Here is a 245,427-nt window from a genome sequence, read left to right on the forward strand (position 1 = left end):
ATTACTAAGGAAATGAGGACATTTGCATGAAAACAAAGGCTTAGGTTCTTAAAAGTTTGTCTATTCCTGCCTGTATTTTCCTCCTCTGAAGGGATCGGAGCCTTCTGTAGAGAGTACTGTAATTGTTTCCAACCCAAAGAGCTGTGATGAATAAGAAGCAGTAACTTTTAAACAAAGACCCTGTTTTCATGCAAATATTCCTAGTAATAAAGCATAGAGTAAAAGGTATATGTGAAGTTATGTTTTGCAGAACTGCTATTTAAAGCAAAGTAGCTTTGTAGAATGAAGTCGAGTATGAATTTTTCTAACTGCAGTAAGGGAAAGGGAGTTTGTGTATTTTCCATAAGAGATTCCAAGTGTCTCCAAATGAGACTGTTAAAAGGCAAATACAGAATATATCTCAATATTATTCTCATCAGCATCATCAGCATCACTCTGTGTGAAAAAATCCTTACCAGAATTATGGCACACGTCTCCTGGTTTCTATACAAGCCCAGGAACATACAGTCTTCTTCCCCCAAAGACTTAGCAATCCAGTTTGTTCTTCTAATCCATCTCTGAGTCATTGTCTTGGTCTACCTACTCTTTATCTTCCAAACTCAGGAATAACTGAACAAAACCTATTGAAAAAATAGAGACATATAACGGATTTGGAGACAATACAGAATGGGTAGTATTTACATTCACATTTACATTACATTTACATAGATCATACATAAACCCACATACATACATTTACATTCAACAATAAGGCTTTAATAGTTTAGGCTTGGCTTCACCATAGGGGCCCCCGATAGATAGGTCAAACACCCGGAGGCATTCATTTGCTTGTGGTTTTATACTAGTAAGAATCTAACCGTCTAATTTCTGATCTTCTCTGCAGCCAATGTCATGGATCACCTACATTTATTACAAACACCAGAGATGCCAGCAGGTGGAATGGTGGCTATTCCTCCTCGTGGACACTACCAGCAGCGGAGTCCTGCCTCCCCCAATATACCATGGTGCCGGATTGCCTAACTGTAGGGGATGCTGCCAGGCACCTGAGAGCAAAGCAAGACAGCAGAGGCAAACCCAGGCGGTGCGTGAACAATGACTTCTGCCTCCACAGAAACTAGGGCTGCCAGAGCTCATTGTTACTGCGATCACTGGGCTGTAAGAGACGCAACAATAGACCTCCACAGAAATTCCCTCCAGAGGAGAGGAAAGGCACTAGAAGACATGCAGTTAAAGGTAAATCATCTGGAGTTACAGTTTCTTTATTCCTAAGCATATCGTCTCTCGGCTCTAAGAGGAAGATGTGCAGCCTGCACAGAAAGCAGGCTTTTCACTGGAGCTCATGCACATGGCAAGCTAGAAGTGTTAAAATAAGTTTTCTGTGTCCATGAATTAGAAAGAAAAAACGCAGAAGAAATAAAATTCTTACCCTCAAAGGCTACACTTAACCATCCAGTAACTCCACATCAAGCACAAACTGCTGGAATATTATGGTGAATAGTTTCAAAACACTCTTCCTTGGCAGAACGCAGATGATACTTCTCAACCAAAAGCCTTCTCTTCTCTCCCTCTGTCTCTCTCTCTCTCTTTTTTTTTTTTTTTTTTTTTTTTTTTTTAGCAAGTTTTAAAAATTTGAAAATGTCTTCTCAGCCTTTTCTATGGAATCAGAGCTATGTCACCACAATGCTATAATTTCATCTTGAAACACTGGTGGTAACTTTAATGAGAGACATCAGGCCTCATTCTGCCTAAGTCTTCACTTTCTATTGCCAGTGGACTTGTTAGAGCTGATAATTCCAAAAATACAATATTTATAACTTATTCATGATTTATTTTAAACCTCTTTCACATTCTGATGCATACGAGGCAATTTAAACCACCAAAACTCTGTTTTGCAACTAACACTTCATTACAATGAATGGAAAAGTTCACACATCTGTTGGTGTTGTATTGTTTCAGGCTGGCGGCAGAGCAAACAATACAGCAGTGCACTGATTTGCTGTGCTAAGGCTGTCTCCAAACCAGAGGACAGAAGCTTTCCTTTTCTGGAAAAGGGAAGAGAGTTCTGCAGAACATGGCAAAAGAGCCTCAGTCCATGGCTTCGAAGGACCAACACGGCCCCATTCCCCAAGGATGCTCAGGGGATTCCCTGAAGTTCAGCTGATTGATAATGGGGTGTCGCTAGAAGTCTTGACAGAAGGAGAATCTATGTCAGCTCCTTTCATTCATTCATTGCCAGCAGAGTCCCATCTGTACTATTAAACCCTGTCAGAGTTTTGATAAAGAAAAAGAAAGGTGAACCTAATCCCATGTAATTTTTTCTCGTTTAAACTTTTATTTCTAATTTCAGATTCTTGGATGATTTAAAAATTAGAGATAAAAGATTCTCTATTATAAATTCACCAAATATATTCTGCTGAAATTACTGTATATTTAGGGTCCTACATAATGCCTATAGGTTCATAGAGTCACATAATGGTTTGGGTTGTACGGGACTTTGAAGATCCCCAAATTCCAACCCCCTGCCATAGGCAGGGACACCTCCCACCAGACCAGGTTGCCCAAAGCCCCATCCAGCCTGGTCTTGAACACCTCCAGGGATGGGGCATCGACAGCTTCTCTGGGCAGCCTGTGTCAGGGCCTCACTGCCCTCTGAGTGAAGAATTTCTTACAAATATCTAATCTAAATCTCCCCTCTTTTTGTTTATAGCCCCCCTGTGTCCTGTCACTATCTGCCCATCTAAAGAGTTGTTTTCCATCTTTTTTATAAGCCACCTTTTAGTACTGGAAGGCTGCTATAAGGTCTCCCCAGAGCCTTCTCTTCTCCAGGCTGAACACCCCCAGCTCTCTCAGCCTTTCTCCATAGGAGAGGTGCTCTAGCCCTCTGAGCATTTTTCAGGCCCTCCTCTGGACCCACTCTAACAGCCCCACATCCTCCTTGTGCTGGAGGCCCCAGATCTGGACGCAGCACCCCAGGTGGGGCCTCACAAGGGCAGAGCAGAGGGGCACAATCACCTCCCTCCCCTGCTGGCCACTCCTCTGTTGGTGCAGCCCAGGACGCAGTTGGCCTTCTGCATAAGGTTATGGACGCTATGTAAATATTTTCTACAAAGTACGTTTGGATGAGAGCAAAGTCATATACCACACACTTGACTTCATTCAGATCACCATTTTTTTATGATAGGCATCATTTTTGAGTCCTGTGCTGGTGCATTATTGGGGACAGTGGAGTTCCAGGATGCTCCTGGGACTTCTGCCCAATTAATTGATGGAACCACTCATAAAACATCCGCACCTTTCACCGTGAATCAAACCCACAAACAGTAAAACAAAGAAACAAACCCAGATGAGTATTATGCTAGTTTTGACTCTCCGTCCCCACTCCACTCCACACTTGCTTTTCATCTGCTTTTATGTGTTCCCACTCCTACCATTTACCAGTTTCAAAAAAAAAATAACGAGGGTTTCTGTTTTTATTAAGGCATGGTCCCAACTCGACTGAATTTAGGAATTTGTGTCTGCTGGGAAGGGGATGAGGCTCTTTATGTGATCCAGAGCAGCGCTCCTGGGCATGGAATTATTTTCTGATGTGCCAGAGTGCTCCTGCCTGTTTCCAGCAGCCCATGCGTGCTATAACCCTGTGTATCACCGCTCAGGGTGTGTGGCTCCCTCCTTCCCCCCTCGGTTTGTGACTGGCTTTGGATTCCGGCTCTGCCGGCATGGAAGTTGCCGGGAGCCCCCCGGCTGGCTGGGATGAGCACCATTACACGCCAGCCCCTTTCAGCAGAGCAGCCTTCTCCATGCCCCGACCCCTTCCCAAATATAACAGCACCCTGAAATAACCCCCCCACACACACACCCCACAGAACCTCCTGGGCGGGGGGCCGGGGGTGGGCTCCCCCCACCCCTCCCTGCACAGCGCATCCTTTGTGAGCGCCCCCGGCTCCTCCAGCGCCGGATCGGGGCCGCCGCGCTCATTTCCCGGCCACACAAAGCCTCGGCCCCCCCCCGGGGCCGGTCCCGGGGGCTTTGGTGGTGGTGGTGGTGATGGGGGGGGCACCGCCGTGCACCTGCACGGGAACCACCGGGGCGAGAGGGGGGCGCTGCGGGCGGGGACCGGGGGTGGGGACCCGGGGGGGGGGACCCGGGGACGCCCCCGCGGGGATGCCCGGACGCGAAGAGCGCGGTGCCTCCTCCTCCTCTTCTTCCTCCTCCTTGTCCTCCCCCTCCTCCTCGTCCCCCACGCCCCGCGGCGGTGCGGAGGGGGGGTTACGGGGCTTGGGGGGGGGTCTCCCGCCGGGGTCGCGGAAGCCTCGAGCCCCCCGCCGCGGCGCCGCGCGCGCTCCGTGCTCCAATAAGCGCTAATTAGCTCCCAGCCTAATGATGTGTCAGCTGAGCCGGGTGCGCGCGGGGAAAGGGGGTGGCGGTGCGGTGATGGGGTGGGGGGGGGGGGGGAGAGAGACACGGCATCGCCATGGAAACGCTCCCCCCTCTTCCACACACCCCCCCTTTCCCCATCCCCCCCTGGCTGGGGGGGGGTCTCCCGTCTCCATCCCGGCCCGGGACAGCGCCGCCCGCCGCCCGCCGCCGCCGTCGCCACCGAAACTTTTGTCCCGGCGGCCAATCAGGGCGAGGGGGGGGTCCGGGGGGGGGCGCGGGGGGGCGCGGAGCCCCGCGGGGCACGGCCCGGTGCGGCGCCGCCGCGGAGCGGAGCGGGGAGGGGAGGAAGCACCGGCCCGGCTGGGAGCAGCGCGGCTCGGAGCAGCCCGGCTCGGAGCAGCCCGGATTAGCCCGGCCCGGCTCGGCTCAGCCCTGCTCGGCCCGGCCCGGCTCGGTTCAGCCCGGCCCGGCCCGGCCCTGGATGCGGGAGGCTCGGGCGGGCGCGGCCGCGGAGAGGCGACGCGGAGAGGAAGCGCAGGGGATGTCCTGCCCGGCGTGAGCTGAAACTGTGGCAAAACGGGGAAAAAAAAAAAAAAAATCAAGATTTTTTTTTTTCTTCGTCCCCCTCCTTTATAATAATAATAATAAAAAAGGGGGTCTGCTCTGCATCCGCACGCAAACTTACTTGGAAGCCTCGCAGCCGGCTGAGCACGGAGAGCAGAGGATCCCCCGCAGCCGAGGAGTCCTGCATGGGAGCACCATCACTGCCCTGGCACAGCACCCGAGAGCCGCCTCCTTGCCTTCAGCATCCTCCTGGGACTGAGCTCGCTCTCCTCCGGTCCGACACCCGAGCCTGTCTCCTAGATATCTGGCTGTTTGTTTTTTCCTTTTTTTTTTTTTTTTTTTTTTTTTTTCCTCCTCCATCTGCTGGGATGGCAGAGTAAATAAATTGAGGAAAATTCCTAAAAAGGCATCGAAAATTCAATGGGACTGAACAGGAGGAAGTGAGATGCTCACAGACCGTTACAAAAAAAAAATTACAAAAAAAAAAAATATTAAAAATAGAAATATATGCACTTAAAACGTGGATCGGATGTATTAGGCTTAGAAAAATAGCAGGTAAGAACTTTCTTTCTTTCCAGCACCTTCATGCCCGGAGCAGGGAGATGTAAGGCGGTTTTGCCCAGCCCTGGAATAAAGGGGGAGCGAGGAGAGCAGCTTGCCCTTCAGTGCTGCCTCCATCCTGCGCGGCGGGGCTGCTTTAGGGAGAGGCACAGCCCGCCAGGACAGAGACAGAAAGCCTTCCAGAAGGCTGCCGGGCTGGAGGAGGAGGGTGGGATTTTTTTTTTTTTTCTTCTTGCTATTTTTTTTTTTTATATATATATCTATATTTTATTTTTTCCCCTTCACCTGCGCTATCCAGGGTGAATCCGGGCGCAGCTGATGCGTGGAGAAGAAGAAGGACCCGAGTCAATATTTCCTTTTCTCCTCGCTGAGCCGAGGGATGGGATTTTAATTATTTATCCGCCCGAACCCTCTCCGGGCGAGGAGAGGCTGCCGGAGCCAGCGGGATAGTCCTGCCTCGCGCGATTATTGAAGGGACTGAGCACGTACCGGGGGAGGAAGGAGAAGAGGAGCCTCCACCAGCCAGCCCCGCTTCAGTCCAATAATAACAATTATAATAAAAAAAAAATCAAAAAACACACAAAAAAAGAGGAGAACCTCGCCACTCCACCGAACCGACCGCTGCCCCCCACCCCCCTCCCGGCCCCCCCGGCTCTCCCCCGCCCGGAGCAGCCCCACCACACACACACACACACAAAAAAAAAAAAAAGAAAAAAAAGAAAAGCAGCCGGGCTCTGCCTGCCTGCGCCGGGACCTCGGTGCCGTCCCTCCCCCGGCGGGGGCTGCGCGCTGCGGGGCGCACACAGGTGCCGAGCGCGGCCGGGCCCGGCCCGCGGGGGGCGCGCGTGTCCGCGGGGGTGCGCGGGGGCGCGCGCGGGCACCGGGAGACGATGGAGAGCGGCGAGCGGGACATGTACCGGCAGTTTCAGGACTGGTGCCTCAGGACTTACGGGGACTCGGGGAAAACCAAGACGGTGACCCGTAAAAAATACGAGCGGATCGTCCAGCTCCTGAACGGCTCCGAGTCGAGCTCGACGGATAACGCCAAATTCAAATTCTGGGTCAAATCTAAAGGCTTCCAGCTCGGCAACTCGGACGAGGTCAGTGGTGGTGCTGGAGGAGGGAAGCAAGTGCTGTACGTGCCAGTCAAAACCACGGTTAGTAGAGAATTGTCTTCCTTGTTCTATGTCGGCCGCTGCAGCCCGCTCCGGGAGCGAGAGGCAAAGGGGGAGCCGCAGCCACAGTTGGCTCCTTCCTCCCTCTTCCCCCAAGTCATCATCACCATGTTGCGTTTGCCTGTCACATTAGACACCGCCGAGCTCTTTGTGGTCCTTTTATTTAAAGCGAGCGCGCACCAAACACACCCCGCCGGCTCGCCGCCGCCGGTGCCCGGTGGTGTCCCCGCTGGTGTCCCCGCTGGTGTCCCGGTGCCCCCGGTGGCCGTGCGGGTCGGGGCTGCGGGCCCGGCCCCGGCTTTTGTCCCGCCGCCGGCCCCGGCCATTGTGCGGGGCAGGCAGCTGGCACAAAGCCCCTCTGCCTGCTCCGGGGGGGTTTCCCCGGGAGAGCGGGGCTTTCGCCTGCTTTTTTTTTTTTTTTTTTTTTTCCTTCCCTTTATATATATATATATATATATATATAATTTATTTATTGTTAGACCGCAGCCCTCGAGACGCCGAGCAGGGGGGAACGCGCCTCGCTGGCTCCGGAGCGCGGCTCGGATGCTGGCGGCGGCGGGGAGAGGATGCTCAACAAAGGGAGATGGGCTCGCACATGACCGCACGCTCTATTTTGTTACTCTTCCTGGGATTGCGCGAGTCTCGCAGCCATAAAGCCCAAACTCCACCGATGCCATACGGTAGCGTGGCATCCCCCGGCAGGCTCCGGAGCTGCGGAGCCCGGCGCGAGTCTGACAGCGGCAGGGTTATTATGCTCGGCGGTGGCAGAGGCTACAGATTCTCCTATGTGAGAAGATGGGAACTGTTGGCTCCAAGTAGGTTTTGCCTATTGAACTCGTTATTCTTACTTCTTGTGCTCCGGGTCACGCAAGCTAAGCTTCTTTTGTCTGTGTCTGGGGCGGTGGGGGGGTGAGGGGGGGAGCAGCTGAGAAAGGAAACCCGGCAATTAAAAATATTCCGGCTTGGGCGCTGGGCTCGGGTGAGCACCGCTCTCTTTTTTATTTGCAGTGGCAGCTTATCCTGACCCGCCGGGGAGGCTGGTGGGTGGCGCAGCGAAGGGGGCTGCTCGGGAAAGCGTTCTGGGCCTGGCCGTGACGTAGGCTGCTGGGGAAATCTGCTGCTGCCTGCTTCGCCCAGGGCACCGAGCTGGGCATTCCCTGGGCCTGGTGAGATGGGGCCCCTTGCCACCATCGCTTCCTGGCCATGGGTAGGCTGAGGTGCGGGATCCCTTTGGAGGAGGTTATGAATATGAAGACCGAGAGCGAAGGGGAAGCGCTGGAGGGAGCTTGTCCCCCTTCTGTGGCTTTGATTCGCCAAGGCGTTCTAGGTGTGCCTATAGAGCCGGGTAATTCGGCGGGTGTCTGTCCGACAGTTAGGTGACTGATGGTTAATCTCGGACCCCAGCAGGCACCCTAGACCAAATTTATTTTTCCTTGCAATTTGACAACAAACGGAAGTTAAGTAAAAGTTGTCCAAAACAAAAAGTCTCCATTTAGGCTGGAATTTTTTAATATCTTCTCTGCTTCCTGGGATAATAATTGCAAGGAGCCAGCAGGCAAGACCTTTTATTCCTAAGACTGTTCTTTTCACTGCAAGTTCAAAACTGTAAGCAAATTCAGTGTTTTTATGAGTGAAATTATGCTGACTACCCTGCTAAATAAAAAGGCTATCGTTACTTTTATGAGGTAGAATTTAAAAATTAAGGTCTCTTCTGGGTCTCTGAGACACAAGACTCACTGATGATCAACCTATTTATTTTCTCCCACCTTTGCCTGGCCATGAGAGCTTGGAGTACCTCCTTGAATTCCTTTTTAAATTTTATTTTCAGGTCTTTTTTTTTTTTTCTTTTTTTTTTTTTTTTTTTTTTTTTTCTTTTCCCATTATTCCATTGGAGATTTCAGTGAGAGGTTGAGTGCCTTGCTGGTCTTACCTTTGTTCATTTGGAGGATCATACCCTCAGCTGTGAATATTAGTGAATGTCCCTATAAATGCATATATGTATTCGTATTTGTATAGAAATAATTGTCTTAGATATTTAAAGCAACCAAGCAGGCATCATCGTAAATACAAGGAAGGAAAGTTATCATGAAATATTTGTAAGCATTTTCAGAATACAAGCACATTAGTTGAACAAGGACATAAAACTCGTTATGGGAATGGTCTTGTATTTAGGAAAAAACTCCCTCTTTCCTTCTGCTGTCCAGCACAGATCCTTTGTCCAGCAGAAATGAGAAGAGGCTGTACTCAGCACTCTTACACTGCAGGTAGCTCTGAGAAACAAATGCCCTCCTGGAAACATGAAGCTGGTGTTGCTATCCAAAAAGGCAGAGGAGGTATTTCTGTTGATCTGTAGCGTGGCAATTACATGTGTGAACTGCTGCTAGGGCAGGGGCAACGTGTGCCAGGTGCTGGGTGCTCTGAAATGCCCCATGGTATGGAGCAGGGGTGCAGCCCCTCTCCCAGTGCCAAAGCTCCTATTGACTTAGGCAGGGGCAGGATTTCACCCAGCCTGAAATGGTGTTACTGGGGAAAACACTGGCTTTTCACAGGACAGCAACTGTTGGTAAGCCTTTAAAGCCCGTTCTCTCATTTCTTTGACTCTTACTAATTAGTTAAGAGTTTATTAATTTATGATCATTTAGAGACATCCCCACGTACCGGGTCTGTTATTTTTTTTCTTGCTGTTATCACGTACAGTTGAGCTTGTCTGGAGAGAGACGCAACTGGTAACAGGTCCCCAAACTGTGATTCCCTCCCTTGTCCTCTCCCTCTTCTGTGCATCACTTGATCTCACCATAGAGGTAAAAGTAATTTCAATTTAAAATTAATCACTGCTGGCAGCATGAGCGCTCCCTCTGCAATAACAGGATGGATGAAATTACAAGTTGGACTCTAAAGTCACAAGCTGGTCAAAAACAAGCAAATAATATTCAAATAGTTTGGTAGGAATTATTTTCTCCTTGAAGCTTTAAGATTTGCTGCTCAGCTTTGCTGTCAGCCAGAGAGATTTGCTCCTGATGGTGCTGTAATCCACTGCTGCTGGTAATTAGACATCATTACTGTTGCGTTAAAGGGAAAGAGAGAAGGAGAGAGGACAGGCTGGGGCTAATTAACTACTTGATTCTAATGAAAGGAAGAGAGCCTGATAGCAACTGGGAGGTTGCACCGGAACAGGCTAGATGTACAACACAGACTTAATTGAAGCAAGGGTATCTTGCAGCCTCACACTAGCTGAGGCTTGGTCTACTTTCCTGTTCTGTGGACAGTAGCATGCTAGGTTTTGTTCTGCTTTTTCCTTGCCCGGATGGTAAGTAAGTCAAAATCAAAGGCCTGCCTTAAATATGAAGTTTAAGCATGCCAGCAAGGAGAGTGCATAGATGATTATGTGCCGGCTTAATCTATTTTTGGGTATGGTCTCCTCAAGAGCAACACGAACAAATCAATTCCTGAATGTTCACATCCCTCTGTGGCCTAGGAGATGCACTGTTGGTCACCAAGCAACAACATCCCCTGCAAAACAGCCATTTTAGGTCCAGAGTGGGACAGCACACAGCACGCTATTTGTATGTGCAACTCGGTGAACATCTCACTTCTGCAACTTTTCAGATCTCTACTGTTACTGCCGCGCGTTTTCTTTCATTATGCCCAAGCTCTGCTGTATGCGAATCGTGAGCTGATGCCTAGCCTAGACACGCTGTATAAACGTGCTAAGCCAACAAATATGCCAAATGGCTGACAGCAATTGCTATCGAGTTTTGCTGGTTGGTACCCACAACCCATGAGGAGGTGTGGAGCTAATATTACCAGCATAGTATCTTTTCAAACTGTATAGACGATTTTTATGGTGGATTTTTTTGTGTGTGTATTTTCTGCATAGTTCTTTAACTGGAATTATTTTTTGATTGCCAACTGGAAAACAAATTTATTCTCACCACTGCTTTTTTCTCTTGCTTTATGTCTTCAATGGATATCAATATGGCTCCTAAAATCAAGCTTGACTTAAACATAAGTTACGAAATAATGGCCCAAGCTGTATCGGCAGGTGTTAGGCAGAACTTCTATTTAAAAAAGAAGGACTAAACTGATTGTGAGATATGGCTCTGATAAAGAATGTGCAATGAGCAAACTAGCAGAATATAACTTCAAATGCCATGCTTAGATTGCTTTTATGTCGTTTTTAATTTGGAACAACTCCGCAGACCTTAATGAAATCCCAAGCCTAATATACGATTTTTCCCATGCCTTCTTTTATATTTTCCAACTATAAGCATAGAATGGACTTCCATTCAGAAAACAAATTTTGTTCAGTTTAGTTCAATCTTCAGATCCCCCAGCAGGATCTGGTACCTCTTGGATAGCCGCGAGCAGAACAGGGAGGCTCTCTACGCATGTAGGGCTGTACCACTCAATCTGATTACAGGATTTAGGGCTTACAAATTATAGGCCAGTCAGTTCTGAGGAACAGGGTGTATCCCAGCCCGTCTCTTGTTCTGTTAGTGGTGAAGAATTGTGGATGGGCGTATGAGTTTATGGTTCATTTGATTTTATATAAATTACTTTGCTTATGAACAATAAAATATAAGAAACAGATCACTCTATAAAATAGCTATATGTCAAAATATGGTGCTTTAAATTATCTTGCATTTTAAATTATGGTCATTATTTGGGGGCATTTTATAGCAATCTGAAAATACAAAGCTTTGTCTCGTTGCATTTCTTTCTGCTTTTGTAGCCAACAATATCAAAAATTAATAAAAGGCTTTCTCGAATATATATTGGTAGTTCTGTAGCCTGCTGAACTGCCAATGCATAATGGAAGCAAGCACCACAGAAAGGTGATGTGAGGGTGAGCAGTAATTTGTCCCAGGGTACGGTTCTGCAGTAGTTTACAGTCGTGTTAAATGCACCTTCCAGGCTCAGCAGCTGTATTCAAGCCCTGCAGTATCCGTCCCGTTTATCTGCCAGCCGCATTTTCCCAGTTCAGGTCTCCAGAGCTTCACCTTCCCCGGTTACCCGCAGCCTCTGTCCTGCTGTTTTCAGATCTCCCAATGGACTCCGTGGGGAAGGAGGCTGGTGAATCAGACAGATAGTGCTGGAAAATGGTCATAGCAGATGGAACAAAACCGGTTTAGTTGGCAACTCTTAATGTAGGCATTCAGCTCAGTGTTCCTGAATAAGGAGAATAGCTCCGTCCTGAAACTGAAAAAAATGTTAGTGGCCATATGTAAGATGCTATCTCCACACACGTGTTTGTGTGTGACAGAGAGGCAAGGAGAGAGGAGGATTTGAGATTTCATGGTAACAATGTTGAGCAAGAATTTTCCAAAGAAACGTGAGCAAAAGAGAGCAAATTTTTAAAAAGGGATTATTTTGAAGTGCTTCTTCTGTAACGCTAGTAAATACCAAAACAAAAACTGCTACTGATATATCCACCCTGTACAGTAATGCATACAGTGAGGGAGAGGACAACAGATTCACCATAGCTATCACCTGCTAATGGCCAGGGTTGTAGCGTGAAAACCCAAGGAGTTAGACTCAATGATCCTTAAGGGTCCCTTCCAACTAGAGATATTCTATGATTTTATGATTCCAAGTCTCCCGAGTGATCCAGAATAAACGCTTCTACTTTAATATTCATGCTGCTGTGGAACCTTGCTGAGAAGACTGAGGTGACAATGGACTTGCATGTTTTCTGTACTTCAGTAGCCTCTTGCTAGGGAAGCTGCACTGGATTCAGCCTCTATGCAACGTGGTAGAGACTGTTTCAGACACTTGCATGGTGACTGTCTTCAAAGGTAGCAAGTATTGTTTCTGTAGCTGCATGGCTGTGTGATCAGTGAGTGGTAAGAAGACACTTTTCAGCAGGCTACTGCTCAAATGGGCTGATACGCATAGGTACAACATAATGGTGTGTCATCTGATCTTTTAATGCTGATAGTTTGTTTCTTTCCCTAACTTCTGGGGTGTTCAGCATTGTCCTTGTTCAATGCTCCAGAGAGAGAGGAGATGCAATCTGGAGAGACTACACATAAATACCCAGAAAGACTTCATATAGAGAGCGCTTATCATGAACATTGGAAGAAGGCTCTGTCAGAGTTAATGATTCAAATTTAATTTCACTCAATGGAAACAAATTAAAATGGGCTCAAATCAAACCATGAGGTTTGGTCTGCTGTTGGAGGAGGCAACTAGCAGCTGTTGGTCTTGGTCTAATGGAAGTGATTTGGGTCCTGATTTTCCCCAGTACACATGATACAGCTGTTGAGAGCTTGCTGGTAAAAGAGGAACAACACAATCAGGGCAGATATTGAAGAGAGATGTAAATGAGTTAAATTTGGAGAAAGATCATGAGATTGCGTGCCAGAAAACATGAATCTCCAGGCGGATCCTACCAGATTCTGCAGCCTCCCATGCACTGCAGAGCATCACAGGAATCCTTTTTTCCTTTGTTGAGGAGGTGACCCTGGTCAACACAGCACCCAAAATGAGTAGAGTTTTACAGGATGTAAAAGGTGTTTTGCTCATGTATATGTTATTTTTGATCTGCCAGAAGTCTCTCTGGCTTTAAAAACTCATGAGGAGATGATATTTGCTGGTGCATGGGAGTTTTTGGCATTGCCCTGCAGAATCAGTGAATGTGATTCCTGTAGCTTTCTTAAATTACCTTTCTGTTCTGCTTAAATAGATGATCCAAACAATTTTACATTTCCACTAGCGAGGTATACTTTAATCGCTTGTGAACATAAAATATCCAGGTAGGCAAGAAAGACTTGCTACAAGTTATGGCATTGGACATTCTTCCAGATACAATGGATTTCCTTACAGATGATCACCTTAAGCAAAGGTAGTTGTTCAGGCTTCTAACTGCTTATTCAATGATTTTGCAACCTGCACGACCTCACATTTACTGTGTGCATGTGCAGGGATTAGAGCTAGTTGCTGAAATTGAATTGTAGGATTTGAACCATTTAGTTGTATTTGTGGATGCTTGTCAATTTAAGGGCTATCTGTAGTGAACATTTTACACAATAAATCTGATCTATGGCAGACTGAACCTCAAGGAAAGATTTTTTTTTTTTTTTTTTGGCATAAATATTCTGTGTAGACTCGGAAGGGCAATTTTTATTAAATGACCTATTTGAGCCTAGGATGAAACTTATTCAGCCTTTTTGACTTGAGAAGCTGTAATTAGGCTTCTCTAGGAAACGAGAGGTTATATATCTTATATTCTAACAAGGCCTGTGTGTCTGAAGGTTTTGTAAATTTTCTTACCCCAAAGATTTTAATACAATAAGGGATGGATACTATAATATTTTGACTGTATTAAAAAGAAAAAAAAAGCAGTTGAGATCACTTGTGCTTAAATAACATACAGCTGTAACTCACCATACAAATTTTAAATTAATAAGTCTCTCATAGTTGCCTACAGACTTATACATAGCACTAGCAGTACAACCAACTGATTTTGTAGAGGACTTTTGTTTAAGGCAGACTCAGATCTGAAGTGGCTACCACTAAATCATGACCTATTTGTAGGGTAAAGAAGCATTGTCTTGGCACGTGAGAAATCAGACTTTTGAATTAATTAATGGTTATTATCCTGACCCAATAGATAAATAACAAGTAAGTAATTACACGACTATTTGATACATCAAGAGAAGAACAGCTAAGGCATGGCCAAAGGTTTCAGCAGACAGAAAAGACAATCAAACAGGATGAAAAGTTTTCACAAAATTTCATTATTCAGTTGATATCTTCTCTGACGAAATACCTATTCTGGGTTTACATTTCTTGGGTGATGAAACTGAATAATTGTCAGAAATAAAGAAAAGAAATAAAGAAAAAGATGACGGTGAATTGAGATACTAAATTGCAGTACATCACCAGAATTAATAATTAATTCAAGAATGAAATAACCAAAATATTATGAAAATATATAATTTCCCACTATATATGGTGATGATGTTGGAATAATTAGAAAAATCTATTAGAAAGAGGAAAAAAAAGTGGGGAATATAGTTGGTAGAAATAACAGACCAGTGAAACATATTTCAACACCAGAAAAATAAATCATTAAGAAAATCATTGAAATTAGAGTTGTTAAGTGTTGATATGAACTATCTGGTTGGTGTAACTAGTTTAGATTTTGGAAGGGTCCGTTACGTTCCTCTTACCTATCATATTTGGAAGTCTTTTAAAAATCATTTTCAAATTAAAATTTTCTTCTGGTTTCTTTCTGAAATGAAAATAGTCTGATAGTGACTTTACTTTGGCAGTGATGACAACCTAAAGCTGGTGAAAAGTTGTGAAACCATAGGAAGAGAGCAAGAACTATACAAATGCAGTCCAATGTGCATACACATGGATATATATGAAGTATACAGATAAAACCCAGACAAATAAAGAGGTTTCAACACTGGACAGAGATGCAAATTAATTAGGTTAAGCAAGTCAAGGAAGGATTGGGAAGGAAAATAGAAATATCATAACAAAGGACAAAAGGAGAAATCATGGCAGGCAGAACTCCCTGCAGACCATTGCCAGATAATTTACATTTTATGCCATTGTAACACTAGCTTTTTGAAAGGAGTGGAAGATTTCAAGCTTTTCAATCACATTTAAACTGTATAGATTTAGCATAACATCTCAAGGGAAATATTTAGGAATAATTTCAAACAAATCAATAAGCGAATATCTTCAATAAGCATAGCAGGGGCAATGAAAATCATCATTGGGAAAGGTATAGAGAATGATATTGAAAACTTATTCTTCTCATTAATTAAATGATATGTCCTTGCCTTTAATAACATGCTTAGTGCATTTGCTTCATCTCCAAAAGGTCAAGACAGATGAAAGGTCCGGGGAAGGTAACCGAGCTAATTAAAGAAAAGGGGTACTTCTGAATGAAATGCATTTTAATTGGTTATACCACACAGAAAGATGAACATTAAGAAAAAAATACACAATAGAAAAATAGAAAAAAAATAGAAAAATAGAATGCACATAAAAGATACAAAAAGGTAGAGAAAAGCTGAGAGAAGTGGTGCGGTGTAAACACTGATGAACAACAGAAAGAAAATTCTGCACCCACCCTTTTTAATCCTATTCCATTCTAGTAAGATTTTTGACAACTATCTTAAAAGGGAAATTCAAGGCTAGGCCATTGTTTTACTGCCTTTAGTATTGGGGTTGGAAGGTCACTGCAGCCTCAGGAGAAACTCTGACCACTTCAGCCAAAATCTCTTCCAAGGATTTTACAAGAGAGTGATAGCTCCATGATTCTTGTAAGGATGCAGTATGCTCTTTATGTCCATTCAGCTTTGCTGGCCCCAGCAGAAGTGAGGACAAGGTCATGTTTCTGCCCTTCTTCTGTTCCCCTGGGAGCACCAGCACTGCTGATGGCACTTACCTGCAGCAAAGCACCTTGCAGTTACCTGGTGTTATGCTGCAGCTCTCTGTGCATGGTTCCATACAGAATTTATCGGGGTTAATCACGTTCCAGCCCATATGGTCAACACGAGGAAAGACCCGTAGAGTGCAGTGAAATCCCAGCATTTTCCCATGCCCTTCCCCTTTGTACTGAATTTTCGTATTGCTGATGGTCTCAACCTTTCTGCTCTTGCTTCACGTCTAGTTGTATTAGCAAGTTTTAGGCATGTTTTCTTATGTTGGTTGAAGCTAGCAGAGGAAAATAATTTGGTTATTATTGTACAATGCAATTAGATGCATCGTATTTTGCTTAGGGATTTATTTGTTTATTTGCTGATTACTCTGAAACATCTTTTACGGATTCCCTTGGAGACTTGGACTAGATGGTTTGTTGGTCACTTTGACAGCAGCATTTTCTATGGCTTGTTGCTGTAGGGATGTTACTACCCTGGAAGAAGGAAGGAGATGGTCAAATTTCAGAGCTCCAGCACTATCCTGTGTGGATCAGTGCATGAGATTGCAGTGATTTGGATGGAAAGTTTGCAATCAACTGCCTCCATTTTCCATTTTACCCTACCTGTGATGAGCAGAAACATGTTGATTTCACCTCCATATTTTTGCCTACTTGTGCAAACATTTTTTCTTTAGTTATTGTTGCAATTATTAGCAAACTCTTACTGTAGTGGGAAGAAAAGTGGAAGGAAAAAAACACAACAGAATTATTAGAGAATTAATTGCAAATATGAGAGGAATTGGCTCATTCAGGTGAATAAAATTTCTGAAAGATTTTGCTTTTGACCAGCCTGACCGGTAAGAATGGCATACAGCTAATTAGGTGACTTGTCCCACTGCAAGTCTCAAGAAGCAGCAGTGGAAGAAAATAAAGAATGTAACTCATTCTCTTCTTCCTTAATCTACACAGTCATATATATATATATTTAATGACATTTTTGGATAACCTTTATCTTTTTATATTCTGAGAGTTCAGTAAAGGCCCACAGCCACAGTTGTCATAATACTGAAGAACTCTGTCTGGAGTGAGCAAACAGCTCAGCCTTCTTTTGCTGAATACTCTATTCCAATGCCAGGCATCCATCTAAAACCTGTAGTTCAGACAGACCCCATTCTAGTTACCCCTTTTTGTCTCAAATCTGGACTATCCCACAAGGAGTCAGAGTAGTAAGTTCTGCATGGATACATCAGCAAAAAACAGAACTTCTCAAAGAGATGTATATTGTAAACTCAGTGGACTGTGACACTTTTTTATTTTTTTTTGGAAAACCTACCCAAATCCTCCACTTTGTTCCACCAGTGCAAAATGCCTGGTTATCATTGTTTTGGTGTAACTCAGAGATAGGTTTGGCATATGGTGAGCTGTCAGGGAGTTATATTTATGCCAAAGCAAATAACAAAACAATAGAAATTAAGCTAGTTCTAGAACTAAATAAAGATGGTTAAAATAAAATTACTTCCTTTCTTTTTTGTTGCCTTTCAGTATAGCAAATTCTAATGTTATTCTCTTCAAATCAGCCCAATTTTGGCAAGATTGACATTGAGGAAAAGGTGGAACTGAAAATATTCTTTCACCTGTATTCCTACTTGAATCCTACATTTTCAGCTTGAACCAAAAGAGCTGCTTTCAAAAATGGTGTTAAAACAAATAAACAAAAAGCATTCTTAAATAGGAGAAAGCAGGTCAAATTTTATTAGTAGCAGTAAGTAGAACATGTTAATTAATAGAATTCTAATGAACTGTGCCTTCTCTGCTATTTACCTTTGAACATTAATAAATTTACAGGTAATTACCTGATTTTTATTTATTATTTATTTATTTATTTATAATATAAATTTGATTCTTAATAGATGTTAAGTCAGGAAAATTTTCAGTTAAACAAACTTCAAAAATTTTGACAAATTTGCTTTTATCATGTTTGCTTGAAAGCAGGCAAATAAACAATGCTCAGTGTAGAAGGTTGTGTGAAAATATTCAAAGTGAATTAGCAATTTGTCTGGTGGATCCAAAGAGTGATCTACCAGACCTACAAAAGAGCTGAAAATCTGTAGCTGTAGGAAGCTAGAAGGAGTCAAGCTGGTGAAATCCAAGAGCTATGAAGGACCAATTCTGTCATCCTAAATGGCACAGGATAAAATCCCCTTGTGGGACATGACAAGCAGAAGGCCTGTGAAACATATTTTTTGGCACAAAGACGATGCCCCTGTTTCAAAGGCACAATGCAGTCCTTCAGTGATGCTTAGGCTTTATAGTGGCTGGTGCCCGGGGAAGAAACCCACCCAAAAAGCTCCTGCCTTGTGTGTTCAATGCCCTGGCCAGTCCATAACTCTGGGTTGGGTGGCAGTGGCTGGGTTTGCAACAGGATATGCCCAAACAAAGCTCCTCCATTTTTAAATAATAATTTACCTATGCCAGCTAACCCTTTATACCATAACATATTTCAATATTATGGACCAGTGTTTGATAAATGTATAAATGTGTTTCTAAAGCTTATAAAAGTATATATGAAGGCTTAATTCCAGCAAGGCCAATGCCAGCTGTAAATACTGCTAGAAACAAGCTACCCCTACCTCCTTGGTTGTGATACAACCTTCTGCAATGCTGGGGCTGTGCTCATCACCCCAGACAGCTCTCCACTGCAGAAATCAGGGAAGGAGCCTGTTCTTAGACTTTTAAACTCTCCATATATTTAAGAACATTACAAGTGTGTATCTCTCATCCTTTCCCCTCCCCAACTAAACATATGCAACCCATATGCTTATCCTCAGTCATGCTGTTGAGGTAGTTTGTTTGATTGTTTTTAAATATTCTCCCGTTTCTATGGATTTTGCATTAGGACAAGTACTATGGGGAGAATTCAGATCTCTTTCCCTTTTCTGTGTCTCTTTGAACTATATTTACATTAGAGAAGAGCTGCTTCTAATAAGACTGAAAGAAAAGCGAGATGAGAGAACAAATGTGGTAAAGTGTTAAAGCAAATAGCGGATAAACAAACTTTCACTTAATAGCTCCCTGTGAGCTCATCCTAATGAAAGTAAGTCAGCTTTGGGAGAGGTGGAGGCTGGGGAAAGTAAAATCAGCTTGGAAAATGCATATTACAAATTTCACAATAGCAATAATAAAACTAATGAAATAAACTAGGTAAAATAAGGATGATGATTTCTGTTAATTTGGTAATAAGACAACTACTGATATTTAAAATCAGTATTTATGTCACTAAGCATACCTGTTGACCACCTATAAATACAGAACAACCTTAAGATACTAATCGCCTAACAATTCAAACTGCCTGGAAAATGTGTCGAAGATGAATCAGATTACTTTTTTATTGCATTTTTTTCACTGAAATTTCATTTCAGCAGAATTTAAAACAAATTCTGTGTATTTTCCCCAGTATACATTTCAAATTGGATCTTGTTAGTCAACATTTAATTTAATGAGTATCACAGAAATGATACAGTAGAAAGTAGCTAAACAGAATGTTGCTAGACTCTAAAAAGCTTGTCTTTATACAAATATGCAACTAATGAATAGGTGCTGGCTATTCCTCGCAATGTTAATGTGAGTATGTTCACTATTGTATAATAGCCCCAATATCTATCTGATGTCTGCAGAGCTACACATTTTCTTTAATCCTTATCATTTGTCTCTGCTGCTGGAGATTATTATTTACTAATAGGCACAGAACATTTTTTTTCCTTATGTTGCCTTTATTTCCAGACGTCAAGGCCTGCTGTTTCTCATTCTGAATTCCAATCTGATGGCAGGTGCCAAGATTCAAATGTATATTATCTATGGGCAGTAGGATCAGCACATTTGTGTAACATCAGCTGAACTGAACCACTCACTGTGCTGGCTGCATTTTAATATTTTTAATCTTTCTTTGGAAGGCACGCTATTTTGGTGAGCAACCAAATGCAGTCTAAGCTGTGTACAAGAGGAGATCTACAAATGGGTTTCTAAAAGTAGGCTTCTGTAAAATCAGAATAAATAAATAAATAAATAAATAAATAAATAAATAAAAACTCAAAAACATGTAACTGGAGAACCTATTAGGTTCAATCCACCCACAACCATCTGGAGCAATAAGTTATCTATCTTATTTATCTAAACAAAACTTTGGACATGACATGAGCAGAAATGTGGTGAATAAGTTGAGCTGAAATAATTTGTAGCTTAATGTTTTCAAATGTCCGAGACCAGGAAGACTGATTTTAAGAATTACTGAATGACATTACCATAATAATGTGAAATAGACCATTTTAAAGGCAAAAACTGTTCCTGCTACAGCCAATATCAAAATCCCACTGACTACAATAGTAACGGGATCGGTCTTTTAAGTAGCAAACCATGCTGTAAAAAATAAATACTTCTGTTTCACAAGGTAATATGGATAGCAGTATAGTTGGATATTCTCAGACACCATAGTTTGTGGATTTTATCTCTCTAATAATACAGAGGTTCAGCACCTGTCTTATGAATCATGGAGAGAAAGGCATAAGCTGTTTCAAAGCCATTCCACTGGCCCTGGCCGAGAAAGCTCTCCAGAGACAGGATGCACCCTGTGTGCCTCCGAAATGAAGTGCTGCCTCACGGGAGAAACTGTGTTCATCAGCACAGGTCTCTCTGTGGCACCGATGGCAGGAACTGCCCATTGTGACCCATCCCTCTCCTCCGCAACGCCCTGAGATGGATCAGCTTTTCACCCTGAAACAAACTGAAAAATACACTGGCAGCATTTTTTTTTTTTTCATTTTCCTTTTGCGTTTCATGTATGGCAGCGTGGATTCAAAACCGAGCTGCATCCCATGCGTCACACAAACAAAAGATCTGCACAGGTTTTGGCAGAGAGAGGCACAGGCTTCGGGGAAGGAAGAGCATTTGTACTGCTGGTGTGCCCGCTCTCCAGGAGCCGCCAGCTCGCTGTGTCTTGCTCCTGGTGAGGCCTTGATCAGCTCGCACTGATGCTCAAAGCAGAGCCTCTGGGGCTTTGGGGCACGCTGTACCCCAAAATCTCTGTCTCTAGTGGTGGCTGAGAGGAAGAGTTACCATGCCCCAAATCGGGGCTGGCATTTTGGGGGAAACTGGGGGGGAAAGCTTTGATATTGTGCACCGGCGAGGCGAGGCGCGACGCGAGTGACTGTGACTCCATCGGACATAATGAGTGCACCGGTTCAGCAACCGGCAGACATTTCCTCCACCCCTCCCCCTGCAGCCATATGGTACAGTAAACAACCACCACAGGGTGTTTTTTTTTTTTTTTTTGTCGTTTTTATTATTTTATTTTTTATGTTATTATTATTATTTTTTTCTTCTTCTCGCCCACCCCCCCACCCCGGCTGCCCCTCGGGGCTGGGGGGAGGCATTTTCTTCCTCTTCATCGCCCTCCTCCTCCTCCATCCCCGGCTCCGTGCCTGGATCCATGGCCGGGGCTGGCATCGAGGGCACGGGGAGGGGGGGTTTGAGAGCAGGGAGAGGGCGCGGCCGCCCCACCACCGCTCCCCCCGCTCTATCCCTGCCGGTTCCTATAGTAACAGTGCAATACCTCCGGGACACGCTCACTCACACACTCACACACTCACACACACTCATGCACACCCGCCCCTCACGCCCACTCGCGGCAGGCAGGGAGGGGGGGAGCAGCGGGCACGGCCGCGGCGCCCTCCGCCATCTCCCTCCCTCCCTCCCGTTCCCATGGCGACGGGCTGCGGCTGCACCTGGGCGGCCTCTCAGCCCCCCCGCCGGGCTCCGCAGGGTGCTGTGGGGTGCTGTAGGGTGCCAGCAGGGCCCCAGCTGCCATCCCCCAGACCCAAAGGTCACGGCTGGGCCCCTGCTGCCTGTTAACTGCAGGGCCAGCTGCCAGCAGCCGAGCGGCTGAGGGAAAATGTCAGCTCAGATGGCTGCTCTGAGGGACCCCGGCTGCCCCCGGGGGGCTTGGTTCTCCTCCTCGCACCCGCAGACATCCAGGGGTGAGCGGTTTGATGTCGGGAAGCCCTTATCTTTGGCAGCAAGGCCTGCATCCCCTAGTAAATCCACCGTACCGTGGCGTGATGCCACATGAGACCTTGCTGGCAGATGTCTGGCTGCCCAGCAGCGCGGCAGCTACAAATACGCCCTGTCGGCAGTGATGTGCCATGGCTGGCATGGCTAGAGGTGCAGGGGGTGACCACCTTGCACCACTGTCACTGCCAGTGTTTGCTCTCGCTTGCTGCTTGTGCTCGAACCCGGCACTCGGGACACCTCTTAGCTACAAACCCTGGTGGTCTTTTGCAGTGTGTACATAGCTGTATGGCGTATAGCGCAGGATGGAGTTACACCTATCGCTGAAGGGTAGTGTTGCTGAACTTATGGCCCTCGAGGTGCTAAATGGGCTGTTATGGGCAATAAAAATGCTTGCATGTGGTTGAGATGTGAAAATGCGATCTCAAGTCTCTGACGTGCAGTTATTAATCAGCCTGAAGTCAGGTCTGCCCCTCTGCAAGTCCCTTCCTCCACACAGCTGGATGGGGCAGCCCAGAGGGGATGGGTAGCAGGAATGGCCATAGCCCTGGGTACCAGAGAGGTTTCTCTTCCAGCAGTAGTATACAGAAACTATTTTTTTATCAGCTTCAATAAATGGTGGTTTGTGTGTCATCAAATACAGCTGGAGGACTCCCATTGTCTTCAATGGAGCACAGCTGAGACCTAAAAGGATAGTAAAGCACCTGACCAATAATAGCATCACCCGTGAAAATAACATTGAATTCCTTTGTGAGAAACTAACCACAAAACCCCATCTGTATCCTAAAGATGTTCATCTACAAAAGAGCAGGAAGCTTTCTCTTCCTTTACAGTTGTTAAAATAGCTTTAAAAGGGAGTGTTATCAACTGTTACAATTTCTTTGTGAGTCCCATGGTGTTTGTCATTTTTCTTGAAAAATCACATCTACAGTCAAATGCTCATGTGAAAATTCTACTTTTGTGTTAAAAAAAAAAAAAAAAAGGAAAAGAGGAAAACAGGCAAAAATCTTTTAGTAATCCTCCTAGCTGTATAGAAGAGATTGTCAATCTTAGCAACAGCTTCCTGTCAGTTCTCAAGATCTCTCAAGGACCCGGGGTATTTCATTATCAATCTTTTGACTGATGAGTGTATAACCTGCTAGTGGATAGCACGGTTCCAGAATTCTACCGATACTGTGGTATCAGTAGAAACTGATACTGTTGGTTTGCAAGCCATGAATGGTCAGCAGGCTGCTGTTAGGGAAATTTGACTTTAAAGCCTGCAAAAGTCCCAAGTGGACCCTGTATACTTAGAAATCAACAGTTTGTTTCCTAAATCAGAAGATTTTTCAGACCAATTTCAGGATTTTCCTTACCCTATCTCAATAATTTTTAATGCTTCAAATACAAGTTAAATAATTATTCTTAAAGCAAAGGCCATCAGCATGAAAGATGAGAAAACAAAGGATATAGTTTCAGTCAAATTATTTCAACATAATGCTTAGTAAGCTGTTTGAAAAAAAGATTCAGAAGGTGTTCAAATTAACAAAAACAGTCTAAAATTTAATTACATAGATAGGAACACTGAATGCATCTTAAATTATGTAAAGCTCAGCTTCATAATAGGAGAGTCTAGAAGCTTCAGGTTTTGAAGTTTAAAAATCAGATTGTAAAAGCATTATTTGAAAAAAGTTGCATGACTACGCTGCATACAGAAAGGCTCTGGAGAAGGAGAGCACTCTGGTAAATGGCTTATTGAAGAGCATACTTCTCAGGTGCCATCTCAACCAAGTTCCTTCTGCTGCAACCCTGGGATCATGGGAGGATCATATATGAAAGCAACATCACTGCTTTACTTCTTGGGCTTTGTAGTTCTAATAACTTGACTTGTGAGGGACCAAAAAATCCAAATAATTTGCTACAGTACCTACATCAATAGCACACAAGAATTTATGCAGCTTGAGTTATATCTAGTATTAGAGTAAGATGAACATAACGGTTCTTTTTCTCTAATAACTCATGAAACCCAATATAACTGATGTCTAGAAAGGATGAAGACAAACAATAGGACACTAGACTGGATGCTGTATCATCTTAATAGTTTTATTTATTTATTGTATTTTGGTGAATAATCAGAGCAGAGGCAGGTACACTGAGTGAAAAAGGAATGCCCATGACCTAGAAGTGGAAACACAAGGAGACAGAAAAAGAAAAAAGAAAACAACAAAGCAAAGCAAACTAACCAACCAACCAACCAAAAACCAAAACAAAACAGCAACAACAAATAGAAAAAGAGAGAAGGGAGCAGCTGAGCAGAAAATTTAACAGGAAGAAATGAAATGAAGCAGCCCTTTTTGTTTCATCATCCAAAATGTGAGGGAGTTTCAGAAAGATATATTTTTTTTTTAATATCAGAAATCATAAAATAAGTCTCTCAAAAAGCCTGATGAGAAAGATCTCCTGACCCTGGGAGAAAGAGAGTGAAATGATGGCATTGTGTTGTGAAGTACCTTCAGATGGTAGATTCCTGTTAAAAATGACTGAGCAAGATAGGAAATGTTGGCAAATAGATAGAAGGGATAAAACCCCAGATACAGAATGAAACCCCACCCTAAACGCATTGTACCAGCTGCTGACAGCTACCTCAAGGGTCTGTTAGCTCTTCTTAGGCAATGGCTAGCCAGCCTGCCATGCCAGTAACATATTATTAAATCAGATTGAATTTAATTTCACACACACGCATACATAAAAAACAAATACACATATTTACCAGACGTGCAGCTGTGCCTGATGTCTCCCCAGAAAACAAATGCCAGGATACATGCAGAATCCCCCCAATGAAAAGTTATGCTGGAAATGATTTGATTTGATGGGAAATTACTGTGTCATTTCCTTTTAAAATCTGTAGCACTCAACATGTAGTACCGTAATAGGCTATTTGCAAGAGCAGAGCAGGGCTTGTCTGTGTGGTCTTTTTAACGTCTTTTTGGTGACCCATGCCTCTTTGGCCACTGTAGAAGTAGGATTTTGCATTTAGTTTTCTTAGCGAGGGAGATCTGGCCTTGTATGTGGCTTGGGTAGCAGGTGTGATTCATCAGTAACATAACAGTGTATTTCTTAGAGCAGACAGGGCATAAGTGATGTAGATACAGTACATATTCAGTCCACACAGCTGACTCCATCTGTTGGTGCAAGTGCTGCAAAGCCTTTTAGGATATTTGAAGTTAGTGATTGCTATAAAGTGCAAGCAAATGAGTGGGCGCAATGTATTTACAAAGAGAGGGATGTGATACAAAATTTCCTACTACATTGGCATCCTTGATTTTACTAAATGTTTCAGGATACACATGATCTCCTTCTGCAATGTGTCTTGGGAAACGTAGTCCAGGAAGGAGCAAGCCTGATTAAAGGAGAAGGTGAAGGTTTGAGGAAAGCAAGCTGCAGCTTTCTGTAGGCGCAGCAGTGTCTCAGAACATGAAGTTTAATGTTGAATTGTTGCAGAAAGAAACAAAAGGTCTCACTTTCAAATTCCATTCTTGATAACATTTTGCTCTACAGAATAAAAAATGTTATCATTTATGTTGTCACCAAGACGAAAATAGATGTTGGCTCTCCTTGATTTGAAGCCTTAAACCCTTTGCCATCTCGAACATGGGTGTGAAACTGTGATCTCCCTTTTTATTTGTATCAGCTTTGCTGAGAGGCTGAAAGTGCTGACAGTGTGTCCCTAGTCCTTTGCAGACAGAGCAAGATTTACAAAGAATAGAACAACTTGGGAGCTTGAGTCATAGTATATTACAATCAATGTGAGTCTTCAATGGGATTTTGAATTATGTTATTATATTCTAGAAGAAATAATTAGTAATTTTCTGGACCCCTTACAAGGGAAGAAGGGAAGTGGTTTTTTTTTGTTTTTTTTTTTTTTTTTTTTTTTTTTTTGGCAGCTGTAGGAGCACAGCAGGGATTGGGAGCTGTGGCAGAGCCCTGGGGAGGTGATCACTGATTTCTCACTGCCACCGAGAGGCCCTTGCTGACTTTCTCCGTGGATGTGATCTTGTATGACACTGAGACTGCCCCCGAATGAGTCCTAGGGAGTGTTCTTATAGTGTCTGTCTTCCAAGTGAACGTAACTAAGGCATGGTGGCACAGCAGTTTGCAAACATTTTGTAGCAGGCTGTTGTTGTAGGCTCAGCCAACGATTCTGCATTTACCTCTGCTGGTCTGTAAGACAGCCTCTCAGATGAAGTGATGAATGTTACCTCAGAAAAGACATTTAAAACATGACTGAAGAAAGTAGATCATAAACAGTAGGAGACAATCCCTATACCTTAGGGGAATGGGCCAAGTGACCAGATGATTTTTCTTTCATCTGTAATATCCCTGAGTTTGTATAGTACTATTCAATTCAAGAAATCCCATAGCACATTGCAAGCTAAACCACGAATTACAGCCGGCTCTAGGGTGGATGGCTGTATCAATCAGTCAGGCTGTACACAACATGTGTACATAATGAGAGGAAGAGAAACATTATTATCATTATTATTATTGAACACATCCGAGTGCTGTATCCCATTATCTTAATATTGCCAGTATACACAGAAGAGCGAGAAAATGGGCAAGTTACTTAATATTGGTGAATTATGGTTTTGCTTCAGTTTGAACAGACTAGTTTAAACTAAGATATTAGGAGACAGAGCACTGAATTCTAGTGAACCTGATGAATAATATAATCATTATACTGTATTTAATACATAATTGAATTCTAATGCTATGTTTCAACTTTTTCTTCCTGTTCTGGTAAACAGCTGAGAAATTTATAACTTTATTCTTTTTGTATAAAGAAAGCAAATGCAGTTAAGGATACATGCTCGAAGAAAAAAAAAAAAAGTTAATATAGTGCTGGGTTTGTGTTTTGTTGCACAGAGTTGTACTAATAATTATGAAGATCCTTATAGTTTGCATATTAACTGTTACAGATTTGAAAGAATAATCATGAACTTTAATTATACAGAGCAGACTGTTTCATCTGCATCTTTCCTTTTCTTTCATCAACTGTGCTTTACGTATACTAACATCAGCATACAAAGCAATACTTACAGTAGTAAATTTGTGGGCATGCGTAGATTAGGGCAGAGACTTGCAAGCGTTTGATTAATAGGGAGTCTTTAACTTGCAAATACTCCAATTTCCTATCTTCTCTCATGCATCAAATATTGGGGAAATCTTGTTACCTGCTTATTCGATTGAATATTTAGAAGTACTGTTGAGGAAGTAATGTTTTCCTTCATTATCTACATATTTCTTTAATTCTCTTTAAAAAAAGAAAAGGGATGGTGCTCAGTATTGTTAATGATCAGAGTTGGGGTGTACCTCTTGTCTTCACTAAAAAAAAAAAGAGAGGAAAAAACCCACTCTTTACCCAGTAAAACAGCATTTACAAATTCAAGGTTTCAATTTGCAATTACTGATGTTTTGAACTGTTTGCTGCTTAGAATTGTTCCAGATTCAATGCAGGGAAATGTTCTGAGGAAAATTCACGTAACTGAAAATCCAACCCCTTTCTACTTGGAATTTGCAGTTCAGAGATCTATGTCCATTTCAGAATCAAAGGAAAAAAAAAAAAAATACTTCCAGTCAACTCTCCTGTTTTTACAGGCGATGATACCTGTGCATATTAGGTAAGGTTACCAAATATATACAAGAAAATTCAAATAGAGGCATGTCATTTCAAGCCTAGGCTTTCGAAGAAGGTGACTGCATTGGAATAAAGGCCCGAAGGAAGGACAGAGCAAGCATGAACCCACTGAATTTCATTGCCAGTGGCAGAACAGACACGGCTTTTGATTCCCTGCCCTCCGATGAGCGGTGCCTGAGCATGCCTGAGAGAACATGCACACAGTCCCTGTGGAAATTGCTGACCATAAATCTGTTTTAAGCCCTGAAAAATAGTGTTTGGAGTGCATGAGGTGCAGCAGCTAGACTAAGAGAAGAACAAGGGGGAGAAACAGCAAAAAATAGTGGGGAAAATGCATTTTATCTTAAAGCTTCTCTAAGAAGAACTGATATCACTCCCACTAACATTAAGTAGAGTAATCTCACTGCTTTCAGAAGGACATTAAGTAAGGCGAGGAAGGCTTATATTCTTATAGTGATTATTGACGAAATTGTTCAAAGAGTTTATTTGGAGAAAAACTGAGTCTTCTGGGTCTTGAAAGAAGTTAGGGAGACCGTTTTATGTGGTTGTATTCTCCTAGTGCATAACCCCACCGGCCAAAGAGAATTTGGTGGGCTTTCGTGAAGGTTCATCATTGGCAAGTGTTATTCTAATACCCAAACAGCTTCAAGGTAACATTTGATACAGAAAAATGTTCTTTAAACAGGATTACCAAAAGGGGTTGTAAAGGCTCCATTTTTCAGTCACTGCCACCATTTTTTTCTTAGTTTCTTTTTAGATATATATTTTGCATGTGTAGCTGTAGCAAAAATTAATCGACATGGTGATATTGCAGGCCAGTGCTGAGCATTTATCCTGAGCAAAGTCTGGCTAACATTGACTTCAGTGTACAGTAGCAGCATGTTTCTGCTGAATGGTGATATGAACCCTCCATCTGCAGATGTCAGCCTCCTAACGATCGTGCTGGTCAGGGCTGAACATATGGCTGCACAGTGTTTTTCAAAACTTGCTTCTGCTGGCAAGGATTGGCCTCTTCATGCTGTAGATTTTGTTTACAGTTAGGGAATGGAGGAGGAAAAAAAGGAGAAAAATTGGTGTAAATGATCTGTCTGCAGCAGTGCTTTCTCACAGAAACGTAGGGTTTTGCATCTGGCGCCTGCTCTTGCCTAGGTTACCCAGGAGAGAAAAGTGCTGTTGTAGGAGTAAAAAAAAAAGAATTGAATTAGGCAAATGTAATTTAATTGAAGATCAAGCCTACAAATAAGTTGTTATAGAGCCCCATGCAAATCTGCTGAGGTCATTTCATTTTGTAAAATCTGATCTGCACACACAAATGCACACACATTAACAACTATTATAAAAACAGCAATATTCTCTATTTACCAACTAATTTAGTCTGATGTGCACTTTTGAGTGCACAAGCCCTCCCTCAGGTCTGACACAGGAGTAGAGTTTTATAAATGCATTTTTGGAGCGGTAACTTTTGCAACCCTCATAATGAATTTTCCTGAAAATCATTGTTGGATATTTGTTCACGACATTTGCTGGCTACACTGAAAACTTATTGCCAATATCTGACATGACATTTGCTACTTCTGTTTCAGACCTGGTGGGAGCCTAATTCTCCCTACAGTTCCTTGCTTGTGCTTCTAGCTCATCAGGGCTGTAATACTGCTACCTCTAAAACCGTCTATGTGCAGACAGAAATAGAGTGTCATGCACAGCCCCGTGAATTCAGTTTTGCACTAACCTGACAGCTGAGTGAGTGAAGGCCTGTATCCCTGATCAGGTAACATTACCTGCGTAATTACAGCAAGCCCTTCGTAATCCCTGGCCATTAGTCCTTGCAGAAATCTACGGGCACCTCCAGCAGAAACTGTTAGCTTGTACTCCAAAATTCCTATCTCAGAAATATCTCTTTGCTCCCCTCAAGCAAGCAGCTTTCTCCTAGTGTGGGCAGTGTATTGGTAATGCAAACAGAGCAACAGCCCCTGTGTGGAGCATGATGTATGCTGGAGGCTCCTGTCCCCTTAGGCACTGGGGCTGGGGACAGCTCTCCTTATTCTGTGCTTTGCTTTGCGAATGAACTTGCTGAATCGGCGCCTGGGTTGTACCAGAACCAAGGTTTTGTGTGGGTGATGTAAAGCTGCTAATGTTTTCTCATCCGTCCCTACCATAAACTGCCTGTGCAGCACCAGTGCAGCTGAAAATTTGATCCCCAGTGCCTTTACTGATGTTGCTAATGAGGTTACCAATTAATGGCACCTAATGGTCTGTTGTAGCGGTGGTTTTGGTGATGGAGACAGCTGTCCTCTGGGAGCTGCGCTGAGACCATGAACTCATTTTGTATAAGCAAGTGAACAGCTGTTGCAGAAACATAGATGGGAGAGATTAGGTCACCCACTTCATCTCCCAGCCACCCCAGGGTTATTCCTTGCAGTACAGAGCAGGTGGAAACAAGTTTAAGGGACAAAAGCCCTTGCTGGAGTTGAACCCAGAGATCCAGACACAATAACACTATATCCTATTAGCAGTCTTCTGATCCATCTCATTCCCCTGACTTTTTGAAGTATTTTAGCCAGGCTTTTAAAGCAATTTATTATTATTATCATTTTAAGTTTTGTCACTAAACAATGTTGATCTGTGGTGTGGTATCCTCCTGGAACCTGATTACAGTATGTAACTCTTGGCACATACATATCACATTATTTATTTAAAAAGCTCCCCCTGGGAACACCCTTATATCAGACAATTATGAGTATTTGGAATATAATTCAAAAATACACATTTAATTTCACAGGCAGCACTTTTGGGTAATGAGTTGTCATCATTTAAACTTCACTTCAGTGTTAGGTTACTTTTGGCACACAGTAGTTGCATTTCATCAGTCTGAAAAAAGGTGGCATTATAGATCTACATTGCATTCCCCTACTGCTTGAATACCTGTAGCACATTTTAAAATATAATTATGCAATTTTTGAAACATCAAAGGAAAGTTAAAAGTTAATATTCAGTTAGTAGCTTTACCATTTCTTTTTGCTGAGCTGATGACAATGCCAGAGTTTGTAATTTAGAAAAATAATAAAAAAAAACAAAAACATATCAAACAGGACCAATCTAGGACCAAACCCCATTAATTTTAATATCCCCTAAAGTCAAAAAATATTAGAAGAGAATTAGTTGTTTTATCCTGGTAAACTTATTTGGGACAAACAATCATAACTATTCTCACAGAAGTGCTATATAGATACCAAGAACTGCTCCAAGACAAAAATAAAGCTAAGTTTTGCATATACTGTCATTTCTAGTAACTTTTAGAAACAAAGTCTCATAGAAATTAGTATGCAATGTGCTGAACTGTCAGACTGGGGAGCTGAAGTCCCCTATCTTCAAAATATCCACAAGTAGCAGATGACCCTTCCAGCTTCAGTGTAAGACTGAGACGGCAGTTACCCTGCTAAACTTCTAGCTATCTACTCTGTAAAAGTCTTCAGGTAGCTGTTAACAGTTTGTTAACAATTTATAATTGTTACATAAAACGTATGAAGAGCACATACACATGAAAAAGTGTTTAAAGAGACTGTCATTTCAGTATTTGTACTACTCATGGTCACTTCTGCTTTGATAGCTTGCTGTCCTTCTCTTTTGGGCCTTTAGCCTGATGATATATTTACTTTTTTTTTTTTTTTTTTTTTTTTTTAGTACAATTGAATAGATACAGAAAAATTACTACTCACAATAACATATTTGAACTTTTTTCTATTTTTTTTTTTTTTTTGTTGCTTCGCTAGGAGAAATCATATTTTATAGCTATCCTAATAATTACCTCTATGTTCAGTTTTACTTTCAGTCAAAGAATAACAGATTAGTGTAATAGGACAAATTTTCACACACTTTCATCATGTTTCTTGGTAGAACTGAAGCCTGGGCTGTTTTTTAAGCTTAAAAAGAGCCATTTCTTAGAATTCACACAATTATAGAAAATTCTGTTCCTCATTAGTCCTATAATGAATCACCAAGAGGGAATAAGTGTATTAAAACTTAGATCATGAATGTGAGCTCAAGCAAAAAGTTCAGATGATATTTGGCTATGTTACACTCCTCCTCTGTTTGGTTATCCTTCCTGTCCTAGCTAAATGTAGTACATCTCAGCTGCTTACAGAACAAAGGGTTTGTAAAGGGCAAGTGAAATCTATTGAATATTTTCAGAAATGTAATGAAGATAAAAAGAAAAGAAAAAAAAAAAAAGATTTCAAAGACAAAACTTAATTAGCTCTAATAGAAAACTAACTCACTAGAAAACAGACAGCATCCTTCAGAGAACAGGAAATAATACAATCTGGTAAATATTACATGTATATAAAAAAGAAATGGTTTTCACTTTGTCGTTTTAAATATAGACTTCTGCACAAATTACTTGGAAGCAGTGTAAGATCAGGAATTCTCCTCTATAAGGATAATATAATAATCTATAATTCTCTTGTTTAAAATGAAGAATTCATTGGTGAATTATAGCTAAATTCAAATCTATCACAAAAAAATTGCAATTTGCTGAGTTAATTTGCTTTCCCAGTGTTAGAAATAACCAAAAGTGCAAAGTGCAGTCTTCCTGGAGGTGTTATATTTTATCTTCCTTTCTTTCTGTATAGTTCTAGCTTTGGTTTAATTGGAAATTTTCCATACTTTTCACTAAAAGTGATGCATATGGGTTTATTGTTCCTATATTAAATATACCACCTCCAGATAGTTCTGTAGACAGAATACAGCACTAACTTGCTTTCTCTGTCAGGAAACAAATAAAAGCAAAAGAGGCAAGCTGTAATAAGACTAGTGATGAAGGCTTCATCTTTCATTTCAGCAGGCTAAGCAGGCAGGAATTTGCTAGATAGGAGGCAGGTAGAGGGAGTAACGTGTCAAATATGGCCTCCATGTTAGAATATGTGTTTGTTCAGCTTCTTTCCTTCTGCTCTCCCTGATCACACTGGGGCAGTGTGTGCCCCTCAGCTAGATATGTAAGTGACTTCCTCATCTATTTGGGTAATGTTCATCACATTACCCAAAGTGCAAATGTGAAAAATGGTGGTTGTACTAAAGAAGCTATGGCTGCATCTGCACTAGGATTTTGGTTTGGAAAAGGAACATGCACTTGAAACAGATCTCCTGATCTCACTCACTGCCTGTGCTTTGTTTTACCTCCAGTGCTTTTTCAGTGCATGAACTGGATACTTTCAGTACAAGAAAACTGGCATTTTTAACACATGTGCACCTGGGTTGCAACCAGTGGTGGGAGTCCACAGGGACAAGCCAGAGACCAGACTAATGCTAGGCTGAAATACATGCAGGATGGAATCAGCTCCTTGGTATCAATTGCTTTGCTTTACAGATCTGCTCCTCTGGTGCTGCTCTGCTTGCTTATACAGATATCACTCATGGTCTTTGGTTATCCTGGATCAAGAGACTTAACAAATAGTCAAATGCGGCCTGTCTTGTGACTCATTTTTATTCAGAATGGTTGTATGAACTTTTAAAAGCATAAGAAGAAAGAAAAAAGCCAAGTGTTAGTGTGCTGAGGCAAAACAGCATCCAGACCTTAGTTAAGAAACAGCTCTTAACTATGAAGTCTGCAGTCTAACCTCTGTCTGCTTGTCCATCCATAATTCTCCCAAGACAGAGAAAAAAGAAAAGTTTCTGTCCATCTCCAATATGGAAAGAGCTTTAAATATTTCTCTCAGAGACATTGGCCAAGTTATTATCCTGTTCATGCCAAAGGGACAAAGGGGATTCTGAAGATACCTCTGGAGGTACCTTGTCTGTCATGAAATCATTCCCTTTCCCATGTTACTACATTTCAGGGAAATAAAGGTGACAGACCTTCCTTTTGCTGTTTGGCAAGCTGGTTTTCACAATCCATTATCTGTAACTGCTAGAGCTTAATTTAATACGGTGAATGATTAATACCAAAAAGATGACCTCACCTGAAACTTCTTACTAGGACAGTCCTTTTAAGTGAGATCTTTTACATTCATTTGGCACTCAGCATTTCCTGTGTTATGATTTGTTGACAGAGATTTTGCTTTGGTGTTTTCCCATAATCTGGACCAGTCCAAGAGACAAAGGAATACAGGACTTATACTCAGAAATTATTTGGTCTCTCTTAGTATTTATTGGGTCTTTTAAGCTTCCCCATCAGGACAACAGAGGACTTTTTTTTTTTTTTTTTTTTTTTTTTTTTTTTTTTTTTTTCCCACCTAAAACTTCCATAAAACTTCTGTTCAGAAGAAATTCATAAGCTTTGTGTCCATTGTTTAGTTTTAGTCTCTCATCTCAAATGACGTATTAATTTGCCATTTTACTTCACTTAATTCTTTTAATTTTCAAGATTTATTTCCACAATAAAATTTGACTTGATAATGTCACATCCAAGCTTTTAGGTTTATACTTTATAGGGCTTATTACTCTAAAAGTTCCAGATAGAGGACTTGTCAGATGGTAATGGTGTACATCTACCTTAATGTAACTTTGATTTTTCTTGTCTCCATCTGCTGGTAGAAGATGATATTAGCTGTTTAAATGGATCATATAACGAGTAGCAGAAACAATACATTTCAAATAATAAATGCCCCTTTTACTGTTATAGACACCTCCCATTAGGAACTGGATAGAAACGATCAATTTATTTATTTTTACACCACTTAATAACAGCTAGAAAATGCTATTTTTTTTTTGATCTATTGTAGATTTACGCTGCGTTGACAGGAGAGTTAGCTATTCAAGTGAATATACTAATAACCTGAGAATTCAAATCAGTGTGCTGATGAAAATAGATTTGTTCGTTTCTATGGGAGCAAGAGACTTTCTTAAATGGTCATCACTCTTCTTAAATATTAATATTTTTACAGTTACTGAGCAAGCAGATAAAGGCAGTAACAAATAACGGGATTTTCAGTGTGATCATTTAACTTATTTCTGCAGACAGATATGTAAGGATTATGTTATACATAAACTATTGGTTCCTGCTAATGCTTATGATACAAAATTTTTCTGTATTCAGTTCAAAAGGAATGAAATACCTGCATACAATCATGTTGTTATGTATGAGCTAACAAGGAGTCTATGTTATATGCAGAAATTTTTGTAAGGATATATAGTGCACTCAGGGTACAGTGTTTCAGTCAGCAAAAGACTGCTGTCTATTCAATGAAAATGCATATGAAAGACAGAAAAACGTGATACTAGGCAGCAGAGGTGTGATGGCATGAATGTGCTTCACCTCTTCTGTAATCTAAACTGGTATGTGTCAGAAAAATGTTACACAAATATTGCAGCATTCAAAGGAGTCTTACATTTGTGTGTGATTTACTTAATGTAATTAAATATTTAGGTTGATTGTTATTTCCATCTACCCCTAATGATTTGTAGATGTTTCTGACTTTGATGTTTTTACAAGAGGTTTTTATAGATCTGCACATTTTATAAAACCACCAACCAAGCCTTTACTTTTATTTTCCATTTCCTTTTATCATGTGTTTATAGGAAGATTTTTCAAACATTGTAAAGATGCCAATAGTTATATTCATTCATGAAACAAGAGGATGTTTATGAGACATATTTCCCCCATGAAATTTCAACATGAGATGGTGCCAGGTATTCTCAAGCAAGAAACTACAAGCACTTTTGTTTTGGTGCTTTTAATTTTAAAGGCTTGTGTTAAATCCTCTGCAAAGTAACTGCTAAAATGACGGCCTTTTATTTAATAGATGTTTTTGCAGTTTGCACTAAGATTTTTATATGTTTGCATCATTGGCAAACTTTTTTTCCTCGTTTCTACTCTTGCTAGCCCTGCAGGTTCCACCTCAGTAAAAGAGATGCAAACATCATTGTTCAAAGGGATCCTTAGCAGTTTGCGAGAGGTGAACAACTGTCAGTAAAAGTCAATTCTGTCCAGAAATGTATTATTTATGTCGATGACTAGAAACAAATAAACAACCTAAATCTCAGTGCAAATACAATTTGTAGGGCTGAAAAGGAAAAGAAACATCTATTTATTTGTATCCTAAGCACATAGGAAGATGACTGACTAAAGATAGAAACAAGAAAAACCTGCAATGTAAAGAGTAAAACAAACTTTTTCACTGGTAGAGACTAAGCGTATTCCGGCTCCTATAAGGATGAATTGCATTTTGGCAGCACCTGCTACATTGATAACCACAGAGGAACATTGGAAACTGATTTAGAATAGGGGCATAACTCTGTGATGGCTGAAACAAATGAGATGACAGTCAACCTAAAAGATTTAAGAGTCTAAGTCCAAGTTTTGAAGAGAAACATTCAGTGAGGATTCTATCCTTAAGTCATTTTTGAAAGTGGGACTTGGGCTCTTGCCATGATGAAAAAAAAAAAAAAAAGCCTTAAAATACCCCAGTGATTTATAAATGTCCTTCTTGCTCTCTTAGAGCTGTTAGTACCCAAGCTGCTTTGAACGTGGTCTTTGAGCTTCTCTGTCATGGAGTTATCAAGAAGGGACTCAATTAATATCTGGTCTATCCAAGAGAGGATTTACTCAAACCATCCCTGACAGATACTTGTCCAACCTGGTCTCAAAATTCTCCTGTGACAGAGATCCCATAACCTCCCCAGGCAAATTGTTACTGTACTTGACTATCCACGTCTATAGTAAGTTTTTCATAATGTATAATGTAAATCTCCCTTGCCGTGGTCTAAGCCTATTACTTGTCCTGTCCCTTGTGGACATTTCATAGCCTTTCAGACATCTGAATAACATTATCATGTATTCCCTCATTCATCTCTTTTTAGACTTAGTTGAGGCTAAAAAAATGTCCCCTTAGGCACTGTGAAAATTTTACCCAAAGCCAGCTTATAAAGTAGAGCGGCTTTGTTAATGCCTTTATAAAATACCAATTTCAGGATAAAAGTGTAGTGTAATGGCACGTGGTATGAAAGTAATACAACTGCATCCACTTCATAGACATTATAGTTTAAATGGAGATTTGTGGTTGTATCATTTGCCCAGCTTTTTCCTTGCTGGGATGTCAGTACTGGGATATCAAAAGTCTTAGTAAATAGCTATCTCATTCTCATTCAAGCTACTCATCTGGTGTATTGGTTCTGCATTTAAAGTTGTCTCTGCAGAGTATTGCATTGTGCCAGATGTACTTCACAGCTTACTTGCAGCAATTCAGCACCTTTTAAACACTGCAGACTTTCTGAAACAGGGTCTACCTTATGCAGCACCATGCGGAACGAAGCCTGACCTACTCATTGCCCAGGCCCAACCAGACATATTTATGATGAAGTTAGGAGTATAGTTGCTAAGTAATAGTTCTGTCTTACCCTGAAGGAGTTTCCACTCAGTGTACATCATTTTTTCCTACCCTATTTGACTGACAAGATTTTAAAAGTTTGTATACATTTTCTGGCATTTCAATTAGAAGGCATGACATAGGGTTGTGTACATTTTATTTTTATTTTATTTTATTTTATTTTTTGGAAAGGAGTAGTGACGCTTGTTGTTTTATTCATCTGAAAGGAGAAACACAACTTGAAGAGCACATCCACATCATGTCTACCTGCCTCTTTGTGTCCAGTGAGGGGACAGATGGGACTACCAAAAAAGAGCACTGCACAGTATGGACACCAATAGCAGCAAAAAGAATTTTCTTTTTGAGGTTCTTCTTTGAATATGTTCTTAATGTTTATGTGTCAGTTCTGCTGATGTGGCATCTCAGGTTTTAAATTAATATCGTTGTAATGCCTTTCTCTTTAATTAAAAAAGAGAGCTCCCCCGTAGGAAATTTCCTAAAACAAAACTCATTAGTAATAAACAGATTAAATCTTTATCAGTTAATCAACACTATAAACTTCTGAGTGTTCTGAGAGTGGCGTGAGATAACACTGTCGTCATAATAAGAGCGTTTGAAATCATTAGGGATCCCACCGAGCTGTTTAGGTGGTGAGAAAATAATGATTGAGGATGGGTCCCCCTGCAGAGCTCACATATGAATTCCCCTAAAGATTAAAACTGCAAAAATCTGGATTTCGTGTTGCCCCATCTCTCTTTTTTTTTTTTTTTTTTTTTTTTTTTTTTAATACACAACAGTGGTGGGCAGTATCCAACAAATTCTTACTGATGCTGATACCAGAACCTGCCGTGGTGCCACAGAATTGTCATGCAGGTGGTTAGTGAAATTTTAGGAACTGCTTATGGGATGGGAGTCTCTCCATAAGGGCTAGGTGACACTGTTGCTTCCTGAGGTCTAAATACAAAGACTGAACAGGACTGCAAGTGAATTGGCCATTCTCACTTTATTCCTCAAAAACTTATTTTGTGCTGCAAAACACAGCCTGCTTCATAGCTGCTTGCCCTGGAAAAAAAGATTCCCAGTTCTTTCCCCTTCATTAGAACTGAATCCATAGACAGCTGTAAAACAAAAAGCCCTCATATAGATGGTCCAAATTGAACTATGCTGATTAATCTCAGAGCCATGGGGGACTCTTTCTATTTAGAAGCCTTTAGCTACTATGGCACTGTCAGTTTTGGAAATCAGTTGGTAGATGTCCTCACTTTTCTGTCATTCATTCCAATCTGACATCCGTGTTCAAAAGCACAAATCTCAGAAATACCTCTTTCTTTTCCTCTTATTGTGGTATGTCTTCATGCAGTACATTTTCAAGCAGGTTTTCTGGGGCTAAATTGTTTATAACAACTTCCTTTGTATTCATAATTACAGTCAGCTCTGTCACCTGTGAATTAAAACCTTTTATTAAATACCTTTATGAAATGCTAGGTACAGATTTACTGGGAGGGGAATGAGAGGATGAAAGAGCTGTTGCATTCTTATTAACAGCCACATAATGCATTTGTGTGCTACGACTGGGACTGCTTCTGCCTTTGAATGTCATTTGTGCATTTGGAGAAACAAACACGGATACTTTTTGTTTCATTTTTGAAATAATGAAAGATCACTTTCTGTCAAGAAACCAAATGCCCTGGCTTGGCAAAATGGACCGTTTGCAAGGGATAGTGTCATATGATCCTTCTGATCATACAACTTTTTTACCTTACTATTTCTGTCATTCACAGACATGTCTGGGTGACCTTCAGATCTCAGAGGAAGGTCTTTAACTCCTTGCTGAAAAAGGAGAATGTGTCCCATGATTATCACCACTTACCTATTCCTCTCCTCCTTACTTTTTCCTTTCTCTTTTTTTTTCTTTTCAGGATGGAGTAGGTGTAGATGAGAAGCTGTCTTTACGGCGGGTAGCCGTGGTAGAAGATTTCTTTGACATTATCTATTCCATGCATGTTGAAACTGGGCCTAATGGAGAACAAATCAGAAAACATGCTGGACAAAAGAGAACGTATAAAGCAGTAAGTAAAAAAAAAGACAACAACCGATCAACTAAAAGTAAACAATAGTCTCTAAAAGTGTGAGTTATTTGGGCTTAGTCACATGGCTTGCAATTTGTGTTTTCTGTTTTTTGTTTTATTTCTTTCTTCCAGCTGGATTAGTACCGCAGCCTTCACCTTCAAATTTATGTCTGAGATCTTTCAATACTGCACGACAACATACAGTTTAGAAATCAGGAGGGCCACACATCCTGTGCTATAAGGGCCAGATGCATTGGCTTCAGTAGAGATGTTCTTACTGGTACAAGCAGAGATTTTATGCTTTCTATAATGGTTTGACAATTTCTCTAATAGCTCGATATTAATTCATTGCTATTAATAGGATGTATTCTGAAAGAAGACTTATAAGGTATTGTCACAACTTTGCTAAATAAGGTGCTGTACTTCAGCATATGAATGAGGTTTCCTTATAGTTTCTTGCTGCTGACTAAGTATTGTTTTTGGCTTAATGGTATGAAAACTTGTAACTTGCTGAAATTGAAAAGGCCAGACAGCTACTAGGTACAATGAGAGGAGTGTTGAGAGGGCAGCTGCCAAATCTGTATACACTGGCTGAGTAGAAAAAAAAAGTATTATTTCTAAGATTTTTAATTGTGTTTTATTGCTTGAACTAAACAGTTTGGCCACTGCCATAAAATATTGGTAAGTAGCTTTTGTGTTTAGTGGCACAAATATAAACACTTTGCTTATGTAGAACTGACAAAACATGTACTACTCCTTCCCATGGTGCCTGAGATATGCATGCTTCCTTAGACTCCAATGGCCGATCCTTCATGCACAGGGATGTGATAGTGCCAGGCAAACTGAATGGCTGAACCTGGTCCACCTGCCCAGCTGTTTACAGCTGCTGGACCTTTTCCCATGGCTCCAGAGGGATGGAGCTGGCAGGGGACTGTGCATGGGGTCCTAAGGTGATCTGTCACCCTGAATACAGTGTTCTTAACCTTACAATCAACTTGCAGTCATGCCAACTATTTTTAGAGAAATGCAACCAAAATGTATTGGCACTCCATGTTTTTCTATCCATATCTCAACATTTAGCTAGAAGAAATAGCTTTCTTTCCATTACTGTCTCTCTCCCGGATGTTCCACCCCCACCCCCCCCCCACCCCCCCCCAGGTATATAACAATCTTTACTATGTATCTCTGAATCCCTTTACAAATATTTTATTTATAGGCTATTTCAGACAGTTTGTTGTGTGATAAGCTCTTGGCAATGCTCTTTATAATTTGTTCCCGGCAGTATTGACCTGAAAGTAGATGTATGAAGGAAGACACCAGTCATCTGGGTGTGCTTTGTAAGGCTTGGAGTGATATTTCAGGATGAACACAAACTGTCTAAATTAATTTTCATCTAACACCTCAGCCATTTTTATACTTGGCACTGTGTTTTAGAAAGCATTAGAAAAGTAATATTTTCATTGACTTTCTATTTTGTTTTACTTCAGTAAGCTGTTCAGAGATATAGATCTCAAACTTTGTAGAATAACATATAAGTGTAAGGAATGTTGCCAAGTATAAATAGAGTGCTTCAAGTCATAATCCTACCAATGCATAGGACATGTATAATATTTACTATTATAGATATTTATAAATAATATTTACTAATGTATAATATATACTAAGTATAATATTTACTGCTATAAGAATCTCATGATTCCAGGACAGATAAGAAATTTTTTTATTGTGGACAGCATGAAAGACAAGTAGTGTAATTTTCATGAGAACAATTTGTGCAGATTCAATAACCTACACCACACTCTTCATGTGATGTTAACTTTTATTTTAATTGAGACATGGGTTTACTACATTGCTATGAGCAGATAATCAAGGTGCCCAAATAGAAATTTCTATATCATTACCAAAGTCTGTAATATTTTTTTATTCATTTTATTGCTTATTTGTTTGCTATGGGCATTGAGTCATATTTCCCAAAGATAGGATTTACATATATAATTTTAAAGCATTTCCATAGATTAAAAAGAAAAAAAAAAAAAAAAAAAAAAGAGAAGAAAAAATGACTGGAATTCCATGCAGTATCTCCTTCTGTGATGATGCTGCAGGAAAGAGGTAGTGTCTTGGGCAACTGTCTTACAAAAATTGTACCCTAAGAGCTTTATAAATCAAACTAAAGTACTTTGGCGGGGTTTAATTTTATTAAGTGAATTGGAAACAAGATTAATTTAGTCTTGTTTCTTTATTCACAAGTCAAAAATGAATCATCCTTAACATCTGTAAATGTATATAACATGCATAAGCCTTCACCAAACAGTTTGAGTTAACAGTTTTTACAGGAAGGGTTGTTTGCAACTGTATACTATAACTGCTATTTGTTATTCATAATTCCTGGCATGGAATTCCTGGCATTCCTCATATTTGTAATTCCTGTATCACATTGCCTCTGCTCTCTGACTGGATAACTGGAATGTTTTATCAGAAAAACAATTGGGAGAAACCCACCCCACTTTTTATACAAAATTGCTAAACTTTCAAAATTCATAAATACTGTCATGGATTTTCAGTACCTGGATATTTCTAAAAATATAGATGGCACAGCCCTAAGAGTTGCAACATAGTAATTTCAAGTAATTAATTTGCTTATATATGTATGGATCTCTATTTTCAATTGTGAACCTGCTCCATTCAAAATTTTGAACAGTACTCAAGCATGATTAAAAAGATAATGAAATTGTCAAAGGTAACTTAATTAACCACTGCATTTATATGGAGTAACACATTTGGAATTGGTAGTGTCTTCTCATTTTTGATAAAGTGTCACCCCAGGTGTTGGAGTGCTCAAATTTGTCAGTATTTCTCTCTGAAAACATGTTCAGAACAGCTACAGGCTCAATTACAAATCTCTATTCTATAGCGACTTGTTTATATTAACTGTGTGGAAATGAATTGTGTTTTTGCAACTTATTTCTGTGGACTTCCTCCAGGGGTGCTGCACAGGAAGGTAAATAGTTTGTGGTGCTTGGTACCTCTAAAGGAGCAGTATATTGGAAGGAAGCTTATAAAATTTTCATGGTACAGAGATGTACCAAACTCAAACTTTAGGATTTATTGGCACAAATTTTAAAAAATATTAGGAAGGCATTTGTTATTCAAACTTAATCTTAAGTTAATTCAGTTTAAGATTAGAATAAGGTCCATTTTTTTCTTCTCTGTACACTAATACAAGAGAAGGGAATTGTACATACTCTGTGTGGAAGACGTGGTAGGGTAACCTTGAAAATATATGACAAAGGGTGAACTTCCCATTTAGCTAGCAGGTTTCATGCTCATTTCAAGTGCTTGACTTGTATACGATACAAAACTGATGGGCTATGTTCCTTGCCAGAATAACTGTACTTGTAGGTAGACTTACACCAGCAAAAATAAAGACCTGACTTTGATACGTAAAATGAAATCAAGAGTTGTTATGCTTTTAAATTACATCCAGAGTGTTGCAATATTGACATTCATCAAACTGAAGGAGTACTTAATATGCATTTATAATTTTGGTTAGTTCTGTGGTTCCCAGGGAGGGCCTTGTCTGGGAGATGATTCCCTCACAAAAGCAGGATATGAGACACAAGGCCAGGCCAAGTCTGCGGCTCAGCAGGAGGACAGGTGACTAGGAAGGTGGAAGGAGAGTGGCCCTTGGTGCCAACGATAACAGCAGTGCTCAAACAAGTGCCTTGCCTGTCCTGTTTTCCACAGATCTTCTGGGCTACCATGCTCCACAGATGGTGGAGTGAAACACATGGCCTAGAAGAGCTGGTTGAGCAGTCAGGAAAAAGTGCAGAGGATCCTCAGATGGGTGGCTCTGCTCACACTCATGTACAGCTCAGTGTCCTAGAGGAACTACTTTGCTTTGGGATAGAACATTTTTCTCTCTGTCCAAAAGGACTGTTTGGATGTGTGTAGGCATCAGACCCTGAGTGGAAGGGTGCGGTGTTGGAGCGGAGACAGGAATATACAGAAAAGAAATGTTCAGGTGAAGAATTTGTAGGGCTTAGTGGGAAAGATGTGCAACAAGTGCATAGCTAGCTTCTCTGTGTCTTTGTTGAGCTACATATCTTGATTTACACTATTCAGATGTATCTAAATTTTAAATTCAAGTTTTGAGGAATTGGAAGTGGCAGCAAATGGGAAAGTTGTGGCTGCAGTAGTAGTAGAGTGTAAAAGTCTCAAGCTGTTAGGACACCTCTTTGTCACTCACTGCAAACCAGGAAAAAACAGTAGCCTTATTATTTTTTTCAAGAAATGCTGTTGTCTCTATTCTGAAGAAGGGAAATATCTCTGCCTCCTCCCAGGTCCAGCTCTGAGGACAGTTAGGCCAGACTTAGTGGTCAAGCACTGTTTTTAAGAGTAGATTTTACTTTTCTACAGTATTCTTAAAACAAAACAAAACAAAACAAAAATAGATTTTTATGTTATTTAAACAATAAACTATGAATAATAAATCCCTCATCTTAGCGTATTACATCTCGACAAAGCTTCCTATCACTAAGTGAAACGTCTACCTGAGAACAGATAGTGCAAGTTTTGCAGCCACCTTAAACACCTGAAATTCTATGCACTTGAATACTTTTACCTGTGAATCTGATATCTGCCTGTTGAGCCAGCATAGCCACAGTGCAAAGCCTTGAAACATTGCAGCAGTGAACTTGAGTTGTGAATGAGGGTTGCGATGTCTGAGCAGGGGAAATAGGTCGGTTAATAAAATTCCCAGCCCATGAATGAAAAAAGAGCACTAAGATGATGAGCTGGAAGGGAAGTAGGCATGCAAAACATGTGGGAGATATTTATGTGTCAAGGGAAAGTAGCTAGAGGCAAGACTCTGATCAGAAAGGTAGTACATAAATATATATCATCTGAGGAATAACAGGACTCTCTTAGGTGTGGGGCAATATCTGGGGTCCTGTTCTCCATCTTGCTCTTACAGTAATAAATATTTTTCTGTCAACCTAAGAAAAACCTTGAAATCGTGAAACATGACATGACTTTTTTCCACCCTCAAACCAAGAATGTGCTTGTGAGTCCCCTCTAATTACCACACTGAACATGTTTTCCTTGGAGAAAAAAAATAAAAATCACAGGTTGCATTCCCTTCAAGTCCTTCCTTCCCTTCATCAAACAGGGTTAAAGCAGGTTTGTGCCCTAGCTGGTCTCCATCCAAGGCAAACGCTATATATGGGAAAGCAGAAGACTGTGAGGTTTGTGTAGGGCCTTAGCACACTAAAATACTTGGATCCACACTACTCCTTTGTGCAAGGCGAAACATCCAAGCCCTGTTCACTTTTTTTCTTCTGACTTGTTCCTGCTTTCTTGCAAAGGGCAAGCTTTGAGTGTCCTGGCAAGGAACCAGCTAACATGTGCCTCCCTCTCAGAAAGCTGGTCTTTTTACACGGGAAGGGAGTGGAGCTGTGAAGTAGAAGTTGAGTATGAGAGGGACCAGCATTTTCCACAATATAGCAGGGTAGTGAGCTCTTGATAAAACCCCCAGCAGTAGTATATCTGCTTTCTTACATCAGTCTTCTATTCTGACCTCTTGCTTAGGAAAGGAGAGGACTTTCCTTGGCTGGTTTGCCCTCCTGTCATCAAGAAACCAGTTTCTGCCACCTGGTTTGATGGCTCTGGGCCCAGGACAGATTTCCATCCTCTCTCTCTCTCTGTCTCTCTCTCCTCTTTGAATTCTTCTTTGAGTCATCTCCCTTCACCTCATTACCCTTAATTAAAAAAATATACATGCACACCAAAAATTCTCTCTGTTCTGACACATCGTATCATCCAGACTACACATACATTCTCCATGTTAATGCTTTAGGGGTTAATAGGTTCACTTGCAAAATTTCACTCTCTTTCCTCACACTTGTCTTTCTGACTATGCCATATGTGTCCTAAAATCTGCCTTTCAGTTTAGTGCTCATTAATTTTCCAAATAAAAATGGAGCTCTGAAAACTACATCATCACAACGTCCTGCAATTAAATCATCTGGACTTTGGGGAGAAAAAAGTTAATTTTGCCCATTTTCTCTGCCCGCAGTAACACAAGGGGAAGGCAACATAGTTCTCATAGACATAGGCATACTTCACTTAGCTCCAGTGTAAAACAGATTACATGGTCAGGTACTGGATTACTTCCCTCATAGTAGTTGTGTTCTGCATAGAATCCAATAGATAGCACATAGACCAATTCCAGATTTAGAAGGACTTTTTTGCTGGGTGAAGTTTTGGAAGGGTTGATATATGTCAAAATCTGTTGGACTGTAGACTTCTTATGAACAGTGGAATAAAGTCATAAAAGTTTTAACTCTTATTCTACTGATGTCAACTATGTTTTTATTGTCCTTTGTGTTCAGAGTTAAAACAAAATATATCTAGGCCTGCATGGACTATATTGTTAGGGAATGTTTTGCTTCTTAACCTGTAACTTTTGGGGGTAAACTAAACACTTATTATTTTGGCACTCTTTGCTTAATGCCCCAGAAGTCTAGTTTCTTCTTCATATTTTTTCCCCCTTTACAATATTAAAAGCATTCAGCTGTAACAGCTATACCTAGCACACAACACCTAAACATCGGCCTGCTCAAATCTGCGTATTTTCTGGTTTGTCCATGAACTGGAATACATCCAGATACAACGCATTTCTACAAAGGAACAGAAGATGTACTAATGTGCAATAAAACCTCCAGTAAGAATAAGGAATTATATAAGGCTACTTCTAAAGCATCACATTTGAAGAAAGCATGTGTATAATTTGTTTTTTAATCAATCCAAGTCGTATTTCCCTCTTTGGATGTACCTTGGGATACTTTATCAATACGGTAAATTGGATGCAATCTGGGATGTTATATCAGCATGACAAATCAGTGCTGCATGTTCTGTGGTTGGTAGAGACATATGCATGACCAGTTTCCCGTAAATGATAGCAAATATATGCCTGTCTGCATCATGAGTGTGTGGATATAAACAATGTAATATCCCCCAATTCAATTAACTTTTCTACCTTTTTTTTTTTTTCTTAAAATGTAAAAGCACTTTTTTTTTGTTGTTGCTTGTTTCTTTGTTTTGTTTTTAATAATTGCATTATGATAGTATTATTTTATTGCAGGGCATCACTGAATGATATGGCCTGGCTATATTTTTGTTAGCTAACGGCCTTGAGAAGAGAACTAGGAGCAGTGCTACAGAAGGCAGTGAGAATAGGACTGGGTCATTATTGCTTTCATTCAGACAGAATAGAGGATAGAAACATTTTTTTTTCTGATGAAGTCAGACCACTATTTCAGTGTAGTTACTTACAAAGTGTCATAGGCCTCCCCATTTTGCTCTGAAAAACATGCAAGCCAGCTCCATGAACTACATCAGTCCAACCTTGATCTCAAGCTGATAAACTCCACTTAGAGGTAAAATACAATATTTTATGTTCAACCTTGTGTTGATTTTATTAGAGATCTTCTAGGCCACTTTTGGTGCTAAGCCAGCTGGTTCAGAGCATAGCCAGAGCTAGCAAGCTGCTATCTCCATCTTATGGAGTAGATGTGCCCTTCTTCAGTGAGAAAAGCAAACAGGAGTCTGCACTGCTGGGGGGTGTGAGTTGTTTTTTTTTTTTTTTTTAAACTTTCTGCCACTGAAAATTGAAAAGAGATTTTTTAGATATATTCAAGAAGCAAGATTAAGGAAAATTGTAGGTCATGTCCTCTACATATCTCTTTTAACTTGATATGTATTGTGTTATGGCAATTTACACAAGCTGAAGTCTTGGCCTGAAAATGATTAAAGTGATTGATTCAAACTACAAAGTAAACAGGGGAGGAAGTTGGTAAAAACTGATGTTATTTAGGGAAGGGCATCCTTAAAACTGTGTTGCAGTGGGAGGTTGGAGACACAAGCATCTGCTGTGTGGAAAATTTAGTTATAAAACCTGGTTCCTTTATAGTCAGTAGAGCATACCTATCAAATCTGGGACTTAGCTCACTTGCTTTCCATGGAGGATTTTCATCTTTTCTGAGCAGAAATGGAATTTCGACAGAGATGTTTGATTAGAATAAATGGAGCATTCCTATCAAATGCAGGCAACTAATGAATCCATGGGTAAGCTCCATTAATTTCAATACAGTGTTAAATGTGTTAAATGTTATGAGAGAGAGCTTGCTGCATATGTGCACTTAGCAATTTTCTTAATGCTAAGTTCCATCTGATTTTAAGTAAGTTCTTTCATTTTATATTCCATAAAGTCTGAGTATAACCAATGTTTTCAAATCTAGAAAGGTAAATAGGCATTTGTTCAGTGGTACAAAAAACAAAAACAAAACCAAAAACAAAACACAGGTAAAATGATCTGAAATATGTTTGGTAGGATCTCTCATTCAGAAGGGATTTCATTTAGTGCCTGCATTTTCAGATAAATTGTTTTTGGCCCAAGGAAAATCTATACCAGTTCTTCTCACAAAACAAATTTTGCTTTTAAAATAATCCCCTTCTTTTCCCCCCAAATGCACTGATCTCTGTGGTGACCAGTGACAGGACCCGAGGGAACTGCATGGAGCTGGGACATGGGAGGGTCAGGCTGGGGGTTAGGGGAAGGTTCTGCACCCAGAGGGTGGTTGGGCACTGGGACAGGCTCCCCAGGGCAGTGGTCACAGCACCGAGCTGCCAGAGTTAAAGAAGCGTTTGAACAATGCTTTCAGACATAGGTCTGATTTTGGGGTGGTCCTGTGTGGAGTTGGGAGTTCAGCTCAATGGCTCTCGTGTGTCCCTTTCCAAATTAGGATATTCTATGGTTCTATAATTCTATGAAGATTTCTGTTATATATTAAACAAACAAACAAACAAACAAACCAAACAAACAAAAGCAATAAACAGCCTGACCAACAATACCATGAACAGGATGGAATAATTCTTATTTTACAATGCGTAATTTCCCATGTTTTTCCAGACCAAACTCATGTCACATCAGGAAAGCACTAATTTAAATTCCACCTATATTTCAAAATACAATGTCACTGATGAATTTGGTCCATGGGGTTTCAGGAAATTAGACTTTCAACACAGACTAAATAGGTGACAAACAGGTCAAGAGGAGTGTAAGAGGGACAAAGTAGATCATTCACCCTGCTCTTAACATCCTTGTGAAGAGCACAAGCTTTTTGCACAATATTTAATCCCATTTATATCCAGTTAAAGGAAAGTATCTTGTCCTTTCTGTATGCACACTTTCATACAGTCCACCTCCATCTTTCTGCACTTCCTACGTAGACTTGGATCAACATAGCCTCTTGATAGGAAACTGAATCCTGCTGCAGGTTTTGCAGTTAAGGAATACAAGTAGATATCAGTTGATTCTTCTTTTAACCTCTCTTGCTGGGACTTTGTCTTTTTGGGGGAAACACCTCTATTGCAAAACAGTCACCTTGGTTGGGAAAAGAAGGACTAGAGATTCTTCACACTCGCATTGTTCTGTATATATATACATCCTGTAAAATGCGAGTGTGTAATAGAATCACAAAAAAGCCATGGCTTTGCCTGGCAATGTCTTGAAAACATCTAAGGTTGGAGATTCTTCTGTCCATCTGATAAACCTGTACCCTAGCCTGTTAATGGAAAAGTTTTTCCTCATGTCCTGTCTGAATGTCCCAAGCCACAATTGGTGGTTGTTGTCAATGAAGTTGGTGGCTAAAACTCTGAAGGGTTTCTCTCCACAGTTCTTGTAACTCCAGTTCAGGTAGTTGTGGGCTGCAATTAGATCTTTCTCTGCCTCATAACTTACTCTTTGTCACACAAAACAAATCTACCCCCCTCAAATCAAATCCAAGCCAGTTGCTTTGGGCTTCAGCTTCTGTGGTGGTCTGCCACAGGGCCTTCTCCTGCTTCTGAGCCACCTTCTTGAACTGTGGAGGGGCAAACCAGACGTGACATTCCAGCTGCTGCTTTACCAGCACTGAGTAAAGAAGTATAATAACTTTTTTTGATCTGCTGGCCATATGCTTTATGTAGCCAGTACGAAATTTTTTTATCTGTGATCAGAGTTTGCTGTTGGCTCATTTTCAACTTGGCACCAACCATCACCAAGTCCTTTTCAGCAAGGCAAAAATGTCTATAAAGATATATGCATTCCTAGAGAGAAAGTGGGAAAAATGCAATCTTTCAAAACAGCAATAAGTCCTTCCAAGTCCTTCCTCCTCTCCTTTCTCTCTCTCTCTCTTTTTTTTTTTTTTTTTTTTTTTTTTAATAAAAATAAAAATTCCTCTGACCCTCTGACACACGTGAGTATGTGGTTGGAAAGAATGATTGTATTGAAAGAAGGAGACAACCAAAATATATTGTTTCAAAGTATCTCCAGGTGATGCAGAATCTCTAAATTTGAGTGACTCCCAAATTCTATAACTGTTAATAAAAATAATTTATTTGCCCTGCAATATAAGTCACAAGCTTTCCAATACTATCTTCACAAATATTCAAATCATCACTGCTAATGCACTGAATCCTGTATCTGTCTACATATTGTTACAGTCAAAACAAATAGAGCATATAAGCCAAGCTTATCTATCTACCTATCTATTTATTTATTTATTTTGTATTGGTTATAAGAAAAATAATGGTTTTCAGCTTTCTTTTTTAAAAATAGCCCCTCAGCAGGAAGCCAGTTATGTATGAATCTATTTGCTGAAAGAAATTGAAAAAAACTATAAACAGAAAAGGAAGCCCCTATTGATAGGAGTGAAATTTTGTTCAGTATCTACTATTATTAGCCACTAGATGAGAAGTAGGCAGATTGGATAGATGTTTATTGAAATTCTGTATAGTACGCAGAACACTCTTTTATTGTACTTCCTGGCATTATATGAAAATAAGCCTTATTTGGAAATATGATGATCAGTTCTGTTAAATCATGTTCAATCATCTTATATAATAACACCTATATTTTGTTATTCATTTCAGATTTCAGAGACCTATGCCTTCCTACCGAGAGAAGCGGTGACACGATTTCTAATGAGCTGCTCAGAGTGCCAGAAAAGAATGCATTTAAACCCAGATGGAGCAGATCATAAAGGTAGTTTTAGTGTCAAATAGCGGAATGTAAAGTAATTTTATTTCTAATACCCATTTATATTTGCCTAGCTTAAGTGAGGGTTCATAAAAATTTGGTAGACTGGAACAGTTCAATAAGTCAGATCATCTCGTTTACTTAAGCTGGAAGGTAGTGAATCTTCTGCTTTTGCTTAAGGATGGAGTGTAATACCATATGCACCCTCAATAGAAAGATGATTCTATCTGGAGGAAATCATTTATTTTGCTAGGGAAATGTTTATATGGAGGCTTAAACATAAGGAACAGATAGACTGCATGTGCTGTAGTCATTTGGGATAGAAGTACTCATCACTTTCCAGGTTTCAAACTTGATTTCCATTTTTCTTCAGGAGATTTCCATCTGCACAGCCCACAAGCAATTGAAAATGCCAAAGTTAGAACTAAATGACATAACTGTCTGACTTTGACTGCCGAGTAGGCTGAAGTAGCCTCCACAACTAACATATAATGCATAATAAATATTTTTATTACAGATAATGGAAAACCTCCAACTTTGGTGACCAGTATGATTGATTACAATATGCCAATTACCATGGCCTATATGAAACACATGAAGCTGCAGCTACTAAATTCACAGCAAGATGAGGTACAAAATGAAACCTTTTAAGTTTTTTATTGTTGTTGTTTTCCTGTATTCTTTGTTGCTTGTCTTTGTGGTAGCCAAGGAACTGAACTGAAGATTGATGTGGATCCCGTCTTTATAATTCATTGCTAGAATAGTAACTCTGAAATCAAACCAAGGCTGTGTGCAAGTGATCAGTTTGAGAGAAAGTGTCATGACTTAGTGCCCTTCCATGGCTGGGGGTAATATGTTGTACTGCTTCAAAGAACCCGAAGGTGCCCTCTTACTGTCTGAACCACTGGAAACGATAAGGGGGGCAGCATGTTTGCCTCAGACTTAGCGCTATGCTCAGCAGTGACTTTCGTTGTCCGCTTCTGGAGAGCAATACCATCGACAGCTGAAATGAATGCCATGATGCTCTCAAGGTTAGTAGCCAGGATGCAACATGTTACGGTGAGATAGATGGAAACCTTAGCAACATCTGCTGATATCTTCAAGGCAAAAAGCTTGATAAATAAGAGTAGGGGGTTCTTTTGAAACCTCAAATAAAAAGACAGTGAAAAAAAAAAAAAGAAGAGCTGTAGCCTGAGAATCAAGCTCCTTAGAGAGAACTGGAGTTGAATTGCATTTAATTCATTTCAAGAATTATTTCTGTGATGTATTCAGATTTTTCTCAGATATTAAGAGATACTTTGTCAATTGGAGGGCACCTACCAAATCTTTTGCAGTACACTAATTTTCCTAGAAATATGTTCATTTACCATTTGAACTGCCAAATATTTAGAAGCCCAGCCATTTGCCAGCCAAATAGCAGTCCTGCGTGCTGTGTCCTTCTGCTTGACTACAAGATTTTTTTAATTATTATTATTTTTTATAAAGAGAACCTCCCAAAACTACCTTAGCAGCTGCATTATCCCAAAGACCCTGAGTGACCCTTGACTTTTGTGGAGTCAGCCAGATTTGGTTTCATAATAAGTAGCTGTCAGCTACAACTAGAGATGTATGAATTATTCAGCACCCCATAGAATGAGGATTTTGTCACTCTTGCAGAAATATCAGGATCCTTGTTTCACTTTTGCCTGATTTTTTTTTTGGTTTGTTTTTGAAAAAAAATATGTATTTATTTTTATTGGGAAGGGTGTATGGAGAGATCCTTGACTCTGGGTTCTTCACACACACAAATGCAGCCTAGTGTGCTGGCCCTTTTTAGGAATCTGACAGCAGGATTTCAAGCAGCAGGAGGTAAGAGGCTTTATCCCTGCAGTAGCCTTAGGAGTTAAAGGACTCTTTGGTTTCCCCACTTCCCCTCTTTCAATATTACTCAGCCCACAGTAGGGTCAGGCACTCATGATGGATCAGGGCCATCTGCCACAGTTTCTCTATAGCCTGAATGTTTTGGTGTTGTCACTCTGGTCTGATGACTGATATTTTCATTAAACCATTTTTTCATCTGGATGAACCAGCGGCAATGATACACGGGCAGCAGGAAGCAGCATTGCTTGGTATCTCTGTGCCCAGCTCAGTTTTGTAGCTCTAATGTTACTGAGTATGAAATGTTGGCAATGTTGGATTTATAAAAAGAAAAGTAGTTTTTGATATGTTTTAGTCATAACGTGTTTGCCAGAGCAGAGTGGACACAAGGAGAGTTCTCAAGATAATCTTTACATCCTTTCTCAAAGAATTGTGGCTAAGAAATTCTTTTTAAATACAGGCTGTACATTTCTTACACAGAAAAAAAAAAAAGGCAGTGAAATGTTACAGTACAAAGCAGGAAGATTCCTGGTGCATATATTCAGATTATGTCATGCACTTAAAAACATGCTTTGGTTTATAAGAAGGTTCTGTTTCCAAGGTTTCATCAATCATATCTGTGTTCTTATGGAGGGGGTGGAATTGAGACAGGAGTGAACTGAGATGCCACAACTAGCTAGCACAGTGATTGAAAGCCTCCAAGTTCTCTCATCCTCAGTTCATCATTTTTCATCTGAGGCCATTGATGAAAGGGAAACAAGCTTGATCTAACTGGAGAACTCATTCACATGTGGGAATTTACATTTGTGCTGCAACTGGTACAAAGGCCAGCAGCTACCAGCTCATGCTCCCCATGTGGGTACATCCAAATTCAGAAAATGTTTTACACAATGTGTACAGTGAGTTGGAGATGTTCTACAGAGGCAAACACAGGCTGCCCATGTGTGTTGTTGTTTTTTTATACCTATGCAAGTAGCAGATAACCATAATTGCGTTATTGGGAGCCCATATAGATTGCCCAGCCTCAGAAATAGAAAATGTAAGCTGCTGCTTGCTGATCCCTGCAGGGATCAATGAGAAATACCACTGTGCCTTAACACTAGCATAATGTTCCAGAAGATCTTAGGGAATTCGTGTCTTGATCTTGCTTTATGAGAAAGCAGCATGCATTTTCCCTAAATCCCAGAACCAGCTTGTTGTGTACCTCAGCCCCATCTGTCTGGGGCTCAAGGCTGGTGGACACCAGCTCCCCATGCCCAGCTCACACAAGGGCATAGCTCTTTTATTTGCTGTTGCCTTATCTGGGGTGCTTAACACCCTGCCTGGGCAAAGGTAGAGAGGTACCGACTATAGAAGGCCTCACTTCTCCATTTCTTTTTTTTTTTTTTTTTTTTAAATAAAACTTTGAGAACAAGCTGTGTTTGTGCCATTACATGACATTGTCTTGCTGTGATGGTGCAGAACAATATCACCTTGCATGTTCTTCTCTAACCCCTGGATGGCAATTGGTATTGCCATCCTGGTTCAACAAGAAATACCTATGCAAGCTGGAAAAAACACCAAGATCCAAGAGAGGAATTGATCTAAGGGCCAAGTGCTTAGAAAGAAGAAAGCAATGTTAGCATCTGTAGAAACTAGTTCACAGTAAATACATGGTAAATCAAATTGTAAACTTTGCTTCTTTTATAGGTTACTTCTGGTAAGCAACCCAAACAACAGTCTGTTATTTGTTAAAACAAAGTTTTAATTTTGTTCATTTTTTGTTTGTTTTGATTTTAAAACAAAAAGGCTTATGTTAAATGGAAAAGTATTTTAAACTAATCTTTAAGGGATACAAAGTTATCTGCCTTATTTTTCTGTATGCACTTGAAATGGCTTTTCTTCACAACAGGAGTAATTATCTCAGAAAAATTGTTACTGAAAATATAGCACTGTAGGTTTGTATGTTGCCTCCACAGCTTACAGAATAAGACTTGTGAATGCTAAATTTTTAATCCATAAATGGTTGCATGAACTTCAGTCGGACCGAAACAAGTGAAATCGAACACATATTATACACATATTAAACACGTATGTGAACACTCATGGGACTAGATACAAAACTGTTTTGCTTGTGTAACTGGGGACAAACTTTCCAATTGTGACTTTTTGTACTCTGTTACCATCACTAGAAGAGTCTCTGTAATTGGACTTGATGGATAAGTCATATTAAAGACGTATGAGGTGGAATAAATTCCAAGTGATTTTCATGTGATTATATTACTTTGGTTTGCCATTGACTGTCGTTTGAGCATGGTAAACAATCTTCCTCATGTTCATAGATGCTTCTGTAAACACAATGGCAATGTAAAGGTGATGTCATGATAAGAGAATTTGGTTGTGGTTTCTTATTAGGTCAAGTTGCAATTTAGAAATATTTTACTGTAAGTGGTAAGCACAGGGTTACCTGCCTTGCTTCAGAAAGGTAGAAAATTCAGGCATGTAATGTGGAGAGCTCTCCCCAGCCATGCCTGAGTAACAAGGACTTTGCATGGGGTCTCTAGTTACAACCCTGTTTTACAAAATGCTATGGAAACAGATATGAGTGTGATTATGCAGTATCATCATAGTTGATCAAATTGCATTTGTCAGACTATCATATCACATAAATGTTGTGTGTTCCTTGCTCTTTATGTGCTTTGCTTGTTCACTTATATACATGAAGTATTACTATGTGAATGTATTCCATGTCAGGTATAAGTGAAATGAATTAGAGTGGGTAAGCTCCACATATAATGTGAACAGCATACAATATTTTCTGACATGTCTCTGAAACTTTCAATTTGCAGGATGAAAGCTCTATAGAAAGTGATGAGTTTGATATGAGTGACTCTACTAGGATGTCAGCTGTGAACTCCGACCTCAGCTCAAATCTCGAAGAGAGAATGCAAAGTCCTCAGAATCTCCAAGGCCAGCAGGATGGTAAGGTTCTCTTTTCATACAGAAAATGTGGTATTGTCTTGTCTCTCTCCCATTCTGTGCCTTCATTTAGTACCTGCTGTGTCCTTTTCTTCATGGTGAGTTTCATTAGGTAATTTGAAATGCATGTTCCCTTTGTATCAGCATGAAGAGGATGAAGTTGGTTGTGTTTTTCCTTTCCTTTCCTTTCCTTTCCTTTCCTTTCCTTTCCTTTCCTTTCCTTTCCTTTCCTTTCCTTTCCTTTCCTTTCCTTTCCTTTCCTTTCCTTTCCTTTCCTTTCCTTTCCTTTCCTTTCCTTTCCTTTCCTTTCCTTTCCTTTCCTTTCCTTTCCTTTCCTTTCCTTTCCTTTCCTTTCCTTTCCTTTCCTTTCCTCTTTTTTTTTTTTTTTTTTTTTTTTTTTTTTCCAAGTTAATTTACTTGTTGCTTAGGCAACAGGTGAGTGCTTAGATCACTATATGTAAAGTGTTATTATTTTATTATTTTTATATATGAAATGTGACCATACGCAGGCATAAAATGATATGAAACTCAAACCTTTCCAGGGCAATCCAGAAAGCTGAGAAAGTTGGTTTTGGTAGTTGAAATGAGAGAGAAGAGAGAAGAAGTATGTAACAGAAGAGTAGTTGTTTGAGAGCTAGGAACGGGATGTCATATTCAGAAAATAGGATTGAAAAGACAAACTCCAACAGAGAAATAGAGGTAATAGAAGAGAAAATGCAACCAGCAGCATTGTAACTGAATGTTAGTTATTTCTAGGTTAGTTGCAAGATGAAGCTAATTTGTTGTTGAAAGAGATAGAAGTTTTACTTTGCACAGAAGGAGCACAAATGAGTACTCTGATTTCGGCCCTTGTTACAGAATGAGTTAGGTAGGCCTGGTTTGAAGTGAAATTTCTCCTTGGGGATGGAGCTCATGCACAGCCTCTGTTATACAGCATGTTAAGGTGGCCCATGGGTGGCACATGAATGTGCAACACCCAAAGTGCAGGTGTTTTCTGTGGCTATCAAAATCAACATATTGGTATTCTGTACCGTGTAATTTCCTGAACATGTGTGCCAATTCAGAAGGGCTTCTTATATTTCTCCTGAACACTATATATATGGAATTTGATGGTTAAGCTGGATTCTTTCCACTTTTTGCATCATCACCGGTTGTTAGCTTGTAAGCTATGTATGTTAGAAGGTGTGTGTGTTACACAGTGGCTGATAGGATCTGGTTATGGGCATGACCTTCTGCTGTGTTGCTCTCCAGACAAATAAAGGAGAAGGACATTTATTATAATTTCCTAGGCAATTCTGCACAAGAAGCAGGGGAAGCCAGTTCGCTTTCCCGCTGAAGTCTGACTTTTCAGGGCTAATATGTAATAATACAGTTAACTTAGAGTTTTCAGGGATTCTTTGGAAGGTGTCTGTTTTATGTGTCTGTCTTTCGGTGAAAACTGTGCTTTAGAGGTTATCACTTACACATATACTCAATCTATTTCACATATGAAGTATTTCTTAATAGTAATTGCGTGCACGTGTAACTCTGAAGTAAAACTCACAGCTCAGTGCCACAACTTGGAGAAATGCCTATCATACATGTCTTAATACATTCTACTACCAGAGTAATGCTCCACATCTGATCATAGAAGAACATATGTACAAAAGATAAAACTCTGCTAATCTGTCACTTGCTATTTAAAATCTGTGGCAAATAAATGCACTATGGTCTTTGAACTACAGGTAGTGTAATCTTACAGAATTGCTTTAAGTCTCTCTGCTTTCCCTCCTCTCCTCCCACATGGCAGTTGCTCACCTTCTTAAGGCAATACTATTTTTTTGTTACTTCTTCTGGCTAAAGCATCTGCTGATAGAGAGATTTGAAATAACAGCTCTGCCTGTCTCATGGTTTTCCTGTGTTAGATGCTATCAGGTAGCAAACCTGAGTGTGGCCAGTTATAGCAATTCTGTGTTTCAAGGTATTGGAGAAGAGGCTGAAGAAGAATCTGGAAGACATTAGAGAAGGGAAGAAGGGGCAGGAAAGAAGAATGCTAGGAGAGGGCAGGAAAAAAAAAAAAAAAAAAAAAAGATTGGAGGAAATTAATGAACAATGGAACATAGGGAAAGAAGCAGAACAGGAAGGAAAGACAAAGGGGAGCTTAAATGAACCTAACAGTAGCATTCCTTTTGCTGTCACAGCTTCTACTGTAAAATTTCACAAATTTAATACTTAATTATAGTGTATGCCCACCCAAATTATCACTTAAGCATAAATGTGTGCCTGAAGCGATTCCTTCTCCTTTCCCTTGAACTGTTTTGTATGTCCATGAGAGTTTATGTCAGCCACCACATACAGTCTACTGGTAAAGACACCTGATGTGTGGTTTATCTGGAATGTGTTTGCTGCATTCTGGCAGGTGGAAACTTACTGCTGTGTGTGATTGCCCACGCACACCTGGTTGGGAATGGTGCCTGTGGTGGAACGGGACGGCTGCCACAAATGTACTCTTGCTGGTAGAATGATTTGCTAATGGGAATCGTTTGCTAACGGGAGTTACTGCTGTCTGGGTTGGATTAGTGACAGATCCAGAAGTGGTGTGTTCTGCCACTGGACATTTGCATGGCTTTCCATACAAGCTGGTGTAAGAATATTTTGCGATATCTAGCATTCTTTTCCCATGTATTTCCACTGATTAATGCTACAATATAAACAGTCAGTGTACCCTAGAGGAACGCAGTAGTGGGTGTGACCATGCTAACAAGGGATAGATGGAGACACTTCCAGTTCAGTTTGTCAGAGCACCATGAAACGTCAGCCCTACATTAAGGGAACAAAATGCTTTCATACCCTCTTATCTGTGGCTATACCTGTATTGTATTCAATCACGTATGTGGCTTTGGAACGCCATTGCAGAGATCATGCTAGAAAATTTGGCCTGCAGTTTCTCAACATCTTCTAGTCTAGTACCCTGCGTTCTCTGTTTCTTATGGTTACATCATTTGAACCTGAGCAGAATTAAGAAAATATGAGAGCAACCCACAGTGTTGGGTGAAAGCACTGAAAGCAATTGACTTCTTCATCCAGGAATACCATGGTCAGCAGGAAACTGTTGAGGAGGAGGACACAGAGAGGGAAGGTGTGTGTTTGCTTGCAGTGGATGCGTGTTGGTACTGCACAAGAGTCCAGGGCTCAGCAAATGTACCAAGGCTTTGTATAATTCCCTGCATAAAGAATATTAGATTGAAATGGAAAGAAGAACTGAGAAAAAAAAAAAAGTAGAGAGAGATGGTGAATTCTGTCCATAGCAGTGAAACCACCACAGCACTGTGAAGGACAGTTCCCACTTTAAAATTAGCCTTTGTGTGCTTTTAAATAACAGGGCCTTGAGTCACACCTGCTGGTGGATGGCTGAAAATAGCATTGTGAGCACCTGCAGGGCTGCTGCAACTATGGGGGAGGAGTTGGAAAAGAGCTGCTGCTCTTCCCTGGGGAGTTAGAAAAGGAAAACATCTCTAATATGCAGTTGGTTTGTTCCCCAGCTGGGAATGGGGTAGGGCTATCTGGTTACCAGTCCCTGGGAGCTGCTTTTTCTAGCAGCAAGCTGGATAATAGGGCTGCAAATTGCCAAAGTGTTCCTTTCTCTTTTGTACCCCCTCCTCTTGTTCACCCCTGTTTTCTTGTTTACCTACTCTGGGAGTCTTGTCTGTGTCCTGTCTGTTTCCTTATAGGTATAAATGCTACAGCTCCCTTGTCCTAAGCTGGTTCTTGGGGTGAGTGCTGCACACTGCTCATCTGCAGGCAAAGCTCCCACATGACAGCTGTCTTTGATTCTCCTTTTTTCTAATAATGCTCTAGGGACTTGGATGCGAGTGGATCAAAACCTTTTGCTCTTGTCTCAAACTGCAGGCAGCATGCAAGGTTTGCCAACTGAGTCTGAAACAAAGGAGATACACTTTTTTTTTTATATATATATAATTAGGAATTCAGTGCTTCAACCTGTACAAAATGATTTCTGTAGCAAAAAAAAAAAAAAAAGGATCTCTAGACAGGTCTGTCTGAAGGGCAACAAGATGATCTGCCCAGAGGCAAAACGGGAGTCTGGTTGCCCTTGCCTGCTAGCTGGAGCTCTGTGCAGAACAGCTGAGTGTGCTTTGTTCACTTGTGGTGGTGGTTCATTGGTGACTAAGGCACAGGAGCAGAGCAGGGGGGCTCTAGTTAGAGGAAACAAGAAACACGCACAGTTCTGTCCCTAGAAGTAACAAGGGGCTAAATTGGATACCTCACCAGGTGAACTATCAAATAAAAATCAGAGATGAGGCTATTTGTAAGTCCATGCAAGATGGAGAATTCTCCTATTTGCAGTTTTTCTCACTCTACTGAGGTGCAGCAAAACATTTGAATGCTTTGTTTGGATTTGGGTCAAGGGATTATGTTCTCTTCAGTCCAGTTTGTAGAAAATGATAGTTATGTGTGTATACATATTTATATAGAAATACCCCTCACAGACATTGTATGGAGACTGTGCTTATGGAGTCTAGTTATGACAAAATGTGTCATGATTTAACCTTTGACAGGGGTTGTAATATAACCTTAGACATGGAGATCAGTAATAAGCTTTTCCCATTTTCTTTTTCAATTTACAGAAAATTGGGCAATAGTACTGTAATGTAGTGGAGGAGTATTCCTTCAAGTAGCTTGTGAGCATTTGGATGGTGCCAATTCTTTTTTCCATAGCATGCTTAAGTTGCCAGGCTTTACACAGTGTATATTTAGGAAGTGCTTGAGGTTTACTTTAGCTGTTCCCTTCACTCATATGGTGTTTGTGGTAGATGGAAGTTTTGGATCATCTAAATACCTGTTTTCTACATCAAAGATGTAATCTTTAGTCAACAGCTTGACTTGAAACAAGTAGCCAATTAAATTGTTAAATCTGTTTGTCTGTGCAAGAGTGCAGAGTTTATTAGACCCGTGCTTGCCATTGTTTTGTTGTCTCTTAACTGAACCCTAGCCAAGTTTTTAATCCATCTTCCCCTTCTGAATTGGTTATACTGTAGCAGTTCTTTCTGCTTTTATCTTTATTCCACTAAACCTGGACTCTCTGTCTTACAATACTGACTTTTCCTTTTTCACAATGTAATTTAAGTGAGATGCATGGGTTCAAACACCAAGTGAGATGTATGGGTTCAGGCCAAAGTGAAGACAGATTGGCAAAGGAGCATACTGGTGTAAATCCTCCCTGCTGTTGCCTATGTTTTGACTGTGCTATTGATGTAGAGTAAAGTGAGTGGTAACAAAGCCAACATGAGAGCAGAAGATTCTCAGCACTAAACCCATTGCAATCTTTTTGTTGCTATTTAAGAAGTCTCTGTGGAAACTTATTGTAAAATAATTTTGTAAATTAATTTTAAATTAAGGGGTATTGTGCCTTTAACTTCTGTTCAAACATTGAAAGGTTTTCCAGATAGGCTTGTTGTATATGAGGTCTAGTTGTGCTCAGTTTCAGCAATGGACCACAGAAGATTAGCCCAAATGTTTGCAGGGTTTGCTCGTCTTTTACTTAGAATCTTGACATCTTTAGGCTTCAAAACAAAGCACCTGACATTTCTATAGTGCATAGGATGGACTGAAATTACCACCCAAAGTCATAAAGCTGTAATAGCTTGTGCTATTAAACATAAAATGAAAAGCAGCCTGCTAGTTTTCCTTCATGCAACCTCATGTACTTGTAGAAAGCCTTTTAATGTGGGGGATTTTCTGTGGCTTGACTGGTTTTATTTGCAATTTGTAGATCATACCAACACAGCTATAATGCTATAAAAGTTGCTTATTATGCTTGTATTTTATACAGGACATTAGGTTAATAAGCATTTTACTCTAAAGCACAAGGTAATTTTTGCTTAATAGTGTGGGTTTGGGCTGATTAAGAGTGGAGGATGTAGCACTGTTAGCTTATAAAAAGCATAGAAAAACAACTGCTACTTTACTGTTTTTTGTTCATTTTCAAAATGGCAGAGCATATAAACTTGCATTCAAGTTGGGGCCAGGAGAGATTCTTAATTTTGAGATATATTCAGACTTTCTGGTCTTGCTCAAGCCAGTGACACCTGTGACATTTTGGGCAACAATTTCTATTCATATAATGAGTAAGGATGAAACAATAAATACTAGCATTCTGAATGAGATCTATGATACCTGTCTGTCTCATGGAAATGGAAAAGAAGAGACACATAGCATCAAAGCAGTGCTGATAATATAGTACCTTATGCACAGTGTTTTGTGATCTTGCTCTAATTTCGCTGGAGAGGAAAGATCTCCTGTATGGACAGGTTTTACCTTTCCCTTATTCTGGGAGGTTGAGCAGATGCAGCAGAGGATGAATGAGGGCAACAAACACATAGCACGTCCCAAAGATGAGGGCTGAGACAAACTTGCAAGAGGGAATGAGGAAGGTCTCTGCTTCTGCTGCCCAGCAATCTGTTCTGAGGATAAGCAAAGGTCTCCTGTGTCTGCAGTTGTCAATCTGCTGCCTCTCACAAGCACCAGCTTCATTACCAAATAAAGCATGAGATAGCAGAGTCACATATGCATGTTGCTGAATAAGTCTTTGGGCTGCACTGAAGTGTTATCTTACTCTTGTCAAAATTACAGAGGTTTTTTTACACAGGGAATCAGGTATAATACATGGCTCTATTTGAGAAAATTAATATCATTTTCACCTAAGCAGAGTTAAAGTGGACCTGAGAACTTGGCATACAATAATACTATTATTTTGTTTCAGTGAAGCTACACCTGGGGTGATTTGGCCCATCAGGTTTGCTTTGATGTAACTTGATTTGCACAAATACATTTAAGAGTTTTTTTAAAGAAAGCTGAAACAAAGAACAGAAATCCAGACAATTGTACAAATCTCATTCCACTGGCACTTTAATGACTTCTTTGGAGATGACACGTTATCAGTGTGAATGGTGCTACAAGTGACACTGAAAGGACTCCTGAACACTGTTACAATGTCAGTGATAATGCATTGTACTGAGCCTGTGCAATGGCTTGATGTATGAATGGCGCTGCTGTATTAGAAACTTTCAGTCCTTGGGATTATTAAGGGTTCTCTGGAGTACTGGATGGACTTTTCAACAAATGAAGTATGTTAATGTACTGGCTACTTCTTACAAGGCAGCTGATACTGTCATCAGAGGGCTGAGTAGATTGATGAGGCTCTTCTACAGTCTGATAGATAAAAGCCTGCCTTTGACTCCTTGTACAACTATATATGTTAAGTATTAAGCAACAGTGTTTCTCCGTGCAGATTAATGATAAATGAATACATGGCTAAGACCAGAACTTCAATAACTGGGTGGACCTGCCTAATTCATTTGCTGATTGCAGCTTCATAGTCATCTTGTGAGTTGGTTGGGCTGAATGTCTTTCCCTGTACATTTTAATTCTAACTGTCTTTTCTTATTTATTTTTTATAACGTGTTCTTTTTTTTTTTGACTTTTTTTTTCTTTCTTTCTTTTTTTTTTTTTTTAAGATCTTATACTGTAATTAGTTGCAGAGACTAAAATATTATTAAATGTGAATTATGCATTTCATAGGCTCTCAGCTACAGTGTGACTGGTCTGTTGCAAGCAGGGAACAATTCCATTTCCCGCACCACCCTCCCAGCTGCACAACTGTCACTTTCCATTACGCTTGCCTTGAACAATTGAGTGTGGCTTGTAATGACAATAATTGCCTCAAAATTGTTTGTCATGTTTGGCTTGTTAGCAACAAACTACTAACTGTTGGTTACAATCAAGTTCTCAGCTATTATTCCATAATTACATAAGGGAATACTTTCAGCCAATAATAGTTCTGAAATGAGAATTATCTTCTCACAAATAATGCTAAAATGCTTGCAGGCCATTCACTCTATTCACAGCCACATTTTTTTTTTTTTTTTTTTTTTAATGTGAGCAATCTAGTGTTAAGTGAAGCCTACTCCTGTGTAAAAGGCTTGCCTCAGACCTGTATCCGCTTACATCTTCAAAACACGTCTGCAGGTTACATCAGTGTTGTACAAGTCCTCTGTTAATAGATGTCTCACTTTGGCAACAGTGCTAACCCATCAAGCTCTCTCTTCCTTACGTAGGTACTAAAAAGAGCCAATTTGCTTTTAATTTCAATATGTAACTCATTGTAACTAAGCTTAGAAGGATTTCTGAAAATGCTAGTTTGGTTTTGGTTGATTTTTTTTTTCCCCTTAACTTAGCATTCTTCAGGCTTTTTCTTCCCATTTAATTTTGCTTTCCACTTTATCCTTTTGTAGGTAACAGTTGACTTTAGTAGGAGCTATGTACAGAGATGGTTTGATTGAATTTGGTTTGCTTCATTACAGTATAGTTAGAGTTTTTTTGATAATTATGATTAAAATATATGGTAGACATTGATTCCACATTTTTTTTCCCAATTACATTTAATGTAGAAAAATATTTTTTTTTCAGTTAAAGTAATATACTTTAAAGAGGATTAAATATAGCCATTATTTCTTTACTTAGCTATATTTTATTTAAGAAAGAAAGTGGTTTTTTTTTTTTTTTTTTTTTTTTTTTTTTTTCTGAACAGGAAATTCCCTGAAGACACTGGGCTATCTTGCAATTTTTTTAATGGAAATTTAAAATGTATCTTACTTGATTTTTTTTTCATGCTGAAAGTTTAAAATTAGAAGTCATTTGCTAACTAAACACAAATACTTCATCTGCAAAAAGAGAGCAGTACTTTTTCAGCACTACAGAACTTTGTAATATTTAACACAGAGTAAGTAGATATATAAATTTTCCTGAGATCTGTGAAACAGTGTTTTCAAATAATTGATTTCATCTTGCTAAATAGTAACCACATTCATTATTCTGAGGCAGAGAGACAACCTATTTTTAACACTTCTTAATAACAGGAAGGAAGAAATATATAATATTTCCAGAATTTTCAGGATAGGCTGAACTTTAACAATCTCTTCCAATTACTCGTGAATTCTCATAACGTGGTTACTGAGAGAAAGCAAAAAGTGATAGTTTTCAGGTTGACTGGAAACAGAAGAAAAATATACAAATAATTAGACAACATCAAGACAGATTAAAATGCAGACAGGCTTTTTTACAAATTCATTTAGCAGTTGGTGACTGGCTCGCAGCATACTGGGGGGAGTTTGAGGCTCAAGCAGTCTCCTGCATGCCAGGTGGGCACTGAAGGAACACCCAGACAGACAGACAGGCAAACTTCATTAGCTACTCAACCCACCTGGGTTAATGCTGTGGAGGAAGACACCTCATTTGTGCGTTTTGTGAATTGTACTTAAGTGATGCTGAGAAACCAATCCAGAGCCTCAACATTAACGGTTGGCATTCCCATTAGAATATATTCAGATAAAAGGTGGCAGCATAAAGGAAGAATACAAATTTATGTTATTTACAATTTTCAGAGTTAGGTACACAGAAAGGAAAGGAAATTAATGCATTATGTCAGCTCCGAGAAACTTTTCTCCATTTCCATCATTAAGCAACTCATTAGTGCACTTCGTTGCAACTAGAGCATGGCTCTCCAGCAGAAGCATTTCCCTGAGATCAGTTTCTACTGCAGACTTCCTTGGTCATAGGCATATTTGCATCTTTACCTCTTATGTCCTTCCTCAGATCTTCAGTTTAATTTCAGTTTTTACAAACCAATTTCTCATGAACTGAATCTAGGAGTCAGCTTAACACATCTCTGAGAGAACTAGTGATGGCATCTACCAAGCTTCTAACAGTCCTGATGTCCCATGTGCTTTACTGGGTGGGGCTGTTCCCTAAGAAGATGGTAGAGTGATTCCTGTTAGTAACTGTTCCAGGTCCCTACTGGAAACAAAAGGTTAAACTTGTGTATGAAGCAATAATTATATCTGACTGGAAGGTGAAGTTCAAACCTTTCTCTTTATCTTTTCATACTCTGAAACTTGGATTTCACATCACTATAGACATGGGCAAGGATATTTGAATGAGATCATAAACAAGGAAAAATGATGTGGTTCATTAGCAGCTTTTAAATAAGGCAAGAGTAATGAGTACTTTGGGGTGATAATTGATTAGAAAATTTGATTCTGTGCTTTGAGAAAGGGTGTGATAAAACCGTGATATCAATGGACTGGTTTGAATTCTTAGTGATGATAATTGCTATTATTGGTTAGATGGGAAAATAGGAGATAGAGCAGGGAATATTTTTATTTTTTCTTTGCAAAGACAACAAATGACATTTCAGTTACATGTAGTTACTCTTCCAAGAAGAACCAAAATAAGAACTGTACTAAAAATTTTAATGACTTAATTGGTAAAGACATGCAGTGGGTTTGTTATGTCGCACTGTTTAAGTGTCTCTTGGATGATTATCCTGAAGGCAGCTGAAGCTGCAGCCTATCAAAGAGAGGATGAAGAGACAGAACTACAAGATGTGAGGACTCTCGATGTGAATTACCTGCAATGGGGAAAATAGACCCTCTTCAAGAGGTGTGATGCAAATAGTGAGAGCAGCCAGATGGTCTAGAGAGGCTGAGAGTAAATGTAAGCAAAAAATGTTGTGAAGTGTCTTTTAAAAAGACTCCTTGTTTGTGTATAAAGAACCTATAAATAATATTGAATACTTTACAGGTCTATATCTATCTTCTTGATCAAGGATTTCTATCTGTCTAAAAAAAATAAAAACTGGTCTGAAAATTGGTAACTTTTTCTAAATAACCCTTTCAGTTAACTCTCCAAAGACCATATTTTAATGAAATGTTCAAAAGAACTTTCACCCCTAGTGACCTGACTTTTGGAAATTGCATCCTGCATGATCATGTCAAAAAAATAAGTGTGCAACTAAAACCTTACTAAAGTCAACAGTAAGAATTTCTACAAAGTCCAGTGCAGAAAAGGTTTTGTTTTTCACATTTTCATAGTAGGTTCCAAGCAGCTGAAGAGATCCTGTAGTAGTTAATGTGGATGACAAAATTGTCAATGGTTCTTTAATTAAACCATCAATGCAGTTTATGTGGAGATGATAAGCTTGAGATGATATTTAGTGAGTTAGCCAGGCTCTGCCTGTGTTCCTGTATCTTCCTTTCTTCTTTCTGCTACATTTCTGCAATTCTGCACTGGGTGTTATGTGTGCTTTCTAGGAACTATGCAACTGCTTAGATTCCTGGCTCAGACTATAATCCCTGCTACAACTGTAATCACAGACTTGTAGTTGCACATATTGTTATATCTCCTGCAAATAGGCTCTATTTTAATTAAAAGCATGGATGTTGTAAAGCCTGTTAACAAGGACAAATATTTTTCTGTTCTCTGAATCAGCTACTCAGCAGCATGCTTCCTTTCATTCCCTGGAAAAAAAAAAAAAAAAAAAAGAACCTAAGATTGCTTACCCAAAGAAATAGGGAAATAGGGAAATGGTGGTGAAAACATTAAAAGGCATCTGCTATTGGTAGATTTTGAAAAACAAGATGACAGCCTGGCCAAGTTCTCCCTGTTGATTTAAAAAAGAGGGTTCTGAGTGATTTTTGAACATAATTTTCTCTGTTGGCATTGTACAGTGTTGATTTCAGTAGAACCTTACTTAAATGCAGCTTTGCAAAGGAGAGGGTGGACAAGGTAAAACAATTGTTTTTCTGATAAATAATTCTTCACCAGCTAGGAAACCATGTATACCGCTGGCCTTCCAGCCTTTTACAAGCAGCTCAGACACTGCTATGGCCACACAGAAGAACAAGTTTCTGTGCAAAAGAGCTTCTACTGCATAGATAATTTACTTGAGTGGGTAGCAGTAGATTATTAGTCTTTTCTGTTTCTGTTTTTTAGTAGTGTGATTGGTAGTCTGGGGGGCGGTGATGTTCAATCTATTCAGGCTGGATTTGATTTTGCTTTCTGCTGTTTCTGTTGTTGCTTAGTACGATCCTCTGTTAGTAGAAGAGGATGCTGCAATAACACTTCAGAAGGGAAGGCTGGAGGGGGTTCCACATCTGATAAGTGTTCCACCAAACAGGAATGCTATAATAGAAATAAAGCCCATTGCTTCTTAGTTGAAGCAATGAATGAAGGTTGTAGGATCTTGTATAACACAAGGGCTGGCTAATTCATGCGGATAAACAGACTAGCTAGTAAGACCCCAAACCTACCTTATCATTAAGCACATATATATGATGGAGGGAGCAAGTGTTGGTGTTTCTAGTATCTTTCCCTTTTTTCTTTGTATACAGACAGATGGTCAATAACTTTGTTTTTTAAACCATTTATGCCCTGCACTGGACTACAATTTTGCCCTGAACTGTTATTTCTCTGAATAACAATGAGTTTCTGAGACATTCCTGTCTTGTGGATCAGAAAGAAATCCAGTTTGACTACTTCTTAGGAATGGTGGAATTAGCTACGCTTTGACTATAAATGAAAAAATAAGGAGAAAACCACCCTCCAGACTTTTCCATTGTTTCTGCTCAGACTGAAAACTGTCCTCCTTCAGCACCTTTCAAGGCAGTAAAATGTTATTTATTCTTCTTTCCTATGTAAGCATGTGGTGGATACCTTCTCATATGTTTCTGCTTGGCTGTATGCACAAGTGTGAACAGGAATCAGTTCTGAGGAAAAATCCAGAGAGCAAAGGGTTGAAAAGACTGCTTAGGGAGTGGCAGAAATTGAGCTAGCCAACTTGACAAGGTTATTTTTCCAGCAGTGTTTATTAAAAATATCTATTAAAAATAAAGTTAGTATCGAACCTCTGGCCCTCTTGTATATTCCATTACACAGTATGGAACAAGAACAAAACTAATTCAAATATACACAGAAGTATCAATTTCTGTGAATAGATTTTATGTTTATACATTCTATACCCCTATTTATAAATCTGTGTTACCCTTATCAAATATATATCTCTTTCTGTACTCATCTATTTCAACAAAATGAAATGATCACTGAAAAGAGATAGATCTTTATGATATGGGAATCTGTTATTAAGCAGATGCTACATTTTTCTGTGCTCTAGAGACCATCCCAGACTGTTCAGAAATACCACAGACTTGAATTTCTGGAAGGGTCAGTTCTGTGAATGCCAAATCCAATCAGAGCCAAACACTTCTTGAATTTCCAAGACACGCACACACACAAAAAAATTATATATATTTATATATATATATAGCTTTCTTGTTGTTCTGATGTGAGTGGAAAAGATTTTGATTGAATGCATTTTCAGACAAGTCACAAGGTGTGTGCCATCTCAGACAGCTTGTGTTTTCCTGTTCAACACACGCAACAGCAAGAAATAGTGGCTGTCAGCATCTGAAGCTCTTATCACAATATTGCAGGTTGTACCTGAGAGGCAGCTGTAGCTACAACAGCTTAACAGTTCATTCTTCTTCCAGGGAAGAAATGTCAAAAATAAATCTGGATGACTATCTTGTAGAAGGTTCCATAGCGAAGCCCATGTGAAACCTATCTACGCATATATGAAACCTATTGTGAAACCCTTTCCTTCCCTCAAAATTCTTTCCTATTATAGGATGGTACCCATATTAAGGGTTTCCTCCTGGAACTGTTTCTGATGGTGCTTTGCAGGTCAGGTCAGAAGTCTCATGGAGAACACAAAGATGGTGTGCACTTGATAATTGGTACTGGTGAGTAAATGCTCTCCTGAGGTTTAGCCAGGGCAATTCTTTAGGTGTTTTTCTAAGATCATAGAACCATAGAACATCCTCAGCTTCTTGAACTCCAGCAGGCTCCATGCCATGACCACTGCCCTGGGGAGCCTGTCCCAGTGCCCAATGATGATAGTGGTAATCAAGGCAAGAACTCATAAACTCCATACCTTTTAAGGCCTGTGCCAAAAAGGAAAGGAGACTTCTGGCTCATTACAGGTGGAAGATTATTAGTTTATTTTTGCTGCTGTAGCAAAGTGCCCAAGTGGGCAGCCACTAACATAGCATTTTGAAAGGTCCTAAAATTTAGACTGGGTTGAGTAATTTAATGTTGAATGTTTTTGTTACAGGGAGACCATCAGGAATCAATTCCTTCCTCCTACCACCTTTCATTTGTTCACTTTCATTTTTTAAAGACCATTTTTCCATCATGTAAACATCAAGACAGATAGGGAGAGAGATGGACTGGGGACTGAAAGAGTTTTTGCATTAGTGTCAGGGTGATAAAGAACATTTTTTTTTCATAGCTTCCTGTAGTTATTGGTGAAGAACTTCAAGGTTTTTTTTCTCTCCAGGGTGAGAGTTATTGCAGGAAAGAAATAATTTTCAAAACAATCCTTAGCTCACAGTCTAAGGAATATTTTTCCTCAGTACTGCGTATTTGGTTATTTGCCAACAGTAACCATGTAGTATCAAAGAAGAATGGTAGTAAAGGATGGGGACTAGTGGTTGTAAGACATGAGATCAGAATGAGGTAGAGCAAATAAAAAGGTAAGATCTCTTCGTGCTGATTTCTGCTTGGGATTCCGAGTATGAGAAGAGAAAGGCAGTTTTAGAAGCAAGCAAAAACAGTTTTCCAAAGAGTTGTCCGGAAGACAGGAAGAGAGGCAGCAGTGAGGGCCTGGCAGAGACATAACTGGTAGTTAGACATCTAACTCCTGCAGAGATGTAGCAGGAGAGAGAGCACTTTTCTGCCATTTATGCCTTTGAAAATGCTGCTCTTGGTGAAGGTTTGCAAGTTCTCTTGCAGTGACTCCATGAAGAAGCTGTATAACAGAATTACTTGTCAGTGTGTGAAAGAAAAATGTCAGTGCAGGCAAATGTCTTGCATCATATTCTCAGTGGGCCTACACTACTTTAGAGCAAATGAGGTTCCGACCTTGTTTAAAAACAGCTGTTATTTTCTGTCCACAATATTGATTTCTGCGATAGCTGATAGTTGGTTGTCCTTACATCCTTGTAAGTATGAAAAATGTAATGTTAACCTAAATATTAGGCACATTTTATAAGTCCAGTGTACTGGGGTAATACAAAAATCTGCTGAAGTTCACTTGCTTTCCCTTCTGATCTTCAAATGGTGAAGAAACCAAATAGATGTTTGTGGTAAATGCTTGCTTGATTTCAGTACAACAAAATCTGTTCGGGAATGCCAGCTAGTAAGTAACACAGCATAAATGGCATGCTGCATTATGTTGTCTAAATTCCAGAAGAGATGCTGTCACCTCTTCCACCCACCCTGTACATGTGGAATATCTTTTCAAAGCAATCTGAGGGTGTTTGCCTGTGCATTTAAATTGAAGCCCTGATTCAGTAGTTTTATTGTTCTAAGTAGTAATACTAAAGGAAGTGTTTTCAGTTGGGAACATTTGGGGGAATATTACCATCTTTGTCAAATGTACCCATCCATACAACAAGAGTGGCAGCAATTTCTAATGACTCAGAACATCATGAATCCAGAATGTTTAGAGATATTAGCTGGGATAGCAAAGCTTAGAAAGGTTACTTTCCTATCTCCCTAGTTAAATCTGAAGGCCAATGGAGCTGAGGAAATGAAGTAAGGATGAGATTTAGAAGAATGTCCACTGCCTTGAGTCACAGTACTATATGTCTTTTAGAACCTGGAGGTATCAGAAATTGCCACTAATATGACTGAAGGCCAGAACATAGATTGCAAAAATTAAAAAAAAAAAAAAAAAAAGGGTGGGGGGAGGGCGCTGTAAAATAATCTAAAGACGGTACTCCAAAGGATACATTTCAGATTATAAACTGAGTTACCGGTTTGGGGAATTTATTGACGCTTTAAGAAATGTGCCCAAGGACTCTGGTGAATGAGTAAAGAAAAGGGAGAATGTTAGTATCATATTGCTCACATGAGAGTGAATGGAGGTGTTGGAGTTTTTTTGACATCTATAATCTGTAATAGGAGTGAGTTACAGAGTCAGTGGAAAAAGTACTATCCTATGTTAAATCTGCACTATTCTTTAACAAAATTTGACAAGCTTTCAGAAGAAGGGATTTTTTTGGCCCTGAAAACTACAAATAACTTGTATTCATTTTTTTTTTTTTTTTTTTTTCCTGGATGTTCATACTGATTCAGCACTGACTATATATAGATTTTTCTTTTCTTTTGACAAATCCACTCCCCTGATGTTATTGAGGAGCAGCTTTCAGACTACGCTGGAAATCTGAATGGTATTTTAAGATCCACCTACATCTTATGAGATAGTCTTTACTACTCTAAATTAGATTCTGTAAACATGTCAAATATGAGAATGGGTGGATTGGCCAAAGGTGTCTGAAGTAGAAGCCTTTTCTTTCTGCATGCTACAGCTCAGCTCAGCCTGAAGCATGATAGGCACTTTTAGTGACACATTCACACAGGAAAGAAGAGGATAGCTGTGAAGATAGGCCAGAAACTTCCTCTGCTTGTTGTATGACATGGTTACATAAAAAGCCATATGGAAGCTGTTAGATGTTAGAGTCCTCAAGGTAGGGCTGAGGCCTTGCTTTTGCATTTTGAGTCATGACATTTCTCCTTATATCTAACTAGATCCCGGGCAAACAAGTTTTGACTATAAACACAAAACACCAGTGAGTTCCTTTGTTCTTTGTTTTAAGCACAGTCATTGATAAACCCTTTGAAGTACTCATTAAAAAAATAAACATCTGTGACGTTTAGGTTTGAAATCTGGGCCCAGAAAATGCCTCGAACTCATAGCTCTTTACTACTAGCTTTTAAAAGAGTTGCTGACACTCTTAGCATTCTTGTTCCATTTCAGGAACATTCAAAGAAGTATATAAGAGAGTTCAAACTTAGTTTCTATTGAGTTTTCAACTTCATTACTAGCACAGATAGAGATGTGATCATCCCATGCTACTCTGGTTTTCAAGCCACACCTAGAGTATTGTGTCTAATGCTAGGCCCCACAATTCAAAAAGATGCAGACGGGGGGTCCAAAGGAGGACCAAAAAGATGATTGAAGGGCTGGAGAACCTGCACTGTAAGGAAGTAGGTCTTTTCACCCTGGAGAAGAGAAGGCTCAGGGGGACTTCATCACAGTTTTTCACTATTTAAAGGCTGGTTATAAAGAGGACAGAAGCTCTCTCTTCACATGGAGAAGACCATGGGCAACAGGTACAAGTTGTACCAAGAGAGGTTTCATCTTGATACAAGAAAGAAAATTTTTATAGTGAAGACAATCAATCTTTGGAACAACTAAAGATTGTACCTGGTGATCTTCTGAAGTCCCTTCCAACCTGGGCTGTTCTGTGATTCAATTGAAATTATGCTGAAGTTAAATGAAGCTGTTCCCTACTGTGTGCCTTTCCACTATTCTGTTTCCAAAGATTCCATAACCAGGAACATACAGGAAGAGCTGAAGGTTGTGCAAAGGCTGGCTCTCCAGCTCTCTTGTCTCTGAGAAAGCTTCAGAGCGGTGGAGTAAGGAACAGGAATTTGAAGTGTTTGGATGAAGGTTTGTCTTGGCAGGGTGTGTCAAGAATCATCAGAGCTGCAAACTCATCTCATTTACAGACAGCATTCTTCCTGGGTTTGGAGGATCTGGCTGATACACTGCCAAAGGAAAATACTGTTTGAATAGAGAATAAAGAAAAATAAATGGTGCACATCCAAAGTATGTTCAGATCCTGAGAAGTGTTAAATACTGGGAACTAGGATATTAAAGTTTCCAATTTGAGGCTGTGTATACATTCAATAATGCAAAGAATCCTTGTAAATAAAATAACCAAATCATGTGGGACTCTTTCCATTTAAAATAGAAGATACGTATCACTTTTTTTTTTTTTTTTTTTTTTTTTTTTTTCCCATGGCCTAAACAGCCTTGCAATGGCAGGTTATCACTGCTGGCACAAAACACAGTTTTTACAGAGTAATATTGCTTCCACTGTTATCCAGGTTGCTCAGCCAAACTTATCATTAACAAGTTTGGCAACACCCTTAGGCAAAGAGATGATTTGATAATGAACAGCCGTCATCCTATCTGAATAGACAGCTATTGGACACAGACTGCCAAGAGATCATCTGCTGAACTCTTTGAAACTATGAATGCTTAGCTGCAAATATTTTAAACGCTCTCTTTTTGAACTGCTCAGCCTAAAATAATAAGTCAAAAATAGCTTCAATGAGTATGTATTGGAAGTTCTTCCTCAAGGGAGAGATTTTGACTCTGGCACACATTTGAAAACATTGTGCTTCCCTGTGTGTGCTCAGATCTCTTTGGACTCATTTCTAGAGTGTTTCATTCATTAAGATGATCTATCTTTGATTATAAAGGCTTTAAATTCTTTTTAAAAATCCAGTGGCATGGTAAAGGTTCAACATTTTGAGTGTTGTATGTTCTGCCTTTGTGTACACTAAGGTGTGTAACATTATACATAGAAGATATTTTCTAGATACTGCTTAGGTTCTAAAATTAAATACATGGTGCAGAATTACATTTTTGTGATAATTTTAGGTGATTAAGTCACCTTGGCACAAAGGTCCATCAAAAGGCAGTGTTTTCATGCATGGATGCCAGGAGTGTCCTTTAAACAAGATTCAGCTTTTCTGATTGTGCTTGATTAATCGGTTCTTCACCAGCATACTAAGGAGATCTCAGCAAAAATCTGTTGAACCCAATGAACAACTTTTACTTAGCTGAGTTCTTTTGATTTGATATTTTCTTGAAGATACAACACTGTGAAGAAAACAAAATGATAGCTATTCTGAATCTGAAATATATCTGAGAGAAATAGTATATGGAAACCGACTAAAGTGGAACCTCTTATATGGTAAAATGGGAGGCACTCTGGCAATGAAAGTTTAAATTTCACACCACTTTCTAACTGATGGTGCAAGATGCCAAGTGTATCTGCTTAGGAATCAAATCCTTTTGGATTCCCATAGAGAAAAAAGTAGTTAATGGTATCTACACCAGCAATTAAGTGTTTGTTAAACCTAAATATCACCAAAGCCTTTTAACTTGTCACATGAGAAGAGCATGATAGCCAACGTCTGGACACAGATTTTTCTCTTCATCTCTTTGCCTTTCTGCATTTTGCTGAAAGCCTGAAACTTTCATTTTGGGAAATGAGAAAAATAAAAATTATACATGTGTAGTCAGGTCTCTGTTTATCTGAACCACCTGGTCAGATAATGTAGGGAAATTTCATGTTATGCCAAAAGTTCTAAATAGGCAGTTTGAATAAACAAATTATTAAACTTTTAGGCTTGAGAGTCTTATATTCAGGTATCAAATCTATGTCTTTGAAATTGTGTTAAGCTAATGAAGTCTGATTTTTTCAAAGATCATCAGGGCTTGTCAGGGGCGACCTTATTGCTCTCTACAGATACCTTAAAGGAGGCTGTAGTGAGGTGGGGGTTGGCCTGTTCTCCCACGTGCCTGGTGACAGGATAAGGGGGAATGGGCTAAAGTTGCGCCAGGGGAGTTTTAGGTTAGATGTTAGGAAGAACTTCTTTACTGAAAGGGTTGTTAGACACTGGAACAGGCTGCCCAGGGAAGTGGTGGAGTCACCATCCCTGGAAGTCTTTTAAAGACGTTTAGATGTAGAGCTTAGGGATATGGTTTAGTGGAGGACTGTTAGTGTTAGGTCAGAGGTTGGACTCGATGATCTTGAGGTCTCTTCCAACCTAGAAATTCTGTGATTCTGTGATTTACTAGTTCCTTTACTACAAACCATTGAAGGGAATCTTATCTGTTTTACATCTGCTTACAGACACTGCAGTGCGATAACTATGCCAAAATGAATAAAGAATAGCTAAAATTTTTATTTATTTATTTATTTATTTATTTTTAACCAAATACCAGCTATGTGACTATTTATGGCTAGATTAGAGTCACAGCTAACTCTAGCACATGATAACATTGTCCTGTTCCCCAGTTCCTTCTCCAAACTAGGGACCTGACCCAAGCCATCTGAAGATGACTTCTGACTTGCAGGTCCAGGTTTCTTTCTACCAGTGAGCAAAGTGAGGAGGGACAGTGTATGTGCAGCTGGGACACATGCCCAGACTGGAGAGGGTGGAAGTGCTTTCATGTCCCTTTTGAGAGTCAACCTGTAAACACCTCTCTCAGAGCGTTTGACAAATATTTTTTAATTAATCTCAGGAAATTTTAAAGCGTCCACTGCTGACTCAACTCAGATTTTGGTTTTGATGGCTAGATTTATAAAGGTATTTAGCTGTGTAGTAACTTTATTAAAACCAATGAGAACCAGGCCTCTAAATACTTGCTGAATAACAGTTATGGAATTAAATATTATTTTTTTTATACTTTAATAAAATTTTGCTTCACTTTTGCTCCTTATTTTATTTTATTTTATTTTATTTTATTTTATTTTATTTTATTTTATTTTATTTTATTTTTTTCTCTATTAATTTCAGAAAAAAATATTGGGGAAAAAAAAAAGTAATCACCAATTACTGTAATAGCCACTAGAGGTCTACTGATATCAAAATTCTGCCAACATCAATTATTTCTGCAAGTATTAAAAATGCTTCATCCAAAAGAAAGTGCTTCTCATTAAGGCTTGGTTGTTTGTTTTGTGAGGTGTATCATTTAATTCTCGGAATACTTAACCTCTTAGTGTTGTTTTTAATCAAGCAGTATTTTGTTGAAGTAGGGAAGAGTTACAGTGTAAAACCTACAACTGAAAGGAAATTGAGACTAAAAAGATCTCCAAGTATATTCACCAAGTGAGTATATTATAATGTAAATCACTGGGCAGAATATTTCTTAGTGGTAGACCTTGCAGCTAACAGTGTTTTAATGAAATTGTTCTACAGTTAATGGCTTTTATAGCATTATTGGTTTCCATCTGCCTTGGAGGATTATATTTATATTTTAAAAAGTAAAAGAATCTTCAAATCCTCTTTTAAATGATCTTAGTATGATGCTTTTTAAATTTCTATCAACAAGCGGGAATTAGATTACTGTATTTCCTGTAGGCCTAGTTATTCATCACAAGAACAGGAATGTATTTTTTGGAACAAAAGGGTTGATGCATTACATTAATGACTTTCCTCCAGAGACTTCTCTGAAATCAGGTGACAAATATTGCTTCTCAGCCAAAAAAAAACAACAACAAAAAACAACAAAAAAAAACCACACACAAAGCAAACAACAACAAAAAGGTTGATCATAGTTGCCCTGTGATTCCTGAGTTCCTTACGTAGAGTTTGTAGGGAATCTGTCCAGGCCATGAGAAGACCCATATGAGACCTAACTGATGCATAGAATTAAACATGACTTTATCTGTTCCTGTTCAGAAAAATGTTTTTATATCCTCTTTGTCATGGCACAATCCAGACACAAAACAGCAGCCTGTTTGCCTCAACTTGTTAATGCATGGATAACATGCAAAATTTTCATCCCTCACTGAAGGATGAAGGCTGTAACTGTGTGCCGATTTCAATTAGCTGTCTAAGGCAGTGGCAGGTGGCTGGTAGCTAAAGAAAAGCCTATAAAATCTGCCTTTCTTTCAGACTATTTGTTATAACAGAAAAAAATCTGATGGCCACATCTGTCAGTCCATGTTTATGAAGGTATCCACACATTCCTCCTAGTGGTCAGAGTGCTTGGTGTGAGAAATTTCTTTAATAGGACGGGAAGTCATGAGTGTGACAGCAGAACAACTCAGAGGAAATCTTCTTACTATGGGATTTGTAAAACCCTTGTATAAACAGCCACTGTATATACATCAGTCATGCCCAAGGCAGTTCTCACTTATTGCCCGTCATGGAAATCTTTCATTTGTCTCCCTCTTCACTTTGAAGTGAAAATACTACATGAAGAGGGCAATGCTTTTCCCTACCTGAAGAAAGACCTGTGAAATGAGTTCTTTTGAGAATATCCTTGCTTTCCTCGTTGAACAAGGAGAGAACCAGCCAGGTCCTTTGTGCAGAAAGCGGACGAGCAGATTTATTCAAGGCAGTGCTGGGAGGTGTAATCACGTCTCACTGCACCCGTCCAGACCCAGCACCCCGGCAGAGATTCCCCTCCTGGGAGAGCAGGTGGTGGAGCTGCTATGCCCTCCCTTATGTTATGGGGGGAAGGGTAATTTTAAGTTGCTGTCAGGGCTCTGAAGGAGTCTTGCCAGTGAGGCTGGATGGAGCAAAAGAGATATGGCCAGAGTAGCTGGGATGTGTGAGGACAAAGGGTATGCTCTCCAGCCATTTTCTGTCCTAGTCATTATCATCCATTCATCACCTCCTATCTCAGCTTCTGAATGATTTGATCTATTTTCATCTCAGTGCTGGAAGCTAGAGATTATTATTATTACTGTATTTCTATTATTAGTAGTGTTTCTTTCCATAGTGGCCAGGCATTTCTGTGGTACTAGGTCCCTGATTCCCCATATGGAATTTGTGATGACCATAGCTTCTGTACAATCCTGAGTAGTTCTCTGAGCACCGGGCAGTGGGAAAAATGCTGGAACTCTCTGATTTTCCCTCTGAGCATCCCATACTTGAGAGGAATGTATACTGAAAATGATTAGTGTGAGGGAGCGAAAAGGTATAAGATATATCATGAGCATGGGCCATTATGTTTTTCGTATTTAAGTAAAAACAGATGTAAACTATATGAGGCTAATGGGGCATTGCTTCCAGAGTCTCAATGTAGCAAAACAAATGGAAACATTTTTTTTCTTTTTAACTATAAAATATAGTGTTTAAATGGGCTTATATGGCAGAAAGGGTGGAGCCAGTATGGCATTTTTTCCAGATGTTTGAATTCCTAGTTATCCTTGCCCCAGAACTGGTGATTCACCTTTTCAAAGCTTTATTCCCTCTATCTGTGCCAACAATATGTGAGCACCTCCACAATTTTTGTTGTTGTTGTTTAGTATGCTTGAGGGAAAAAGGAAAGGGCAACTTATTTCTCCTTCCCTTGGGTAAAATGTGGCAAATTTTCCACTATCTGCCTTCCTTTCCTTGTGAGGAAAAGATGAGAAGTCAAACGACAGTTTATTAGCACTAGCTATGCTCACCCCCGTCTCAGGCTGGGACCTCAGCCAGAAACATGATTCAAGCATTAGGAGTAAATGAGAGGAATATTGTTCACTGCAAGATTCCCAGCTCTTCCTCAAACTCACAGATAAACCCAACAGATTTGACTGAAATCACAATGAAAGCATCCTGAGGACCTTAAAAGATTCATTTTAGCTTTCATCTATTTTATTTAATTTTTCCAGAAAATGTGTTTGGTTTTAAGAGAACTGTAAGCAGAAATGTTTATTCAAGCAAGACCCAAAGAAACCTAAATGAAATGCAAAAGCCCAATTTGGTAAACAAAATATAGCTTTCAGGATTTACCCGTATGTACATATATAAGTATAGCTTAGTAATGATTTTGAGAATTATGAGCTTCTAATTTGAGGACTCGGTACCATGAGTGTGGAACTTATGGATAAATAACAGTTTCTGGAGTACTTTTCACTTTATGTGTGGGACCAGAAATCCTGGCAACATGAAATATTTAAATATTGTGTTCATATTAACTGCATTAATTAAATATCAGAGATTCAGTGAACTGGATATGGATAACATGCTGGTGAAAGCCATCTATGGTGCTGGTTTTATTAACTGAATCAGTGCACTGTATATTCAATTAAGGGTAGGGTGTCTATAGATAGAAAGCCCTCAGGCCTGTGACTTACAGAGAGGAGCTGGGTTAGTGTGCTGCAAGCTGGGTGAAAGAAAGTCTTGGAAAAGGTTTCTCCACGGTATTGAGTAATATACATATAAATACGCACAGGGAAAAAAATGGCTTTCATATGTATCATAGATACAGTGTCTGGAATATTAATATCCCTGCATTTGAAGCCTTTACTTTTTGTGACAGCCTAATGAGCCACTGACAGTGGCTGCCTGCTTGTCCTGAGCGAGTGTCCAGCATGATGTTGTTTGTGTTGTACTGCAGGATGCTGAAGTGAGGTTGTCTGACTTCCGTCCCCTTGGGAACCTCAGGAAGAGATGTATTGAATCTCCCATAAGGCTATCCTGAGAAACTGTTTTCTATCTAAATAAATACCATCTCCTGGGGATCTTTCAGAATAGTAACCACACTATGACTGCCAACATCTTTCCCTAGAGTCAAAATCTAAAAACCTAAACTACAGCATCCTTAATATGAAGGCACAGTTAAGATGCATTCCCTTTTTGATGTTTTATTACTTACTGACTGAACAACACTGGCTTCCTACCTGTTTCTATGTGTAAGTTAATTTGTATACATTTTGTATTGTTTGGGACTAACCTTCCTTAGAGACTTTTGTTCTACTTATTTGCTATACAAAAGCGAGGGTCATCTGTGATGTTTTTTCTGAAATTTCTTAGAGTTACATGCTAAACAGAGGAGGGAGGAGGTTAAGGCATACTTCTGTATTCCTGTATGAGATTTCTTAGCTGGAAATATATATGTGTGGCCTGTAGTGTAAGTCTAGTCCATCAGCCCCAATGATGTAAGCTGCACAAACAGTTTGTGTGTGCACAGTAAGTGGGATACAACCCAAGTACACCAAGTTTATCATTAATGCAGCAGACATTGTGCAGTAAGTTCAGTGTGTTCTGGCATCACTACTCTTTTTGCACACTGCTGCACAATTGATGTGTGCATAACAAATTATACCAGAAAGCCTGATTTTTTTTTTCACCTACGTGCAAAACAATTATCACTGCTGTACCTATCCAGTTTGAATGATGCCTTCTAAACATGTTGGGTTCACTATGTATGCCAGAGTATGTTGGTTTCCAGCACTTTGGCAGTCCAGAATGGACAAACGTCCAGAGTTCTCTGGCTCTGTATAGACAAAACTCTTCTGCAGTAGAAATTTCATAAAAAGCCTTTGTGTTTGATAGTTCTATACAGAAGAGTAGCAGATTTGAACTTTCAGGTCTACAGCTTCTGAATCTTTTATACATAAACTGATCTCACCTTTGTATACTTATGAAGAAATGTTAGCTAAAAGTCTTAGTTGCTTCTGCAAACTCTGCTTAAACACTACAAAAATGTATAATACAGAATAAGAATTCATTATCATATTATGTTTCTTCCCTTTCCTTGAACTTTACTGCATTGCTATACCTTGAAAACTGATGTTAGAAAATAAAAACTGGTACAAGATGCTCTGGGCTTAGAGGAGACACAATGAAGAAAGACTAGAATGGAAGGCAGTGTGGAATGAAGAAACATCAAATAATCTCTTGGGCTCTTCAGTCAGAAAAAAAAAGTTGTCTGAGAAAGAGGTATGACAGAGATTTGTACAATTGTAAGGGTTGTATAGAGATAAGCATGGTATTATTCTACATTTTCTTATACTGTAGAAAATTGGGGCACTTCATAAAATGAGCAGGCAGTGAGATCGTAAGAATCAAAAGACGGTTTTGGACACAGGACATTATTAAGTTGTGGTATTTACTGTCACAGAATGTTTCAGAAGCCAAAAATATGAACAGCTCAGAAGTGGAGTGAATGTAGTCCTGAAGCATAGATCCACTGATGACTATTCAGAACAGCTTCTGAAAATCTTAGAAGCTCATGAAGGATTGATAGCTTGAAGCAGCAAGGATGTACCAGAAGAAGGATTATCATATATTTTATTGTTTGTATGGTCTTAACGTCTGTTCAGTATTTGGATACTTAGAAAAATGAATCTTTGCTTGGCCCACTGTGATTATGTATGCTTGCTTTTAGATATCCAGGCATCACCTCTGTATGTTAAATCCTTGATAGCACATGCAGCATAGTATCAAAGAATCAAAAAAAGTCCTACAGATACAAGCAGTGAGAGGATTTGATTCCCCTAACAGATAGCAGAGAGAGAATCTGTAGCCAAACAGGAAGAAAAGGCAGTGCTCAGTTGCATGCAGTATTATGAGTCTGCTCTTTGATTTTGTGCATTACATTGTGCTAATTATCATAATGAACCATATGAATGTTACCTGAATCTCTATTTTACCATCCCTAATTGTTTAGTATACTTTTTGTTTGTTTGTTTGTTTTGTTTTGTTTTCTATCAAGTGAAATAGAATTCTTCACTGAGAAGTATCTGATCACTTTGTAGAAAAATATTTAGTTCAACCATCCTAATGTCTTTTGGATTTTTTTTACTGTTGACTATCTTCCCTTCCCTTCCCTTCCCTTCCCTTCCCTTCCCTTCCCTTCCCTTCCCTTCCCTTCCCTTCCCTTCCCTTCCCTTCCCTTCCCTTCCCTTCCCTTCCCTTCCCTTCCCTTCCCTTCCCTTCCCTTCCCTTCCCTTCCCTTCCCTTCCCTTCCCTTCCCTTCCCTTCCCTTCCCTTCCCTTCCCTTCCCTTCCCTTCCCTTCCCTTCCCTTCCCTTCCCATGCTCCCATGCACCAGTGGTTGCAGAAAAAAAGAGGTCAAACAGAAATGAAGTACCACTGAAAAATTAACCTTTATAGGATTGTAGGACAAAATGGCTAAGCAGCCACTATGGAAGTGACCAGTGTGCTTGCCCTGCTCCAATACTGAGAGGAGGTCATGAGGAATTGGGGTTCAGTGGATTTGTGTATGTTTCCTAGTTACCTCTGCCCTGGTCACTTAATTTCTCTTTGTTTCATTTCCTGTCTGGAGAGTGAAGGTGATAATATTCCTTTAAATCCCTCTATTTTCTGTCTTGTTTGATTTAACTCTAAGTCTTTGGGCCAGGGTGTTAAGATGTGCATGTGCAAAGCTGGCAAAATTGTGACCTGACAGTAGTAAGGGCATGCAAATGCTGGTGTGCTTTCTTACATGCATGAGTATGTTAAACAGAAATACTTAAACAAAAAGCTAGCCAACCAATAGAAAAAGTACTTGGGAAAATAAATAAATATATATCCTCATATATATGTATGGGGAAGTCCTTAGCTATTCACTTCTGCCCTTTTTTTCTCTCTTCCTTTTTTGTACTCTGCTGCCATTCTCTCACTTTCTTTTCCTTAACCTTTCTCAGATGGTGAGAAGGCGGCGTTAAAACAAAAGCTTCCCTCTGTTTGATGGCATACTTTAAAAGAAAAAGTAAACTGTGAGGGAATCACTGCCTGAACTGAGTGTGCCTCCTCCTCCAAACACGCACTTGGGTGGGAACCAGAGCACTGCTTGATGGCTGCTCTGTGCTGCAGCTGGTCCCACCAGCTTGGCTGCTCGTGCCACCCTTGTTTCCCTCTTCTGTACTGTGAAGAGTGACACACTCGTACGTGCCTTGGAGGCAGAGCTCAGTGAGACGCAGGTGTCACGGGCAGCCTTGCAAGGCATGCCTACTGGCAGCGTCAAACCAGCATGCCAGCTTTGCAAAAACAAAGCAGAAGCACACAGCCATCCTTCTCGTGGGGGAACCAGTACCCTCTAGCACATTCTGGCTCTAGGAAGTGGTATGTCCATGACCTTTTAGTGATATGGTTTCAGGAAATGTGGAAAGGAATTAAAAAATAAAATAAAAGAGGCTTTTTTTTTTTTTTTTCCAGTGAAAAACATTTCCAGTTTTAAGCATGAGATGTGGAGGGAAAATGTTGCCATTCTCATTTTGATGTGATTGACTCTGAGTGTTGGTGGGTAACCGTCCTCCTGAATCATGTTTCCTAGTGGGAGATTAGGAAGCGATGCCCAGATGGGAGCTAACAATACCCCACACATCTCACCACTTCTCTGCATGGGTGGGACTAGGCTGGTACCAAGACTAGATCTCAATGTTAGCCTCACCAATTTGGACTCATATAGGGGAATACTAGGCTTGTTAGCATTTCTATTTTAGAGCTACCAGCCATGGGATGGATTGGGAAAGAAGTAGCACTTAAATTCCTCAAGATTTGGCTACCCCCCCCTATGATGCATTTAGTATAACAGTGAATATTATTCATTTCTTAAATTAGAAGGTCACAATGCCATTTAAGTCACCCAGTGGAGACAAATTAAATCATGTAGGACCCACATAAACCACTGTGCATGTCTGGGATTCCAGCCCCTAGTCCTGGCCATCCATATCTCACTGAAATCAGTTTTGCACCATGGGACTCCAAAATGGTTTCTTTGGTCACTACTTAGCTAGACTTTGAGCAATTGTTTTATTGTTTGTCCAGTCTTAGCCCAGGTTGTAAATCTCAGTCCAACTACCCTTTATAGTCATTGTCATAGCATCTGTCCCTCTGTATCTGAAGCAGCCAGACCCTGATGCAAGCCTGCATGACATCAGTGAGTACCAGACTAGGTCTTCATTAAACAAAAGTTAATCAAGGTATTCTGAAATCTCATACGCAGAATATATTTATATAGTCATGACTAGAGAATACGATTAAATGTGTATCTTTGCCTTTTTTCATGGTGAGCAAATTATTACCATTTAAAACATGGATGTTGCAAGATGCACTCTATGAAAAAAATGCTAAATCATTGCAATAATTCTCACAGACTTTAAATGACTTTGTCATAGGAATTTTCCTCATTATAAATGTAGTGCTTAATCTCATAATGTACTGCAGACCAACTGTATTTAGTCTTAGGGAATAAGCAATAAGGAAAATTTTCATGTGATCTGAGAGTTAAGGACTACATTTATATTTTTTATTTGATGTCTTAGGGTGGACAGTCCATGGAAGTTCATTCAGGTAGTGCTGTTTCCCTCTACTGTGCAACCTATTAGAAACTGGCTTTCACAAATTCACTATTTGAATGTTTGTTTTTCTCAAAGCAGGAAAGGGAAGAATATACATGTATCAATCATTGTCTTGACATGATATTTATGATTTTTTTTTTTTTCTGCTACCTCACTGTATACATGTCATATGCTTTGAGCATTAGAATATCTTGTGTATCAATTTTTTCCCACTGTTCTCCTTTACAGTGTATATTCTTAGATCAGTTTTGCCATGCCATATCCATTCTGTCCCTGTTAATGGTTCCTCAAATTTTATGTCTATTTCTGAGAATTAGGTATCAGATGTAATAAGCAGCCAAGGTCCAGCTGCTATGGCCCAGGCAATGCTCTCACGTCTCAACTTTTGTTTATTTATTTTCCTTATCTGTAACACATAAACCATTTATTGTAGGATTGGTGTCCCCTCAATAATTTCTTCATTTAATTCTTTGAGTCTAATGCCAGGTGAGATATTGAATCAGTCAACTGCTGTCTCTTCCAGTGAGAATGTAAAATAAAAAATTAAAGGATGGTTTCATAATTCCTGTCTGAGATTCCCACTCTGGAAACTGATTTTAGCTGTTGCTCCTACCACGCCACCAAAATTACTCTTTATATAGCTACCAGTGAAACTTAACAGAGCTTTGGAACCAGGTGGAAACCAGGTGGAGAAGTAAACATTTCTTCATAATCTTCTCCATGTCCTCTTAACGTGCTGTTGCATCAGCATCTCATACAAGTCTTCCTGTGATGCACTCTGCAGTAAAGTGGAGAACTGAAAATATTTTGATACAGATCTTGGTACTTAAAGAATCTTAGATCTAACTGTGTTAGCGGGTGTATGAAAAGCATCTGTCTTACAGCTTGCATGTTCTTTAGCTCCATTTTATTCTCTTCCCCAATTTTCATTCAAGCAGTCATGTGATATTATGGGTACATTTCTTACAAATATGATGACATTTACTGAACCAGAAAAAAAAAAAAAAGAGTATTCAACATTTTTCCTGTACTATAAGTTCCTTGATTATGATGTTTTATCAAGCCAGAACTGTTTGGCATAGCTTTCTTGTCACTTTTTGTAGTTATGCAACAAAACATAAACTGCTTCTCTTTTAATTTTGTTACTCTTGGTCTTACACCAAATAGTCATCCACAGATTTTTAGAGATAAATAACAGATGATTTTTGTAACTTTGCTGGGCCATTAACATGGTACCACTTTTATTATTTTTCACTCATCTTGATTCCTCTGTGTGTCTGTCATAAATGGCAGCTCTTGGGGAAACATCATCAGCCAATGTGGTATATGTAAAAATTGTTATTTTCTATGATCTTTAAGATAGAAATTACTTAAAATATTTTTCTCCAGTTCTGAATTAATAAAGCTATTCAGGGAGCATTAAATAGAACTTCTTGCCTGGCATAACTGGGAAATTGGCAGTTTTTGGTCTTTCAAAGCTATTTGTTTACAGAACTTTCAGTCATCTCACTGTGTTGTTGCATCCTATTTTCAGCTTATTTTTAACATCAGTGTCTTTATCCTGAACTGTAGATTAAATTGATAAATGGGAGAAGACACTAATTTTTCCTAAAAGATCCAATATTATATCAGGGAAAAGCAGACTTCATGTTATATTGAAAACAGACCTAAGCACATTCAAACATAGAAATGCACAGTAGGTCGGTCATCCAAAGCACCGTAGTGACATGACTTGGAGTACCAGGAAGAAAATTTGATGCAACTTCTAAAATTAATTTCATATAAAGCCATAAGGACTATAAAAAGCATCTACCATACTGATAATATCTCTTGCAATTGCATTATACCGTGGGATTTTTTTTTTTTGAAGTAATGGAAAAGAATTTATTCATTTAGAATGTATGTTCCAGTACAGCTATTTTGGCTGCTGGAAAGGAAATATGGGAGAAATATGCACTGACGAGTGGAGCAGGAGAAGAAAGTCCTACCATGTTTAGTGGTAATCCTTAAAATTTAACCAGTATTCTAATAATGTCATAAATATCAACAATGAAGCAGAAATTACTTTTATAAAGCTAATTAAGATTAATTTTTTTTCTTAACTAGTTGTACTACTTGATTTTTGTTTTCAATAACTAATACTTGTTTTTTTTTTTTTTTTTTTTTTTTTTTTTTTTTTAAAGACACTTGGATATTTAAAATTAGCTGATAAAGCTGGAGTGGGTAGTTTATACAGTTTAACGTGGAGATATTCCTTTCTGACCAAAGTTATGAGCATTAAAAGAAGAAAGCAATAAATACACTGGTCATCATGATATTTTATTTATTTGTTTACTTTCTGAGAAGTCCAGTCTGATGATAGCTGTTTGGGTAGATTATGCAAAAAGACAGGTTGTAGAGCAAAATTCACATGAATAAAGCTAAACAGAAATCAATGAGCATCTTTAATAGAGTTAAATGTAAATATTTGAAGTAACACATACAGAAAAGAAATTATATCAGAGAGTGTATTTTAACAGTGTATAAAAGAAAATAGCACTGAACTTGGAAAACAGATTTGGAAATGGACTCTCTTATTTCAGAATGTGAAGAAGTTTTCCTGTCTAAATTTACATTATGCTAAATGAGACTTTTTGTGATATTACCTAGATGACATTTAATTTAAATATTTTAAGTATCCATGCCCTGATTTTTTTTCTGTTTGGGAATGTAGAATTTAAAGTTCACACTTATGTTTAGGTAGATACAAATGATCTGACCTTCAAAGTATCTTGTATTGAGAGGGAAGATAGGAAATGTGATTTTTTCAGTGTTACAGCTGGTATCCAGGGAACTGCACATGAAAAAAACAGAGGTCTATGCAGGTCATGTTGGCAGAAACTACCCTGAAGAACAGGGTTACTATGCAGAAGTACAAAATAATGCAGTGTATAAATACAATGTACAAAGAAAGAGTCAAGAGCTCAAACACATTAAGAGCCCAAACTATTACTATGTGAAAGAGCCACTGAGCTTGGGGCTGTTGTAAAGTACATCTATCTGCTGAAAAGGAAAGAGTCAGGGCTACAAGTCTGAGCACTAGAATGCCCAAACATTCACTCAGTTTAGTAGTTAGGTCTCTTCAAAGCCTGTGTTGGGCCATTTCAACTTGCTTGCTTTGATGTGAATCTGTTGTACAGGAGGGTATCCCTCAGCAATGGGGATGAAAACGTGATCCACATGGGTTTCCTGAAGGCTTTTAACAAGGCCCCTCCTAAAGGCTCTGTAGTGTCTCAGTGACAGAAAAACCAAAAATGGTGAATACGAATAAATATTTATTTTTTCTCAGTTGAAAGAGGTCATCAGTGGAGTCTAACTGGATTTGTGGAAGGATTCTTATTGTCCATAATATTCATAATTAGTTTAGAAAGAGGCTGGAGAACTAGGTGACAGTTGTTGTTGACAAGGCTAAATTACTCAGGATTAAAAACCGAATCCTGATTGTAAGGAGTACAAAAGAATCTCATGGTACTAGGTGATAAAATAGCATAACAAATTTGTCTGTAGTGAATGTAAAGTAAAAATAATGAAGAAATATGATTCTAAATTTATATACAGTTCACACTGGCTGTCAGCTGGCTGTTACCATTTTGGAGTAATATCTTTGTAAATATCAGCTCATTGCTCAGTAGTGGTTGACAAACATGTTGGTATGAATTGTTAGCAATAGCACTAAAGGTATGGGTTAAACAGGATTTGTAGTTAGATGTTAAATCAACTACTGCAGTTGGAGAAAGTAGATAAAATTTTTGTATACAAATCTTGATGAAAACGGGGATAGAAGGGAGAGACTAAAAACCTTAATACAGATGAAGAACAATGGGATCCAGCAAGAAAGAAGTAGACAACAAAACAGTGAACAGTAGCATCTGATTTTTCACCACCATAAAAGACAGAACGTTAGGCTAAAGACTTCCTCTGACCCAACATATACTCCTGTCACATCCCTGTATAAATTTATGTGCCTACAGAGCCATTCCAACCTCCTTTCAAAAAATGGTATTGAAGAAAAGGTACAGGGAAGGGTGACAAGGGAGATCAAACAAATGAAATTGTCTGCATGAGAGAATGGACTACACACTAAGACATTTTAACCCAGAAAGAAAGATATCTTAAGAGGACATGACTGATGTCTGTAAAGTCACAAATGGCAAGGAGAAGACTAAGAAGGACTGTTTATTTGTTGTCTTTCATAATAAAAAATGTATGACGAAATTACCAGAGGTCGTGACCAGAATAAATAAAACAAGTCACTATTTTGTGCATCAGAAACAGAGGTTGTAGATGCCAAATGCTTATACAGAGTCAAAGAACAGAGAAAGAAGACCAGAAGTCTTGAAGACCAGTCTTCAAGCTATTCATTGTCTTTTTGCATTTTTTATATGCAGATCTGATCTGTAGGTGATACACGTGATGTCCTTGCAGTTCACCTTCAGGCTTCTTTTGGGAACAAGTCAGCTAAGTCCCTCTGAGGATTTGGACACCACAATAAAATGTCATTAGTGTGCTTTTTACAACCAGCACTATGGAGGATTGTTTCATTATGGTGGATAGTCGGCTGAATATGAGCCAGCAGTGTGCTCAGGTGGCCAAGAAGGCCAACGGCATCCTGGCTTGTATCAGAAACAGTGTGACCAGCAGGGCTAGGGAGGTGATCGTCCCCCTGTACTCAGCTCTGGTGAGGCCGCACCTCGAGTACTGTGTTCAGTTTTGGGCCCCTCGCTACAAGAAGGACATGGAGGTGCTTGAGCGGGTGCAGAGAAGGGCTATGAAGTTGGTGAGGGGCCTGGAGAACAAGTCTTACGAGGAGCGGCTGAGGGAGCTGGGCTTGTTCAGCCTGGAGAAAAGGAGGCTCAGGGGCGACCTTATCGCTCTCTATGGGTACCTCAAGGGAGGCTCTAACGAGGTGGGGGTTGGTCTGTTCTCCCATGTGCCTGGTGACAGGACGAGGGGGAATGGGCTTAAGTTGAGCCAGGGGAGTTTTAGGTTAGATGTTAGGAAGAACTTCTTTACTGAAAGGGTTGTGAGGCATTGGAACAGGCTGCCCAGGGAAGTGGTGGAGTCACCATCCCTGGAAGTCTTCAAAAGATGTTTAGATGTAGAGCTTAGGGATATGGTTTAGTGGGGACTGCTAGCGTTAGGTCAGAGGTTGGACTCGATGACCTTGAGGTCTCTTCCAACCTAGAAATTCTGTGATTCTGTGATCATTTGGTTAATTTGAGTTTACCATGCAGATGAGAGGGTTTCAACATAATTCACTGTGGATGAAGCTAGTCTAGCCCTGAGCAGCATGGACAGAAGTCAGTCTGCTGTAGTTGGTCCAAAAGACAGAGCTCACTTCCTGGAGAGGTCCACAAGGCTAAGAATGTAGCCAAAGTATATTAGATTGGGTTTTGGAGGTGTCTGACCTAAACGTGGTAGGACTGTAAAAGGCATGCTTGCTCTGTTCTCACTCTTGTCTCTATTCTCTAGCTACTGCCTGGTATCAGGGTCAAAAACTTATGTTCTTATGCTCTTTTAGGAGAGTGGCAAGGGCTCATTTCTGGAAATAACAGCTTGTATTTTAAAGCCAGTCTTTATTTCTATCCTCTTTTTGAATAAGACTGCCTATCAGGCATAAGTATGGTGTAATCTTTTGTTTTTGGTTTCACTCATCAGAGTTTGTATTGCCTTAAACTAGCCTGTGAAATTCACAGAATCACAGAATCTTTGAGTTTGGAATGGAGCTCTGGAAATTGCCTAGTCCAACCCCATTGCCTGATTAAGAAACTGGGTAAATTATTTTTTACAAGACAGACATTTGAAAGCGCATATTTATTTTTGCTAAGCCTCTCCACCACTCCCAGACTGATGAATTAATCCTACAGTCCTAGAAGAAAGAACATTTTACTGTATCTTAACTTCTGACCTTTTCTTCCATTTATAATTTCAATGTAGAAATAACTTTATTTAATGTTGTTAAATGTTGCCCAAGTCTCACAATAGGGTATCTTATCCTTTCAGTAAGTATTTCTACATTTGGTACTACATTCCTACATTCCCAAAACACAAAACATTGTTTTAAGAAGACATGATATTAGTTGTTTTTTTTTTTTTTTTTTTTTTTTTAACTGCAGGTTATTTTTGTTTTTGTTTGTAAATTACTTTGGCTATTTGAAAGAAATCACAATGATTTTTGCATATTTAAATATCATCTCTTGAAATGTTTCATCGCTTACTATGTCACTTGATTCAAACTTGACCCTAATTCTGTTAATACTTACTCCTACTTGTAAACCTTGAGTAAAGTCAGTGAATTGAGAGGAACCAGAGATGTATAAAAACAGTGTAAGTGTTACTGGAAATAGATCCTGATTGCTTAAATGAACTGGTGGATAGAACTACAAGAGGAAAATTCTAAATTATATGATACCTTTCCAAGAATGAGATTGTGTTTAAGAATAGTTTTGTTACCTTCTTGAAGTGCAAAAGCAACAACAACAATAACAACAAATTAAAACAGAAAACACCACCTTTTTAATTTATATATTTAGGTGTATTCTGATTATTCATTTTGCTCCTTTAGTGTTGTGTTTAAAATATTAAAACTGATGTTTGCTCTCAGAAGGTGGTGGTACAGTTTGCACTGGTGTAGACTTCTCATTCTTGATTTATCACTATATTAGGATTGAAATGTAGTCAGTGTTTCATATTAGGAATTCATCTGACAAACGCAGAATCTGAGTTACCAAGATATTTTTAAAGAGAGGAAGGAACAGATAGGGAATTAAGGGCTTTAAAACACCAAATCAAGGGTTTGATCCTGCAAAGTACTGGGTAATGTAGCTCTGTAGCTCTGTTCCAGTAAGACTTACATGTGCTTTTGTTCAGGCCCAGTATTTAGCACTGTTAAATTTCAAGTTAATAGTTCTTTAAAAAAAAAGTTTTTTTTTTAAATAAATATCTTTCTTCTTGAAAAAGACAATTCATATTCCCTTTTACCCACAGATTTCAAAGCACTCTGTGAATAGATATATGTACAGAAACTATAAAATAAGAATGAGAATTTAATGGTGAATTCTCAGTTAAACATAGTAAAGAAATAGAAAGGAAATCAAAACAGAAACCTTAATTTTCTTGTGTCAACTTTTCATATTGGACTCACATAATAGATTTATATTCCTTTCTTTTTTTTTTTTCTTGTTTATTTTCAACATAACACCCTCAGACTCCTCATTTGTGGCCAAAGCTGTGAATTCATGCAGAAATGAAGGACAGGATGCATCTTCTGAGCTCCCACATCTTTTCCTTAAATTGTGGGTGTCTTGTTGAGAGGAAATGTGCTTGCTGCATATTCACCTCTCATCCCCTTCCCAAACGAGAGGGTAGACAGAGGGCAAAATTCAGACTCCACCCTCGTTAAAGGGCAGACTGCTTTCAAAAAAGGTAGAGCAGTGGTAGCAGCTTATTTATGCTAAGGACCGAGAGCTGGCTTATACACTTTTGAGCCTTACCAACATGTTTCTTTTCTTCCAGTAAGATACATATTGGTCCCTAGTCAGACTAGATTGCTTAAATACATGCCATCATCTTTAATTTTGTCTCATTCCTTGTTCTGGCAAGTTCTATCTGGTTTTATTAAAACAATTGACTTTCCCTGGGTATGCATATGTGCATGTACATATGCAATAGAGATAGCTGTGAGTTCTTGGATGTTCCAGATCTCTGAACTTTGCAGAGTTAAAGTGCCACTGGTTCTCCATGTGTGTGTGAGACGGTGTGTTCCTGCTGAGGGAATGATATGGGTATCCACCAGAAATAAAGTCCAAGAAGTTTCAGCCTGAAATGGGAAGAAGATGTTCAGGATAAATTTGGACCCATTTTAGTAACTGGATATTATGAGTTTAGAGTGCTGGCAGGGGAATCCATTTGTTACTCAATTGCTAAAGGAATACAGTACTTATATTTTGTGTTTGGTCAAAAGACTGAATTTCCAGAAGAGTAAGACTCAGTGTTATTAAATGTAAGTTCTTTACTTGAGCATTAAGAAATGCATGTTTGCATTCTAAGGGCAATATTTACTGGTTTCTACAGTTACAGTTTGTGAAAAAAAAAGAACCAGAACTTCACTTTCATTAGCCATAATAGTAGTTTAGCTATTTTCACTGCATTAATCTTGCTGCTAACTGTTTCTTTCACACTGTGAGAAGACAGTGTATGACAGGAAAAATCTGTAACATCATTCAACATTTGATTATGTGCCCTTTTTCCTCAAAACCAATTTGCATGCCTACAAATATCAGCGTTTCCCAGTGGAATTGAAGGTGTAAAATATTGTCTCTCGAGCTCAAAATCATTTAGCCAAAGATTCTTTAGTATTTGGGAATTCTGGCTGGATGATTTCAAAAGCAAAACCATATGCCATTTACATGATTTGGAATTTCTCCAGTTGCATAGAACATGAGTGGAAAGTGAAAAAAAAAAAAAAAAAAAGAATAAAGACAAGAAAACTCACACTAATTAGATGTTAATAAATACAGGTGCTATACTGTGTAGTGTAATTCATCTTCACAGCAAGCTGTGTGATGAGTCAGAGACAGCAGATTCTGAGTGATACTATTTTGTACACAGGCATGTATATTCTCGATACACACTAAGATCCAAATTAAGGTAAAACTGAAAGGGTTGTGTAACAGATATTTTTCAAAATTCAAGAAGTGCAATTCTCTCTGGCCACGGAAAAATAATATAATGCTTTTCATTTGGTTGGGTTTTGTCTGTTCACTCCTCACTGTAAATGCAACCAGGGTAGTAGCTGGATGGCAATTTGATTATAAATCTACCCAAGAAGATCCTGGCCTGACCATCCTTATCTCCCCATTCCCCCCAAGAATTCCCCCAAACTTCCTTAACCATCCCAGGCAGTGAGGTGCCTGTAACAAGAGGGCTCCTTCCCTCCCCAACCAAAACCTAATTCCTGGCCATACCTGGTCTGCTGAGACCAAGTTATGTTGGGACTAACCTGCCAGCTCTCCTGTATGACTTGCTGTACAGGGAAAGCTGTTATATGTCTGCACACTCCCCTCCCCTCCTCAGTAGGAGATCTGGCTCATTTGCAGCTTGTGGGCTCTTTCTCTTTCACGTGTGAGAAAACATTGTGGAGGCTCCTTGGTTTTAAAATTTCAGAGAGAGAAATGGATTCAGATAGTGTAGATTTGAGTCATCTACAGCTCTTTTAGTACTCAGATACAGCAAGACATTTCTGGGGCTGAGGGGCTGGTGTGTCCTATCTGCTGATGCTATGTTGTGTGTGTAGACACACATGCATACGTCGCATGCTCAAGAGAGAAGGCACAAAGGAGTAAGGAATCAGTTCTGTGCAAATGGACGGATAAAAGCATGATTAAAGACTGGCCTTACATTCTCAGCTGATGCTTCTTTAACGTGACAGCTCACTGAGATGTGTTTGTGTCTGAAATAACACAAGAAGGCACAGTCATGCTCCAGCCTCCAGGAATTTACCATAATAATATGTTGTGTGGTGTTGTAGGAAAAATGAAAGCACAAAGAAAAACCCTTTGCATAAAAATTTGATTGGACAATTAAAAATGCATAAATAATTGAAGTGACTATAAAAGATTTCTACTATTCTCATTGAGAAAAAATGCTTAAAGCATGGGATCCACACATTATTCTGGGGCAGCAAATAGCTGGTATTTACAGTATGGATTACTCGATTTTCTTTAGCCTGATGAGCAGGGCTCCCAAAGCTTATTGTGGCTGTTTTCTCGTTTATATGAGCCACGTGGCTGCTGTGATTTCCTTTTGTCAGCATCCCCTCCCCCCTCAGCATAACCCCCCGCGCCTCAAACACAGATGTTGTACCGTGCTCTTTGTGTGCATGCATGTCTATGAGTGTAAAACCGGGAAAGAAAGGCTGTGGCTAATGCACTGGAAAACCAAAGCTGAAGTGCAGGACTTGGCTTGAGACTTTATTCTTTTATTACAGTGAGATGTTAGCGTAGACTAAGTGTAGGACTAATGTGTATGAACGAGTAGTGTTTAATAGCAGCCACGCTGCTTAGAAAATCATCAATTTAACGTAAGCAGGGATGGCAGTTTCATTAAATAACACTACGATCTCTCAACCATATTCTTAACTAGTAATCTCCCCGTAGCAAAATACATAGATAATCAACCTCCTAGCCTGCCAGTAAACTTGCAGGGGAATTAAATCCTGGAGGAAGGAGCCTGTAGCCCCGGAGGAAGGCTGAGTGCATGTTTCGCTGTCGTCTTTTCAGCTCATCTCAGTGGTCCCACTGCTAGAATGTGCTCTGTTGTCATGGCAACCCCATCTCCTGCTTCCTACAGGAAAGATTAGCTCGTACTGTGCACTGGAGAGAATTTAGGGGAAGTCAAGCTAATCCCTGGGTGCACTGCGAGAGAAAGGTTGGACCTCGCCTGAGGGATGCTGTATCTGCAATGATAGAATTGGCCTGCCACAGACACTGGTATTTAAGTTGAAGAGCAGAATTCACAGTAAGTGTCAGATCCTCCAGAGAGGAATATTGAATGAGGTTTTCTAAGTCTTGCCGAAGACTGTCCCATGCCAACAGTGGAATGACAGCAGGAGGCTGTGTGTGGAATACCAATACGTTTCACCCGTTTAGGTGGTATTTCAAATACAGATTCAGAGCCTTAGTTCCCTGGAAACTAGGTGATAAAATTTTAAAACATCATCGTGAGACGCGCACCTAGGAACCTGGAGCATGTCTCATTTGGTGCATAACGCTGAACAAGTGATGATGAGCGTGACTTACAAATTGTGTATGCACTGTGCGGCGTGCTTAAGAATTCCTGTGTGCTGAAAAATAAGCGGGAAAGTGTGATTTGTGTGTGCTGCAAAGTCAACTGCAAAAGTGCTGAACTATCAATATTAAGCATGAAAATGTACAACTCTGATTCAACAGTGTTTTTTCTTCATATTAAAACCCAAACAGAGGGAACATGAGATTTTAAAGGTATAGTCATGATACAAGCTTTTATTTGAGGAAAACTCATTTTAATGTAGCTAAATTAAGGTGGTGTGTGACATGATGCAGCATGTGAAATGTGTGTCTGTTTTATTGCTTGTAGTACGTAAACAGAGAGTATTCTAGCTATTCAATTTCTGGTTATTTTAATGCTTTAGCTGTCTTTGATACGGTCCTGTATTTCACTTTAATAGATGCTCAAGTCTCCCAGCTTTAAACTAGATGATTTGCAATAAGGTTTGAACTGTCTGTTTGTTATTACTGTCAGCTTTTCCTAAACTTATTATTTTTAACAGAGTTTTTATGTTCAGCCTATGTATTTTTACAATGTTAGTATGTATATTTTTCCTATTGAGTTTTTAAGTAAAAAAGTAACTTTATGATTATTTAATATATACAAATACTGTCTAATTTAGATCTATTTATGCATATGTTTTACATGTATAAAATGTATGTATGTGTGTGTGCGTTTCTGCAATACATACATGCATATACATATGCAGACAAATGGGGTCTTTGTTTTAATGAGGCCCGTTAGTGATTCATGATTATATATCACTGGGGAAGTAAAAGACCTGTTTTCACTTTGAAGGATAGGCATTTTTCGCATATCTAAAACCTTTCTTGTTGCAAAAACCTTATAAACACACTCAGTTTGCTTAAAGGAACAGCATATGTATGGTTCTCTGTGTGTCTGTAGAGTAAAAAGGGAGATCATCTGGACTGATATGATGAAAAAATACTGTGTTGCCTTTCCAGTGACCTGGGTCCATGAAATGGGTAGTGAAGAGACATTTGTTTTCTTCTACTCCCTCCCAGGGCAGCTTAGAAAGGGTCACACATAAGCCCCAGGTTGGTTAATATGCGTGATCTCAGAAAACTTTTTTTTTTTTTTTGGTCTCATTTACCAAATAGTAAAAGCACTGATAAACAAAGAGAATGTCTGTCTTCTCTGTAGATGATAAAATCAGTAGTCAGTGTATATCTATTATATAGAAGACTATAAAAAAAGCACAAAATGTACAGAAGATTTATGCCATTATTCAAGCTGGCCCTTGAATCTGTGGTAGACATATGGGTGACAGGGAATCCACACAACTGTCAAGCAAACTGGGGATGGGGGTAAGAGAAAATTTATCAAATGTTTTTCATTAGAGAGAGCACTCAGAAATTATTCTTCATTATCCTTCCAGTTAAAATATTGATTATAAAAGCCTCTTCTGTGGTAAAATAACATACGTTTGCCAGATAATTCATTGTGTATTCTCACAACCTCTATGAGGCTATTTTAGTTACACCTTTTAATATAGCTATTTATACATTTTTAAAAATTGTAAGTGTTTAATTACACAAATTTTCTACCTTGTGTGTCATTTTCTTAAATTAACCCAGATGTTGGATTTTTTTCTCTCAAGGTCATGTTTTGTTACCTTTCTTTCTTTTCACACCCCTAGTGCTTAATTTTTGTATTGTATAAGGTTGGCTGGTCAAACACTGTCTCAACTTTTTCTGTCTTCTGCAAAATGTGGGATTTTAGGAAGTTGGTCCAAGTTTTATTACAGCTGAATTTTCATAAAGGGACTTGAACTCCTTATCTGTATTTTTGGACAATTTTAAGCACCAATTGTAAACAGGACTAATTACATGTGAGAAAGTGCAATAAGGTTCAAAGCATGCACCTAAACCCATAACCTGTGTTGCATTCTCTTCTAAGAAAAGGCTGCCAATACTTGTAACAGTGTGAGTGTATTACACACAAGGACAGATCCAAGTAGTAGAGACAGTTCAGAATCAGGAGGCCAGGCCTCCAAACTTGAGGGAGTTCCTATATAATCTCTGTGCTTTGATTAAAGAGAACTCATTTCCTAGAGTTGCCAGAAACTAAGAAGTAGAGGCATCTCTGATTACTGTATATAAAAATAAACAAATAAATTATTTAATCAGAGTTCCTTAACTCCTCAAAATTATAGATGTAGCCTCTTTTACCAGGTTTTCTCAACTGGACTTTTCCTGCTGTGAGAACTCTGCTTCCTTACTGCAGCAGGTTACTCCCCAGCCCAGCCTCTTCACTTCATTCCTGCTCCCTGCAGGTACTGCCCTCTGCCTGAACTGCCTCCTCCCTACGCCACCGTGTCCTAGCATTCAGGCTGTCTGCTGGTTAGAACTGACTAACATCATGCATCTGGTGTGTCTTTTACATGCATAAAATTGGTGTGATTTAATGCATATACAGGATCACCAGATCAAATTTGAGAATTATGACACCAATCAGAAAAATATTATAATTAGTGCGTTACTCTCTTTCCTTGAAACATTTCTCACTGTTGCAAAAATTAAAATTATAATAGCAATTAAAAACAAAAACAAAAAGAAAAATATTTATAAAGCACAGCCCCTTCCTGCAACCTGAGGTCTTCCTCCATTTGGAATTCATGGATAAAAATTTGTCTCTTTCTCATTCAGGTATTAATTCAGGGAAAAGGAGGTAAGATGTTCAGCACTTCCCAGGTGGTATGTTGCACCTCACAGAACCTGGCCGTCTGTTAACACCCAAAAATATGCTAAAATCACAAACTCTATTCTACCCCAGCAGGAATCTTGCTGCTGGTATTCTTATTAAATCAGTAACAGAAATCACATATTTATACTACATACAAACTTCAGGCTACATTGCATCTTTATATACAATGTATGTGTCTCTCCATATTAGAGATTTATCCATCACATTTTAATAAGAAAACGGCAATAGTGATTATATGTTTTTCTTGGTTGCAAGGCATTTTATTTGCTGGGGCTTATTTGTCTCTTTAATTCCTTTTAAAATGTATGTATATATCTCATATTACCAAAGAGACCATAAATGGATTGAAGGTAGCAAAAGTGGCCTTCAATGAAAGAAGAGTATCTTCAACTGAAACAGAAAGTTTAAATTTATTGGGATTTTATTTGTCTTTAAACATAAGCTCAGATCTTTTGATTTTTATTTATATATTTTTTTTTATTAAACAAATCTGCAAGGATTTAAAAATATTTTTGAGTTGAATTTGCCTTAATTCAAAAAAGTAATAGCAACATGGCAATATTTTGGATATTTTCAATCTCCTTTATCTTCCTTTTCTTCCCCAAAATAAAACTCTGAAGCCAGTAGTTGTATGTAAATTGCATTAATTTAATGGACTAAGTTATTTCCCAGGCAATGCACACTGGCTGCTATTGACTCTAGTGAGATTAAGAACATATATATCCAAAGGTAGATTTCAGCCATGTGTATGGTGTTCTTCTGGCCAGCTTTGTAGCAGTTAATTAAAAAATGTTTTCTCAGTGTTGTGTTTCTGGCTTTGCTGTAATAAGTATTTTATATTAGCTGAAGAATTGGGCAAAATAACAATGCTAATTTTCAGCAAGGCCAAGTATAAGGGGTGAGAAAACAAGATTTCATGGGAAAATTCTGTTTCTACTGGTAGATGAAATGCCATGTGTTGTCTGGATGTTGGCCCTAATTCTAATGTAAGTGGAATTGTTGTTGTGACCCTAGTGTTCTTGTAATTTTGTATGTTGCTAGCCATAGCAAAGTGAATTTTTCAGCCTTCTCCAGAGGCCATTTGTGAGACCATGACAGCAAGGGGCTACAAGGAGCATGAGGGGCATACTAGCCCCCTATTGAGCAATGCAAAGGTTTATTTTACTGGCAGAATATAAAAATGTAAAACACTAGTATGAATAATATGAAAATCACAGTTGAGGTAGAAATTTATACAATGGGAATTCAGGGTTTCTCTTGTTTTTTTTTTTTACCAGAATCATCCACCTAGAATTTTACAGGAGTTAGGAGAGTAAGTGTGAACCCAAGATTTGAGTGATCAGTATTTTCACATGTAGTGCATTTTAATTTCTCATTGCACATTTATTCTTGATAATATATTAGTTATTGGTGTATTCCAGATAGACCTTTAATGGTCTGTGTATAGATAGATAAGTCATTTTGTGTTTGTCTTTCTCTGTTCGTTATAGTTCATAATGTTTTCTGAAACATGGAAAGTAGAGGAAGATAAGACAATTGTTTTTGTACTGTAGTAAGTTATGTGTTTCATTGTTTATGTACGAAAAAAAAATTGTGCATGAGTCAACTTTTAAAGTCCGGGGTTCTTTTTCCCTGTATTTCAGAGAATATCTATTCATGGTGGGATACTATCAACACCATAAATTCATTATCATTAAGAACAGTTACTATCCCTACGTACTTTAAGCTGTTTATTTGCTTCAGGTTTCCATTGCCTTATGAGTTTCTTTTCAAAATATGTTTTGTGTATGTGAGTAGTCGAACTGAAGTTAGACATCAGGCAACTGAGATGTTTGGCCCTTGTAAGACTGCTATTTGTGTGGGTTGATGACCACATCAGCAGCAGTCCTGAAAGCATCTGTGATTTGTGAATGCTTTCAGCCAGCGGCAAACCAAATGGGATCTGATCAAAACTGTGTTTTGGAAATTCAGGTCCAAATGCAAGAGTGCCATGTTATTCACTAATGTAATTCCATTCTGCTCTTCATTGTTATGTAAACTACTGAAGATTGTTTTTAACGGCTCATATTGTGGTTACCACATGATGCAGAGATTGCATTAGTAGTACTAGTCCTTCTTCTATCTGCAAAGTACTGTTAGCATGACTCTACTTCCACTACAAAAGTTAAGTCTCTACTCCCTGTATTTCATCTTAATTTCCTGCAGCAGCAGCAGCTGTATTATTGAGTTTGTCAGGTATTTGTAGTGTAGGAAACTCCAGACACTGCAGATTTCATTGCTGAAGTTAGAAAGAAATGCGTTTTGCAAAAACAGACTGTTTGAGAATCTGGTTGTAAAATCTACATAATAAGGACTTTCACGTCCATGATTTTCAGTACAATTATCAAGTATTTCTTGCCCTTTGTTAGAAATATGTTAAATTATGTCCGTCCCAAGTGTTCTTCAACAGAAGAAGATAACACTGAAATTAAAACAGCTCTCACTAAATTTTGATCGTGAAAGGCTTCTCAAGCTCAGCTTGAAAGCTTTTGGACCAAAAGTCCAAAAGCATTACAGGACATTTTAGCTAGGGTTAAGAGATGGAAGTTCAAACCTCTTATCTGAATCAAGTTGTGCAGCAACTGAAATTTAAGTATTTTCTGCATCACTGATAATTGCTCCATCTCCATCTATATGGATTTTTCTCATCTTTGCTTTGTTGATGTGTTTACAACAGCATATTTGTTGTGCAGGCGACAAGCACTGTCTTTGTATCGTGCTGTTCTAGGGCTTCATCTAATTTTGGGGAAACAGGAACTGAACTACTATACTTAGCTCTTTGCAGAAAGAGGAATGCTAAGAATATCTTTGAAGTATTACAAACTTTTCTGAAGAGGAAGACAATATTCTTAGAATGCTTTCTAAATGCTTCTCTATTGAAGCTGCTGTAGTTGACACAGGCTAATAAAGAGAGGTGTTTTCTTTTATGAAGATTGCCCTTTGGGTCCTCCAAAATGTCTTTGTTCATGTGTTGGAGAATCAAAGATGACAACTATTTCTTTGCTTAGACAGCTGAAACCTTTTTAAGTACCTGGACTAGTGTATGCAGTATGATTGGTCATTTTGTGTCAATATTTTTCTGTATGTTGGAGACTTGCACTCACTTAACCAGGGCTAATAAAATTATGCTTTCCCCAGATTGATTTGCAATTTTTGAATCAATTCAGCATCTAGCCTTGAAGTCTTCTTGTGATTCCAAAATGAAACAGTCTCAGAAGCTGCCAAACCTGGAGCACCTCTGGTGCTCTGGGTATTCTGTGATTCTGGATAACATCAGCAACAAGCTTTTCCGTCCTAATTTGTGTTTGAAGTGGAAGTAACAGATTTGATCGGAGTACTTTTACTGTTGTCAACTTTACCTTAGATTATAATTTTTGTTGCATTGGTTGTATTATTTCTTCCGATGGCAGTTATTTACTACTGCAGCAAAGGAAAAATCTGTTCTGTGTAAGAGGACACTCTAGGCACTTCAAGCTGTTGAGTATCAACATTACTGTTTGCTTTTGCACTAAATACAAAAATAAGAGCCCACCTGGACAGTAATAGTTATTGTAAATAGCATTCTATTCATGATCAAGATTGATACCATGTGTTCCACTTTGCAGCATGCACAACTTTTCTGCTTAATCCAATGGTAATAGCTTCCACCCAGAAGTAATAAGCTTACTCTGTTCTCAAACCCCGTTTCAGATCCATGTTCTGCTTCTAAAGATTTTAGATAAGCTTCTGGAAGACACAATTCCTTCAGAATTGGTACATAATTATTATTTAGGAAGGAAGGAGATCTTTTTATGAAGGTGATGATGGAATTGTATAGCAATGATCTGGGATTTGAAAGAACTTCCCAGGAACCCTGTTGTTTTGATGGCCATTTTTATCTTACTTAAGGAGGAGAAAGCAATGAAACTCATTGTTTTCATTGGTTTTGCAAACACTCTATATTGTCCAATTTCTCTGGAAGCTTTGGAACAGGTTTGTCGTACACTAATAAAAACAGTGCTGTTTCTGTTTCTAATGTGCATTTCAGTTAGATTGAAGTAGCCATACAAGAATGATCCCTTCAAGATGCAAAGTGTATTGTGGGCCAATCTTGTTCGCAAAAATATTTTAAAGAGAAAACAAATTATACAGAGGATTTTGCAGTATCATTGTCCTCTACTTTGTGCTTTAAAATAACACCAAGCATTTCCATGAGTGCTTTTGACCCAAGTTCCCCTTTCCTCTCCTAGCTAGCTTGAAAACAGCAGTCAGAATGCTTTGTTTACCAGGAGCAGCCTGCCACTTTCCACAGACAGGGCAGTTGGGCCAGCTCAACAAATGGTCATTTCTCACAATTTTATGCTGTCCTTCATTCTTACCCATTCTGATATTATAATGAGGCCGAGTAGGTACTGCGGTTGGGTATGGCTTTGTTATTTCCTTTTCTAAGGCATTGAGCTTTAACAACTACTTACACATTTTAGTAAGAATTGTAGTAAGAACAAGACTGATTCACTGTGATTAAAACTTTCTCAAATACTCCGTTTTCATTGTTAATAGTTCCTCATCAATGCTGTCAAGTGCAGGAAAAGCAGGTGCTACAAATACCTGGGTGGACTCCCCCACAGATGAATCCTGCAGTGACACCAGAAGCCTTTAGTTGAAGTAGAAATGGGGACCAGTTAGTTTCTTTCATAAGAAATATCTCCAGTCTGCAAAGAACTGCAAAACCATTCATGGATTCTCATGGAAGAATGGTATTTTTGCTCTACTTCCTGGCATTGTTGTTTATTCTGGTTTTGAGTCTAGGTCACGATAATATTTCAGCAAGGGCAAACTGGCTGTTTTTAAAAGGAAGAAAAGTTTTGAAAGTTACTGAAATAATATTATATCCAAGAACACATAAGAGTGTTTCTGCTGGCATTAGCTTCTCAGGGAGAAACTGAAATCATAGTCTTCATATAAAAGTTTTCAAGCTTGCTGTCTTTCATTCACACTTTTGTTCAAGACACTCTCTCATACTTGTTCCATTTCCCACCTAAGTGTACTCCATTGCATTGCAGAGTCCACGGGGAGGAAAAACTTTACTCAGGTGGCTTGACAGTTAAAATTTTGAGTCTGCAGATCTAGTGAGGAATAGCAGTGGATATACCAGAGCTATTTATCGAGCCTTTGAGCGTTTGAATTTTTTGCTCATTGTATCATAGTAATTTGGTTTACCAGAGGTATTGTGCTGACACTATCTAGCAAAATCATTCTTTTTTGTCTTCAGATACCTGTTATTCTAGTTGATTTGTAGATGATGTGTGAGCAAGTGCTCAGCTATACTTTAGGAACTGTAAGAAAATATTTACTTTGATATCTCTGCTGAAAATATTTTCTGAAAATGAAGGAGCATGTTTTAATATTGCTAGTTAGATTGGAAGCCAACATGTCTATCTGTATCAGTAGTATGATGCAGTCAGGGTTTAAAAGTGGTGACTTTAATGAAGGCAGAAAAGACCTCACTTTAGTATTAACATCTCACAGAAAGTCCATGGTCTTCTGTCTGGTATCATCCAACTGATGATAGACCTCAAATCATGGATGTGGATTTATGGATGTTTGCAAATATGATGTTTTTCAATGAATGTTACGTTATATGATTCAGGATTATACTGTCTTGAGTTATGTTATTGGAAAATGCTAGGATCTACGCCATGCTAGTAGGAAAAAATACTTGAGGTATACTGTCATATAACGCTTGTACATCTCTCAAGGCAATTCTGACATTCACTAAATGAGAGAGATTTTTCAGACTGATGAAGATAGGCTATCATTGGTTTTCTTCCTTCTGCTTGATGTTTATAATTGTAATCAACATGCTGGTGAGAATGATGATGTGGTTGTGTCACTTATCTCAGGGGCAATATTTTTGTGTTCAGGTAGAGCTTCCATAGCACTGGTGACTGTTGTCACCTTTTGCATTATTTTGCTGATTGGGCTGGTGTTTTAACTTTGTAGATGCTGAATATTTTTAACTTGTTTTTAACAGATATAGTGAAAAATAAAATTCAGAAGGCATAATGGATGCATCATTCAAAAATGATTGCATTCGAGTTGGAGAGAGGCCAACAAGTTTGGTATTAAGTGTTGTCCTGTGTGACCAGAATACTGCTTTCACTTAGGCAGTGAGGAGACCACTCACTGTAGTTTCCCAAGGAATGCTCAAATCAGGAAACAGTAACATAAATGCTGCCAGGGACATCCCTAAACATTTTGGAGTGACAGGATAAAAAGCAAACCAAATTCAAAGGAGACATGTAAACTATATCCCTCCAACATGCTTATTTACTCAGGTTTGTAACAGCATCTTCCCAGTCCCTGGAATTCTTTATTAAATTTCTGAACTGCAGTTTGTCTATAACAGGATCCTGCACTTGACTCACTGAGACTCTGTCTTGGCAAAAACATTAATTACATTTAAGTTGTTTAATAAGAAAAAAGCAACCCTAACAATTCACTAACATTCACTTTCCTAACATATCAAGGAAATTTTAGTTATTTGTCGATGATGCTAGAACTACAAAGCTTGTAATTTCCTACTTCCTATTTCATATCCTTTTGCACTAGTTTTTGTCAATTACATATTAATTACCTATTTTTAAACTGAATTTCAGTATATGAATATTATTCATATACTGAATTTTATTTTATTCTATTTTTTTTTTTATATTTTTATATTTTATATTTTTTTATATTTTATTCTATTATTTTATTTTATTTTATTTTATTTTATTAGGCATTTATTTTACTCTGTCTACTGAGTTAGAAAATTTTCCTGGAAGCCTATATATTAATGTGAATGGAGAGAAGCCTACATATTAATGTGATTGGAAAGGATGTGACTGAATTATTCTAAAGCAAAAAACAAGTATTTTGGGAAAAAAAAAAAAAAAAAGTTGATTTTACCAATATTATCAAATAAAAATGAGAAAAAATATTAAAATGTTAGGAAATGAAGCATTTTCTATGTCCTCGCTTTCATTGTACACTTGTGAATAACAATAAAATGTCTTTAGCTTACTCGATACAAGTCTTTAAACTATACTTTCCTGTGTAAAAGCATCAAAAAATTTGATTAATATTTTGATATCCTGAGAGGTACAAACCTGATGGTGATATGTCCAGTCAGTCCAAACTATTTGTAGAAATATTTTTACTAAGAGCTATGCTATTAACTCTTTCTGTCTCTTTAATTTATTATAGAGAGACTCAAAATATAGGTCTGATTGGGTCAGAATGACATTTTGAACTTAGAACTATGCTTGGTTTCATTAACCTAAATAGCTACTTTATAGCCACTGAGACTGTAAAAATACAAAAATCAAGAAAAAAAAAATGTAAGTCTTCTCTAGAATGGTTCTAAAATAAAACTTAAAATATAATCACATTTGTTGAACTTCATCAATACTCTTGGTCTTCCTATATTCAGGCACACACAGACATCTCTTCCCAATTCTCTTCTTTTTCACTGGATATGTAAGACTTAGTTTTACTTGTTATCTTCCAATGACAGGGAAAATGTTAAGAGACATATGACTTATTCATATTTCAAGAGGAAACTTCTGCTCAGATTTCTATTAGAAATGCAAGCAGGCATGCAGATCCAGAAATTTATACTGTAAGGTTTGGGGCCTCAAGTTTGGATTAAATGTTGCTAAGGCTGTATGAAGCTCAAAGCAGCCATTTGTGTTTGCTCTCCAGGCTTCTCTCCTCTTTCTCTCCTGGTTTTACTCACAGAGTGGGCTATAACAAGCTTTAGGTGTTTGGTCTTGTTGCCTTTATAGAAAAGAAGGCAGAGGTTTGATGAGGGGGTGCAGAGCTGTCAAGTAATCACAGGTCTTGCTTGAGCTTGTGTTAAGGGATTTACCCTTCCAGAATGAAGTGCAGACTGCTCTCTCTGTGTGAACCCACTCCACACACCAAAGCTGGCAAACTGAACTGATTTTTAAGGGCTTTATTGAAAACACCAGTATTTGGGGCAAGCAGTCTGTGGAGAATTTCCTCTACTGACTCCAACTTGATCTTTTGTCTTTGCTTTTGTCTTCTGGCAGATTCTGATAAAATAGAATCTGACATTGCACATGTGCACTAGATACAAGTGGCAGACAAGTTTAGCATAATTCCTTTCAGCCCCATTTGGGTTGATGCTTAGGAACCAAACTTGAACCTACATGTTACTCTTTGGTCTGTTGCTGGCACAGTACCACATTGTTTTTGATGTGGTAAATGGCTGCTGCTGCCACTGACTTTAGCTAGAAAAGCACAAGCCTCTTCCAGGCTTGGCAACTTTCTTTTCACTTTAAGGAAAAAAAAAAATTATATATATATATATATATATATATATATATATATATATATATTTCTTAACACATTGTTGTCTCAAACTTCCTTTTTTGCAGATGTATTCTGTCTGTAGTTGGAATTTCCCTCAAAAATAAGAGATGATCTATCCCAAATACTGCTTGCCTCCCTGCCTCCCAGCCTCCACCAGTCCCTAGTTTTGTATCAGTAAACTTTCTTAGCCTGTAATCCTGTTTAGGATGAGTGCAAGTCAATACATCTGGCACCACTCAAATGTTTGGCTGAGAACCTGTTCCTGCAATGCTTGTCCAGAGATGGAGCTCTAAGCCACAATTTTCAATGCCAGATGACATTTTGTATGTCAGATATACAGACTAAAAACTTTTAGAAGAATTGTAGGTTTTCTATATCAAGAACTGCTTGATAGAGCTTTCACCACAACAGTGCCCTAGAGGCTTCTCCAGAATAAAGAGAAAATTAGAAATTTTTCTCCCCAGATGCAGAGTGGGCCATGTCTTTTGATGTGGAAATGCCAAAGCACAAGTATGAACTAGATGCACAGTGATAATAAGACTACTGTGCACCCAGTGAGCTATTCAATTGCTTATTTACATGTGCAGTACCCTCCTAATAGCCATTCTGCTTCATCTCCTTGTGTGTATGCAGGAGCAGAGCTCTGCAGGCAAAGTAAGCTTGCAGCACTCAAGATTTATAAACGAGCCCTTCTCTAACACTTATCAGTGCTGTGACTGACAGGGAAGTATTATTTTGCTGATAGCTGTTGGTGCCATGGAGTGGCAGTTGTTCACCGTTCTCTTATTTAATGTTATAATTGAATAAAATGATCTGCCTGTTTTGTGCCTGCACCAAGAAAATAGAGACATTTATCCACGGGAAACTTTTTAATTACTGGTTTTGTTGCTGTTGCTGTTTTGTTTGTTTGTTTAATAACAAAATAATATTTACAGCCTGATGAAAGCTGATTCCACTGTGTATGTGCATGTGTACATCAAACCTATAAAACTTAACTTACTGTAGTCTCACTGAAAAGGACAAATTAGTTTTGTAGTTTTAGTTATTATTATTATTTTTTTTTAAGTTCATTTTTTTTTCCCACCCTTTTCATAAACTGGTAGAGTGAGTGATCACAAAAAGTTACTGTTAACCTAATCTGCCAACACCGAAAACAGCAGTGAGGAGTACACTGATTGGCATCGCATTGGAACTGATGGAAATTGCAGGCTCAGATTCGAGTGCAGCAAGTTCCATAGTTGAATTCACAAAAGCCAGCCATGTCAGGAAAGCTACATGTATCAAAGGGAGGAAAGAAAATGTTAACGTTAGTAATGTTAGCTGAAGAGGATGACTAATACATATTCTTGCAATGAAGCAAATTCAGTCCCACTGAGTTCTTTGCACATCATCTGACTCCTGTCATGTGAAAGGCCCTTGCCCACCTCTTAATTCCGGCTCCTTGTTTCCTTGCCACAGTACTGACATTTCGGTGGAAACATGGTGGTAGTAACTTCTGTGAAGAGCAGAGAAGGGTACTTGAGATTTACACAGGTTCAAAGAGACACTGGATATTTGCAAGGGAAATAAATCTGTTGAGTGTCAGTATGCTCACAGAGACCACCTCCAGCTTAGGAAGACCTTGAGTTGAAAATCATGACGGGCTGGGCAAGCCATAGGGGGAAGAATTCTATACACTTGCCTTATTCTCTTCCCTAAACATCTCCTAATAACCACTGCTGGAGATAGGATGTTGGACTAAGTGGATTTTTGATCTAACCATCTATGGCCATTCTTATACTTTTTGAAACAGGGAATAATAGAGGGTCTAAAATCACCTTTGTACCTCCAATAATTCACCTGCTGTTCTTTATCATAATATGAAAGGGAATGGAGAAGATGAATAGATATAGTTGATTTTGACTGGCTTTTAAGTTATGTATTGAACTCATGCTTGAAACATGACTTGTGATATAAATGAAGCATAACCGAATACATAACTGTGACAAATTGATATTAAACGGTCATTGTGAGAAGAGGTGGGAGTGAAATGTGACCTCGCTCTTTTGTTAGTTCCTTTAGAAAAGTCTCTATAATTATTTTGTAGTACAGAAGTTTCTGTGAGTCAGTAGTCTATGCTACCTTTTTTTCTGATTCACTGTGTTTCTCTCTCAAAATTGCCTGCCATTGGTTGCCACTAGTACAGAATTTTTTTCAATAGCTCCAGTTCTGAAGGATTGGTTGTGTGACCTGGGTTTGTGGAATTGCAGAAACAATGTAATTTACTTAGTTATAAATGTTTGCTTTTGTAGCTTATTATTTTAATCAAAGTTATATTTTAACATAGAAAAAGTTAAAGCATGTGCAATGCTGAAGCCAAAGGTTTAAAGAGAACAGCATTGTAACTCAAAACCGGTCTGGAGTCTGTCACTTTTTGGTCTGCAATATCGTCTGTTGCAAATGGTCCTGTTCAGATGAATCAAATTGCTAAGGGTGTAAGCTGTTGTTTACCAAGACCTGGGATGCTGGTATAAATCCCAGAGATTAAAGCAACTTTCATCATACTGGACATTGGTAGGCAATCTGTGAGAGTAGTTTTTATGACAGACAGCCTGCACTTGCACAGGCTTCAGTCTCACTCTTCCCACTTAGCTCACTCACATCCCACCTCCTCCTTTTAGAAAGAACCATTACCCACCTTACAGTAACTGCAGCTCTCAGAGATGCTCTGTCAACTGGCAACCCACTCAAAGTGTTCGTTTAACCTGTGTGCATGCTACCTTGGAGTCTGCAAGCATCAGGCTGTGTTTGGGCTGCATATGTGCCCTTATCCCATCTCCACTTCTTAGAGCAAGACGAGCAAAGTGGCCCCAACAATAGCCTTCTTAATTTAGATTAATTAGGCTCATTACCATCAGAAATGGTGCTAGCTTGTATGACCCCCACTCATATGGTTAAATTTGCCTCAAAAGAGCCAAAGCTGCTGTAAGGTTAATTTCCTTTCCCTGTGTTTTTGTCTGCTTCCTAAATAATCTGTCTGCTTTGCTTTATAGCAAAAAAGGGACCTGTGTTAGAGCTGCTTTGGTATCATGGGGTTCTCACTTCATTCTTGGTGTTAATGAGAGGGATCCTTAGCTCCTTGAACCATCACCATCCTTTCAGCAGATCTGAGCATCTGGGTGGTATATGGTCATGGGACTGTGCTGCACTGCTGCTGTAAGAGCTGAAGGCATACACTATGGATTTCTGGCTAGTAAAATAAGCAGTAAGTTTCAGGTAGTTGTCATTACAAATTTCAACTATAGAAACTAGTTAAGCATACTCTAAATATTAAGTGAATTCCAGCTTGACAATTAATTTGAGGAAGAGAGATGATTTATTCAGAGATCTGCCTTTATATGGAATGATTTGTTGACTCTCTCCTTGAGTTACCTGCAAGGAATATGAAAAGTCTGGGTGAATTATAGTGCAAAATTGTTTATTAACAATAATGCAAGAGATCCTTTAAAACATCTGTAGATTTTTCTCTCAAGGAAATAAGCAACACTTGTATGCATGTACCTTAGTTTGAGGTTCACAGTAATTCAGTGATGTTTATATCAGAGTTTAGATCTTAAATTTGTGCTCTCAGAAAACTGGTGTTTGAGGGACTTGTTATTCTAGTCAGATTTCATGCACTCTTCAACTGGCTTTCCTTTAAGCGAGCTGAGAACAGTGTTGAGCATTTGACATATCTGGTCTAAAGACAGTTCTTTCTGGGTAGAAGAAATCTACCCAGGAGAATCTCTAATCCTAGCAAAGTGTGTGTTTTGACCATTCATAAATCTACACATTGTGGCAGGAGAGCATAATCCTTTAAATTAAGACATGATTTCCTGCTCTAAATCAGTGTGTTCTTAAATTATCAACTGTCATGGAAATCACCTGCAGAATACAGGTGATTGTATGAAAATATGGAGAAACTGAGTTTTGGCAAATGTTTAGGCCATGCTAATGAGAATGTTTGTGGTGAATAACTGAAGTGAAGAATGCAACAGTTCTGAGAATCAAATTCATATTCAGAGCACCTGTTTGAATGTATTGTTTGGGATTTCTTTCTTGGCATTGTCTTATCTTTCAAGTTTCCTTAGAAATCAGGGAGAGAATCTAACACAATGGTGACTGCAATGAACTTGGAAAGTTCTCAGGCATGACTCTAGGATTTGGAACTATACAAAAACAAAGCTGGTGTTGCTTTGTGTCTGATTGGCCTCATGACAATATAGAAGGATGAACTGGAAGCTCTGATGCAATGTGTTGAATAATGAGAAACTAACATGAGGTAGGAATATCACTGCAGTTTTTGTTTTGAGAGTTGTTCCTAACAAAGAGTACTTGGATTGATGATGCCCAGAGGTGCTGGTCAGAACAGGGGATCAGTGTAGAGCTCTGTGCAAGGCAGGAGCAGGAGACGTTGGCAACAGCAGATTTAAGAATTATCAGTATGTGGGAGAGAAGTTTGTGCTGAAGGCTGGACAGTGCTATTTGGCTCAGCAGGAGGCAGGTACTATTCCTTCCAAAGATACCTGCCCTCTGCAATTAGCATCACCCCTTTCTCTGAGGGGTGATGCTCTTTAATCCCTGGATGGGGTCTCTCTGCGTAGCTGAGGCACCCGCTGACTGTTTCTGAGAAGTGAAACACCTGTTTTGCAGACACTCTCCCTTTTCAGGCATCAGTAATAAAAACGGTCACAGATAGGCCTCCAGCCTTCCAGTGTGCTGGGGTACGGGTTTGAAAACTGCTGAGTTTCTAAAGACATCTCCTGCCTTGAGCAACAGTATTTGATGAAGCCATCATTCACTACCATGGCTGATTGATGCGATGCCTGTGGATGGTGGTGGCCTGGGGAAGAGATGAAGATGTGAGCTTGATGTTGGCAGGTCCCAGGGGTGCCACCGTGTTCTCTGCCTGCATCTCTCTACCACCCTGGGGCTGGACCTCTGGCTTCTCCCCTGTGGTGCCCACCATTAGTGGTGTCCTTCATGAAGCAACAGCTTTTGGTGAGCTACTCTGGAGAAACACTCTTGGGCAGCCATAGCTGAAAAAAGCCTCAGCTCCCTGAGCCCTCTTGACCCTCCAGGCCCCTGTTGTGCCCCTGCAAGATGTGATAAAACATATTTGGAAAGGGAACAGGCTTTCCTCCATTTCACCTTACTGTTGCTGAGGTGTGGTGATCAATAAAGGCGAGAAATCTGTGCAAGCGAACTCTGCGTGCAAGCCACTTCAGGGGTGCAGTGACAGGGTGAGATCTCGCCTCCTGCTCCCTTGAGAGCTGGTGGCCGCCAGTGAGATAGGTCTTCAGGACAAGTTCCCACCAAACTTGCATTGCCCCTTGGTGTCCATGCATCATCCATGTGCACTTGCAGGCCTTGTGGGCACAGGAGCAGAAGGTGTTGGGGCCCCCTCAGGAGAGCTGACCTGCCCTGGGGAAAGTGCTACTCCTCTCCCAGGCCAAAGCCCCTTGCCTTTTTTCCCCAAACCAATTAGTCCTGATGTGGTCTGTGTTTCTGTACCTCAGGCACAGAGTAACTACAGCTTTAGAGTAGCCTTGTTCTGGCCAAAACAGACCACCTGCCCAGAAATGAGAAATGCACTAAACCATGTAATTTACTTACCTCGGTAACATCTGTAAGGAACTACCAGCACAAAACCAATATTTTTTTTCTTGACCTTTTTTATAGCAATACATATTTATGTTTATTTGCAAAAGTGAGCTTTATAGCCCTTGCAACCATGCTCCTGAACATTTTCCTGACAGGCAATCTTTCCTGTTTCTAACAAGCAAGGTTAAAAGACTATAATAGCCAGTTATTTGACTTCAAAGTAGGACTGAGATTTACCATCAAGTAACAAAGCTTTTTCTAAGCAAAGCCAAAGTCATGTATCTACTGTGTTATTATTTCAAAGTAAGATAATATGTGACGACATTTATTCAGCATAGGAGTTTTTCAGTGCTTGTATTTTAGAACAAGTATAAAAGGTCTGTTTATTTTTTTTGTTTCATTGTAATGGTCACACACAAAAACAGTTTTAGTTGTCAACCATTCTTCATATAGGGAAAAAAAAAAGGGGGGGGGGGGGGGGGAAGAGAAAGCTTTATTGTTTATGATTACAAGCCAAAGCTAACAGCCTTGTTTTGGACTTCAGTGTTTCTGGATCTGGCTCCAGACACAGATCCCTTCCTACTCCATCATTCTCATTTAGCCATCTGTATCCTTTCAGTGGCTCCTCTGTGCTGTGTGATCCAGGACACTCAGATGCCAGCAGACAAAATTGTCCTAGGGGATCAGATTTGAGTGCTGCAGAGCAGGCAGTGCCCCCAGCTTTTAGTCAGATCTGTGCATCCTCTGGTCACTCACTTGTTTCTCCCATTGTTCCCTACCATAAGGAATATTCTGAATTCTTCAAAGGGAGGAGCATCCCCTACCTGGTGAACAATTCAGCAATTGCTTTAAATAATTTGCAACTAACTGTCACTTGTTAAACTGATAATCAAGAAGCCAATTATCTGCTAACTGTCCTAAATACGAATCAGCAGTAACCAAAATGTTCCTCTCTTAAATAAATATATATTTTCCTGATATTTCAGAGCTTTTAAAACGAGTAATAATAAGTACAGTTATTTGTTTTGAAAAAAATAATCCCCCATATTTAAATGCCATTTTCCACTCCTGAATTGTAAAATTGTGTATTTATTTCTGAAGCGGCATTTATAATTTTAACCTTTTTTTAAAGTGTTGTTATTTTTAATGTATTATTATTAAGGCTGTTTAAGACTTAAGTCACAGGGCATGGTAGAAAGTTTCTCTTTCTACCTCTTCACCTTATTCGTTTATGTCACTGAAGTCTTCATGTAGCCCCAGGTCTTAAAATGAAAATGTGATCTGTTGCAAGTTGTGTTGGTGCCTAGCAGATAAAGTCGTATGCATTTAAAAATCCTATTCTTGGAACACTATGTCTTTTACTGTATATACATTTATATTTACATGCAATGTGATCTAGAAGTGGTACATACCAAAAGAGAACATGATTATTATATTTTTTTTTTAGCCATTAATTATAAAACATTTTGCAAACTCCAAAACTGTTCCAGAGCAAAAGCATATAAAGTATGCTTTTTATTATATATTTATTATATATTTTTATGAAACTAGATTTTTTTTACAGGTTTACAAAACAAAATCTTCAGAATTTATATCTTATGACATAGTACCATTGAATGAGTACAGCAAGCAAGACACTGATGTATGATGGCTCACCTATGGCTTTCTAAGTACTAAATTGAATTAGAACATTAACTATTTATACAATATTTTCTTCACTTTTTAAATTCTGATCTGAATAGTTGTGAATAGTTGTTTTATGCTATATTAACTCTGCAGAGTCAACACTTTGGTCAATCATGGTTTCAAGTGTAAGTATTTCTGAGCACATCCTTTCAAGAATATATCCTGGTGTCTTTTTAAATTCCATGTGTATGTGAATGTGTTTGCTTCTTTTCCATGGAAGATAATTAGGAGGGCACAATAGCAGCTGGTGTATTCAGGTACTAATATATAAAGTTCCATTTCATCCTGTACCTCCAGTTTCAGTCTGTACACATTCCTGGCTACTAACCCCCCAGTTTTGATTCCAGCTTCACTGTCTGTGATAAACATAGGCTTGTAGAGCCCTGGGCAGGAGTTTGCACCATTAGCTAAACCATGTAAGTTGCCACACAAGAGATGCTTTGGAGAACAAGTAAGCAAGCTGAGGTCCAAATTCTGCACTTGTTTCATCAGCTGAAGGATGAATCGTTTTATTAAATAGCCAACGGACTATTTAGCAGTAGAGTGGCTGAGAAAGTAGCACAGTTGGCAAATTCCAGTGCTTACAAACACCGGATACACAAACCCAGAAGCATGTCAAGACACATGGTAACCAGACAATTTATCTGCAAAATCTTAATGCTAACAACACCAAATCCAGAGTTTTCAGATGTAACTCTTAGGCTGATAATTCAAACCTTTATTAAGCACTATTTTAAAAATGTATTATGACATATAGCAAATGAGCAAAGTGAATAAACACATGGGCAAAATGAAGAGAGCATCACTGCTTCTGGATTTGACTTTCCCAGTATAATCACTACTGCCAGCAGTGAATACATAGATATATTTACATTGTATCTTTGTAAGAGGATGTTTATGGATATGACATATGTTGCTCTGCACCCTTAAAACCTGAGAGCTAGAGTCTCTCTCAATACCATGTGCATCTCTGTTCACTTCAGAAATATGCAATACTGCAGTAGTGAACATGGTAAAAGAATAAATAGATCCATAGACATATGGACAAACAGATGGGTTAAGACAGACTTTGTCACTTTTTCCCTAAAAATCCAGTGTGATACTTAGCTTTTGTGTACACAACGACACTAAGGTGTCAGCCCAGATCATTTCCCTTATCTTAGTAATATTTAATGGATTTACATAAAGTTTTCACTTGAAAATGTGGAGGGGTGTGTGTGCACATTTTGCAGAAATGTACTGGGGTTAGTAATATAAACTTCTATATTACTTCTTACTTCTATTTTGAAAAACATTGTGAAGGTATAAACTATGTTTGAACTGGACAGAGATGATGATGTGGCATGTGACTGAAAATATATATTTTTTAATAGATGATTCAGCCGCAGAGAGTTTTAATGGCAATGAGACCGTGGGACACAGTTCCAATGCTTCAGGGGGAACACACTGCAGGGAGATGGCAGAAACCAACAGTAATGGCAAAACAAATCTGGAGCAGGATGAGCAGCCTCTGAACCTGAGTGACAGTCCCCTCTCTGCTCAGCTGACTTCAGAATACAGACTAGATGATCACAACAGTAATGGAAAGAACAAATACAAGACTCTCCTAATTTCTGATCTCAAGATGGAACGGGAGGCAAGAGAAAATGGAAGCAAGGTAAGATGCTTCCACATGCTCCAGCTATGAAGTGTGTAGCTTAGAAAAGGAAAAGATGTGAGGCCAAACCAAAGATTATTCCCAAGTATGCGTTTATGCAATGTGTCTAATGTTTGTCACATCGTTGCTAAAATGCTATACACAGATGTGTATGCTCTGCTGCACACATATGATGCATAAGTACGTTAAGGTGTGGGTGTATATGGGTGTGTACATATAGGCATATATAATGTGCTTACCCTGGAAAAAAATATCACTGCAGTTCTCCATCAGACACAAATTTTATCAGTTCATTAATGGAGAACTGTCTACATTATCCATTTTAAATATATATATATATATATATAATATGTATGTAATGTAATACATATACATATGTATATGTACTGGGATACATATCTATATGTATATTTATAGATGACCATCTCATTACATGTATTATGTATCTGTAGAATGAATCCGCATGAATGTTAAGTGTGTATACCCAAACAAATTACTACATGTGAATTAACAACATCTGAAAGGAACTGATTTGGTTCCTTCCTGATTGTTTATATTATGCAGGCACCTAACCTGAATTAGAACTGACAAGTTTGCTTTAAGAAGCTGAAATCCCCCAAGGGCTTTTCTCTGTAGTTGCCATTATGTGGGTAAGGAGAAGAGAGGGTGGTTATATTGTGAATAAAGACAGATCCTATGGACTAGACAGCTAGCTTGATACAAATATATTTGTCATGAGGGCATACTGTAGGGAGGGTGAAGAAATGACCTGCATCATAGCATCATAGAAATTATCCGTTGATCCGCTCTGCTCTTATTGGTCACAAGTTCCTGTTTTCCCTTATTTATTATTTTTATTTATTTATTTATTTTTTATAACTCCCAACTGGATTACCTCTTTTACAGTGGCAGTGATGAGATGTTAGTACTGGATCCAAATACTATTAATGCTGGTCAGTAGCTTTCAGTAGCACACTACAAAATAACCTGAGAAGATATACTTTGAATTGCCACATTTTTTTTTTTTTTGCAGAGCTTTGAAATAGGAATGATATGGAAAACCACTATTACTAGGTAATTCAGAAAGGGATTGTACATAACTGATGTCTAGAGAACAACAGTTATTTACACTAAAGTTTTAACTCCTGTCTTCATTGCTTGTGGAGTAAAAATAAAAACTTGAAATGTTAACTCAAGTGTCTGGTTTTGGTGGGTATAAAAAAGGGAGACAATATAGGTGATTGTTAGTCATTCTCTTTCTTGGCCATTCAAGTCGAGCAAATCATATATCCCCAAACTTTCTCCATCAAATTTTAATGAAAACTCATTTATGACTTACTTAAGTGACTTTAAACTTATTTGAAACTTTAGTCTTAAATAAGTTTTATTTAAGACATGACTTTAAACTCATTTAAGACTACAGCTATTCAGAACATTTTTAATAAAGTTAAAATTTGTAGAACAAGTGTTCTGAATAGCTGTAGAGTGTGTATACTCTCCAGTGCTGGATTTACTCAGTACTTCGACTATTGCACAGTGAGTTCCAAATTGGTGCGTATGAATGGTATTTTCATTTGCTCTGGGGCACATTGTTCCAGTGAACCTTCTATAAGCCAGTCACCCAAATACTGATAGACACACAGGCTCTCTTGCCTGAGGTACATTACTGCTTCTGCCATTACTCTTGTAAATACACAAATAAGCTTGGTGAAGGAAGGGAGGAATTTTAACGTGGGACTCATTTGTAGCTAAGACAAGAATATAGCCTAATGTTACATTTCCAATTTTAATCAGTTCCAACTCAGATGAAAAAAAAAAAAGTTATTGAAAAGTGTTAAAATCTGTTTGTAATGAGTTGAGATGACAATCAAACCTGTCTCATTCTTTGTTATTCTACAAATTTTAAGAGGCCTGAATCATCCCCCACATCTATATACTCTTTCATCACTCACTGTCATCCTACCCACTCTATACTGTGAACAATATGCAAATTTACCTCCCTTTTTTGTCCTAGTGAAACTCATGTTAATGTTTACCGTTTATTTAAATGTATAATTTATTAAGTATGCAGTAAAGATTATTAAATATGGAGTGAAGACTTCAGGAATAACACTCCTGGGATTAAAAAAAAAAAAAAAAAAAAAAAGTAATGTCAGAGGTTTGTAAGCTAAGTGTAGAGTAAAATAATATTTTTGTGGCTACATTCTTATTTTACAGATGTATTCCATCCTTCTTAAATTTAAAAGTACTTACAGAATGTTTTTAGAAGTAACAAAAAACATTAGTGTGTTAGAACAGAATGGGCTATACAACACCTCAGTGTTTCATAAGCATACATATACACTTACATAAATCATTACTACTGGTTTATCTTGTGCAGTACCTTATGTGCTAAAGAGTCACAGAATGTTTTACAAGCCCTAGACCTGATCAAGGAGATCCTCTTGTGCTCCGCTGGTGATTCAGGATACTGTGCCACTCCAGAAGAGTGTTCTGGCTGTTACTGAGCTGAATCATTTTGGACAATGCAGAAGGTCTGACTCCTAGTTGGTTGCAGTACCCACTGGATGCACTTGAGCAAGGCAATCACAAGGAACCAGCCAAAATTTTATAATTTTCTACCAAAAAGGAAACAAAATAATAATAACAAAAAAAAAAAAAGAAAGCAGGGTTGGCAATAAAACAAATTTACTAGGAGCCACCTGTCAACTACCCTTTTTACGCAGAATACATCAAGTACATGTGGTGTTTGTTGAAGATATGTAGGAGTTCTAGCATCTAACAGCACCCTCACAGCTTCTGACCTCCATCCATTCACAGCTGTACAGTTATCAGACATGATTAGACCTGAGTAATGGCATCATTAGTAGTGATGGGTGAGCAAATGTGTTTAGCGTAACCTCTAATCATGTTTTCATGAGAAAAATCATCTGCAGTGTTCACCAAATATCAAATTGATATGCCACTTACTGTAATGTGGAATTCTTATCGTATCTTTTTGTGGCTGAGCTGAGAAAAGTTACATGAAAATATTATAAAATAATAATAATATTATAAAATAATAATATAAAAGTTACATGAAAATATCTTTTTTTTTTAATCTTTTTTTTTATCTTTTTTTTTTATCTCTTTTTTTTTTTTTTAATAGGGGGAAATATTTTTTAAATTATTGGACTAGCATTGCAGGAAGTAATACATTATGCTTCCTTCAGCTTCTACAATGGCCTATTCAGCCTGCAGAAGATGTTGCTTGCCTGAGCTGGCCAAATATTTCTGAAACCTACAGGCAAAGGGACGGTACTAGGAAGATTTGTTGGCTGATGTGTTTCCTACCTGCTCTGTCTGAATCACCTTTTTAGATACTGTATCACATATGCTTTAATTAACTGAAAAGCACAATTTCGCTCGTCGACTTGCATTCATTCAGGCCTGACTTTAGGTTTAAAGATAACTTATGCTGCCACATCAGAGCCAAAAATAAATAAATAAATAAATAAATAATAATAATAATAAAACATTTCATCATATTTTACCTCCTCCACCAAATCACAGGTATCTGAGCTTATTTTTTCCTGGAAACAATCACTTTTCTTGCATTGCATTTTACGTATTTGGTTGTACAACACTATTTTCAAGAGTTTTTCCTTCACAAGTAGTGGTGGGCTCCACCACTTGCCAATATAGCTCTGATTGATTATTTTGTACATGCTGTAGAAATATGATCAGAGGAATTATTTGGAGAGGGAAAAAAAAAAAAAAAAGTAGTATTTCCATCATATTTTCTTTGTAAATTGGACAGATAATTGGCAAATGTTTTATGAAACTGGTTACTTCTTTGTGCAACTTTGATTTTTAGAATATCCATCTTGTAAATGCCCGTTTTAAGCAGTTATACACTTATGCTATGTGGAAAGATGTCTAGATAGAGACCTCATTGTGAAAGTGATGGAGTACCAGATGCTGAAACAGGGATAATTAACATTTTCCTAAAATCAGTGCTATCTAATGTACGCAGAGAAAATCATTAGTGATTTGTAAGAAATATATATTTGGGGGGAATAAATCAGGTTTCCTTGTCTGAAAAGACTCTGATGAATAACTGGAGATTAGATAAGCGTGTGAACAAATTTTAATTCAACTTTGCAAACTAGTTGGGTGTGTATTTAGTCACTTTAGAGAACGACTTTAAAAACTGATGTTGCCAACACTCCTTAAAAAAGAATTATATTTCAGAGGACAATCTAAACTTTCTCTTTGAATCCTCAGTTTCAGGCAGTGAGCATGTGTGGTAACCTCTTCTTGGTGTAAAAAGACCACATTTTCTGTGCAGCGGAGAGGGTTTACAAATTGTAACATAAGCTTACAATCTGGACCAGAATGTTTACCATTAACTGAAAAAATGTTATACAAGGAAGAAATGTTTTTTCACAGTTTCCATTATATATGTATATATATGTAAGTACGTATACATTTATGAGTGTATATATAGGTTTTATAAATTTTTATTGAGCTGATATTAGGGAAGTGACCCTCCAATAAGACCCAGCAGTAGAACTTCCTACAACCATTTAGGGCTGTACTGAAATCAGTGGAGTATTGCCTAGTTGCAAAAATAGGTACATATATATCTTAACAGGGCTGAATCTCTGTACTACGGAAGAATTATAAAATTACTCACTGTAAATGTTCTGCAAATGCATCTTTGAATTTAAATACCTAAGCAATGAGATTTTTGATTTCAGATTCGTGTTATTGCTTTTCCTACACCATGTATTTTATCTTGAAAACTCATATAACTTTATCTTTTCCACATCATTCATTTCATGAAATATAGCAAGCCCAATCCTATTAAATGATTTTGTTCTTCCTGCATTGGGATAATAAAGTTATTGTGATATAGTATGAGAAAATAATTTTTTGAGATAAACAGCCATACCTATATTATGCTGTATATTCTACCTAGATTAATAAATACTTCGTCATGAGTGTATTGTGAAGGACATTTCTCATTTGTAAAACTTCTATTTGGAATTTCCCAGATAGAAACATGTTCTACTGGTCATGAAAGCCTAGGAGACACAATAAAGTGAGGTAACAAGGAGACACACAATGTGTGTCCATTTTGTCCACATACCTACTAATTGTAGGCAGTTGGCTGTCTTTTTTTCTGTCTGACTAAATCTGTGATACTAAAATTGGATGCCTTCTGTTCCTCCGGATGTATGGTAGGCCAAGCTAATATGCATTATCACAGAATCATAGAATGGCTCTGGTTGGAAGGGAACTTGAACATTATCTAGTTCTAACCCCTCCTGCCATAGGCAGGGATGCCACCCACTAGATCAGGTTGCCCAGGGCCTCTTCTAACTTGGTCTTCAACACGTTCAGTGATGGGGTATCCACAGCTTCTCTGGCCAGCATATTCCAGTGCCTCATCACCCTCTGAGCGAAGAATTTCCTCCTAACTTCTAATCTAAATCTCCCCTCCTTTAGTTTAAAACCATTCCCCCCTGTCCTGTCATTATCTGACTGAGCAAAAAGTTGCTCTCCATCTTTTTATAATCCCCCTTTAAGTACTGAAAAACTGCAATAAATGGTTATGGTTATGATTTGCTTGAGTGTGTAACCGGCTGCATGGAGAAGTACACAAGATTAGTAATTGTTCTCTAAGTCTGTAAAGAAAACCAATTTTAAAGGAGAGAACAGCAAATAATGATTGCTGCATGCAGTGACCTTCAATTATAATGTGCAGAGCATTATAGTTACAGTGGCTCACAACACTGCAGATCTTTCATGGGGTTTCTAAAAGGGAGTTCTTGCTTTCTGTTACTCCTTTAATACTAGACTTTTTAAAGTGTTTCTTAACTTTTTTTTTTTTTTTTTTTTTTCTTTAGCTTTATGTGAAGAACAGTATTGCTGTCATAGGTCACTGCCAGGGGCTGTTTGTCCCCAGCTATTGAAACCAAACTATCGTTGTACTGGATGCATTTACACTGCTGCAGGTTAGCCTGGCAGGCTATAAGTGAGAAAGATCCCAGTCTAAGATGGCATTTAAAGACTATAACCTTGCCTGGGATCTGAAAGCCAGAGCATATGTGAGATGCAGAGTGAAGAGTCATTTGAAGTTCCTGCATGTCATTCTAGGTTAAACTTTTGTCATCTCTGCTGGTTAGTCCAGCTGTAACATCTTGCAACATCTATTTTTCTGGGACTCACCATTACTGAAGAAAACATATGGAATCCAGGTGATCTGACTGGGAAAAAACAAACAAACAAACAAACAAACATAAAAAGCAAACAAACAGATAAACCTGTTGTAATCTGATGCTACATGAATCCATTTTCCAGAAGTGCATGTGAATTTAGCCATCTATAGACTCCATATCTCTGGAGTGAGGTAGAATGAATTTCAGTGTATTTCTTTCCTACTCTCCCTCTCTCTCTCTCCTCAGTTTTATCAGTAAAGTAATATGAAAGGTCATTTCTAATGTCCAGTGAATATCACATCTGACATTGGGTTTCTGAGGCATGCATAGTCACTCTCTATCCCTATGATTTTTTTTTTCTGCAAACCTTGTTTGCAGGTTTGCCTTAGAAAATGCTCAGAATGTAAGGATAAGGATAAGATATAAGATCACTTTTTTATTTTATTTTATTTTTTTTATTTTTTTCCCAAAGCAATGGTGTCCTCAGGAGCTACAGGGGACTTTTATATAGGCCAATAGTAGCTTGTTGAGACACTTAGGATGTAATTAAAAAAAAACCAACAAAACCAACAACTCTTGATGAAATGTGAAATGGATAACCACCTACCTGAGGGGAAAACTGTAGGAGTTTGGAGTGTTTAAGGAGTTTACATGTTTATAGAGGAGGAGTTTGGTGTGTTTAAGAACAATGTTAGAGACATTATTTACCTTTCCTTTCCTCCTTCTATTTATTATTATTTCCTAGCTAAAATGTTTCTTATTTCTTTTTTAATTCATCATTATTTTATATTTAAGTGTCATAGTTGGGTTTCAGACAAATTGCAGCATTGTCACATAGGGCTTATATTATATATATGGTCACCTCTGCTCTAAGCAGGAAGGAAAGCTGGAAAGGGTAAGATAGAAGCATCTTGTCTTTCTAGGGTACCCTTAAGCTCTACAGGTTGGCTGTTTTGGTACATTGAAAATACCCTTTTGCCCTTCCAGTTTACACTGCCAAGTGTCCGTGTTACAGATTATGAATATGGATTAGGAGTTAGTTAAGCCCTAAGAAAGGTTTTTTTGACAGCAGCTCATCCTCTCCACAGAGCTTCTTGCCTAAAGTTGAATCTCACTTCTTATATTTGGCAAAAGAGGAAACTAGATTTGTTTGTTTTTAATTGTTATATTTTACTTCAGTTCCACAGTCAAATATAAAAAGTGTTAAAACAATGGCATATTTTACTGACTGCTGTTTTGTTGATGAAAATATCTTAGGAGTCCAGGTGTTTGACAGCCTTATTTTATAGTTTAAACATTAAGCCTAGGAAAAGGCTCAGAATGAAATTCTTTATGCTATTGTCAATGACTAGCCTATGAGGAGGGAAACAGTGTAGGCAGGACTTGTTACAACACTTGGTGACATACCAGATTTTGAGACAACAGACAACAATGTAAGAGTGGGGCAGAATACAAAACCAATGTGATATGCACTTTGTGGAGCATCAAGACATCAGCCCACAGTAGGCTGTAGCACTTCAAGGGTACAGCCTGATTCCACCATTCCTACCACAGCACCAAGAAGAGGATGGTGACTTCTTCCATCTGCACCTGAATTGTTATCTGATGGATTCCATCACTGCTGCTTTTTGTTAAGTCCCTGGAAATAGTTTATACCGAGATTCAAAAGTAGAAGTGATAAAAGAAGTGAACTGAAGGTGAAATCCACCCCTGTGGCAATCATGTGTAGGTGGTGCCTGGCTACATTGTCTTTTGGTTTACATCTTACATCTGTGGTGTGTGAAGGCAGGCTGAAATGCTCTGTTGAACTATGCACATTGCTCTTTCTTTGCTGTGCTTGGATTTGTGCAAAGGTAGAAGGCACACCAGTGTTTTCCACAGTTGCTTGGGAGATATACTGCAGTGGAAACAGATAGGCCCCTTTTATTCTACATATGGAACAAATTAATGAAAATAGCAGAAAGGAGTTTTGTGGCATCCTTGTTTCCTAACAAGTAATCTGCACAAGAGTGAGAGAAAGTAGCCTGTTTTCTCTTTCCTATTGATTCCTACTTCATACATAGGGTTTCTATAGGTTGGTCTCCTTGTAAAGACTGAGTCCTTTATATTTTGCTTCAGTATTTTATCAGACACCGTGGGTTTACTTTCCCCTACATTTAGAAAATGAGAAAGTTGAGAAAATCACAATTTTCTAGCTCCAGAAGTCAGCTTATTGGTTGTTGGGAGAAAAGCTCATAGTTCTATGGAAAAAAAAAAAAAAGGCTTTTTTTTTTTTTCTTTTTTTCTTTTTTCTTTTTTTCTCCTTTGATAGTAAAATTGTTATATGCCACTGAGAGTCTTTCTGGTACCAAAAATTTGATGTAGTGTAAGGATCCTTTTCCATTAAAGAAAAAGTTTATAAGATAGTCTTTTCAGACTTCTGATTTGGGGGTTACCCATAATAAATGTCTAAGCAGATTATTATGAAGAGAAACAACTACAGGTGCATGCAAAAATTAGTGCAGTGTTTGTCAGAAAATATGAATGCTCTAGGATTTTCTAGCAGTCACATTCATCAAAGCCCTTTGTCTATGATAACATCGGTTCTATGTCTAATTCCTCCCACTGGAAGTACATTTAGTAGCTGTTTTTCATGTTCTGTGAAAACTCTTGAAAATGAAATTGGTTTCCTGCAGGGCATTCATTACAATGATGTAAATCCAGAACAATTAATCTGAAGTTGATGATGTTACTTCATATTTACATATCTGTAATGGAGAATACAATCTGGCTCCATATGCATATGAAACCCCAGTTAATGTATAACTGGCATGGAAAAAAATAATTTTTAATGTGACCTTTTATAAATTTTCTCAGATTTTTTTTTAAAGGAAAAAGTGCACTCTGGTCAAGTAGCAGACAGTGGTGCTGTTGATTCCAGATTGCATGCGTATTACTCATAGATCCAGCTGTCTGTCTTCATTTTCACTCACCTTTGGAGCCACTGGTCCCTCATACTGAAACAGCAGCAGTTGTACCTGGAGGGGATACAGGACTTTGTCCAACTTGTTTTTAATGGCTGGACATCCGTTCAGACAAGCAAGAAAGTTCTCAAGAGCAGCAACAATCAATGAGGTAAGGTGTATGAAATTACTATTTTCTTCCCCGTGTACAGCCAAGCATTTTTTATAATCCAGCAGCCTGGGAACCCATGTCTGTACCTTTCAGGAAAATTCCTGTTGACTTGGGTTTGTTCCTGACAGATACCTTCAGGGCTGGGCCTTGTTACAATTAATAATATCTTCAGTGCCTAACTCTTGCTTTTGTGTGTCTTTTCTCTTTTCTTAGGAAGGAAATTGAATTTGTGTTCAAGTCCTACCGGGTCAAATGGTTCACAGCAGCTTTTTCTTCTGTTATCACAGCTCCTCTACCAACTAGAAAAAGACTGGGAGCAAATCTTGGTCTTGGAAGATTAAATACTCTTTGATGGTAAATTGAGCAAGATATAATGGGGCAGCAATAATTGCTACTCACTGAAACTGTATTTAGTCTTAATATTATTTACAGCTGATGAACTGTCACTTTTTTATTTTTCAGATAACAGAGGTTGAAGAACTGATCCTCAAAGCTGATTTGTGATGAATGGCTTGATAATTGGCTACTTCCTACACACTGCATTTCTCCAAAACTATTCTGTTATTTAAGAAGTTGATAATCTCCAAAATATTCCTATTTTTTTCTTATGATACTGAATCCTTTTCTATAAACCAAGTCAGCTGCTGAAGAAAGAAGTCAAGATTTTATTTTCCTTTTTTTTTTTTTCTTTAATGACTTTTATACCAGCATGTTGCTGAGGTTTTAAAATAAATATATTTGTTATTAGCACTTACAGACATCTCCTTCTCTAATCTTGTATTTTTGTTGAATGAATGCCAGTAGTCAAATGTCTTGCCACATATTTGACACACCTTCAAACATACTGTGCTTTTGTTTGCTCTCCATTTTCGCTCTATAGCAGTTCCTGGGAATAATCAAGCACAATAGAACACTCAATGCTTCTTTTAGATCCTCACTTATTCAGGGAACTGGATTTGCAAGGTGACATGAGAGTGGTTTTAATAATAGAGGAAGGAAAGAGGGGGAAGTAAAATTCACCTTTAAAACTATTTAATCATTCTGCTCTCTTTTATCTTTCTTTTTTTCTTGCTTGTTTTGTATCCCTCCTTTCACTGCTTTGGCTTTTTCTGTTAACTATCCTCTATTCCCCTCCATTTGCTTCCCTTTTTCTAGGAAGACCTAGCTGAAAGTTTGTGCTTGTGAACAAAATATTAGATGTAGATAATAATATCAATTACCAGAAAAGAGGACTGCAAGGAATCGCCAGAGTTACTGAGTCCTCTCCTCTGGAAATGGCAACCTATGTTATAGACTTTTAGTCCAAGAAGGTCCACAACAGTTCAGCTCACTAAAAGCCACAACATCCAAGAAGTTCTGATTAATAACCTTCAGCCTTCTAAGAAACAATAGTGGTGCAGCTGTAACATGCCATGGAAAAAAAGTGAGGCACTGATGCCCTAGATCCCTGCAGCAGCAAGTGATTTGCTAGGTGAATTTCCCAGATGGTCCCTTTCATTTCCTACAGAAGAGGGAATCAAAACCAACAACCTCCAATAATCCCTATCACTTTGCTTGGAGTTTTGTGTGCCCTACGTTTCAGCAAAACATACTGCCTTACATTTTACCTCTAACAGTGACTAAGTTTGAATACCTCAAATACATGACAAAATGCTGCTATGTTATTTACCAAGGCAGGGAGGGGACGGTGATGCAGGTAAGCAGTGGAAGCTGTGAAATGTGTGCTGTGTAAATTTAACACAACTAAACAGCATTGATCGAATAATCTTTCAAAATACATGGCAACAACTAAGCCATTGCCTGTTATGTAGATTAATGAGCAGTATTCTTTTGCAAGCACAAAAAATCCTGGAAACTGGATTTGAGAAGTACATATACAACATTTACTTTTCACTGGGCACTGATGACAGAGTATGAAAGCATAACCAACTACAAAAATATTCTGCCAAAGGTAGGGGCCTATAACAGTTGTGAGTTTTCATTCCAAACATAGAAGTATGACATAAGATGAAACATTTTAATATTGGGTGAATTCTATATGCATCTGTTAGCATACTAAGCTGCTGCTTCTTGGAACTCACAGTATTTCTGTATACTCCAGCTGTTACTTGGATCTTTACATGGTACAACCAAGTATTTCCCATACATATGCTCAGCTGTTTTGGTCACATATTGTCATTCTAGGTGTTCCTTCACACCTGTTCAGTCTGTTTTCTTAACTCTTCCTATCATGAAGATGCCATGAGCTACTCCCTGGATCTGATGAGTAACAATATACATGCTGCTCTGTTCATATATATACACATATACACACAAAAACATACATACATACTTTGATATATATGTGTATATCTATTTATCTATATATCCTTTTTTCCCATTGTCTGATGAGAACAATCCTATCCAGTGGCAATGACTTGAAGTTGAAGGCATCATACAGATGAATCAGAAGCATCTGAAGTTCTCATGTCTCTTGTTGAGGCACCTGCAATGGCACACACCTAATCTTTGTGTACAGGTGCTCCAGTAGACAAGAGTGTGTGGGTGTGGTTGTCTTCCTTTTTCATTTTAATTAAAGTCAGGATGTGATCTTGTATGTTGCTTCTGACTATTTTGTATTCAGTGCTTGGGTAGAGGTTGTGTTGTAGTGTGTTTCCTCCTTTCATATTTCTCATGGTATTTGGGAATTGTCTGACTCCATCAGGAAGATCCTCTGCAGAACTCTTTGGAATTTCTGCCCTGTACACTTTGCCTTTGCGCACCTGTGCTGTGCTGCGTCTCAGGCTGAATGAGAGAATCTGCAAGAGAAACGGGGAAAGGTGAGTTGATTTCCTTAGTGGTTAGCATCAATGGCCCAAGTATGGCATGTCCTCAGTATTACACTATGAGCTCCACATGAGTGCTCAAAAGACTGCATAGATATTCTTTTGACCTTTTGTACTGAATCAGTGATATTTCTTTTTTTGACCCCTCAACCTTCCCCCCCCCCTTCCCAACCATCTTTGTACAGTTACTCATAAGCTCTTAAAAAATCTTTTACAGATGGAACTCCGTGGGACAGGGCCTGTACCAAAAGCTGTACTGAACAAAAATAAAGGTTTTAAAACTTCCTGTTTTCCCCAGCGTGGTTGCTTAGAGGGAATAGCTGTGTTTAGTGGAAAAAAGGTCAAATGACTCTGGGGCATGTGTGCCATCTTGTACCCTTTTGTCTTAGACAGGAGGTGGAGGAACAGACAAATGAGATGCAGGCATCTAGTGGAATATGCTTCTTGTGATAATGTGCCTTAAATACGACTGTCTCACAAGGCTGATTCTTCCGTGTGATGTAATTCATCAAATGGTTTTTGAAATCCACCTCTATACACAATAATGCAATTAAATGTCCACTCTGCCTTCAGGAATCATGTACAACTTTACATAATATTGAAAAAAGATTTTGGAAGCTATAGTGAATTTGAATATGTGATAAAACACTGAGGAGCTGAAAAACTTGCTACACAAGGATAGAATTACATTTCTAGAGATAAAGCAAAGTGGCAACTTCACAGATCTTCTCATTGGTTCTTACCAATCAGTAGTTTGTCTTTTATTTAGAATACAGTTACTAAAGGGCTTAATGGATGAAACATTTATTTTTTTAATCAGGGTGGAATTGAGATAGACTATTTTTACTATGATTGTTAACAACCATTTCTATAAAAGTAGCTGATTACTACATGAAAATATTATGTGTAAGACAGTTGTTCTTTTCCTAAATATTTGTTCTACTTCATGTGCAAGGCTTTGGGCATGGTTGTCATGTAGGAAAAGGGTAAAAGGTATTTCCTCCTGTTCAAAAGTTACCAGGTGATGTTCTACAGTGCAGACTTTCTCTTCTGGGCTTAAAATCCATGAATATGCAGAAGTGTAAAAGCCTTCCATACTGCCAGTTCCCTGGCATAAGCTTTTGAAAAACCTGGTCTCAGTGTCTATATCTCACAGACCTTAGTAGATCTTTGCCCTGCATGCATATGGTTTGGGAAATAAAACCCAGTACAGGATATTTATTTTTGCTGCAGTCACCATGCCACTCCAAGATCATTCTTATTAGTATAAGAGGTAAGTATTTTTTAAGAATCTCTCTAAACTGTGTTGAGATCACCTTTTATCTTCTTTATTTTTTCCTTTCTATTTTTTTTTCCCCACAGGAAATTAACAGAGTATGCTGCTTTTCTTTTACTCTTTTTCTATAGATAGATGTTTAAAACCATATTTAATGATCGCTTTCTAGTTATGTTTACAGTGCTAGTCACTTATATCTAGGTCTGTATATGCCAAATTAGCAAATTAAAAATGAATTTAGGCTCTATGAATCTACCATTTCATTGTGAGGTTATTGGTTATCTCTACCCGACCTATTGTGCCCATGTGATGTAGGCAGTGCCAGAGAACTTATCATCTTTTGCTAGCGGAGAATTATGTCCCTTTACATTTACATGATGCTACAGTGTTACTTTTTATTTTTGTCATTTAACATCTATAACTTATACAATTACTTTAATTTTTAGGATATACTATTTCTAATAAGATAATTATGTGCATAACTTTATACAGCAGTAATGAAAAATCTATACCTTAACTGATATATTAATTGCCGGGGGTTCCTACATCTTAATTCTTTGCATTTACATAACATGTATGGGATTCTCAAAACATCAATAAAAATAAATCAACTGTTGGATTGCTCTTGTGAAGCAGGTATTCATCTATTCATTTGTAAATACAAGCATGAACATAATTCACTGACTTTCACAAAGCCAACAAAATCCATAGGAAAGCTGGAAAAGTAATTTTTTTCCTGTGTGCAATTACTGAACATTAATCACAGTACCAATCCTTATCTCCAGACATCGCTGTTCAGTTTTGGTGAAGACAAAGTTTGCTGTTCAGTTTTGGTAGAAGCAGAGCTGACTTCAGTTGAATAGCTGTTGGAAAGGTTCCTCTGGTTTTGTTAGCGTGGCGAAAATTGAAATTAGTTTTAAATAAAATTTTGTTTTAATTTATGCTTTGTCAACTGTAAGGATGACAATTTCACTGATTCTTTGAAAAATCTGTCTAACCTTCATCATGAAAATGTATGTATGTATATACAAGAGATTTTATGGACTACATTATTGATAGTTACGTGAATAAACCTTATTTGCCTTAAAGTTAGATATTTACATTAAATGTAGTTATATACCTTCCCTGTTGGGAGTATTCAGGTAATACAAAAATTAGCAGATGTGGCATTTCATCCCTGTTTAGTTCAGTTCAGTTGGGGTTCAGTTGCATAGACATGGGCTTTTAGTACCTTTGTAGGGATGCAGGGTTAATCTGTGCCCAGCAAGCACCTCTCTAGAAGTAAATGTTCGTCACGCTGTCATCATGGCATATTTCCCTTCACTGTATAGTACTCTTATGCCACTTTAAAAGCGAAGTGGAGCTCTGTTGCCTTTAAGGTAGTCATCTGTTTCTCTTTTAGGCTTCTGACTCGACAGCTGTGTGAGTTCAGAGTATTTTTGTACAAACCGCAGTTAATTCCATTTACCTTGATGCCACAGGTTTTTTTTTTTTTTCTTGTTCTTTTTAATATGTTCCTGAGGACAGAAGATTTGGCCTCTGAACTTCTTTAAATGTTTTTTTTTCAGAAGTGGCCCTGGCCTTACAGACAGACAAGGTACAGCCACTATTTTGCTGATTGTATCATTGATTGAACTAAGTAATTACTTGAGTAAGTAGCCAAAACTGAGAGAACTGCAGAATAATGAGATGGCAGAAATGTCAGAATGAATCTTTGAAACTGTATAACAGTGTGATTTGCCAGGTAAATTCTGCTTAATTATACATATATATATATATATATATATACATTAAAAAAAAAAAAAAAGGACAAAATGAAGATAGTAGTTCAAACATTGGACTTTAAATCTAGATTTTTAATTTATGTACAAAGTATGAGTGTGTGTGTGTATGGGTGTACCTGTACCTAAGAAATTGTTTGACTTCCTCCTTAAATATTACTTCTTACTGTACAATCTTTGTTTTGTGGTGCTTGCTTGTATCTAGCTTGCTTGGCTGAGTGCTCTTCAGATTGCTAAATTTATGTCCTGCTTAATAGGCGTATGTACTATCCACGTATTTCTGGCAAATGCTTTTAACAGTGTGCTTTTATGCACATCTTTAAATTACAGATTCTTTTTCCAGCAGACCATTTTCTAAACTTACATACTTCAGTCACTACAGATGCATAACTAATATTGACACCAAGAGATCCTGCAGCGGATTTATAAATGTAAAGTTTTTTACAAATTTTGTTTTTTTGTAAATTTACAAAAAAGCGGAAATGTAAAATTTATTCATTTTACAGGGGCTGGGCACCATGTATAACATTCACTGTTTTTTTGGGCAAACATTAACTGAAAGATATAACATAGAAAACATAAACAGATTGGAAAAAATAAGAGTGGTTTTTAACTTTAAATAACTAAGAATGTACAGAGCTTGGGACAAGGATGAACCTCTGCTACTGCTTCTTTTCTCCTTCAGGTCAGAGGTTGGGTGTGCAAGAGTCTCCCTCTTCCTTCCTTCTTCTTTGAAATGGCTTTGTGTCATCAGGATATGAAATTTTCACTGCCGTGCAGGCCCTTTAATCCTTTAGTTTATCTGACCATCCTTCCTAAGTGGCATAAATGACCATTTATGTTACTGCCTCCTGTCTCCTGTGTTGCAGGGACCTCTTCCTCAATCTGTTTTACAAGTTAATCCAACTCAAATATTTTGTGATCATGATTACTTGAGAGAATTCAGCCAAAAAGTGGATCCACTTTGTATGGTGGTCTTCTCGTCATATAGAAGTATCCCAACAGATGTTCTCATTAGTTTCAATATCACTTCTTACACTTGTGCCAGAATCAGAAGTTTCCCCTGTTGCCTCTGCTACAGTACATGAAAGCAAAACCCAACAGAAGAGTCAGAAAAGCTGCCTGTTCTAAACCCAGTTTACAGCCTAAGTCTTACCTTCTTACTGCCTTAGCTCAGTGACCTTTTCTTGTCATTGTTCATTTCAGCAAATAAAGGTTCAGAAAGAGAATTTATTGACTAGAACAAGTGATGAGATTGGCAAGAATAGAGGAGATTTCCTATCTGATCTCAGGAGCACACATTTTAGGTCATTGCTTTACTTTTGAAAAAATATCAAAAGGGCACAAAATTCTAAACCTGTGGAGAAACTGGTGTACTATTATGGAGACTTTAATTTAATAAATGGCACCCAAAATGTAATTAATAGAATTTTCACCGATCAGACTTGCTTCAGATTTTGTTGAAATTTGGACTGGACTATATTTTAATTATATATAATTTTAATAAAATATAATTTTATTTTTATAATATTTCCACATGGTACTTTTAAGGAAGTTATTCCAACAGTTTTTCTAAGTAAAGAACAAGGAAGAAAAGAATCCTGTGTGTAGCAGTTCAAAAGCGAGAAAGAAATATTTCTGCAAATAGCACATCAGTGCTTACAACAGACTTGAACATCAGCATTGTCAGGGAGCAGGGCTCCTCCATCAGGGAAGGCAACCAGGCAGCTGAAGGTGGCTGTGACACATAGGCCCTCTCTGTATAGGCCCTCTCTGATGTGAGCCCAGTCCTAGAGCACCCCACAGACAGTAGAGCAGGGCTGGTGGCAACAGCAGGTCCCACCAACAGCCCAGCAACTAGCAACAAGCAAGAAGGGATGAGCAGGTCCCTGCTCAGTGTGGGAAGGGCAGGCAACAAGGCAGGACAAGCCAAGATGACACTGACCCCCACCCTGCCCATGGTGTAGAGAGAGAGAGAGAGAGAAAGCGAGAGAGAGAGAGAGAGAAAGAAAGAAAGAACAAACAAACGAACGAACAAACAAGTCATGCAGTGCTCCATCTTGAGAAGGGACATTTTCAGTTTCAACAGAAACTGCAAGTTTGTGTGCAATTATGATATATTTTCTTCTTTTTTATAAAAAGATGATAAATATGTATTACTTGTTTGTTTAGGATATTAGCATGAACATATTAGAAAATGTTTTGGGAGTGTTGGTAGGGGGAATATTTACTTGTGATAAGATTTCAGTGAGAGGCCTTTGGTGAGGAACACCGTCTGGAGTTAGTGATGGATCAGAACAGAAGATCCTCCATGTCTTTGAAGTCTTACAGCTGGATGATTTTACTCCATCTGTTTTGCAAGGTGAGAGTGGACTTGCAAAATTTCAGTGATATTTTTTTGTAATTCCACTTTTGGCAAAGCATTGTAAAGGAAGGTAGATTTAGTGTAGAAATATATTCCTTCTTCTTCCCTCTGGCATTTGTCTGAAGGATGGCTTGCAGGGAATTCTTTTGCAAATGAGAATTCTGAGGCAGTACTATGGGGTGGTCTGGCAAGCAGGGTTGTAAGCTCTTCTCTAGTTTTCTAACATTGACAACAATGTTAAGGACAATAGTTTGTGTTTCTTCACTGACTTCTGAAAGGTTGAATGGTAGATAGTAGAATTTTTTGCTTTCAGCTTATAAACCTGTTTGGGTTTGTGTGTGTGTGGTTTTAAAGAAAGCTAAGGCTGTCCTAAAACTAATGTGGAGCTTTGATGAAGCATATCACACAGAATTTATTAGCAATTAAAAACTACTGAATGGTCCATTTGCCGCACGTAATGTTTTCAGAGCGGGGCCTTCAAAGGCAGTGCATCTAAAGGACTGTGGCTGTGTGCAAACGTATTGCTTCATATATTGGTTAACCTCTCATAGGCTTGATAAATAAAAGTAGCTACTAGGAAAGTTGGATCTTTTTAAAAACATCACCTTATCAAATCATTTTTATGAAAGTTATTTCATGCTTTCAACAGATTTTGTATAACCATTGCTTTACATTTCTTGCCTTCAACCAAACTGTGAAGTTAAATTATGTTAAATAAATAAATAAAAATTATCTCCCAGCCCTATTCAGTATAGTGAACTATGTAATAATGCCACAGAATATATTCATACTTATACATATATCTAAAAAATAACAATAATACATGTTCAAAGCACTATGGAAGTGGTTAAAAAATATAGGATTCTTCATGGATACCTCCCACACACCACTTTGAAATTCATTCTACCTAGAGCAAAAAATTTCAAAATACTTGTTAGATCTTTTCAGAGCATGACTTTCCATAAAAACATGTTTGGATGTGAAGTGTTCTTTAGAAATTTTATGCCAGACTGTTCCTGTTTTACTCATGACCCAAGTAAGAAATGTTTTTTTACAACTTGGTTACAAGGAGGAGTTTAATCCCGAAAAAAAAAAAACAAAAACAAACAAAAAAAAAAACAACTGTTTTGCTACCCATATGGTGTTGTTTATTCTATCAATGAGAAAAGATGTGTCTGTTGGGGTGCTGGTCATTGCCTTGATTTCATTTTCTAAGGATCTGTTTTCAGCTCTGTCTGTCTGTCTGTCTCTGCCTAACCTTTGAAACTATAGACAAGTTTCAAATTAATTTCATGAAGTGGGAATCTTGGCCATGCTAAGTTCCTACAAATTCAATGAAAATCTGCATTTGGATTAAGTAGAAAGATCCAGGGTAATGCATCTGTGAGGGCCTTTCATTTCAAGAGGTAGAAGGTGCTTGGGCAAACATTACTCTATTAGGTCTCAACAAGCCACAAGCTCTCTCCCTTTAAGAAGCACGAGAGATATGGAATGAAATGGAGAAGGCATGCTGGTGAAAATTTGGGAGTCTAGGTCAACAGGATGTCAAATTTCTTCCATTCTACTTTTTGAAGATGTTTAATCAACATGTTTAATCTAAGTGTAATAATAAGTATAATATTGGATATTTCTGTATAGGAATGAGTGAGTGGATATAAATGTTACTCCTTTATGGGATTCATAGAGACAAGCTACAACTGCCAGAATGACTACAGAATCCCTGTATTTTGTTTGTTGCTTCGGTGTTGTTGGAAGAGCTTTACTGAACAGAAAATATCAGTAGCTTGAAACCATGTCATTGCATTCATCTACAAATATGCAGTTGCAAATTTCTTAACGAGACCAAAGAAGTTAAATTTATGAGAGAAAAACAATTTCTATATACTGTTATTGCCCATGTGGTGTTACTTTAGTAATGGAAAACAAAGGTACTATGACTAAGACCTTCGTGTTGATTCCAACTCAGTGTGATTATTGGTGTGATGCACCAGGCATGAACCTATGGATAACAATTGTCCTATGCCACATGTGAACAGATACTTGTGTTAGAGTCCTATTATAGGTGTTACAGACCCAGGGTCTGTGAAAGGAAATCCTGTTGTGTTTACTTTGTTGACTAGGGGATAAGCAGGTAGTTTAGTATACTGGAATTAAAGCAAAATATACAAAGTAATATTACAAATGTTGCTTTTCAGACAGGTAGATGTCACTATTTTATAAATTCTAGCATTTTAAAGCTTGATTACATATATACCTTTAAAAACTGCACTGACATACATGTTTCGGGAAACCTTCTATCTGGGGACCATTTTATGAGCCATGAAGTTTTTATTTGGATTTCAGAAAATCCATCTGTAATCCCTTAGCTACAAAATAAACACACTGCAACCTTTTTAGACCCCCTACAAATTCCTTCTGGTAAGCTGAATCACAGTTTCATTGAGGACTTCTATATTTAGAGACTCTTGGCTCCTAATGTCCAGTGCCTATTTAGATATCAGCCGAGATGTTTTCTAGCAGTCTCAAAAACTCTTGTGTGCAAAAAAAAATCAGTAAAACAAGAAGAGCATATGAGTTTGTTTTCTTTTTTTGTGCAGTTATCTTTAAATCCACACAGTTCAGACTGTACCCTAACCCTTAGCACATACACTGTTGAATTAATCAACCATAAGGATCCAGTAAAGATCTTGGGATAAAAGCTCTTGACGTCTTCTTGGTATGTACATCCTGGCAGCTAAAGCAGCTTCAGGTACACAGGTGCTTTTTTCACCCCTCATGACCTTGTGCTCAATATAGTCAGCTCTGGGCTGTCTCTGATGCAGCCCACTAGGCAGAAAGCAAGTTTTATGCAGGAGAGTGTTCAGAGAGCTGCAGGGATGCCAGGCCAGCTGATCACACTGGATATGTGTGGCAGGTCAGGCACCCAAAGGGAAAGGTTGCCCAGATAGTGCACGTGCAAAATACATCATTCTGCTTAGGTTCATTAAATCTAGTTACTCACTAGGGGTGGGGAACTTTACCAAACTTACCCTTTTCTTTAAGTGTTTATAATTAATTTCTACTTACAGGTTTCCTGTTCTGTGGCCTGGCAACACCACAGAGCAGAGTCATTGCCACTTCCAGTTATGGTGACAGGGGTGTTCACAGAAAATTCCTCAGTCTCTCACATTCTGTGCATCTTGTATTTGGGTTCAGTAAAATGCAACAGATGAGGGTTATGTTTCCCATGTGTGTTCCAAAAGGATCTTATAGCCTGACAAGATCATAACACTGCATGTGTTGAACTCAAGTAGATTTCTGTGAATGAGGATAATGTGTGAGCTCACAGTGTAGGCAGCTGCATAATAAAAGGGGTGCCACTTTCTCAAACTAGACCTATGGATGACATTGTTATTTTAAAAATTATATTCTATTTTGTTTTCCTCTCTGTTGTTCCTGTTTCATCTATGGAAGCTAGGGAAAATGAAATAGTCGTATCATATAAAAAAGCAAACAGAAATGGACATGAACTTTTAAAGCTTTAGGCCAGCTCAGATCTGGATGTGAACTTTTAAGCTAATTCTCTGCGTGTGATAAGCTGGCGTGGTGTAGGATCAAATCCCCTTTTCCCGAATTGAGGAGGAACAAAGTTTAAATGATTTACTTTGGATCAAGACGCACAGAAGTTCTTATAGCTTAGTTAGGCATTTGCTGTGTTGTGATATGAACACAAGAATATGCACTGCCTGCTCTGGTTTATTTTATTTTATTTTTTTCCTGCTATACTTCTAGCTGTTTTTCTTCCCAGTGATCTTTCTCTATATATGTGGATTGGATGTGGCTTTTGGAGGAGTGTTCTGCCAAATAGGATTTTCTAGTCTGCTAAAGGAATTTTCCATTGCTGGATGGTGATACAAGTTGAGCCCTGTGCAACGGCTTAGTAAGACAGAGTGAATGCATGTAACAAGGTGGTCCCTAGAATTTACAACTCAAAATATCTCTGCTAATAGAAGCTAGAAATATTATTTGTTTTAAATGAATTTAGGCTTTTGCAGACCAGCTGTACTAGATCACGTTGGAAACTTTGCTTCTTGATGGCTATATGGTTCCCTTTGAGCTCAAAGTACCAATGAGACACAAACATTTTGCAATAAAAAAGGGTTATGCAGCTACAAAAAATTACAGAGAATAATGGAGTGAGAAGTCAACTCAGAAGTGTTCTTCTGTGCTGGACAAAGCTGTGTGCAATTTTCTTTCCAAACAGCAGATGCTTTTGAGTGCTTACATTATGTCATGTTATTCTGGAGGAAGAAGGACAATTCTCACAGATCTGACAGTTTAAGAGGCAGCATATGAAATCAGCTCCTTCACAGTCAGGCCACCCAAAAGCTTTAGCATATTTTAGTATATATTTTTATATATACTAATATATATATTTATATATCTAATAATATATATTATAATATATAATATATAATTTTTTATATACTAGTTTTTGTACAAATGAGAAAGTGCTGTACTATCTCAAGCAGACCAAATTATGGGTTACAGTAAGAGTTTCTGTTTTCTTGAGGATGAACCATGGAAGCTGCAATCCAACAGAGATACTTAATTATTAGGGATTTAGAAGGTTACTGTGATCTCTCTGATTCATCTGGGGAAGAGCATTTGTTCTTCCACACAACTATGTTGCGTGCTAAAATTGGTTCCCTGAACGGTTTGATCAGGCATTACCTTTTCTTTTGAGAGTTATGTGAAATACTTTTAATAACATTTTACTTCATTCCCTACTGTCAAAAAGACAGAACATATTTTTATCAGAAACACAGCCAGTGTGGCTTTAGGACTGAAAGGTTCTTCTGTTGTTTCTGTTTCTTGGTGCTTTTTCTGTTCAATTGCTAAGGACACATTGGCCTGGAGGACTGAAGGCTAGGGACTGCCCTAATGAGGAGTTTTCCTGCAATATTCTTATGCTTGCTGTCATGTGCTAACCTCAAGCAATAGATCTGGCTTACTCTAATACAATGCTTCTTTTGGCAAGTACCGTAAATGTTTTATTTCTCCTCTAAACAAGGAGAGTGAAACTACAAGCCATTCACATAAATCAGACAAAAGATTTATGAGCAGCAGATAAGTAGGGAACTAAGCAATAATCTATTCCATCTGCTTCGGCTACAGACATCTCAGATGCTCTCCTGTCCGTCAGGCTATTGCAAACCAGGAACACTTCCCACCAGTTCAGGAGCCCTGTCTTCACTTGTCCCCTCTTGATTGCTCTCAAGTTCTTAATCTCCCCACCTGGTTCTTAAGCAACAATTAAGACAATTAGCCTCTGCCTCCCTGGGCTGGTTGCTAATACAATCCAGCAGACTTACCTCCAGAGACACTTTATAAAGATCAGTGAATAAAAAGGTTGCTGCTATAAATAAATATATTTTATAAATAAAAATTTATAAAAAAAATTTATAAATAAATAAAAATTTATTTTATAAATAAATGCTGCTATAGATAAATGTGAAAAGCCAGAACAAGATAGTCTTTCATTCTCCCTGATTGTGTCCCTATACTCCTCTGTAAGCAATAAACTCCTCTGTTGCATGTGCAACAGATTCGTGCAACGTCCCCATTGTATTCCCAGCTTTCCCCAAAAGAGAGATATTTAAGATGTCATGTGATGACTGAGATCAAGTGTAAATGGCTGTTCAGTACTGGGTTGTATGCATGCTATTAATCAATTGGCTTTTTATTTTTTATTACTATTTTTGAGTATATCTCTCAATATGTTACCATTACTGTCTTTTTTCCTCCACTCTGTAATGGTTGGTCAGACTCACATGATCAGAAGAGGAGGAGTGACAGGACTGTCTCCTCTAACCTATTTTGGCATATCATTCTAGTGACTGAGCAACACAAACTGAAGGAGGGAGAGCCTAAATTTGTCTCAAGCAATGGAGGCAGATGAGTTGGAGTTCCTGCCTCCACTGCTTCCACCAGCTGTTTTTTAATGTACTTCCCAAACATTTGTATCTTTAGCATGGTTGGACTGGAAAGGAGAAAGGTGGGATAACATCTGAAATGCCATTATATAGGAATGAAGTAGGAAGGGGAGCCAGCAAAGGGGAAAACTTAAAATAAATCTGGAAAAAAGCACACCAAGAAAGGTCTTTTTTTTTGTACCATTGTTAAACCATTTTCCTCTCTGGTTCTGATCACCAATTTTAGTCTCTCATTATATCATACTTTTGCTCTCTGCACCATGTCCTTCTTGCTCATGTGAATCAGGACAAAAATGTAATTCAAAAATGCTGCTCCTCCTTCCTTATTGGAAAATACAGGCCCGCAGCTCAGCATATAACCACGTTTTTAACACATCCAGCAGCTGTGCAGTCTTAGGCAGACTTTATAGGGAGTTGCTGAGTTTATGACCCTCAAAAAGCACCCCTTTTGCCGAAGTCCTAGCAAGAAAAGGACAAATGCATCCTTCATCTTTGTGGCTTTCCTTCTTTCTACCTAGTGAAAATGAATGCTCCTCTCCTTTGCTGCTGCTGTTCTTGTGACACATGAGTCCTGCAGTCCTTACCTATTATTATGCCCTGCATCTGTCTCTGCCGTTACTTTCTGGAAGTTTCTTTTGAAACTTTGTGTGCCTACCTCTCTCATAGCTTCCATCTCTAGCTTTCCTGTAGTACACAGGGATGGGAAAGAAAAAGGGGAGCAGAATGAAAGTAAATGTCAAGTAAAAAAATCCTTATCACCTGTATTACTGATATAATTTAAACTCTTTCACTTGTGAATATGTTTGCTCCTTGGGAATTTTGTTCTACAGATATCAGCTCAGGCATATACAAGCTTTTTCTATGGTGGAGTAGGGAACAGTCATAGTAAAGCTGGTGGAGTAAAGAGGCAGGTACACAGTTCTTAGATTCTCTACACCTGTAGTTGTCTTAGCAAGATCTGTGTTTGCAGCTGACGAGTAGTCTTAGATTCCAGGGACACTCACATACAAGCACATAATTTCCCATTGTAGATTCTTTGAGCCTTGAGAAAATAACCTTATGTTTCATGTTTGTAACTGAGGAATAAAATGGGCTATTGAACCCTTTTGATGTCACAACATAACTTTGTGGCAAGAGGGAATAGAGAGAAATTTAGGGATGAAGATATGAAGGAAAGAGTATGAGGGGAAAGAATAGAGCAGTGCAAGAGGCAAACAAAGCAATAAGAACTAAAGGCATAAAAGAAAGAAAAGAATGAAAGATCTTAGGAGAAAGCAGCTTGGAAAAACTGGTCTAAGTTGAATCACAGAGCATGAACAGAAGGAGAAAAAAAGAACAAAAAATTGTGGCAATTTTCTAGTTCACTGTAAATGTTTGGTAAAGGGCCTATGACTAAGCCATCAAATTGCATGTGATTTGTATTCCTTGGTGTAAGCAGGGAGGAAGCAGATTTTTCTACTTAGGCTTTCCAGCAGCAATGTGCTGCAGGATTGAAAAAGAGAAGCCAATGATGCCGTCTTGACAAGAAGTCTTGCTTTTCTTTGTTTATGATCATTTTGTGTGCAGGTAGTTCTAAAAAATTAAAACCCTAGAAACAAAACAGCAACCTTAGGACAATGAAATTGCTACTCAGTAAGTTACTTCAGTTCCATATCTCAATTCCTGCTTTTGCTGATGACAGCTTCATACCTAGGTCAGAGTTTAGAGGCCACGAATGCAGCTGTAGTATGCAGTAGTTACTTTTGTTTTAAAATCTAGTAGCAGTTTGAGATATTTTTTAACATCAGCAGTAGTGCTGTTATCTACTAAGAGGACTCTTTGAAGGTAGATTGAGTTTTTCAGAGGTTTTAATGGTCTTCTGCAAGAGAGTTCCTGTGAACCTCAACTGTTTGTTACAACCCTACAGATGCTCTCGATTGTGTCTTATTCTTCTGTCACTTAGCTTAGGACAGGGTGCAAAGAGAAGAGTGAGTCTTGAGGCTTGAATTGTTATGACTGTTGTTGTGATACTTGGATTTATATAGCGCTTCTCCATACTAGTTTATTCTTAAATGCATTTGAATACATTATACTGATCACTGTCAATTTAAATTGAATGAGAAGAAATGAATAGCCCAGTCTTTTTACAAAATAGTTCGTAGCTTTTAGCAGCCAGATGTCTAGCAATTGATCAAAGAATGATGGATATGTTTGAATACTTACTGGTGGTCACAAATGCTCACTGTCTGCCTGTAATGTGAAACTTGATAGTCACTGAAGCATATTTCATAAGAAAAAGCTTCTTTAATCTGCATGTAAATTGTTGGTATTTCATTATAAAAACAAAACAAAAACAACTGACAAATGGAAAGCTGTGGAATCAGAGTGAAAACTGTAAAGGTTCTTGGCAAAAAGTCAAAATTTCACCAAAAATTTTGAAATTGACTTTTTCTAATAAAAGTATTTAATTACTATGTTTTCACAAAAGCACAAAAACCACATGGGGGGCTCCCAGGCTTTTGGCTTCACAGTGTGTCATGCAAAGTATGCCAGTGCTATTCTTAGGACACCACTTATGAAGTCTCTTTACTTTGATAATAAAACAGGACTTTTTTTTTATGTTATTTTTTTAGTAAGGTTGGATCTTACAAGGGTATAACATCTACAGTTCGATCTTCTGAATTGATTCTGAAAGTACTGTAGGAAATATCAAATCCTGTATGGCCTCCTGGTTTGCAGAAATCCAAAAGCTTCTAATGGAGCTTTCTTGTGTGGCAGCCCCTGTTTCTTAAATTCACAGAAGCTCTGTCAGATCCTTCTAAAGCTGCAAAATAGTGGTGTATGATGCCAAAAATAATTTAGGCTTTTATTTGAGTCTGTCACCATTTAGCTTTGACTTTTTAACTCCCACAAATGACATTGTATTTTTGCCAAAAACACAGCAGCCACATTGTACAACATGACCGGTTATTGTGAGTTATATAACTAGTGGTTTTTTATTTTTTTTTAATTTTTTTTAAAATTTTTCAGTATTTGGCTGAAAATATCTGTCTTCCAATATCAATGGCAGGAGTTCTAGAAGTCATTAATAAAACAAGTTTGTAAAATAAAAGCTTTGAGAAATAGGCTAGTCTCCCGCTCTGTCAAATCAGCTCTGCCTTGGTACTCTCGACACTGGTGGGCTGGAGAGGTTTGGACACCCTTGTTCTGATTATCCAGGAATTCTGCTACTCTAGAATGGCTGGGGAAACATCTTTTTGCTGAGCAGGAGCCTTCTTGAGCATGCTGTGTCAGGTAGGAGGAGACTGGTTCTGGATGAATTAGAAAGAAACTCCTTCAACTATTGCCTCTAAATATACTTCATTCTTCTACTTGTCTGAGAATTCTCAGTTGCATCTGTTTTTACTCCCTACTTAATTTCTGAGGTTATTTCTACTAGACCATAGGGTTAGATTTCAATAACATTGGTCAATACCAGTGCTGATAGACCTACAATAGATCATATTTTAGCTAAAAGAGAAAATCACGGGAAATCTTTGTTTCAGAGTGTCTTTCAATTATTTCTTATCTTTCAATTATCCAAACTTCTTTCTATCCAGATATATCCTGCTGGAATGAAAGTGTCTGGATAATTGAGAGTTTACTTATTGCTAATAAATGTGCCTCTGTTGAAAGAAATGTTATAGCAAACAGATAATATGATATAGTATGGTCAATTACTGAGAAAGAATGAATAGTCTTGGAAATAGTTACTATTCTCTCAGTGACTACTGTAAAAACAGTAAGTGTGGAGCAAAGACCATGTCAAAGATAGTCCAGGAGGAAAAAGAAATATATATTCATTGTTCAGTTATTTACAATAGGAACTAGTTGTCTTTCTGGAGCACACACTGCTAACTCAAAGCAAACAGAAAAAAATCTTTTAATATTTCGGTGTAATACAGGTTTTGTGTACAAATGTCTTACACAATGTACTCCAAAACATTTTACATGTCAAAATAACAGTTTTATAGAGTCAAACCTATGAAACCTATGAAGATTTCATCTCTCTATTCTTCCATTAAAAATGCTGTTATCCTCATGCTCCAAATAGCAAAATTATATACGGTGATGCCTTTCCATTATTGAGGGTGAAGTTTTATGAAGAAGCTGGAAAGACTGATTGTGGTGTAACAAGGGGAGTAAAATGGTTATAGCCATATACAAAGATATGGGTAACACGAGCAAATATAAGTTTAAGAAAATGAGGTTAATTGGATCTTGAAATAAATGGTGAGATATTGGAATTGTGTTTGAGACTTCACAGCTTTTTCTGTAATGAGAAAAAAATGATGGGAAGTAAAGTTCTACACATATGATAGTATGAAGGTTTAAAGGGAATATGTAAAAAGGGTAATGACAGTAAAGTCTGGAAGAGAGGAAGGCATAGGTTTTACGAAGAGTCATGGAAAAAAATGGGTTATTAATGAAAAATCATAGAGAACTGGACTTCTATCCATAAAAATTCAAAGAGGATTGCTTAAGATAGCTAAGCATGTTTTTCAGTTCTGCCTCCTTCATTACTGTTTGAATTAAGGGAAAAAGATTTTGGAATGACTGAATTCATGATTTCATCTCTTTTAATACCAAAAAGGCATATATGTGCCCAAACTATTTTTTTCTAATGTGTTATTTATTATGTATGTATGATTTAATGTTAAAAAAAAGAAAAGAAAAACAAAACAAAACAAAACAAAAAAGCTCCTGTAAGCAAGTTTCATGCAGTATGGAAAATTCAGTTTGTGTAGGATATGAAGTTGAGCTCTAAGCAACAAATGTTCACAACAATTATGATTTTAAGAGGAAAATGTAGGATATAAGTTTTCCTTTAACTTTACAAACTTAACCTTTTAATTTCATTCAAATAAAAAAAGAAAATGCATGATTCATACTCAGTGAGCTCACTGAAAACCAGTATATCACTTTCCTCAAAAACCCACCATATATAGAATCTGTTAAAATGTTAAAGTTAAATGAAAATTTGAAATTACATTCTAATTTAATTAACAGTTTTGGAAAAACAAAACAAAACAAACAAACAAAAAACTTAAAAACAATCAAACATGGTGTTGCCAGAATATGCTAATCCCTTTTTATATCATAAGAATAATATCTATGAAAATATGCATACACAGAAGCATACGTGAATGTGCATTTGCAAAAGCACACCTAATTTGCTAGAGCATTTGATGAAATTATAGTCTTTGGTATATTCGGTGGGATAGATTGACGTGTAAAAAGAGAAGTAAGAAAAAGTTGGAGGTACAACTCCGTCTGAGGGGATGAGCAGAACTCCATCAGATTTATATTATGAAAAAAATTATTTACTTATTATTTTTATTATTATTTATTGTTACAAATATGGAGACAGATTTCTAGGAAGGAATTAGGTATACAGAGTAGTGTTTTCATCTCTACCTAACAGTGAATACTGTTTCACGCTTCTTCTTTCCATGCAGTATGAAAACCTGCAGTCTGCCATCTCTTCAAATTTCTGTAGTTTTTGAATGTATAATGTAGCAACTGAAAGAATTGAACTGAAAGAACACTATATAATTAAATGTAAAACTGTAAATGTAAAAAATGAAGCTTTTTACTTTGTTTTATTTAAATTACACTAGGTTTCCTTCAGAGACCTTTTTCCTGAAAGGGTGGGGTCTTTTTCTCCCTTTTAACATTAAAAATCACAGAGCTGTAGGTTTTTGTTTTTGTTTTTGTTTTGTTTTGTTTTTCAATTTGTGGTCATAACAAATAATCAATATCGATTATTTGTTTGTCTCTGAGTAACATTTGGTCCATTCATCCACAACCTTGTCCATACATTTACTGAGATATGCAGAATAGCCAAGTGACCAAGAGTATTTGTTGCTGGGAAAAGCCTCATGCAGTGAATTCATGTAGTATCATCTATCAAATCATGTCTGATGGCCATACACCAGGGTCTGAGCCTACTGACCACTGGGACACTATTGGTAGACTGCTTTTATTTATGTTTTAGATTATTTATGTGTTATTTCTCTGAAACTAATAACACAACTTCTGGTGGCAACATTGGGTTTCTGCATTACTGTCTATTGCATATACTGGGTATTCTTTTATCTTGCAAACAAAATGATGTGATCTTTCTGCTACAAGCATACAGAAATCATTCAAGCAATAAATGGATATATTTTTCATAGAAAGACCTCGTGGAATAATGCACATTAGAGTTTTTGGAATTGCTCCTTGACAAAGTTTCAGACAAAATAGAGAGCTTTTACAGCAGCCAAAGAGAATGGTCAAGAATCTGAACAACACGAGATTCAGAGAATGAATAATTTTTCTGGAAGTGAAGATTGAGGGGAGGGAACATGATAAGAGTCTTCAAACATCTGAAAGATTCTTGTAAGGAAGAAAGGGAATGCTCTTTTCTCCAGGTATACATTGCCATATGGGATAGGTGAAAAAGAAACATGCTTAGTACTGTTTATAAAAGTCTGAGGTAAGTGTTAAAAATATCTTAATATTTCTGAGGATGGTGAAACATTAACCTAGAATATCTGGGAGATAGATGCATGTTAACTCCATCATTGGAAGTCTTAAGATAACTACCAGACAAATGGCTGTCAGGAACTATGTTGGGACCTTATTCTGTGGCAGCAAGATGTCCTAGATCACAATGTGAAGTCCTTCCAGGTCATTATTGTATGATATGATAACTTCCTTCAAGTTACATTTGTTACTGACTTGTGATTTCATAGAACTGTATAATGGTTTGAGTTGGAAAGGACCTTAAAGATCCCCTAGTTCCAGCCCCCCTGCCATGGGCAGGGCCACCTCCCACCAGACTAGGTTGCTCAAAGCCCCATCCAGCCTGGCCTTGAACACCTCCAGGGATGGGGCATCCACAGCATTTTTGGGCAACCTGTTCCAGTGCTTCACCACTCTATGAGTGAATAATTTATTCTGAATATGTAGTCTAAATCTCCCATTTTGTAGTTTAAAGCCATCACCCCTTGTCCTATCACTACACTTTCTGACAAAAAGCTTTCTTGTACATTCTCTTTAGATACTGGCAAACTGCTATATGGTCTCCTTGGAACCTTTTCTTCTCCAGGCTCAAAAACCCCCACTCGCTCAACCTGTTTTCACAGGAGAAGTGTTCCAGCCCTCTGATCACTTATTTACTTATTTATTAGAAGGAGATTGGTTATTTCATGTTACAAACTCCTGAAACCAGGTTATTAGGCATTAATAACCTTTGATTTTTGTAATGCAGTAGAGTCTTATACCTATTATTGCAAGAAAGAGATTGAAACAATGAACTCAGAACCTTCAGAAAAGGACAAAGACAAGATGACCATAATATATCTATCAACATCTCAGTATTTTTAAGACAACTTCATGATTTTCAAGGAGGCAATGATCCTGGACTTACCATTGGCCTCATTTGTTCTCCTTGAATAAGTTCTCTTTACTTTTCTATCACTTCCTTTTTGCACCTATATTTGTCAAACACAAAGATTTCATGTGTGGAACATCTTTTGTCTATCTAATGCTTCCATTCCATAATCACTTTAATCTTGCATTGCTGTCAAGAGATGTGTGTTTCCTCTGTCCTCTACATGCTCACACCCTCCTGCCAAGCCCAAAGGTTTGTAGTTTCAGGTGGTGAACAGGAACCAAGTCTTAAATACACTGGCAAAAGGAGTTAAAAATGAAATAAATAAATAAATAAATAAAAGGCCAGGGGTAGGGGGAAGATTTTTAGCTAGGATCACTTCTCTAGTCTAGCACCTGGAGGAACACTTAAAATGTATGTATTGAGGGATGCAGAGAAATGAATGAGATGGTACCTACCTGGCAAAAGTGGGAGCAGCCTTTTCAAAAACGGTCAACCTTAAGTCATAAGGCTTCTAAGACTTAGAGACAGAAGTGCTAAGGGAAAAGCTGTCCTCTGCCTCTGCTGTCTTACTCTGTTTACCACTGCAGATGCTTAATAGAGTAGCAAAAGAAAATGCTTATCAGTTTTTGCGCAACTGCAGAGTCAACACAACGGAGAGGAACATTCTCTTCCTTCTCTGCCTAAATATTCATTTATGTATAAATATAAAAATGTAGACATTTTCTTCTTAACTGAGCTTTTTTAACCTCAGTTTGTTGACCCACCAGCTAGGAAAAAAGCCACGATTTTTTCTGCTATTGCACACAGTCATCAAATCCCCAGTGAATAACTACTTCTGCCATGCAACTTTTGCAGTTTTGCAGAGCATGCTATTCTATAATTTTCATTTATGACACCAAAGATGTTCTTGAAATAAATACTTTGGAAAAAATATTGGACAAGTCTCTCTATGCAATGCTTTCTTAAAAACAAAACAAAACAAAAAACTATTGCATTTTCTAGTGACAGCTAATACACTTTGGTCTGAATTCCTTTCCTTCACAAAAGCAAATCTCAATCCTGGTGCATAATTTATGATCTTGGCATCAGCCCAAACATATGTACATGTTGAAATCAGTTTTGCATCTGTTTAACTATATGCACATGAGTAGTCTAATTGGATTTAGTCTGATGAAATGACTCATATGAAATCAAGTGTTTGCAGAACAAGGGTTTCAGACAGTAGGGTTCTTCAGGGCAGTAGCTTCTGCTTGATATAACTTTATATGATGATATAAGCACAGGAAATGGATTTTAGATTATCTAGGAGCTCTCTGCATGTTGTATAGCTATAGTAAGTGGTGAAATAAAAAAGTACCAAAGAGCAAGTCTCAGTCTGAAGTCAGATCTTCTACTGCATAGCATTTGTATATAGTTACAATGTTACTTTTTATTTTTATTTTTTTATTTTTAAAATCATTCTTCACATTCCTTCATAACAGGCTATCAGGCTGCTGCTGTTGGCCTTCTGGTAGCCAATAGTAAGGTTAAATACTGTTGCTCATATATGCTAGATTCTCTGATATGTTATAAGCATCTTCTATCAGGATGGAACTGATCAGGATATTCTTCTTGAGCATAATTATCCAATGAATTCACCACCTCCTGCAAGGACGAGTGATCTGAATGGGCAGCAGTGTAGATATTCATCATCTGAAAATAAAACATCAGTGTGCCAAAGAAGAAAATGGACCTTTTTTTTGTTTGGTTTGTTTTTCTGTCTCTCCAAAGTCATCTTCCCACACCACCTCATGTCTGTCATCATGAACACTGGGATTAGTGGTAATTTTTTTGCCTTGTAACTGTGCAGTTGTAAGAAGAGGAGGTGATACTGAACTTACTATTTGTTGAAGATATTTGTATCCAGAGGCTGGCCCTTCTGTTTTCTTTTGATGTTTCTTCATTCTCCCTTTGTCTATTATAAGGGTTTAGGGAGAGAAGAGACTCTTAAGAAGGGGGATGAGAGAGAGGCTGCAAGATCTGATGTTAGAAGCATTAGAAATTAAAAAGTGGAACTCAAGGGGATTTTTTCTGAGAGAATATAGTCTGGGGAGGATAGATAAGGAAGGCTTGGAGCATGAGTGCTGGAAAGGAAAGGCGAGGAAATGAATGGTAGTGACTGCAAAACCAGTGGTGTACAGAGGGCCAAGATGAGATGGAAATGAAAATAGGGGAAAAAAAATAGGGAAAATAGGGAAAGAAAAAAAATAGTTGGAGAAAGAATATAAAGCAAGAAATATACCTTAAAGATGAACGTAGTTTTGTAGGCGTTTCCCTCCTACCTCACTGCCCAGCTGCATTCTGTGGTTGATGAAAACAACACTGAATGAAAGACAGTTTTAGGAGGCTCAGAATGTAGAACAAGATGTGACTTTAACCACGTGTATTTGAAATATATTCTTGACTGACACATTATGCTCTTGATATATATTTGTTGATATATATATATATCTTGATATATATGTTGGTGGCATTTAGACAAGAGGCACAAAAAAATATAGATATGTGTGAAATTCATCATGTAGTACCTGATACAGGACTCTTTGAAGTTAATTGAATACAGTATGCTTTGAAGCAAGGGAGGAATATCTTGAAATATTACAGGATTTTTATTATAGAAGTAAAATAGAGCTCTGAATTACCTAAATGTGAATCTGATGGCTCTGGTGAAAATACTCAGTGATACTTTTGTATGGCTGGTGCAAAGCTTTGATCTTAAAGTGTTACATTGTAGAAGGCTTTTCATTACTGATGTCATTTTGTGTTTTGTCGGTCTGAAGCATATGCAGAGGAAACAGGTAAATGAGGTCTTGATATTTCACAAAAAATGCACAGTATTGACTCTTTTGATAACTGAAAACTTTTTGGTCTCGGAAGTGGATAGCACTTTAATGAGATGGTCATCTGATTTATACAGTAAGCTGACTATTCTGCTCAGGGGAAAAATCTGAATGCTGATATGAGGAAAGAAAATGGTTTTGCTACATACTTCTCAGCAGAGCATTCATAAAATTAACCAACCTATGCACCTCTAATTTGGTTTCGGGTTTTCCAAGTGAAAGCTAGAACATGATCATCTGCACATTTTGAATGTTTTGAACATATATTGGCTCTTGAAAATATTTCATACTGATTGAATAAATATCAGTGTTTCCTACTTATATCTGTTTTGCCTTAAAATGGGTAATGTTTAACACTGGAATTTTGTGGAAAACCTATTGCCCCTTATTTACATCTTGGCTAATATAAAGAAGTTAGTATTTGCTAGAAACTTCTGTATGTAGTATGTATGGCAAGTATCTTGACTGTAATTATCATAGGTAATTTGGTAATTTGTTTACTGAATTTACATCTGGTCACATTTTTTAAAAATACTAAAATGAATATTATTGAGATTTGTTTACTCTTACAAGGACCATGAGCACACAATGTTGAACCAAGAATAAAAAGAAACCATGGAATTGTTTAAATGTTTATAAAGCATTTTTGATGTGCAGACCTTATTTCTATGGTGAATTTTTACAGATATATACATATCTATTTTTTAAATCTATTTTCAGTCCCCTGCACATAGCTATTCAAGCTATGACTCTGGCAAGAATGAGAGTGTAGGCAGAGGTGCTGAAGATCTGTCTTTGAATCGAGGAGATGAAGATGAGGATGACCATGATGAGCAGGAAGATCCTGAGAAGGTTAATGAGTCGGATGGGGTAGAAGCTGAGCGACTGAAAGCTTTTAATGTAAGTCCCCTTGCACTTGTTGCTTTGTTTACCTCTACTACCTCCTTTTACATTGCTATTTATGGTAAGTTTGACAATATTAAAGGCACATTAATTTAATTTGCTGGAACTTTTTCAATTATATTAATGCACATTAAAGTCTTGCCAACAGATGAAAGTTTTACTGTGTTTTATTTAGAATTTAAGGCACAGTGCCATTTTACCAGTGAAGAAAACAAGGCTTTGTTTTGTGTGTGTATATGTGCCTGTGTGTGTGGACGTGTGGATGTGCATGTTCAGTCAGTGAATGGAAAGGGGCTGTAGCTAGTTTATCAGAAGACCATTCCAGTGGTCAGCTGTTCGCTATTGCTTTCCCAGTGTATGTAATTATGCATGAAAACACAAGCAATTGTTCAAACAAAGAAAAGTGAGATTCACTTCAATAAAATGATGTAGCAATCACAGCTTATTGTTAATGATGAAACTTAAGTGGTGCCTATCTTCACAATCTGTTCTGGTTTATCTCACAAGTTCTGTATCCTATAGACTATTCTTTTCTTGTCCTTATTTTTTTTCCCTTAAATTAGCTCCTTCCCACCCCCCAAATAATCCTTTAAAGAACTGTTTGCTTAATATTTCTGGCTTCCCATTACAAAGCTATTCCGTGGATAGAAAAAAATGTCTTCCTATCAGTAATCAAGACAGAAAGCTAGGAAGAGAAGAGAGCAGCCCTCCAAACCCGTCTCCTCTGTCTCCCTCTTGCCAACAGATGTTTGTCAGGCTGTTTGTAGATGAAAACTTGGACCGAATGGTCCCAATCTCTAAGCAGCCAAAAGAAAAGATCCAAGCTATCATTGACTCATGCAGGCGACAATTCCCTGAGTATCAAGAGCGTGCCAGAAAACGCATACGTACTTACCTCAAGTCCTGCAGGCGGATGAAAAGAAGTGGTTTTGAGATGGTGAGTTTTGATTTAAAACCCAGCCCTAGTTTCCATCAAAACCCCATATGTAAATCCATGACACTATTTTGTTTTCATCTTAGTGTCTTTTTTTTTTTCTTTTTTTTTTTTTTTTCCTCGTTTATTTATTTATTTATTTTTGGTAATACCAGGTCAGAGGTTTCTTTTTGCCTCCTTCATTCTTCCTGAATTTATTCCCCTTCTTCACTGGTATAAAAATTATTTGAGACACTAAAATTCACAAGATGAACTAGTATGGATCTGTAAGAAATTAAAAACAAAACAAGGTATAAGGAGAGAAACCAAATGATGGCTTATATAGTGACTTATTGCCTACTCAAGATTACACTTAGAGATTTTTGCCTGGCAAAATCTTGAAGTAAGATGGATTTTTCTATAAAATACTTCTGCTAACTGCATTTGTGTGAACTCTATAAAAATTAGATCTTGCTAGAAAAATGCTATATCTAAGCAAATGCTCAGTGTAGTAACATTGCATTGGCAATGGTTTGTATTTTCTTTCTTGCACATTTTATCCTATGAACTATCAGTAATGGTAACTCCTTTAAATCTTTCAGTTGATATATAGTTTATATATCTATAGTTTTATATATAGATAACTATATAGATAGAAAACTATATAGATATATAGTTTTATATATCTATATAAAACACAGGCAGTGATTTTAAAGCACAGGTATCAAGTTTACATTTTGAGCAGTTTTACTAATTGTAAGTGAACAAAAGACCATGAAATCAGTATACAAATAGCAGTGTTTTCCAACATTAGTATTTTAATATTACCCAGTAGCTTAAGAATGGGCAAAGAATAGCTCTTCTCACCAATTGGCAAATTTATTATCTTTAAAAAACTTTTATATTTCCAAACTCCAGGAAAACTGCAAGAAATTGAGTACCTACCTACCTTATGCTTGATGTGTCTTAGCTATCTCTCTGGCTTTTAGATGACAATGAAATCACTTCATCGTTACAAATAGATATCATTTAGTGATCAAACATATCATTTTTATTTTAATGAATCATCTACAAACCCATTGATTACATAAAAATACTGGGCATGACTGAATTTTACTGTTTCTCTCTTTCTCTCTGTCTTTCTCTTTCCTGCAGTCTATGCAGAATGCTTATGTCCATATGTTGTTTTAAAATGGTAGCTGACAGTTTTAAGAACACAATATCAAGTTTATTGTAGGGTGAGACCATTACTGGATACCACAAACAGCAGAGACAGAAACTAATTTTTTGTATGTGTTTGTGACTGTGTGGCTTTATTATTTGAAACATTGGGACAATGTTGTTTCTGAACAATGGAAACACAGATGAAAATAGACAGGTAGAATAAAGGGCAGCTGTACTGATAAAAGTACCACAGATTGATTGGTGGTGTACATGTCAAATTGTATAGCCCTCCAAAATAAAAGAAGGAAAAACAGAAAGTAAATATTTTCCATGATACAGTAAGTAGAATCAAATTATATCCATTCACTCCAGCTGAGAATAATTCAGCAACATCTTGTTCATCTTTCATGGTGCCAAATATTTTTGCTGTGCTGTACTTTAAAATAAAAATACTTATAAAATTAGCTGATGCTAGCAAGTCTCCTCGCTGTTCCAATTTATGGCTTCATTACTATCATTATTCATGCTGATGAGCAGTTATGTAAACTGACTTTTTTAATTTTTATCATCTGAAAGATCTGCACAACTGCTTTTCTGTATGAACAAGGAGTTTACAGTCTGACCCATAAAAGCTAGCTTGGTTTGACTTTAGTGTATTATGTATATTTGCAAAGGTTACTTTCATATGAACAAAGGTTGCAGGGTCAAATTTATTCCTGGGAGGGGAAAAGGAGCAGTGATTACCAGGAACATGATTCAAATAGGCAACCTTTATAATTCAGAAATATTCCCTATATTTATAATATTACATTTTATGATGGGCTTTATTTCCTTTCAAACAAACAAATTACCCTCTAAAATATTGACTTTGCTGCCCATGAATAGAAGTGACAAGGCACAGGTGTTCATACCAAAGATTGCAGCTTTCTTGGGCCAGAAGGGAAATCTGTCCTGCTTCACTGTTTGCAGGTAGGAAGAGGAGACTAAATCTTTGAGCAGTTCCCTTTTAACTTCCCGAGAGAACTACTAGTGCTTTATGTTTAAGTCTTGAATAATTCTGAAATATAACACATATCCATTTGTTGTTTTTAATTATTTTCTAGTTTCTAAATTACTCTATTGGTATGTCATGACTATAAGCCATTTTAAAAAAATACTATCATGGGCAGAGGCACTTGACTGTATGATTATTTTGAATATACTCACTGTTTTGACAGTGGAAAAGAATCACTTTGTGTCTGGATAATAACTTTTGTTCAAAACAATCATGAAAGGACATGTCGGTGTTGATTTGAATCAGGTGCTACACACAGCTACAGCAAAACAGGATAATGATCTCCTCAGGAGCAATAGTGCTACTGTTGTTATATTAAATAGGATATCAGATAATAATCTCCACAGGTGGTGCCTTTTACTTTAGACATATTAAACACAAGTTTTTCATTTTGTTCAGGGCCAGAATGCCATGTTTCGAGCATCTAGTTGCAAGAGAAAAAGAGAATTAATCTCATAAATGGCGTGTGACAGTTCAGACTATGTGGAGTGGTGCAGCTATCTACAGCGTCATATTGCAAAGTGAAGAGAAAATGTAAACAATAAGTTTAATTAGCGTAAGACTGCATGGTAAAGATGAAAAAGCATGCCTGAAGCCTGCTTCTGTCAGTTATTTGCCATCTGTAATCCAAATGACAGTTCTCACTGCATAACAGGCTACTTCTAGCTCTGAGGCAATAGGAAAGGTTCTGTGTCATGAGTTTGTGTTGTTAGTTAATATTTCTTCTTCTTATTATTTTTAAGAGATGCTTACAGTTATTCACCACTTATGACAGCCTGGAGTCTGTGGAATCCAAGGCAGCTTGAATAGATTCTTGTTACAAATATTCTTTTGAGAAATTCCCTTTCTGCATTGAAAATGCTTTCCTCATTTGATTTTTAGCTCATAATTTTGCCACTTGCATTTTCATTCTGGCACAACCATATCCCTCAACAAGGCATTGTCAAATTTTTTCTCATGAATTGCAAGATCACTTTTCTCCTCCTGTTCTCTCTTGCTTATGGTCTATTGAGAACATTCTCTTACTATATTCTGTGATCTTGTTCATAATTTTCCATTGGGAAGGAAGTTTGCCTAGTCCTGAAATCACTGAATTTTGGATGATATCTCTGGGTTATGCTTCCACTTGTGCAGTGCCACACAACTTTAAGAAGTTCTTAAAGAAAATGTTTGTTTTTCTCTTCATTTGCCCATAAGCAAAAGAAAAAATGAATTATTGCCCCTCTCTGAAGGACTGATGTTAATGAGAGTTCCTTTCTATATATTAAGTGGTTGTGATCTGTGTATGCTAAACAAGAGTTTTCTCTCTGAAATAGTCAAATGACCTATTTCACTAATATTTAAAAAATCTGTACTTTAGACTTGTCCCTGCCTATGTATATGTGAAAAAATGCCAAATGAAAAAAAAAAAAAAAAGAAAAAAAAGTAATAGCTGCTGAGTACACATATTTACTTACTTAGTTACAGTCCAGAAAATTGCAATGTTTGAAATGATAAAATAGAGTTGAATTAACTTAATCACATTTTCTTTCTACTATCTGCTCCTTTCTATCTTCAGGATCTCTTATCATCAGACTCAGTTTCTGCATTCCATTTGAAACTGCACCTTACAGTGCCTTTTGCACAGATATGCACTTTTTCCCATGTAGTATATCAAGGCTTAAACATAAAAAATTTGGTTTTAGCAAGAGTAATTCCCCCCTGCCCCTGCCCACCCCCCACTAGGCACTACTGTCATACAAATAAATACTATCAAAGAACTAAGTGATACTGCTGTTATATATTGGAGAGAAAAGTCTAGTTACAAATACCTTTCATTGTCTGAAGATGTTTGGATGTGTCAGCGATGAGGAAAGGAATAACACTATGAATAAAGATAGCTCCTAAGTAAGAAGGAGCTGAGAAGAACAATAACAGGATCTATCCTATTGATTGTTATCTATCAATAACAGATCAGCAACCTTGATGTCTTTTGCTGCTTCTGTGTTTTGTTTGTGCCAATTGGCTGTAAGAGGTGTTTTAACAATTTGCAACTGTGCACATGCTGATCAAGATGTTTTAAATGCATCTAGTGAGCTGGAGTGCTTTTTTATTGTGATCGAGTGTTTTTCAGAGGGTGGTATGTCTTCTGAAATCTGCCTCTTTAAAATGTCTCTGTTTTAGAGTTTTAGCTTTACAGTGAGGAAGCTTTCATTTCAGTAATTTAGTTTTGAGTAGTCCAGCTGCCCTTGCAGTCACTTGGCTTTTCAGTCCTCCAGGCCTATGTTGACAGTAAAGGTCATAAGCATGACTGAAAAATTGCACTAAGTTATGAAATAGGAACTACCACCAGCACTTCCTCCCCCCAACAACTATTTTAAGGAAAGATTAAAATCTGGGATAAAAAGAATGTTCAACCTGACTGAAATTGAAGACTGAAAGAATGAAATCAGGAAGAAAAAAAAAAAAGTACTAAGTATTTCAGTTTTTCTTGTACCGTGATTCTGACATATTACGACCCCTGCTATAGTGTTACTTGATGATATGGCTTCTGACACTAATTTAAGAGTAGGTGACCTACTCTGTATTTGAATTAGGAAACAATGGTAAATCAGATTCAGTTGTTCCTGGTCTTCTGGAGTTTTACTAGAAAACTGTTTGCTGCTGGAGTGCCCAGTCCAATCTATCAAATCCAAGCCTATCTCAGATATAGTTCAGCCCAATGAACTATGATTCTCTATCACTCTGTCATACCATATGTATTTAGGATAGAGGTAATCTCACCTACATTTACTAACTAAGAGTTAAGGTGCTAGAGAAATTAGGTGACTTTCCCTCAGCAATCAGTGAATCCCACAGATGACACCCTCCTGAGAGATTATCTCCAGCTGTCTTGAGAGTCAACTTCTGGAGATACCTGTCTTTTAAAAGAAATAAAAAAGGAGCCTAGATAACTAGTATAGATGAAATACTCAGATTTTATGCAGACTAAGTTAGATGGATCTTATTTCTGTTATTTACAAAAGATAATTAAATTTTCCAGTAGCCCCACTGAAAATCTTTCTTAAGTAAGTGGGCCAGGACTTGGCCCTGTACGTAGGGGCAGCAGCAACAGGAGAAAAGTAGTTGGCTGAAAAGTATCATATGGGAATTCCTTAACACAGGAATATGGATATGTAAGTTTATATATACATGTATGTTAGGTATTTAGGCACTGTCAAATCAATGTGCAATATGCATTGTTTCAATTAAATGTGCTTTAAAGCTGAAAACTTTTAAAAAGTGATATGATTATAACTGAACATTTCAAAAAGTCTCCTCTACCTTTTAGGAAAAGAAAATATTTCTAGGTGTTTCTTTGAATTCCTTAGTAGGTGTTACAATTGAGTATTTATCACAGTTTCACTGCAGGCTGCGAGACTGAGCAAAATACATCAAAACCCAGTCAGAAACAGTTGCTGCAAGCATTAAAATGCCAGTCTGGTTGTTCATATTTCATAGTTCTCTACAAAATAATTATAAAATTATATTCAACAGACTGTGGTATCATAATTCACTGTGTACATTTAAAACTACTCTGCAGAATTTTTTCAGAATCCTTCTAACTGTGCAGTGTAGGATGGTTCTGTGCCATACAACTGCATTATACTGAGTAAAAAAAAATCATTGAAGATAGCCCATACCCTTTCTTAGTAGGCATTGTGGATATTTTCTGTGAAAAGCTGCTAATTAAGGATTGCATACTGTTATTAGATACATATTATGGTTTTTCACACATTGTCTTAGATCTTAATACATTATTATGAAAGGTTTGTGGCATAATATTTCATTTTGGCAATGGACTGGTTTACAATGCATAAGGAAAAACTGACATGCAGGAAAGCAGTAGGGAGCCTCTCAATGTTGGGAGTACAGACTGCTTGGGTACCTCTGGAAAAACTCAGTAACTGCCATTGAGGCATCTCAGCCATTCATCTTCAACTTTGGATGGCCAATTGCCTTGGAAAATTTGTTTTCATGTTTGAGTAATAGATAAAATATGTCCTCATTCACACATTTACATGTATATTAGTTGTTAGAGTCTCTATGAACAAAAGAAATTAGCTTCCATGTTTACATGCTTGCAACTATCTTATACTCCAAGATTCTTCATTCTGATGTTAACTGACCTAAACTACAAGGGAGTATTTATGCACAAATGTCAGGATATAAAGTTTTGTGTTTTACCAGGTGTGCATGTGTGCCCATTATTTGACATAATTGATAGCTGATTTTTTTTCAGAACTGAGTCAGACCTGTGTAACATGTGACAAAGTATCTAGACCAAGCTTCTGTATGAAAACTTAGGCTATTATTTAGAAGGAAATACTAGACCTAACAGAAAACACTAATGCAGTAACTTTAGAGGCAACAGTTCTGTAACCACAGGGTAGCACACACAGCTAGTTAGAAACCTCTTTCTGGTGAATACACTGCTCCTAGTGGTTTAGACTGAAAATAGTCCCTGTATTATATCTGTAATCGGTAGACTTGCACTACAAATGCACATTTAAAATTAGAATATGACTTTTTTATTTTTATGTTTAGATTCCCTATAGAAACAAAAAAATTCTGTGAACATTGCAAAAAGGGTATTTTATGTTTCCCATATCAGTAATGAAAAGGCACATCACTTCAAACAGAAGACCTGCGGATATTGCATATAAATGATGTGTGCCACAAAATGGGTATTTCACAGCATATTGAAAGTACTAGCCTCTGTTATGTTAGGGAACCAGAGATTACATTAATAGAGTTATTTTTTAGAGGATCTTGGCCAAATATTCCTGATTTTAACTATGGAAGAAATCAGCAAGTTTGCAAAACTACTCCATCCCTCCAGAAAGCTTGTTGTAAGATGCTTTGGTTATTGATCTAACCACCACCAATGCCTCTGAAATATTGTCATTTTTAATGTTCTTGAAAGCAGACCAATGGTTATTTGACTACAAAGGAAAAACAGCTGATATGATTTTTCTTGAAGAAATCTGCTAAAATATATTTGCCAATAGATTTTTATTTATTTATTTATTTATTTTCAGAAAGACATAAGGGGATAATTTTGTGAAGTTTTTATATTAATTTGCACAAAAATGAAAAAATAAATCTTAAAACCATGTACAAGGTCCTGTCCAGTATGATAGTTAAGTGTGTTTGTTTCTTTGTCATCATCATCATCATCATTATCTTAAGGCTCTGGGGTGGTCTCAAGAATCAGATTTAAACAGCCTTGTAAGGCAGTTTTTGAATATGAGAGGACTGGAGGTGGTCGGCCATCTCCTTTGGGCTACTGAGGGAATTTCAACCAGCTCCTGAATGTCAGTCTTTTCAAAAGGTGTTAAAAAGAGATGCATCCACATGTACCTGAAAGTTAGGAGATTTCCTTTACATCTTTTGCCAAAATGCTCTTCACATGCATTGTGTTAAGGTTGAACATGTGTTGGGTGTCAGCCAAAAAGAAGTACAAAAACAAAGAACTATCTGTATTCAAAACGTAGCTGCTGTTTTAGTGCAGATACAGTCAGTTTCATTTCTAAATACAGAAGAGTTCTGTATACCCCTGCTGTGTGATGGACCAAAGTGTATAGTCTTCTCCAAAGGTCTATGTTAAGATGTTTTTAAAGATTCCCTTTTTTATTAATCCTTTCACCTGAAAGTTACTATAAAATTGACACTTTCCTCTTTTCTATCTGTCATTGTTTCAAAAGGACAAAAATTATATCCTGCCTTCTTCCATGTGAGTTGCTTGTTTTGATAGACTAAAGATTAGAGGCTTGGTTCTTTTCTGTTTTTTACACATGGGTAGTTCCACTACAGATATTACCTGGCTTACATCACTGTGAAGTGATAGAAATACAAGTCTGGGGCTATGAATGTTATGTATCAAACAGTAGGTATGTTCTGTCACTTAAAGCTGGTCAGGAATTTTTTGTAATGACTCTTTCTTTCTTATTTTATTTTTTTCTATTTTTTTTCTTTCCTCCCCTTTAAGAAATATGAATTTGTCCAGTAAATTGAAACCTGTTTTCCTGCTAGACCAGTGAGGAGGTTGTGGATCTAGGGATTGTTTGTGGAGCCTGCGAGCCCTTGGAAATAGGGACTCTGTGGCTCCCACATTTCCTGCTGTAGTCTCAAACACGCAGGAACCAGAGGTCTGCTATCAGCAGAAGGAACCCTGGGAGCCTAAAAAATACTGGTTTGTCTGAGACCCGCAGGCTTCCTTCTGCAGAACTGAATGATGTTGCTTCTGCCACATTTTCCTCGGTCTTTCTGTCTCACCCTTGGATAGGGAGTTTAGAAATGTGCAGAACCCTACAGGGACTGGGTTGGCTTTATAGCTGGTAGTCATGACAGGGGTCATGAATAATCAGAAGCATAGAAAAAGTGGAAGTTAAGCTAAGCCAGAAGGGGGCTTTGAACTTAGAAGATGGGGCAGCGACTTCAGTTTATTTAGAAATACATAATAATAATAATAATAATAATAATAAGATTACTTCAAAGTGTTTTTTTCCTCTTAGGCAAGGCTTTTCAAAATTGGTCTTTTTGACGTTTCACAGATATGGCATTTCATGGAACAGAAAATCTTTTCAACAGCTCTACGGAGCTGTTAAAGTGACAGAGGACTGTTCATCTTCTCAATCAATGCCAGACTAGGGCTCTGCCCAAGCTGAGTTGATAGAGCGTGAACCTTAATCAGATGATTTTTCTCCTGTGCATTGTTACAGTATTTTAATCCCCAGGTGACTCAACCATGCATTCATTACATTCTCCCTAGGGTTCATTCTAGATAATTCTTGACATGAACATATCAACAGCCGGCTGCAGTGATGTGTGAGAAATTAGAGGTTAACACATATTTCAAGAGAAGTATACTCCATTACTTGGAGTTTAATTCATTTTTGCAGGTATTAATTTTCAATGTTTCAATGGTGAACATAACTGCTACAGTCTTTTTGAGAGAAATGAATATTTGGTTATAATGGCGACTCATTTTTAATGTTAATGAACACTTCAATAAACTCATTCTCTGCCATAAGCAAATAATCTAGGGAATTGAGTTCATTTTACCTTTTGGTCATTACATTACTTTCTGGGCCCATACGTTGTGTACTATGTATCTGGTGTGAACGATTGCTTGTAGCTCCGAGCTGTAACTGTAGCTGGAGGAATTAGCCATGTGTTTACTCAACAATTTTTCTGGACCATCATTGTGTAGCCAGTGCTAGAGGAACACACTGAGACTTTCATGCAACTAATATAGTTGATGTACCTGAAACGTATATAAAATGGTGGCATTTATAGTGATACTTGGCCACCAAATATAGAGAGGAATCTAGCAAGGCTAAGTGATGCAATAACATATTCAGGTCATCATCACCAGCATACCACCATGCAAGGAAGCAAAATAATTTTGTCAGTGAAAGCCTCCCTCAAAGGCTTACTCCCTCCTCTGGAGATCTTGGAAAGGTGTCTGCATGTACTGTAATGTTAACTTTTGTAATGGCACCAGGGCTTAACATCTGTGTCCTTCACCTTTTGAATGATTTATTTTCAAAAGTGCATGGAAATACATTGCTGGGCAAACTGTAAACAAGTTCAATAGGTTTTGTTCTGTCAAATCAATCCAAATGTCATATTTTATTGCAGCGTTGCTGGTGATTGTCTTTCTTACACAGCTGTTACTGATGCCAGAGAGCTTGCTCTTGTGTGAGGGGGTAGAATTAAGTCAAGAGCACTAGAGATGGAGACCCTAAATCCCTGTCTATTTCTAAAAGCTAGTTCAGCCTCTGGTCCCAGAATGCTGTCCCATGCATTAGAGAAGGTACAGCATGAGATAATAAATAGGCATTCTGCAGAGGACATTCAAAGTCTATAAATGGATTTCAATTTTTAAAGGTAAAAATGTACTATTAGTAATGGCCACCTAACAGTTTCTGGAATATTATGAAAACGATAAAATCAGATGAGCCAATATAATGAATCTGTTCTAAGGTTGTATAAGAACTGAACAGAATACTTCAAAATCTGCTTCCAAAACTCAATGACATTTCTCAACAGGTTCACAATTATGTTTTGGGGAATAAGAAAAGGAAATCAAACAAACAACACTAAAAAAACACACACACAGAGCCCCGCCCAGTCAAAAACAAAACAACAGAAGAAGAAGAAAAAAAAAAAGCTCCATGTATACAGCCAGTTTCTCAGTAGCTGTAAAGTCACACAGTTCTTTTGAGTTCAATGAAGCTTTGAAAATTTATGGAAGTTCAGAACATGGTCTAATAAATTGCGGTCTCTGGAGTGTGCTTATATATGTGTACATAACTGTATCTGTGATGTTGTACCGATTTTCTTTATTTTCCAGATAGTTCTAATATATCTTTGTATACTAAAGAATAAGACTAGTTTAATATTGTGAGCTTCATCTCCCAGATTGTTTGGTATGTAATTAGGAAAAAAGATGTGTAAATAGTCTTCTCAATGAATGTGTGGGGAAGACCATATTGAAATTCATAACTGACAGCAGACTAAAAAATATATCATATTATATAAAATACATCTTTTTTTTGTTTTGTTTTGTTTTTCTGCTTCATTGCACCTTTAACCAAAAGCATGTAAATGCTGTGAAATTCATAATGGAAGGTTTTTTATGAGAAAAATGAACCATATCTAGTTGAACCACAAAATATCTACATTGTTGGAAGGCTGGCATTATCAAGAGAAAAACAGATTATTTTTTTTTAAAGTCATTTTAATCACATCAGTCATTTTGCAGCAAGAAATGCAAATGTTCATATACTACAGATTGAGACTCTGAAATGTTCTGACAATCTGTTATGTTGTGAGTGATGTTTCAGTCCTATCACTCAGGGTTTTTTGTTTTGTTTTGGTTTGTTTTTTTATGACTATAAAAAACCAATAGTCATCTCTGTCACATGCTGCACAGGATAAAAAGCCTTTCAGTTTTCTTAACAAGAATCAGACGGCCAGGGTGCTGCTGGAACGCGGAGAATATGCCACTGTCTGTTCAAAGTACAGCATAATGAGCCAGACTAAACACACTGGACAATAGAGCTGTGGGGGGAAAGGGCTTCTCATGGATCCGCAGATCAGCTGCAGCTTTAACATCTAACTAGTTTCATTTTTCATCTTTACAAGTTCCATTTCCCTGTTTTGTTGCTATAAGCTACATTTCAATGACCAGACTTTCCTGTCTAGGTGATGATATTTGTGTGCTTTGATAAGGATATCGTGGATTATGCTAGAAATAATTTCTGTTTCTTTTCTCTTTCATAGTCACGACCTATTCCCTCACACCTTACTTCAGCAGTTGCAGAGAGTATCCTGGCTTCCGCCTGTGAGAGTGAAAGCAGAAATGCTGCAAAAAGGATGCGGTTGGATAGACAGCAGGTACTGTTTTGTTTGGGGGTCTTCCACATCCATATTTATAAATCCACTGGACTCATTTACATTGGGTACCATGCAGAAGGGTGGTGCAATCCCTTATATACTTCTTGCGAGCAAGGATAATGAAAATACAAAAGCTGTAGTTCTTAAAATGATATGCCAGCATGTCTTTGTCTATATATATTTACATAAGCTGTATGAGGGTGCCTAGTTTATTTATAAAGTCCATCTGAATAATGTTACATACTTGATTTTTAATGGTTATAGATTTTGAGGACATAGTGTGCAATCTGCCTACTAGACTTACAAGTAACAGAACATGCAGTATATATGTTACATAGATATTAGAAACTGTGCCTGTATACATGAGTCAGAATGTTTAGCTGTGCACATAATCTCTTTCAAATGTTTGTATGTATTTATAAATGTAAGGTGAAATTGTGTATGTTTTTGAAAATGCCTATTTGCCTAAAACAGAAAAGTTATTATGATATATATATATATATATATAAATGCTGTCAGGTGACTTACTAGTGAGTTTTTTAACCTCGTATAAATATTTATTTTTGTATGTGATTGTGCACCTGTTACTTTGTGTGTTAGGATTTCAGTGTTTTTAAATTGCTAAGAATCACATGTTTTCTTTCAGTATTTTAAAGCCAAACTGGTAGCTCATTTTACACTGATTATTTAGTTGCTCTGAAGATACAGTGAATGTCTAACATTTTTATTGAAAAAAACTTTTAGACTTTATTTCTCTTTGTGATTATCAAAAAGCTCAATTCTAGTAATATCTCAGTTGTTTCTGAGATATGTCTCAGTCATGCTCAGTCATGGTAGATAAACTTTTTGTTTGTTTGTTTGTTTGTTTTGTGGAATTGACTCCTTTCAGGTCATTCCCTAGCTAAAGAAAGGATATTTAATACCACATTTAGATTATTGTTAACTTAGGAGCTGAGAGGAGATATTGCTTTTCTGCTCTTTAAAAAAAAAAAAAAAAAAAAGTATTTTCATTAAAGCTGTACATTTGCATTAAGATTTACAAACCACATGTCAAAGCATTGTAATGTTAAGTGTGGCTTAGTATTCATTCAGGTTCTGCAGGTTTTATATGCTGTCAATTTTTCTCTGATTTGTCAAGTAACAATTAAAAAAGAAAACTACAAACTCAACATGCTTGCCAAGGAGACTAAGAAAAGACTTGTACAAATTGCAGTTACTTTCATTGCATTGTCTGGAGACTAACCTGACCAGTAATTACAAAAATAGTGGCTCCTTAGTGCAGACAGGGTAAAGCAGAGTTTTTGAGTGATTTAAATAATAAACCCATAATACTCTCCAAGGAGTCAGCTGTTGAAACAAGCACATTGAAAAAGCTGTAGACAGAAGTCAGAAAGCGTATTAATAGGATTTTTATTACTTTTATTTGTGGTACTACTATCACTGAACGATTTGGTAATGATTTTCATTGAGGGGTAAGATGTTTCTTTACTTTTACTTACAGAATTCAAAACTTGTCAGTAGCATGGCTCCAAACTGATCATCTTTCTTTCAAAGGTGATGTTAAAGTAGCAAAGTTGCCTAACAAGAAGATGCAGTGGAGTCTGTTTTCTTCAGTTCCTTCATCTTTTTGTCAGTGAGTTACAAGAACATTGTGGAGACAGTTGCAAATAGTCCCAGCTATTTGGTTCAGTAAACAGTAAATTAGTTCAGTTGATGTAGATTTGGTACTTGCAAAACTATTTATGAATTCAGGATAAATTTGCTGAATAGTTTTGTCTGGAAAAAAACAATGTGAATGTGTTAGCTATCTCCATAAAGCCTACACTAAGAAACTTACCCTAAAGAGGGGAATAGTGGACAGTTGTTAAAGAAGTAGAAAACCTTGGTTCTAGCCCCAGTTCCATTGAAATGTAATTATTTATTCCAAGTACATAATATTAACAAAGTAGATTGAGAACAAAGCATTCCAGAATATATCTGACTGGGGTATTTAAAACCAACTACTGTGTTCAGTTCTCATGCTGAGGTGGGAGGTGGACCTGTATCCAGGGACAGTCCATTATAGGTAAAAGGACTCTATCCATCTTTTATTATTTTTATCTTTATTTACTTTTAAATTTCATTCACTTTTCTTACTTATATTCCAAAGGATTCTTTTTCAGTGGATTTTTTCTTAAAAAGTTCCTGCTCTTTGGTTACAACAATCCCATGCAATGCTACAGGCTTGGGACAGAGTGGCTGGAAAGTTGTGCAGAGGAAAAGGATCTGGGGGTGTTGGTCAATAGTTGCCTGAACATGAGCCAGCAGTGTGCCCAGGTGGCCAAGAAGGCCAACGGCATCCTGGCTTGTATCAGGAATAGTGCAGCCAGCAGGGCCAGAGTCCCCCTGTACTCTGCTTTGGTGAGGCCACACCTCAAGGCCAGTTTTGGGCCCCTCACTACAAGGACATTGAGGTCCTGGAACATGTCTAGAGAAGGGCTACAAAGCTGGTGAAGGGCCTGGAACACAAGTCCTGTGAGGAGCAGATGAAGGAACTGGGGTTGTTTAGTCTGGGGAAGAGGAGGCTCAGGGGAGACATTATTGCTCTCTACAGCTACCTGAAAGGAAGTTGTGGGGAGCTAGGGGTTGGCCTCTTCTCACAGGTAACTAGTGATAGTGCTACAGGGAATGACCTCAAGTTGCACCAGGGGAGGTTCAGGTTGGAAATGAGGAGATACTTCTTCTCAGAAAGAACAGTTGGGCATTGGAGCGGGTTGCCGAGGGAGGTGGTGGCATCACTGTCCTGAGGGGTGTTCAAGGAAAGGTTGGAAGTGGTGCTTAAGGACATGGTTTAGTGGGTGATATTATTGGTTGGGGGATGGTTGGACCAGATGATCTTGGAGGTCTTTTCCAACCTGAAGATTCCTTGATTCTATGATTCTAAGGTTGCAAAGGTTCAATTCACTCAATTCACCCTGTTTTTTTTTTTGTTTTTTTTTTTTGTTTTTTTTTTTTTTTTACTGTTCCATAGCTTTAAAAACAAAAACAAATTTAAAAACAAAACCAAACCAACAAAAAACTCATTTTCTTGTTAACATAGCTCTAATTTTGCTTTGTAAGTGTAAATTTTTAATATTGAGCATTAAACAAATGGGGTGGACTCAGGCTTTAAGGACTCTTCAGTGGAAGTTTGGGAGGAGAAAAGGGGAAAAAAGATGTAGATAATGAAAATTACCATTTCATAAATTTTATCAAGAGAGTTTCTAACAGAGGACAGACATTTGATGGTTCTGTAAAGTAGATTGTTAAGAGGATCTGGTAAGAGCACTCATTCAGCACTTCCCCTCAGACATGAATGGAAGTATTGCATTAAAGATGCGTTATTGCATGCAGCAGAGTGAAGGATTGCCTTTTATTTTTTCCTCTAGAGGGGTAGATCTGCCTTAGAGCAAGATGTAATTTGAATCCTCATCATCATCTTTCAAAGATGTACAAACATACATACATACATATTTTATGGGTAATATTCTGAAATATATTTTTCAGAATGTGGCAAATGTACATTTACAGATATAGATAGAAAACCTAATGCGTATGGATGGAGGACTTTCCAAGGAATCTCAGTAATTTGATCAGCCAGATCCTTTTAAAAAACAGGGTGAATATCAGAAGGTCCTGGTCACACTGCCTTGTGTGTTCACTCATGTTTTCACACGTTTATTCTCTCATTCTCTGTCCCTGCCTGTAGCTATGCAGAAAATGTCTATGTATTTATGCTGCTGAAAAGTGCCTGCTGCAGGTATGTTGTCTCTGGCTTGTGGGTTCTGTGGAGTGAATGGTATGTGTTTTAAAGAGTTGCAGTGTCCCCACTGAACAGTGCCACCTCCACCAGCAAAGGTGGTTGGTGTCAGCCTACTTTCACATTCTTTGCCTCACTCAGATAGCTTAGGGACACCTAGTCAGTGCTAGGATGATTAGAGTCTGTGTGTTATGAACAACGAGTCATATGTCCAGTCCTGAAATTAAGATAAAACCTCATCAGTTTCTTGAAATCCCTTTCTTTCTTTATTATTATTTTTCTTTCATCTTCTCCTTCGTTTCTTCTCCTCTCCCTGGCATGACATGGTCTTGTAAAAAGAAATTGTGAGCATGCTGTGTGTAGGTCTCTAAGGCAAGTCTGTACACCAGTAAAATAATATGACTTTCCAAACTAAATATGGCTTTGTCTACAGTAATAGTGATTTGAAGAAATAAAATATACCTCAATTATTGCTCAGCAAAAATAACCAGCTTAAAAGTCAAAACAATGGAAAATTTTAAGGGCTCAAAGACTCTGCCTGCAAAAATCCAGTTTTGAAAATAAGGTATGGAAGCTGGTCTCACTGGCATCAGTTACTTATTGTCAATTTTATTTTATTTTTTTTTCATAACAACCATTTATTTCATAATTGGAAACAATGTAATCTTGTCTGTAAGGAAATTAGTACCTTTCCACAGTTTTCGAAACTAACAGTAAAAGCATTGTCAGTTTCTGAGACTTCTGGATAAGGAATATAAATGTGTTTACCAGCTCATACTGTAGTGCTTTGGCTGCCTGGCTGTGTTAGATATTGCTCAAGTGATCTCTTTAGCTTCAGTGCATTTTCATTATCTTGAAATCAAGCTCTGTTGATTGGCCTGTACCCTACATGCTGGAAGTTACATATTTGAAATATATTACTTGACTGAAGAGTTCTGTTGCTTTCACTTTTTAATTCTGCCTGATATTAAAAATATTTAAATTCCATTCCATTAATTTTATAGGTTTATATATTGAAATTTGTAGAGGCTTACTGATGCTACTGCCAAAATGTGAAATGCCTACAGACTGGCCTGGATTTGGTTGATTTTCCACCATTCATATGAAGAATGAGGATGCAAAGGCAATAGGGAGCTTTTGTGTTGTTCTCCATATCATCTCTGCAGAGTCCAGATTCTAAAACAGTAACTCCAGTCTTGAATTTTGAGGGCTTTATTTTTTTACATCACATTTAATCAAACATGTAGAAACAATAACTGGATTGACCTTTTATCACATGCTTCAGTCAGAAATAGAAGAGGCATTATCTGAATCCTTATGGTTTCTTGTGCTTTCTATTGTCTTGGTTGGGCAAAAGGAGAGTGATTAAATAAATAGAAAAACCTGGAAACAAAGTCATCCTGACATTGCTGTACTGGGCAGTGAATAGAGATTGTGATGCTTCTTCTATGTACTGCTGCTGTAGAGGCCTCAGCTCTGTGGCTCTGTTTCATGTCACAGAAATGGAAGTTTTGTTTTGAGAGTTTAACCATTGCCAGTCTCTGCTTCTTCAGAAAAGTTACTTCCATGATGCAGTTTTTATAAAACCTCATCATAAGACAGTGTACAGCAGTGTTGGGCTAGGGTACTATGGTGGTTTTACCTTGCTGGGCAGATGAACTCCTACACAACTGTCCTCTTACTTGTCCTTTTCAAAGGGAAAGTGGGAGAAAATACAATGGAAAGGGTTCGTGGGTTGAAATAAGGAAAGAGAGATCACTCAACAATTATCATCTCAGGCAAAACAGACTCAGCATAGGGAGATTAATAAAATCCATTGCCTATTACTAACAGTTTAGAGCAGTGAGAAATTAAAAGCAAACTAAAACTAGCAAAACTACCACCCCCCCTATCCACTCTCTTCTACGTCCTCTCCCCAAGCAGTGCAGGGGAATGGGGAATGGGGGTTGTGGTCAGTCCCTGATGCTTCATCTCCACTGTTCCTTCACTTCTCTGCCCCTGATCCCCCTGGGGTCCCTCCTACAGGATGCTGTCCTTCCCAAACTGAGCCTGCGGGGACTGCCCACAGGCAGCAGCTCTTCAAGCACTGCTCCCACATGGCTCCATACCATGGGGTCCATCCATCCCCCAGGAGCAAACTGCTCCAGCACGGGTCCCCCACAGGTGGGCAGCAGCTCCCCCCAGACCCTCTGCTCCTGCGTGGGCTCCTCTCCACAGGCTGCGGCTCCGGCCCGGGGCCTGCTGCTGTGGGGGCTCTCCATGGGCTGCAGCCTCCTCCAGACCACATCCACCTGCTCCACCGGGGGCTCCTCCACCCATGGGGGGGCTGCAGCGTGGAGATCTGTTCCATGTGGGACCCATGGGCTGCAGGGGGACAGCCTGCTCCACCAGGGGCCTCTCCACAGGCCGCAGGGGAACTGCTGCTGTGTGCCCAGAGCACTTGCACTGACCTTGGGGTCTACAGTGCTGCTTCTCACCCCTCTCTCTCCCAGCTGCTGTTGCACAGCAGTTTTTTTCCCTTTCTTAAATCTCAGAGTCCCACCCAGGATAGCTCCCTGGCCCAGCTCTGGCCAGCAGCAGGTACCTTTGGAGCTGGCTGGAGCTGGCTCTGATCTCACATGGGGCAGCTGCTGGGCTCTGCTCACAGAGGCCACTTCTGCAGCACCCTAGCACCAAGCCCTTGCCATGTAAACACAATACAGATACTCTGTGGAAAAAAAAAAAAAAAAAAAAAAAAGTGCAGGTGGATTAGCCTTGTTACAATTCTTTCTGAAATTAAAAAGACCAAGGAAAATTCTTCAAGGGAAGATCTAAGAGTAAATAAAGAACAAATAAGAGTTTATGAAAATTAATATGTGCATGTGAGAAGCACCTGCTCTTTTATTTTTCCTAGGGATGATGAAAAGTTGAAATCTTCCTTTGGAAAAGCAAATAGAACAATACAAGGAAAAAAATGTCTTTACTTTTATGGGACACAAGTGGTTGGTTGGTAGTTTTTTTTTTTTAATTATTATTATTATTATTATTATTATTATTATTATTATTATTATTATTATTACAAATGCCTTATGTTTCATTGTTTTGTCGCTTAGAACTGATTTTTATCATGTGCTGTCATGCTGCAAAATTTATGAATGAGCATTTTCCCTCTAACTGAAATAAGGTTTTGGGGATCAAGACACAATGTGAGCATCTGGGAAAAAGGAGGGAGGATAAATAGCAGAAAGTAGAACAACCGAATCATAGAACATTGCCTCTAGAAGTGTATGAGCCTTTTTATAGACTTTATAGATAAATAGCCAGATCATTTAGAAAACTGATGTAGCTTCATTGGCGATTTGTAGTAGTTAGGAATCTGGACCCTTAAGAATTCATTATTGTATTTGTAGCTAGAATAGCAGTCACATTTGACTGCAAAACCAATGGACTGGGTTCTCTCCTCAAAGAGGAGAGTCCATGTTATTCTAGCAGTTTTGACCTCCATTTCAGTGAGCAGTGTCATGGAAAGGTTACCACAGCATGCAGAGTTTTTTGGATATCTAAAGGAGTGCGCTACATACACTTTTATCCTTATGCCCTAGGTAATAGGATATGCAATGTATGATTCTTTTATAGTTACATAGCAAATTACAAGTTAAGATGAAAGAGAGTTTAAGCTCAGAGGAAAATAAGTTATCTTACATATCTCCCATCCTAACAAAGGTATTTCTCAGCTGAAGCTTGTGCTTTTTGAAACAGTAGGCTCTCCACAGAATGCTTGACAGTCATTACTTTATAGAACATACATGATAAGAAAAAAATTACTGTGTTTTAATTTTTTAAAAACTAAATCTAAAGAGTATGGTTTCCTTTCATTCCAGACACTAGCTGAAAATAACAAGTCAGACAACTTTATAGGCTATGAAAGGTGATGTCCTCGTACCTTTGGTGCACAGAGCAAAAGGAATAGTACTTTTCTTGTAAAACACACAAGTGGTTTAGTTTGATTTAATTTAACAATTCTTTATCACTACCTACAAGGCAAATGAGAGGTAATACAATGAGGCTATTAAGCCATGTGTACATCTCCATGTGCACATGGGAAACAATTTCCCTTCCTCTGAACAAATCAGTTATATGCTGACTTTAATTCTTCATATCAGATCATATTTGGAGATAGCTGCAAGACAACTTTGCAATTGCAACAATATTACTTTCTTCATCTTTATCTCCATTTTCTTTATTTCCTTCCCTATGAGGTATCTCAAAAAGTTCCCTCAATATAAACATGATATATATATATATATATATATATGCGTGTGTTAAAATATATTTTAAATTAGGATAAGTAAGATTAGGATAAATGTGAGGTGATATTTCTGAGCCCTATGAAAGCTACCAGTTTAATTATAAAAGGTAAACTCAGTAAAAGAATCTTTGATTATTTGAGCTCTTCATGTTGATAAGAGCAAGTCACTGTGACGCACTATGTTATGAAGAAATTCTTTAGAATGTAGCTGATAACATGATAAACACTGAAAGTGTTTTGAAGAAACTTCTCAGCAAGGTGGCAGCTATGATCTCCCCCACTGTGATTTATAGCCACGCAAATTAAATATCAATAATCTATAATCATCATGGTGGAGCAAAAGATAATATCTAGCCCTCAAGGAAGAGAAAGTGTAATGAGAGGTTTACATTGAAACATAAATGAGCATAAATTTGTAAATAGGCCCTTTAAACACATTCTTCTTCCCTATTCTAGTTTGGGGGACAAAAGGAAGACAAATCTAAACTTTTCAATGCTTTAGTAGCATATGAATAGGGGGTTAAGACTATTGCAACATTTAGTAATTTTAACAACATTGCTTTTAGCTGTTACAGGAGTAGGAGTAGGTGGCTATTAGGTTTCTGACAATGCAATTATGGCCTAGACACATATGCTGGGAGTTGACCTGACATTTGCCTCTGGATAGTTGTCATAGCAGCAACCTGAATAGAGCAGCTTGATACAAGTGCCAGTTGCAGACTGGATGCAGGTTCTGTGCTAATACAATACATCAGAATATAAATGCACACACATACTGCCACTTGGAGATCATAGCTACTGTGTTTCCTTCCATTTACATCTAATTCCTAAATGTTCATTTTTCAAGAAACTGAGCTTTGTAAGGAGATGTTAATGATCTGCCTCAATACATTTTCTGGTGTTGTTTCTCTATATGTAACAAGGGGGTTGACCTAACAAAAGACTCTTCAAGCACAGTTTTATTAACAACAACAAAAAAACCTGGCTGTTACAGACCAGGAATAGTTTGTATCTCTATTAAGAGGGAAGGAAATTATTGGTAGACAAATTGCAGGTAATTGTAAAACTGTTTTGGAAGAAACTAATTAAAAACCTGAATTGCAGGGAGGGCATGGACTTCCATTTCAGGATTACTCTCTCTGGTTTTTGGCATTGAGGGGAAAAAAGACCTTTAAACCTTTATATATGAGGACAGAATTTGTGTTTCGGCTGTGCCATTAATTCATGACTTCTAAATCTTGATGCTGAGCAGTTATTTCCTGTATTACAATTCAGACAGCAGGAAAGAAGGAAGAAGGATATACATTTGTGTCACTCTGTGTGTTGTTCTCCTTCCTGATCAATGAATACTGCAGCTCCTAAGAGGAAGGAAGAAACAAATAGTAGGACTCTTAAATGCTCTCTTTGTTCTGTTATTTATATTGTCTGTTTTCATATCCAGGGCAAAATTGGACAATAATGGTTACAGAAAAGGCAGTTATGCAGAAATGTCTCCTAGAGGAGAGCTGGAGTATGCCCTTTAAGACAGCGTTTCTGTGACAGAAAGCCACGAATTCAGCAAGCATGAGGAAGTGGTCTCATTTCAGGGAGACTGAGTCCTTGCCACAGCTATTCAGTATGCAGGAAGAGCACGTCAGCTATACATCCTTTTAAGAGATGGAGGAGGGTACTCTTCTTCTTGGGTTTCATGGAGCCTCATTTGCTCTGGAGGATGGGAAAGAAAAGATGCTTCATCCATGCTGACCAGAAATGTCAGCACTGCAGAGGGATGAGGGATGGGGTCAAGTCTTTTTCTGCTGTCTATTTCCAAAAGACCTGAAAAATTTCAACTCAGAGTGATTTTTGCTTCAGAATGGGACGCTTGTAGCATCTTAGATAATAGAAAAGAGCAAAGGGAAACGGGTGGTTCACTTAACATAAAGCAGCCAAATAGGAACTGGAATCCTAAAAAACACAAAAGACAAAAGTCACTTTAACTTGCAGAGTTCAATGACTCTTAACATATGAAAGCTTTATAAATAATATTTTGTGTTCAGGCATCTCCTTGTGATTTGGTATTTAGTAAGGACTGGACTAATTTCTGTACTTCAATACTTATTTTATCTGTGTTCAAAATTATCAGTAAGGAGACTGTGCCGTCCTTGGATACTCACATGCCAGTTTGCATTTCAGGCCTTGTGCACTTCCATCATTTCCCCACCTAATGATTATTTTACTTCTGAGTTGGTCTATGGTTTGCTTTTGTGGTTGCAAATGATATGCTTTAACCACTGAGGCACAAAATGTTATGCAGGCACCATTTAGCTGCATGTGAATTATTGTCAAGAGATCAAATTATGTACCAGTATTGGGAAACTCAGCTTCCTACCCACAATGCATTGGCCATATTGTCAAGGGGAAGAAAATAAGCAGTATGCATTGTAATTTTAAATTCTGCTGCCTTTCAAGTCAGTGGCAAAATTCCTGATTTCAGCAGTGCTGGATATGGTTGTGCTATTAGCAGATGCAGCTGGAAGGGACTGCTGAGTATCACAGGGCAATCCCCTCCTGCCACACTCCAGCACGACCTACGTTAAATTTGCTACATGTATTGGAAAGGAATAATGTGCAAGGCATGCAATTGCAAATAATTTCATGCTTTGGATTTACACTGAGGACTTAAGGTGAGCAGGTAATTTTTCACCTCGATACAGAGATCATTAAATTAGAAAAAGCTTTATTTTTCCAGGCTCTTCGTGCTTAGCATATATCGTTGAATTTCAGGCTGCTGACTTCAGAGAACATTTTAAACACACAGAACTGCTGTATGAAGTAAAGTTAATGCCAATGTCAGTTTACTGGTTTGGAGGCTGGTAAAACCGAAAGCTCAGAAATGGAGTGTCAAGATGGTTTTGGACAGTGACTTTAAAACAACCTTTCACTTTTCTACTGCAGGTAGAATGCAAATGAACAGGGACTGAAACAGTTGTCTTCCTTGTGTCTTCTATATTTGTCTCCTGCCAAGGAGACAGAAGAGGAAAAGCCAGTGGAAATGTAGATATAAATATTTCCTCTTCAGGCCCAAAGATGCAGGGTTTGGAGTCAGCCCTTTTGTTCTTCCTGTCCCTGTGTTGAAAGCCAGGAATACAGAGATTTTTAATTATCCCTCCCTTTCACATGACAAGATGACATTAAATGTGAAGCTTTTTCTAGTCTGTCTGATGTTTCTAGGATAGAGATAAATACATTAAAAAATCTTTTTCTTTCCTTTTTTTTTTTTTTCCTTTCCTTTTCCATGTTTAGCTAATGAATTCACTGCACACACCCTCCTGTTTACAGCACAGGGAGAGGTTGATCTTTCTGGAAGTAAATCCTTGTTATCATACAGAATTTGATCCAGTTTAATGAAATCAGGGCAAACCCAGTGTGTATGTACAAACCCTTATTTTTCAAGGGAAGGGTAGTGTGTTTTGGTTTTGCTTAATGAATTAGTAGATTTAGAAGACTTCAAACAATGACAAATTACTACTAAATTCAAAGCATCAGTTGCACAATAGATTCAGTTGTATGCCTCAGAACACTGCAATTCTTCACACAGAAAATATATGGGGAAATGTATGCACAAACTGCTTCTGTTTGGTAGCAGGAACATGTTTGTAATTCAACAATGGGCTTGATGTCCCTAAACTATATTTAGAAACATATTTTTCCAAGGGTTAAAAAAAAAAAAAAAAAAAAAAAAAAAAAAAAAAAGCTGTGAGAGCAGGAACTGAGTACATTGCCTGGGAGCAGCACCAGATGCTAAAGAGGCTCGGCACAGGGCAACAGGGCAAGACAGCCAGGCAGGCTGTGGCCAGCAGCCCAGGCATCATGCCAGATGAATCTTCCCCTGAAATGAGAATATTTGGGGAACAGATTTGTACTGCAGTGCACAAATTTCATGCTTATTACTCATGGTATTTCGTATTAAGCTTCAGTTTTACTATCTCCATTAATGAAGCAAATCAGACAGTGCATCCTCCAAAGACTGGTCAAAGTTCATTTCTTTGTTTCTTCCAACTGTGGTTTGATGACTGTGGAATCAAAGGCCATACCCCAAAGCATCACTTCTTATCTTCTGAATCTTCTTTTAAAACACAGAACTAAAGTCAAAGGACATGCACCAAGTTCAGTCAAAAATTTAGAGTAGGTCTTCAGTAGCAAAACATTTTCCTGCTACTAAATAGTTTGAGACAGGGTGTGGTGGTTGTTTTTTTGGTGTTAGTGTTTTTTTGTTATTTATTAAGATACCTTGAATTTTTAAAAGATATTTTCTTTTTTGTTGTTGTTGTTTAACTGTAAAAGTCAAGATGTACCTGAGGCAGTGTTTTAAAAGAAGGCATTGTGCACTCAGTTAATAGAAAGAATTTTGGTTTTCAAAAACATATGGTACAGGTTTTAAGGAAGATTTGAAATGGAGTAGTTACCAATCAAATGTGTCAACCACAGGGAAAAACACTTCAAAATATCCGAGCCTACTGTTGAAAACAAGAACCGGTCATTAAATACATACAGGAAAGCAATTGTTCACTCTCTATTTTAAGACAAGAAAAATGTTTTTGTAAGACAACTATTTGTAACTTCCACTAGAATTTACCTGTGGAAGAGACACCATACTGTAAATATGGCAATATGCTGGAATCTCCAGGGCTTTTTTTTTTTTATGGGTTGTTTTTTGTTGTTGTTGTTGTTGTTGTTTTTTCTTTTCAAGGCAGAACACAGAGATATTTTTAATTAGGTGAAACTGAGGAACTTAATTCAGTGGTGACTTCAAGCTCTTCATGTCTAGGCTATCAACTTCTCTTTCTAAATAAAGAAGAATTTCATTTAGGATTTAATAGAAAGTGCTTTGGTCCATTCCCCCTGTCACAAAGACTAATATATCTAATATTAAAAGAAAGTGTAGGGCAGAAGAGAAATAGGAAAAAGCTCTAAAAGTTCAAATCATACTCCATAATTTTCCAATAAAACCTTTTTCAGAAGTTGCATTTCCATACCCTAGAGCTAGCAGGTGTATGGAAAGCTGTTTTGTGTCAAGAAAATATGCTGTCAGTGGTGGGAGTGATATCTGTTGTAATGCACCAGACAAGGGGACCTATAGTGGGAGGTTTAATTATGCTGACCGTGATGATATTGTAGTAATAAATCTGCAAAGCTGGCACTAGCATTGCTCCACTACTCCCACACACTTTCCCCTGCACGTTCCCTCAACATGTGATTCAGGAGTTTTAAAATCTTCTCTGTTGGTGCTCTGGTGCCACAGTCCTCCTGCACGGAGTGAAGTAATGTTCACCTATCCTGGCTGAACATGCTGCCAATCATAATCTCCATAAAATGCCATGTTGGCAAGGGGGAATGGAAAAGTCACTTCTTACAGGAGGGTGTCACTGAGGTAATTTCTTGAGGACAATACACACAAGTATGAAAAACACAGAAAAAAATCTTGATTGTGATCATAAAAGTGGAGTTGCCTGAGGCATGGCAAGGCTTGTTCTGAATGAGAAGAGTTTGCTGCAAAGGAGGGATTTCTCCCAGTTTGCATCCTTCTGGGTCAGCAGCAAATACTGCTACATCTTTGTCATCATACATCAGTTTCAGTAGCACATTGATTCCTTCAACACCATTACCTGCAGGCAAAAGTGCTTGTGGGATAGCAAAAGATAACATTGTTTTCATGCGGTGTATGTTGTTTCTGTTTGGAAGAAAGGTCAGGTATTCAGGCTTCTGTGTTTGTACTGCATGTCAATGAGAATAAGCAAAAATGATCTGTAGCCATCTTCTGCAAGGAGCTAGCTGCTGCAAAGAATTTGGCTTTGAAAGGACTCTAGGAGATATGCAGAAGGGTATTAATATTTTTTTATTATTATTATTATTTCTTTTTCTGTTCAGAAACCTGTGCTTCATTTCCACTGAAGTTTTACCTGTATTTTCTTCAGATTTTCAGTTAATTTCATTTTAGCAGGGGCATCCTGGACCATGGTGCTTCACATTTGGGATTAGGCACTTACCAAATGAGGTCTCTTAGGAGCTTGATCTTTAAGCCTTGCTTCCTTGGTCCCATGTCTTGACCTATTTTAGGATGTGAGATTGAGGGAGATGGCCCAAGGAAGGCAAAGATCCTTTCATATTCTTTCTAATCCTATCCTCCATGACAGGCTGAAGGACTTTGTGATGGAGTCTCCTATGGAAAACTGCTTTTACTTTCCAGGAAAATGTTTGCTGAGAATTGATGCAGAGATTCGAGTAAAGGACATTGTGATTTTCAAGGTCAACAGTTAAAACAAAACCTAAATTGGTAATTTATCATAAGGCCTAAGGCAAGATCCATGCTGTGCTGTTCTTCAGGACAGAGTGAGAATCTGCCTTTGTTTCTGCCTGTCCTAAGAGAAGAAAAAGATCTGTGAGGTCTGGGCCCTATCAAATCTCTTATCTCTGCTGGTAAAATGGGGATAGAGCAAAAGCCCCACATGCCTCCACTTCTCTCATATTCCTCCACAAAGCAGAAAATTGTAGTTCTGAGGGCTCTCCTGCTCTTTGCATGGTACCTTCATCTGAACTGAAACAGATGGGACTTCCACCATGATAAATGTCATAAGTATTTTGTGAAATACACCGTGAACATAGAGGAGTTGTGCCAAAACTCAAAGGCATTAGTGCAGTTTATGTAATCAAGCCGAGTCTATTTCCACCTGTTAAGATATTTGTAAATGTTTGTAATCTGGTGCTAGTCACCACTGGACATGTTATTAAAAATTAAACTGAGGAAGTCATTGCTGTGCATGCACTGCAGTGTGCTATACACTAAGCCCCTGTTTTATATGTTGAGCCATTTCCAATTAATACTGTTAGCTGATAAACCATTAGCTGACTAATTTTTTTCACACATTAAAACACTCTAGACAAATAAAAGAATGGCCATGTCCAAGTTTCAGATTTCCCTCCTTAATATAACAGGAAATACTCAAATATCTTATGAAGAAAGCTAACTGCAGCCTAAGACAAGAACATCAGGGGCAAAAGGGAAATTAAACTTGCAGGACACTTTCCAGGGGAAAGAATATGAAAAAAATCAGCTACCCAGATCTTCACTAAAGAACAGTGAGTTTATCTCAAGCACCGTAGAAGAAGGAAAAAGCTATTCTTCTCAGTATGAACAGGGAGAGACCTGATCCTTTAGAAGAACCCAGTTTCTCTTTCCCCACTGACTTTGAATCACAGTTACCTAACTATAACAGTAGCTTGTCCATGCTTCCACACTCAACCAGCAGCACAGGTGACCTCTGAAAGCTCACGTTGCTCTTCTGCTATCACAGTGGATAATGAACTGGCTAAAGTTGACAGGCTATGAAAAATGATCCCTCTGCTTTGCTATTGCTCCAATAAAAGTGATTCTCTGATGATTCCTTGCAACAGTCTGAGCACCTCTTCCAAAAGTTTTCTGTTCTGTGGGTGAAGTAGCAGTGGTAGAAAAAAACACAGACAAATGCTTCTGTGCGAAAACAGTAACCTGTTATTTAACATAACATAGGTTAATATACCCATTCCAGTCTACAAAAAATGTGTCATTTTGTCAGAAATAAGGAGACTAAGGTTGATTTTTCCACACAGTAGCACCTTTTTATTTTGTTCTTCTTTTTTCTTGTCAGTCTCGTGCTTTCATTTCTTGTCAAACACTGTCTTGTGTCAGTTTTGATGCCTGGTGACAGCCCTGATGCTGGCAGTTCATTCCAGTGTTAATAAACTAAAAGCAAAAGGAACCTACTGCCCTTCTAATCTGCAACTGTAGCATGGTGCTTTGCTGTCTTTGAAGTAAGGCCTGCTTCAGGGGGACAGTTTGGAGATCCTTGAACTTTTGGCAGCCAGCTTAGCATTTTGATAGGTGCTTTTCAAGTTCCCACATCTCCATTCCTATTACAAGGGGTTTAGGTGCATAACTGGACTCTGTATTACACCTGATTTAGCTTAAGTAGACTAATCCAATATTTCCTCACTACCTGAAGAAAACAGTTTTTTTTTTTTCAGGAAAGCAGTAAACAGGAAAAATATGATCTAGATTTGAATACAGAGGATGGGAAATAGAAGGATGTTCATTTCAAGAGAAGAAATAGGGTGCATGCATGAGAACAGCAACTAGAGTCCTCTTGATTTCACCAGTAAGTCCACTGCTGAATTGTCAAAACACTTCCCAGTATAAAGAATATCTGGCATGAGTCCTGTGAGATTGTTTGGACTTGTCTTTGTGTTTGATTTTAGCCATAAATTTATTCTCACTACTTCTGGGGAAAAACCCTGGAGTCTCTCTTCTGGCTGTGCTTAGACCTCATCTATAATTCTATTGCTTTATCCTCTGACAAAGATCTGGAATGTCTTTTATGAAGGATGACTAGATTTAAAGTGGAAGGAATCTGTCCAGAGGCACAGTAATTTTTTTGAATCTATCTGTCATGATGATTTTGGACAACAGGTTACAGGACTCATCATTTTAAAGAATACTGTGACCAGCCTGAGAGGTGGAGAAATACTCAGCATAAGTATCTGCCTTGGAAAATCATTGGAGAATAACTTTGCCCCTCAGATAAAACACATACACAGGGTGTTTTAAATATTTTCCTAAACAGACTATAAAGATTCTGGCAATTCAATTTTCAGGTTTCAGCTGTAAATCGAAATTCCAGGTACATGTTATTTTTGGATTAATAATACCTAAATATGTGGATTGGAAATTTTTTAGGACTTTACTCAAAATAGTCTTGAGGTATGCAACAAAGTAAACAAGTTACATGAATTAACTTTTCTTCACACAAATTGATTGGGATACCTGTGTCTGGAAACCTGTAGCAGCAATTTTCTCATTGTACATTCTGAAACTGTGATGACTTAACTGAACATCTGTCTTTTCCTTGTTGTGCTATAAGAGAAATAAGGACTTCTGGGAAAGGTAATATCTTTTAATAGATCATCTTTTGGGCATAGAAGTTCTTTTCGTGGCCTAGGAAAACGTGTTACCTATTTCTACAAGCCATTCTTTGCCTCCATGCTTAGATCACAGTTGTAAAAGGACCTCCTATGTGTTTAAAAAAAAAAAAAAAAAAAAAAAAAAGTTGTTCTTTTAAAGGACTATAAATATTCAGTACTTTAAATATGAAGGTCAGCCAATGCAAAGGACTACCATGAAGCTTCATTTGGATTTTAAACTCAGTGAACTGTGTATGTCTTAAATCTTATTCAGGGATTCCTAGTCTTGAGCAGGTTTTATTTAGTGGACAGTAATCCCAACACAAACCCCAACAATTCAGGGCAGGGAGAATGTGCAGTGGAAACCAAAACTAAAAGAAACACATCCATCAATTATGGAAATGTCATTTCCATCATTTCTAAGTACAGTGAGTCAACAGCCTTATTGCCATGTTGAAGGAAAATTTACTCTACTGCAATATGCCAAAATACTGTTTAGGTGTCTGGGCTTCCAGGATATTGGTCATAAAATTAAAAGGTGTGTCAAAGACTAGAGAATTAATTTAATGCATTTAAAGCCAATAAAAGGTGCTGTGGTGTTCAGTCAGAACAATGTATGTTATCAAAGCCGTTGGTAGTACCATCATTTATTAAGATTACCTGACACTTTCCATTATAGTACCAGGTGTGCAGTTTGATAATAACTTCATGACCTTCAGTCCCCAGGGGTTATATTTACTGTTCTGTGTATCCCATCTATTGAACTCTTTCAGAGAAAACCATCCATTTTCAAGAATTAGGAAAAATTTGTCCTTTAAGAGTTGTATGATTCTTAAATATATCTACCATTTCATAAAAAGGTTGGGATGCTGTTTGGTCTTGACACTACAGAGGACTAAGAGACTGAAAGGAGTCCCAGGAAGAAGAGAAAATCTCAGATGGGACCATCAGTGAATGTGACACTGATGAAATACAAACTAGGAACTGAAAGGACTTGAGTAGCTGAAGCTGCTCAGGTATCAGGGAGCAAGAGACTTGTTTGAAAAGGTGTGATTAGGATTTTATAAAACAAGAAGACTGAAACTGAGAATGAGGGTAGAAAATGAAACTGGAGAAACAAGGAGGATGGGATGAGGAGTTGGGCATTTGGAAGACACAGTATGAAACAATTTTGAAGAGACAGCGTACAAGGTATCATGTCGTGAGATGGGGAAACAGGAGCTGTCTCTGGATCTCCATGAAGAGGCCGCCCCACAGACCCAGCATGGGAATCCCATGGCTCACCCTCCTTCAAATGCCCTGCTTCATGCAGATGGATGCTGAAGGCCTCTTCACCTGCCAGCTGCTTCTCTGTGCAGCAGCTGAGATGTGCAGGGAGCTCCCAGCTCCACAGCGTCTGCAGATTCAGCAGGGTGTCCCCATGATTAAACTTTGGAGTTTCTTCACATTATTAAAAAAAAAAAAAAAAAAAAAAAAAAAAAAAGTTACACAAAGAGAAGTACTTTACGTTGATATGTTTGCAGAACTCAAGCATTTCCATGGTAGGTAATGCTAGCTTAAGGTTGCCTTTGTTGCCAGAATCTCACCATCTGAAAAACAGTGATAAAAGTCCCATCTAATGAGTATTGTGAGGATTAATTGGGTATGCTTTGAAAAGTACTGCACAGTTTTATCACATATTTCTGTTTATTTCACTTTTGAATCAAAAATCACAGAAATAAATTGGTGTGGCCCAAATGGGAAAAAATATATGAAGCATTATCTACTTTCTTCTAAAGCCACACTACAAGCTATTGAGGTTGGAAAAAAAAAAAATAAAGCACATGAAAGCATGTTTTGTTTTGTTTTGTTTTGTTTTTTTCACGTGAATAAATTGATTTTCCTACGCTGAAAAAATGGAGGACTATATGCAAATACAGGGTCCCTGGCTTGCCTATCTGTTTGAAGACTAATCTGCATTTGAGTTTTTCTAGCCTCAAAGTCGTCTTGTAAGAGCAGCATTTACTGAGAAGAACAAAAAGCAATCCACGTTAGGCATTTTAGCATATTCAGAAAGGAAATGTCAGGCAACATGAGGCAAAAATGTGTTTCCTTGTTTCTCTCTTTTCTAACTGAGTGGGAAAAAAATCACCTTGACATAGGGCAGTTAAAAAGCTGGTATTCTGGGAGTTGTTAATCTATTGATCTGGTAGACAATGTGCTTCATGAAAGCAGTAAGTCAAATGCATGTTACCATTTCTGCCATATTTGGAACATTACCATTTATATTCTTGTAGTTTTTTTAGCTTTTTGGTCAGACAGCATTGTCCATGTGATTATGTGCTTATTGATAACAGTGGAGCAACAGCCAAGGCAACAGCAATGTTTGTTCTTGATGGGAGTGCACAGAATTTCTGATGTTTCTCTATATATGGGAACAAAATTCCCATTGAGCAGCATTGATTTTCTGGGGCTTCTTATTTTAACAAGATATAACTTTATTTTATTATTTTGTTGGTGGTGAGGGAGATAGGGAACAAGAAAAAAAAAGGGGGGCGGGAGCTTTGACATTGTTAGAGTTGCTTCCACAATGAACAGATTTCTTGAAAAGAAATGCCTATATAACCTCCTTTGGCATAGGCTGGGAGGCTGGGATGCTGCCAGTGAGTCTTGCTCTTTGTAGCACAAAAGTGACATTCTGCACTAGCATCTGCATTGCTGTGGAGGGTAATTTCTTTTAAACTATTCCTTAGCTGCTCAGAATACATCAGAGTAGGGTTTCCTTGGTATATGGGTTATGTAATAGTTCATTAAATCTTTTCTGACTATATACCGTCTTTAGTAGATTATTTAATCACTACCATGATAAATAAATAAATAAATAAATGCATCTATTTACTCTGTTAAGCAAATAATAATAATAATAATAATAATAATAATAATAATAATAATAATAATAATAATAATAATAAATTGTGTTCCCCTGGTTCAGACCTGGGCACAAAAGTAAAATATAGATATTGCTGATATATACCAAGTTGTAGATCACAGTATGTACTTCATGCTGCCACTTTTTCAAGTGAACAGATAACTGCACTTTAGCATGCTTTGGTACCTAAAAGGTATTTTTGCATTTCTGTGATTTCCATCATTTTCCAGATGGTATGCTCAAGACCTAAATTACCTCTCCTCCAAAATAAAGTCAGAAGAGAAATATTGTTAGAACGATGACTTATTTCCATTGCCATATACAAAATGAAGATGGTGTAAGTCAAATTCTAGATGGACAAATATTTTATCTGCTTCTTGTTCATGCTCCTTATTAAAGGTAAATTATAAACAGTTATAAAATGGTTAGTTAATACTTGGAAGGTTTTAAAAATTGTTATGAATCGCAACAATATGTGTTCTAGATAGGTTAAACATATTAATAAAAGGTTAGTTAATTGTTGCTGAGTATTATGGAATTTAAATGTTTTATAAAAATCAAACTTAAAATCAATTATTAAGCCTTTCTAATACAAATGTAATGTAAGGGGAAAGTATTTGTCAGAAGAAAGTGCTGAACAAGTAACACAGAATGACTGAAAAATCTCAGTTCTGGAACAACACTGTTTAATTTCTACAACAGTTTAAAGGCAAAGGCAATTAAGATGAAAAGAAAGAGAGTTAATCTGTGCAGAATAAATCTTGGGTATACAAAAATGAACATGATATTCATGTTCTCCCTCCCCAAGAGAAAGAGAACTTGGCTTCTTTATCATCAACATGGCTACAAGGAGAAAGTACAAACTTTTGCCTTTTTAGTAGATAAGATTCCTGAAAAATGCTTAAATCCCAGAGAAGTGTATGAGAGGTGACACCTAAACCCCTCTGTTACCAGGCTAATGGTTCATCATCCTGCTGGTATAGCTAACACCTGAGCCTGCTCAGAAAAAGGTTGTCCAAAATGCTACCCTGCTTCTACATTTATACATCCTGAAGCACTGAATTAAGCACTTAGGTAAGGTCCAAATTTCAGGTCTGAAATGTATGGTGCCCTATTCAACATTTCAGTACAGGTGATTGGCACGCTTTTTAAAAATATATGCAATGTTTAGAGGAAGGCACCTTCCTCTAAGTATGCACCTAGAGCATACGCAAAACCAACAGTCCCATGCTCAGCATCCTGCTCAACCCGTTTCATTCCCCTAGGGAGCGCCTTCCCCAGGGTTACTCCCCAAGCCCCACCACAGGGCACACCATGGTGTTTCACAGGGCTGTGACTGGTTTGATACAAAGTCCTGGGCACCCAGTCTCAGAGCTGCTTGTGCTAGGGAAATGCTGAATGAGAGTTATTGACAGGGAAGGGAGCAGGGCTGGAAGCACGCTTCTGAAAGGGAACTGAGTCATGCTCCCTTTCTGTTTGCTATCTCTCTGCCCATGAATTGTGCATTTCTTTGCACTCGGCGAGTGGCACAGCTTCAGCTATGACTCCCACCACAATTTTGCTTTTAGCCTGGTTGCTAGGAGATGGCAGCATTGAGTTCAGGCCCCTTCCTCGCCACAGCTAGCAAAGACCTTGCATCCCAAATTTGACCCCTCTTCATTGTGTCTTGCAACAAGAAGCTGGAGCTCAGGTCTCCTACCTCAGCCACATGTTCCAGCACCCAGGCTGGCACACATCAATGTGCTGCATCCATGCTGTGCCCTCTGGCCCAACTCTGCTGTGCTCTGCTATGAGCTCAGTGCACCAGCTCTGCAATAAACTCACTGATGTGTTTTCATTTCAATGGCTAGAGGGCCTCTGGGGCCCAGCAAATCTGTGGATCCCAGACAGTTGAATAAGGAAACAGGGCCTCAGATACTCTGCTGAGCCATGGGCTGGCACTATGTGGCTGTACAGTGATTCTTCTGGAGACATCAGTACATTTCTTGCAAAAGATGGGGCAGTTGGTGTACATACAGCTAAGTATTTTGGCAGCTTCTGGGAGTTAGTCCTTTTTGCATTGTACCCTTTGAACACTGTCCAGTCCTTGATAAATTTGGTGAAAATCCCTTGCTGATCTTTGTGACAATAAAATGAGGCCCCAAGTGAGTCTACGTCATGAAATGTCATCTAGTTTTGGAGATAAGAAGACATCTCAGCCTTGACAGAGTCAAGGATTTGGATGATGATTTAAGCTTTGCTGTGAAGGCAGAACTTTACTGTATAGATTATAAATATTTTCTCATAGAAAATAATACTTCTTCTTTTATAATGACATTTGGAGATTAAAGGTAAATAATGTTAAAGTTGAATTCCTGGCCAAAAAAAAAAAAAAAAAATAAGGCATTGCGATTTTGGCTCTTTGTTTAAGTCTATTATTGTTTAAGAAAATACATAGGAGACCACTTTGGCTATCTCTCTTAAAAATGCAGAGCTTAGCTTCCACTCATATTAGTGCTCAACAGACCCCATTCTGATTGTTTATGGAATTAATTATCTGGTGGCTCACTATTCTGTATTAAATATTAAAAGTTTCTGTTAATAATATATGTTCCATTTCATGAGTCATCTCAGTTGAGCCCGAGTCTTTTTAGCCAATAAAAGAGAAAGGGATATCTTCATCTCAGAAAAGTTGGTGGCATCTTATTTGAGAGATGGGACTGACTAATGGTAACAGGAAAACTACTTCACAAACGTTTAATTTGACACAGTCTGGGCACTATTTGAACTCTTTGATCCTTCTGTGTTGGTATATGTATTGTTATTATTTATATATATATAAAGGTTTGTAATATTTTATAATTTTTTGTAACTTGGGTATATTTAGCAACAATAAAGAGGTAATACAGAATCTTACAAAAAAGGGAGATGATACTAAAAAATCATTGTTCAGTTGACTACTTTGAAAATGTCTTTGAAAAAATCTTACTTGTATTTTATAAATACTGATGATCCATACAACTATTTTATTTGAAACTATTGACATATATTTTCATCACATAATAGTCAGGCCTACTAAAAAAAAAAAAAAAAGTCTACACGTTCAAGAGAAACAAAGAAGTTCAAATTCAATTGCAAGCTAAATCAGAAATTCTGAGAAATTTTGGCACTCAAATCCCCGCAGTGGGTTGAGCAGTCATGCACTGATTGTTTTCCTTGTTTCCAAATACTAAACCACATTAAATCTTTTTTCAATGCTTTCTGCCCCCCAGTGTCATAAGTGAAGTTGTTACTGGGGCATTCTGTGATCATGAGTGGAGGCGTGGTGCTCTCAGCAGTAGATGCAGCAATCATAGATGAAGAGATATACACTTCTGAAATGTGATTTTCTATAGGGGAAAGTTGTGGGGCCATTGTGCTAAATCCTGTTTGATATTACACAATCATCTAAGAAGTAAATAGGGAGCATGAGAAGAACTCATGGTGTACAAAGAGTCGCTGTTTATACATGAGACTACAAATACTTTCAAACCACGTTTGTAGAGACATCCTTACCACTTGTGTGGTAAGGACTGTCCTTATATGGATGGTTGCTCATTCAGCCCCCTGCAAACATAGGAAATGTGGTTGTATTCTGTTTCTCCATTCCTTCTGTCATTTTTGAGGCTGATACATCAAGAAAAGGAGTTGGTGCATTCTGTATTGTTTTATCAAGAAAGAGATGTTTTTTTGACTCAGAAGAGTCACACCCATCATCAGAAAATAATGGCTTCTTTCTATCCTTTTCCATGCCAACAAAGAGTTGGATTTTGCAGGAGACTGTGAGCTCTTCAGGATGAGAGGATGCCTTTTCCCCATTGAGAAACAGTATTATTGGCTAGTGGTGCACAAAAATAAATAAATAAATAAATGTCTCATATTTGCGGGAAACATCTTTTATTGTTTTTTTTTTTTTTTACATTGTATTTGTTCAGCTGATATTCTATGAGAGACACGTATGTGCTTGATTGACATGTACTAAAATTTTGTGAAAGCAATGGATAGGAAGTCTTAACAATGGAAAAGACCCTCTCATGCAAGATAAAATGTAACAATAATTCAAAACCTTTCATTGTTTTTTCAGGATGAGGCTGCTCCAGCTGACAAACAGTACAAACAGGAGCCAGCCCAGGTCACTTACTCAACATCAGCTGTTTCCAGCACACAGGAGGTGTTGTACATCAATGGAAATGGGACCTACAGTTACCATAGTTACAGAGGGCTCGGAGGTGGGCTGCTAAATCTCAACGATGCTTCTAGCAGTGGTGAGTTTCCTTCCTTACAAAATATGCCTGTGTATATATGTGTTCATGTGTACATTTCCCCTGCTGTACAGAAAGCTAGTCCGAGGGGTTTGATATTATCAGATAATGAGCAGGGACACAATCCTGCAAACAGCGACTGCTGAGCAAAATGCTTGTTCACTGCATGCTAGTCTCATTTCGGTTTCAAGGGACTAATTCACAATAGGGTGAGACTAAACCTGAAGTCCCTAGCAAAGAGTAAAAAAATAAATAAAAATGCTGGGTTAGATCTTCATCAGATTTGTATGACTTTATGGGGACATACCCTGTTATTATTGTCATCTCCTATACTGATCACAAAAGGAAGCCATTAGTATCTTTGTGACTGGAGTTTGAAAACACTGAGCTCCATATTTTGTGAAATAAACGAATTGGCCTGGATTTCTCATGTGGTCTCTCTGGATGCTTTAATTTACTGCAGATAAGGATCTGGCATGACAAGTGTTAAATGAGAAATCAGCACATCTATTTCTACCCTATGCTAAAAAATGGTGCAAGTAATTATGTGTCACCATGAGGTTATATGCCCATCTGAAAACAAAACAAAACAACACAAAAATAAACACCTCATAAAGAAACAGGATCATTTGTTTAAACAATAGTCCTTTCTTATATTAGCAAACAAACAAATGTATGTTAATTGTAACATTTGTTTGAAATGGTCCCCCTTACTGATTTCACACAAATTCAGAGCAAAGGAAATGGTTTACCTATTCCGATAAGAAGAGTATTATTGTCTGTCTGTCAGAGAAAAGTGATTACTCTGGAAAACTGAGGGACTCTTGCCTCCAAGAACAGTACTTAAAAAATGTCTCAGAGGACAGAGAAATCCCTGGGTTGTTGTCCTGGCTGATTCCTCACTGGTTGAGGAGTATGATGCTACAGGTACATGGACTGGCTTTGGCAAGACAATAGTTGTTCATCTACAGCCTCAATTTTCAACATGCTAAGCAATTTTCAGAATGTTACCAGGGCTGCAGCCTGCGAAGCATTAGTGGTATATGGCGTACTGGTGACCTTCACCTCTGTGAATGACTTACATAAAATTTTCTATAGGCTTAAAAAAAAGAAAATATTTTAGTTTTCAAAATTCTTTGATGTGAAGAGATGATTACAATTGTTTCCATGTGCACAAAAAACACATCTGAGATATTGAATATGATCTCTGATCAAATGTTTTCATAAGAGTAAGACAGCCGTGGAAATCTCTGTTCCTGGAAAAATGTACAAGAACTTTCAAATTGCCTTTTACACTGTGGTCAGAGAATGTCCTAATCAGTTCCTGCTGAAAACAGTTGGCGCTTGCTCTTCCATCCAAGTAAGAGCAGGATTAAGCTTCCTATATGATTTGTTTGTCAGCAGAAGCCATCAGAATTGCTGCATTTTACATAATCCTGAACTGTGAAGGAATCACAACTCTTTTGTATCCTTGTTCTTCCCTTCAAACCTTTTGCAACAGGACACATTTTCATAGCTTCTATTTTTTAGTGGATTGTAAGATTTAGGCAAAAGTATTTTATGGCACCTCAATATGAACTTCAATTTTTGAAAATGAGGTACAAATTTGACATCACAAATTAGTTTTGCTTTCTGATTAGAAGCAACATTTTCTTCATATCTTTAATGCAGAGGACTCTAGTGCTTTCATCATGATTAATGTTCAAGATGGGTTTTGTAACCACAAACGGTGGTTATCCCAGAACTACCAAATGATGCACGACTAATGCAGCTGGGTAACTGTGCAGTGCACTGTACTCCTCTGCATAGTACTGCTGGGGTATTTGACCATCATCTCTGACATGTCCCTGGATATTTGTTTTTTCATTTGTGGATGGAGTTGCAGTTGAGAGGGGTGACAGCTTCCCTCCTGACAGACCTCACAGGGCAGTTGTTTGCAGTAATTATTATGTTTCAGGGAGTCAAGTCCCAAACATACATGGAATAGTTCTTTGTGAATTGTTTTCAGGACCTAAGAAGTGATTTTAAGAATGCATTTCCTTTTCAACTTAGTAACTCATCAAATGCTTTTATCACCTTTATAAACATTCACCTAGTGTAAAGATAAATATACACCTCAGTCAGAATGTGCGTATAAACAAATACAGTCTGGTTTTACATATCTGCTAAGACAGGAAAAAGGAAGAGAAGTTGCAAAAGACAGCTAAATCTTGCTGTTTGAATTTTTATTTCTGGATATTTCCCCACAGTAATATAATGACAATGTCCAATAGCTCTCTTATCTAGTAATCCAGCTGATGTGTGTGTTTTAAATGCTGTGACTCATTTAATTTGGTTATTTCCTCCCCTATAGAGTTCATTCCTACTCCAATCCTATCTTAAATACTTAGCTATCTGCTCACCCAACTGTTTTGTAGCCCTGGCTCAGGGACCTCTCTGTGCCTGCCTGCTGTTGCAGGCTTCCCTCCTCAGTCTGTCTTTCCACATGGCAATTACAGAACCATAATTATTTCCTTACACAACTGTATGGGGTGAGCCTTCATACAGCTGCTCAATATGAGCAAGCAGAATGCAACAGCTTGTACAGTGACCCTTCCTTCATTGTCAGGAGAAAAAAAAAAAAAAAAAAAAAGGCAGGAAAAGGCTTGGTCTTTAAGCATTAAGGTGTTTCAGGTGTTTTGCCATCTAGGCCAAGCCAGCTCAACTTGAAAGCTTCAACCCATCTGCAAGAAATCTATGGATTGACAGAGCTTCTGTCAGCCTGTACAGAGACTGAGGAGAGGCCTCTGGCAAGTAGCCCTTGACTCTTGTAGATGTTCAAGGAGAACTGCTTACTGAGAAGCGTGGATTTCCACGGTTCTCATTTTTTAAGGCTGTTCCTGCTTTAAGGCAGTTCCTGCTACAGAGATGAAAAGAAAAGCCGCAGGGTGGGGTGAATGCAAATGACATTTGCTTGCCAGTCGCCAGCCAGCCGCAAAGGCTTCAGCTGGCCCCATTCCACCATACCTGGCATGAGCCTGGAGGGATGCCCAGTCCAAGGGCAGGAGGATGAGTACAGGTGTCAGACTGCTCTACTGGGAGCAAAATCCCTTGTTGCCACCATGAGCTGTCAGAGTCCCTGCGTGCTGCTGCCTGAGCCTCTCCTGGCAGAAATGGGATCACCCCAGGTGTTTCTGTCTAACAAGTCTTCGTCCACCCTTTCCTGGTTGCTACCAGCTGTCAGGGCTGGCTTTTCTGAGCCTGGTTCCCCACAGCCACTTTGTTTCCTGAGGTTCATTTTCTCTAAGAGGGTGTACACTGCTGCTGTTGCTGGGCCTCCTGGAGCTGATCTGGGGGCTGTTCCTTCTCTGCTGTCATCTGGTTTTCTAGGCAGAAATGTCAGTCATTCCCTTTGTGTGTGTAAAAGAGAGATTGTGTTTCAGACTGAATGGCAGACTAGCCGTGCCAGACACTCCCTTGTATCATGACATGACAAAGCAGCTGTTCTGTCTCTGTTTCTCTACACAGATCTGCAGCCACCCTCTACCACAGCCGCGAGTCAGCACTGCATCCCAGGCACCACAAACGTCCAGTCCCCTTCCAACTCAGGTGAGTCCTCCCGGTGAGTCCCAATAAATTCACACTGCAAGCAAATCCTGAGCCCTGACAGGCTGTTCTTGCAGCCCCCTTTCCCACAGGCAGGCCTACACACTGCAGCCAATGTCCCTGTTGCAGTAGTTGCTGGACTCCTGTTGCACTGCCCACCTCTCCCTGCTGCTCCAGGAGGGCTCTGGTCCCCAGGCTATTCTCCACTGTCTACCCATGTCCAAATCAGCCTTCCTGGTTCTTCAGGGTCCTGCAGAATCGACCCCATCAGCCAAGTAGCCCAGGTTGCAGGACTTTTGTAGAATGGGAAGCCCCCACTATATCTGGTGCACTGTCCAAGTTCACCTCTGTCACTATTTGTTACTAATAAACAGTGGAATTAATTGCAATCCCTGGCACAAATGTTGGTTCACACAGTTAATTTTGCTCATTGATCCCTCACTTCTTTCTAGAGCATGTTGTGCTCCAGAACTGAAGTTATTTTGGTATAGCTGCAGGATCAAGAGAGGTTTGTATGAGCAGGGCAACTGCATGCATGCTGGGCAGTGCAGTGCATCCCTGATGAAGAGGAAGGATGAAGGCTGATGAGCCTCAATGTTTGACATGGCTGTGCTGCTCTGGGGCAGGGAGAGGATGGCTGAGCACATCAGTCTAGTTCTTCATATGGCAGTAGGAAGTAGTTATTTCACTGCTCTTTTGTGCAATTTAGGTCAGAGATGCAAGCAATTGCCACAGGGCTTGTCAGTTCACTGGGATACAGGTGCATTAGGCGGGTTGAAAGGTTAGAGAAAAGTAGAACATACTGTGTGCTGAACGGGGTTGTACAATTTATCAGCTATAAGGTTATACAGAAGCATGTGCTGTGCCAAGCATTGCTCACAGAATGCTGAGGGGTATAAGACCCACGTGGTTCCTTCCCTTTAACCCACACCACATTGGCATAGATGCAAAGAGAGTACTTTTGACACTAGTATAAGCAACAGAGAAGTTGTGTAGGAATAACAGGTACTTATCACGGTTGAAGTTGTTATGTAGACTATCTTTTGTGAGGTTACAGTATCAGGGTGCAGGGTGCAATGCAATTCCCATGTGCCTCACTAAGCCTGTATGCATTCATGTACTGAAATGCAGGGGATGGTCAGGTGTAACAGTTTTTAGAGGGTGATGTTACTGATAACAGTGATGTGAGAATTCACAGGCATCTATGTCTCAAATTTGACAATTTTCTAATGCAACCTTCATATTTGGTCAGAGGTTGGACTCAATGATCTTGAGGTCTCTTCCAACCTAGAAATTCTGTGATTCTGTGATGGTAACATGAGGCATGCAAGAGAAAATTGCTGTTATGTCTTTTCTTTTCCACTCTTCCCATTATGCATTCTTATTTTCCTTGTTTATAACTTTGCCAAACTTTAACTATTTGAACTGAAGTTTTCCATCCTGAAGTCGGCTGCAGGGTGAATATTTCTGAAGTCGTTTCATCAAAAGTAATTTAGCCAAAGGTTATTGGGAATGCAAGTCATTTATCCCATGTGTGTGATGAGGTCTAGCACCTCTGTGAAATGTCCCAGGAACCATGCTTGGTAGGGGAAGTTGTCATACAGCTGGGGACTTTTCTTGCTCTGAGAAAATGTGCTCAAATTTGCTGAAATTATAACCTTATGTAAAATCTTGAACATTCACTAGAGGCTTCTTGGCGATAAAGTAGGGAAAAAAAATAATATAGAGTCCAGCAGAGCATATCCAGTATGCAGTTAATTCTTTAAGTGTCACATGCTCACCACAACATGGATGGCCTTAATGTAGGGGATGAACAATATTTTCCTTGTGGTTGCTTTCTCAAGCTTTTTATCCCTGTACTACTGCACAGTTTTCTGTGTTCTCAGTGCTATCCTGCAGAAATCAAAGCAGAGATAGAAATAAAAGACAAAACAGTTTATTTCTAGTACAGGTGGAGCCTGGAGCATGAAGAGACAGAACAAGACTGATGGAGTTAGGAACCTGGGAGAGCGTGTTTAGTCTCCTTTCAAAAAACAGCAAAATGTTCTGTTGGGAGAAATTAAATTATTTTACCTATGTTGTGGCAAAAGTGGTTGTTTCCCTCTGTGAAATACTGGCTGAATTGTTTATTAAGATCATACCCACTTTTCTGTTCCCCCTTCTTCCTCCTCCTCTTCAAATTATTGTCCATATGGCATATGCAAGTATTATTCTGCTCCCACCATAGGAACTGGGATGAAATGTCTGTGGCTTAATTGGACAGTATCTTACTGTTCTACCTTAGCACAAAGTTCAGGAGACAGTCATTCAAGCCAGACAGGTGTATGCCATGTAATCCTTTCATTGAAAAACAGTGTGTTAGCTGATTGTTGAAAATGCATGATGCTCAGTGGCTATAGGCATTTCTGTGTTTTCACATCTCTTTCCTCAGGCAACATCTATATAAATATATATATATATATATATATATGTATGTATGTACACATATATCTGCTATTTAAATTAGCAGAAAATGTGTTTCCCAGAGGGAAAGATGTAGGAGGAAGAAAGAAGCTTAAAAGGTCCAATTCATTAGTCTCTGTTTACTTGATCTGAGATCTCTTGGCACTTAAAACAATAGATTTAGGCACATCTGTTCTGTTTGGAGGAGGAGGACAAGAAACATTGACAGATGCATAATATCACAATAAAACATTCCTGCAATAATAAATACATCTGATTTGGGAAAAGTAACATGCTTTGATAGTTGTTTCAACTTAATTTTATTGGTGTAGATGAGAATCAAGTACAATATTCGCTTCCAAAGCCACTCATAGAAAAAAAAAAAAGGGGGAGTGGAGAGGAGAATGGATGGCATAGAAAGACACATGAGAGATTTCGAAGCATGGGCAAATGTATTTCCATGCAATGCTACAGGTTTGGGGCAGAGTGGCTAGAAAGCTGTGCAGAGAAAAAGGATCTGTGGGTGCTGGTTGATGTTTGCCTGAACGTGAGCTGGCAGTGTGCCCAGGTGGCCAAGATCGCCAACAGCATCCTGGCTTGTATTAGGAATAGTGCAGCCAGCAGGACCAGGGAGGTGATCATCCTCCTGTACTCTTCTCTGGTGAGGCCATACTTCGAATACTGTGTTCAGTTTTGTGCCCCTCACTACAAGAAGGACAACAAGGCTCTGGCATGTGTCCAGAGAAGGGCTGCAAAGCTGGTGAGGGGCCTGGAACACAAGTCCTGTGAGGAGCGGCTGAGGGAACTGGGGTTGTTTAGTCTGGAATCATAGAATCATTGAAACATTGCGGTTGGAAAAGACCTTCAAGATCGTCTGGACAAACCATCACCCTAATACCAATGTCACCCACTAAACCATGTCCCTAAGAGAAGAGGAGGCTCGGAGGAGACCATATTGCTCTCTGCAACTACCTGCAAGGAAGGTGTGGGAAGCTGGGGGTTGGCCTCTTCTCAGAGATAACCAGTGATACGACTAGAGGGAATGGCCTCAAGTTGTGCCAGGGGAGGTTCATGTTGGAATTTTAGAAACATTTCTTCTCAGAAAGAGCAGTCAGGTACTGGGATGGGTTGCCCAGGGAGGTGGTGGAGTTACCATCCCTGAGGGTGTTTAAGGAAGGGTTGGATGTGGTGTTTAGGGATGTGGTTTAATGGGTGATATTGGTGGTTGGGGGATGGTTGTACCAGATGATCTTGGAGGTCTTTTCCAACCTTAATGATTCTATGCTCCTATTTTGCTATAAATGAGTTTATATATATATATATATATATTTGTGAGAGAAAGGTTAGATGCTTAAACACACATGGCTTAAAATATTTTTTCTGTTCTCAATCATTTTATGCAATAATGGTAACCATTTTGAGAGTCATTGGCATATTTATTACTCATTTGTTTCAGTAGTTGTTAATTTTAAGACTGGTAGCCATCCAGTGACAACACAATTCCTAAGGGATTTTTTCTGAGAGAGTTGGTACTGTCTGAGCTATCAGTACAATACATCCATGTCTGACCCATATTTTGGAATATGATATAAATCTTGTCACTAATGAGTAGTGTGTGAGGCAATAACTAGCTGCATTTAAGTCTTGCAATTTACAGAAAAGCCATTTGTCCCACAGGGTATTTAATGGCAGATACTACTAGCAGCTTATTTGATAAATGATTGTCTAGCACATGGAGAGTAGGTTTTTAGGGTTTTCCTATTCAGCTTGATTTGGTTCCAACAAGAACCATTTCACCTCACAAGGGAAATTAGGTCTCTGTAACTGGACTGAGGTAGTGAATGTGAAATATTCCTGTGCTAAAACATCAATCAGGTGGCTTCTCCAAGAGGCAGTGGAGCAGTATCTCAGTCTTCAGAAACAGTATAAAAGAAAGGATCTGTCTCAAGGAATTTGTTTAATTCACAGCTCAAGAGAATATTATGAAGCTATAAAAACTTGGGAGGTGACACTTATGAGTTATAATAGTATGCACTAAGAAAAATAAATAAATAAATACACAAAAATTTTCTGTCTTCACCTTTGCAATGTACGCTTAATCTTTGCTTGAACACTGTGGAACCTGGTAGTGTTTGCATTAGGATTTTTAATTGTCCTGATGTACTCTAGCATGGGAAACAATATGCTAAATCATGCAATACCACCTTGGAGGAACCCAACACTGCAAAATTCATTGCAAAAAAAAATCAGGCTTTCTCTGAATTCTTCTTTTTTTCAGAGGCTTTTCCTCTGTTTAAAGATACATTCCCTTGTTCTTGTGAAGACTGGCTTTTCAATAAATACTATTAAACACATGAAGGAAATACTACTTAAAGTAAGGACAGTCATCAAAAGAAATGACGTATAATCTGTTCAGCTTTCTCCAGGTTTAGTCATCTGTAGTGATGGCTTCTGGAGACAGAGGTATATGAAGTGTCCACAGTAACCAGTTATTTTAAGAAGCATTCAGAATATCTGTGATTTATTTGCCTGGATAAAGAAACGTGGTGGATATTTATTAGTAAGCTTTAGGTTTGTGTCTTTCAACAACTGATTTGCACTAAAACAAACAAGGAAATCTATACTAGAAGAATAAGATGCATTTATTCCTTATCTTCTGAAGGGCCAGGTATGACTGATGAAGCTACAGATAAGGCTAAAGCATTTTTAGTAGAAAGCAGCCTAAGCAGCCTTTAATAATCAGTAATATTTGCCAGTGAGTGTCTATCATAGCTATTGAAAGCTGAATTCAGTATAATATATCATGTGGTGAGTCTCTGTGCAAGGTATTGTCCCAGATATAAAGCTTGACCTGTCATAAACAATATTTGGAGGTGAGGTGTAGGGGTCACATAACAAAATTAAAAGAACTGAAATTGTTTTCCCCACATCAAGCATGGCTTTTCCTCTTTCTGTTCAGCCTTCTGCCAGCACACGCAGCTTCTCTGCCTGGCGTGTTCACTATCCTAAAGCCATAGCCAAGAACACATTTCTGCATGTCTGGATTTCTTTGCTTTATTGCTCAGGGGGCTTTTATTTGAGGGGAAGTGGACAGCACTGTTACTTGTTAAGAACTTAAGGTAGGAGTTGCAGAGTGAATGAAAATCCTATTTTCCTACTACATAGAAATAAAAATAAATAAATAAATAAATAAAAATATTTTGAAGTATCAGGGCTACGTTAAAATCCGAGGTTTCACATTTCCTATGTATACAAGAACTCAGTATATAACAGAAGTCTTCCACATCAAGAGGATTTTTTTAGTGAATGTAGGCTGAACATTTGTCTCTATTCTTACTTGCACAAAACTTTACTTTCAGTTCCTTCAGAGCTTCAGAGATACATATTCCAAAGAGTTAAAAACAAAACAAAACAAACAAAAAAACCCACTTTCTTCATGATAATTAATCAGCACATCTAGGAATAGAGGGTGAGTCCTTCAGTTGAATACATCAGTGTGACTCTATAGCCTTGTGAGGAATCATACAGATTTATGCATGCTGGACATCTGGTCTTCACCTAGTTTTCCTTTCAGAGTGGTGCTTTTATTATGTGTCTTTTATTTTTATAAGGAAAACCTCACAAGTGTGAGCAAGAATGCTTCTATACATTTTCAAATTATGAGTGAAATAATGTTCTGTTCGACTACTTAAAAATCTGGATTACAAAGGAAAAACAAATAAAACCCCTACAGTTTCCTTCAGAAAAAGATGTGCTCTGCCACAGCAGCTCTGTTGTGCCCTATATTGTGTGTGTGTTTTTGGCTCTGACATGAATGAGAATCAAGGAAAGAGCATAAAAGTTAAAGTAGGTTCACCTGGAGCACAATGCCCTCAATATGTCAGTGGTAGCTCTTCCACTGCTGCCTCAATAAATATAAAAGTCTTTAATGGCTTATTACAACTATTCAGTCTAGCTGCCTTTATGATTTGTATACCCCTCTTCCCTGTGCCAGGTTAAGAATTTATTTGGAAACATCCTCTGAGCTTCTTCACACCGTGATCATTTCCCAGCAGCGTGTGGTCACACTGAAACAAATTCACATAGGATGATTGTCCTTTTATTTATCCTTTGTACACTGGAAGTCATTTAAAGTCCATCCATTTATGCCAGTGTAAAATTGGTTAATACAGTTGTAAGGCTAAGTGGTGTTCATGCTAGTTGCATAGTAGGAAATAGAAAGATCTAAGAAGACTCTTTCTGTTTGAGTAGTTTCTTTTCATAGACCCAGCTCTACTTTCATTCACTCGGGGGGAGGTTTTCATTAACTTCAGTGCATGTGGGGACATGGCAGTCTTGACATTCTTTGTGGTCTCAGCCAATAGTTGCATAAACATAAAAGACAGAAAAATAATAGTAATGTTTATGACCAGATTTTCAGCTTCTGGAAATCAGTGCATCTCTTTCCACTAGTGCTTAAACTAGCATATATATTTCTGAATCTTGTAATTCAGATGGGATTATTCTCTGGAATATAAACTGGTGTGTTTGGTATTCTGTAGTCGAATATGCTAAATTTCAAAATTATCGCAGTCTTTTTAGGAAGCAAGGTCTATCAACTTTTCCAATCCTGGGAAAAGTTTTGACACTGAAACACATTTTCCAGATGAAATTGAACAGTGACATTTATCTCATAATAAAGTGAAAGACATTGCTGGGGATAACTTGATCCCAGTTTTCAGGAGAGTATTAAGATTGAGATCAGGTCAGGCTGATCTTTTGCCTGCCAGAAGAATAGATTCGCTACATTGTCAAAATGAATGAACAGTGTTCATCCAGATTTGCACATAATGAACTGCTTCATAGGTATACTTACCATCTATATCCTTCTATGTCCTAAATAGTCCCGAATCCAATTTTGCCTGTCCAAATCTCCAGGCAGGAAAAAAAAAAAAAAAAAAAAAAAAAGTATTGTTTTAAGTGGAAAATGCAAACACCTCATCAAAGCACCGTATGTCTTAGCTAATAACTGTGGTCATGCTACCAGGGAAATTCCCCACAAAGCTGAACTTCAACATAGCAGGCAGTTTTGTTGATTGCAGTAATCTGCAGATTGCCCTCAGGAGTTCTGTCTTCTGCAGGCAGCATACATGGTCTGGAGAAAATTTTTTGATGAGAAATGCTAGACATAGTGGTACAGTGAGGAAGCTGCCAATGCAACATGGTGATTGCTGCAGATTCTCTTGTCAGTGTTCAGACCTTACAAGATCCTTGCAATATATTGCAAAAAAATGGTAGTGTCATACTTACTATACCAGCCAGATTCTCACCGACCTCCTATCATTCATGACTAATGATTTAAATAAAAGATCACATGGCATGAGGACTATTTAATTGAAAGGCCATTTAACTACCTCAGTAAGGGATTCACAATCTGGCCACGTGCTAATTGAAGCACAAAAAGTTGTGAAAATAGATATCTAGAGAGCATGGGCTTGATGTTCTGTGATTAAAAAAAAAAAAAAAAAAAAAAAAAAGCTACTGTGTAGATTGCCATGAGGGCTATGACAGCAGCTGGAGCTGGGGGTGCACAGGAGTTGAGCATTCTGCCTCCTTGCCAGCATCGGATCCCTGGGCAGTTTTGGGGGATGTGCAGCTAACACTGTTGGGATACCCCTCAGCGGCTAAGCTTCTGCTGGCAGTGGACTTCTGTTATGTCAGCTGAATTTTAAGCGCTTCTGTCATATATAAAAATAAATTGCTGTGGTTCCTGTCAAGGGAATGATAACTGAACAGTTGTTGCTTGTATGTGCTGCTTCTCACCCGCACTCATTGAGAGCAGGTTTTGCTGCTGTGGATTTGTAGCTACAAACCTGTTGCAGTGAAATGTCTCTGGCAGCAGGATTTGAACCTTCTTTTCTTTTCCTGTGTTATCTGCAGGTCCAACAGATCTCAGTATGAAGAGGCAGTTAGCAACGAGCTCTGGATCCTCCAGTAGCACAAGCTCTAGACCCCAGCTGAGTCCGACTGAGATAAATGCAGTGAGGCAGCTTGTGGCAGGGTATCGAGAATCAGCCGCATTTTTATTGCGTTCTGCAGATGAACTGGAAAACCTTATTTTGCAGCAGAACTGAGTCATGTGAACTACACACTGGCCTGGTCTTATCTCAGAGTTTCCACTAATGACATTTTGATTTCGCAGAGCACACACTTCAGTTACTGCACAGTCTTTTAGGAGAGTTAATTACCATAATGCCACACTGTTCTTGATCCATAAAGTGATGTGTTAAGGTGCTTCAAGTGAACTTCGACCTCTGGTATTTCTGAGGTACTTTACTGTGTCCAGCCTATTGCTTTTGTTTTAGTGTGTCAGCATAAATATCGAAAAAGTGGCTAGAAATTAACTCGTTCTAACAAGTGGAGGAAACAGAAGATGCTGTGATGGTTTTTAAAAAAATAGTTCAAGATCCAAGTGCAATATTAGTGGAATGTGATACTGACTCATTGGACTTAAAGCTGCAGTATATGGCAAAACGTTGCCAAATGTCCTGTTGCTACAGGGCACAATTGCAATTAAAAGGATCTTGTATTTTAAAAAAATGTAATTTTTATAAAAAACAAAACAAAAGATTTTTGTTTTCATTCAAGATTTTTCATTTTTACTTTGGTAAACTTTTTCACTGGTCCTGAAAATGTTTTGAGGAGCTATTGTAAGTCCCCCCTTCCTCTCTTAACCCCTCCCTGACTGTGCCCTTCTCCCCAACTTCATATTCTTTCTACAACGAGTAACTCTTGATGCTGGATAATTCTTCCCCCGTGTACTGTAAATTGTCATCTATGGAATACCTTCCAAAGGAAGCATGCATTTCCTGCATTCATACCATTCTCAACTCCATTCTGTAATATATTGCAGCTTTATTAGCAATTAATAAAGAGTTGAGGGTTTTTTAAAAAAAGACATATCATTGAGAAAAAAATAAAAAGAGAAATTGATTTCTTACGGCGAGCTCATCTAACTCCATGATCACTGCTGCTGTCCTATACAAGTCCCTCTAGTTGTGATTGGATGTAGATGATGAATGTTAAGAGGTTGCAAGTGACAATCTGAAAATTTGCACTCTTGTGTGTATTTATTTTGTTTTCCTTAATTTAAACAAAATTCTTATGGAGGAAGGTCACTGACACTTCTGGTATGATTTGTATAATTCCCAGGCCTAGCTAAAAACTGTACAAAAATGTAAATGGATGCAGCTGCAACTATAATAAAACTTTTCTCTCCCCTCCCCCACTCTTCCCAACCCCTCTATTTCTTATTTTATAATATTGATTACACATAAATGGTGTTTTCTTTGTGCACTACGGCAGGCTTATTTTTAAGTATATAGAAGAGGTTCTTTAGTTTATGCTTACTGTACTATCTGTTCGGTTGTTTAGCTTTTGTTGAATAACAAGTTTCTTGTGCATTCCTAAATTTGCCTTATTTCATGTACAAACTTTTATGTAATTCCATTTTTGACAATGAGTTTAAGGCATCAGTGATATTTTATATCTACTTGTTACATATAGTTTTCCAAGTAATGACTGTGATTGTGACCAAGTAATGTGCACTTTTTCTTGTAACTGTGGACATTGCTATGCTTTTTTTTCTCTAGTGTTTCTAGAATTACTGTTGCTTACAGTTATGTAAAAGAAAAAGAACTTTTGTGATACTGTTGGTGAATATTAATGTGAAAAAGCCTATGAAATATGAGTATTTTGGAGGTACATAGATACACAAACATCTCTAAGTTGTGGACTGATGTTCACATATTTAAATGAGAATTCAAAACCTGAGGGCTGGAATCATTTCCTCTGTTTTGTTTGGGTAAATAAACAGATTTCTGTGTTTAAATACATGATTGTGAAACATTATAACATTCAAATTGACATAGCATTTTAAACTGTAAATATTATTCTCTTTAAACAGGAAAAAGAGATTTCCAGTCCAATTCATGCAGACAGCCAAAGCTCATTTCTCAAAATTATTGAGTAAATCCAGTAGGCTTATCTAGCTGAAGCTTTGTTTTAATGAGGAATTTCCTCAATAAGAGCAGAAGCGTGTGGTCCATAAATCATGAGATCTGAGTCACTAACATTTTATAGCAGTAAGTTGGCTGGAGGCAACACCATTTTACTACTCTGCGTTTATTTTTAAAAATCTATTGGGTGCCTTTATAAAGGCACTTATTCCTGGATATGAGAATATTGTTGCTATTTCTTATTAGTTATTACTCATCACTTGAGAGATACATTTGCTTTTTAGATCTTCTCACCATGTTTGTGAAATCCTGTAGCTCATCTCTACCACAGAAGTGTGGTTCCCTCGACTTCTATCTCTCCAAGCATTCAGAAGTCTGCTAGGAACCAAGTGCCTTTTTCCTCTCTTCCCTTTTCAGATAACTACATCGTATTCTGTCTCTTCTTTGTCAGGAGGGGATGAAGCAGGTACCTTGTGCCAGGCTTCTATGTTGTCTTCAGCCAAAGAACAACTGGCACACATTTTCCTCAGAGAAGAAGGATGAAAACTGTGCTTAGGTTTCCAAGTTTCCTTAGTCCTGTATTGCAGGGCCAGTATGCCTCAAACTGCCAGTGAAGCAGCGACCAGCATTTTTTTCCAAGAGGCTGTTTGCCAGCCAGGAATGCTTCTCAGCTGGGCAGCCTCACTGCCTTTTAAGCCACCCTGCTAAATCCAGATAAGGACAGTAGGCTAGAGGAAGAGGAGGTAAGAGATCTGCATCAATGTTCTATCCTCTGACTCCTCTTTTCTCTCTATCAATCCTTCCTTCTCTTGAGGGATAAGTAAGAAAGTTGCAGGTCACTATGTGATCTTCACGGCCTGTTGCTAGTTTTCCCTTTTTCCTGCTCCACGCCTAACCTAACTTAATAGTTCCCCAAGTGTGTCTTCTATACTACATCCTCTTCTGTGTGTCTTCTTTGAAAATTTTAAGGCCTTCCTCAATTATAGGAACAATTTACATCTGTCTCTAAATGCTCAAAGAGATACTTAGCTTTCAACCCACAAGTGTTTTATCTGTGCCAAATTCCAGCAAGCTAATGGGAATTTTACTCTATAGGTGCTTCCACCTCTGAGTACATTTTTTCTTTTTTCATCTCCTCTTTGAAACAATCACAGATTCAACTATAATTTTAACTTTCTGTTCTATGAGGGTACTTAAATTCAATCCCATCCAGTGAGGGAGAGACAATAAATCTCAGTCCACTTCTGTGTGTGCAAATATAGACCAGACATCACAATTAAGTTTGCCCTCTTGGATCCAATATAGCTCTCAGAACCATCTACTCTCTCCCTGCCTTGAGCCTCCTAAGGAAGTAAGGGCTCAGGTGGGGAAGATCTCTCTCCAGCCACAGGCTGAGTCAGCTATCCAGAAATAAATTCAGAGTTATTTCTTTTCCCTATCCACATCTTCTGTAACCAATGCCTACTCACCTCAGGCTAAATAAATTTTGCTCTTAGGGTAAGGCACATCCCTGAGTATTCCTGTCTAAGACTGCCTTCACAAAAGCATTATCCTTACACCCAGTATCATTACTGTACCAGTCCTTCAAGTTGATGCATGCTCCAGTACACCTCATCAATGCAGGCTGTAGATGTTCGTGTGCCTTGACCCAGCCTTACATCTTCCCAGCTATCCTGGAGGTTCCTTGGGAGCAGTCCTGTAAGACCCTCCTCTTCTAGGGAGTTTCTGAAAGGGTAGTTTTCACTGATAGGGCAAGCAACTGTGGGTAGTAGCTTTAGAAACAACCTTAGGCTGTGGGTAACAATCCCACCAGCTTAGTAACTTACTGGATTTATTTACTGTATTTGATATTATCAGCGGAGAAACTGGAGCCAGAATTCATGAAAAGAGATCTGGGGTCAAATGGATTCTTGCAGATTGGCACCTTGCTCCTTGTCATCAAGGAGCACCATAAGAGTCACAATGATCACTGAGTATCAGAAGCTACAGAAAACCAGTGCATGGGTAAGCAAGTGTTTGGCAGTTCAAAAGCTGCCCATCCCTTACGGAGAATCTTCTGAACGAGGAAAAGTAGATGAACGTGTACATGACCATAGCTATAAAAATAATCAGAAAGCAGCTATACTGAAGGAATTAGATATTCTTGTTGTAATGATCTGTGGACCTGCCAACTACCTTTTAAGTGGAGGTAAGTTTTGTGAAACATTGAAACAGAGAAAAATTGTTTCCCTCAAGTTTCTATGCCTGTATTAAAAACTTACTGTAAACTCTGAGAGGTTTGCCAGACAGTCATAAGGAAGATGTATTTTTTTTTTTTCTATGTAAAGCTGATTTAAACAGAGACTGGAGTCAAGATCTGGCCCTGACACCAACATCAACTATTGAAAAACATTTACCAGCACATGAAAATGATTTGTGAAATAATGGCACAAATCAAGCAATTGATTGGTTACTGGAGTAAGTATAGAAGAATATAAAATACACTGGATAAGACTGATCTTTCACTTACCCTTGTATCCTGGCTCTGACAATAAATAAAACAGATAAAGATGTAGCAAATATAGCAATACAGAAGAACAGAGCAAGCATATAGAAATGCCTTCTAAATATACAGTCATGGCCTTCAACAGTTTGAGGCTGTCATAGGTTGACCCTGGCTGCAGGTGTATCCTCACCCTGTTGCTCACTCACTCCTCCCAGCAGGATGAGGGGAAGAATCAGAAGGGCAAAGTGAAGGGAAAAAAAGAAGAAAAGAAAAAAAGAAAAAAAAAAAAAGTGGGCAGTGTTTAATAATTGAAGAATAAAACAAAAGAAAAACAAACAAACAAAGAAACAAAAAAAGTGATGGAAAGGCAATCACTCACCACCTCTGATCAGCAGACTAGTCCCTGAGCACTGACTACTCTAGAAAAACTTCCACCTGGTCTTATTTTTGAGATTGGCATTACATGGTATAGAATATCTCTTTAGACACCACAGTTCAGCTGACCCAGCTGTCCCCTCCCAGCCTCTGGCCCACCTCCAGCCCACCTACTTGCTGGGGCACAGTGGGAAACGGAGAAAGCCTTGATGCTTTGCAGACACTGTTCAGCAATAGCTAAAATGTTGATGTGCTACATCTGATGCTCTCTTAGCCACAAACCCAAAGCACAGCAGCATATGGGCTTCTGTGAACAGCAGAACATCATGGGTTGGAAAGGACCTGAAGGATCATGTAGTTCCACCCCCCGCCACGCCATGGGCAGGGGCACACCAGACCAGGTTGCCCAAAGCCCCATCCAGCCTGGCCTTGAACAACTCCAGGGATGGAGCAGCCACAGCTTCTCTGAGCAACCTGTGCTGGTGTCTCACCACTCTGAGTAGAGAATTTCCTCCTAACATCTAATTTAAATCTCCCCTCTTTTAGTTTAAAACTGTCCCCCCTTGTCTTGTTACTAGCTGCCCATGTAAAAAGTTGGTTTCCAAAGAAAGTTAACTCCATCCCAACTAGGCCCAGAAGAGGCTCATGAACTTCCTTTAGGATGTCTATGTCATTTGGAATATGAGAGTATTAACCAAAATCAGGAATCCATTGTGCTATTCACTTTCCAAACATAGTGAGACATCGTGTTGCCCTGAAAGCACTCCTATCTAAATGGATACCAATGAGTAGGAGGGAAAAAACAGGCAGAAAAGCAAAATGAGTTGCTTGAGGCCACGCAATCTGTGAATGCCTGAGCCAGGTCCGTTGACTCCTATCCAATATCCTGTCCCAATAAACAGCATTCCAGATGTGCCAAGTACAGAATGTAAAGTCCAAAGATTGAATTCTGTTTTTCTAGTAAGCTGTCCTCAGGACTGGATGAAATGCTGGGGAAGAGGATTCAGAAATGTTTTTATACTCTAAACCAAATAACCCATTTAAATCTGTTTTACACCACTGAGAAAAATATGGAGCACAAAGGAGCTGGAAAGACTGTAAAATTAATACGTGCTTTATGAATAGAAACTTTATGTTGCACCACCTAATTCAGTTAATTTCCCTGAGTATGAAGAAAGACTTTTTTATGCAAAGTTTTTTGTTCCCTGTTCTAACAATGTATGTCTGGAAACACAATGGAATAGAGTTCTAATTATTGTGACTACATATATAATTTATATTGTAAGTATAGCTTTGCTGTGGTAAGCCAACTTTAAAATTATGGTGTAAGGAGAGTTGGGAGAAGGATCCAGTCTACCAATTGTGTGTAGATTGTCCATGTTTTCCCTGAGAGTCTAAGTAACCACTGACTCAGCAAGAGCACGGATCACGGTAGCTAATTAATAAAGAAAGAGTGTTAAGAGTTTTCAAGGTTTTGTAGAAAATATTTTAATTGATTTTTCTTTCTAAAGCTTCCCTGAAAATTTAAATCACATAAATTTTTACTTTTTCCTGCAAGGCTGCTGTTTTATTATTGTAGGGTAGCTAGTCAGTGTTTGGTGCTGTTTTCTGTTTTTTTTTTTTTTTTTTTTTTTTTTTTTTTTCACACTCAGTCACAACATAGCGAAGCACACCTAGCAGGAAAAGCACTAGGCTTTTTTTTTTTTTTTTTTTAATAAAGCATAAGCATTTTTAATATTATTATTATTTCCAACATCTCTGTTTAACTTTGGTTTTTTAATTATTTTTATTTGTGTTTTCAAATTCAGAGTTCTGTAGCACCACAAGCTTGACCTATTTATTTCCTCTCATTTTCTGTAGCAAGGGGGAAGGATTTGTTATATGGAGGAGTAGCTTCTAGCTGAGAAAAGCTCTTACTGCCCTAGCCAGCAGGCAGCTTTATTGGCATTCATTTGCTGTCCTTGATACTTGAAAATTGCAAGCTACAAGGCAAGCTTCACTTGCAGATCTGTTTTCTAATAATTAGGAGCACAGGCTAATTTTTTAAACTTCATTTTCCAAACACTTTTCTTTTCAATACAAACATTTAGCCAGTAAAGAAAAAAAAATTACAGATTTAATATCAGTCTTTAATGTCCTACATATAGTTGTGGTACACATTCAGAAAACCTTAATAGTCTCAGTGCTAAAAGTACAGAATCAAATGATTGCTCCTTTTTAAATTATTATTAATGAAGTAGGAAGAAACAGTGAAGAAAAGACAAGAGGGAATTTAGGAAAGAAGAAGAAATATATTGAAAAAAAAATATGAGGGGAGGGAAGAAACTCTTCAGCTGTTCAGGTGAGAGTTTTTTTACAGTCTATGGAGTCCAGATTTCTACTACTGTGTGGGGAAATCAGTACAGAGGAGGTCCACCTTTTACTTTGGACAAGTGGGTAAAAGAAGTTGGTACATGCCTGTCTACTGTCCCTGCTAATTGCTTTGTCACTCTGTTACCTTACAAACATTTTGCTGATGAAGGGTTTCAAATCACACTCAATTCAAAAACTACCACATAGTTATTTACTAAAGTTTAGTGTCTTAAATACCAAGTCCTTTAGATCTTGGTATCAACAACTTGACCCATTTTTCCAATATATGTCAGAGTATGCTGTTGGGATTACCGCATGCTGCTATAGAAAAGCTCTCATTCCTGATCATCTTTTGTCTAGTCATTGCATTTCTAATATTTTTTGGACTGAAGAGTTTATGGAAAATCTCCATGAAATGCTATGGCTAAGGTATTGTGGGAAGTCTGAGGATGTTCCAGTAATAGTTTAGAAGATCTTCCAGAGGCAGAGGTCCCTATATCACTGTCAGTGAGACTTCGTGCTGATATTTTAGGACTTGAAACAGAATTCCATTTTCAAAAAATTGAGAGAGAAGTCTGATTATTAACGGTGGCTGCACATCCTTCTCATTGGTACATTTTTATGATGTAAAGAAGTGAAAATGAGTCTCTGGTTAAAAAGGAGACTGCTCATCCTCATCACTAGTAAAGATGGTTTTCTTTTTTTCTTCTTAGAGCTGGATAAGGATACTAAGAGGGATAGCAGTTATTTATTTATTTATTTATTATTTTTTATTAACCTTTATTGCTCCCCACCAATATTAAGTTATTGTTATGGTTATACTGTGTGAATGACACAGTTCAGTGAAAGAAATCAGTAGGTGCCCCAATAAGAGCTAAGCCCTGACAGCACTCTTTAGATCCAGATCTGTTTGCCTAAAATTACTTGAGTCATGACTCAGCTTAACACATTTTATGTGGGTGCTACTTAGTCTATTTGTCACTCTTTTGTTCACTAAATTTCTGTTGGTCAGCTATTAGAAAGAATTACCTACAATTCAAATATTCCAATCCCAGGCTGTGAATAACATCAATGGATTAGGGCCACTCCTGATAGGGAAAAGAGATGGCACTTGTCAAACAGAGAGAAACTCTAAGCTTAGAAAATATTTATAAACATGAGAAGCAGTAACCTATGTCTTATAGTTTTACCTGATTAACACTTGGTAAGCCCCATGAACAGGATGCCATTATGACTTCTTGGAATTCCAGTCATAACATTAACTAAAATATTAAGAAAATATTAAACTAAGGAAATCACATCATCATTTCTGGATGAAATACAGCATTGATTGTTTAATAGATTAGAGTAGAGTAGAGTAGAGTAGAGTAGAGTAGAGTAGAGTAGAGTAGAGTGGAGTAGAGTGGAGTAGAGTAGGAATGGAAAGGAATGGAAAGGGAAGGGAAGGGAAGGGAAGGGAAGGGAAGGGAAGGGAAGGGAAGGGAAGGGAAGGGAAGGGAAGGGAAGGGAAGGGAAGGGAAGGGAAGGGAAGGGAAGGGAAGGGAAGGGAAGGGAAGGGAAGGGAAGGGAAGGGAAGGGAAGGGAAGGGAAGGGAAGGGAAGGGAAGGGAAGGGAAGGGAAGGGAAGGGAAGGGAAGGGAAGGGAAGGAAAGGAAAGGAAAGGAAAGGAAAGGAAAGGAAAGGAAAGGAAAGGAAAGGAAAGGAAAGGAAAGGAAAGGAAAGGAAAGGAAAGGAAAGGAAAGGAAAGGAAAGGAAAGGAAAGGAAAGGAAAGGAAAGGAAAGGAAAGGAAAGGAACCTACAAAGAACATTTAGTCCAACTGTCTGACCATTTCAGGGCTAACCAAAGGTTAAAGCATATTAATGAGGGCGTTGTCCAAATGTCTTTTGCATACTGACAGGCATGGGGCACTGACCACCTCTCTAGGAAGCCTGTTCCAGTGTTTGACCACCCCCATTAAAGGACATTTTTCCTAATGTCCAGTTGAACCTCCCCTGGTGCAGTTCTGTGCCATTCCCACACATCCTGACACCACGGAGCAGAGGCGGTCACCTTCTTTCCTCCAGACTAAACAACCCAAGTGCCCTCAGCCTCACAGGACAGGTCTTCCAGCCCCTTTACCATCTTTGTTGCCCTCCCCTGGACACTTTCAAGGACCTGTATATCCTTTTTATATCATGGAGCCTAGAACTGCACACAATATTCAAGGTGAAACCACACCAACACTAAATATAGCGGGAGAATTTCCTCTTTTGACCATGTGGCCATGCTGTGTTTAATACACCCCAAAACATGGTTTGCCCTCTTGGCTGCCAGGGCACACTGCTGGTTCATGCTGAGCCTTCAGCCACCAGCACCCACAAAGCACTTTCTGCTGGGCTGCTCCCCAGTCACTCAGCTTTCAGGCTGTACCTGTGTCCAGCATTGCTCTGCTCCAGCTGCAGAAACTCTTCCAGGGACTGAGGTTAGACCAACAGCTCTGTAGGTTCCTGGGTCTACTCTCATGCCCTTCTTGTAGATGGGTATAATGCTGGCTAGCTTCCAGTCAGCTGGTACCTCCTCAGACTCCAGAAATTCAGTAAATTGCGAGAGGGGTCCAGCTGCAACATCCACTAACTCCTTCAGCACTCCGTGGTGAATTCTTTCAGGCCCCATAGACTTACAAACATTCAACTGATACAGCTGGTCCCTCACAGTTTAGGTGGTCACGAGTGGAAAAGTCACTGCTCCCCCAGTCATGGTACTCCAGCTTAGAGGAGTGGGCAGCCCAATGTCTATCATTAATATTAAAAACTGAGGCAAAAAAGGCATTTAATGCCTCTGCCTTTTCCTTACTCGTTAGGTGACCATCCGCTCCAAGTATCTGTCCAATTTCTTCCTTTGATCTCCTTTTACTGTTACTCCTCTCCCATGTTATTAAAGTTCTTCCAGTGATCACAGACGAGCTGGGGGCCAGTACGAAATACCCTGATATGTTTTGCTTTCTAGGAAGTTGACAGCTCTAAGATGAAGGGAAAAAGCTCTTTTATTATTCTGATTCTCCTTCAGAACAAAAAAGGATAAACATTTAGTCTGGGAGCCAGAGACCCTATATTCATCCACTGATACCTGTGATCTATTTTGCCAATATTCACTTGCAAAATTTAGTTGCTGAGTAGTAGACTGAGCACAATCACTAATAAGTGGTAAACCACACTGAAGTGGTTGTTATTTGTGACAAGAAGGTACACTATGGTAGCTTTTCCTTGTGAATATTTCACTTTTGATTGATGTCAGAATATTGCTTTGAAATTGAGGACACGCTATAGAGAAGTGAAAAAATGTACCCAGCCTGGCACCAAACAACCACACGTGAGTTTTTGCAAGCTGCTGAGCAGCAGTAATTTTGAAAATCAGTCCCCAGAAAGGTACCCAGAAGAGGGTAGCTGCTTTTCTCTATCTTTGAGAAACACTTGGGTAGTTAGGAATAGGATTTAAAGTATTTCCAAGAATGGCTCCTGTCTCTTTTCCCAAAATAAGGTCAGTTAACTCTTATGGTAGGAATTCAACAGAGACCTGACGTCCCCCCAAAAGCAGTATCTGAGATGATACCAGTATAATGTAGCAATCTTGTCTAGCTATTTTTCCTTCAGTAATGCCAGTGAAACAAAGTGGAGGAGTGCTATGCAAAACCCACGCTTGTCAAACTAAAGTTTTATCTTTAAAGAAGATTAAGCAGTTTTGATTCTGTTCTGCAGATGGCAGTGCTTATTGCAGTGCTGTCACATCCGACACTCAAGCAAGTCTTAGGTGCATATTTGACTCAGGTGATCAGCCTCTCCAAGCCAGGAACATAAGAGTTTCTGTGTAGGCACTTGGTGAGTTATCGCTAGAGATCTCAGTCAAATCTTCCTTGACTAGAAGGCACTCATAGGCCACTCCTAGTGGTTAACCCTTGTGCTCTTCCATGGTGCCTACAACCTCATGGCACATTTGTTCTCACACTCCCATTTGGCTTCATTACTATATTTGGTAGGGTTTTCACAAAAAGGAAAGGCATGTTCTTTTTGTGTGTGTGTGTGTTTTGTTTGTTTGTTTGTTTTTTATCTGTTCTGAGGAATTTGTTTAATTTTCTCTGTTTATTTTCTCATACTAAGCCTTTCAATTCAGTTGTAAACACAACTACCTTAAAAATACAGTTGTAGCTTCAGCTGATGGGCTACAAAAATCATCTAAAATACCTAAAAAGGATTCAGATGCCCCTGGAACATAGAGCAAGAGCTTTGCTGAGAACACGAAACAAGGATAGGTGAAGGAGGGCTTATACATTTCTAATATGTTATGCTCCTGTTTTTTTTTTCTTCCCTTGCTGAAGGGTAACAGTCCCTTTCATGAAATGTGTTTGTTATTTTAACCACAGTGTTTATGGACTAATAAATACAAAACAACAACATTTTAGCATGTGCTTTTATTGGTAGCAAGAGACATAATCAGGAGAAGTCATAGCAATCTGATCAAACACTTTATTCCACTGTAGATGCAACATGCCTGCACAGGCAAAGCCTTGAAAACTGAACACCCTGTCTGGCATTCCTGCCCTCAGCTCACTTGGAAGTCTGTGGGAGCTGAGAGTGCCTTTTGCTCTTCAGTCTTGGTGTGTTGAAGGTGAAAGCAAGCATGTGTCATGCTGTAATTTGTCACAGCTTATCTCAGTGAATGAAGGTGTGTCTATGCTAAAACATTTCTCCCACTTTCTGGTCATTTACCCCACTCTGGAATGTGGATATTAATAAGATCTTCATGTATTTAAAGGTGTTTGTTTGTTTGTTTGTTTGTTTGTTTCATCATCCTCTTAGCAGGAGGAAAGAGCAGAGATAAAGTGAGACATCCACTTACAGTCATACTTTGCTATGATCATACACTTATAACTGCTACTCCACTGAGGCACCGCAACATTACTGATTGGGGATGACCCTAGTTAACCCAGACACCTTATTGCCCATCTTACATACTGCCATCACTTTTAATTAATTTCTCACACCAGACAGGTGCTTTTGTTTTGTTTTGTTTTCCTGGAAGGATGAAATGGGGATCATCACAAAAATGGACAAGACTGTGAGTATGGCTTGACATGTGACAAAAATATCTAAACAACCTGCTCTTACATGTAGCAAATGTGTGTGGCATTCATTTTGAATTTTGGTCTTCAGAGGAGAAGTTATAAATTTCTTCAGAGGATGACACTCCTCAGTTTCTTGCCCACCCCATCATTAGTGTGCCCCACTGAATGGCAGGTATGGTTTCTGGAACAAGAAAAATGGGTATATTCCACAGGTGTCAAAAAGAAATTTCTGGGCAATGACAAAGGTTTTAACCCATAGTGCACCCAAAACAAGGGCTCTAATGTCTGGGTTATAGCATCTGACAATATTAACTGCTATTTTAACTGCTAGTAACTTAAATAAATACAGTAATTTAAATAAAATTTCACAACAGTTAGTGTTTATTTAACCACTTATCCCCTACTAAACAGAATTTTCACAGGTTGCTGTACCATGACACCTACTGGTAGAGATAACCAAAATAAATAGATACAGCTCTTATGAATGATGAAATAGATGCTTCTGTTTAAACCACAATTTTGTTTCTCATTGAGGTGATTATTGTATATCCACATAGACAACACCATTACTGTGACTTAGAAATGGGACTTGGGGAAAGGAACGGTGGTTGATCCAGTACCACAGTGTCTGCATGTGGCAGGTACAGCCCACATAAGACTGTCTCAGGTTAGCATTTCACACTCAGTTTCTGTGCCTTGACATCCTTACAAATAACTTCATTTTGGGATTTAGCTTCACTTGAAGCTATATTTCATTTCTGTTTTGTTCTAGTTAGGAGAGCAGAGCAATCATGTAAGACACCATTCCTGCTTGAAAACTACAGCTATTGGTTTAGCTTAAGGTTTTGGAAAGCAATAGCTCATAGAATCATAGAACATTAAAGTTGGAAAAGACCTCCAAGATCATCTGGTACAACCATACCCCTACCACCAGTATCACCCACTAAATAATGTCCCTAAGCACCATGTCCAACCTTTCCTTAAACACCCTCAGGGAAGGTGACTCCACCACCTCACTGGGCAACCCGTCCCAATGCCTGACTGCTCTTTGTGAGAAGAAATGTCTCCTAATTTCCAACCTAAACCTCCCCTGGCACAACTTGAGGCCATTCCCTTAAGTCCTATCACTAGTTACCTGTAAGAAAAAGCCGACCCCCTGCTCTCCACACCTACCTTTCCAGTAGTTGTAGAGGGCAATCAGGTCTCCCCTGAGCCCCCTCTTCTCCAGACTAAACTACCCCAGTTCCCCAGCTGCTCCTCATAGGACTTGTGTTCCAGGCCCTTCACCAGCTTCACAGCCCTTCTCTGGATACATGCCAGGGCCTCGGCATCCTTCTTGTAGTGAGGGGCCCAAAGCTGAACACAGCACTCGAGGTGCAGCCTCACCAGAGCAGAGTGCAGAGGGACGATCATCTCCCTGGTCCTGCTGGCTACTCTGTTCCTGATACAAGCCAGGATGCCTTTGACCTTCTTGGCCACCTGGGCACACTGCTGGCTCATATTCAGGTGAGCATCAATCAGTATTCCCAGATTCTTTTCCTCTGCACAGCTTTTCAGGCACTCTGCCCCAAGCCTGTAGTGCTGCATGGGGTTGTTGTGACCAAAGTGCAGGACCCAGCACTTAGCCTTGTTGAACCTCTGTCCACTTGCCTTTGCCCATCGACTCATCCTGTCCAGGTCCCTCTGCAGGGCCTTCCTACTCTCTGGCAGATTGACACTTCCCCCCAACTTGGCATCATCAATAAACTTACTAAGGGTGCACTCAATTCCTTCATCCAAACCGTCAGTGAAGACTTACTTAAAAGATGAACTTAAAAGGCCATATTTTACCACACCACTCCACCAATGGGTGCAGAATTTTCCAAAATGTTTCTAAAACAAACAACTTTTTGGCATAATCACAAAAAATAAAGCATCTTTCCATTTCTCAGTGCAAACTCCATTGGGCTCTGACCCTTTCAAGCATTTTATTCTAACAGACCCACACTCCTATTTCTGTCACCACCTTGAAAGCCATCTGCTTCACTGATGTGTCTTGTTTCATTACTGAATAGAATTTCCCTATCTGACAGCACACCAGCAGCAGTTTTGTTCCTCAGGATATGGTTTACCAGTGAGCTATTATCTATGTCTACTCAAGCTTTTGAGATCTAGTCTAGGTTTTCTCCTCTTATTAAATTACTGTAGCAATGTCAGTTATCAAATTGTCATCCCTGTTAAGTCCTTCCACTGTGCATAAATCCATTTTCATACTGCACAAGGCAGAATCAAGCAGCTTTTCCAGCAGTTTACTAGCGGTATGTCTGGCCAGTACTTCAGCTGCATAAATCATCTTATGTCAAACAGATATGAATGAGAGCTTAGGTATATGTATATAGAGAGGAGAAAAGGATAGTAAGGATGCCAGCATTCATTGCTTGTTATTTTATCTGTCTCTTAGTAATAAGGGGCATAATGAAAGGGATGTTTTCCTTCCACAAGTTCCAAAGCAGTAACAGCATAGTTTCCCAGCTAGAAAAGTACCTTTGCTTTAACCATTTTTGAGAACTCCAGTATGAAATGTCAAAATATTTCACTGGTTTGTGCATACCAAAAACAAACTAACAACAAAGCACTTTTTCTTCACTTGTATTTTCTTTTTGTGAATGAGGACTTGTTTTTGGATGTTCCTTTCAGAAGCAAATTTCCTCTCATTTAGATAAGACAATGTTAAGAGCCTTCTTGGGAGATCAGACTCTTGTGACACCTTTACCTGATGTATTTGCCATGCATTGCAGATGCTGAGCTTGAAAATTTATCTACTAAATCCTTGCAGAAGGTCTTTTTTTTTTTTTTTTTTTTTTTTTTCCATTAATTTACACAAGAGAAGGTGATATATAAGACATGCTTTTCCTTGAAAAAAAGCTTAATTGGGTAATTACAGCTGATGTCACTGCCATCGTCATCATCTTGGGTAAAGTTATGTGCAAATTCACACATACAAGTTATTTAAAACAGAGTTCCTCTACAAGAACCAGCTTTTCAGCTATTGAGCAGTTACAGAAACACTTCCCCAATGCCATGCCCTGTAGTAGTGCTATTCACAAGCTCAGCGGATTGTTTGCAAATTCAGCACAGTGAGTCAGTTCCACACCATCCACATCCCCAGGCACTGCCATTGCATACCTGTGGCTTAGCAAAAAAGGTGGCTGCCACACTAGACATCCTGAATGTCCTCTGAGCATGAAGCAAAGCACCTGCTGGGGCTTGTGGAGTGGAAACAGAACTTGGTCTTGACAGCCTCTACTGAAAACAAGAAAAACATTTCTATTTACACACCTCCATTTAACTCTGCATAAAGGCTATAGGCTGTTCTTACATTTGACTCACCAAATTCTCCCTTTTCTTGACAGCGTTCTCCCTGTATTACATTGGTGATGTAATGTGCTAGATCTAGCAAGATCCAAACTGTGACCACACTCCTCGGCCCCATGCCTGGCTTAGCTCTGGACTCCCAGACCCGTGACAGCTCCCCTGCTTTGGCCAGGTCTGGGGACACCGTGCCTCCTGAGATATAGCAACCAATTTTTCACCTCTGTTCAGGCAATCAAAATCTGAAGCTTATCCTGAACACACAAAATCTGGTGTTTCTTTTCTTCATGTGCCATTGTGTGTAAGAGGAAAGAGTGTGGATCAACAGCTGCCTTTAGTCAACACAGTCAATCGGCTTAAGAATGTAATCATCTAGAAAAAGGAAGGGAGGCTAAACTGCTGTCACTTGCTGCTAATAAAAGTTACAGCATTAAGCAGCAGCGGGAGACAAGCTTTTGTTCACTCTGAGTAAGCATTTGGTTCTCTGTGTGCCTTACGCTGGGGCGACACTGTAGGTTGAGAAGGGCTCTTACAACAGAGCAAACTTGGAGGAGAGATTTATTCAACGTGCTACTTACGCTGCCATTCATTTCCAGTGTCCCTGCCAGTTCAGTGAACATTAGAGCTTGAATAAAGCTCCCCTGTCCTCTACCATCTAATTCTACATTGTTAGGCACAAGCCAGTGGTTTTGTTTCTTGGGTTTGGTTGATTTTTTTTTTTTTTTTTTTTTTTTTTAACAGCAGCTGGTTGGGTTTGGCACACTAATTACCGTTGTGTCATAAATTCAGCATAATGGCTGCACTGCAGGACCAAGCAGACAGGCTGTGAGGCAGCAAGCCCTTACTTAAACAAAGGAGAGCTTTGATAAATAGTAATACTAGCCAGGAAAATTATTTAAAAAAATATTTGCAACAAAGTATGGGCTCCGTTACCTGACAGATATCATATTTTAACATGCTTTAACATGCCTTTTCAATATATTATTTCTCTGAATTTATCCTGGGTTGTGTATTTGGAGAGGGTTTTGTCAGATTTACTTCTCACATAGCAAGCACTAGGAAGGATGCTAGAATAATATTTACATGCATAACGGATGAACATTAATTTGGACTTCTGAATTGCCCAGTCAATGTGCCTAAGGACTGACCTGAAAAATCAGCATCCTTGGAGACAGTACTTTCCTGATGTTTCGGGTCTTTGTGTCCTTTCTGAGACCTTCAAGGAGGATACCAGTTTTGCCAGTAACCATGATGTCCACTGTAAGATACAGGAATGGAGTCAAATCTCTTTAGCTAGAGATTGAAGTACCTCCAAGTTACTTCCTTCTGTAGTGCTGCTAATGTTCTGGGATGAAGCAAGAAAACCAGGGCTAGGGTGGCTGACCAAATCTGCAGCAAAAGAAAAGTTCAATATCCAACTGTGAGGCATAAAAAGCTGAAGACAACATATAAAAATGAAAAATATTCTAATTAAAACAACAGCTCTGGTTGACCAACTGGCTACCACTAGTCAGATAAGCTGTTTCTATGAAGAATCCCACATTTTAATGAGATTTCTACATACTTTATAATCTAGGTGAATATTATAATAATGTTACAGCTGTCTACAATGTAGAAGTGAAGATTAACTGAAGCACTTGAATTTGGGGGAAAAAAAAAGGCTGTCCTTCCTATACAGAATGTTAAAAAAAAATAAAAAATAAAAAAAAAAAACATATGTCAGTTTCTCAGTGAACAAAATAAAACTCCTAGACATTAGTTCACCATTTCAAGTTTATTGTTTGTAGCATCATCAATAATTGAGGAGCTGACAGTTTTTTAAGATTTAGTTAAACATCTGTTTCTCTGTTCCTCTGAACCAAGTCCTGCACTCTCCATTCTCTACACACAGCACTTGGGACTATTAAAAGCATTTAACAGCAAGCATTTAATGCGAATCAGCATTAAGTGTATCCAAGACGCTGAGATCAGCCCTTGAAAGAAAGCTAAGTGTGGTATTTCAGATAATGTCGGATGGTAATAGCGGGTGAGCACTGACTTTAATTGTAACTCGCTGCAGTTTGCTGCCCTGTGTGGTGAGAAACTATTGTTTGTGCACATCAGAAGCCACAGCATGCCTCAAACGCCCAGAGGGTGACTGCAAAAGCAGCAACCAACAGCTTCTCGTCTGAGTTATTCCTGATCATGCACTGCTGGCCAGGTTAATGCTGCCCACAAAGGGTGGGCAATGCACCCCACAGTAACACCACGCTGGAGTCCATCCCGTGAGGGATGTACAGCAGGGCTGATGGAATGGGAGAGAGGGTTTCTTCACTTGAGAAGGAAGTTGTTAATTTGTTGCTAGGTATGCAAGTTAAGGCAGGCAGAGGTAAGGCATTGTTCAGCCCAGAAGTTTAGTACTTAGCCTGAGATCCTGAACTGGAAGTGACAGTCTGAGTCTGCAGAGCCATTCAGGGAAGAAAAGAAGAGCAGTCTCTAAGCCTGACAGTTATGTGCCTCTCTGGTACTGTAATACCAGAAACATGTCATGGGATGATTTAAATAGAAAGTGTTCCATTTAATGGGATTTTGGTCACAGTACTGTGGATCTCTTTAGCAGCATAAAATGTACATTTGAAGCACTGCCCCTTTGCCTTAAACTCCTGGCTCGATTTTCTTTGCTAGTGCCTTAATGGCAGGCACATTTTTTTCAAAGGGAGAAATGATCTGCAGCACATATACCACTTGATGGCTTAACATATTGCACTGCTGGCTGCTGAAGGCAAAATACCAACCACTGCCTCTTCTCTTTATCCATGTTACATGCTAATTGATGTAACTGCCAGAAAAGGGAATTAATTACGGGAATGTACATTTAATTTCATTGAATGGAAACACTACACTTAAGACAACCAATAAGGCACATCTTATTAAAAAAATTAATATTTTTTTCTCTGGCTTGCATTTTGGTTCCTCAAACCCCTTGATTCTTTGATCCCTTCTTACTATTCTGAAGAAGGTGAGGCTTCATGTATGAGACCTGGGCTAGGGATAACAAAAGGGGTAAAAAAGATCACAAGAGTAACCAGCAAAGAGGACAGAGGAGGGGAAGGCTGATGGGAGGAGAAGTTGATAGGAAAAGAGTGAAGGTATGTCTCTACATTTCTCATCAGATCATCCTTTGCCATCATATGCCTCAGTTCCAAGTGCAAAATCGAATGATTCACAGAGGAGCTGCCTAGCACCACCTGAGACAACCATGTTAATTCCATTCTACAACCTGCTTTCTTTTTTGAGACAGAAAGCAACCCCAAGAACAGTGCTGAAAGAGAATGGGAAAGAAAGGAAGAAAGGAAGAAAGGAAGAAAGGAAGAAAGGAAGAAAGAAAGGAAGAAAGAGAGAAAGAAAGAGAGAAAGAAAGAGAGAAAGAGAGAAAGAAAGAGAGAAAGAGAAAGAAAGAAAGAAAGAAAGAAAGAAAGAAAGAAAGAAAGAAAGAAAGAAAGAAAGAAAGAAAGAAAGAAAGAAAGAAAGATAAAAAGGAAGGAAGGAAAGAACATGCTCTTTGGGCTGGTCATCATCCTCATAAACAGAAATAAACCTTCATAATCCTACTCTACTCCTTGGTTCCCCTTCAAGACTGATGTTCATTTTTCCTGTGGAAAGCAAATCCTTTAATCCAATTCCTTCTCTGCCCCCTCCCTTCTCCCAGGCAGTAGCTTTTGAAGTGGGGGCCTATTGATATCTTTGTAATTCTCTACTTCCTCAACACCACTCACTGGCTACTATACTCTTTTTGAAGACTAAAACCAGCGCCTAGCTTTCACTCTGTAAACGTTACCTATTGTCTTCCGCTATTTCTGCATATCCATCAAGTATTTGTTAATATTCTTGCCATTAACGAATGCTACGTGGTCCCTTGATTAAACAGAGAAGCTAGTAGTTACTAAATGCTCAATATTTGCTTACAGTGATAACGTCTGAAATTTTGAAATGCAGGAGGAAAGCTAAGTGGGATTGGTATGCAAATAAGTAACATAATCCAAATGTGATATGCAAATTACACTATCTTTATAAAAATGATGGAATTGCCCCATAAATGCTATTTTACAGAAGCACACACATTTGGGGCTAAGGGCAGGGGAAGTAATTCCCTGATAATTTCTGGTCCGAGAAGAGGATCTGCAGCCATATCTCCCACCTTCCTTTTGTTCTTCCCTACTTTCAACATCTTGCTTTTTCTACCCATGCTATATCTGTTTCGCTTTCCCTCCTTTCTCCTAACCCCTCAGCCACAATGGCTGGGCCCCTGCAAACATGTCCCAGCCCAATACATCACTGTGCACACATGCAGCACAAAGCACATCTCCAGCACGTCTCTCACCAGCAGCAGTGAGACAAGTCACCTGCCTGTCCACATGCAGAAGACATCTAAATTGCAGTTCAGCACAGGTCTGCAGGATTCCTTATGAGCCACACTTTTGTCCATTGTCCATAGATAATCTCGTCCTTTTGATCAGTTTTGTTTTGTTCTCTTTTCTTCTCCAGCCCAGTGTCCTTGAACTTGTCTGTCTACCCAATATGTTTTGACTTTCCCACCAAGTGGTTCAGGGGCTAGGTCTCAACTTCCTTGGGAGTCCTGAGCTAATGCTTCCTCCCAACCCTGCAGCCATCCACCCTCCAGCAGAGCAGAAAGGCCATCCTGTAAAGCCAGAGTTATCCTTTATTAGGCATAATAGTTTTTATCAGTGTGCTCCAACATCCCAGCCCTTATAACTTTGCTCTGGCCTCCACATGTCATTGAGCTGAATTGCTAAATAACTAGAATATTTATATATATATATAGTATTTTAGGCTGAAAAAAAAAAAAAAAAGCCTTTTTTTTTTATGTGTTCTGCTCACTAAACAAGTGATCATGCTTCCAAACTGAGTGCAGGCATATTAGCACCACCTTCCACTTTGATGTGCTGATAAGCCTCCTATCTTCCCACTCAGTTTGATGTCTCTCTCTGCAAGACATCCAGATGTGATCGTACACCAAAGCATTTCACATGCTTGTGATGAGCTGCCTCACATACCTCCTCATCACCCCATAGGAGTCCCAGCACCCTGTGGTTGTCCACATGTCCTCTGGTAACAGCATTCCTAAAAAAGGGTATTCCTGGGAGCCACACACAGCTGAGCTACATGTGCTTTGTGTTGGTAACAGTTTTCCATCTTGTCTTTGTCATCAGCAGAGCCCCAGCTGGTGACACTTGCCATTTCCAACAGTGATGCTGCTGAGGGTCTTTGTAGGATCAGTTCTGCATCAGTTGAAACCTTTGTACTCACTTCAGTGGGTGCAGTTTTGACCGTCAGAAAAGGCATGACTGCACTTTGAGGTGTATTTAACGATTCAAAGACTTCCCTCTCTGCGCCATGTAGTTCACCCTCCAACTGCTCTCACTTGAGACCTCCTCTGATTGCTTTTCCTATTCTACTTTAATCTTCTTCCTTATCGACCTCTGTTGTTCTCTTTGATACACCATCTACTTCCAAAGTTTCTCTCTCCTGTTACCCATATTATTTTTTTCTTCTATCTCATGCCAGCAACTGCATTTTCTTGGCCATTGCACAGAAATTCACCTGGGGGCTCTTTTTCAGAACACTTCTTTGAACTTTGTTTAAAAAAATAAAAATAATAATCACAATTCACAGCATTTACTAACACTTGCACCTCTGTACTTACTAGTGTGACACAGATATTTCTCTCCTTAGGAAGGGCTATCAGCAAGAAACCTTACCATCCCACTGAGTTATTGACTTTTTATAGGTCAGCTTTTTTGGCCTGCTTTAATTTACATACTGCCTGCCTTGACTTTCAGTTGAAATCTTGTACCTTCGTCAAGGGGAAATTTCCCTGCCACAGCAAACGAAAAGATTATATATTAGAATGGAATTGTTAGCATGACTTTTCTTAATTAACACTAAGAAGTGATTCAAAAAGTCTTTTTATATTATTAAAGTGAAATTAATGTGTTTTTTGTTTGTTTGTTTCTTTTTTAGCAGTCAAAAGCTGAATTTCATAGGTGAATGACAGGGCAGAATTTCCAAAGTGTAGTAATCTGCAAATTATCCTGTGATAGTCCTGTAAGTGCTACCTTAATCACAAATAGTGCATATTAATGAAGGTCCTAGACAGATGAAAGAGAATGTTAAGGAGTACACGAAGCTTGATGGAATTAATACAGCCGACACTGAGTTGTGCTCAGACTGAGCCAAACAGCTTCAAGCTACATTTCTGCAAGAGGGGGAGGGGGAAATCCCAAGATGACAGATGCCATGCAGAGCAAAGCCCTTTCTAAAGAAAGAAATAAATCATTTATGTACAATATTCACTAAAAACTGCAGGGGGCAAGAGACTGCAGGTTTTACTTTCAATAAGGAAGAAAAATGTATATATAATAAGTGCTCTTGCAAACATACACTGCATATGGAAAGCAAGTTCAGGTAAGAGTCATTCCCAGTGACTGTCTCAAACTTCATAAAGCTGACTACCCGTTTATACTTAAGCAGACAGGAAAAATAAACTCTTAAGGCACAACGCATGACAGCGAAGTGAAGAGCCTCCTTGTGGTGTGATTAATGCAGTTATTATTGGTTACCTACTGAAAGCTGAGGGGCATGCAAGTAGCCATGCCAGTGCCCAGGCCTCCCACCCACTCCTCCAGCATTGCTGCCAGGCTTACAGCACAAATGACTGAGTGATGCTGTGCTTCAGCCACTTCTGGCTGGTTGATTGTCTCTTGAGGGCTATTAGTAGCAGACAGTGTGCAGAGGAGCTCTGGGAGACTTATTTTTCTTCTGATCTTTGGCTGAGTCTCCCTCCTTGGAGATCTTCAAAGCCACCTGGATGTGGTCCTGGGCACCCTGCTCTGGGTAGCCCTGCCTGAGCAGGGGGTTGGAGTAGGTGACCTCCAGAGCTCCCTTCCAGTCTCAGCCATCCTGTGATGCTGTGAATGCAAAGAAGGCACAGCATCTTTTTGGCCCCTTTCCTTGAGTTACACTCTAAGAGGACTACTGCAGCAGAATATCTGGGCGTCTCATAAACCAAATGTAACAGTAGTCGTCATACACATTCTCAGAAGTGTGTTAATCGTCATAAGATATGCCCGTAAATATTTCAAAGAACTGCTTTTTTCTCTAGTAGCATCTGCTCTTTCTAGGGGGGCATTTGTGACTAATGACACTGATTGTACCAATCTCAGTTAAAAAGACAGAGATCATATACGCAAATAATTAAGTGCCTAACCTACAAACATGCCTGCCACGTACATGGAGGCCAGATAGCCCATTCAAAACCCAGATTCCCAGGGGAAAAAACAACCCAGAATGGAAAAATAAGGCAGTGGTTGGCAGGCCTCACTGTGTTGACTGTATTATGCCTTTCTCCTGATGTCAGCAACAGTAGCAGCAGTCAGCCCACCTAAAGACCTGGCTCTGTGTGTTTAAGAGGGTGAAGTCTGGAGGGGCTGTTGGTCTTTCTCAAACATCCTGGCCTTGCATCTGCTGGAGGTAAGGAAACAGGGCCATATCTTATCTCTTTGAGCACTCCCTGCGATAGCTGGTGTGCACATGTTTCTGTCAGCTAAACCCCCAAATGGCTTAATGGCAGGTACATAATAGCCCGTTAGTACAGGTTTGCCTGGGATGCTGGCAGGTGTTTACATGAAATTTTGCCCTGCTTGTCACAGCATATAGGACAGCCGGCACCTGGCAACCTCCTACCAAACAACACATCCTTTGATTGCTCTGGAGCGGTAGCAGCAGCTGCCGCCAGCCTTGTTAAATAAACAACAGGTTCTGCACCTGCTTGAGCAAAGCCCTGAGCTGGCTCCCAGCTGGGCGGTGGGTGCACAGGTAACCCTGCCTCCCCTGCCCACCCTGGCCACAGGGATTAGCAGTGGGGTGCCAGCACCACTTTGTCCTTTGGCTGGGAAGATTTGCCCTGTCCCTCTCTCCAGAGCATGCTGCTGAGCCACAAGACGTAGAAATCTCCCTAATTAGATTTCCGATTTATAGATGGTTCTTGTCACATGCACACACAAACCCCAGACATAAAGGCACAATAGTAATGAGAAAAAATGACTACGGCACAGCATCCAACTGCCTGTCCCTTGTAGAGCACTTTGAAATAGTGCAGAACAGCAATGAGTCATTTCTGAGGAGCCAAAGGCGTAGTGCAGGACAGGGCTTTTTGTCCTCCAGAGGCTGACACTGTGCAAAAGCCAGATTTTTGTTAGGTACAGTCAGCAAAGACAAGGGAACTGTGTGTCCTGGCTGTAGCAGGTGCGATTCTACTCTCAAATCCTGAAATGATTATTTTATCATTCCGCTTTATATCAGGTTTAATTAAATACTGGTGTCTTATTAGATTCTGCACTAAATACACTCGTCTGGATCCACAAACTTATCGAAAGCAGAAGGATTACCGGGGAGAGGGTATCGCTTACCTGCTGCTGGGATTCTTCCCCCTCTGGTTTCTTTCCCTCCCCTGCACACAGTTGAGCAAGATGTTCTGGGAGTGACATGGTGGCTGCTCTTCCAGCCTTCAGCTTGTGGCAGGTGCCTGAAGAGGTTGCACAAAAGACACGAGCAAGTAGAAAGGAATAAATGAAAAGGTCCTTGTTATTCATGTGTAAGACAAAAGCCAGTGTAAGAAAAAAAATAATTACAAGCAACAAGAGTGGAATTCAAGGTGAATGCTAGGAAAAACAACAAATAAAACAAGCAAACAAATGAAAAAACAGGTGATAAAAGATCAAGACGGTCCATTTAAAAGATGTATGATACTTAGTTTGAGGCAGTGCTCTGAGAGCAGAGAGCCATGCTAATTGGGCTCCGTTCTTTTGATCCACAGAGCAGACTTCCTCCATTTAGATGTTTTCTTGAGAATTAAAAGGCAGAAAAAACTTAGAGGCAGCTTTATGCCAGTTTTAACACACAAACACAGAAAGGACCATCTGTTGGGTCTTTCAACTACAAGAGAGATGAAAGGGAAAAGGTGAAACAGGAGCACTGCATCTATTTTGTAGTCGTGTATCCACCCAGGCATATGGATATATTAACTGCGTTTTGGCAGCATTAAATTCCTGATAGAGACAAGTTGTTTGTTACTAATCGTCCACAGAAGCAAGCTGGCAGAGCAAATCCCCTTCATGCAGTCATATGGAGCTTCAGGTCTAAGAAACCAGTAGTGATAATCAAGAGACTATTATTTGCATTTAACTATTTTCCAGTAAATTGCTATCAGCCCAGTTTGCAAACACAGCTGATAAATACAGTAAATGCTGTTGAATCCCAACTACGCAGAAATGCCTGCATGCCAGCAGTGGCCACAGCCTCTTCTTTTGCTCTGCCTCTCAAACATCATGGTGCCACAATCACTGCAGAACTCCACATTTTTAATAGAATCCCTATTAATTACACATATGAGCGACAAAAAGTGATTACACTGAGGAGAAGTGAGGGCTTCAGTTTAACTAGTTCTGAGGAAGTGTAACATTTGGCTGTTTGTGTGATCACGTTGCCTTCTAGTGGCTGGCCCCAGCACCCTCGTACCAGGAAGATTTCACGATGCTCTTCCTTCCCTGAAACACAAATGCATCCAGGGTGCAGGATATATTCTTCACTCCTCCTAGTAAAGGAACAAGGCTCATACTCTGTATTGCTTAGGAGGCAAAAAAGTGCCGTCACCAGTAATTTTTGTAATGACACACATTACTGCTTGTTTTGAGTGCCTCCTAGGAAAAATGTTTTGCATCTGTTTTTAGTACTCGACAACCTGTAACAAAGCAATGAGTTTATCATCTCATGGTGCTGAACAGGCCTGCCTCTCCATCTGCAGGAGCAGAGAGAAATAAAAGACAAATAAAGAAGAGTGAAGCAATTTCTTTCAAAATACTGATCACACAACACCATGTGGTGAAACAAAGTAGGACTGGAACTACAGGAGAGCTTGGGGAAGAGGCCAGCTGCAAGGGTAAGCTCCATTTTAGCAAGTGGAGTGACAACGGGCATCGAATCTGTCAGCAGATGAAGGAATGGAGAAATCAGGAGAGAAGGAGGGATGATGCAGCCAGGTGGGGCAGTCGGCCCAGCCAGATATGCAGGAGGAAGAGTTCCCTGGGAAGGCAATTAACTGAGAGTGCTCTGCAGGGGTGGATCCTAAAACGCTTATCTGCAAATGCAAAGAAAGTCATTACAAAAAGAGGAATTAGACATAACTGCAAGGAAACACTGACTAAGCTACATCACTGAAAGAGGGAGCCACATGAAAATGGCCAAAGATATGGACTATTTAAAGAAACACAGATACAGAATACATTTTTTTTCCTCCTTTGATGTATAAAATTAAGGCTGGGGCAGGGGGCAGAAACAGAGGTTGGACACAAAGAGCAGAGGGAAAGGAAAGAGAATTGCAGCTGAAATTTTAAAGCAGAAGCAAAATCTTTAGAGGAACAAAGACTGGATCGTCAGCTCAGAGGGTAAAAGAAAATGTGGCAGTAAGTGAAATGTAGGAAGCCTGTTACTAGAGTTCTGAAGAAAATGAAGACAAAATGGCATGAAATTTGAAGGAAAGACCTACAGCTGTGCAGATTACAAGGAGCAAGTGCTCAGTGACAGACAGCATGGGCCTGGAGAGGAGCACAGCAACTGATGTGGTGGGCAATTTTTAAAAATTCATCCCCACACACACACACTTCAGCCAATAACCACTTTACTATCTCAGGAGAAACGGTCAATTCCTCAGTGTTGAGGACTGCTGATTAACACAGCTAAGGAAACAAACACTCAAGTCAAAATGGGATGTCACCCATGTCAAAATGGGATGTTGTAGGCATGTACAGAACAGCATTATATAAGAAGTTAGATTAGACTCTTGTAGCACTCTCTCTTGGCTTCAAAATCTATGAATATACTTGTAACACATGGCTGTGTCATTCCCACCTGTTCTCCAAAATTCGGCACTTGCACACATTGCATACATAATGGCAGAAAAAAGGAGCATATACGTGAGCAGAAACTGCTTTCAGTGCAATCTGCATGAGATAAACATGACAGAGATGAGTTCAGCACACAAATACACCATGCAAAACCCAAGACTGTTTCATCTATTCACAGCTCCAAGTTCCGACTCTTGGGGAACTGCCAGTTCGAAGACAGTATATATATACATATATTCTCATCTTCCCTGAACATCAAAGCAGCAGAATTGGTGGATATACATTTTTTCCTTTCTCAAATCTATTTGTTATAGAACTACTGATCTGAATCTCATGCAAAGTATGAGAGAATTGATTGGTATACATTTAGCAACCCTTAACCTCTCTTTTTTTTTTTGTAACCTAATCATCAAAAACAAGAGGCTCCTCATAGCTGTGAATTTATATATGGTAAGACTGCATAACTTATGATCTTTTTCTCAAAAAGATTATTACCCAAGTAAGTTATGAACCTTGTAGAATATTCCTTCCTGTCAGTCCAGTGAAGGAACAGATTCATAGAAAACTCAATTTAACCTGCTAATTGACAGATTTTTACACAAAAGGCCATCAGCCACCTTTTATCTGTTGTTACATTCTTGGGCAATGTCACACTGCATAAGTGCAGAATTTCTTGAAATGCACAAATATAATATTTTGGAATTGTCACCAGCATAGTTAAGTCACAAAAAAAAAAAAAAAAAAAAAAAAAAGAAGTGTTAAAAATGTTGATAGCAACTTCATTTTGGTTTTGATGCTTTGAGAAAGATAGTACTGTTTTCTAATGAAATTCTGGTAAAGTATTAGAAAAAGAAAACACCCCAGACTATTGTAATCACTGTGGGTCTTCTGACAAGATGATCCTGCAGGTAATAAGGAACATGGACACCAAGCCTGTAGGAAGCATTTTGCTGAAGCAGCCAACACCTTTCAAGCGCAGTGACTTGAGAAGAAAGTGTTTTAACATACAGATAAAAAGAGCTAAGCTGTGCTAAACAAGCAAATATGTTTGGTATAGAGTGACTAATCACTGCAACAGTGGCTCACTAACTAAAACACCACCTCACTCAAAAAACAATAAACTTATCTGTAAACTTGAGAAAATTATCCAGCTTCAAACAGCAATTCCTTATTCTTCAGGAATGATCAAAACCTCCTCCTGCAATATTTTGATAAGTCTGATAAGGCAAACATATTTATATTTAATAATTCTACAGTACAATCTTTCCAGAAACTCACAGGGTAGGTCAAATTAACTGTATTCATGAGACAGCTTGAAAGTAGAAAAGAAAGTGGAGTTTAGATTTTAAATATAAAATTACCAGGATTCATTTAGATGAAGTTGTGCCAAGGGAGAATTCAAAACGTCTTTAGTATTCTTCAGGTTCATCATAGCATATTGTATAAAAATCAAAATACCTTTTCCTTAATCTTCGAAAAAAGATTAATAACCAAGGTAGGCAACGTGGAACAATATTAGCATTCATGTCTATGAATTCAGATATTCACACCACCATTCTGCATTTTTAACTTAATTTATTTAAAGGAAGAGAAAAATAAATGCTGGATATTTTACATCAGCATCCCCAGCTATGTTACACAGGCACATGGTTTCCTCCCCTTGTGGATGCAGGAAAAAGCTTTTTGTTCCCAAGTAGGAAGCTCCATTTTCCAGCATATACAGAGGTACAGCCACTATGCAGCTCAGTGTGTATATAACACTTCATTATTATTCTTTGCATACTGGCACCAAAACAAAAATCAGTCTCCTGGTATCCTGCCCCTGGAACCACATTAGCCTGTCTATTTGCAAGCAATGGGAAGTTCATCACAAGAACATAAACTGCCATCTTAGATTCAGAAACAACATAGCCTGAGGATGACGGATTTCATATGAGGTTCCCTAATCAAGAAGCCTTTCTGGGAGGACTCCTATTCTGAACAGGGGGAGCCAATTCATCCATTTGCTTGATTTTAACTTAGTCACTCACTCTGAATTTGATGTGTTAAAAGAACACCATGTTTAAAAATAAAATAAATAAATAAATAAATAAATAAATAAATAAAATGAGGAAATCATTGGTTATGTCTACATGGCTTTTTATGTACTGCCATTACCTTATTCTGCTTGTATTTGGAGTTGGCTAGAAGCAAGCAAGCTCAGAATGAAAGCTAGACATGCTTGCAAATGGTGGGTTGCAAATGGTGGGCCCAAGCTAACAAGCGTTACTGAGAAGCAGATTTTTTTGTTGCTTCGGGTTGGCAAGACATTGACATGGCTATGTAGCTTCCAGTAAGACGGCATCAGTGAAGAAAGCACATGCCTGCTCAGGGCATGTACAGACAATTTTCACAGACTGGGGGAAAAAGAGAAGGAAACCAGAGGGTTTTACTCATTGCAAACAACAGACTTGGTGCCCGTGCTGCCATCACCTGTCAGCAGAGTCAGTTTGCCACTAGTAAGGAAGCACCAACTAATGCTGCTACACCATGCCTCAGTGAGCACGGCACCCTGTGACAGCTTTCAGAGTCAAAGCTCCATCCTTGCGCAGCTCCCAGGCAGCCCAGCAGTGCCCCACATCTTCAGAGGCCATGTTTGCAAAGCTAACAATTGGCTTATGATTAGTCTTAATTTTCCCCTATTAGCCATACATTTGGTCTCTTCTTTTACAAATACTGTAATTAAGGTGAAGTAAATGCTTAGCAATCCTGATTTAGAATAATGACTTATTATTCATTCCTAATTGCTGCCCAATCCTCATCATTTCCTTGGAACATCTACCTGTTCAGATCGAGTTTTAAAGGCAAGAACAGGAACAACCACTTGGGACTTCAGACCACTGAGAACAGGGCAGGAAAAGGTCCACTGGAGTCAGAGGAGGTGGCAGTGCAAGACAGCTGCAGTACAGCCAGAACAGACACTCCACCACCATGCCTTTGCTTCTGCCTGGAAATCCCGTAAGTGTAACACCAGCTCCGCATCCAATGTTCCAAAAAAAAAAAAAAAAAGCCACTTTGGAGTGTGAGACACCGCATGTCAGAAGTGTAACGTGAAGCATATGTTCATGTTTTCCTGTTAAGACAGAGTATTTCACATTTCATTTTTTTATATATACTTTAGATTAAAGATGACTCTATTGTACCAAAATATTGGCAGCTGCTTTCCAGCATGGAAGACTGCCTTCCACATTCAGTGAACTCTCCATGCTTCTGACTGTAAAACATTTGAGCAGCCTCCTGGATATTGATGTTCATTACCTGTATGGTTTGCGTAACAGACACGCAAACAGCCCAATCAATAATATCAGTTCATATTGACTAGCTATTCCTGCCCTGAAATAGGAATGTCAAGCTTCAATTGATTCACGTTCGTACACTGTGTAAACATAATTTTAAATTAAACATGTACAAGATAGAGCACATACTATTATTACCTTGCAGAGTAGCCCAGGGGATGTACTGTAGCACAAAGCCACTGTACTAGACAGAACTAGTCAATAAACATAAGGTATAACGTGCCATGTAAATATCCCATAAACTCCAGCTGCTGCCACAGAGGCTCAGCAATAGTTTGCTCTTGCACTTGCACCAGCAGCTCCCTGTAAGCTGCAAGAAGGGCAGGTGGATAGGGCACAAAACACAGCCAGCCAAGGCAGGGCTGCCCAGGAAGAGAAACTAATGCTGCAGCTACAAACAATAGCTACATGACCATTGTAATGCCAGTTCAAATGGTAAAAATGAAAAATAAATAAATAAATAAATAAAAATCCTCAGATCAAAGAACTAAGAACTAAGAGTAGCAACTCTCCAGTTTCATGAACAGGTTTCACTGACACTGCACTGGTGATGGGAAGGACCATATTTTATCCATCAGCACCCTGATGCTCCAAGATCTCTGTGCCCTACATTTTTATCTATTGAGGGCTCATCAGCTAGTGTTTTCAAGGAAAAAAAAAAAACAAAAAAAAAACAGCTCAATGAAGAGAAAAAAAAGATACCGTAGAGCAGCTGCAGCTATAATTGGCTGAAGGGCTAACAAATGACCTAATATTCTTCTAGCTAGGATTTATCCAGCTGCTCACTGTTCTGATTAAATAGGACTAATCCATCACATGAAAATTGCTTCTCTGAATCAAGAAATAAACTTACCTGATTCTTAATTTTTCTTTAATTTTATTATTAGAAGATAAAGTTCTGCTTCTCCAAATCTAATGTTTGTCCTAAATTATTCATGGATAATTTTGTAAATTAACACATAGACCTACTCCCATAGAGCTCTCTTATGAAGCTGCTGTATCTGATCTTTATTTAAAGCTGGGAATTAAAACAAATCTCAAGACAAACCACCAAAAATCCCTGACTTCTCTATCAGTGAATATATTTCATAGAAGCTACCGAGTTTTTTTTCTAGTATTTGACCTCTGAAATAGAAAGCTACCACAGTTATAATTAGCATTTGATTGATCACAGTACATACATATCAGTTGTTCCACTTCTGATAAATGCTTTGCATTCCAAAATAAATATGTCCAATTAAATTGTAATCGGTATGAGTTTTTTTTTTTTTTTTTTTTTTTTTTTGAAGTAATTTAGTTCTCTTCATCAAAAGCAGTATAAAAATAACATTAAAACTGATTGAAGCTTTGGTAGGAATGTTTTCTCCTAGGCACTGCCTTTATACTGGTGCTGCTGTCCCAGATAGGAAGAAACAGTTGGTCCTTCACAGGCAAAGAATTTATAAACATTTCTAGAGGGCTACTATGTTAAATCCTAATTATTTTATTTATGTAGCTGCAAATCTCATCCCTTGCTCCTCCCAGCCTGAAGCGTTACCAAAGGTTCACTGGTCTGCACAGGGCACCTCATTTCAGTCCTTTCTCCTAATCAACTTCTAACTCTCCTGTCCTTAAATTCTGGCTGGCAGACAACCACTCTTTTCCCCTAAACATTCCAGTGTGAACATGCCAGCCACATACTAACATCTTCTGGTCTTCTTCTACCACAGTAATGGAACATTTTCCATATCATCTTCGTCATTGCAACAGCTTTCCTCATCCTGAGGAGACTAATGATTTAAAGCCCTGACTGTGCTGCTATCATAAGAACTAAAACATTTGCTATCAGATAATACACTACAGGATGTTATACATCCTTGGCTAATGTCACTGTGCTTCAGTCAGCTTTATAGTTCTACAGCTAATACACATCCCTTTAAAAGTACAGGAACTTCCAATTACAGATATTTATTATGAATCCACTTAATGAGCAGAATTTTCTTTTTCCAATGACATTTGCAAAAGCTGATTTCCAACACTGGAAATCTTTTTGTATTGAAATACATGACAAGTCCTTCCTATAAAGTCATTCAATAGCTTAACATGCATACAAACAAGCAAAAAAATATTCACCGTGGCAGCATTTCCTTTTCCCAGTTACTCAAATGATCCCCATCAATATTGTGTTTCACTTCTGCTCCATATGGCTGAGGTTATGTTTCAGTACCTTGCTCCCAATCAGTTAGCTTCAGTTCTGGGACAGCTTCACCACTGAAATCAGGAAAGAAAATGAAAATACTGAAAAGTTCTTCAGATGGGACTGGTGGAAGGGACCCTTAAAAGAAATAAAAGTAATAATTAGAAAAATATAAAGACTGAAATGCTTATGATCTAACTTCCAAGAAGTTTGTTGTTCATTTGCAATAAAAAATGTGGTTTAGCTTCCAAAGAAAATGAACAGCAAAGCTGTAACGTGACTGATATTTCACCAGATGGCAATATCAGAAATGGGTTTTATGAGATCAAACTGGCTAGACAAAACATTAGATTTTGGTGGAATGATGTTTGTTGGATCTGACAGAGTACCTTCTACAAGGTGTACATCTCAAAATTAGGAAAGTTCATTGTTTTATGCTCTTCAAATCAGTAATTGCAAACTTACTACCTACAGTTTGTAAGTATACAAAAAATCAAAAGAGTCAAAGAGTGTCAAAACATTTATTCCTAAGTTTTATTTATAACATTGTTAATGAATCAAGAGTGTGAGTTTTGGGAAAAAAAAAAAAAAAAAAAAAAAAAAAGCGACCTTGCTTGATCTGCTTTCCCCGCTGCTCAAAAAAGAAGGCAAAAAAAGAGAAGATAGTATTAAGAAAAGGTGCTACACACATTAAGTGTGAGTGAATGTTTTTACTGAAATAGCTGTTTATAGATATGGTCCTTTAGCAAGAAATAGAGATTTGAACAACCTACTGACTTGCCTTGGGGACCCAATCACCAACCAGTTCATTTCAACATTTCTGACATTTGGTCCTTAACTCTTTCAGACATCTGGGAGCCCTTGGGACTGGGCCTGCCTCACAGAACAAGACAAGCAGCAGCAGTTCCAGCGAATGGGTTTCTCCCAGGCAGAGTGAGAGTTTTCTAGTGCTAAAATTGGTGGTACAGGGTCAGCTCCCTGCTAAGATCACTCCTGACTTGTCATTTTCATCTCAAGGCTTACATGAAAACTGTGCTCTGTATAAGGTTCTGAAAAGTTGATCTAAAAAGAAATGTCAAGGCTTTTACCTATCATAAGAAACAGAGGCTCGTAAAATTGTGAGCATTAAGTCTTTTCAGTCAAGTGAAATAGGAAAAAATAGGTGTATCTAAAGGTTTTAGGAAACACAACCGAATTTGACATCTTGGATACCTGAGTACTTGCAATAAAGTGTCAAATAGAGACTAATGCATACTTATATTTTACTAATTCCCTGGTTTCAATAAATCCAGTATAATAAATAATAAATAATAAAATTGACAGATGCTCTATTACCTACTCAAGTGATTCATGAAGGGGCTGAAACAGCAGTGCTGCAACAGGATATGCCATCTGTGCTGGGATTTATTTATTTAAAACAAAAAAAAAGAAAAAAAAAAAAAAGAACTGACTGGTCAAGTAGCAGTGACAGAATATGAAACAAGGAGCTTGTTATTTTACCTACAGAAGTAAGATAATTACCAGACTTGGTTACTATCTCTCTATCCATTGTATATCTAGACTGTTGTTTCACAAATAAAGGGAAATAAATAAATAAATAAATAAAGTTTAAAGCAAAATCAGATTTTTTTAATCTCCACTTGAAATTATGTTAATTGGCATGCATTTTTAATGACAACATTTGCAGAGAGTAATAAAAAGTCAGCAGGATCTACACATGGATAAATAACAACACACTAATGATAATTACATAAACCTTCTGTGTAGTGACATGTGGGTCAGGAATTGAATTTGCACTCTCAAATTAAATCATCTATCAGGTTCCCACATAATCAGTAACAAATGTCACCAGTAGGTTTCCTTCTCCCGTGTTCAGAATGTTCTTGTACATCTCTTAGTTAACACCTGATAGAAGGTTATGTTTCAAGGGCAAATCTTGACACCTACTGGTACTCAATGGGAGTGTTGATTGCAGAAGTGTAACATTTGAATTTCAAAAAGAGTTTATTGCAGAAACTTAGAGAATGTAATTTCTATTTTATAGTTAGAAATTTAGAAGGTCAACTGTGTTTTTGAGAAAAACGAGCCACTTAAATACATGTGTTTATGTTTACATACTGGCATAACTATCCTGCTGAAATAGGAACTTATAGTGGGTGCCTTTGTCAATGAATATTTAAAGACTGAGACTGAGTGAAGAGTTTCTGAATTAGCACATTCCTGAAATCAGGCCAAGTAGGGAATGTTTGAAGTCAATGGAAACATATCTTTCAATTTTAGAGAAAATAATCTTTTTTTATATATATATATACACAACATATATAATGGGATATGCTTTCTTGTCGTTACAGAATATGCTGACAAAGTAGCTGAAAATAATTCTCCTGAGATCATAAAAACCTGGTGTTTCCAAACAGGACTTTATCCTCTGCTAACAGAAAGCATTTGGCAGAATAAGTCACGGAACATGGGCTGTTTGAGAGCTCTAAAGATATTATCTGCCCTGCCTGCCTTGCTCTAGGTATGGGGCGGGGCAAGGGTTTTCTTACAATGCCTATGGTCCTAAGCTACTCTATCTATTAAAAATAAAATCTAATCACATACCTGAAGAACTGAGCATAATTCACTGCATTTTGGTATTAGGGGGCTTCAGGGTGTCCTGCATTGGAGTAGGCCATGAGTTGCCCTGGTCAGGCTGGGTCTATCTAGCACTGAAACTGGTGTGAGCAAATGCCCACCAAAACTTCCATATCGAAGAAGTACTTGGTGTCTTTGCTCAAATGTAAGAAAAAAGCAGCTACAAGGGAGCAGGAGACATGGGAAAACACTTGCAGGAAGATGCATGGGGGAGCTGCAGGGAAGGAGACATTTTTGGGGCCACCCATACTAGAGTACAGACAACCCTGAGGAACTGCAGCCTGGGGTGAGGGGCATCCCTGAGGGACTGTGGCCATGGGTGAACCTCAACGGAGCAATAAGCATGGAAGGAATAGAGAGGATCTGAGCATGACAATAATAAAAATCATAATAAAAAATAATAAAAATAAAAGTAATTTGAGATTGAGAAGAGACTGAAGGTGTTTTTTTTTTTTTGGTTCGTTTGTTTTTTACAGTAAAGAAAAAAGAAGGAAAGTGGATTACTTCTATGTTTGTTTGCCTAGCTATGTTCCATCCTCACCAACATCTGAATCTGAAGATGGTGCAAGTTGGCAATGTATTAAATCAAGTAAAATTTCTCCCTGTTGAGACTGCTTTTCCCATGACATCTCTGCCTCTTCATTTGTAGTTGTTGAAGTAGAAAAGATCTAATGAAATGTTCTGTCAAATACGAGTTATACATTTGCGCTGGTGGTGAATCCACCACAACTCTTGACACCTCAGAAGCTCTTTCAGTTTCCTGTCATTGTTAAAAATATGTATTTTAAATTGTCCCATTTAGCTTCCAACCACTAGATTTTGTTTCACCTTCATCCAATAGAATGACCTAATGTTCCATGTACGAGTCACTTTTTTAACTATTTTCAGTATTTAGACACCATGAACTTTCAGAGTCTTTTATTTTCCTGTTTTCTATTTTTAATCATTCTACAGTTATCTGGCAATTTCTCACCAATTTTTCAGAGCTATTCATTAGTTACAGGCACCAGACTTGGTGGATTTTAGTACTAAAAGATATAATACAATCTCTACAATCCAATTTAAATTTAAACAAGACAGTCTATTGCCAGCAAAAGAGACACTAATTTGTAAAATTCAGTCTATTAAATTTGATGGAAGGGTAACACAACCTTTTTAACTCAGTGTCTTTTTAACTTTGTGCTTTCTAATTTTACCTTGGACAAATATGTATTAAACTGATATGCTGTTACTCAGTTTTCATGGAGAAAAAAATAATCCTCCCTCCCCCCCCCTTTTTTTTTATTCATAGATAGTGTAGGTACACAAACAGTGGTGAAATTGTGGTGTGTTCATGAAAGTTAAGTTGTATTTTTGAGAGTTCAGTATGATTCTCAGAAAGGATAAAAAAAAAAAAAACAAAAAAAAAAAACAGGGTTAATTATGTGCAATATTAATTTAAGTGCAACATGCACTTAAAGTTAAATAATGGGAAAATGTAGGCAGACAAATATTTCAAACAAAATATGAAGAATTAACATTTTCTTCCCAGAATAACCCATCCACTTTTATTTTCTATTAAACTAGCTATATTAAGTATGTATAGATCATTAATGTTGTGAAAGGAAATGCATAAAATCTGGTAATATAATGAAACAACTCTCACTCTTTGGATATTTATTGATAAGGTCAGAATGCAATCAGAATTACGTCTGATTTTGAGAAGTTAATTTTATTCTGAATTTTTAATTCCATATAGCTTGATAAACTTGAGAAGTCCAGGTTAGATTATGTAGAGTGGACTAGAAAAAAATAAATAAAATGAAAAAAGATGTGATTATTCAAACAAAAGATTGCTTTATATATTTCAGCTCCATTTAAATAATTTGGAATCCAGCCGCCTCCCCCATAGCAAAAACAAGGCATCAAAAAGAGGAAAAAATAATGAGGATGTTTGCCTCGTTCAGAAATGTGCTTCAGGAGAGACTGATTTGGAATTATTAACAATTACAGTGATGAGGTGATGCAAACAGAATTTTAAGTTAAATTATTTCAGTCCTAAAGTCCTGTGCCTTTTTGTTACTTCAGAGCAAGCTTTATTGAAATTTACAGATCGCTGACCTGTGGATTGATTTTCAATTTTAACAACACAATCTTAAACAAACTCAATTTTACAAGCATTATTCCGATTCCTTCTCTTTGATATATAGTGTTCAAACTGATGATTTTTACCAGAAATATCACTTGAGCACTACACATAGATACCTCTTAAGCATACTGATCATACCTTGGAATCCTCCTCACCAACTGTTCCAAACAGGTATTTTCATAGATCCAGCTGGAATTTTCTGACCCTTTTGCAAGCCAGCATTTTCTTCTAATGAAAAAGAATCACAGGCAGGGCAAATATATGACTCCAGTATGGAACTGGGATGTGGACAGGGCACCACTGGAACCAGTAATTTTGATGTAAAACTTCCTGACCACGATTGACAGATTGTATAATGACCATGAGAGCAAATTCATTGTCTTATATAAACTGAGTAACTATCCTAAGAAAAGACAGAAATTGGATGTTCATCAAAGGAAGCTTTCTTTTTCTTTCTTCACTGAATGTTCCTTTGGCAGAAATGGTGAATATGTGCTTTCACATAGCTCACATAGGTCAAAAATAACTATCCTGTTGGGACTTGTGAGATTGCATATATAGCTTTGTTTGTTTGTTTGTTTTAACTGAGAAACAAGCAGAAGAATACCGAAAAACTAAATAGTGAAAAACAGGAGGAAAGGTAGACAATGAGAACTAATAACTAGGAAGATTTCTGCTTATATATAGTGATCATTAATTACTAATAACTACAAGAATAATACTATTTGCTTTACTGTAATAAAATTTTAATGTTAGAAGGAAATGATTTTATTTTATTTTTTAATTTTTGATGTATTTTTCCATCTGACAGCTTTGAGGACACAAAATTGCATTAACAGATCAAACAAAGCTGGTATATGGCTCACACGTATTGTCATATACTGAAGAATCCTTTTCAGAGCACAGAATAAAGAGTCCAAAATAAACACAAGAGTAAAGGATAGTCCTGCATTGTGTTTAAATGGCAAAGGTTTTGTTGCAGGGAGGCTGCAGGGGTGGCCTCCTGAGCAGAGCCCAGCAGCAGCCCCATGTCAGATGAGAGCCAGCTCCAGCCAGCTCCAAAATGCACCCGCCGCTGCACAGAGCCAAGCCAGGGAATGACATTGGTTGGGCTTCTGGGAGAGCAGATTTAAGGAAGAGAAAAACAAAACAAACAAACAAACAAAAAACACCCACAAACAAAAACCCTTCTATGCAACAGCAGCTGCGAAAGAGGAGTGAGAAGCAGCCCTGCAGCCTCCCAAGTCAGTGAAGAAGGAGGGCAGGAGGTGCACCAGGCGTGCAGCACAAGTTCCCCTGCGGCCTGTGGGGAGGCCCCTGGTGGAGCAGGCTGTCCCCCTGCAGCCCATGGGTCCCACATGGAGCAGATCTCCACGCTGCAGCCCCCCCATGGGTGGAGGAGCCCCCGGTGGAGCAGGTGGATGTGGCCTGGAGGAGGCTGCGGCCCATGGAGAGCCCCCACAGGAGCAGGCCCCGGGCCGGAGCTGCAGCCCATGGAGAGGAGCCCACGCAGGAGCAGAGGGTCTGGGGGGAGCTGCTGCCCAGCCGTGGGGGACCCGTGCTGGAGCAGTTTGCTCCTGGAGGATGGACCCCATGGTACGGAGCCGTGTGGGAGCAGTGCTTGAAGACCTGCTGCCTGCGGGCAGCCCCCGCAGACTCAGTTTGGGAAGGACGGCATCCTGTGGGAGGGACCCCACGTGGAGGAGGGGCAGAGAGTGACCTTGACGGAGCGATGGAGACAAAGTGTTAGGGACTGACCGCAGCCGCCATTCACCGTTCCCCTGCATGAGGACATGGAAGAGGGGGAATGGAGGGAAGGTGGTTTAGTTTTTTTTTTTTCTTTTCTTTTTTTTTTTTTTTATTTTGTTTGGTTGGATGGTTGGTTGGTTGGTTTGTTTTGGTTTCTCAGTGGTCAGGGGGACAAGGTGGAAGAGGGTGACTGGGGGGAAGTTGGTTTTAGTTTGCTTTTAGTTTCTCACTGTTCTAATCTTCTAGTCATAGGCAATAAACTATATTAATTTCCTATGGTGAGTCTGTTTGCCTATGACCATAATTGTTAAGCGATCTCCCCATCCTAATCTCAACCCTTGAGCCCTTTTCATTGCTTTTCTCCCCTTTTTCCTTTGAGGAGGGGGAGGGGGAGAGTGGTTGTGGTTGGAGTTAGCTGTCTAGCAGGGTATACCCTCTACTGTCCATGGGGCACGTTGAGACCCACACTGGGTACCTCTTTAAAACAAAAACTCATTTAAGAATTTTCATCACAGTATACCCTTACATCACAATCATCACAGTCTTCACAAAGTCCACTTACACCAAAAAAAAAAAGAAAAAAAAAAAAGAAAGAAAGAATTCATCACACTAAAATAAACGTAACATCCTCACAGCACCATCAAAGTGGACAAATTACATGCATTCAATCCCTCATCTCTTCACCACATTATTACAATGCATTCTTCACAATTACTCCTTTATTAAATTCTTTGCAACTATTAAGTTCTTAGACAATATCCAGTCCATGTTTTGTTTATTATTTCTCTCAGTTACCATCCTTATCTCAAATTCCTTAAGCCCTACATAATAGCAGGCCACATCTCTATTTCCCGCTTGAGAATATGTGTGCTGAGCTGCTGAATAACTACTGGGAAACACAACGATGAAGAGATGATGAATAAAAACTACAGCTATATTAATCTTACACTAACATCTTTGCAACAAAACACAGTATCAAGTGATAGAAGAAAGTCTATATGCTCAAGATGAAAAGACTAAAGCATTTCTTTGCATAGATTCTACCCCATGCTTAGGGTTACTATATTATAGCCTGAGATTTTCAGTCAAAAAGAGTATCTACAGTGCATGTGCAGTGAGTCTGGTAAACCAAGGATACATCAAATTTACTGATGGCCCAGTTATGCCCATAAATGTGATGCATCTCAGACTCTGTATGTTTGCGCTTTCACACCTAATCTATGCGACTCATGTACAGGAAATAAATCCTATACATCTTGACAGACTCCTTGTCTGCTTCTATGATTGTAAATTAAGAAGCATCCAGGACTTTTGCCAGCACTTAAACATGATCATGTCTGCTTATAAAATATTGGAATATCCTCTGCAGAGATTCTGGCACGTGCTGAGAAACACCATTCCAGGAAATTCTTGAGGATGGTTCTCACGTCAGAGCAGTCCGAGCATCATTCCCAGAGGAGTACCCATGCAGACACCTAGTTTTGCAGCTGTGAGAGTTTATTAGCAGAGATATGAGCTGAACTGTGCCAATTAGCCTTGGAGCTCACAGGCATTCCCAGGCATGGTTAATTCAGTAGCTCAGATGGAGCCAATATAACCTGCTGGGTAGCAAGAGATTTTGGGGACAGTCTGCCAGTCCACTAGGGTAATGCTTTTCAGCAGAAAAAAAGAGGACTTTTTCTGATAGATATGCTTTCTAACTAGGATGTAGTGTGTACGTGCAACATATCCAAGTACTCAAAGAGTAATAGTGATTAGTAGCGCCCACTCACTTTGGGACAGTTTATGTCCTTTTGTGCTGTGTAACACAGCTGCATTTCCCATTACTACAGTGTAAATACTGTGGATCCATTTGCATGTTAGTGGGAGGATAAGCATAAAGTATGTTAAAAACTTTGGGGTTGTAAGCAGGCAGACAACTAAATAATAATAAAAATATAAGAAAAAATTATTATGTATTTCATCATTGATCTTAAGTGTAAGAACATCTATAAACCCCATACTATTTAATAATAACGTTTTGTACCTACTAGCAAAGGGCTTCTTTTTGTTCATTTGTTTTGGTTTTGAGACACAAACAAGCAGTGTTTAATTTTATAAATGTCTGCTTAGTATTTATTTCTTCACTTCTGCATCTGCCAAAGCTGAGACCTGTCCTGCTTGGCAGAATGATAGAGAATTTATTTATTTTCTGCAACAGCCACTTCTTGGCAAAGTGACAGGGGTCATTACTGCACTGGGCTGATAGCAGCAACCACAGCATTTGTTTTGCTGCACTTTGTTTGGATGTTCAAATCTGGGGTCCTTCTATATATGCATTCCAGTTCCAAATAAATCCCAATAAGCAAAAAATCAAAACATAACAATAATCACCACTGGATTTCCTTTTCTTTTATTTTTTTTCTTATTATTTTTTTTTTCTTTTCTTATTTTTTTCCCCTGTATATATGCTTTGAATATGAATATGTTACAGACAACAGTTTTTATTTTGTACACTTGTTCTGCTTTGGAGGTGGCCCCAAACCACGTATTAACATTGGTTAAAAAGTTGTGTTTTTGCAGTGGAAAATTCCACTAAACTTGCATGTTCACAAGTGGTTGTACAGGCATAACGGTGGCATAGCTGTGGGGAGTATGTTAAGCAGATAAGGGGAAAGTCCCACTGTCCCAAAATAAGGAGGATAGTTAAGAAAATCAAGACAAGCAGTGTGGAATCTATAAAAACAAAAATCACAGGCCCTCTAGTCACAAGAGAAAAAGGAAAAAAAAAAAAAAAAAGAGGAATTAACAGTTGGTCAAATAAAATTTTACGTATGGTATATATATATATATTCATATATCTCCTGAAAAGATAGTGTACAGTAAGTAGAAACCTGTAGTACAAGCATGTAAGGATGAAATCAAAAAGGCCTACCACAAAATTAGATTCAAGCATCAAAGGACGTTAAAAATACCAAATAAGTCACTTTTGAAATACATCAGCAGCAAAAGGAACACCAAGGTGGCAGTTGGTCAGCTACTTCATGGAGAGGGAAAGCCATCTCTAAAGAGGTCGATTATAATCAGATAATTAATGCAATTGGTACTGGAGACAAAAAGGTACTATCTCAGCCTTGAGTAGTTTAGAGAATACTTGTATGAGTTACATGTTTTAAAAATATATGGGCATAATGGATTACACTGTCTGGCACTTGAAGGGGTGGCTGGTTCAGCCATAGGGACACACAAAGTTGTCAGTCCTGAACTCACAAAAATGCAAGGAAGACTGGGAAAGGAAAACACAATTGACTAGCTTTCAAAAGAGAGAAATGGAGGAGTGGAGGGAAATAGTGTCATCAGTTTTACTTAATTATCTGGAAAAATGCTAGCACAAATAAGTATTTATTAATTAATAAATAGAATATAGAATAAAACAGCAGAAGTCAACATGAATTTGTCAAGAAGCTGTGTCAAACCAGTCTAGCTTTCTTCCATGACAGAGTAACAGGGCTGTGGACTGAGAAACAGTAGATGTCATGCCTTGGTTTTGGTACAGCTTTTAGCACTACTTCCATAACATTTTCATAAGTAAACTGGAAAAATATGGTCTAGATGAAACTGTTAGTCGGTTAATCTAAAGTGGGTGAAAAACCATACAACCATACACATAATGGCAACCACACCGGAGTCAGTTCTGGCGTGGCTCCAGTTCCTTCCAGCATTTTAGTTGATGAATTGGATGATAGGGCAGTGAGTTCTGAGCAGGAGGCTGGGCTTCATGGCCTCCTGAGGTCCCTTCCAACATGAAGCATCCTCTGATACAATGGTCCTATTTTTCTGAATTTCCAGCTGATGCCTCCCTGGGATAAGGTTGGTGGATAAGATTGGAATGTGAGATGATCTTGACAAGTTCAAACTATTATTTAAAACCTTAGAACAGTATTGAGCGGTGATAAACAGAATGTTCTTCACAGAAATAATTAGTTTTCAAATGCAGGATGGGGAAGAAGTAGCTAGAAGCAACTTTATTAGGAAGGATGCAGAGGTTACCAGGGCCAACCTGAACCTGAGTCAAACAGGCACGGACAATGAAACACCCTGTTCTGGGACACAAAGCACAATTTTAGCCTATAAAGCATACAAAACACCCCTGCTACTCTGCTCAGCCTCAGCTGCGATAAGGTATTCACTCCTGGGAACTGAATGGCAAAGAGGATTTGAACTAACTGGAGAGACTCTGGAGAAGATCAATGAGAACGATAAGAAGTTGGAAAACATGACCTATAAAGAAAGGCTGAGTATTAGGCTTGTTTAGCTTAAACAATGGAAAACCAAGAGAGACAAATTAACAGCCTAACTATCTAATAGGCAGCTGGAAAGAGGAAAGGAAAAAGTTATTTTCAATGTCTGTGAAGCATAGATAAGACTGAATGGGTTTAAACTGCAGCAAGGAAGATTTGGGTTAAATATTAGGATAAGCTTTCTAATAGTAAGAAAGTGAAGAGCTGAAACAAATTGTCTCAGTGACTTGAGGCCCTTAAGAGTGAATTGAGGACACCACTGTCAGCAACCATTTCAGCTTACTGTAGGACAGAAGGGCATGCTGGCCTACAGATTTCTGACAATATCATTTTTGTGGTTCCGTAATACATGAATAAAATCAGCCTTCTTTTTAAGCACCAGAAATACCCTAATATTTGGTCTTGATTTAAACATTTTTACGGCCTCCTTTGGTAGTTTTTAAATGTGATTAGTTTTTTCATCATGTCACTTCAGCAACAATCATCAGATGCCAGAGAGAACAACCCCTTGTGACTGACACCTCACACATCTCTCTCTCTATTCCTCCAACAGGTTATTTCATTTTCTTCCTAAGTCTCTATAAATCCTTTTTTATTAAATATTCAAGTACCATTGGCATCAGTGTACATATCATTCTTTTTTACTGTCACATTCATGCTTCGTAAAGATCTTTATATTATTTCTCTGAATATTTAGAAGATGCAAAATGGAGAAGGTTGGTATCTCAAGCTCAGTAATACTTGATAAAGTCCCTTGAATCACATGGCTATTTTCACTGCCCTTTCATTTAATTTTAAAGGAACATAAAAGACAATTATATATTTTCCCCACCCAGTTTAATTGTTCTAGGTAAAAGGACATACTTAACAGGAATATGTGACAGTGAATGTATTTCTAGATTACTTTTTAAACTGTCTTACAAAGGGTAGAACAAAAATCAGACTTGTCCAGCAATGCAAGCAAAGATCTTTGGAAACAGGAAACTAAAGCAAGGCTCTGAAATTCCTAGTTTAGGAAACCAAAACAAAGATTCTTACTTTGAAAAATACTGAGCATACAGTAATGTTTAAATTTTCTAACCAAAAATACTGTAAAATACCATCAAACAGATGCTTTTAAGAACTCAGACATCAAGTTTTATAATGTTATGCTATCAGCTAGATGTGGGTCTGTTTTTCCTTAAATATTTAAATTTCTCTCTCAACTTGGAGCTACAAAAGGTGGTATTAATATTCACAATCCTGCACAGATGTTGAAATTTTAAAACGACTGGCAGGATCCCTTGTTCCAAAAACATAACTAAAGTTCTTTTTTCAATAGTCATATTGACTGCCTCCTTATCCATGCTTATTCTCAGTGACAGACTATCTTGGTTGGCTGTGTTTTCCTGGTACCCTGAGGACATTTATTTGGACTTCCTGAACTGTAAATACTCACTTCTGGATGAAACCCAGGACAAATGGTCTATTCTAGTTGCTATGGACCAGCTGCTGCTCACAATCATTACAAAATCTGAGGCTTGGACTTTTCCTGTCAATAACCTAAAGGAAAGCAAGGAGCATACCTTAGGATTATTACATCTTCACAGCTAATTTTACCTTTATTCTTTTCCCCAAGGGCTCCATACCATGCTGCACAATTCATAAGCAAACAAGTGGAGGGTGAGGTGCTGTACACAAATCTCTCCACCATGCTCTTTGAAAAGGCAGAAGTGTACCCATTAGTTGCAAAGATTCTGCACCATGGATGGTGGGCTCAGCTCACAATGAAGGGTCATGAGAAGTGATTTGCAGAGTGAATCTGAACAGTTGGGAAAGAATAAGAAGCAAATAACTGTTTACAGCAAGACCCAATATTTGCTACATAAAATATGTCTATATTAATATAAATGGGCATTTATTTACTCAACATAGCAAGATTTCCTATTAATTGAAGTCAATTATCCAATATATTCAGCTTATTTTTGGATGTGTTTTTTCTATGTGGGATCCTAAGCTGTCCTCTACCCCAAAGAATGCAGGAGGATGTTCAGAGATATTGGAAGAAAACAGCTTTTTGTTGGAGAGACACAGTGATAAAGACTATGAAGGCTGACCTAAGCTCTAAGAAGAGACCAGGACTAAGGACACAAAACAGAAGGGCTTTAAAAAGGTGACCTGTACACACAAAAAAATAACATTTATCCAAGGTGTCATTAGCTTCTAAAAAGTCCCATCCAGGCATTTTTCCCCTCATGGACATGTGAATCAACTCCAGAAATCATCAGTGCTGGTGAATCAACAGACACCTCCCAGGCTGGGCACATGAACTTTCAATATCTAAAATTAAATGGCTGTCATTTAACTGAGATATAAGAAACGTCTCTCATCGGTGCCCACTATATATTTGGAGAGTACCAGGTGTCTGAAATATTTCAACAAACGTTGCTTTATTTCTATATCTGGCTCAGTTTCCTTAAAAAACAGATATCCTGATAACATACTCTGACTCCACAAGCAGGTGCTAGTGGTTACCAATGCCCATGACTCCATCTACCTCCTTTATTGTGTAAAGCAGTCTCCACGGTGGTGGTGCACAAAGGCATTGGTATTTGTTGGTCTGCCAGCTGCGAGCTGTGCGATCTGAAAAGGGCCAGGTCTGATCACCACACACCCTCTGTACACCCAGCAGCGATAATACCTTCCTGTTTAGTTGTGAAGTGCCTCGATACACAGAGCTGCGTTGCTGTCTCTCCTCATCCATGGGTGGCAAAGCAAAGAGCAGAAATAAAAGCCCCGGCTCTGGCCCCAGGAAGAATTATTTACAGTTTACCAATACTTCACTTCCATAGACTGCAGGACTTAGACAGATTGCAAAGGTAGGTGCCAAAGTTGCCATGTGCAGGAAAAGCTGATGCGAGCTTCAGGGCATCGCTCCTATTGAGAGCCAAGTTCCAGCACCAGGGTAGGACTGGGAAGGAGGATTTGTTTTCACTGCGACTACAGCTCCACATGCAGGAAAGAAAAAGCCAGAAAATCTGTGTATTCATGGCTACTTTCCTACATGCTATACGCTTTTCCTGAAGAAAATTGGAGAATTAGACATTTTTATTTCTTTTTTTTTTTTTTCCCCTTTTTTTTTTTTTTCTTTTTTTTTTTTTTTTTTCTTTTTCCCTCTAAGACCATATCAGGGAGCTTTCTCCTGATGCCATCTGCTGGTTGAACTGATATGGTCTCTCTGGGCTGACCTAAGGAGAGCACACACCACACACACAGGAAAGAAATCACATGGCTTAATTTGCTATTACTTATAAGGTCCTTAGGAAACAGCACGGAAAAGACAAATACATGTGTTTTAGTATGAAATAAATGTGCAGAAACATTTTACAGATTTTAAAAAGTAAACAGAAGAAACATAAACAAAAGGTAAATATTTAGCTGTAGCAGATCTAAGAAATTGATTTGAATTCAGTTTGCTAAAATGAAAAACTGTAAAAAAAAAAAAAAAATTAGATTGAAAAGCTACTACTTGTCAGATGCAGACTGGTCCCTGATTTTGCACAGCTCCATGCAAATATCTAAGCAGAATTAAATAAGTTAAATAAGAGGAATGACAGTACCAGGTGAAGAGTGTGCCGCATGGGCATCAGATATGAAAAAAAAAAGAAAAACAAAGGGGGGGGGGGGTCACCAGATTCTGAACTACAGACGGTGGTACTGTCTTCTTTCTGGGTTATATAAATTTTGGCTGCTAATCCCCATGAACAAGACCATCATTTGCTACCACAGTTCAAATATTGATAAGAGGCTGGATAAAAGATGATGTTTAAGAGGTCCTGAGCATTTCTATGCAGGCCTATGAAAAAAAGCTATTTGTTGCCACAGTCCACCATTTTCACCCTAAAACCACTACTACTCAAAGCTCTCTTTGCAGAGTAAAATGTTGAAAACTCTTTTTTAAAAACAAAACAAAACGAAAAAAAAAAACACAAACAAACAAACACACCACACACACACAAAATAACACACCATAACAGCTACTCAATTCCACTTCATTCAGGAAGGCCTTCCAGACTTCAAGGATAAATTACCTGAGATATACAATTTGTACAGGTCACCCTGCATGCATAACTGCACTGTGGGCATTTAATTTGTTCTGTCATGGGGATGAGAGATGACAGAGGTGCACACCTGGATGCAGACTTGTTACATGCATTCTGGAGAGGGTTGAAGATGGAGGCAAAACACTAAGGTACACCAGACATTAACCACCCGAGGCAATATAATTATTTTCATCCACAAACTATTCTACTTACAACAACTTAATACACAACACCTAGTTTATTTTACTAGTATAAGACGATAATACTTGAGTTACATCAGATGTCATTCAGACTATGTCGTACATCATTGTCATTTAAAAATCCTTTACAAA

General features: G+C 38.6%; 1 protein-coding gene across 6 annotated transcripts; it reads left to right on the forward strand.

Annotated features, from left to right (window-relative positions):
* Nucleotides 1–6,392: 6,392 nt before the first annotated feature.
* On the forward strand, nt 6,393–198,476 carry NOL4 (nucleolar protein 4; the record flags this gene model as incomplete). Of its 6 annotated transcripts, XM_082754280.1 has the most annotated exons (12): nt 6,393–6,659; nt 39,012–39,161; nt 50,133–50,244; nt 50,756–50,868; nt 54,924–55,056; nt 114,268–114,551; nt 149,095–149,274; nt 150,023–150,214; nt 161,721–161,834; nt 185,884–186,064; nt 189,569–189,649; nt 198,008–198,476. In XM_082754280.1, 12 exons carry the CDS (start codon nt 6,393–6,395, stop codon nt 198,199–198,201), a joined length of 2,001 nt encoding a protein of 666 aa, XP_082610406.1. In that variant the 3' UTR covers nt 198,202–198,476. The 6 variants fall into 6 exon arrangements, with proteins under 6 accessions (XP_082610406.1, XP_082610407.1, XP_082610408.1 ...); XM_082754281.1 differs by lacking the exon at nt 189,569–189,649 and having other exon boundaries at nt 39,012–39,165; nt 50,071–50,244; XM_082754282.1 differs by lacking the exon at nt 189,569–189,649.
* Between the last annotated feature and the right edge of the window lie 46,951 nt (nt 198,477–245,427).

The sequence above is a fragment of the Aythya marila genome, assembly GCF_965140915.1.
Source record: "Aythya marila genome assembly, chromosome: 2".
In the NCBI taxonomy this organism is placed as follows: Eukaryota; Metazoa; Chordata; class Aves; order Anseriformes; family Anatidae; genus Aythya; species Aythya marila.